The 284,014-nt window shown below is 38.6% G+C and overlaps 26 protein-coding genes, 1 long non-coding RNA gene, 5 other non-coding genes and 5 pseudogenes across 37 annotated transcripts in view; 23 read left to right on the top strand and 14 right to left on the bottom strand.

Annotated features, from left to right (window-relative positions):
- Positions 1-6,858, bottom strand: part of LOC131775099 (uncharacterized) — a 7,219-nt gene extending 361 nt beyond the window's left edge. Inside the window, exons 1-7 of one of the 2 annotated variants that reach the window (XM_059091190.2) lie at positions 6,604-6,858; positions 3,746-3,896; positions 2,946-3,083; positions 1,545-2,283; positions 1,041-1,108; positions 486-685; positions 1-206 (exon numbers count right to left, since the gene is read on the bottom strand). The exon at positions 1-206 is cut by the window's left edge and continues 361 nt beyond it. In XM_059091190.2, the coding sequence (XP_058947173.2) occupies positions 506-685; positions 1,041-1,108; positions 1,545-1,944 (648 nt within the window). In that variant the 5' untranslated portion in view covers positions 1,945-2,283; positions 2,946-3,083; positions 3,746-3,896; positions 6,604-6,858 and the 3' untranslated portion in view covers positions 1-206; positions 486-505. The remainder of the gene's footprint in view (positions 207-485; positions 686-1,040; positions 1,109-1,544; positions 2,284-2,945; positions 3,084-3,745; positions 3,897-6,603) is intronic. The other variant, XM_066160142.1, reaches the window with a different exon arrangement.
- Positions 6,859-7,391: 533 nt separating this feature from the next.
- On the bottom strand, positions 7,392-39,494 carry LOC131775100 (uncharacterized). The gene is made up of 37 exons (XM_066160000.1): positions 39,442-39,494; positions 38,092-38,329; positions 36,856-37,220; positions 36,425-36,485; positions 35,333-35,865; positions 34,575-34,709; positions 33,546-34,157; positions 32,987-33,227; positions 31,374-31,759; positions 30,595-30,804; positions 29,602-29,832; positions 28,799-29,113; positions 28,027-28,346; positions 27,011-27,152; positions 26,526-26,728; positions 26,414-26,444; positions 23,966-24,322; positions 23,446-23,574; positions 22,614-22,861; positions 22,064-22,196; positions 21,386-21,619; positions 20,673-20,925; positions 19,720-20,096; positions 17,022-17,666; positions 15,882-16,000; positions 15,566-15,618; positions 15,071-15,213; positions 14,091-14,387; positions 12,692-12,979; positions 12,199-12,501; positions 11,474-11,937; positions 11,190-11,284; positions 10,535-10,691; positions 10,046-10,112; positions 9,380-9,651; positions 8,712-8,895; positions 7,392-7,962 (listed from the first exon to the last, which is right to left on the bottom strand). The coding sequence occupies exons 3-37, from the start codon at positions 37,205-37,207 to the stop codon at positions 7,736-7,738; spliced, it is 8,817 nt and encodes a 2,938-aa protein (XP_066016097.1). The 5' UTR covers positions 37,208-37,220; positions 38,092-38,329; positions 39,442-39,494; the 3' UTR covers positions 7,392-7,735.
- Trnah-gug (transfer RNA histidin (anticodon GUG)) lies at positions 16,735-16,806 on the bottom strand. The gene has a single exon. It is a non-coding gene; the product is annotated as a tRNA-His (tRNA).
- Positions 39,495-54,378: 14,884 nt separating the features above from the next.
- Positions 54,379-71,394, top strand: LOC131776797 (uncharacterized). 2 transcript variants are annotated; one of them, XM_066160140.1, is made up of 8 exons: positions 54,379-54,447; positions 55,003-55,083; positions 57,867-57,972; positions 58,703-58,766; positions 59,172-59,315; positions 70,469-70,624; positions 71,040-71,087; positions 71,196-71,394. In XM_066160140.1, the coding sequence occupies exons 1-8, from the start codon at positions 54,389-54,391 to the stop codon at positions 71,222-71,224; spliced, it is 687 nt and encodes a 228-aa protein (XP_066016237.1). In that variant the 5' UTR covers positions 54,379-54,388; the 3' UTR covers positions 71,225-71,394. The 2 variants fall into 2 exon arrangements, with proteins under 2 accessions (XP_066016237.1, XP_066016236.1); XM_066160139.1 differs by lacking the exons at positions 70,469-70,624; positions 71,040-71,087; positions 71,196-71,394 and adding exons at positions 59,944-59,991; positions 60,099-60,294 and having other exon boundaries at positions 59,172-59,501.
- Positions 71,395-74,360: 2,966 nt separating this feature from the next.
- On the top strand, positions 74,361-99,783 carry LOC131776784 (protein sidekick-2-like; annotated as a pseudogene).
- Positions 99,784-101,124: 1,341 nt separating this feature from the next.
- On the bottom strand, positions 101,125-109,786 carry LOC131776794 (DNA polymerase eta). The gene is made up of 9 exons (XM_059093006.2): positions 109,569-109,786; positions 107,089-107,334; positions 106,727-106,970; positions 105,779-105,882; positions 104,413-104,532; positions 103,731-103,854; positions 103,475-103,540; positions 102,776-102,942; positions 101,125-102,327 (listed from the first exon to the last, which is right to left on the bottom strand). Exons 1-9 carry the CDS (start codon positions 109,697-109,699, stop codon positions 101,439-101,441), a joined length of 2,091 nt encoding a protein of 696 aa, XP_058948989.2. The 5' UTR covers positions 109,700-109,786; the 3' UTR covers positions 101,125-101,438.
- A 301-nt stretch (positions 109,787-110,087) lies between these two features.
- Positions 110,088-123,425, top strand: LOC131776799 (uncharacterized). 2 transcript variants are annotated; one of them, XM_066160138.1, is made up of 11 exons: positions 110,088-110,114; positions 111,645-111,792; positions 112,502-112,627; positions 113,774-113,832; positions 114,690-114,951; positions 115,593-115,780; positions 116,460-119,663; positions 120,107-120,240; positions 120,637-120,803; positions 121,587-121,789; positions 122,547-123,425. In XM_066160138.1, exons 1-11 carry the CDS (start codon positions 110,094-110,096, stop codon positions 122,571-122,573), a joined length of 4,539 nt encoding a protein of 1,512 aa, XP_066016235.1. In that variant the 5' UTR covers positions 110,088-110,093; the 3' UTR covers positions 122,574-123,425. The 2 variants fall into 2 exon arrangements, with proteins under 2 accessions (XP_066016235.1, XP_058948996.2); XM_059093013.2 differs by lacking the exon at positions 110,088-110,114 and adding an exon at positions 110,888-110,978.
- On the bottom strand, positions 123,412-130,454 carry LOC136277686 (uncharacterized). Its single transcript, XR_010715967.1, has 5 exons — positions 129,965-130,454; positions 125,147-125,248; positions 124,811-124,875; positions 124,261-124,353; positions 123,412-124,013 (listed from the first exon to the last, which is right to left on the bottom strand). It is a non-coding gene; the product is annotated as an uncharacterized lncRNA (long non-coding RNA).
- Positions 125,495-125,566, bottom strand: Trnah-gug (transfer RNA histidin (anticodon GUG)). The gene has a single exon. It is a non-coding gene; the product is annotated as a tRNA-His (tRNA).
- Positions 130,455-131,073: 619 nt separating the features above from the next.
- On the top strand, positions 131,074-134,117 carry LOC131776801 (tripartite motif-containing protein 3-like). The gene has a single exon (XM_059093015.2). It carries the CDS (start codon positions 131,074-131,076, stop codon positions 133,096-133,098), a length of 2,025 nt encoding a protein of 674 aa, XP_058948998.2. The 3' UTR covers positions 133,099-134,117.
- A 1,900-nt stretch (positions 134,118-136,017) lies between these two features.
- LOC136277752 (tripartite motif-containing protein 3-like) lies at positions 136,018-138,459 on the top strand. Its single transcript, XM_066160391.1, has one exon. The coding sequence runs from the start codon at positions 136,048-136,050 to the stop codon at positions 138,070-138,072; it is 2,025 nt and encodes a 674-aa protein (XP_066016488.1). The 5' UTR covers positions 136,018-136,047; the 3' UTR covers positions 138,073-138,459.
- Positions 138,460-139,927: 1,468 nt separating this feature from the next.
- LOC131776804 (crooked neck-like protein 1) lies at positions 139,928-157,130 on the bottom strand. Of its 2 annotated transcripts, XM_066160718.1 has the most exons (4): positions 140,976-141,068; positions 140,547-140,637; positions 140,371-140,463; positions 139,928-140,109 (listed from the first exon to the last, which is right to left on the bottom strand). In XM_066160718.1, the coding sequence occupies exons 2-4, from the start codon at positions 140,574-140,576 to the stop codon at positions 139,987-139,989; spliced, it is 246 nt and encodes an 81-aa protein (XP_066016815.1). In that variant the 5' UTR covers positions 140,577-140,637; positions 140,976-141,068; the 3' UTR covers positions 139,928-139,986. The 2 variants fall into 2 exon arrangements, with proteins under 2 accessions (XP_066016815.1, XP_066016816.1); XM_066160719.1 differs by lacking the exons at positions 140,547-140,637; positions 140,976-141,068 and adding an exon at positions 157,041-157,130.
- LOC136277780 (tripartite motif-containing protein 3-like) lies at positions 144,035-146,776 on the top strand. The gene has a single exon (XM_066160477.1). The coding sequence runs from the start codon at positions 144,037-144,039 to the stop codon at positions 146,059-146,061; it is 2,025 nt and encodes a 674-aa protein (XP_066016574.1). The 5' UTR covers positions 144,035-144,036; the 3' UTR covers positions 146,062-146,776.
- On the top strand, positions 147,826-149,579 carry LOC131776785 (uncharacterized). The gene has a single exon (XM_066160608.1). The coding sequence runs from the start codon at positions 148,899-148,901 to the stop codon at positions 149,553-149,555; it is 657 nt and encodes a 218-aa protein (XP_066016705.1). The 5' UTR covers positions 147,826-148,898; the 3' UTR covers positions 149,556-149,579.
- LOC136277734 (tripartite motif-containing protein 3-like) lies at positions 152,689-155,569 on the top strand. Its single transcript, XM_066160337.1, has one exon. The coding sequence runs from the start codon at positions 152,703-152,705 to the stop codon at positions 154,725-154,727; it is 2,025 nt and encodes a 674-aa protein (XP_066016434.1). The 5' UTR covers positions 152,689-152,702; the 3' UTR covers positions 154,728-155,569.
- Positions 157,131-162,338: 5,208 nt separating the features above from the next.
- LOC131776786 (tripartite motif-containing protein 3-like) lies at positions 162,339-164,943 on the top strand. The gene has a single exon (XM_066160406.1). It carries the CDS (start codon positions 162,467-162,469, stop codon positions 164,489-164,491), a length of 2,025 nt encoding a protein of 674 aa, XP_066016503.1. The 5' UTR covers positions 162,339-162,466; the 3' UTR covers positions 164,492-164,943.
- Positions 164,944-165,135: 192 nt separating this feature from the next.
- On the top strand, positions 165,136-169,071 carry LOC136277744 (E3 ubiquitin-protein ligase TRIM71-like; annotated as a pseudogene).
- Positions 169,072-169,752: 681 nt separating this feature from the next.
- Positions 169,753-180,091, bottom strand: LOC136277739 (crooked neck-like protein 1). The gene is made up of 12 exons (XM_066160344.1): positions 180,027-180,091; positions 175,911-176,111; positions 175,386-175,445; positions 174,894-174,974; positions 173,866-173,931; positions 173,533-173,613; positions 172,097-172,189; positions 171,148-171,249; positions 170,821-170,885; positions 170,418-170,508; positions 170,242-170,334; positions 169,753-169,979 (listed from the first exon to the last, which is right to left on the bottom strand). Exons 3-12 carry the CDS (start codon positions 175,440-175,442, stop codon positions 169,857-169,859), a joined length of 852 nt encoding a protein of 283 aa, XP_066016441.1. The 5' UTR covers positions 175,443-175,445; positions 175,911-176,111; positions 180,027-180,091; the 3' UTR covers positions 169,753-169,856.
- LOC136277738 (E3 ubiquitin-protein ligase TRIM45-like) lies at positions 177,083-178,726 on the top strand (annotated as a pseudogene).
- On the top strand, positions 178,905-181,864 carry LOC131776795 (tripartite motif-containing protein 2-like; annotated as a pseudogene).
- A 4,849-nt stretch (positions 181,865-186,713) lies between these two features.
- Positions 186,714-192,046, bottom strand: LOC136277624 (crooked neck-like protein 1). Its single transcript, XM_066159999.1, has 8 exons — positions 192,041-192,046; positions 191,453-191,542; positions 190,670-190,870; positions 190,144-190,203; positions 189,652-189,732; positions 188,548-188,613; positions 188,214-188,294; positions 186,714-186,863 (listed from the first exon to the last, which is right to left on the bottom strand). The coding sequence occupies exons 2-8, from the start codon at positions 191,528-191,530 to the stop codon at positions 186,714-186,716; spliced, it is 717 nt and encodes a 238-aa protein (XP_066016096.1). The 5' UTR covers positions 191,531-191,542; positions 192,041-192,046.
- A 702-nt stretch (positions 192,047-192,748) lies between these two features.
- On the top strand, positions 192,749-197,127 carry LOC136277737 (tripartite motif-containing protein 3-like). Its single transcript, XM_066160340.1, has one exon. It carries the CDS (start codon positions 193,904-193,906, stop codon positions 195,926-195,928), a length of 2,025 nt encoding a protein of 674 aa, XP_066016437.1. The 5' UTR covers positions 192,749-193,903; the 3' UTR covers positions 195,929-197,127.
- Positions 197,128-197,773: 646 nt separating this feature from the next.
- LOC131776787 (crooked neck-like protein 1) lies at positions 197,774-212,945 on the bottom strand. 2 transcript variants are annotated; one of them, XM_066160342.1, is made up of 12 exons: positions 208,293-208,429; positions 205,042-205,242; positions 204,513-204,572; positions 204,021-204,101; positions 203,228-203,293; positions 202,894-202,974; positions 200,094-200,189; positions 199,154-199,255; positions 198,827-198,891; positions 198,424-198,514; positions 198,248-198,340; positions 197,774-197,985 (listed from the first exon to the last, which is right to left on the bottom strand). In XM_066160342.1, exons 2-12 carry the CDS (start codon positions 205,186-205,188, stop codon positions 197,863-197,865), a joined length of 1,005 nt encoding a protein of 334 aa, XP_066016439.1. In that variant the 5' UTR covers positions 205,189-205,242; positions 208,293-208,429; the 3' UTR covers positions 197,774-197,862. The 2 variants fall into 2 exon arrangements, with proteins under 2 accessions (XP_066016439.1, XP_066016440.1); XM_066160343.1 differs by lacking the exon at positions 208,293-208,429 and adding an exon at positions 212,813-212,945 and having other exon boundaries at positions 197,890-198,040.
- On the top strand, positions 206,303-208,847 carry LOC136277735 (E3 ubiquitin-protein ligase TRIM71-like). Its single transcript, XM_066160338.1, has one exon. It carries the CDS (start codon positions 206,303-206,305, stop codon positions 208,493-208,495), a length of 2,193 nt encoding a protein of 730 aa, XP_066016435.1. The 3' UTR covers positions 208,496-208,847.
- LOC136277736 (tripartite motif-containing protein 2-like) lies at positions 209,730-213,700 on the top strand. The gene has a single exon (XM_066160339.1). It carries the CDS (start codon positions 209,963-209,965, stop codon positions 211,988-211,990), a length of 2,028 nt encoding a protein of 675 aa, XP_066016436.1. The 5' UTR covers positions 209,730-209,962; the 3' UTR covers positions 211,991-213,700.
- Positions 213,701-213,702: 2 nt separating this feature from the next.
- On the bottom strand, positions 213,703-217,688 carry LOC136277740 (crooked neck-like protein 1). Its single transcript, XM_066160345.1, has 8 exons — positions 217,559-217,688; positions 216,761-216,841; positions 215,799-215,891; positions 215,138-215,239; positions 214,795-214,859; positions 214,367-214,457; positions 214,191-214,283; positions 213,703-213,929 (listed from the first exon to the last, which is right to left on the bottom strand). The coding sequence occupies exons 1-8, from the start codon at positions 217,616-217,618 to the stop codon at positions 213,807-213,809; spliced, it is 708 nt and encodes a 235-aa protein (XP_066016442.1). The 5' UTR covers positions 217,619-217,688; the 3' UTR covers positions 213,703-213,806.
- A 242-nt stretch (positions 217,689-217,930) lies between these two features.
- LOC131776800 (E3 ubiquitin-protein ligase TRIM71-like) lies at positions 217,931-219,520 on the top strand. Its single transcript, XM_059093014.2, has one exon. It carries the CDS (start codon positions 217,931-217,933, stop codon positions 219,518-219,520), a length of 1,590 nt encoding a protein of 529 aa, XP_058948997.2.
- A 5,284-nt stretch (positions 219,521-224,804) lies between these two features.
- LOC131776792 (crooked neck-like protein 1) lies at positions 224,805-254,930 on the bottom strand. Its single transcript, XM_066160341.1, has 21 exons — positions 254,783-254,930; positions 253,798-253,887; positions 252,889-252,951; positions 252,301-252,392; positions 251,451-251,534; positions 250,575-250,649; positions 249,883-250,121; positions 249,367-249,473; positions 248,800-248,862; positions 248,522-248,620; positions 230,317-230,517; positions 229,789-229,848; positions 229,297-229,377; positions 228,260-228,325; positions 227,926-228,006; positions 227,242-227,334; positions 226,278-226,379; positions 225,940-226,004; positions 225,447-225,537; positions 225,270-225,362; positions 224,805-225,028 (listed from the first exon to the last, which is right to left on the bottom strand). The coding sequence occupies exons 1-21, from the start codon at positions 254,834-254,836 to the stop codon at positions 224,906-224,908; spliced, it is 2,022 nt and encodes a 673-aa protein (XP_066016438.1). The 5' UTR covers positions 254,837-254,930; the 3' UTR covers positions 224,805-224,905.
- Positions 231,596-234,204, top strand: LOC131776788 (E3 ubiquitin-protein ligase TRIM71-like). The gene has a single exon (XM_059093001.2). The coding sequence runs from the start codon at positions 231,620-231,622 to the stop codon at positions 233,810-233,812; it is 2,193 nt and encodes a 730-aa protein (XP_058948984.2). The 5' UTR covers positions 231,596-231,619; the 3' UTR covers positions 233,813-234,204.
- Positions 235,227-237,628, top strand: LOC131776789 (tripartite motif-containing protein 2-like). The gene has a single exon (XM_059093002.2). It carries the CDS (start codon positions 235,293-235,295, stop codon positions 237,315-237,317), a length of 2,025 nt encoding a protein of 674 aa, XP_058948985.2. The 5' UTR covers positions 235,227-235,292; the 3' UTR covers positions 237,318-237,628.
- LOC131776790 (tripartite motif-containing protein 2-like) lies at positions 242,623-245,654 on the top strand. Its single transcript, XM_059093003.2, has one exon. It carries the CDS (start codon positions 242,835-242,837, stop codon positions 244,860-244,862), a length of 2,028 nt encoding a protein of 675 aa, XP_058948986.2. The 5' UTR covers positions 242,623-242,834; the 3' UTR covers positions 244,863-245,654.
- A 62-nt stretch (positions 254,931-254,992) lies between the features above and the next one.
- LOC131776793 (molybdenum cofactor biosynthesis protein 1-like) lies at positions 254,993-264,901 on the top strand. Its single transcript, XM_059093005.2, has 12 exons — positions 254,993-255,136; positions 256,448-256,580; positions 256,945-257,112; positions 257,841-258,005; positions 258,596-258,657; positions 259,213-259,284; positions 259,506-259,545; positions 259,870-259,982; positions 260,555-260,665; positions 260,833-260,953; positions 261,830-261,896; positions 262,575-264,901. The coding sequence occupies exons 1-11, from the start codon at positions 255,113-255,115 to the stop codon at positions 261,883-261,885; spliced, it is 1,065 nt and encodes a 354-aa protein (XP_058948988.2). The 5' UTR covers positions 254,993-255,112; the 3' UTR covers positions 261,886-261,896; positions 262,575-264,901.
- Positions 264,902-266,019: 1,118 nt separating this feature from the next.
- Positions 266,020-266,091, top strand: Trnah-gug (transfer RNA histidin (anticodon GUG)). Its single transcript has one exon. It is a non-coding gene; the product is annotated as a tRNA-His (tRNA).
- An 817-nt stretch (positions 266,092-266,908) lies between these two features.
- On the bottom strand, positions 266,909-266,980 carry Trnah-gug (transfer RNA histidin (anticodon GUG)). Its single transcript has one exon. It is a non-coding gene; the product is annotated as a tRNA-His (tRNA).
- An 8,095-nt stretch (positions 266,981-275,075) lies between these two features.
- LOC136277700 (uncharacterized) lies at positions 275,076-276,129 on the top strand (annotated as a pseudogene).
- A 1,723-nt stretch (positions 276,130-277,852) lies between these two features.
- LOC136277701 (putative uncharacterized protein DDB_G0274435) lies at positions 277,853-279,645 on the bottom strand. Its single transcript, XM_066160229.1, has 2 exons — positions 279,587-279,645; positions 277,853-278,615 (listed from the first exon to the last, which is right to left on the bottom strand). Exon 2 carries the CDS (start codon positions 278,600-278,602, stop codon positions 277,892-277,894), a length of 711 nt encoding a protein of 236 aa, XP_066016326.1. The 5' UTR covers positions 278,603-278,615; positions 279,587-279,645; the 3' UTR covers positions 277,853-277,891.
- Positions 279,646-281,804: 2,159 nt separating this feature from the next.
- Positions 281,805-281,876, top strand: Trnah-gug (transfer RNA histidin (anticodon GUG)). The gene has a single exon. It is a non-coding gene; the product is annotated as a tRNA-His (tRNA).
- The last annotated feature ends 2,138 nt before the right edge of the window (positions 281,877-284,014 follow it).

Below are 284,014 nucleotides of genomic sequence, written 5' to 3'. Positions count from 1 at the left end.
AGCAAGCCTTGTGCAAATCATAATAGAAAATAGTCTATCTACTAAGTATCCAATCATATAATTTTAATTAATCTTAATTCAATCGATTCAATTGTTTACTTTCCTGGCAGGTTGCCAACCACTTGCCCTTGTGGTTAGAGAACTAATTTTATTTCTCAGGGCTTGCTTGATTGTAGAGGCCTTCCCCCCTTGCTTTACCACAAAATCTGCAAAGAAAAAGAAACACAGGAGCTTAACTTTCTAGACTTATGCATGACAACAAGGTTTGGAAAGACTAATAACACAATCAATGATCCGAGATCACTTAGATCAAAGGAACTTCTGAATACTTGCTTGGAGTTGTTTTCCTCACTTTTTTTATATGGATGGTCCCAAAGTTTTTTTACAAGGCTGATCCTTGAGAAAGTCATGTTGATCAACATGTATAAGTGTACAGATTCCCAATAGTAATAAAATGACAAAAACACCAAATGCAATGTATTTACCCAAAATTGAGGAAACAATGTCAGCATTTAAGCCCTCTCTGGCATTTGCACCGGTCAGATTCTTTCCCACTTAGCTCAGAATTTTTATAAAAGCAGCTGAGCAGGAAACATGCTGCTGAAGTTGGGCTGTTTTTACTCTTGGCTGTGTTTATGTGATCCTCATATAAGTAGACACCTCTACCTTTTGACAACTCAACCATCTAAAAAGGACACACAAATTTAACCATAAGGTTTTCATAACAATCATGTCCTTTACACTTCTGTCATGTTTTTAATGTTAAATTGAAGGAAGGCTATGGTGAACATTTGAATTTTGAAAGTGCATGACCACTAAGGCAATGAAAGCACTTTCAACTGATTCCCTGCACAGAAGTTTTCAAGTAGTCCCTTCTACAATAGCCATGTAAGAAATTATTCAAAACTCTAAACAAACTCAGTCTACATTGCATTTGATGGTCAGATATGCCTCTTAAGCTCAAATTATAAAAAATATATAAATTCGATAACTTAAGCTTTACAGTCTAATTGCCAGGTATTAAGCCTTAAAGCATTTACCTTGAACCGTGCTGCCACAATCTCAGGGACTTTCCCAGGTCTGGGGAGCTCTTCATAACAACCATTCACTACAACAGATAAATGGATTACATCATAGCTTTAATTACCTGGCTAACATGGGAAGATTAAATATAGCAATCAATCAGTGGGTCAATCTGCTTGACTGTCACCAGTATTTTAATTCATAAGTATGTAAATGTGGAAAAATAATCTTCCCTTCAAAATAAGCATCAATATTTGAAACACAATAAGATGCATCATTAAAATACAATTTGCAAGAGTTGCAGCCTTATTAAAGTGATTTAAAATGGTTTATTCCCTACTTTAAGAGTTATTGTAAAATTATACAAGATAGACTATGATCAACTGGTATCCATCTTTCCCCTCACAATTAGTCAATCCAATGAGAAGCAAAAGGAAAAGCAGACAGGAAAATGCCCTGCACTCTCTATCTTATCATTAAATATATGAGTGCTAGTCATGTAAAAAGTGAGATATAATTACCTTGAGCCTTGAGTTTAGCAATTTCTTGATTTTGTGCAGCTATGATTTCCTTATACTCCTCACATTTTTGGCAGCTGTGGTGGAATGTGGACCTTAGCTTTTTTCCACCCACAGTTGGTCTTGGAGGAAGTTGTGGTTGACTCTGGGAGAAATCCCTGGGTCTTTTTCCACCAACTGTTGCTCTTGGGGTTTGTGAAGCTGGTTTGGCAGAGTTGGAAGGGGGAGGAAGAGAGAGGGGGGGATGAAGGTAAGATGAACATTCAGATATAATATCTCTTCCACCAAAATATTCATCATCATCCATGGGTTCAGCCCTGTCAACATCATACTCCTCTTCATCAGATAAATTGGTAAATGGCTGCTTGCTTTCGACATCCAGATTTCTTGCTAAAGAGTTCATCTCTGCAAGTATGCGGTTATCCCTTTACATCAAAGCAGCTCTTTCCTTTTCTTTTACAGCCTTTTCCCTTTCCTTGTTTTCCTTAGCCTTTCGTTGTTCTTCTCGTTTCTTCTGTCGTTCTGCTTTCTTTCTTGCAATTTCTTCCCTATCCACCATTTCTTTTTGTGTGGATTCTTCACCCTCCTTCTCCTCACCAACATTCTTTCTGTTTTCCTTTGTTTTCTTTCCTATCTTTTTCATTTTACTTTGTTCTGTTTGTTTGGGGTTTTTCAATTTCTGCATGGCAACTTTTCTTTTCATCACTTCCTCTTTATCATCTGCAAGTTAAAACATCTCCAGCTATCAAAAAGATATCCATTAACAGTAAAAATAAACTTCAGTTGCAGCAACCAATCACAGCACAAGTTTGCAACAAAAGATTCTACATCTGTTTGTGATTTTGTTGCCTCCTCTTTCATCTATTTGAAGCTTGTTTTAAATTATTTTTATCAAATTAAATTATTTTATTAAATCCTATCAACAAAATATACAACTTGCAAGAGGCACACCATGTACCAGTAGTTTGTCACCATGCCTTTTCCATTGATTTGGGATTACAATATCCATTTCTATCCTTAATTACCTCCAGGGCACGACACTAGCCACACATTGGTAGATACACACATGGTTTTCAATCTCCACCAGCCAGTCTAGCTAGTAAGCAAACTGAAATTGTTGTAACATCTAAGTTGACACTAACCACTTGGCTAGTAAGTTGAAAAGTTAGGGTTGAGCCCTGACCTTAATCATGACTTTTTCAGAAAGATTTTAAGAAAATGGATTGTATTTAAAGTAGGTGGCACCATTTTCATCAATGTCATGCTTCCATGATGAAAAACCGAGCCATTTCGTAACATTTCAGAGCTAATTCTTTCAGATTTGCATAGAAAAGCAAAATCAAACAACTTACATGTAGCTTCCTATCACAAGATGATCAAAACAAAAAAAGTGCTTAGACTCACCACTTTCAAAAATTATTGTACACAAGTAAAAGGTATCCCCATACTGTGCCTCTTTACGGCCATCTTCCCTTGTTCTAAAGTCGTTGTCAGTTTTGATGTCCAAAATACCGTCATCTACAAACTGAACCAAGTAGTACACTGTACGAGCAGGAAAGAAACATAAATTAAAAGGAAGTTTTACATATTAAAAGGAGAGTTAAATAGTAGGAACTGAAAGTATTATTTCAAATATGTGCTCCTAAATTGTAAAAATATAATGCCCTAATTTTGACATGAAGTCATGTACAAACAAATAGAGAGTTACTGTTTTGTGGTCTCTGGGGTCTCTCTATTTAAATCACCCGCGGTGTGGCCTGAATTCGAAAATGAGCTCGAAAGTTATGAATAGACATTTCAAATTGCAAATCAACCACAAGAAAGCTAAATATATTTCATTTTCGCATTGTGAATATAATTTGAAAGATATTTTGGGCCGGAACAATCGATTTCAAAAGACCTGAAATCTGTTTCTGGAATATGTTTCACAACAAATCAAATTAAAACAGAATCAACTGGTGAATGCGCAATCGCTATGCTCTGATCGCTTTAATTCATGGCGAAGTTATGAACCTAAGAATTAACAGTTATAAGTTATTGAATTTAAGTGATAAAAATCCTTTTCGAAGGGCAAATAGCAAATTTCAATCTACCCTAACGATGTAAGCTTGATAATTTATGCAAACACATTCCGACGTGCTTTGATTAATTCACTGATTTTAACAAAGAATGGTAATTCAGAGTTAACACAAAAGGTCACAAACCTTGATCCTCCAATCGTCCAGTCCAGGGCATCTTCCTTTTCAGGTCTGACCTCATTTTCACATGGAACTGTGATTAGATTTCTTTCCATAGCCATTGCAAACCTGAGAGGATGCTTCTTACATTTAAGTTTCATTTTCACAGTATTCTGGCCTGAAGAAAGAGAAAGGTGGTAAAACTTTGCTCAACTACAGTTAATTACTATAAGCTCTAATTTGCTCAACCAGTAGCAGATGAGATTTACTGACCATTCAGTGATCAATCATGTAGTAATTGAGATGCTCAATTAAACCTTTTGTGTTGTGCAATCTTGCCTATTTTGTGCCTCAAAATTATTTCAAAAACTTAAATACATACTATTAGTTAATTTAAGTACCTTATTATTAGTAAATCTAATTTCCTCTAAGATTGGAAAAGATACATTCAATTTTACCCATAACAACAATCTGATGGACTGAAAAAGGAGCAAAATAATTATATAAAAAAAGATCAATTCACCAGAAGGAAAGATAACTTATCAAACAAAATTCACTTAAATTTTAAGATTTATGAAATACATTCTTGACTGATATGGGCAAAAGTTCAACAATGGTGTGGAGCAAGTTCATAGTTTACAGCAAAAATTTAAATAATCTATACTATAAGGCTGAGGTGAGATCTCATGTTGCAAGCTTAAGTTTATGTGAAATATCAACCAATTCTGGGTGATGTTCTTTTAAATTATGAAAACAGTAATTTGGTACAGGGACAGTTTTGCATTTTAATAGTCCATTTTACAGCTGTGGGCTTGGTTGCTGAGCCTTTTAACAGGAGTGAGGCTTAGGGTGATCTTGTTATGATACAAATCTTGCTGCTTTTCAAATGCAAATTGCCATGTTATTATGCTAATTAGATACTGGTTTCTATCACTACAAGGTTACCTTTAGCCTCACTCCAAATCAAATCAAAGTACACAACTGTAAAATGGCCTATTGTGGTCAAGCTTGCTTATTAAGTACAAGCAATTTAACATCAACAGACCTACCCTACTAGTTAAGTTCCATATTGCAAGTAAAAGTACAATGATGTCATGTTAGGTACTTAAGTTATTGAGGCACAAAATAGGCAAGATTGCACAACACAAAAAGGTTTAATTGAGCATCTCAATTCCTACATCATTGATCACTGAATGATCAGTAAATCTCAACTACTACTGGTTGAGCAAATGGTGAGTAAATCTGACCACAAAAACTGCTGAGAGTTACATCACACATATGCATTCAGCTATTGCTAAATAGTGAGCTTGATCATGGACATAAATATGACAGCAATCTTCACAGTCATGAACACCACTTAAGCAGTGGTGAAAATAAGACAAAAAAAAAATTCAGGCCTCAATGGGATTTGAACCAACAACCTAGATCAATGGCCCAGTTTGTTAGCACATACACATTGACAACATTTGCATTCTTAGAAGCAATTTTTCTTCCCTCCAAACTCTCTATTACCTTTTTTGCTTGTCATAATATCTTCACAGGTTTTCTTCTAGACAGCCTTTTGTTTTTTAGTTTAATATCATGTTTGAGTATTGTTTTCTTATTTGCACATATATATCATATAGGAAGTGTGTATTTATGAAAATGTAAGTTAATTAGTAATCTTGCAATAATAAAGGCTGTGTTTGTCCCAAACATTGTTTATATTTTTGCTTTGTGGTTTATATACTTAGAGACACATCATTATACAAAACAATTGTTGATTTTCGAATGGGGATTAATGACTTCAATGTCCTACAATTCATCAGCAGAGAAAAAAAACGAAAGGATACTTTTCCAACAACAACAACAACAACAACAACAAAAATAAAACAATAAAAATAGCAGAAAGAAATCAAAACCTTAAAAACTTCATTAATTAAAAACAGTACAGTTAGCCAAGTTGAACACAAAAATCCAAGACAATGAGTGATTGTAAGATATACCTCTGTAGTCATTGGCTGATAAATTCTTGAAAATTTTCCTATCTCAACTCATCTTTGGAAGAATTAATTCAAGCAATTAATGAATTTATTTCAATCAACTATGAAATACCAGTAATTAAGCTTTTGGAAATTATCATATTAAATTGCTTGCTTCGAACAATAATATCAACTGGCAGTCAAGTGTAGGCTTAAAAAAAATAAAGTTTACATACTAAAGTTGGGAAGATTCATTTATATTTAAGAGTGATTTTAATAAAATAATTATTCCAACCGCGCTTGTTGGATATGAGACGATTAAAGCCAATTAGCCCTTCGTGGTCTATCTATCATCTCATATCTTAAACGCATGCTTGAGGAATTATTATTTCATTTAACTCCCTGGCGACCAATGCACCGATCAATTCGAAGCTTCAGTATCCCTCGCCGCTTCCCCCGAGCAACCGACGGGCATTTGACTGTCGGCCATGCTCACGTCGTGCGGAATTACAGCAGCTTTATCGTGAACGACAATACAAAAACAATTTAAAACACGAAAGCTAGTTCTTAACACGATCATGCTTTATCTTAAATGGATTGCAAACACTACTGATAATGTTTCGATCATCAGCGCGATCACCACATTAAATCGACACTTTGAATAATCCTTTCAATCCCTTCCGAGGTTAATACAAATGATATTTTTCGACTTTTTGTGAATTCGACAGCTGTAACATGTAAGCTAAGCTTAGCCTATCAGTACAGCGAAGCGGCAATAAACTGCAAGCCAGATTCAAGTAAAAGCTATCCGATTCCTAAGCAGTTAAATGCAGGAACGTCTTTTATACCGGAAATCAAAGAAACTTAGGACATATTAACAACATAAATAGGAGAAAATATTAACGGAGAAGCTCGTATATTTACCTCATATTCAAATCTGTCACACCACGGAAACGTTCTTTATACCTGTAGATCTTTATACCTGTAGATTTGTAGTGTAATTCGAAAAGGACGCGACGTTTGACTGTGTTAAGACCTTGCTTCCTCAATCTGCCAGACAGATGTCTTAATGAAAGTCACTATAACTGATAAAGTACCAAATAAGACTCGACAGGTATGTTATGGAACGAAAAATTGCAATTAGAAGCAGCAAACGTGCTGACTCTGCCATTGTTTAAGTGTTGGGTTCTATTTGCAATAAAATGGGGAGTCCCCTAGACCATGATTCTGCGCAAGCTTGGAGTTCTTGACGGGCTGAAACCGGAAGTGCTAAAACAGTAAATGGTTTGAATCGGGGGTTAGCCAGTATGTGTGACTCGAGGGGTTGGAACTTGTTTAAAAAAAAATACACCGTCGATTCCCTATTTCGAAAGTGTGTCAATAAAAGAAGAACAGGGAAAGATTTCTTTTGAGCCTCACTCTACTCTTGAATTAAGCTTCAGCCTAAGAGGTAATCTATCGTTCTCGCCACTGTTTGCTTTTAACATACAACGTAGAACTGCATGCAATAACACTAAAAATGAGTAAGAACACCGTTTACTACTAATTCCTCACTCTGGAATGATCTACAGAAAACCTTAACAGGATTACTTCAATAGAGGGACAAAATCCGTTTATGTTAGCAACTGTTCTCCTTCTGTTTTATTGAAAACGATATTACTTTTAATGTTCTAAGCGAAAGATATATAGAAACTACATCCGTATATGTGGATACCTAAGAAACAGGAACGAGGAGAACGATTTTCCTGAAATATCTTTTACTAAATACGTCATAACTGAATTCGATGTAACGATACATTCTTTCAAGAGCATCTTCGATGTATGCTGAAACATCAGTTTTCAAACTAGGTTTTGTTGTTCTGTCCCTTTACGTTGTACTGGATTTCACGTTCAAGACTACTGTTAGAGCTAATTAATTTGATTTTATGAAAGCTAAAGGAAGGTGTTATTCAGTTAATGAGAGAGAAATAATCGGAGAAAAAGAACTCCGAATACTCTCCGTACGAGTCATTCTCGAGACTCAAGGGAACATCTGAGATATTAGCCATCATGTCCTTTAAGGCGTCGAGATATCATCGACGTCTTTGGTACTCAGCGTAGCAGAACTTGTCATTTTACGATTCAATTTAGTGGTCTTCCTCTGTGGCGTAAGTTTTGCAAAGGTCAGTAACTCTCTCATGTGTCTTGCTTTCATCTCAGTTAGAGTTTTTACCATATGTTGAACGAATTTTTCCGTAAGTAACTTCATTTCACCAACATTTTTTTCCTTCACCGTCGACAAACCTGTAAACAACGTTGAACGGTGAGTTAAACTTTGTTACTTTATTAAGGATTTTTGTCATGAAAGGGAGTGGCTGAGGAGATATTTTCCAAGTAGCCTGTTTTTGACATGAAAAAAAAAATTTCCTTGGTTTCAAATCAAACACAGAGCATAAGAAGATCGTAAGCTTTAGCGTGCACTATTCCAAGCGCGCGTCGAATGTATATCTGAATTGCGTTGGATTTATAATTTCGTATTCTCTTCAATTAGCTAGTTTCGAAACACCCCCCCCCCCTCCCTTCTATCTCAACCGAGAATAAGTAAGAAAAATAAATCGTGACTGACAACCCATTCATACTTGCAAAACATGTTAAGTCAACCAAGTATAACGAAATGAAAATCAGAAACAGATGACTGGAAAACTGAATTTTCCAAAAGATTCAAGTAATCACTATCTTTTCTTTTCAATATGCTAAATTCGACGTCGAAAAACATCTATCTAAGCAGCTTTGATGATTGAAACACGTTTAAACCGTGTTTAACAAAACAGCTATGAAACATTTTTTTTAGCTTTAAAATTAAGGAGTTATGAGTTTCTCGCTTCCTTTTGCGTTCGGCGAAGTGTTTTATGCATCTACTTTGAGTTCCCATTTTCTCTTTGAGGTATTTCTTTTGTTATGATTGGCGACTGTAGTTGACGTTATTTCGCGTTTGGTTTCAGGACACTTGAAATCGAAATGTGTTCTAATCAGTATAATTGGTTATCACTTACTGCAGGCTTGAACTCTTTCCTGCTCTCGTAGTCTCCGGCTTGCTTCAAAGAGCAGCCCCAGGGCGGCAGCTGTTAATGCACAAGCAGCTATAATGATAAGTGTGCTTTGATAAAGGTCACTTTCTTTGTCAAACAAACCGGTCGAGATATCTTCAATATCTTCCCTGTTGCTCAGTCCTGATCCCTGTGGCGTAAGAACAGTTTGAGTTGTTCATTACCGCCAAAGAAATTATGCTTACCGTTAAAAGAAAATGAAAACGCTGAGGAATTTCATTATAGTGATATGAGTCCTTTTGTTTCATTTATAGAATTGCGAATCTTTCCTGTGCGTATTTTGGCTTGTGATTTCGAACAAACATCGTCTTCAAAGTCGCCGTCTGAAGTATTTCTTAAACAGAATGGTAAATTTTGGTTTCATATGAAGGCAGTTAAACGAGGAAATCGTTTTCAAAGTTGCTTATATCCATGGCATGTTTGAAATAACGGTTGAGCGAGAAAGCGGGACAAGGCAGATGATGGTCATGGAAGTCATTATCTTTTAGAAAGCAATCCCATCCTCTTTTAGGCTTACTATTTAAGGGCAGGTAACAGTTTTCTAGCTATTACAAGGATGCTAAAAAACATCTCAATAAAGCCCGGTAAAAGACGTGACTAAGACTCATGCCTACCTTTATAGGTTCCACAAGTTGGTCAACATATTGAAAGATCTCTGCTTGATGCGAGCGCATGTAACCATGGAAACACTTTCTAAGGCGCATCGAATCTCCACTTATGACTACCCCATACGCGGTTTGGTAATCAACGATTTGGGTCACTCGAATTGAAGGCTTAGAAAAGAGATCTTGGCGCATTCCACCAGCGTATGTATCTACTAGGATACCTTCGACTTCTCTGTTGACGAGAGCGTCGGAGAGTTCTTCTAACGAGTGATAGTTTTTCTCTGAAGAGAGGAGATAAGATTCTTTTTAGCTAGGTCGCAGTGACGATACAAATCAAGATTTGATTAAGACTGCGTGCGACGTGTTGATCATGGGTATTTCTCTGGTGTCTCTTATTTAAGTGTCGAAAGAGCAATTATAACGTGGGATTAAATAAACTTTGGCCCACTTCGCTCCGTGATTTGATAAGAATACTTGAGTCATCCTCTAAAACAATCATTCGAAACTATATATAATCTCATTTTCAGCGTTTCAGGCAGTTTATATTGAAACTTTTTGAATAAAACTATCAAAAAAGATTCGTCGCGTATGTCAAAAAAAAGACAAATCTATTGCAGCTCCTAATTACTAAGTTAACGAATATTTGTTATTCCAAACATTGATTTTGACTCAAACCTTTGTTTAAAATCGCATTTCGTCTGATTCCAAGATAGTATTCAGGAGAACCTTGAATTGCTCCAACCTAAAATTAAAAGATCATAGTTTTAATGAAATATCAAACTAAATTTTGCATTATTTTGTAAGTTCTCTAGCATCCCAGGAGAGCACATTCCTTGTTTCTGCGAATATATTGAGACAAGTTATCCGTGGAACAAGGGTATTTAAAGGGACACAGTCTCATAATTTAATTTTCTCTTGCATGAACTAACGACCGTCACTGTTGTTGCCTAAGGGAGGAGAAGAGGGGGTTTGGTTGTGTCATGATGAAGTTTGTGACCCCTCATTAGCAGTCAACTTTCCATATTCCCCTTAGTATTCTCTATTGGGGAAGATTGATCCCCCCCGTCCCCCCTGAAAACTGTGTGATCCTTCCAAAATAAAAATTCTCCACCCCTACTCCCCAGGTGACAAATAACGATCAGTCCTTAATCAGGTAATAGCTACCTTGGATCCATATATTGTGGTTTTGCTATGTATAGTTATTTCCGTCAGCGCTGTTGTTAAAGCCGCCATGGTTATTGCGATTATGACGAGACCTGTCAACAGCCAACCCACAGCAAAAATGCGACCCAAATGGCTGATTGGGGAACGGTCACCATAGCTACAAGGAAGAAAAAAACAATTTAAATATGTTGGGACATGGGAAACTGAGTAAACCTTACGTAGGCAAGACCAAGGACTAAACTTCCTGCGAGGGAGACATGAAAAACCCCAGATAGTTTTGGCTCAATCTTTAAACCATATGTAAAGATAAACTTTCCCAAGTATGGGGCGCAAAGTGTGCATGGATCTTGGTCCCCTCGAACGTTGGCCATTATTAGCTGCATGAAAATTGAATATCGTAAATTTATCTACAGCCACTACGTAGCTGTGTGTGGCGCCAAAATACTGCCAAAGGTCACAACTGTTATCGTCATGTACATTTTTTAAATGGTTAACTTACTAGCCTACGGATAAAAAACGAAAATTGCGGATGGAGTCATAGAATTAAAGGCTCGATTTATGCAATTTAGACAATATAACGATTTAAGCCTGCTAATAGTTAGTATTGGCGTTGTATTCTATATCATTTCCAATTACCACTCGATCTGAAACATACCCAACGGTTGTCATGGATACGAACGCCCACCACACTCCTTCCCAGGTTCCGTGGATAAAAGAGGTAGGGAAATGTTGATTGTTAGATTTTGTATCCTTCAAATGAATAAAAAAACGAATAATGAATATATAAACAAAACAACTGAATAAATGCAGAAAGAAAAAGGAAAAGAAAAAATGTGTTGTAGCAATATGTTGAAATACTTTTGTAATGTTATCTCTCGTTTACAAGGAGCACTGCATGTGTGTCAATATGAATTAAATTATGTACTAGTCACAACTCACCAGTAACCACATTATCAGCCCCGCAATGTAAGCCATCACCAAAGATAGCACCACAACAGGCCAGCACGCCATGAGCGCTACAAACATGGCGTGCTTCACATCAGAGGAATCCTGGAAAGTCAGAAACGCCACCCCAGCAGACTCAACAAACGGTGAATACCCCAATCCTCCCCTGTAACTGTTCTGCAACCTGTAGCCGTTAACCGGAAAGGAAAAATCCGTCGGGTTATCAATATTTTCCAGAAGATACTCTGACCTGTTTTGCTCCGAAGTCCCATTATTTCCACTGCGGCTGAAGTCCAGTTCTGATTTTCCATGTGCACGGCACTCCCCACAGCATTCATTGATTACTTCTTCGAGAAGGCGTGGTATGATAACGCCAGGACTGCCTAAAGACATCAGATTGACATAGGGAGGGTAATTTCTCCAGTTTGTCGTTAGATGCTTATGGCAACGGCATGTTTCTATGGAGACAGGAAACGGAAATAAAGGCGTTTGTGCAATATTGCTATGTATAATTTCACGCGTGATTAGCGCGGTGGCTTTCTCTTCATAGTCATAGCTCACCAGAGAACGATGGATGGGGAATTGACCGCATGGACGTTGCACCCATAAAAGGCAGGTAGGAAGTGGGGGTGGGGATGGGTCTATTACAAGTCCTTACCTATGTTTTACTAGTCAGAAGGGGATTGGTTAACAAATATATAAAGTCTATCTCCACCTACCTCCAAATGTGACACCCTTGGGTCCAGGTCCCTGGTTCGATATGGCTGCCACGGTTATTTTATACACTACAAGTGGTTCCAGATCTCGAAGTATCATAGAAGTGTTCTCATTCCCAACGTCGATGCTCATCACTGGCTCGAAATACGCGGGCACGTCTCCAATAGAAACAGCTTGATAAGTTACTCGGTAACCGACATGACGACCGTGTATGAATTCTTGAGGGACTGGTTCCCAGGAAATTGGAATTTCTGTAAGACTCGTGTGGTTTTTTGCTGCCATTTTTGAAGGCGGTCGACTTGGTACTAAGAACGAAAAGGTGCATGACAGGTTGCGTTTCATTTCTCTATCAATAAGGGATAGGAATAGCACACACACACAGATATATATACATATATATGTACATGTGTGTGTGAAAATACTCCTTCAACTCTTTATAAGAAGAAGAATTGTTTTGGCTGGGGGGGGGGGGGTGATGGTGATTTTTAAACCTACCATCTTCTCCTGTCTTTGCAACAACTGAGCCCGACACCCCGTCTCCAGCACTGTTAAACGCCCAAAGTAAAATTCTGTACTCCGTTGCTTTTCTCAACTGAGTCAAAACCACTGAGTAGGCTCTTTCCGTTATCACTGGGCCAGTTCTGTCACTGACATTGGTATATGTCAGGCGGTATCCTCTGATTATGCCATTGCGGTGTTCCGTGGGGACGTCGAGCCATGACACCAAGAGACTTTGGGAATGGAAGGCAGTCACGCGGATGTTGGAGGGAGGTGCTGAGGGGGCTACAAAGAAATTTCGGAAATAATTAGTATCCAAACGACTGCAGGGGGAGTGGGGTGTTATTAATTGGAAGTTCGAAAGGAGATGTGCGGAGACCTTCAAGTTTTTAAACCTGTCTACACGCGTTTTTCGTTACCCTGTTAAAGAAACATATGTCTACATTGTGGCATATCGAGCTTAGAACCCAAAGTCTACCATACTGTTCACTTGTTAACTGATTTAAGAGCAATTGTTACTGGCACACATGCAGGATCGGATATCGCTCCTTCCCGTCAGGGAAATATTTGGGAATGCCCACTCAGCCAATAAATGGAGGATATTACTCGACGGAAAGAAGATATGAATTTTATGTTCGAGTAACAAGAACATAAAATTCGATTGAAAGCGAAAAATAACAAATGAAGTAATAATATCATAATGGTGATGATATCAACTGTGGATCACTTCAGAATAAGAAAGACCGTCAACCCGACTGATCACAGCCTTTGTGACCAGCTCCCAGTGGGGTTGTTGGCTCAGTTGATAAAGCAATGCACCGGTATAGCACAGGTCATGGGTTCAAATTCCGTAAAAACCCGATTTTTTTTGAAGCCATATTTTCACTACTGCACAAGAAGATTGCTTTCATATCTGCGTCTTTGAAGATCATATAGATATATATATATATATATATATATATATATATATATGTATGTATGTATATATATATATATTTATGTATGTATATATATGTATATATATATATATATATATATATATATATATATATAACAGTAGACAATAGCGACAGATTCCCCTTTTTAACCCTTTACACCGTAGTATTAATTTTCATATTTTCCACACTGTTCTACTTACATTTCCTATGGTTTTGACAGAGAAAATTTGTTGGACACTCAGGAGCTTCTTTTAAAATTTGTGATCACATCCCTTATTCCTTATATTTGATTCTAAGGTGATATTGAAAGGAGAAATTTGAAGCCAGTCACTCTCAGAGGCTAAACGGTTAAAGGAAATCGACATAGCGAAACAAATGATTTAAGATTTTGGGAAAGGACAATTTGATTAATAGCGGAGCTCAAACGCGCACAGCGAAGCCCAAACTTATTACTCTACCTAAAGTGGTGGTTACAGAGAGACTCTCGCTTTCCCTCCCAACTCCACTCTGTGTGTATCCAGCCACAGTCAGGGTATACGTTACCAATGGTACTAGTCCTTCTATGGTAACGAAGTTAACGAGGTCATTTACAGTGGTAACTATGACGTCTGCACTTCCCGCTGGTCTGATGAAAACCTTATAGCCCTGAAATATGGCGGAAATACTCGGGGGTAGGCTAAGATTGTCCCATCTGATGTGAATGCTTGTATCTTCCACAAGAAACACGCTTACATTCGTAGGGGCAACTTCTGGAACTGAAGGAAGAAAATGTATAGTTAATGATACCGCTGATTATAATTTCTTCACATTTCTGCCACGTTGAATTGAGTGCCGTGTCCTAATTGGACTTTCCATGAAAAAAGTCAGCGTAATCCAAGTCAAAAGTTTTAGAACACTCTTCTTTGCAATATCCACTTCTTTCATGCTTTCGAAAAATGATTTATAAGTGATATCGTCTTGACTAAAGGATATAATGTTCTGCATCAAACTATCGCTTTCGGAGTTAAATTATTTTAAATTGCAGTTACTTGAACTATTTTTATTCTATTGTCGCTGGTGTTGCATCGGTTTCTCTCAACTGCTCTTGGATTGGTCAAAAACACTCGATCTACCATCTCATCCCCTCGGATGCATTATTAAAGCCAATGGAAAGCTAGCAAGTTGGTCGCATTTTCTTGGTCCAATAAGTTGTTATTTTTAATCCTCAATGGCCTGTTGTCATCTCTTTACTTTTTATTTTTGTCTGTTGGAGCATTTTCATTAGTTGTAATTTTAAAATGCCGCAAAATGTATATTAATGTAAGCTATGCGTCGTAACATAAGAGGCGGCAAATAGAGCAAGTTAGCCCCGAGGTGTTAAAACATAAGCACACTTAGACTTCCTAGCTCTAAAGTAAAATTTGACCGGAATTTAGAGTTCACTAATGTAACTGTTAACCGTTTTCAGCTGTAAGTTCTTCCAGCTCCAAAGGCATGTTATACAGAAGACCCGTGGATGATATGCTCTGTTTAAGTTTTTCAATCCATCTGTAGTCGCTAACGTTATAAACGATAGTGAAATTTGCAATCACGCTACCGTTCCTACATGGAAAATAAAAGTAAAAGTCTTTAGTGACAAGAAGGAAGACAGAAAACTGCAAAAGCACATAAATACAAATACCGTAGATCCTGGGTTAAGCACCGCCCGTATCCTAGCCGGCAGACCCCTTCTATTCGCCAAAATTTGGACAAGCATCCCAACCAAGGGGGAGTAGTGCTCCAAGTAGCCGCTTCATGCGAGGGAAACCTGGGCGGCCACTTGGCTTGAGTACAGAATTAATCCTGTTTACCCTATCCTAGTCGGCAGACTCCTCCTATTAGCCAAAATTTAAAGAAGTACCTCTTCAAATAAGTAAATAGCATGCACACTTGTGTGTAGAGAAGCCTTACGAACCTGAATTCGTTTACGTCAACAGCAACCCGGACTCCCTCATAAAACCTGGTGACCTAAGAACAAATAAGGTAGGGAATTAAATAGAATTAAAGGAAAACTGTGCTTTGTGTGACGATTCAAATGAAAGCTACTGCGTAGCACTTTTATGCATGACGTAATGTTTTCTAAGCGGCATGTGTAAGATGGTATTAGCTTTAAATTCTTTGGATAAACGCGAGTAGATAACCATAAAAATTGTAGCTAAGTAATAACACTTTCATGAGGTACTATGCTTGACTCTTTCATTTAGAATGGGGCAGTTTTTAGTTCAACTTACATTACTTATGATGTAATTTTTCATTGATCTGTATGGATCCGTTTCTGATGAGGTAAGATCTTCATTCCAAGTCTGATTTTTTATTCGAGCCACAACTCGGCAACGTAGTGGAACCAAACCTGCGATGAAATTTGGGTTAGGAATCTAATAATGGGCATTGGCTAGATAGGGAAGAATTCATTTCCATGTTTTGGTTTACTAAAATGAAAACTTCGAGCTGACAGAATAGAGGTGGCAAATTCTGGTCCCAATTGCCTCAATCCACAAATGTAAGGAACTTAAAAAGTATGTTTCCTCTATAGATCCATACAAGGTAATGATTTAGATAGCATATGATCGTTATGTTATTTCTTTCTTTTTTTCTTTTTTTTTATTCAGAATACTATTGATTTTCTTTTATTCGAAATAGTCCTGTGATTCCTGTGATTAAAGGGTTTATTATGAAAGGACTTTAGTTCACCAAAGCCACAATGTAGGCCAAAAGGGAAGTATCACAGGGCTAAGAAAGAGAGAGTCAAATATAAAATAAAAAGGAATGTTTCCTTGTTATGTTATTTAATGTTTTTTTTTTCTGCACAAAGATTTACATAAATCAAAATGAAATTAGGAAAAGAAGAGGAAAATAAACTTTTAATTTTTTAATGGTTTTTTCATTTTCGATGCAATGTCACAAGCGAAAATTAAAAGCAGTACAGGGGAGAAAGATGGAAAAGACGGAAGACAGAACTAAGAAACATGACATCAAAAATCAAAACGAAGGAAGACATAACCGCAGCTGGAAATATATGAAAAAAAAATTAATAGAAAACAAAGACCAGAAAATAATAATCATATTATATATTAAAACAAGAAGTGCCGTGACCAGGATTCGAACCTGGGTTATTGCGGCCACAACGCAATGTACTAACCACTATACGATCACGGCTACCACTGCTGCTCACAGGTGCTTTCAGGTAAAAAATTATTATCAGATTACTTGCATGACAAGCACTTGCCATTAATATTCATAGTATTTCATATTATTTCGAAACAAAAAATCAGCATTCTTCGAGAGCACCAAGATAAAACAAAGAAACACATTATAAAGAAATATCGAAAATAAAATAGAGCATTTATTGGGGTAGAAACAGACCCTCTCACCTTGGATGCTGCGATAAATCTGTGCTATTCTTTCTTCAGACAAAACCTGTCTCCAAATGGCAATGAGAAAATAATGAGCCTTGGCGAACACTCCTCCTTCAGAGCCCAAGGACATATTGGACGAAGAAAACTCTGGCTTCCCGTCCACTTCACAACCTTCATCTCTGACAAATTCATCGATTCTTTTCCCGTTCCTATAAATTGTAAGTGTTTTTGTCCCAGATGGTTTGTACGTGAAAGCCAAATGAGACCAGATTTTTTCAGGCATCGCTATTTCTTTCAGACAATACTGAGCTCTACCCTGCACACGGATAATCAAGGATTTCTTCCCTCTTTCCTGATAAACAACGAACTTGCCGCGGGATTTGAAAAAAGTCTGTCGCGCTCCGTCGGTTTTGTACCAAGGCTTTAATGACAGCGATACGGTGAAACCAGGATCATCACAATTGGCATAAGCAGACTTTGTTGCGCAAGTGTCCCCCTCATGGTTCAGTAGTACCTCACCGTTGACTCCATCTGTCACCAAGCCATCGCCAGAAAAACTAACTCCTCCCTTAATTTGCCCCCAGCCAGGTGCGCGGAGATCTTTGATATCTTCCACTGATTCAAGCAACCACAGATGGGAAGAATTCTCGTAAAACTTTACTGAAACGACAAGATAAATTGAATACAAACCAGTTCAGTAACGATATATAGAAAGGATAAAGATGATGGTAATAACACCCCACATGACATTAAACCTTCGAAATATTACCTCTAAGTTTATTTTCAGATGCAGGGTATATGGTTTGTTGTAGTTTAAGGATCTCATGCACTATTTCCATGTGACTTTTTTTCCCTCTGATCAACGACGAGCGCTTGCTCTATCACTAATGATCAATTACGGATGACAAATCGTTTGTTTTACAAATTTGTCCAAAATTTGTGAACAAAAACCACGCTCCCTTACAAAGAGAGGCATAATGCATGATTATCCGAATGACAACAACGGCAACGCAATGCGAGACTGGATTCTTTTTCACAAGTAGTGTTTATAACTGTAATAATCACTGTCATCTTCACTAATTTCAGTTCTATTATATGCAAGTAAAGAAACGTTTCTCACCTCGACATATTGAAAAGCCAAAACACCAAAACAACAAAAACCAAAAAGGTTCTGACAAATAAAACTGTGAATACGATAAATATTTCTAATTCCACTCACTTTCCCTCAATTACTTACCGAGTTGACATAATTCAGGATCCTTGTTTGCACACCGGCAAATGCCTGTTATTTCGTCACAATAATGGTAAAATGGACAATAATCAGAGCACAGGGACGCTTTAAGAAAAATGATGAAAAACTACGTGAATAATTAATTACTAGAAAGTACAACCTCGTTAACGTTGTCTCATGTTCGTGACCAAAGAGGTCTCTCTTATCTTGACGAACTCGTTAAAATCTTACTTTTATCTATCCTTTCTACATACAACTGCCATTGTCCTGTCCCGTTGTCTGCTGAACCCCTATTATCTAGCCTTACACCTCGCCCGATATACTCACTTCCATGTACATTCCCTGATGATGCCGTAGATTGGCGAAAGCTCGGTAAACTAAATTATCGCAGCATACCTGGCCTTACTTGATTTACACGTCTAACTTAATAAGAAAAATATTTCCCTTTTATTGGACGAAAAAGTGCGAAATGCAATGTTGAAGGAAACTTTGAAATGCAGGTAGCTCAAGAAAACATGTTGTTTGCTTGAACCCATGGAGAAAAACAAGGCCTAAAATTCTTAAATCGGGGCATTGTAGAACAAACTGACAATATATTAAACCCAGTCTGCCTCCAGATTACATGTCGGCTCCGGCGAAGGACTCTTCTTACGCATGTGCTCCCTATGTAACTATGTCATGATCAATCATTAGCAGTTTAAAAGATGGAATCAAAGCCCATCAGAAACCCTACCTCCCTGAGCTCTAAATAACACCTCCACATCGTTAACATTAAAATTTGACGCCCCAGCAAGCAGAGTTTCCAGTTTGGATCCTTTAAAGTTTCCATCTCCTTTGTAAGAAACAGGGTATTGACTCGTCCCTCGCTTCATGTCGCCATCGATTCCTATCTGAAAATCAAACGGAGACTCTCCGAAGGTTGGACCAGTGAACGGTGAGCTGTAGGTTGCAAAAGCCGATGATTCTTCGCTTACTTTTTTTTTGAAGAGGGTCCCATCAGATGTATAGTTTAATAAGAAGATGAACGCTTTGGTGTCCGTTCTGTAGTTCGAGGACGAACCTGTACACGGAGATTGATATGTGCCTTAACCCTACAGCTGTCCGACTTTTGCTGGCTTACAAAGGCGTGAACATTGCGCCATATGGATTTATGGGGAAAGGCCGTTTACTGTTACGCTAATTGATCTTTTTGACCCGAAGGGATTACATGTTTAGGGGAGAGAAATCTTACATAATACACGGATTACTGTCAAAGGGAGCCAACAATTTTAATGAAAGGATTAAGGATAGTGGCTGATTAGTTCAATTTATCTATTGGCAGAAGCTTCTCGAGGGAACAATATTGAATGTGATATCTTTTAGGGTGAAAATGGATCATCCTGAAGTTGTAGCGGGTAGACATGGCTGTTTATGAGAAATAACAAAGGGGAACAATTTCACTAGTTAACAGCACAAGGTACGCATAGGATCATGGATACGTACACGAAGACGGCTCCACAATCCTCGGCTCTCCCTGAATTTTACTGCTAAGGTTGCTCCACTGGATCATATTCCCCGGTTCACTTAAACAACCGCGCGCCAACATTGTGATTTTTTCCTCCTCCAACTCATGGTCCCACATGTTAAACTGAGTAATTCTATTAGAAAATAACTTGGATGCATTGTTTCTCGGCTTCCATCCGATAAATAGAGTAGCCGAGCTTAACACAAATGATTCGTTCCAATTGTTTTCAGTTTGTCTACCTCGGTTCACACCATCTGAGAATAACGTCCACGATTTTGAACTGCCATGCCATACAACCGTAATATGATGCCAAGAGCCATCGTTAAGCACACGGGAGATGCTGCCTTTGTTGGTACTGCAAAAAAAGAGTGAAAAATGAGATAGATGCAAGTCAAACGCAAGGCTTCATGTGAAAAGAAAAAAAACAAACAAAAAAACCGTATTGCACGCCCGCGTAACGTAGAAATTGTGGCATATAATTGACGTATACTGAGACTTCTTTATTTAGAAAAGAGCTAAAAGTTTTTGTCGGCAAAAGTCAGCAACATACGTAGCTGTCGCCGTTTATCCCAGTTTGCATACATACAGACGCCAGAAATATTTCTACTTTCCCTTCCCTGTTGTTAGACCACAACTAAACAACATTTAGCTGGGTTTCTCTGGCAACTCGCTGGTACCTATTAATACCCTTGGGTGTAGGAAATCATTTGGAGAGTGATGTCTCAAGCTCAAGAGCTACGACTCAATTTATGACCCTGTCGCTGCTCCAACTCGGACAATCCACCTTGTCATGTTATCTGAAAACAAACAACAACTAACAAACAGTAAGTCCAGTTTCTTTCATAGCCGTCTTTTCATGTCGTTAGCTAACGCGCCACTCATCTGATTTTACTTTAGTTTTGAACAAAACAATGAGCGAATTTCAACTTACGTGCATCCAATAGAGAGACCAATCAAACAAAGAGTCAATAAGCCAGCAGATTCCAGTTTTAAAAGCAAGCTTTTCTTTTTTCTTCTAATAGTGAACACTCTTAATGGTAACCTAACTGAGGTTTTAATCCACATGGAGGCTGTGAAACTAGAGTTTGACAATGACGTTAGAGGTAGTATAACGGATTTGACTCTGTCCGTAAAGATTTGGTGCCAGAAATGGAGATCGTAACTGGAGTGGTCATTGTCCTGGCCTGAAAATTCATAAAGTAAACATGCTTTGTTACAATGACACCACAATAACAGAGTACAACATTGCAACGCGAGAGTTAAATGGCGGTCATTTAACGGCCATTTAGCTGTGGTCTTAGGTGAGACAGTTTATTCCCTCCCTGTATCTCTCCATCAAGGAGTAGATAAATGCTGGGAGGTTACCCAGGCCTTGCATCCCATCCAAGAAGAATAACAATGCTCATAATTTCCTCCTGGAAATGTAAATGGGAGTAGATCTGGCAGTGAGGGCACAGGCTGACAACCCAGTGGTCTCCTGTCAATTTGTGATTATAGGTTAAATGGTCTCATAAGGCGTTTTAAGCTACATTAGCTTTTTTGGGTGCTTTTTTTCTTTTGGTGTATTTTTAATGGTTCTAATAAATGATTCAACAATTGCTATTTTAAAAGAGGGCCATCCGAAAAAAAATTTCCATGAAGTACCTTCTCTCCATCTTCGTTCAGTAAAGCCCCCAAATACGTTATCATTTTTTCTGATTATGGTCATGGTAGGACCTTTATCGTCACAGAGCCTGTGAAAGGTAGAAACGTTCCAGCCATTATCGAGAGCGCGATAACAAGGAATCCAACGGGAAGAGCCATAACCTTCTTCTTTCATCATCAAACCAAGATACTCATTGTAAATAGTGTCCATTGAAACTATAGAGGAGGTGATAACTACGAAAAATTAAGACACGAGAACAGTTAAAGACGCCACGATATTTAATAGCCATAATGCTATTTTTATGACAAGCCTGTGTACAATTTCAGGGCTTCAGCAGGTTCGCTTTGGAAAAGAAGTTATAGTATAGAAGGCTGACTCTCACATGACAAAATATCCTGAATTTTTCCATGGAACAGAAAAACGAAGAGAGGATTAGTTGTGACCTTAGTGAAGAGCAGCGGCAAAAGGAGTTGTAAGAGAAAAGCGTGAGGGAATTCAGGCTTTGAGGGATTCGAACCAAGTCTTAAAGATAATACTCGGGCGCCACACTATTAACTGAGCTACCACTTGTTAGGAAAAAGTCAACTTTTACTAAGTTCTTCGTTCCCGAAAAATAATCTCACTAAGACGATGCCAACAGCAGAAATGCAGTGAGAATAGAGCAACACGTGACTCACCCACTCCTGAGCGATAAGAATTCTGGGGCCCTGCTGAAAAAGGCGAGAAGACACACGACTCTCTGGTAAACGCAATCTGATCTAGTGCTAAATCTCCTGAGTAATCTGGACGACCAACCGCTTCAAAAGTGACCTAACACGAAATATACGCACTTGTTGAAACATTTATATTCAGGTCGGCTCATGTTAGACTCACAAAATTTGGAAGACTTCTGGACAATTTTGCGAACTCAATGGGCAATTCTGAGTTAGCAGAACTTTCTCGAATTCTCTCTACACCCCTTGTGTTTCAGTGAGGCTAGACAAAACAAGATAATTCGGCCACCAGAAAATGTTTCTAAAGCTGACGTTTGGATCGTTAGAGCGTCAGCCCTCCGTCAAGGCGAATAGTAAACAGGGAGAGTCCTGTCACTCGTTATCAACCGCATTTGAGAATACGTGTAATATTTTAACTGCTTTCTAAACAGGTTAAAGCAATGGCCAAAATGGTGCTAAGACCTAGTTGGTCAGTGGTTAACACTTTCATGGTGTAATAATCGTAAAAATGTACCTGATATTGTGGATGAATATCGTTGAAAGGGATACTGGCCTCTCTCCAAGTACTGTCTTGTTCTCCAAAGAGCCGCCACAGCAATTGTTCGTGACCCCTGATATCTGTCGCATAAACATTTAACCTCCCCGTATGCATTCCAGTCATATGATAGCGAAATTTCAGACACGTATGAGAGTGGATACTGTAGGGAGTAGAAAACCTGGCATTTCCTTTAGACTGCGAGGCATCAAAATAAATATAGCGTCCTATAGACAACAAATAAACAAAGACACCAGCTGTAACACACTGATCAATTTAAAACACACTGATCGATGATCCTCATGAAGGGACATCCCACAACGAGCGAAACCTGTCCTTGTGTTTTTGCTACATTCTGTCATGCAAATTTTACATTTTTCATGGTAAGGAAAGTGAGCCCTTTTTCTGCTACCCTTGAACTGTGAAGGTCAAGAGGTTGCCTCCCTGACTATCCTGGTATTGACCGTTTGAAACAAAATAAAGTTAACTAAGGGTCAGGATAAATTTGTGCATCAGTTTGGAGGCTTTATAGAAAATTCTTACGTTCACATTTTGTTCCCCTTGCTGTTTGGCTTTTGCCATACAGGAAGATAAAATCCCTCCCAACGCAAGCCATTCAATGCTTCGATGCACGGTAAATATAGCCCGTTCCAAGCTAGTTAAACGAAGCACAATCGTAAACGGCGGGGTATAAGTGGAGGAGTGGAAAAATGTAAGGAGTTAAAGCTGGAAATTACCTGAAACAAAAACCGACAACAACAGCAACAAAAAACAGGCAAAAACAAAGTAAACAGGGAAGTGTTCATGTTACCTCCTCTAGAAACATCGTCACATGGTCCAGTACCTGACGTTTTAGTGCATCCTTGATGTAGTGCCCAGGCACTGGTGCCATCTATTAAAGATTTCCAGTCTCTAGAGTTATCGTCAAAGTCGAAATGAACTAGGAACAGTAGAATTACGGTATCAAAAGTAGATTGCATAGCAAGAAGACAGCTATTTAATTCAACATACTTAGTAGGTTTTAGCAGAAAAAACTAAAGCCGATCATGCCATTTTCATTTCCATTTTCTCGCTCGAAACAGTGTGCATGTTTTAACTTTGTTTAGTTCTTGTTTGATGGAACTCGATCGAAAAGCGCTCTATGCTCTTCCTAGGTAGCATGAGACCAATGGGATACCAATCTGTAAGAAAACTTTAAGTTTTCTTTGACAAACTGCTAACACTAGCGCATTTGTCCTGGATTAGTCTCCCTGACAATTGGCAAATAAGAGTTTTGAAAAGGAAGGAATAGTTTCAATGAGAACTTGCTTTTGTGAAAACTGTAAACAAACCTTCAGACTTGCGTTTAATCTGCTCTTTGCTCATCGCTATTCCCCAAACCGCGACATCATCGATGGAAGTCGCTCTGCTCCACCCACCTCCATTCTCCTTTGAAGCTATGAGAAGCTTGAACGGTTCATGGTCAGGGGAAACGCTCATTTGCATTGGATTCTTATGTGACGCTACCAGGTTGCCGTTGACATAAAATTTTAGACCCTCTTGAGGTTTCCAGGTAACAGTGGCTTGGAACCATTGGTTTACAACCAATTGATGGCGTATTTCCCATCGATAATTTTCTTTGGCAAATAAAATGTGGTATCGCCCACGTCGGACGATGAAACATAGGCCATTCTTAAACCAGTAGATGCCTTCAAAAGGAAATTGTGGCAAAAGAACATACGATAACTCATAGGTAGCAACCAACAGCATCGCTATTCCAGTGAGGGTCAGTTACATAATAAAATTATCAATTTCTCTCATCCAGTCTCCTAACATTTTTGTGATGCATCTAATTCTTTTAAAAAAGATCTTGAATTGATAAGATGGCAGAAGCAGGAATCACGCAGTTGATGACTTGTATCAGCTATCTGCTTAAGAATTCGTGGTGTAAGTGATAAAGTTGAGATTATTCTAAGGTTTTTGATGCAATCCGTTATGGTATAACCGTCATTCATCTGAATCGCAAACATTAATGGAAAGCACCAGTGATGGAAAAGTTTAACATAATCTACATTAACATAAAAACATAACCCACGCCAGTATACATCGTCATAACAGTGGCCAGGTCGAAAGAAAAAAAGGCTACCTTGATTAGTGAAAAATATTAAAAAATTGTCTTTCTTGTTTCTTCGTTTAGCGCTATATTTGTTAAAGAATGTACAGAAAGCTTGAAAATTATATTGGAGGACTTACTATTGCTTGAATCTCTTCTACCATACAATTCCATTCGCAATCTGCAGTCCATATTGCACTGCGTGATATATACTCGAAAAAATCTTCCATATATGGATGGAACTAACCAGTTTGTAGCTGCCATGTGTTGATCTGAATTTGCATCAAATTCCTAAGATAGAAAATGTCGCCCTTGTAGTTATTTAGGAATAAACCTTTTTGCAGTTTCAGATCTTGGCTATCCAAAAATAAACTCATTTTTCCAAAAGATTCAAGAATCATTCAAAGAAAAAAAAGCTAACAGGGATGGTAGACAGGGGACGAGAAGCAGTTCCCCAACACATGACACTTCCGTCCCCCATTCCTTGCTCGGGGAAACTGATGGGAAATAAAAATGTGAAAAGGGGAAATGCTACCTTGACTTTATTGTTGTATTCAAAATACTTCCAGTCATTTCCTTCAGAACTGTACGCAATTTGATATTTCGTTGGCCATTGGATGTTTGTTGGCCTTCCTTGGGTGGCAATACAGGTTACTTCTGTTTCTTCCTTTAAATCGACCTTGTAAATAAAACGTATCACAATCAGCTCAAATGCATGAAATCCTGACAAAACCACATCACCCTTAAACTTGGCTTGATCTTAGATCTTGGCCCTTTGTGCGTCAATGGACGTCCCTTAGAACGGGTCTCCTCACACAAGGTCCTTGGAGTCACTATCAGCGACACTCTTGGGTGGAATGAGCACGTGCGTGAGATTGTCTCCAAAGCCTCAAAACGTCTTTACATCTTAAGAGTGCTCAAGCGGTCCGGAATTCCACCCGAAGACCTTATTAACATATTTTATGCCTTGGTACGATCGATCCTCGAATACGCCTGCGTCACTTGGTCTACTAGCCTACCAATTTACCTCAAGGACATGATCGAAAGAGTTCAGAAAAGAGCTCTGCGTATATTATTTCCGGCGCTGAGCTACAAAGACGCCATTGTGGCTGCAAACTCCACTCGCTTAAATGTGAGAAGAGACGAACTCTGCAAGAAAGTTTGGGACGGTATCTGTGTGCCTGGGTCACGGCTGTACCACCTTATTCCACCAAAGCGCGCCGATTGCCACGTTTATGAGTTGCGCAACAAAAACCATGTATCACTCTTTAAATGCCGGACCGAAAGATTTAAAAAATCTTTCTTTCCAACAATGGCGTCTAACGCCCAGTTCTCGTAGTCAAGCAAACCTAAGCGTTTTTCATTGGTATATAACTACTGACTCTTGTAATTCCCAGTCCCCTTAGACTCTTAATTTTAAAGTCAAATGTAAGATTTTCGTATTTTTTAAATATTTAAAGTATACTTGTAAATTCACATGTATTTCACCACTGGGGTGCTATTTTTGAATACTTTTAATAAACCCTTCTATCTATCTAACTTCCAATCGAAGCTTTTAGTTTAATAAAGGAGCTTTATTTTACCTTCCTCATCAGCGACGCGTGAGAAAGAAAGAATTGTTCTCAGTTTTATATCACGAATAAAACTTCCATCCCAGCACCCTAACCTCCTACTTACCTTTCCTTACCTCCTTTCACAGCAGACCAACCCGAGACTGACTAAAGATTAACAAAGATCGCAAAAACCAACTTGATAATTTGGCCTGCATTTGTTCAGGAACACTTATCAACGATGGTTACCTGAAACCAGATTCCCTTAAACAAATGGACTGGATGCTTGTAAGGTCCCCAGGAACTTGCCCCTTCTTCATTGTGGTTAAGCCGACCTTTGTTTGGCCAAAAGTAATCTTTCTTGTATTTATCAGAAACTTCGGTTGAGGATGCTGATAGTTGTTCATCTGGAATTACAGTCCGATTTTCAACTCCATGAGGCTGAGAGCAACCTTTAAGAGAAGGCAGGACAATGAGAATTGACTTATACTCTTAAGCTGACTGAAAGCAACCTTAAAGAGAGGAATTTTCGGCCTGTTTGTTGATAGTGCAATTGCAAATTTAAGTTCAGACAGCCAGCTCAGATAGTCTATGTAGTTATCTCAGTCTTTTAAAATTACTGGCCAATTTAACATTATTGATCAGATGAAAATTGAATAAAAGTGTGCATATTTGTGAAAAGTTAAATGGCTCAAGAGTTTTTTTTTCCATTTTTTTTAATCTAATACACAAACCTGCATCGTAGGAATAAAGTTCCATTTTTATGCACTGTATTCTCGTTTCAGTAAGATAGAATCGGACCTTGACGGCTTGGAAAGATGGAATGAACGCTTCCTTTATCACAAACCCAGCTGACGGAAAATTGAAGCGAAGAACCTTTAAAATAAATTACATGGGTGATACAGTTAAAGACGTAATAAATTAAGCTTTCAAAATGTTTTCAGACATTATGGTCTAATTATCTAAACAAAGTTTAGCCGTTATTCTACAAAACCCCGTCCTAAAAACTACCCAATTTAGTTGAATCTTTCATCTGAACATTTCTTTTTGTGATCAGTGTTAAGAGTGCCGAAAGCTAACGGAGGAAGAACATCCATTAAAATATATTAAATCTCTTTTAGAGAAAGATTAGAAAGAGAAGGATTACGGCCCACTGATCGCGTAAAACCATGGTTTTGGCGAGACCTCGGGTAAATAACCGGCCCCATAATTCAAATGTGATATTGGAAGAACGCAAGAACAACCTATTAAACAAAACAAAAGTAAGAACGAACCAAAAAGAAGTCAAATTAAATACAAATGAACCACCCGGGGCGCTAGAAAATGCTAGTGACTCAGTCGGTTTTAGATTTGACTCTAATTGGTAGAGAGGCTGGTTTGAGCTTAATTTCCTGAAAGATAATAGAAAGGTAAAGCAAAACTAAATCAATCCTGTAACAATTTCAAAGCTCCCCATGTATTTACATTTAAGCTAAAAGAGAGAAGCCATCTCAAACGAGAGACAAGAAAATAAAAAAAAGGAAAAAAAATGAAGAGCGTTGGCAGCTGGGGCTAAAAAGGAGCTTTTTAGGCGAAACCGAAACAGGAGAGCCTTCGGGCAGGCTCAGCAGACAGCAGCAAGAGGTTTTATGGCCAGTGGTAGACCGCCGGTGTCCTGTGTCTCCGTGACAAATTGTAGGAGGCCTTATAGTCTGCAGTAAAATATAGCCAATTTTTTTTGGAAACCCTGCAAGAACAGCAACAAGCAAACCTTAGGAATTTCTTTTCCGTCAATCTCCTTGCTATAGTTTGTCCATTTTGTTTCATCCTCAGTATTCTCATACTGAACTTTCAATTCCGATACGTCCACGCCTCCACCAATCGATTGCAGAGCCACGTGCGTCAAAGTGTATTGTTTTCCCAAGAACACTTCCAACCATTCATTAGGGCCGGTTGAACACCACGCCTTCGAGTGGCGTTGCTCGTTTAAGCGAGCAAGATAAGGACCAGTACTGCTATTGAGTTGTGATGAGTTACTCAGGTAGTTGTCAGGTAATATTTGATTTTCTAGACCTAATGGCGTAGAAGGAACTAAAGGTAGAGAGACACATAATGCATTAGCTTATCTCAATTTCCGTGAGTCGCTTCATATTTTGTTCAAGCTTTTCTCGAGTCGCCTTCCGAAATATTTACTTTCATAAGCAACAGTTGCGTAGCGCATGTCACGAGCCATCGGCCATAGTTCGCGTATCATTTGATTTTATGAACAAATTGAACGATATTGCCGCGACTTATCTTAAGCCTCAAGTCACCCTAACTCGCATAAAATGAGTTTTTACCTGATTACTATCCATAAAGAAAGTCGAGCTCATTTATATTTTTGTTTTATCCATCTTTAATGGCTATTAGACAAAAACCAACAAATTTAAAGGCTTAAATCGATTGATTTTATCGGGACTTTTATTCTACGAGGTCTCAGAGTGTTCCTGAAGTTTCCTCAGCAACGAAAATAATCTTAGGATACCTTTTCAGCTCTAACTCACCATGGTAATAAAAAACTTCCACTTGGTTTGGATAAAAATGCTGAGAGCCCGCTAAGTAATAACGAGTTTCATAGGAAAACAATGAAATATTCCTCAGACCGAAAGAAGCCCCTAAACTGCTGTATCCCATGATTCGGCCATTTTTATCTTCAAAGAGCTCAAGTTCCCTTTCTCCAAAACTTGGACCAAGCAGTGGATCTGTTCTTCCGGATGCGTTGCCATGTTGGATTGATAGGATTAGAGGGGCCAGGTTAAACGGGTTTGACAAGCTGAACAGGAATCCTTCTATCTGACGTCCAATGTCTGCTGGTTTTCCTAAGAACAAGACGAAATCACAATTTGATAAAGCATGAGCGTTTTATCTGGTCTTTTTTTACTATATCGATTGGTAATGTTTTTTTTTAATATATTAATCGTTTTCCATCATAAACATTTTTATTCAAACATTCTTTAGAATCTTTCGGCAATAAATCGTTTAACAATCATAAAACTATCTCCAGAGTACTTGATTGCTATGGAAGATGTTAATTAAAGGGTGCACGCACGCTCTTGTCTAATTAAGTTTATATTCATTTGTTGATCCATTCAAGAGAATAGTATTAGTCAAACAGATGATTTTGCTCTTCAGATATGGCTGCGTGCGCCTTTCTACTGCCTTGTAAAACACGGCACACACGACCTCGTTTGCATTAACGACACGCGTTACGAGAATGCCTTTAGGCTTTCACCCCAAACTGAGTTTCTGCACAACTTATGGAGTACTGACCCTCAAAAAGATTTTAATATTATTAGAGAATGCCTACCTCCCCAACTCTGGTCAACAAAGCCTCCAAAAACATATTCTCGGACACGTACGATAGTTAATGTTGGTCCCTTGTAATCGCATTCGGTGTGAAATTCTGTAGTGTTCCAGGATGACTGGTTAGCGTAGTAACAACGTTTCCACGTTGCATGGTCACGAATAAAATCAGGAAATGCTTTGCGGAGCGCCTCAAGAGATTTAAAGTCATCCTTAAGTATGTTTGAGGCTAAAACTGAAAGAGATTATAGAGAAAACACATCAAGATTTTAAAGGAAGTTCCCTTCCAACCATATAAATAAATTACAGGAAAAAAAGAAAAAAGACTCGAATGTTGCCCAAGCTAGCGTTATTAGGTATCCCCAGGTCGCGGAAATGTCTCCGATAACTAGGATTGACTTCTTGGAGAAAGGTAGAAACGCAAAGTTTGTAGGGAAGGTTTGACGTAATTTAATATTATGCGTCCTAAGCAATTTAAGATAAGCTTTGTTTCACTTCTGTTTTTCTTTACTTGGCTTTGATATAGGTCTAAAAACATGTGTCGCCTATATGTGCTACATAAATTAGATGGAAATCAACACCAATTCAGCTTGGCTTTATGGATTTCTTCGCTCTGACGAAGGGCTAACGCTGGCCCGGTCGAAAAAACAATTATCTTGTTTTACCTCCCACTGACGCAGTAACACAGTTTCTTATTCCCTTTTAAGAGAATGTCATCTGCGAATTCACTCGACTTTACCTCCCTCACGTTCACATGGTTGTCTCTCTCATGTCTCCTATTTCTATTGTAAACATTTTTTCCTTTTTTTGTCCATTATCATTAGTCGCTAGTTGCCAAATGGCCATAAGAGGTATCCTCGATCAATTTCATTAAGATTAAAAGGAGTTCTGACTGATTACAAGCATTTACATTTTTTAAAGAATTTTGAAGCTCTTTCCGGGATGCATATGTGACGTTCAACTTGCCATGGCATGAAATGGTACTGATTTAACCTACCTGTCTGCCTGGCTAAGAATGAAACCGTGAATCCATTTTCACCACTGAGGTGTGAGCTCAAATTCTCCGCCAGAAACTTTCCTTGATCTTCGATCACAAAATACTTTTGGTCCGCTGATATTGGGCCTCCAGTTAACTCGGCGCGGTGATTTTTGTTCTTGTCGAAGCTTTCCGAGGAACTTGAGTTGTTAAAGTTCCAGTAATACATCTCTAGAACAGACAAAAAAAAAAGGAAGATAGCGTAAGAAATAATTTTAATTAGAAATATCAGATGACATTCTTTAGCTTTTTCTCAGAATATCTACGAATTCACTAGAAGAAGAAAGCCTCCAAGGAAAAAAAAACAAAACAGCTAACAAAAGAGAAAGAAAGAAAGAAAAAAAAGAGAAACATATTATTAAGACTGTCCGCCCTAGTGGTAAAAGTATCCCCGAACAGAGATCCTATTATCTGAATGAAAGCCATTCTCAGTGTCAAGTGACTCTGGAGTCAAATACTTTCACTGTGATTTTGAGAAAAGAGGCACAATGAAAAGTACACTTCTCAGGGGTGAGATGTATTGAAAAAACGAGCTTACTATGGATAGGCGTCTGTGTGGAACTGTTCTTAAGTACAAATGTTTTTAAGCTACAGAGAGTAAAAGGAAGCAGATTGTTTTCTGATTTAAAGAAGAACGAAGATAAAAATATCCGACGTCTAATTATTTGCTTCGTCAGTGGCGCGTATTTGTAAGTGTTACATAAAAAGACTATGATGATGCTCTTAAGAACAATTAATACCTTTTGCTCTGCACGCAGAAAAGGGAACGACCTGTACATTTCCCACCGACATGGCTGCGAAAAGACTCCATTGTAGAACGTTCCCAGCTTCAGCGCTGCAAGAGAGCGCGAGATTTTCGATGCTAGCATTCGACAGTACTTTATCCCATAAATTCATGTATGTGATCTCCCCTTCTAGTTGAGGGGGGTCTAGGACATGCGTATTTCCAATGAAAACTTTCCCACCACCAGTGAACTTCGTCCCGTTACCAATGCCAAGGAAGGACGTTTGAGAACCGTCTATGGAAATTGCACCTCGTCCATCTACGCTAGTCCAGGATGTGCAAACATGATGCCAGCCTCCATCCAAAGAAGGATATTTGACTTGTACATTAAACCTTTGGGTGCTGCAAATATCGAGATTTAATATGACGATATTGGCGAAATAACACAATTTCACCTGTGTCAAAACAGGATTTCTTCAACGCACACAGTAAAAATAAACATTTCTATCCTGACATGCCCAGACATGGATGCTTTCGTATTTACCAGGTTTATCAACAGAACGGCTTTTTTTTCACATAAATAACGGTTTAACAATTCCTGAAGGGTAAGAACTAAGAACACTATTCAGGTTGAATTCAACTTTTTCGGATAAAATACATTTTTGATAAAGAAAACTTAAGGAGAGCATGATGTTCAATATTAAATAAATAACACAGGCCTGATACTCCGAGAAAAAGAACTTCGAGTGTTCCCAAAAAGAGTCAAACCTATGGCCCTGAATTTAGTTCGTACGCTCTACTTCTGAGGTATAGGAAACTTCTAATAGGCTGCGCTGTTTAACGAGGTCCATGGGTAAACACTTCCTGCAGTAGCTTTGCTTACTCGTGAGCACTCGAATTCCATGCAGCCATGTATCATCCTCTTTGTATTCGGCGTGACTTTTTCGCCAATGCCTAGTCTTAATTTATCGTCAATTTTAACGACCAAGTTTCGGTCACGAATACGTTGATAACAGTGATGGCGATATACAATTTACTCTCCAACCCCCCCCCCCCCCCTTTCTTTTGTCCTTCAAATTCTTTCCACTGGTTTCCGCGACATTGAACCGAACCTATGGCCTTCGATTAGTAGTTCGGACGCTCTACCTCTGAGTTATAGGAAACTTCCAGTTCCAAGGGTAAACACTTCCTGCAGTAGCTTTGCTTACTCGTGAGCACTCGAATTCCGTGCAGCCAAGTATCATCCTTTTTGTATTCGGCGCGACGTTTTCGCCAACCCCTAATTTTAATTTATCGTCAACTTTAACGACCAAGTTTCGATCACGAATACGTTGTGATATCGATAAACAATTTATTCTCCAGCCCCCTCCCCCCCCCCTTTTTTCTTTTTTCCTTCAAATTCTTTCCACGTGTTACCGCGACAGTGTGCTATTATCCATTTACAATCCGGGATGGGGGAAAGCACGTAACATGAATCAATCTCATGTTGGCTATAGTTGCATCCCATTACACAGACACCCGAATCCCAAATAATTTGAACCTTTTTATGTCTAGGAGATGAATGAACATGCTCCTCATCTCAAGTTTTACTGGATTATGTTAGTGCTTCTGATTAAATTTTTTCCTTACCTTGGCCAAATCGATAAAATGATCTTATATTCCTTGCCATCGGGTCTTAAGTCCATACTGAAGTTTCCATCCTGTTCTGCATATCGTAGCAGATTCATTGGTCTAGGAACTGTTGGAGGTCGCACTTTTAACCAGAGACATGAGGTAAAGGCCTGGAACTCTGTCAAAATGATTGGAAAGGTGACGATGCTTAAGGTTTCTCTCCTCTCTGAGAACTTCAGAGTGTAGTCTCCAAAATGATCTGGAAAGAAATAATAGACTTCTCGGTAAATGCATGTACCTTCGGCTGAACACCTCATGAAATGAATTAAAATAGGCTAATCATTGCATAAGTTGGCGAGAACGCATTGCTGATGTTGTCCAGTTTGTGATAAAAACAGGATACCCTAAGGATTTGTTAAAAAAATGAAATAGTTAGTAGAGTGAGGGCGGGGGTTACATCGAACATCGACCAGGAATTTAACATTTTAGCCAAAAGAGGCTAAAGTGTTCATTTCACAACAGAAACAGTTAAGTGTAACAAGTATATCACAAATTCTAACTTCCAATAACACTTTACCTTCTTTCCTTCTTATTTTCATTGTGGTCTTCTTTATTTTGTCTTTATGGGCGTCAGTATACGGAAAACCACTCCAGATCATAGAACCAGTTTCATGTCCATACTCAGAGTTTAACAGAGCCTCGCCACAAGAAGTAGTGAACCACCAACCCGAAGATGAAGTTCCATCTCCGCATTCAGTTACCGAAAAGTTAAAAGTGTTATGCAATCCTAGTTTATCAGGAATGTTCCCTGAAAAACCGCCAACAGATAGCTTATACGAAAGATCCTCACCAGCCACGTGAAAATGGCTGTAGTAGGCAAATCCTTCAGTTCCATCGAACGCTGTCAATTCGATCAAAAGCTCAGTTTTCTGGGTCGTTAAGCTATGAATTCTATTATTACCCAGCCACATTTCTGATTGGCCGCCCACCGTTCCAAAACCAGCTTTGTATTCATCCCATGTTCTATCGAAGCCCAGTGACCCATTAATTCTTTGCTGAACGACTGTCCAGCCACCACCTTGCGTTTCCTGGTCACAGAAAACTTCGAATTCTTCGTGGTTGTTTAAAGGGCTTATCGCGTACTTAGCACTGGTCTTATTTCCCGACAACAGCACTTCTCGACAGTCAGCTGTGTATAAAATAACAATGAAAAAAAAAAGAAATCAAGCGTGACAACTGCACCCTGATCTACCTCCTGACCTAAGTATATTAATAGTTAAATAATCAATGGATCGATCAGCTCATTCATTTGGAAAGTTAGTCGGTCTGCCAGCTAGTCAATCTGTCTATTAGTCAGTCAGTCAGTTAGTTTTTCAGTACGGCAGACAGTTTATCGGGCTGGCCAGTCGGCCGACACTATAGTGACACTATCGCGAACAATAAATCATCGTGTTCGCGTTAATTTGTGACGCGTAAATAAAACAACTGATACAAATGCTTGAAATTATTTCTAGCACGTTCAGGCACCCTTAGTTTTCTATTAAATTATCCAAGGCATGGGTCAATATAAAAATAAAAAAAGAGAGTAGGTTCTATTCTTACAAACCTGGTTTCCACTTTCGCACTTCTTTACATTCCCCAATACCTGGGCAATATTTGTGACGAAATTTCTCTTGTGGTGTTTGTTGCGGTGTCAAAGCATCAGAGCTCCACTCCGAGAAAGTACACGGATTCGAATAGCCTTGAAGAGAGTATGAAAGAATCAAAGTTATTACTCACTTCATCTGCTGCATATAAAAATAATTACCGTAAGCATAATTTGTGCATGAAGAGTCCTAACTCTCACGATGCCTGTCTTTACTTGGGAGTATGAATTGGTGGTGGCAAACTGTCTTAGAAGTCTGACGAAATTCTGGGGAAACCTGCAGGTAACTGGTATCCCATCCTGGGGGAGCTGCAATATTCCTAGTCGCTCGTGCATAAATAGATCAATAAACGTTCCTATGTGTAATATCGCCATAGTTTAATTTGTAGCTAGAGAGTCAGCGTAAAAATACAAGCAACGAGAAAAAATACTCAGCAATACTAGAAACCAAAACGTCTCATAACCTATTATCCAACTGCTTATGTGAACTTATTATAAAACAGGAAAATCGAAGCTGATAGAGGAGCGCAGCGCTCTCAACCGACCAGTCAAACATATTTCTTTTAAAGTGCAAAATGGCCAACTGTCCAAGTATTGTGTGATATTTGTACCCGATTCGCACGTTGTTTGTACTCTACTTAATTTAATCGGATTATAAAGTGCCGTTCGTTTGCCCTGGAGGTATTTTTCTCGACAACATTCAAACAAGTTTCACTTACCCATCAATCGTCCGATTTCATCTGCATTCAAAGCTCTCGAAAAAACAAAGAGATCACTGAGAAAACCATGAAAGTACCGATGCTTGTCTTCACTAATATTCTTGTATCTGCCTATTTCGAACGCGCCGCTTCTTGGACCCTGCCATGCGTCAGCTACAGATATATTCTTCATTCCGTTGACAAAAAACGACAACACCCTATCTTGGTTGCAGGTTACAGTCACGTGGATCCACTCGTTCGCTGGAAGTAAGGCATAGCTTTTCGTGATGTTGTAATCTCCCTGGGACCAACTGTCGAGCAGTAGCTGATTATCAGCATCAAAGCCGATGGAAAATGTATCTGTGCTGTTTGTTCCGACACTGAGAATTGGTCTGTAGATCGGGGGGGAATAAAGAAGTTTTACCCAGCATGTAATGGTGAACGCCATGCCAAAGGAAATGGGTGGGGCTTTAATGTAGGCCATTGTTTGATCAAGATAAACAGCTTTGTGGCCATCAAGGCGACCTTCCAAGAATACAGTGCTATACTGCGGGCTATAGAGAAACATAAAAACTAATCAGCACCATAAAAATTGGTTAAGATGTAAACTTCCTTGGCGGATGAGAAAAATAGAGATTATAAATACAAGAAATATTCACTCTGCATTAACACCGAAGTGCCAGTTTGGTGATGCAGATGTCCGCTCGAACATTTAGTTTTGCGAGATAGCAAATTGAAAAAAATTAACCAAACAAAATAACCACCGATGGCAAAGGGAAGGATACGAAAGAAAACGAGGATAAAGAGGAGGATTTGTAAATGACGTTTATAAGTTAGATAGAGTGAGGTTACGTAAGGAGGAAGGACTGGAAAACAGGCAGCCAAAGGCGAAAGAGGATCTGGAAGAAGAGGGAAATAGAGAAGACAATGACATCGCGTTTAAAGATGATGGCGAAGATGATGATGATAATGATAATGATCATGGTAATAATGAAAATTATGAGGAAGATGATGGCGATTATTATTATGATGATAAAGATTGTTGCGGTGTCAATAGCTACGACTACAACGTCGATAGGATAACGTCAAGCTCGCATATATCAGAAAACCTACTTCAGATCTTGATCCTCTCCATCAAGCTTCCAGTGCTTCACGTCATGCGTTATATTAACTTCTAAAATAGAGCAAAGGAGCTGTTAAATCTTTTAATGACAAGCTAACAAATTTAATAAACACAAAGCACGGAATCGGAAAGAATGGGACCGATTCTCGTAAGGACGTTAGTGACAAATCGAGTAACATCTCTTTATAACTTGAATTCTTTTCATGAAGATCAAACATTTATCGTGCAAGCGTTTTGGGTTAGTGAAGTATATTGTTTATATTTCTGTCAAGATCTGTCATAGATACATTGGCATCTTCACTTAGGAGGAGGACATCACTATGCAAGGGAAGTCGGTAGAAATAACGCAAGTCACCAGCTCTACCCTTACGTTAAATCAAGTGCTCCCTAAGCAGGAGCTATTAACTGTGTTTGCCCTCACCATGAAAAGAACAAGATTCTCCCACATTAACACCACGAAGATCCTTCTGGAACCGAGGCCAAGAAACAAGCCCTCCGCGTTCGACCCCACACTTGGAAGACAGAGCTGAAAGGAGAGGGTGCTCCAAAACGCGTGACCATATATTTACATGCCCTAACATGCCAGTGTAGTTAAACTTTTCCTCGGCTCCGATTCCCAAAGTAAAGGTATTATTCGAGGAAAATGATTTTCCGGATTTTAAACCTCTTTCACTTCTAATTAACCGACCGTCGTAGTAAATCAGAAAATGGCCATAATCTTTGTTCCACGTGACACATAGTCCATGCCATTTGCCATTCTGGATTTGAGGCATGATATCTAGTTCTCTTTTGAGCGAGAAAAAATCATCTCAGGAAAGTAAATGAGTCCTTAATTAAAATTTTTCTAAACCAGCTTATTGTCAATTTTCCTCTGCTTCACATTATGAAGATAAGACATAGGAAAAAAAAAGGTTAGAGAATTTCAATCGTTGGAGAAAATTGCACTACGACCTTTGCTATACCTAACTAGATATGACTGAGATATTAAAAAATATCTATTTATTGGTAAGGGAGATACTTTTTTGTGAGACATCTGTATACCTTTGTAGCCATTTTTATATCACTCTTAGGGCAAACCATTTTTTATCGAGTTAATTCCTGTATTTTAATTTTAGAAATAATTGTAGTCCGTTTACAGGAAGCATTTCAGCTATAGCATTTTACTATAAAATAGATTATTAGTGCGTTGGTAAAACAGTTTATGAATTGGGCTCTCTCATAAACTTTTGAGTCTTGAAAACACGTTTTCTCCAATAACACAATATATATGTATAAAATTCATGACAATTCTGCAATACTGACAATTACTGAAAATTCTGCCACAAGCAACATCAACACAGACAAGTTTACTTTGACTAGAGTACCCTTGTCTGAACCATGACGAGCTAATTTGTTTTTAAAGACGAAGACCAAACATTCCCCCAAGAAATAAATGATAAAAAAAGATGAAGATAAAGAGCCAGACAGTGACTATTGCCACGGAAACTGACATAAGTCCAAGGGAATTTCCAATAATAGCACAGGGCTAATGCACTTACACACGAGTATTACCCAATGTTAATAAAGATTAAATCAGAGAGTAGAATGATAAAAAAAGAAATTAAAAAAAAAAATAATGTAACAAGGTATAGGTGGCAAACACATTTAAGTTTATTACCTGTCTTCACCGTGGATCGAAAGCCATATCTGCCCGCCAGACCCCAGCCTCAAGGCAAAATATACATCGGACCCTGCTTCATCAAAATAGCGTAGAAGTCCAAGATCCGATTTCAAGGACGATTTCAACCATAAGCATATCGTGAGAGCATCGATGTCTTTGTCTCCATTTATCCTGACCGTTGAATTTGCTGATTGAGACTTCTGACGGCTTGGAAATTCAAGACTGAAGTCATGATCTACAAAACAAGCAATTTTGAAAAAGCGGACTTCGATCCCATTCCTTATTCCTTGCCAAGGGGACAAGGTTCAAAGTAATGGTAAGTATTTAAATAAGACGAATTCGTTAGATCACAATATTCGAGACGATTCCAAAGAAGCGGCTGAATTCAGTGCTCATTAGGATCCTGGAGGAATTCGGAAAAGCTGCATTTCCTTTCGACATTAATAGTGGAAGCTTGGGTCCTTAGGGTAAACGCTCGTATGCGGATATTTTTGCAAAAGATAAAGCGAATATTTATTACAAGCGTTGGGTCATAATGACGACCCGGATTGCAGTGTATGTCACGCCTCCCTATACAGTTTTCTGTAAATCGGTGGAAGAGCTTAAATCCGAAAAGTCTGAAGGTCTGTTTGAAAGCGAATCTCGGCTACACCTCGAGCAACTCTGACGCCCCTGCTGTACTCTCCGAACTTCCTGCAGTTTTCATATCTAATTAAAAGCATGCCACTGAATGAGTTAATCCTCAACCCTCAATAACACCAAAGACTCTTCTGGCAAGTTGGTAATTTGGATGAGACCCTGAACATACGAGAAAATTTTAACAAAAACTAATATTTCATAGTGAAACCAACTTCAGGACTAACGAAATTGCAAATACTAAAGGTCATTCTGTTCTTAAATTGGGCGTAGGGGAAATTTTGTTTAATTAATACCCTAGAAAATGTTTTTTTGTTTGTTTTTTTTTTGCCAAAAGAAATCCATATCAACGGATTATTTCACGACAGAAGACCCGCCGTCTGGGATCTTTTAATAAGTCAAGAATGATAAACGAGAACAACAAACTCCAGAAGGCAATTGTTGACGGGAAGATCCCAGTTTTGTTTGGGCTGCAAGCAATTATCAGTTTCCCGTTATGGTGCGTGGATTTTAGGCTTAAAATCCATTTAGTCAATGATCCACCTAACATCCCTCAAAATACAGGCTACATTAAACTTTTTTTTCAATTTTTTAAAATCTATTTGTCGTTTTTTTTCATTTGATTACATGAAATTTTCGAGGAGGATTTCATAGCAGAAGCATTTAAAAATTCCTCAGCGATTAAAATTTTCATGTTGAACAAAACAATACCTGAACATAAAGATCCTCCAGTCACGGAGATCTTCGAGAAGGTAGAAATCAACACCTAAATTGATAAGGAAAATATGGAAGAATGTTCATGTAGCAAAAATGATTTTCATAATCTATACATTTGGGGTATACTTGTTAGTAATAAAGGAAAAAGGGTGAAATCCGTTTCTACTTACCAAAGTGACCAATTTGGAGACCAGCAAAGGCATGATGTGTTCCTCTCGGTCAAAAATCTTCACCTAGGCTTCACTTATATATTCTTCAACAAGCAAAAATTAGGTTGAATCACTCATTCCTCCATACTACCGGAGCAACCATAAAAGCTGGAAGAAGGAAAAACGATGATACTCCAAAATGATTGAGTGAAAATGAAGTGAACGCTTCGAAATTAACTCTGTTTCAGTACATTAGCGGTAATATAACTCTTGCAGCTTTCTTTATCGCGTGCTTAAAAAAACTTTAACCATTCATTATTCATGTATAACGGAGAAACCGAGAACTTTCCCCGAGACAATTAGATGTTTACCACTGAAGGGCCTCTGCCACCTGATATTGGCCAATGAGTTAAACATGCTGTTAAGAACTTTTCACGGCTTGCTTGCTTTATGGAAAGTCGATTATAATTAATAAAAGCGCCAAGATCGTGTTGAACCAGTATTACTTCGACACGAAAATTAATCATAACAGTCTTGCATAATGATGAAGTAGATATTAAAAGCCCTATTGCAATCAATTTCCTGCCCGATACTGAATTGCGAATTCGCGTCCAGTAGAGAGTATATTTGGAAGGTATATTTGTTCAAACGAAGTAAAAATCCCATGAAAACAAGAATAACGTAAACGTGCTGGTATAAATGAAGGTAAAACATGAAAATATAATGAATTAGTAACAAATGGAAACAAAAATGACAGGTGTTCCTGGATAAAATTGAAATACAAACATGAGCACATTTATACCAAATCAACTAAATAATATATTTTTTCTATTATTGTTTAACCACGACTCTGCTATCGAAGACGACATTCTCGCGAATATAATCAAAATAGAACAAAAAAGCAGACTCAATAAGAAATAAGTTAAAGGCATAAAAGAAAGCTGATTGATTATTCAAACTAGCCATTAAAATAAATAATAAAGGGAAGAATCAGTTTGCATGGATCACTTTTAAGAATAGAGGTCTCCTACCTCCAAAATATTTCGATAACAAAAAAGAACTGAATGTACTAATCCTCAAGACTTATCTGAAACACTTCCCTTTCATATACACACTATTCCAGCCGAATTTTGATAATTGATGGATTAGTGAGGTAATGGCGGTGACACCACCTTTTCATTATCTTCTCATTAAAATCGTAATAAAGAAACATAAATATTACCCTCGTAGATCGTTTGCGTCTCTCACGAGGTGGCATCACACGCACTATAACTATTACCAACGCAAAATTATGAGTCAAATGTCGCTCCAGATTTCATCTGAAATTATAAGTTATTTCAACGCTCTTTAAGATACCTATAGCTTTTAGGACCCTGGATGAACCATTAAACTTCACGTACATACTAAATTTTCGATTGCATTGGTTGAATGCCACTGTGGGGTGTTTTAAGGGATACTGTTAATCATGTTGGAGTGGTGTTGCGATCTTTTACAATAAGTTCGTGGGTGATCAGATCCTATGACAAGACCATCCATCATACTTTAATAATTTAATACCAAACAATAAATAAGATTCATTTATTTTTAGATTTAAACTCTCTTTAAACGGAGAATAATACATGAGCGCGCGTAAATATATATATATATATTATATATATGAAATTTCTCTTCGAGTGTCTTACTCGATAGCTAACGAGTGAGCGCAGCGAACGAGTGAGATGAGGTGAACACGAGCATAGAAAATCCATATCCACAAGCAACCATGTCTTACTTTTGTTTAGCATATAAACACAATAGAGGGCACGGTAACGAATCCTCTAATCTGATTGGTTCTTTACTCGGTCAGTATTTTCCTCTTTTTGCCCACGGGCAACGGTAACGCTTTCGTGAGTCGCCGAGTACATCTCTTCTTTCGTTGCCATTTTTCATAAATATATCTCGTTTTACCGGCTGGGCAGTAATTTTAAGTAAAGACGTCGGTCACTACCTCAAGCCGATAAATAACTTATTAATCCTCTCTTTTCTCTCTCTCAAGTCACTTTGGTTGACTGAAAAATTTTCGTTTCAGAATGACTGTTTTGTACAAACAATAGTGTCATTACGTTGGTTGACAGGTGGCCTAAAAACCGTCTGCAATTAATTTTAATCGTTCACAAAAAATACCTAGAAAGTTAAAACGTAAGATATTTGGCTACAGTTGAACTAATCGATGGAATTTTCATTCATTTCATATCTGAATTTTCTCAAAGAATTTGTTCGTAGTGAAAAGGCGAGCGAAGTTTTAATTTCAGTTCTACAACAAATATACGCTCTCGGTGAGTCTTTTCAAGTCCGTTCAATTTGGACATTTGCGCCGTAAATTGCACAACAGAAACTTAAGGAATTCAACGAGAAAAGGCTGAATTAAATCCCCTTGTGTCTCGTTGGAGTGTATCATCCGAATTTAGTTTTTGTGTAGGAAAGATCAGATTTTCACACGCCATCGCAGCAAACAAATATATATATATATATATATATATTTCAATATAATATATATTTTCTGAATGTATTCAGTTCTACAACAAATATACGCTCTCGGTGAGTCTTTTCAAGTCCGTTCGATTTGGTTAGAAAATTAAGGAATTCAACGAGAAAAGGCCGCATTAAATCCCCTTGTGTCTCGTTAGAGTGTGTCATCCGAATTTAGTTTTTGTGCCGTAGGAAAGACCAGATTTTCACACGCCATTGCGGCAAACAAACGGGCAAACTCTCACAACTTCGAAACAAAATATTTGAATTTACTTACAATTACACTTTATGAACAGAGGTAAATCTTCGTACATGAATTAATCGTCGATGAGAGTGAATAATACTTTCCGGAAGATCATTGACTGTTTTTGAAGAGAACGTTGTGGTGACAGTGCTTACAAAACTAGTTTCGTTGTTTTTCAAAAATGTACGTACGCTTTTTTTATTTTCTTATGCGCTCTCTAATTGACAGGTGATAGATTGTGAGAGGTACTTGTGTAACAATGTTTCAAAGTTTGTTTGAAAGCCTTTTAAATCACCTTTTCGGTGAAGCGTCTCTCTTTAATTTGCGTCACCTCTATTTAAACTACCATTTACTCGCTCAAAAACTATTCAGTTTATGGAAGATCTTGCCTTATTTACGGCCCTAAATCATTCGGGTTCTTCCGAAATGTAATTCGTTAAGTTTAGAAAAAAATAAATATGTTATTTACCGGTTAAGCGTCGGTCAGTATGGTGAAAACCTATGAACTCGACTTTTCTCGTAAATACGGTCTCGCGCAGCATTTTCAAGACCATAGTCACAGTTTTTCACCATACGGACCTCCCAGCCAGCAAATAACATATATTTATTGACAAGAAAAGTCGACTTTATTAACGAATGAAAATAAAACTTTGGACGAATCCGTATAAGAAAAGGTAAAGTGGGTTAGCGTAAAGCCGCATTCAAACGGTTACGATAGTTGATGATAATTTCAACTTTAATTCGCTATCATTGACTATCATCAAACGGTTCCTGGTAGTTGAAAAAAAATCAAGCAATAAAATTGCGTTATTATAAACAAATATGGTGCGCGCTGAGGTCAGCAATTTCGGTGGCACTGAAAATTTTATTGAAGAATTTGTCAGTTAGAGATGCTGAAACCTACCAACAGATGATGAGAATGAGAACTGATGATGAGAATGAGAACTGATGATGAGAATTTTTTACGTGTGTTGTTACGGCTTTTCTCAGGGCTTATCTCAGTACAACACCGTAGTTTATATGATAAATAAAACTGTTTTGCTTTATCAACCATATGGAAGCCAATGAGAAAAAATTTCTTCAAAGGCAGCTTCACAATAAGTCGGTTTCTATACGAATTATCAATCTAGAGACATCACAAGTAATTATAACCATATCTTGACATTCACAATCTTTGACTTCAGTGAAACCATGGGTTAACCTTTACAGAGAATGGTCGATGCTTGTTTATAAACCTTTTCCACTCGATTAACTGTTGGTTTAACAAAATCTTTAAAGTCCACTGAAGTTGACTGCGATTGCATTTTTACATCAAGTTCCCCTTTAGCAAAATTATAGTATGGATCCTTTCCAAAGATTTTCCTGTGTAATGTAAAAACAAATTGAAATCTTTAGTGGGAAAAAAAAATTAAATTGAAACATTTACGAACAGTTTAGAAAATAATGTTGGTTGAAGCTATTTTTTAACTATTAGTGCACCTGCAAGTCACAAGGATGAAGGATCCATTTATAACATAAAATAATTTGTAACTGAGGAAATTCAGCTAATTTACTGAAGAGTAATTATAAAAATTGATCAAGCCCAAAACTCAATGATATTTTAGGCAACTACGATAATGAATACTATCCGATCCTGCGGCCTTCAAGGGAGAACGGAGCGAGTAAATGATAAACGGCGAGGAAAATGATTGATAAATAATATGTACCTTGATTTTCACACATAGCAAAATATCAAATCATAGAAGCAAAATGTCTGTAAAACTCGCGTCTGAAAACGAGTATTGGCATTTGAAAACGGGGAAAGTAAACTGTAAAGCGGAAGAACTCATCTTGTTGTGACTTTGAGGTGAGTATGAAAGTGATCTTCGCAATAATGAATACTACTTAAGCAGTGGTGAAATCAGGCCTGAGGAACAAAAAATTCAGGTCTATAGAGGATTTGAACTCATGACCTCTGCGATACCAGTACAATGCTCTACGAAATTAGCTAACAAGCCAAGTTTTTGAGAAGGGTATCACTGTCTTAACTCTCTGTGATGTTTCTTCACGAGCCTGCAGAGGAAGTAAAATTTGCTGCCTTTGAAAAAGTGCTTATTGCACCAACTTGCAAGAGAAATCATGTTATTACTTGTTAATAATTCACATGAAAAAACTTTATAGAGAGTCAAGGCATGCACAGTCGAAATTTTGAAAGCGTGCGCGCGCTGTTTGTAATTTGTGCTCGTGTTATAACTGCACTCCGTATCACATAAAAATGCATTCGTTTTCAGCAAATTAGAAGCGCGCGTTCATGTATAATATTAAGCGAGAAATTGGCCTTCAAATATTATTTTAAAACTGTAATCTCTATTTAACTTTTTTTGACCTCTCCTCCCGATACCAAGCTCGATAGGATCTCCCTCTAAAGAGAACAAAACAACTACGCAAACAGTGAGCTACGCTCCATCTCAATCTTTTATTCGAGTTCTTTGCAATTACAGAATTATTACTAAATCGCTATAATTATCAACAACAGTTGCAAAATCGAGTCTAAGAGTTTTTTTTTCCCGTGCAGGAGCTGAACAAGTGAAGACAAGTCTCATTCATATTTTTCCATATCATTCGAGCCTTGGCCTTTTCTTTCTCTTAAGTCGTACATGGCTGGAACTGAAAAGTGAGAGAATTCACAAAATTAAGAGATCGAAATGAAAAGTATAATTCTCTTTAGAGAGCTTAAGAGCGCTTGCCTGTAAAAATCAAACAAATCGCGGCAAGGGTGAAAAATTCGATTTCTTTCTTATTTTAATGTTAGATAGGCTAGGCTATAACTAAAATCACTGGATACTTTTTTTGGCAAATATCTTTCTTATTTCGGAGAAAAATACAAATAAGGAAATTCCGTTAAAATCGTCATTTTTAGCAGCAAATTATTGCACGAATTTGAGGGCTTCGCGTGCAAAAACGAATCACTTTCACGTCTTTTAAACACTCAAATATTCTTTTTCGATCTCACAAGACCTCGCAAAATGATTTTTGTAAACATTGCGCTCTTCTTTGCGCTTAAAATAATTTAATTTCGAAAGCATGCATTTCTCTTTAATAAAAATACTTCGTAAATAAAATTAATTTTCACCATGTACTAAACCTTCAAATGGATTAAGCTTTTGGTGGTTGAATTTCGAAAAGATGTTCTCAATATAACTGTAAAAATTTGTTTGGGCAAATGATTGAGAGCGATACAAAAGCTCTTCATTCAAAGTCCGTAAAAATGCAGTTATTTGACCTTTTGCGGTCAACATTCCAATCGCGAGTCACACATATTTGAATATGTTTCAACCAATATGAGGCCGAAAAATGTACATAGAAAGATATTTCCAAATGCTCTAACCTCATTTGCCGCAGAAGACCGATCCAGAGACCATTTTAGTGTGATTCTCTTGTCGTTCGTCGTATTTAGGTCTGTATAAATGATAACGTCCGATGAAACCGCCAACCCTGTCGAACACCATCTTGTTGTCAAACGTTCGATATCTTTCTTCACTGTGGCGTCTTATTCAACAGTTCAGTTGACTGCGAGTATTGCTTAGTTTACAATGCACTAAAAGATTACATCTGACAGTCTAATTCAATGCTAAACGAGTTGACTACAAACATGTACGCCCTTTGAGTATTTGGGTTGTCACGCAATACCGGTGACAAAGGAACTTTAGGGGGTAGGTGAAGGACAAAACTCCATATAATTAAGCGCTACCAGAATTGAACTCTTGGAACCCATAAAATATTTTATTCTGTAAAAAATTTTGTAATAGTGTCATCTTTGTCTGGTGACAAACAGTAAAATACATTTATCTATTTTAGGGAATTATTCTTGTTTTTTTGGCGCTCTGTGCACTTATTAGGGGTGTTTTTCTTTCCACTAAAATTGCAAGAAATACCCTAATAGCATGAAAGAGAACCTTTTGTAGATTTTGACAACACCATGCTACAAAACGCAGTGGTGGGGATGTGTGGCTTATTTGAGGCTGGGGTGCTATGTTCCGTGGCCAATGGTTGGGGCTTGCATAAGGGAGTGGTACTATTAACCACTGTTAACAGACCCAACTACCGCTTAAAACCTTAAACTACAGAGGGGCCGACATATATGCACTCGGCACAAAATAAGGTCGATCTCATCTTCAGGACCGGTAAATTTGAAAGCCGACTCATGACTTGCGATATTCTTGGTGCATGAAAGTAAAGAAACGATTTCCGTTTCACGCATTCGATCTCTAGTGTTGTAACCACAAACTCCGCCAATAAGCGACTTGAACGAACAACAACCTTCCATTTTTTATGTAACAAAGTTGACCGTGTAAGTTAGTGTATTTGTGAAAAACAAAGTCCGAAGCCCCGCCTCTAAGCGAACAATAGGCATCGTGTAATTACCATAAACCAGGTTTTCTTTACTTAGGCTTACTATTTATAGCAGGTACTAAATTTAGCTTTTCAACGAGTATTAGCTTAAGGCCCGATCTCCGCGACTTACATGTAAGAGATTTCGATGTTCACAACAACAAAAAAACTCAGCAGCAGGGTGACGTCTTTTTACTTTCCCCTTCCCCTACCCCCTAAAAAATAACTTTCCATTGTATGATTTGCATTGCGTGACGACTCTCCGTATACAAAACTACGTTGACTGCAACATATGCGTAGTGCCACTTTTAAAAGCATCGATCAGATCTACTGCACCACAAACCGAACAACACTCACAGTCAACTGAACCGCTGAATAAGACGTCACAGTGCGCAAAGATGTCAAACGTTTTATAACGAAGGTTGGTGATAGTTCGCAGATTGACAGGCATTTCATCGGAAGTTATAAATACGACGAGCGACAAGATAACCATAGTAAAATGGTCTTTGGATCTTTCTTCTAGGGCAAATGAGGTTAGAGCATTTGGAAATGTGTACCCATGTACATTTTCCGACCTCATATGGGTTGAATCATATTAAAGTATGCGTGTGACTCGCGACTGGAATGTTGACCGCGAAAGGTCAAATAACTGCATTTTAAAGGACTTTGAAAAGCTTTCGTATCGCTCTCAATCATTTGCCCAAAGAAATTTTTATAGTAGTATTGAGAACATCTTTTCGTAATTCTACCACCCAAAGCTTAATCAATTTGAAGGTTTAGCACATGCTGAAAATTAAATTTACTCACAAAGTACTTTTACTGAAGAGAAATGTATGCTTTCGAAATTAAATTATTTTACACGCAAAGAGGAACGCAGTGTTTACAAAAATCGTTTTGTGAGGTCTTATGAGGTTGAAAAAGAAGATTTTAGTGTTAAAAAGACGAGATTGTGATTCGTTTTTGAATGCAAAGCCCTCAAACTTGTGCAATAATTTGCCGCTAAAAATGACGATTTTAACGGAATTTTGTTATTTGTATTTTTCTCTGAAATAAAAAGATATTTTGCCAAAAAAAGTATCCAGTGATTTTAGTTATAGTCTAGCCTATCTAATATTAAAATAAGGAAGAAATCGAATTTTTCACCCTTGCCGCGAGATTTAGAATTTCTCTGATTTTTACAGACAAGCGCTCTTAAATAGCAAAAAAGACTGGACATGCCCCGTTTATAAATTATCAGTGCCCATATTGACATAGAGAGGTCGACTTTGTTTTAGAATATTATCAGACCAGTGGGTTGATGAATCCATGGAGGGATTAGGGATTAGTAGATGATGGATGGACAAATGAAGAGGGGGGGAGGGGGGAGAGGGGAGGTAGGGGAGGAAGGGTCGGTGGCAGAATGGTTCATCTCATACAAAACTCCAGAGGCTGCCACCACATTAAAAGAGCAGGAAAATGTCTGCATTGCCTTAATGCAAAAAAATTTCTTGGTTGTGTATGGAAAAACCAACAACGACAACATAACGACTAAGAAATACCGTTAGAATTATCGATCAATGAATGCACTTACCAATATCCCTTTTTCCGTAATAACCATTATTATGACAGCCCCAACCTGAGTTACCGCTGTTGTGGGAACCACCGATAGTATTACCACCATTGGTCCAATCACCTTAAACGCTGGGGTTATTCAGATGTGGCGCTGCAAAAGTAATTAGCATTATCTGAAATCAATAGTTGTAAATTTTTTTAAATTTTCTTGAAAAAATATGAGGTTAAGTTGAAGTAGCACTGCACTGAAATATCTAACAATAGGAAACAAATCACTGATGTAATACAGGATGAAATATAACTAATTAATCAAATGGATGGATGGATAGGCAATCAAGTGAAGGGGAGAGGGGGGGGGAGGAGAGGAAGGGGAGCAGGGGATGGTGGCGGGATAGTTGATCTCATACAAAACTCCAGAGGCTGCCCACCACATTATAGGAGCAGGAAAAAGTCTGCATTGTATTGATGCAAAAAGATTCCCTGGTTGTGTATGGAAAAACCAACACCAAAAACATAATGACTAAGAAATACCATTAGAATTATCGATCAATGAATGCACTTATCAATATCCCTTTTTCCGTAATAACCATTGTTATGATAGCCTTAACCTGAGTTACCGTTGACGTGGGAACCACCCATAGTACTACCACCATTGGTCCAATCACCGTAAACGTTGGGGTCATTCGGATGTGGCGCTGCAGAAGTAATTAACATTATCTGAATCAATAGTTGTAACCTTTTTTTAAATTTTCTTGAAAAATTATCGGGTTGAGTTGCAGTAAATAGCACTGCACTGAAAAATGTAACAACAGTAAACAAATCACTGAGGTAATACAAGATAAAATATGGGGTAATTAGTTTGCTCTTTTGGCCTGCGCGCATTTTGCACAAATTTTGAAGCATTCATCAAACCCACATTAGTGTTGTGCTTCTGCAAAGTAAGTTTATCTCATTTTTATTAATAGATTCAATAAACGAGAACTTTTCATTTAGTTAAAATTCAAGAGAGTGAGAGAATTTATCATTGGTAAAACATCAAAAATCTACACACTTTGCAAAAAGCATTAAATAAAATGTTTAAAAATTGCACTTACCAATTAACACTCTGTGATAAGCAGTTGGGTGCAAAATCTGAAAAAAAAATCAAATCAAATTAATGATATGGTAAAAAGCAATCAACACCGAAGAAGGATTGTAGCAAAGGCTTTTGATCGAGTACCGAACGAGCATTAAGCATGACAGAGCTCTTTGCGATTGAGTGAGTAAGTTTGAGTTTAACTCACATAAAAAAAGTAAAAAAACAAACAAAAAAAAAACAGACACACCAAAAACGAAAATAATATGGATGGCTTGTTGTTTGGATCCATAAGGAAGAGTCATGAATAAACACCAAGCAAATACTAGATCGATTACGAGACTCCAATAAAGATTGCTCCGAACGTAAAAAAAAGTATCGTAAACGCTTCCATTTGAAACACGCTAAGCTCTTGTATTACCGCCATTACCTTCCTTTTCAAGAAAGAGCCGGTCTTCATCAATTTTCAAGGGAAATGAATTCACCACCGCCAGAGTCATCAGAAACGCAACAATGGATGATTAGGCATTAAAAATGTTAATAAGTACTGTTTGGTTGTTATAAAAACATTAGATACATAGATAGGTTATTACGGAAAAAGGGATATTGGTAAGTGGCGGTTACAGAATGTGAATACATGGATATGTTATATATGTACTTTTGATTAATAAATAAAGGGGAGAGCGATCCTTGCAGTAATGAACACTACTTAAGCAGTAATGGAAATAAAGTCCGAAATAAGACCGGAAATCACTCAAGTCTCTACGGGATTTGAACCCATGACCTCTGCGATACCGGTTCAGTGCTCCACCAACTGAGCTAAAAAGCCAACTGGGAGCTGGTAATTATGTTTATTCGTGCAAAGAATGAAATTATATCCACAAACACCTCAAAGATTATTTAAACTTGATGAATCGAAAATACAGACTCAGATCTAAGGCCCCTCAACGAGCGAGATTTCCTAGACTTTTCCTAGACTCTCCTCAATCTACTTGTGCGAAATACTTTTCCGAATCAGATGCCAGTCAAAACATAACGCGCTGTTATTACGAAACTAGACGAAGAAAAAAAACAAGTAACAAATCACATGCGAGTAACGAGTTCTCTTTTCGACAACTTGTAATAAATTGTCCAACAAGTACACATATGAGGCTCTCCGTGGGGTTCACCATTAGCCGTAAAACAGCCAACATATTTAGCCGTTAGGCGTAAACATTGACAAATTTTAACCGAAAGTCTTCATGAAATTTAACCATAAAAACTTTTCATTTTATCGCAGTCGAAAGAAATAAACAGCTAGCCGTTAAATGGCCTATGGTTCGGCAGTCCACCCATCGAGCCCCTCAAATCTACCTTCTAAATTTAGTAACAATGCGAAGATATGAAGGCGGTCCAGTACCAATTATCATTTCTAACGCCCAATCGCACCTCATGGTTGACTTCCCATGACAGAAATTGTACCACGTCCCAATTAAGAAGGAGACATCACTTAAAGCTACAAATATTGATCCTAGATTCATGAGTTGATCTATTTATTCTCGATTTTGGCTCTCACAAGATCCGGGAATACAAAGTCCAGACTTTTTCTGAAGGTAATTATCAATTATAAGATTGCAAGGTATTTCCTCGGTTCCATACCATCTGGGCAAGTTAAATGCAATTTGTCTGCAATTTTAGGGCAGGTTTAATTTATTTCAGTGGCATTTCATCCTTTTTTCCGAGCTTTCTTTAATGTTGTCATTTCATAGTTCTTAGACAGAGTGGGTAATGAACACAACTTACGATCAATTCTGTGTTTAGAGTAACACTTTGTTTTGCTCCGATTTTTTTTAAAAGAAAAGCAGAATATGAAGTGCTTTGTTGTGTTTCTGATGACTCTAGTGGTGGTGAATTCATTTCCCTTGAAAAATGATGAAGACTCTTCGTTGAAAAGGAAGGTAATGTCGGAAATACAACAGCTTCGTTTTTTTCAAATGGAATCGTTAAAGATACTTTTTTCACGTTTGGAGAATCTTTATTGGTGTCTCGTAAACGATCAAGGATATTGTTGGTGTTTATTCATTAATCTTTTCTTATGGATCCAAACAACAAGCTGTCCTTACTGTTTTTGTTTTTAAGCTCTTTCACGCTGAAAGTCGGATCGGTACTCGATCAAAAGCCTTTGCCACAATCCTTATTCTGTACCGGTGTTGACTGCTTTTTGACCATATCAGTAAATTTTTTTGTTTTTTAAGATTTTACGCCCAACTACCCATCGCAGAGTATTGATTGGTGAGTGCAATTTTTAAACATTTTTTAGTGCTTTTTGCCAATTGTCAAAAAACAGATTTTTGATGTTTAAGCAATGATAAATTCCCTTCACTCTCGTGAAGTTTAACTACATGTACAGCTCTCATTTATTGAATCTATTAATAAAACCGATATAAACTTACTTTGCAGAAGCACCACACTGATGCAAATTAATTAGCCAAATTTCATCTTGCATTACGTCAGTGATTTGTTTGCTCTTGTTAGATTTTTCAGTGCAGTCCTATTTACTTCAGCTCAACTTTACAATTTTCTAAGAAAATTTTGAAAAAAAGGTTACAACTATTGATTTCAGATGATGTTAATTACTTTTGCAGCGCCACATCTGAACGACCCCGCTCGACCAAATACATGGGGCGTCAATGTTGATTGGCCCAATGGGGGTGTCAATGTCGGTGGAGGGCACAATAATGGTAACCACGGTTGGGGTGTGAATGTTGGTTGGCCCAATGGGGGTGTCAATGTTGGTGGAGGGCACAATAATGGTAACCACGGTTGGGGTGTGAACGTTGGTTGGCCCAGTGGGGGTGTTAATGTTGGTGGAGGGCGCAATAATGGTAACTCAGGATGGGGCTTTAATTTTGGTTCACAAGGAAAAAGGGATATTGGTAGGTGCATTTCGGCATTTATCGATAATTCGAATGTTATCTCTCTGTTGCTATGTTGTTGTTGTTTGTTTTTCCATACACAATCAGGGAATTTTTTGCATCAATACAATGCAGACTTTTTCCTGCTCATATAATGTGGCGGGCAGCCTCTGGAGTTTTGCATGAGGTAAACCATCCCGCCACCAACCCCTTCTCCCCTACCTCCTCTCCCCCCAGCCCCCCCCCCCCCACCCCCCCTTCACAGGAGTGCTTATCCCTCCATTCGATTGATTTGCCATATTTTATCCTATATTACGTCCACTCAGTGATTTGTTTGCTGTTGTTAGATTTTTCAGTGCAGTCACATTCACTTCAACTCAACCTCATAATGTTCCAAGAAAATTTTAAAAAAAGTTACAACCATTGATTTCAGATAATGTTAATTACTTTTGCAGCGCCACATCTGAATGACCCCAATGACTCCCTAATCAATCAACCCACTAGTCTGGTAAAAGTCTGAAACAAAGTCGACCTCGACCAACAGGGGCACTGATAATTTATAAATGGGGCATTAAATGATTAATTTTTTTTTCGGAGTCTTTTTTGCTATTTAAGCTCTGTAAAGAGAATTATACTTTTCATATCGATCTCTTACTTTTGTGAATTCTCTCACATTTCAGTTCCAGCTATGTACGACTTTGGAGAAGGAAAAGGTCAAGGCTCGAATGATATGGAAAAATATGAATGAGACTTGTCCTGACTTGTTCAGCTCCAACACGGAAAAAAAACTTTTAAACTCGATTTTGCAACAGTTGTTGATGATTATAACGATTCAGATATAATTCTGTAATTGCAAAGAACTCGAATAAAAGATTGAAATGGAGCGTAGCTCAATGTTTGCGTAGTTATTTTGTGCTCTTTAGAGGGAGAGTCTTATCGAGCTTGTTATCGGGAGGAGAGGTCAAAAAGTTAAACAGAGATTATAGTTTTAAAATAAAATTTGAAGGCCAATTTCTCGCTTGATATAGTACATGAACGCGCACTTCTAATTGGCTGAAAACGAATGCATTCTCATTCTCTTTACGAGTGCAAAGTTGTAATACGAGTGCAAATTACAAATAGCGCGCGCACTCTTTCAAAATTTCGACTGTACATGTCTTGACTTTCTATGAAGATTTTTCATGTGGATTATTAACAAGTAATAACATGATTTCTCTTGCAAGTTGGTGCAATATGCAATTTTTCAAAGACAACAAATTTCACTTCCCTTGCGGGCTCGTGCAAAAACATCACAGAAATTCAAGAGAGCGATGCCTTCATCAGAAACTTAGCTTGTTAGCTCAGTTCGTAGGGCACTGAATCGGTATCGCAGAGGCCATGAGTTCAAATCCTGTATAGTCCTGAATTTTTTGTTCTTCAGACCTTATTTTACAACTTGCCTAAGTAGTATTCATTATTGCGAAGATCGCTTTCATATTTACCTCTATTTTTGTTGTATGATTTTTCAAGCTTCACCCATAAATTAGTGGTTGCAAAGCTAACTGATGAGGTCTTGATATAAGATAAAAACCTGAATTCAATCGTCTTGAATTACGATATAGTTTGATGCCCAAAAACTAAATTCAAAAATTACATTCAAGGAGATCCTAAAACAGTTTACTGGGGGATCACATATCAACAGACAAGTCGCATTGAATGAATCGAATGTCGAGCGCTTTCAACTGCTGCATAAAAACAAAATACTTGCGAATCCACAATTAACATTTACAGAGATTGTTTTTTTTTCCTTCCTTTGGGACACGATGCCATTTCCTTCATGAGAAGTTAAAACGTGGAATGATCTGGCGGCTTTGAGTGGTTTTGTCCCCTCGGACGTTTCGTACTCATTCAATTCGTACCTATACTAACATCCTCGATCATCCAGATTTTTCGATTATTCGGATTTGCTTCTCTGCTCCAATTTTCTTTTAAATATTAATCTGTTACATTCAAGTTCTCCAAAAAAACCTTTTTTTCCCCCATCAAACAAAACATGGGTAATGAAACTTCCGTTAGAACTGAATTTCTTCCGGTTTCGTAAGCTGTCGATTTTGTTAGAAAAAATTTGACTTGAACTGAAAGAAAAGACAATGTCGACGCTATTTCATTGATGCGGCTTCCAATAAAGATAGAATTGCTAATTGCTGCTAAATTCTGTTCAAATTCAAAGTAAGTATGCCAAGAAGGCTTTATACTTCTAATTGAAGCTTTTTTGAAAATGGGTGAATAGCCATCAGTCTTTTATATTTGTAAATACATATACATATAAATATTTTTTTTCTTCACGTTGTTTCGTTTTTGATAACGTTTTTTAATTATTTTATTATTATTTCTCTAAAATATAAGCTATTTTTACGTGGCTACTCTGAAATTCGGGTGTAAATAAATGATATGCATGTATATGCTGCGTCATTATTTTACAAACTTGATTTACCTGCACAATCAATATTTATCTTCGCTGGTTACGAATTTGAAGTTAGGTTCGAATTGTCTGAGTACGAAACTTCCCTCGGTACGAAACTATTAGATACCATCAGGCATTAATTGTGCTAATTAGCAGTGATTGTCTGTTATAAAAGATTAGATACGTGTATAGCAATATCCATATTCACTCCGTGCTCTTAGGTTCGAATTGCCTAAGTACGAAAGTTCCCTCGGTACGAAACTATTAGATACCATCAGGCATTAATTGTGCTAATTAGCAGTGATTGTCTGTTATAAAAGATTAGATACGTGTATAGCAATATCCATATTCACTCCGTGCTCTTACGAAGCGGGAGAACAGCGTCCAGGATTCATCTCAAGGTAAGGTAACTACTGGATCTGCTCTTGCTCAAGGCCAAGTACCCAGAGATAAACATATGTTATTTGCCGGCTGGGAGGTCCTTATGGTGAAAAACTGTGACCTAGATCTTGAAAATGCTGCCCGAGACCGTAGGCCGAGGGCAGCATTTTCAAGGCCGAGGTCACAGTTTTTCACCATACGGACCGACCCTTAGCCGGTAAATGACATATTTATTTTTTTTAAACTTGACGAAATTCATTCCGAAAGAACCCGAATGATTTAGGACTGTAAATACAGCAAAATCTTCCATAAACTGAACAGTGGGGGAGAACATTTTCATTTGCGTAATGATAAAAGTGATTTAAAAGGCTTCCAAACAAACTTTGAAACGTTATTATACAAGTATCTGTCACAATCTGACACCTTTCAATTAGAGAGCGCGTAAGAAAAGAAAAAAGCGCATGTAAATTTGTAAAAAACAACGAAACTAGTTTGGCAAGGACTATCACCACATTGTTTTCTTCTTAAACAGTCAATGATCTTACGGAAAGTATTATTCACTCTCATCGACGATTAATTTGTGTACGAAGATTTACCTTTTTTCATTCAGTAATCGGCGAGGAAAGTAATTATAAGTAAATTCAAATATTTTGTGTTGAAGTTGTGAGAGTTTGCTCGTTTGTTTGCTGCAATGGCGTGTGAAAATCTGGTCTTTCCTCCGCAAAAACTAAATTCAGATCATATACTCCAACAAGACACAAGGGGATTTCATGCGGCCTTTTCTCATTTAATTCCTTAAGTTTCTGTTGTGCAATTTACGATACAAATTTCCGAATTGAACGGACTTGAAAAGACTCACCGAGAGCGTATATTTGTTGCAGAACTGAAATTAAAACATCGCACGCCTTTACACTACGAACAAATTGTTTGAGAAAATTCAGATATTAAATGAATGAAAGTTCCATCGATCAGTTCAACTGTAGCCAAATATCTTACGTTTTAACTCTCTAGGTACTTTTTGTGAACGATTAAAATCAATTGCAGACGGTTTTTAGGCCGCCTGTCAACCGACGTAATGACATTATTGCTTATACAAAAAAGTCATTCTGAAACGAAAATTTTTCAGTCGACCAAAGTGACTTGAGAGAGAGAAAAGAGAGGATTAATAAGTTATTTATCGGCTTGAGGTAGTGACTGACTTCTTTGCTTAAAAATACTGCCCAGCCGGTAAAACGAGATATATTTATGAAAAATAGCAACGAATGAAGGGATGTACTCGGCGACTCACGAAAGCGTTACCGTTGCCCGTGGGCAGAGATAGGAAAATACTGACCGGGTAAAGAACCAATCAGATTGCAGGATTCGTTACCGTGCCCTCTGAAAAAAAAAAATATATATGTTATTTGCCGGCTGGGAGGTCCGTATGGTGAAAAACTGTGACCGAGGTCTTGAAAATACTGCCCGAGGCCGTAGGCCGAGGGCAGCATTTTCAAGACCGAGGTCACAGTTTTTCACCATACGGACCGACCCTTAGCCGGTAAATAACATATTTATTGTTTTTAAACTTGACGAAATTCTTTCCGAAAGAACCCTAATGATTTATGGACGTAAATACGGCAAGATCTTCCATAAACTGAACAATTTTTGAGTGGGTAAATGGTAGTTAAAATAGAGGTGATGCAAATTTAAGAGAGATGCCTCAGCGAAACATTTTCATTTCCGTAACGATAAAGGTGATTTAAAAGGCTTCCAAACAAACTTTGAAACATTATTTTTACAAGTATCTGTCACAATCTGACACCTGTCAATTAGAGAGCGCGCAAGAAAAAAAAAATCGTGGGAACATTTGAAAACCAACAGAACGAGTTTGGCAAGGACTGTCACAACAATATTTTCTTCAAAATCAGTTAATGATCTAACGGAAAGTATTATTCACTCTCATCGACCATTCATTCATGTACGAAGATTTACCTCTGTTCATTAAGTAAACGGCGAGGAAAGTAATTGTGAGTAAATTCAATTTTTTTTATTTTGAAGTTGTGAGAGTTTGCTCGTTTGTTTGCTGTAATGGCGTGTTTAACTCTGATCTTTCCTTCACAAAAACTAAATTCGAACGGCACACTCCAACGAGACACAAGGGAATGTAATGCGGCCTTTTCTCAAAAAATTCCTTCAATTTCTGTTGTGCAATTTAAGGTACAAATGTCCAAATTGAACGGAATTGGAAAGACTCACCAGGAGCGTATATTTGTTGTAGAACTTAAATTAAAACTTCGCTCGGTCTTTCACTATGAACAAATTGCTCGAGAAAATTCAGATATTAAATGAATGAAAGTTCCATCGTTCAGTTTAACTGTAACCAAATACCTCACGTTTCAACTTTCTGGGTACTTTATGTGAACGATTAAAATTAATTGCAGACGGTTTTTAGGCCGCTTGTCAACCAAAGTAATGACACTATTGTTTATACAAATTCATTCTGAAACCAATATTTTTCTGTCAACCAAAGTGATTTGATAGAGAGAAAAGAGAGGATTCATAAGTTATTTATCGGCTTGAGGTAGTGACCGACGTGTTTGCTTAAAAATACTGCCCAGCCGGAAAACGAGGTATATTTATGAAAAATGACAACGAAAGTTGGGATGTACTCGGCGACTCACGAAAGCGTTACCGTGGCCCGTGGGCAGAGATAGGAAAATACTGACCGGGTAAAGAACCAATCAGATTGCAAGATTCGTTACCGTGCCCTCTAAAAAAACAATAAAAGTGATTACTCATCTGACGTGTTTTATTATGATTTTAGTTTTCATAAACAGAATATGAAGCGCTTTGTTATGCTGCTGGTTACTCTGGCGGTGGCGAATTCATTTTCCTTGGAAAATGGGGAAAACGCTGCGCTGAAAACGAAGGTAATGTACTACCACAAGAGCTTCGTGTGTTTCAGATGAGCTATCACATTCATAGCGTTAACGACATTTATTTTCACATTTGATGCAACGTCAGAAATAATGCAGGAGTGTCTTATATTATTTCAACGGGTCTAAAAAAAACTATTGATTAATTTTTGGCCTTTTATTTCATGATGTAAACTGAATCAATCAAAAAGCATTGCGGTTTAAATGGCAACTTGGTTTTCGAAAGTAATCAGGGATTGTACCGACTCTGAAGAAGAGCTAACACTCGAAACTTCAGCTTTAGAAACTCTTTATGGAGATCGATTTCCATAAAACCAATTAATCATGTGATATCCCTCACCAACGCAGCAACACAGATTCTTTAGAAAATTACCGTCTTTATTCGGGGACCGCATTAGCTTTGCTTCGCTTCTCCTTGTGTGTGGTCTAAGACATTTACGACAATCTATCAGCCAATCAAATGCAAAACTAAAACCAATCACAACTTGATTATTTCCCGTTTATTCCCGCATTAGACAGTTTATCTGTTTATACCTCGAGTTTTCATTGTATTGTGTTGTGTTATTTATTTTGATTTCCTTTTTTGTTCTTGTTGTTGTTCCATGATACTCAATCAAGACATCTTCGCTTTAAGTCTTTCTTAGTGTCGATAGCTTTTAGATGATATCACTAAATCGTTGTTTATCATTACCACTAACATTGACAAGACCATTTTAATTTAAAGGTTCTGGGTCCTAGTGTACTAGATGCTGGTGATCGCAGGATCCTACCGAAGATACTCACGACTGGTAAGTTCATTTCAACTTTTTTTCTGACACTGAGCAGATTTTTTTAAAGTCAAAGTTGAACAAAGATACCCCCCTTCCCCCCCCCTTCCCCCCCCCCCCCTCACACACTCACATGTCGTTTAAGTGCAGTTTTCAATTCTTCTGGATTTGCAGAAGAAAAATTGGATCTATGAATGTAGCTGAGATAAACCTTCTCTCTAAAAGCACTGCACCGGTGTGAATTTGACGCATAGATATCAGTGCTCCAAAAATTGTGCGTAACTCGTGCGGGCCAGAAGAGACAACTATTAACCAATACTGCTACATCAGTAATTAGCTGTTGTTAGATATTCGTTCAAATTTGTTATTTTCAAAAATTAAAAATGGAGCAATAACAATTTCAAACGTTATCAATTACCTTTGCAGAAACCCGTTTCGCTCGACAAAGTAGTGAGGACAGCAATGTTGGTCGGTCATCAATGGATGCCAGTGTCAGCGGAGGACAAAAAAATAGTCAACAGGATTGGGGCATCAATGGTAAACGAGGTTGGGGCATCAATGGTAAACGAGGTTGGGGCATCAGTGGTAGTTATCATCGAGGCAATTGGGGCGTCAGTGGTAGTTATCAGCATAACAATGGCAGATCGAGTGTGGGCATCAGTGGTAGTTATCAGCGTAACAATGGCAGATCGATTGTGGGCATCAGTGGCGGATTGGGGAGGAACAATGGCCGACCGAATTATCGAAAGAAATTTGGTAAAAATGGTTGTTGTTGTTTTTGTAGGCTATAAACAATCCCTCCTTGCGACGAAGTCCGTTGAGCGAGTCCAAAAATTTCAGTGAGACAAAAAAATGAAGTTAGCGCGCCGCGGGCAGTTTTGGGAGTGTGGTGCATCACTCTTTAAAACTCCCCTAACCCCACCCCCGTTGTTTATCTATCCATCCATCCATAAATCTTTCCATTCATCTACTAATCCATCCTTTCATTCATGCACCCAATATTCTGGTAATGGCTGGCAATTTCGTGATAAAAACAAGAAATCAGGGGTTTAGATAAGTAAGACCCCTTCTTATGGTTGGGCGCACTGATAATTGGCAACGGAAATTGAGTCCTTTTTTAGGCATTTAAGCTTTTTAAAGAGAGCCACACTTTTCAGGTCCGAGTCCCTCACGCTAGCGATTTTTTTTCATATTTCAGACCCACAGGTGAACTACTTAGGAGGAAGTAAAGGTCCACGTCAGAACGGTATGAGAAAATATGAATGAAACCTGTGCTAACTTAAATTTTATTTTCTTCATAAATTTCCAGTTCCATATCGATCTCTAATTTTGATCAATTCTCTCACACTTCAGGCCTACCTTACAACATTCGGAAGAAATAAAGGTCAACGCTCCAATGATATGGGGAATGTAAAGAAGAAAGTGTCTTAATTTGTTAAGCTTTAGTAAGAAACATAGCACAGACTCGATTTTGTAACAATACTTAATAATTCTAATGATAAAGAAATGGCAAAAGAAGCAAAGAAAGGATTATAAAGGAGCAAAGTTCGGTGTTTGCGTATTTATTTAACCCTTTATACCTTAGTATCAATATTCATATTCTCCTGACTTCTCTCTTTCCATTTCATATGGCACTGAAAAGGAGAATTTTATTGACAATCAGGAGCTTCTCAAATTGGTGATCATTTCCTTTATTCTCATGACCTTAATGTTTGATTCAAGGGTGAAATCGTAAAGAGAAATCAGAAACCGGTCACCTTGAGGGGCAAAAGGTTAGTGCTGGTTTGGGAGGGTCTTCGCGTATCTCCGAATTTAAAGGAACGAATGAACAAGTTAAATAGAGGTTAGGGTTTCAAAAATGGATTTGAGTGTAAGTTTTCGCCTTAAGGTCTCCGAGAGTTGCTTGCAGATGCTTATGAGGCTCTGCGTACTGGTTTATTCACAATTATGCCCCTCGATAAAAATTAAACTGATAAATATGGTTTTTCATCAGGGTTTAAAAGGCGACTATAACTGGTTAATAACCGTATTTATTATATAGCTGGCGGCGCCCCTGGGAAATACGAAGCGAATCCTGTTTCCTGATTGGCTGCCTGAGTGGGTAGGATGGGCCCATCTTTCCCACTTTGATCTTGCCCCAAAAAAAAGCGCGTGGAGCGGACTTACAATGTTCGCAACCTTTGCACAATTTCGGCGCAAAAAGCGGCAGAAGACAGTTAAATGTCGCATATCGATGTTCAGTCCCATTACATTTTCCCCAGTGTTTTCCTCTAGCTGAGCATCAGTGATCGTTAGCTTTATGTCCCACATTTCCACAACAAAAACATTTAACATTCCTTGTGCTCGGGCCTCCTCTGTGATCCACCTTTCCACCCATACCATTAACCCTGTTACTTGCATTGCTTGCTCCTTCAATCGAACGGGCCTGTTACTCAGACTCTTCCATAGCACGGGCAATTTCTCTCAATTGTGGCAGAGTCAAGGCTTAACTCTTCTGAAGTAACTTTCGACGAAGTTCGTGTGACAAACTTACTAATAGCTTGATCACGAATTTACTACCCTACAGCGTTTGCGTCTCCAAATTCACAGGTTTGGGCTTTCTGTCTCAATCTGGTCACAAACTGTTTGACGGTTTCGTTAGTTTCACGAAAACAAAGCCTTTCGTACGGAACATTCGCTTACGCTTACGGTTTGAAATATTTATTTAACGTCGCCGTCGCTTTCTGGTAGTTATCCGACCCTCCTTCTTCGTTTAACATGAAATAAATATCTTGAACATCTAATCCAGCAGTATGCAGCAATAACGCCTTCTTCTGATCGACATTTCGAACTCCTCTTCCCTTTGCAAACCACTCAAAAGCTCGCAGTCATCTTTCCCAGCGTGCGGAGATACCAGCAGTTTCAGGGCAGTCAAATGGCTTTAAAAACTGTATATCGCTTAAATATACACTTGACATCTCGAACAAAAGCTACTTACGACCGTCCTCGTCGCCAAAATGTAGTGCATTTACGGATTTGACACAAACAGTAAAGAACACCTTTGAAAGGAATCCAACAAGTTGTTTTAATTATTAACATCGCAACACGCATGCTCCGATATACAAACAAGGGGGTGGAGAGGGTACAATTAAACATTGGCCGTTTTTATGCTAGAGGACGCATTATCCGTCCAGACGGATAATGCGTCTCTTGTGGTATGCGTCTAGTGTAAAGACGGGACGAATAACAAGACGAACTACGAAAGACGAACGAGATATTCCGCGCGGCGAAAAAAAAAGAATGGGCACTAGTGTGCCTTGTTTGGCGGTAAAATTTAAAGATGGCGGCCGCGCTTGAACTTCTCAAATTTTTTTCCCGTAAGAGAAAGGCAGAACAAGAGTTTTTAGGTGACCAATATAGGTTAAAGGAAGAAATGGCAAAGAAACGTTTTCGTAGGGAGATGGAGTTCGAAACTGAAGCTTCACAGCCCGCTGTTATGTCAGCAATCGTGATTACAAAAAGCGACAGAAACGAGCGTGGTCCTGATGAGTTGAGGAACGGAAATTGGTGGACAGACGGATATCAAAACTGGGATGAAGAATCTTTCAAGAAAAGGTTAAGGGTGTCTCGAGACACTTTTGAATTTATTCTAAGCGAAATTAAAGACCTTATCGTGAAGGAGCCCACTCGCATGAAGCCTCACCCTACTCCGCCTGCTACCCAGTTGGCTTTATGTCTATACAGACTAGCACACGGGTGCACGTTTTTGATCGTTGGAGATCTCTTTGGGGTTGCAGAATCAACTGCTCACATCATTTTCCAAGACGTTTGTAAGGCCATTGTGGGATGTTTGTATGACAGATTCGTTTACCTGCCAAGAAATCTACAAGAGTGGAGTCAAGAACTGGAAAATTTTCTGGGAAATTAGGAGTTTCCTTGTGTTGGGGCGTGGGATGGGTTTCATGTTTACGTAAGCACTAAACTTAAGAACTTTTACAGTTACAAGAAGAGGTATTCAGTTACAAACATGGGATTCATTGGTTATAACAAGCGTTTTATGTGGGCTGCAGTGGGCGCCCCAGGATCCACACATGACTCTAGGCTTTTAAGAAGTTGTGGTATTTATTCTGACATCGAATCTGGTCACGTGCTTCCTGACAGGTCTTTGAATCTTGACCCTCATGGGGAGATTCCGTTTACCACTGTGGGTGATTCAGCCTTTCCCAACCATTCCTGGCTTCTAAAACCATACAAAGATGGGACAAGGGTACCTAAGCAAAGGTATTTTAACAGGAGACTTTGCTCTGCAAGGGTAGTTTCTGAACATGCTTATGGAATGTTAAAGGGGCGGTGGAGAATTCTCTACAAAAAGATAGAATGTCATTTAGACAACATTTCCCTCATCATCATGACCTGCATTGCTCTCCATAATCTTTGCATCCACCGAAGTGATCCCTGTAACCCCAGGTGGAGACTTCAGGTCAATGAACTCAATCTGATTCGAAATGGAGATGCCCAAGCTGATGATGGAAATACAACAGGAGAAGCCGTTGCCAATTGGTTGTGGGATATCAGAGAGGAAAGAAATGCAGCCCCTTGATTCTGTATTCAAATTAATAACAAAGGCAAAAACTGAGAAACTGATCTTTACTTGATCCTTAGCAGATTTGATGGAAAACAGGTTTTGTTACATGTAAATAGATTCAAATTTGATATTCAAAATATTTTTCAAACATTTTCCCTTCACAATAGATATAGGAAATAATATTTGTTGATACATTAAGTATGAACCAGAAGTTTTGCTTTCCTTTCATCCATTAGTGTAAAAATTACTGCTATTTCAAGTTATTTTAAGTAATCTGGAAGTAAAATACTCTTTGCTAAAGCAACCAAACAACTAGATAAACTGGTAAAAAGGGGGGAGTAGGACAAAATCATAGGGAGGGGGGTCAGGTTTATTTTTTTATATGAAAGGGGATGGATTATTCTTGAAGGCAGTATAAAATGACATGTATTAAGGCAAAAATAGGAGGACAAACAAAAACAACAAAAATGAACATGAAGTTCTTATATCAACTAAACAAAAACAGCACAAAAGAAATACTTAATTGTCATTCTCAAAAACCGAGGTTGGTTAAAAGCTTGAGACTGCTTAACAGTCTGATATGAATTATTGGCTTGAAATATTATGATGAAAGACTTGAACTGGTATTTTTACCTACTTGACATAAGTTTTTACATCATTTCAAGTCTTTCAATGGTATTTCCAACCAATTCATGACAGTCCAAAGCAAAACAGCCTTAGTTTCAAAGAATAACAAGTATTTTTGCTGCTGTTTTCTTGTTTATTTGTTGTTGGAACTTCTTGTTAACCTCATCCTCATAGAGGGCATACTGGGGCGGGGGGTGGGGGGGGGGGGAGTCATAGCCTAAAAAATAACATTTATTTGAGGGGTGAGTCAAAAAGTAAATGAAAAATTTTCAGGGGTGGGTCAAGAATAAAACTTATTGCTTAAAAAAAATTCCCTCCCCCACCCTTTACATAAATAATGACCAGTCCCTAACCAATACATCCAATTCTATAGAAGTGTTATAAAGTTGTAGTTCCGTTAAACTTTGTAACAATGGCTTGTTTCTATTACAGAACAGTAATGATGTTAGTGTCTGGATCACTGGTTACATTTTGGTACCTTTATCACAACTGACAATAAATGGATTACAAGTAAACACAACTGCCTGTAATAACATGTCTGAGGTTTCAAAACGCAAGAGGGAAGCTCATGCCCCCTTAAATTCACAGTATTGCTCAATAAAGATAAGTGTGATAGAGGACCCTGTCTATAGAAAAGAAAAGTCCACCACCAACTCCTCCATAAACATGAGTCCCCCACCCTTAATGGAACTCTTGCTAATACCAACGCATGGATCTTTGATCATTCTGGCTATCCATGTCTAAAATGTGGCTATCTTGGCTACCACTTGCCACTTGATTGGTTGGAGGGGTATGGCTATATGGCATTGGATTGTAATAAGGTACAAGAGCCTGCACAGGCATTGTTTGTTGTTGGAGATGCTGCTGTGCTCCTTGGGGTGGAGGATTTGAATATTTCATGATGATTTGAAGCATCTTTAGCTCATGCTGCCTATTCAATTCGGCTTGCTCTTTCTGAAAAGCAAGAAATTCAGCATGCCTTTCTTTGTCTGCTTCCATCATCTTTTCACAACGCTTTTGCTGTGATTCTCCAAGTGCGTGAAAACTCTTTGCGATCTCATTTATGGCCTGGGACTGACTTCTTACTCGTTTGTTACGACCTAATGGTTTTACGTCCAATGAATTTTTTAAAACTTTCCTTTTAACACCTTCGGTTCCACTCTCACTTGCGGAGGTTAACTCTTCCTCACCATCATCTTCCTGATAACTGCTATGACTTGTTTCTGTCTGCTCTTCGTCACTGTCTGTGTCTGAATTCTCATGAGACAAAACATCTCTTGCTTTGGAAGCAATTTCCAGGTTACCATGGGTGTCCGAAAAAATTGGATTTATGATTTTGTACCACTCAGGCTCTTCAATTGGTGACTTACCACTACCTTTCTTGATGCGATCCGTGTATTTACGCCATTGATCTTTTATCCACTTAAATTTCACTCGAAGCTTTTCAACATCAATTCTCAGATGAGTTAAAGCCTTTTTCGATTTAGACTGACGATGTTCTCTGTCATTTTCTTCTTTAAATTCTTCGGAGGATATGCGCTCCTCAAAGGCTTTCTTTATATCCTCGAAGACAGGTTTGTTTGCAGTCTTCTTCAACGCAAGCGTGTCCAGTTTGTAAGCAAACTCGTTTGTTTCGTCTGCCAGAACAAAGGCGAAGTACTTGAGCTCTGTTTCTGTCCATGGTCGACTTCGCTCTTTTGCACTTGACTCCGCCATGTTGCTTTCTTGGGCGGATAACCGCTGGCTTTTTTCCGACACGGTCTCATTTCTTAACGTTATTCGTCCGTTGCCCGTCTTTACACACAAAGACGCATTATGCGTCCAGACGAACTACCTTTCGAAGTGCGTCGTTCAAGACGCATTTCAAATGAAAGTTCGTCTAGACGTATAATGCGTCTTATGCCCGTCTTTACACGAGAGACGCATAACCGGACGAACTACAAATGTTTGCCCAAGTTCGTCCAGACGGATAATGCGTCTCTAGTATAAAAACGGCCATTCAAAAACTCTACAATAATACTTTCCGTTCGATCATTGACTGTTTTTGAAGAAAACACTGTCGTGACAGTCTTTGCCAAACTAGTTTCGTCTTTTTTTAAAAGTGAACATGCGTTTTTTTTTCTCTTACGGGCTCTCTAATTGACAGGTGTCAGATTGTAACAGATACTTATGAAAATAATGTTTCAAAGTTTGTTTTGAAAGCCTTTTAAATCACCTTTATCATTATGCAAACGAGAATGTTTCGATGGAGCATCTCTCTTTAATTTGCGTCACCTCTATGACTCGCTCAAAAATTGTTCAGTTTATGGGAGATCTTGCCGTATTTACAGCCCTAAATCATTTGGGTTCTTTCGGACAGAATTTCGTTAAATTTTAAAAAATAAATAAACATGTTATTTACAGGCTAAGGGTCGGTCTGTATGGTGAAAAACTGTGACCTACGGCCTCGGGCAGCATAATCAAGACCTCGGCCGCAGTCCATACGAACCTCCCAGCCAGCAAATAACATTTACGTATTTCTAATAAAGTTCGGATATAACGCGTGCAGTCATTAGTTGAAAGAGCGTGCTCTATGAGAGTATAGAGCATAGAGCTGAGCTAAAGCTGTCACCCCATCTGCCAAATTGTACTATGTTTGACCTTTTCCGGGACTTCTCTCTGGCTTTTTTTCGTTAATTGAAAGTGAAATTTCGGAACAAGAGAGCCGGCAAGTAGCAACAGAAGAACCAAACAAAGGTTTTTAAAAAGGCCAAGCGCCGTAATTTACGTTATTATAACGTGAGCAGGGACAAAAATCCTCAAGGAGAAAACGAAATGGACAGTCCGAGTTTTAGAGGTTTTCACGCTTAGTTAGATGGCAAGCAAGCAAGATGTACAGTCCGAGTTTTAGAGGTTTTCACGCTTAGCTAGATGGCAAGCTTATGTACGGTAATAAAAATCAAACACAGCTAACACTCGTATAGTAAGTAAAGTTTCCTGATCAAAAACAAAACAGAACAAAACAGGAATGATGAAAAAAATAACCAAACTGGAATAACTGTTAAAATTCATACTAATCATGCCGATGTCAGAGCGACTGCGATCACGCCGAGGTCCATCGCGGCTAGCTCATGATCGCGATCTTCGGTCATCGCAAAGCAAGCAAGGCTCAGGAACTACATCGGGCGCATTTCGAGTGAAAGAATAATAGCCTGCTCTGATATCCTCTCCGATGCGCTGTCATCCCGAGCGATCTTTATGTTCCGGTGAATTCGGCTGTCGTTCGTTCATAAAACACTCGCCTTGATTTGTTTGTTTTCTACTTGTCATGTGAAAAAACTTGCGTGTTTTTATAAGCCACAATTCGGCTGAGTTTCATTAAACATTTCACTTTAAGATTCTGTATTAGAGACTAAAAAACTTTAGGCAGAGGTGTTAAATTAGACCTGCCGAACTATTGAATTTAGTTTGTAAACTATTACAGAATGTGAACTATTGATGGTTTTTGAACTTTGATGATTTGACATTTTTGACAGCTTTAGTCTTGTACAGCCGATCGGATTATTTGAACCATTCTAACAAGGATTCTGATTGGCTTATTGTAGCATGCTTTATGAGAGTATACAGCATGCTGACGACACTGTTGTTCGCTTTGGAAATAAAGTTTGTTTTGAAAATTGAAAGTAATGCTTGGGAGTTTGCTTGGGGAATTTAAAGAATTCTTTATTATAAAACAAATAAAGAAGCCTTAACTGTGCTGTTTTAAAACACTTAGGAAGCCAGTAGAGCACTCAAGAAGTGGAGAGAAACACAAGACGTAGTCGAGTGTTTCTCCCTACACTTACAAATTGCCTAAATTTAGGTTCGAACCGTACAGGTACGAAACTATCTTATGTACGAAACTATTAGATAAGTGTTTAAGAGGTTCTACTAAATATTGTTTCCCATGTCAAGTATGTTTAAAGCAAGTATGATGAAAAGAATATTTGCATATATATTTCCAATTGCAGCATTTTTGAAAATAAGAGTATAGCTATAGGCCTTTTATATATGTTAATACATATGCAAATAAATATTTTTTTCTTTCGTTTTTGATAACATTTTTATTTATTTCATTATTATTTATTATTATTAAAACACTTAGGAAGCCGGTAGAGCACTCAAGAAGTGGAGAGAAACACAAGACGTAGTCGAGTGTTTCTCCCTACACTTCTTGACCTTTGTACACAAACGATATTTGTTTTCGTTGGTTACAAATTGCCTGAATTTAGGTTCGAACCGTACAGGTACGAAACTATCTTATGTACGAAACTATTAGATAAGTGTTTAAGAGGTTCTACTAAATATTGTTTCCCATGTCAAGTATGTTTAAAGCAAGTATGATGAAAAGAATATTTGCATATATATTTCCAATTGCAGCATTTTTGAAAATAAGAGTATAGCTATAGGCCTTTTATATATGTTAATACATATGCAAATAAATATTTTTTTCTTTCGTTTTTGATAACATTTTTATTTATTTCATTATTATTTCTCGAAAATATTTGCTAATTTTATATAGCAACTCTGAAATTCGGGTTTAAATAAATGATATGTATGTATGTGTTGTGTCATTATTGTACAATCTTAACCTACGTACAAAATCGATATTTGTTTTCGCTAGTTACAAATTGTCTGAATTTAGGTTCGAACCGTACGGGTACGAAACTGATACACACTATCAGGCATCAACAGTGCTAATTAGTAATGTTTGGATGCTATAAAAGATTAAATACGTACATAGCATTATCCATACTCACTCCGTGCTCTTACGAAGCAGGATAACAGCGTCCAGAATTCATCTCAAGGTAAGGCAACGACTGGATCTGCTTTTTTTCTTGGTTCTGTATTATCTGACTTAATTCATGACTCAGTTCATTAAGTTATATTACGAACAAATTTAAAAGAGGTCAAATCTATTTCCTTTCCTTCCTCTACTTTCTTCATACTTAATTATTCGCCGTAGTCAGCCATATAAGAATTTAGGACTAATTCTGTGACTTAAGTAACCTTGGAGCCTGTGGTTTAAAATCAAGAATTTGACCCGTCTATTCCAACAAAGCGACCAAGAATGTTGCCGCTGCTCCCACATGGAATGTAAGTCTGTTGAAAGTTATCCCTTTCAGCTTTTTGGGGGTTCCAATGTTCCATATCTACGGGTAATCGAATTGTATTTAGTATTATGAAAGCGCAGAGCATCACTAAAAGGGATGTCTTCCCCATAAGCAAAATTCGGGATAGATGATCACATAGTCCTGGATACTTCAATGGTCACAACTTCAGTGAGAACTAAGTCAACCAAGTACCCAGAGATAAAAGTGATTACTCATCTGACGTGTTTTATTATGGTTTTAGTTTTCATAAACAGAATATGAAGCGCTTTGTTATGCTGCTGGTTACTCTGGCGGTGGCGAATTCATTTCCCTTGGAAAATGAGGAAAACGCCGCGCTGAAAACAAAGGTAATGTACTACCACAAGAGTTTCGTGTGTTTCAGATAAGCTATCATGTTTATAGCGTTCACGACATTTATTTTCACATTTGATGCAATTTTCAATTAAGTGTCAGAAATAATGCAGGAGTGTCTTATTTTATTTTAACGGGTGTAAAAAAAACTATTGATTAATTTTTGGCCTTTTATTTCATGATGTAAACTAAATCAATCAAAAAGCAATTGCGGTTTAAATCAGGTATTGCGTCGACTCTGACGAAGAGCTAACACTCGAAACTTCAGCTTTACAAACTTTTTTATAGAGATTTCCATAAAACCAATTAATCATGTGATATCCCTCGCCAACGCAGCAACACAGATTCTTTAGAAACTTACCGTCTTTCTTAGTGCTGATTGCTTTTAGATGATATCCTTAAATCGTTATTTATTATTACATCTATTATTGACGAGACCATTTTAATTTAAAGGTTTTGGGTCCCCGTGTACTAGATGCTGGTAATCGCAAGATCCTTCCGAAGATACCCGTGGTTGGTAAGTGCATTTCAACTTTTTCTACCGCTTTAGTTTTGCAAAGTGTCACTATGCAGTTTTTTTTTTTTTATGTCAAAGTTGAACAACGATAATCCTCCTCACTCACTTGTAGTTTAAGTGCAGTTTTTTAATTCTTCTTGATTTGTAGAAGAAAACTTGGATCTATGAATATTATGAATATAGCTGAGATAAACCTCCTTTCTGAAAGCATTGCACTGATCAGTGTGGGTTTAACGCATAGATATGAGTGCTCCAAAAATTGTGCGTAACTCGCGCGGGCCAGAAGAGAAAACTATTAACCAATACTGCTACATCAGTAATTCTTTGTTGTTAGAGATCGGTTCAAAGTTTTCATTTCCAAAAAGAAAAATAGAGCAATGACAATTTCAAACGTTATCAATTACCTTTGCAGAAACACCTCTTACTCCACAGAGTGCTTGGGACAGCAATGTTGGTCGGTCATCAATGGATGCCAGTGTCAGCGGAGCACAAAAAAATAGTAAACAGGATTGGGGCATCAATGGTAAACGAGGTTGGGGCATCACTGGTGGTTACAATGGACGCAATTGGGGCGTCAGTGGTAGTTATGGGAGTAACAATGGCAAATCGAGTTTGGGCATCAGTGGCGGATTGGGGAACAATGGCCCACCGGGTTGGCACGTCGGTTTCGGTTATCACAAGAAATTTGGTAAACGTAATTGTTATTGTTGTTGTTGTTGTTGTTGAAGAGTACGAACAGTCCCTCCTTTCGGCGAAGTCCGTTGAGCGTCTCCAAAAAATTCAGTGAGACAAAACTCCTTACACACCACCCCCGTGGTTCAGCTATCCGTCCATCCATCCATCCTTCCATTCATCTACTAATCCATTCATCCATTTACGCACCCATTTGTCTGGTAATGACTAGCAATTTGTAAAAACGAGAAAATTAAATAAGGTTAAAGGTTAAAAGGTTAAATAAGACCCTTTCCTTTAGCTGGGTGCACTGATAGTTGGCAAAAGATATTAAGTGCTTTTTTCGGGCGTTTAAGCTCTTTAGAGAGAGAGCTATACTTTTCATGTCCGAATCTCTTACACTGGTGATTTTTTTTTTATATACATTTCAGACCCACAGGTGAATTACCTATCGGGAAGTCAAGGTCGACGCCAAAACGGTATAGGAAAATATGAATGAAAACTGTGCTAACTTAATTGTTTCTTTTTTCAATTAATTTCCAGTTTTATATCGATCTCTAATTTTGGTAAATTCTCTCACATTTCAGGCCCACGTTACAACATTCGGACGAAATAAAGGTCAACGCTCCTATGATATGAGGAAATATAAAGAAGAAAGGGTCTTAATTTACTAAACTTTAGTAAGAAACGTAGCATTTGGACTCGATTTTGTAACAATACTCAATAATTTTAATGATAAAGAAATGGCACTAAGGAGCAAACAAAGGATTAAAAAGGAGCAAAGTACGGTGTTTGCGTATTCATTTAAACCTTTACACCTTAATATCAATAATTATATTCTCCTGACTTTTCTCTTTAAATTTCGTATGGTACAGATAAGGAGAATTTTATTGACAATCAGGAGCTTCTGAAATTGGTGATCGTTTCCTTTATGCTCATGACCTTAATGTATGATCCAAGGATGAAATCGTAAGGAGAAATCAGAAACTGGTCACCTTGAGGGGCAAAGGATTAGTGCTGGTTTGGGAGGGTCTTCGCGTATCTCCGAACTTATAGGAACGGATGAACAATTTTAATAGAGGTTAGGGTTTCAAAAATGATATCTTAGTGTAAATTTTCGCGTTAAGATCTCCGAGAGTTACTTTCAGATGTTTATGAGGCTCTGCGTTCTTTAAGGTTCATACACAATCATGCCCCTCGACAAAAATTAAACTGATGAATATGGTTTTTCAAGCAAATCCTGTTTCCTGATTGGCTACCCGAGCGGGTAGGATGGGCCCATCTTGCCCACTTTGATCCTGCGCAAAAAATAAAGTGCATGGAGCGAACTTACAATGTTCGCAACTCTTGCACAATTTCGGCGCAAAAAGCGACAGAAGACAGTCAAATGTCGTATATTAATGTTAGGATTCGTCCACTTTTAAACTTTCCCAGGCCTTGAAAATGATATTGTAAGATTGCATGACTTTCGAGGTATTTCCTAAACCGAAGAACCCTACATGATTTATATGTAAACAGAAGTGTGCTGTTAGTCTGTTATAAATTGCACCTTAAAAGAAAAACTGAGGATGGTTCATCGCGGGCTGGTAGGACAAATTCTAAACAGCTTTGTCTCTGCCACAATAAGGTTAAATACTTAAAAAAAAATGTCTTTATCTGGCCTTGAATCATTACACATCCTAATTTTAAAAACGTTGCCATGGAAAAGAGCTAGTAGAAATAAAAACACAAAAAGGCAAATAAGGAGTCATTAGCATATAAATTACCTTCTCATGATCTAAAAAGTTTTTTTTTTCTCTCTCATTTTTATTTTAAATCAACGGTGTTATCGACAGCAAGGATTTATTTCTCTCTAGGAGAAAGTTAGACTTCCTTAATCAAATTCCTCTTTGGCTTTTTCCCTTTTTTTCCAATACATTTCTAGCTGTTAGCTTTTTTCTTTTTCAACAATCAACAGTCACATTATTATTCGAAATTACCTCTAAAGTTCTGTGTGGCTTATTCCATTCTTTGAAATGTATTTTTTTTAATTTCTGTCGTTTTCCATGACAACAACGTTGAAATTTGAGGTTACTTTTCGCTGTTACAAAAAAATCCCGTCTAAATGGCCAATGACGATGGAAAATTATGCTCTATAAATAAAGGCGAAAACATGAATAGAAAATTATGCAATGCTTGAAATTTCACACTTGTAATTCATTGAATAAACAGACGCTTCAAGCTGTATTGGGAGAAAACAAATAACTGCGTGTTTTCCCGCTGATAAGCGAAATATTTTTTCCTTTTACCTCTCCAAGTCCACGATATATAAGATTGATTCATAGGGAAATAATAATTTATTCTTTGTTGCATGCAAAGGTTTCGTATAATTTCATATAAACCCAGAGACCTCGGGCTAAGTAATTAAGTACCTTGTATGACATGTTTACGGGGCTGCTGTAATACGAGTAGAACTCCTAATTTGGCCTGAATTTTGGGTTCACTATCTAAATCTTGGGTGTAAGAAGTCACTATATTCTCTCGACACTGAAATCTTCAACATGGTACGGGCGTTAGCGATACGCATGCAATTTCTATTTGTGCTATTAACAATTTTCGCTATTCTAATTTCATATCATTGATAAAGAGGTAGCGCCCCAAGAGGAAATTAGATTCTCCCAATCAACTCCTGGTAGCCTGGCTTTTTTATATCTCTTAATTAATTTTTGTTTTTAACCTTTTTTTTTTACAACATTTTTGTTAAGAGCAATTCTTCCCATTATCTATTGCAACATCGTTCAACGACCCAGTGATGGAATAATTGTGCACTGCAAATATTGGATAGCAAAACCAAATATGCAATGTAAATGAAGAGCTTCAAATTTCTCATTGTTAATTCATTGAATAAACTACATCTCAAGCTTTTGAAACAAATAACTAGCTGTTTTCTTACAAGATGGTAATGCCTCGCTAGTGAAATGGTTCCTTTTTCCATTTTTTTTTCTCTATAAGACTGAGCCGTTCGGAACTTTATCCTATGTAGTAAGCAAAAGTTAAAAAAAAAAAGTTCTTACAAACCCAATTACCTTGAGCCAAGAATAAACCTCGCATGAAATACATATGGGGCTGAAGTATGAGACGGGGGGGGGGGGGTGGTGTGGGGTTCTTATTTGGCCTATATGGAATGTGCTGGAAAACTATTACGGTCTCAGGATACAACATTTGTGATTGATAAGCGGGTGTATAGCATTTCACTAAATAAAGCCTCTTGAAAATTAATACGTATCTCTGGACCAAAACTTTTAAACTAGGTGCGAGCCTAATGGATACGTGGTCATAAACGTTTTTCTTAACTTAACCTCACTGCAAATGCAACATCATTATTTAAAAAGGAAAAAAAAAAGATTGACGGCGCAATCGTACTAAAATTGTTCTTAAGTGTCTCCCTACACCTTCTGTCTTGGATCCTATAATTAAAACTCTCTTTCGAGACCTGCTGTGTCTATTTTGGCCCCGGCGCTGATCGACGAGAGCATTTGTTGACCCATTGTGTAAAAACTGGGAAAGTTTACCATTTGTAACAGCTTCTCTTTATGGTAAATTCATATCAAATGCTCGACAAGACTTTTATATTCGTTCAAATAAAATGCCACCTGCTAGCAGACAAGAAAAGCCACTTCAAGACACATCTGACAGATTTTTATTCGAAAGAACTTCCCCAATTCAATTAACAATTAATGTATTCGGCTAACGTCACCTCAAGGAGTTATGCTAAAATTTTAACTACCCGCTCTCCTGGCTAGAATTAACAATCTAGCTGCGATTCAGAAGAGGGGTTTTATATAGCAAAGATAATCTATTGAAATTGATAGACGATGTAACATCATAGATATGGCAATTTGCTGCCTACTCGAGGTAAGGTTTGTAACAAAAAATATGTTATGCAAATGTTGGAGAAGAACTTCCCGTGTCATATCTTCTAATCAGTCCGCCTTCGTGCGTCTTTGTAATAATAGACACACAATTCCATGGAAGAGTATTTCTTATCTCTTGAATCTTCGAAGGAGAATGTTGGCTCGACTATGTTTCATCACTCATTTACAATTTTTCTAACGTTCGTTTAGAATTAAATCCGAAAGAAAATTATTTCAATTAATTAGTATTAAAAGATAAGGTGTAACGAAAGTTCATCTCGATTCAATTTCCTTGAGAAGTAAAAATTTGATAAATAAGCCAAGTTTTTTGTTTGTTCCTGTAAGAAATTGTGTTCCTTCCACCTTAGTTTTGCTTGTTAAATTCGCGGGAAAATGTTTATGTAGCTCTTTTTAGGAACATAAAATATTAACCACACGGAAAAATATCATCCTTTTCTTATGAATAGTTTAGGAAACTCTGCAGTAATATGAAAGCAGTAGGTCGCCCATGTGGGTGCGTGCAGTATCATGGTATTACTCTGAGTGTTTATGAATAACAAAAACCGTTGGTGATTTTAAGCTTAGGGTTAAATCATGCAATCTTTTCGAGGAACACAAAATGAAATCAGGCTTTCACAAGGAATATGCAGGGTGCAAACTTCTTAACTCTTATACCCCAAACTTGAATTTATTTGACTTGACCGAAGACTGACGAACAGAGTAGTAAATGAAATTGATTCCATACAAAGGAATCGCTAAAGAAGTTTCAGGTGCAAAATCGCACGAGACCATTTCATCCACCGACCGTGAGCAGCTTTAGAACCAATTTTCAAAAAAGTAATAAGTGACGACTTGGAAATACGCAGTAGCTTTCATTTCAGTGCTCAAACTTTGGCGTTTCATTTATTGTCTTAACGGTTTACAATACCTTGGACAACATTATAATCATCTCCATCTGAAAGGCATACACACTGAGTAGCTATCATATCATTGCAATGGCCACACATTGGGTTCCCTCATCAGACCCAAAGTGAGAACTTGAGCGCGTTAGATGCGACCAAAACTGCAGGTGGATCACCATTAATATAATTGCGATTAAGAGACCCGCCAAAAGCTTTACTAAAACACTTGTTCGACGGACTAGAATTATCATCCATTTCCCATTTATGCACAAGTTTCAAATTTCTTGCATTTTCAATAATTTATCTCGTGAACGAGTCTCTAACTTCATATTTTCAAAATAAAAGACAAAAAAAGTTATACTACTATTCGTTCGCCGTGAGAGTCTTGTAGAAACTTCCTGAAGAGAGAAAGAAATTAACGAAAAAATAAATATGCTTTTTTTGCGATTGCAATGCCAGAAACAAAGCTCATTTGCATCAAGACTAAATGTTAGGCAAGTTAAAAAAAACAGCCTTTTGAATAAAACTGATATTTTACAATGTTTGACAGAAATATATTTATGCAAATTTGAAATGTTGAAAGGCTCAAATTAAGTAAGCGCCAAAGACTATACATAACAGTCTTCCAATTCGCTCGTTTTAATTTTGAAAACCATGCCAAAAATTGAAATATAATACGCTTTGATTCGCAACTGTATCTCTTCCTATGGGAAAATTTTTTTGTTTCATTAATGTCACCTTTTTCAGTCATGGAAAACCTATTGCGTGCAAATAAGAACTCTTTTTTCCGAGTTTCGAACGTGCGAATTGCTTTTAGGTGTTTTGCGAGACAACCAAGAACTCCTATCGCAACAGTCAAATTAAAAATACTCGCAATTAGCATCAAAATTTATATTTTTTACGTAAACTTATTTGAAAACAAATCTTTCCCATCAAGTTAGGTAGTAGGTCGTGCAAAGCACCAAAAAAATTACTTTTGGACCCCGAATACGAAGGGCAAGATTGCTTAACTTAGAATTTTGGTTTCAAATTATACTTGAAAAGTCAACAACCTTTGTGTCTGCTTAAAGCAGATGGCGCTCACTTGCACGCTGGTGATAAATATTTTAATGACTCGAGAAGTTCGCTGACAAAAACACCGTCAATTTCGTTTGTTCTCAAAGAGAATTTTCACCATCCCTTAGAACGAATCCTTTGGGATCTATGTCTGGCCATACTCAATAAGTTTGTAATAATTTACTTAGCTCATCTGCATATAGGAGAGGAAATTTTAATAATGCTGACGTCTTTAGGCACTGACTTCGACATATACATTACTTAGCATTTTAATCGAGGAGGTTCGCCCCGGATAAGCTGTTTCAGTTAACGGTAGAAGGAAAAAAACCTCTATCCAAGAAACATCATAACTGCATCAGCTTGAATCAACTGTTAAAGGCTCAACGAAATATGATGTAAAGAAAACAGTCTTCACAGAGCTGGGTACAATAACAAAGATGCCGTTTACATACAACCTGCTGTTGCTTAAGTAACGACAGGACGGAAAGTTGGTTGAAATTTATAATGATAAGAATATCGTTATGACAAAGATGTGGCAGCAACTTATAGTTCTGGTAATACACTTGTCGATTGTTTTTGTTTTTTGTATAACCACAGAATTTTACGCCAATTTTTCCTAGAATATGATGAAACTCAGTTTTATATTTGCTCTTGACAGATCACCGCTTTTTTCGTGGTTATTCATCATGGCATTCAAGCTGAGATACAAATTGCCGGTAAGTTTGGCGTAGTGTAGTTAAGAACTGAAGCACAGTCAGCTTTTAGAAGAGAATGGCATTCTAGAAAGCCACATTAGCTTCCAAAACCAAGTTATTAACTTAGTAATATTGAGTCGTGGGTGAATTATTTATAACCTCAATAAGGTCTAATCTAAAATATGCAATTTTAGTGAAAAAGTTTCTCGATGCAACTAACTTGTAACCAAATGTTTCCCGCTTTTTCCATAATACTCTAGAAATTTTTTTTTCGCTGAAAATATTATGTGACTGTCTGACGTTTTCATGTCATTAATAATGGATAATTTTCAACCCTTCTTCACAAAGAGCATATAAAAGCGAATACAAGAAAGGTTTTTGATCTACAAAACCACTTCTATCACCAATTAAAACTAAAAACATTTTTACTTAAATTCGTGCTCGTCCTTTTATCGTTTTGTTATTTGATCCTACTGAAATTCTACGAAATGAAATGCAGAACTTGAGAATTGTCTTTGCAATTGTTAATTATTGATTTTTTGCACTCTCGTGGAAATGTGTTATTTTCTACCAAGTTTTAACTCTGTTATATATCGGAAGGTAAACTTTACCTTCCGATATATAACAGAGTTATATGTACTCTTTAAAACCGTTTGAAACGGTTTTAAAGAGTATCCCCAGAAAATTCTCGAAAATTTGGCGAATTTCCAGTTGGTGAAAACGTCACTCCTTTTAATTAAAACGTCCCGTATTTCACTTTGGGTCAATACTAACAGGTTGTTTCATTAGTGACAGAAGATAATCGCTACTGTCTCTTCAATTGACAACACCTCAAACATAGCTTTTTCTTGTCGCTCTCAAAATTGAATTCCCTTGAGACCGGAAACGAACATATTTCAAATCCAAAGAGTCAATTAAAAAAAGAAAAGAAAAAAGTGGGATATTGTGGAAAAAAATTCCCCTCAAGATTTCAGCGGTTAGAATTTACGCTACTTTATGTCAAAAGTTAAATTTCTGCCTGTCCTTGATGAAAAATTTATAACTGTTAGCACATAAAAATGATTCGCGGGAACATCACATCCCCAAACGATTGCTGGGTCCTAAGGCTTCTATTATACTTGACAAAGTCACGTTTCACCATGGGAAAATAGCCTCGTTCAATCTTGTGTTTTAATCGTAATGCTGTTAAACTAATTTTACACTTAATAAGCATGATCCCAAATCATGATCTTTATTTTTGCCATTTTAAAGTAAAGTTCTTAAGTCCTGAAAAGCATCTGCTTTTCATTACGTTCAGTTTTTATGAAAATTAAATTCATTATGCCCGCGTAGGGGCCAACATCACTTTTAATTTCGGTAATGAGTCTCTTTGCAAGGAAATATTGTGATATTTCGGATGACAGTCAATGCAAAATTACCCTCGCTCACTCAAGTGCTATTAGCAAGTATCTACCGCTATCAAACAAACAAATCGCCACATCGTCGCCTTAATTTTCGTAATTGAAAGAAGATAGTAAAGTAAACCGTTAAAAGTAAATTTTTCATTTTGTGTGCCACGAGCTAACCATTTCAATTTAAGCCGAGTCGACTACGAAAATGACATTGAGGATATTTCAGTGGGTTCTCGGCAAACTTGAACGGCACGTATGTCTAAAACACGTTTTTTATCGGGCTTCATTAGGCCTTCTCTGGTTGGCTAAACCTCGTGTTACCATCTGCTACGTGAGTAAACAACACATCCAAAAATGCAGAAAAAATATCTTTGACAGATGATGTAAAATTATTGAACACTGTTAAGGTTTGAACCTGGGAATATTATTGAAAAAAGCAGGATATTGTGGAAAAAATTCCCGTCAAGATTTCAGCGGTTAGAATTTACGCTACTCTATGTCAAAAGTTAAATTTCTGCCTGTCTAAAACCTGGTGTTACCATCTGCTACGTGAATAAACAACGCATCCAAAAATACAGAAAAATATCTTTGACAGATGATGTAAAATTATTGAAAACTGTTAAGGTTTGAACCTGGGAATATTATTTAATCGCAGTTCATCTAAGTCTGAGATCAGAAAAGAAAAAAAATCCCGATGACTTTTCTTTGAGGAACAACAACATCCGGAGCGGAAGTTCTTACCAGAGTCAAGTAAAAACCGTTAGTCGGTCAAAATTATAGAAGTCTGGGCCGGGTTGTTCAAAACACGATTAACTTCATGCGGGGTTAGTGTAAATTCTGAATTTAGTTCTGTGGCTTTGCAAAGGGTTCTGTCTTTTGTATTTTTCGATTCATATTATTCGCAATAATATTGCGATAAAAACTCAACAAAGTCTCAGTTCTTGTGCGCGCTCTTTTATATAGGAAATTGTAGCCAAAGGCAACTTGTAACCGTAGATTATAAATAATCCCCTTCCCCTAAAGCTATATTGTTTTCATTACAGATGGGGGTTTCCAAGGTTTTGAAAACGATACAAAACTATCAGACAAAGAAACGAATTAGACCGGCTATGGTACCAGAAACTCTTTCTCTATTGTTTAAATTCTGATTTTAAAACATGGTTTCGGGCTCCGTTGAGTTACCGACACTTTCGAGAAACGGCCCCCTCGTTCGATGAAACTAATCGGTTGGTTTTTCCGAATGTTCTTTGACAGAGGTTAACCTCTAGAAGTGTAACGGCAAAGAAAAAATTAGCCGTTAGGCGTAAAAAATTGACAAATCATAATTATTATTCGTAAAAAGAATTTAACCGTCAAAATCTTTCCGTGAACTTGAACGGAAATAGATTAACCGTCAGCCGTGTAATGACCAAAATTTTAACCGTTAGCCCTAGAAGTCATCACCCCAGTTAGACCCTTTGGGTCTCTTATCGTTATATTTGTTGCAAACCTATAGCAACATTCGACAGATGTACTTGGTTAGTGTCAATCCGTTGGCAAAGCAAACATTTAGGCCTTCTGTGAATGATTCAACTGAGAGACAATTCTCCACTTAACTTTCATAATGAGCTTCGTTCAAGTTGTCGAAACATATAACGTTGTAAACTAAAACAATACTTTTACATTCTTATCCAAAGGAAGCTCACTCGACCATCAAACATGCCCTTTAACTCCCATGAGTGACCAAGACAGAATTTCTCCTTACAATATCAATACAATATCGAGCAAACAAGAGATGAGAATAAAAAAAAATATTAATCAAGGGATTATAAGTTGATCCAATACCAAATTCTCCAAACGAGCATTACAAGAATTGTATGGCAGACAGTAAGAAGAATTTCTAACGAGATCTTGGGAGTTAAAGGGTTAAGCAGACGATTTTTTTCCGTTTAGTTGTTCTATACAGAAGTTAAGACACTTCAAAACTCTGAACTTTTTAATCAGGAGGAACTTTTTTAGCCAAAGTGGTTAGTAAAAACGCAAAGACCCTCTCCATTTGTGAATCGAGAAGAAGCGTTTGTATTTTGGACATTCCTGAAGTGGTTCTCTCAGTATGGGCAGATACTGACTAAAACTAATGACAAAATATAGACTTTCACCAAGTACGTCTGTTCCTGTGCGAGAAGAGCAAGGATATTCCACGGTTCCGCGTAAATAGAATGTTCCATCTTTATTTCAATCGATACAAAATTCCTCTATAGACCGTTTGAATATAGCCTTGGATTTAATTACATAGCTTTAAGGGGGAATAGAGTTGGGATCCGAGTCTCCGCCAACAGAGCATGAACTAATTAACTGCTAATTAACTGCTAATGACGGAGATCATAAATGGGAGATCAGGTACCCGACCTCCCTCCGACTTCCCTTCTCCCCTCTCTCCCTCTTTCCCCCCCCCCCCCAACCCAGGCGATAAATGAAGACCGACCCGGAATTGAAACATTTCACTCTTCTTCCCACTCCGATCTTAGCACCAAGCAATGTGACGGTTTACAACAGAACAGGCGATAGCTTGTTCGTCCAATGGAGTAAGGTAAAAGGAGAGATCCTTGGTTACAGAGTGCGTCATCAGCGAAATGATACTCCTGTCGCCCTTGGAACATTGAGTAATAACAGCTCGATATTTGTTTGCAAAAAAGTAACGGCTGTGAAAATCGAAGAATTGGAAGTATATACAGACTATCATGTCGAAGTAAGAGCATTTAACAACGCAACTTTTGGGCCAAATGCTACCATTGCAGTTTTCCGTACAGATGAAGGCGGTGAGTAAGCACGTCCATATGTTGTTTCGCCCTGTCGCGAAAATCATATTTTTTTGCGTTATTTATTTATTAATTCATTTTTTTTAAGATAGAAAGTGCTTTCATTTTATCTGTTAAAAGTTTGCCTCGTGTAGCAATGCTTGTAATACACATTTTTTTGTTTGTTTGATCGCTTGTTTCTTTTTCTGGAAGTAATGCAAGGCAACTTTGAGGACACCAAGATAAACCAAATAAAAAAAAACACTCTGAATTGGCCCAGCTATCTCTTCTCAATATTTTACAATTTTAATTATTTATTGATTCTTGGTTTCAGTACCGACAAGTCCACCTGTTAATGTTAGTGCAAAGGCAGACGAGAAGAATGCTACTTTGATTTCGGTGCACTGGGGACAAGTCCCGCTAGCAGATCGTCGGGGTGAAATTTCCTTCTACACAGTTACTGTTATTGACCATATTGAACATAAAGGAGAGGAAATTATTCATGAGCTCAATGTGACTGGTTTCAACGCAACCATATCTGATCTCAAACCTTACACGGTTTATCACGTCACTGTAACAGCATGGACTAGCAAAGGAGAGTCAAACGCCAGTGAGGAGGAACGAGTCCGAACCGCAGAGGCCGGTAAGGAGATTTTTGACAATGATAGCTAAAAATAAAACCAATATCAGGATCACGGCAAGCGGAGTGGAGAACGGTTATGGGGATTGAAGGACCAGAACCTAAAGGGAAGGAGGAGTAGCCTGCGTTGCTGGCGGTCTGCGATTTTGGGAGCGAAGATTTTTGGTGGGTCTTTCATTTTACTCTCCGCCCTCGAAACCGCAGACCGCCAGCAACGCAGGCTACTCCTCCTTCCCCCTAGGTTCCAGTCCTTCAATCCCATAGTTTAAAAAGCGGACTATGGAAAATTGACCGCTGCCAATAAGGAGGAATCATTAGATAAGAACATAGCCTTAAGGGAGCATTACATAAATTTTATTGTGACACAAAGAAATTCCCCCGAACCCCAGGCAATGAAAAATTACCAGTCCCGAGGAATAGGACATGGGATAGGAGGAACGGGAATGGGGAACAAGAAACAAGGAATAAAATACAGGAACGGCAAATAGATTAGAAAACAAAAATCGGAGAATGGGTGTGGGCGGAAAAAAAATGGAAAACGGTGATAAGAAGTAGAAGAATGAGGAGCGGGGATCGTAGAGCAGGGATCTGCAACGGAAAATCTCTTACTTTGATCATTTGTACTTGGCTTTGCTCCAACTTTATGACATTCGATCGGAATCCGCTCTCATTATTCTTAGTCAGCTGTAAAACTCCCGTACCATTTCCATAGGAAATGAGCTCCCTTGGGGGAAATTAAACTCCCCCGTGGGTTTTGAGATCCCCATATGGAGCTATCACGATACAAAATCTTGAACTAAATCTTTAATTATAGGGAATTTCTATTAACTAAAGCTAATTTCTTTGTCAGAAGTTTTCGGAATGTACAAACGTAAAAAAATATAATAATAATATAAACACCGATTTAAAATAACGAACTTGAAAATCCTAAGGAAAGTTTTCAAGATGGACAAACTGGGGTGACGGAGTGGGAGGGAGGATCTGCTTTGGGATACAAAACAATACTTTATTCAAGAGAAAAAAAATTGTAAAAAGTCTCTCGAAAGGGGATATTCTAGAGGTTAACCCTATACAAAGATTCCCCGTCTTAACTTTATGATCATTTTTTTTTCCTTAGCTCCATCGAAACCTCCGACGCACGTCAACATGTCGTACGACCCCTTCATGTTGAATGATATTTTTAACTTTACGTGGAAACCAGTGGAAGAAGGATTAAATGGAATCCTTCGTGGTTATGAAGTGCGCTGGAAGCAAGTGAATTCGAGTGAAGATTATATCAGAAATATTACCAACAGTACAACAAATTCAGCATCAACTCGCAGGCGTAGAAGATCAGTTTCTGACATCATAAGAGAAATCCGGCTAACAAATCTGAGTCTTTACACCAACTATTCTTTTGAAGTGGCAGCCATAACAGTCGCTGTGGGGAAATTCAGTGACAAGTATTATTTCATGTCACAAGAAGGAGGTAAGCATTTTCTAATTAATTTAGCAATTCATTTCTGGTGAATTCTTTTGTGTTTTGTCGTCTTGGCCGCGATGCGGATTTATCAAATCCGGTCGCATGGACTTCAAGAAAAAATCATAACGGCGAAGGCAACCGTAACCTGATAACGCCGGTAACAACACAGAAGATTTTTGAGCACATCCTTATGAGAGTCTTGTAAGCCTTAGCTTGTAATGTGTTGCATGACCACACATTTATTTTACCCTTTGAGTAATGTGTCCTTGACCGTTGTATGGGACTTAATTCTCGTCATCGTTAGTCGTGTTTGGGTTTGTCCTTGACCTTGCTTACAGTCCTTAACAGCGAGTTTTGTTCACGTTTTAGTTCTCGAAGATTGGTTGTAGATCAACTACTTTGTTATTCATTTCTAGAAGAAGAAGCTAGAGTTGCTCTTGGCTACGCCTCGGGCAACTCTTACGCATCTTTCGTGCTCTCCAAACTTCCCGCGTGCTTCATATCTCGATGAACGCACAGCTGACGTATGAACCAATTGTTTTCTAACATTTTCAACCCGATGGAAAATTTTTTCTCGAGGGATATGTTTGCTGACGTCATGAGCGTGCACAATAGGAATATGAAGCACGCTCGCGCAATTGAATTTGATTAGACAACTTTACTAGCTATGTTATGATGTCTTTTGAGATTAATTTAGTAACGTTCTAGAAAATATGTTTACTCTGCCAGGGTCAGTTGCCCCGAAAGCTCAAACATGCCTACCGATAGGGTATTAAAGAGCGTGTACTTAGGGCTGAAAATAAGAGAGAGGGAGAGAGAGAGTCTCAGAGTGTGAAGCAAAGTTCATGATCAGACTCCTGGTACCTCCGTTTGTGCATGGTGTTCGAGCCGGTTTTTTCCCAACTGTCCAATATAATTCTAATGATGTTAGTTTGTAGAATTTGGTATCGGATCAACTTATAATCTCATAATAGATATCTTCTATATTCTCATCACTTGTTTGCTTGATATTGTATCTATATTGTAAGGAGAAATTCTGTTATGATCACTTGTGCGAGTGAAAGGGTCAATTTGGCGTTTGTGTTTGCACCAAACTGCTGTCCAGCTGGCTGAGTTTATAGAGTGCGAAACGACTGGGAGGTCGAAGGTTTGAACCTTGCAAGGGAAAACGCACAGGGGCTCAAGCTTATCAACGAAAATGTATTCGCGAAAACATCTGTAAATGGTGAGACAAGTTAAACTTTCCGGCGAGGATCAAAACCCACGCGTTAAATAAGAGAGTGCGGAGCCCCCCTAACTCCTTAATTCATTATTGTTTTCCTTCTCACAATAGTCCCAACAGCACCTCCAGGTAACGTACGATCTTACAACACAAGTTCGAGGTCAATTTTTGTATCGTGGACACGGCCCAACAAAAGCGAAATTCATGGGGTTCTTAAAGGTTACGAGATCTCTTACACCCCAGCTGATAACGCAAATGCCACGCGGAAAGTGATGCTATGTCATCTGAATACTTCATATGAGCTGACGCGTCTACGCATATTTACTTTGTATAACATCACGGTGGCTGCTTTCACCATAAAGGGGATAGGAAATGAGAGTCAATTGCTTCAGGTCTATACCGCCGAGGAAGGTACGTTTTAACTTTTATGACGTATGAATCCAAGTGATGTCAATTATTTGTAGCGTAATTCTGTTAAAGAGGTTACAGTATGCTTAGATTAGTTCAGATACAATGACATTCAGCTAAATTCACGCAAAGCAGAACAATATACGTGGAAGGAACAATGAAATAATTCTACGGGGTTTATCTTTCTCGTCTCCTGCATCTTCTTTGTACTAGTTGCCAGGGACGTTAAAGAAATTACACTCTTCGCGCAAAGAGAAGGCAACTTAGCTCACAGTGGTGAGGTCTAGCATTGTTATCATTGATACAGACCCACATTTAAACCGGCTTTAAGTGCCCATGACACGAAATTTTTTTGTGTATTTATTTAGTTTAGCAAATGTACAAACCAATTCCGGATAGAAAAGAAATTTTAAAAAAGCTTAAAACTCAGTTTTGGCCCAAAAGTGTCACGTAGACCGGTGACTAGTTAGCGGGTGATGACGTAGAAAACTGTGAAAACTCTCGGTCGACACGCATAAATTACTCACATATCTTGTAATTTTGTATTAGTCAGCGTTGAAACACTTTTTAAAATGATGTTTGATAGCGATTTATACCTATCCTCAGCAAGCTCTACTGAGAGTTGTGATACTCACTTTCCAGCTCTCCTGACATGTTTCATCAGGTTAACGGTCTGGCTATAAAAAAGTTGTTAATGGTTACCAAGCTCTCTTTAAGTGATATAATGGTGTGTTCAACACGAATTGTAAGTTGTAAGTGCTCGGCCGTAAATGCTTACTGTCTAGGGGTATCTGTCTTTGTAGCACCACAGGCACCTCCAGAAAACGTGACAGCAGTTGCTGTCAACGGCTCTAGTATAAGAGTGAGTTGGGGTCCTGTGCCAAAGGACAAACGTAATGGAATTATCACGAGGTATAGAGTTCAATTTGGATCAAGAACTCTTAAAAATGTCACCAATGGAACTAGGCAAGTTCGTGGAACCCAAAATTCTGTGGTGATCGGAGACTTGGAGATGTTTGTCACCTATTCCTTTAGAGTGCAGGCTCGTACAAAAATTGGCAGAGGGAACTTCAGTGAACCTGTAAACCAAACGACTACTCAGACAGGTAGGAAAACCATAGTTTTAGCGCTCTACCGCTAAGCTATGTCACGGTTTGTGACTGAATTTACGTGTGGGTCTTCATTTCTGTTCGTGTGAATCCTATCTATCCTTAGCCATCTTTGTTCCTTCATTGTTTATCATTATCTCTTTTGAGTTTTTCCAATATCGTAAAATAATATTCTGTAGTCTTTCCAAAGTTGAAGGTACTTTTGCAAGGCGCAAAAAAAATTGGAGGTGGAATATCGAAGCATATCACGCTCGCTTAAGGCACTCTACAGGCTCAGTAGCTTAACGATGGCTATACCGATTTCGTTTTCACGAACGAAAAAACCAGTCATAACGATTAAAAATGGTAATAGGACTGAATGCGGCCCAATGCGGTCGGTAATCATACAAGTGATTAACAAAGTCGAACGACCCCGATTCGGGAGTCCGATCTGTTAAGCACGGGTATGATTACAGATTGAACGACACGAGCTCTTGTTACCAATCAATCGAAACCATGATCGTTTTTTGGAAAGACTGATTAGACGTCGGTTTTATACATTTTCGTAAAAACAAAAACAAAAACAACCGTTAAGTCGGCGAAATGCGCGTACACGAGACACACTGTCTACTTACGCAGGCAAGACGCTTAACTGGCCCATCACTTTATCCAATTACAAGCATGACGGGCACACTGTCCTATTAATGACAAAATCGGGCTGGTGGTAGCCAATCATGTTCGAGAATTTTGTTGTAATTTTCACTAATTAGTGATGAAATGAATGAAATAGATATGTACGCCATCGGTTATCTAACTTCTTCGGTGCCTGCGGTTCATGAGGGCCTACCGCAAACGTGGTTGTCTTTCAGTTTCGCTTATGATGATTTTGTCAAATTACGTTGAGGAAAATTTTAAAATTGAACAGACCACGACAACATTTAGCTTATCATCAATCTTTACCGCAACAGCTAGAAAAACCCCAGAGAAGTGCTTGTACGTTTTTTGTAATTGCATAACTGATTTTATTTCGACACTTTTGCCTTTTAGTCCCTAATATTATCCTGCATCTCAACGGAACTCCTAGTAACTCGTCTATTAACGTGACATGGAAGGTAATTGACAAACCCTTTGGGTTATATACGCCTAATAAGTATGAGATAAAGTCATGCACAGTCAATGATTCATGTCAGCCTGGCAGCTGCTTAACAAACATCACATCAAAAATTTGGCATGAGTTTACAAATCTTCGTGGTGGCACTACACACAAGTTCAAAGTCAGTCCAATAAAATTATCTGCAAAGGATGGCACGGGGGTAAAGTATCCTAATGGAAGTTTCAGCGAACAAATCAACGTAACGACAAAGGAAGGAGGTAAGGATATTAACTGGAAAATAATTTGAATTTGATATTTATGATACTTGGTCAGACATTGGAGACCTTGGTTATAAAGATACAGTAAGAACAGAACACAGGCAAATGTAAGAAGTAGGCTACCTTCACTTTAAAACCCTTAGAAAACTAGAATCTAATTTCTTCTCAAACAATCATCCATGAATCATGAAATGTTAACTTCATGATCAAAGCGGATATGATAAGCAACATAAGAAGCTCTTGTTTCTCCAGCCAATTCTCCGAGTCATTACCACAGGAAATGTTCAGAAACAATTTGGATAATCTGAGTACAAGGAACAAAGGGTGAACATAATGGCGGCGTAGATTGTGCTTTGCTGATAATTCAAATTGTAATTTTCTTGTGAATGAGCAATGTGATAACCTTTTTGCTTCGTTTCTTTCTTTTTAATTTGAACTTAGTGTTATTTCGATCAGCCAAAATTTTCGTCTATTTTGAGGCCGGTAACCTTTTGATCCCTAAAAGTGACCAGCATCTAATTTCTCCTTACAATATCACCCCTGAATCACACTTTGAGGTCATGAGAATAAATGAAATGATCACCAACAAAGGAAGCTCTTGATTGTTAAACAACTTCTCCTCGTTAGGACCCTGAGAAATGTATGGAGAACAGTATGGAGAATATACATACTGATCTTCAGGTGTAAAGGCTTAAGAAAAAAGTTGAAGGGAGGAGTCATTCATATTTGGTCAAAATAGCCCATAACAAAATTAAAATTATTTTAGGGCGAGAATTTACCAGAAAATTGTTAAAATGTATTTTGCGTAATATCAAAGATTGAATTTCAAAATTAAGCATTTCGTTTACAGCGTCGTGATTTCACTATTGATCCGCAGTCTCTTTTCCGTTTATTTTTTTCCTCTTATCAGGATATCCCGGATCATGCCCATTACTACTACCTTTGGTTACCATAGTAACACATAGCTACTTAAAAACACCCACAGTTTGTCTGTTGTAACTAAAAAAATGAGTTTTTTAGTTACAAAATCTCTATTATCAAATAAATGAACAGAAATAAGAGTAAGGGTATTCCTGAAAATCTTCACTGTTGCTAAGGGGTTCCCATAAATCAGCCAGAGCTTAAGATGGACTTGTCTTGCACGCTTGAGATTCCAACTTTTTTTCCATCAATCGTTTTTAAACATCAGGTTTTGTGCTATCAAGGCGCACGTATTAGGAAACGAACGTGTTGAAGACAGTTTCGTCTATTTACATTTCCAGGGCGGAAATTTTTTCTATGCAATCTTTTCCTGAATACAATTAATTATTTCTTGTTGCGTATTGTTAAAATGCTGTTAAACATTTTTTTTCACCCAGCTCCAACAAGATCACCTTTAAATGTCACTGCAATCCCTCACAGCCAAAGCAGCATCAACATTACATGGAATGAAGTTCATCTATGCTACAGAAATGGGAAAATAACTGGATACAACTTAGAAGTGTATAACAGCAGCGGGCATAGAATACGGGCTATTGATTTCAACGATACAACTCCGCGTGAAGGGATAGTGAAAAACCTCGTGTTCGCGAATTACAGCGTTCGAGTCAGAGCCTTCACAGTTGCCGGGTATGGACCTTTCAGCCAGTTGAAGAATACGACAACACATGGACCAGGTACGACCTGACAAAAAATGATAATTGAACTGAGTGGGTCATCAGGTGATTTTTTAGGGCATCGCTTGGTTGTTAAAGGGAACGGTCGAACAGAAAGAGGGGGAAGGGGGAAGGGGGTGCAGTCGTCGTCAACAGAGTATAAGGGGGGGCTAAAACCAATGACAAAATATAAACTTCAACGGAGATCGTCTGTTCCTGTGCGAGAAGAGCAAGAATATTGCACAGTTCCGCGTAAATAGAATGTTCCATCTTTATTTCAACCATTACAAAAATGCCTCTATAGACCGTTTGAATATAGCTTTGGATGTAATTACATAGCTTTTAGGGGGAGTGGAGTTGGGATCAGTCGTTACCGACAGAGTAAAGGGGGAAGGACTACAAAAAAATGACTGCCGATGAGCGGGGAGGGGAAGGTTGGTTGGAATTTATAGAACCTTCCGGGGGGGAGGGGGGAAATCGGGTAAATTTCCTCGTAACACAACCAAAAAAAACGTGACGCAACCTAGTCCCCCCTCCCCCCCTTCCCCCCCCCCCCCTCTTAGGCGATAAATTATGACCGATCTTTTATATACACATTTTACAGTGGCTATCAAGCAGTGACAAGCCACAGTATATCTTAAGTTAAACCAAGTTATACATCTTTGTTGTGGCTGGTTCTGATTTTCGACAACGTAAAAACGTAAACAATATTTTGATCCAAGAATACAATTACAATAAAAACGATTATAGGAATAATGATAATTTGATTTTGATTGATCTCTTTCGTCTATTTTTAGCACCGAACTTTGTTCCACAAATTTTAAGAGTCACAGCCACAGGAAATACAACCATCAATGTGAAGTGGAATTGCACAGGCATTCCACCTGGCGATTTGGCAGGATACAGTGTTTGGTACAACTCTACAACCGACGCTCAACGGAAAAAACGTGGACCGGCAACCCTGCGAAACAAACTTAACTGGACTCAAACCATTCACTGACTACACAATCAGCGTAGCAGCTCGTACAACACAACCCGGAAACTATAGCAAAGAGCGATCCGCTAAAACTCTCGAAGGAGGTACGTAGAGAATCTACTTGTTCTGGTAAATCTTGGTTTAGACTAAACAAATTCCCAATTAGTTACCGGAGGTAACCCAGGACGGCACTGATTTTGCTTCACTACACCCTGTGATTGACACGCGCCACTCTCTCAAATAATCAAAAGAAAACTAGAAGTAATCACGCCTGAAGCGCGTTAAAACGCACGTGACCAACATTGAGTTTCCATTAGCCCCCTATCTCTCTTTTAATTGGCCTTAGTTAACTCGCACAAGTGATTAACTCCCCAAAGTATCCATACATTATTCAGTAAACAGGTAACGAGAATACTCGAACTTATCAGGTGGAAGTTATCTTGCTCTGACGCCAACTTCTCTTAACTACTTTATAAGGAAATGTAGAGCAGCTAGAGGGGAGAATTGACAATCAGATCTTGAGAGTTAAGTGGTTAAGGGCCCAGAAATGTCTACCTTTGATTGACACGAAGCCAAAGTTTCGAAATACCCCTAACCTGTTTTTTTTTTTTTTTTTTTTTTTTTAAGTTTTAGTGTTAACTTAACGTCAATTAAACACGTTTCGATGACTTGAATTTTTTTTTTATTCACTCAGTGCCTGGAAAAGTGCCAGGAGTCCAAGTGCAAATCCTGGAATCTTCTTCAGTCTCCATCACTTGGGAACCAATTCCCGAACGTTTCCGCAACGGCATAATAAAGGGTTACCACATAAAGTACCACCCTGAGGACGAAAACAAAACTGCAGTTCCGAAAGTAAACGTAAATGAGAACTTCACTTCTCATATTCTCAAATCGCTGAGAAAATTTACGACTTACACGATTAAGATGGCCGCGTATACCAAAGCAGGAATCGGCCCGCTATCCAATAAAACATTCAAGACGAGTGATGATTGTAAGTCCGTAGATTAAATGTTAGAATGGGGAACGGTAACTCGGGACAAGGGACAGGGGACAGAGGACGAGAGGGGAGAGACAGAAAAACGGTGGAAATGTGGAGAAAGGGAAGCAAGGAAATCTGGGAACTCGAATTCGAATGATGGAAAGGAAAAGATTGAGAATATGGAATAGAAAATTTGGGACATAGGGAAAACAGAACCCAACACCCAATGTAAAATAGAGAACGGGGCTTCGGGGGTTCAGTGATGGGGAGTAGGGGACGAAAAACGGGAAACGAAGGACTTGTGGCATACAGTTAAAATTAGTATTTTGAACACATTGTACATATCCCCATACCTAACCGTAATTTCAAATACCCTAATGATTCAATTTAGTGCTCGGGGCGCCTAATTTCTTTTAGTACCTCAAGGGAGGACGCTTACTCGAAACAGGGCGCATATTGGGACAGGGCGATTAGTTGGACAGCCCACTTATTTCTTTTTCGAGAAACAGCAGAATGTGAAACAAACCTTTGATGTTCAGTTAACTACGGACCACCTAGACTGGAAAACAGACTTGTCGTCCCTGGATCCTTCCCTTGCTAGAACCAATAGCCAAGAAATCGTCGCAATATTTTAAGACGGAATATTTCGTTTGATGGATCTGTGCACCTACGGCGACACGATAGTTGAGAGACCGAGACAAGGACCACTTTTTGTTAAAGGAGGATAGAACACGGTTGACCTCAACGTTCATGCACTCTAACAATAATAGTACTGAAACAGAATTGGGGCGTTGTTGGAATAGGGGCGCTTATTGGAATGAGGGTGCTTACTCAATAGGAGTGATTGTCAGAATAGGGGCGCTTATTAGAATAGGCGCACTTATTAACGAAAACAAACTCGAGGGGAGGGCCCTTATCAGAGAGGGGGCGCCTATTGGAAGGAGAGCACTAAATCGAATCATCGCGGTAAATTGACAACTAAATTGGCAAATAGCATAAAAATTAATATATAGGTGTGGCCATTTTCTGCTCGATGCTCTTGAAGGACAAAGAAAAGGACGGGGATTGAGAAACGAGAAACGAGAAATAGGAAGCGAGAAACGAGAAGCGAGAAACGAGAAACGAAAAAAGAAAAACGAGAAACGAAAAACGAGAAACGCAAAACTGGTAATGGAGAAATGGGTAACGATGTACTTAGAAATTATTAATGCCTTAAACGTAGTTTTTATAGCATTCAGTTAAAAGGATTTCTCGTAAAAACTTAATTGATATGAGGATTCTTTAATTTATTCTTCCATATTTTATAAACCGGCATTCGTAAACGAGTAAATAAATGATACGGATAAACATATCTTACCATCTATCATTTTCTGGACGATGCTCATAAAGTGCTGCTCAGACAACAAGATTGAAAGAATTTCTACATCCTGACCAAATCTTTTTTCTCATTAGCTCCCAGTGCAGCTCCTATAAACCTAACTGCTATCAACTCAGTCTCCCCACACGAAATCAAAGTAACCTGGAAACCAGTCCCCGAAGAGTACATGAACGGGGACTTAGTTGATTATCAAGTGACGTATGAGCGAGTGAAGATTGGAGGTGTACCAATAGATTTTGAACCTGTTAGGTCCGTCTCTACAGGTAAAAATAATTCGTGGACTTTAAAGAATCTCGACCCTTATTCTAAGTACGAGATTACCGTCGCTGCTAGGACGAGGAAAGGACTGGGCCCCAGAACGTCAGCTTCATATGGAGGTAAGAAATTGATTGTCACCCTTCTTTTACTCATGCTCAAGCATGCAGGGTATAAAATAAAAAATAAAGATAAAATTATGATGATTTAAGCGTTGAGACATCAACTACGTAGCGCTTTTCTCTTCCACTATCTCCAGGGGCTCGTTTCTCGAAAGTTATTCGATAATAGCTGGTCTTAACCCTCTAATAATGTACATGAAAAAATTATGCACTTCTGATTGGCTGAAAAAGGGCGCATTTTCATATAACACGTTTACAGAATATCAATACCACTCATGATAAGGGCGTTAAGTATTATTATTTTCAAAACATCACAAATAAAACTACAAGGAAACAAATCAGAAAGGACTGGTTTGTGATCACGTCCGAACACAGTTTTCGAGCCATTTGATCGTTTCATTCTCAAAACGCTGAAAGCATTTAATTTATATAACACGAAACTCAAACTTAAACGATTCACCGTGAACCGTTCTTCTTTAAGTGCAATCACACTGTTACTACAAAAAGTCCACCGTTAGCGCCAACAGCCCTCCTTAATTTTCTTCCCTTTGTTCCTTTTTCCACTCAGAAACTTGTCACTGCGAACAAAATTTCACGACAAGTTGGAGGCGATACGAACCCTATGTTAATTTCACAGAAGACAATGAACCTGGTGAGATCATTCCGGTAGTTCTTCGTTCCATGGTCCGGGAATGTTGCGGAAAATGCCAGAGTTACGGAGAGGTAAAACTTGACTTCAAACGCAACGGCAGATCGAACACATCGGAGCGCCATTCTTACATGGATCTCCTACAAAATTTGGACGAAACCACTGATTTTACTTTCCCTGTTTCTGGTTACAAAGAACAAGACAGTTATAAAGGAGGCTACGGCTTTGCGCCAATCATCGAGTCCGCTGGTGTTGCTTTTATTGTTTACCCAGACACGACGCAAAACCAGAACACTATGTACCAATCAGTGCTTCTTTGTTTACCTATTATGAGTTTGCCAATAGTTTTAGCTTACATCGCCGGTGTCATGATATGGTGTTTGGTGAGTAAAATTTAAAGCTAACTCTTCACGTTTTCTAACAGTGTTTTGTTATGGAACACTCTCTCAGAGGAAGCTGACGTGTTGCGTGACGGGACCAAATTACGGTTATCAAGGAAATCATCACTATCCGGTGCCGGGGAGGGCGTAGGGTATTGTTAAACATAGAAAAAAAAAAACATTTACAGGTGTTAAAAGATTGAACCGACATTTGGGATAATCCGATAATCCAGTTATGTGCATTGTTACCCAGTACAGCTCCGGTGCGTAAACTATTGTTTCGGTGGGTTCAAAAAAACAGTTTTTTTCACAATTTGTTTCCTCTATCTTGGATTCAGTGGTTTGGGGTAAGTACGGTTTGACCTGTAGAAAACTTCATCATGCGTCCAGTAATTAAAAATTGTAGCAAACTTTTCAATCTTTATCTTAGTTATCGAGCGTACAGGTATCATTCCGTTCATTACGTAAAGTGATTTGCTTTCTGTCATACATCCATTAGGAAAGAAGACATAATCCACAAGATTTTCCACCCTCGTTTCTTCTTGGGACCTGGGAAGGAATTTGGTGGTCTTTCGTTTCCATGACAACACTTGGGTGAGTTAAAGTCCTGGGCCCAGTTGGGCGAAGGGTGCCCAGTTGGGCAAAGCATGGAGAAACACTCCATTACGTCTCGTGTTTCTCCCTACACTTTTTTCGTGCTCTAGCCGCTTCCCACTAGCTTTACAACGGAACAGAGCACAGTCAAGGCTTCTCTATTTGTTAAATAGAGGAGGAATCCGAAATGAAACTTTTTAAAAAATCTCGGATTGGCGCCATCATGATCCTACTTCTGAGCAACTGCACCCAGATTTGTAGGAAGGAATTTGCAAATGCTGATTATTTATATTTATATATATATATATATATATATATTAGGGAAATCATGCGTATATTTACTGGTTAACGCACTTAGCGAGCCAATTATTGGAATTTACTTGCACGAGTTTATTAACTAACGATGAACGAGCAATTTCATTACCGACGGGGCTTTGCCAAAAATTTTCTGTCATTTCTCTTTATAAACGAGTAAAAGTGCCATAAAATAGAAGGAGAGGTCGACTTGATGGCAAAAAATGTTATTACTAGATGCAATGATAAACTAAGAGGGAACAAAAAAGGCTAAGGGGGAGGGGGGGGAGAGAATATTAATCCAATTAGCGCAGAGAATTAAATGTAATGGCAATGGTTTTCCTTGAATTCTTTAGGTATGGCGACCGCGCCCCTCTGAGCCACAAGGGACGGTCTTTTGCTATGCTTTGGACACTTACTGGACTAGTCATCATTTCCCTAACCATGGCAATGATCACCACAGCACTCACATCAATTACTCTGCAGAGTAAAATAAAGCTGTACGGAAGCAAGGTAATCAGCGACTTTCCCATTCTTGACAAACCTTTTATGTAGAACGCACCGATACATACAATTTCCTATCGTAACTGAAAAGGTTGCTGATAAAGATTCGTTCGAGCATCTCATTGTTTTTTAGTATCACTTTTTCTTTGCCGTTCGCAACTCTGAGGAGAGCAGGAAAGGTAGTTCGTAAAATAAAATAGGGAAATTTCAGCTGCGCTTCGAAAGCCTGAACCACTAGTCTCAACAGATTCTTAATTAGGAGACCATAGAAAACACTGACAGGAGCCAAGTAATGGGCTCCTGCCAGTGACTAGATATTTTGCATCATTATGCTCTAAGATTGATTTTTAAAAAATCGCATAATCCTCTAATCCAACCAAAACCAATGACAACTTGGTCAACGGCATTTTCCCGCCCTTCAACCAGTCACATGGTCTAACTTTAAGTTGTCATCGGCCGTTAACATTTTCCTCTCTCCCTATTGGCCATTCTGATAATTTTGGTCTTCTTGTTACGTTACTCAATAATCAAAGTAACTGAGTGATGATTTGTTTGAGTCTGCCTTCATTTCACTGGGAGGTTGGCAGGACTTTTCTAGACCGATCACAAAGCGAAATAAAGTAAAGTAAACACAGTGCAAAACGGATACCTATTGTTATTCTATAGTTCCACTAGGATACCATCCCTATAAAAAACAAAGTTAACGAATCATGGTATTAATCTTCTTCAGGTCGCAGCTGAGTTCAATTCTCCCGAATATAACGTGGCAACGAGACGAAATGCTAAGATTGATCCAGGTACCTTATCACAAAGTTAAATAACTATACATATCGGATAAAATGTAGACCGTGATATGGGATGGGTAACCGGTTCATCGCAGCCCCCCCCCTCTCCCACCCCCCCTTCGAAAGTTCATTGGCCTTCCCTGACGGTTCGCTGGTATGTATTTGCACTTCAGTGTGGAAAGAGGCACCACAATGATCCGAACAGGTCACAAACACGAACCTTTCAACCCAGAGTCCAGCGCGCCATGTGTTTAGCTACCAAGTTTTCACTAATCTTACTTACTTGGCTGTTCTTCGTTAACTTTCCAACTTACTTAATTAGGAATAAGCTAAGAATAGATTCAGAAAAATTATGTTGCGACAAAACTGTAACGTAAGAAAAAGATTGAATCGGATTGTAGAGTTCGAAAGTGGAAATTTCGGCAAATAATTTCGACGTGTTCCATTACAGGAGAACTTGTCTTTTTTGCGGAGAAATTTCAAAACAACTTTCTACGTATTGGGCCCTAACATCGTAAAAAATAAATTAAAAAATCATTCAAGTTTAGTTTTGATCAAACGTGAGCGTAAATAAAATAATAGTTTTCTTTTTTTATAACAAAACACAAGTGACCTGATCTGAGGCCACAAAGAGTTACGAAGCACCATGTAGCATGAGTATTGTTTCCTTTCTCTTCAACATACGAGACTAGAGAACCGCCCTGTTCATTAAGAAATTGCATTTACCCCCCCTCCCCCCACGACAAAGCACTCCCTTTCCGACCCCTTCACCAAATAACTAAACACCATATGTTTTTGTTTCACTTTGAAGGGAAAGAATATAAAGGTGTCGATGACATAACGGAGGCACTTTTGAACAGAGAAGTCGAAGGGATTCTAGTGGATACTTATTCTGCGGGCTTGCGAGGCGATCTCTTCAATCGCCCCGGGCTACAAGTCAATGAGATCCTTGACTACAAGACCGCATACGGCGTGGTACTCAGTCCTAAAGTGACCCAACTTGGCAAGTGTTTCGAGCGCTACTTAACCTCTCACAGAGCGGAGATTTTCGAGATGATCAAAAGAAAAGCGAAGCCGATAGAGGTGAGCAGGAGATAGTCGCATAAGAATCGAAGCAAAGCTCTTTGAGTTGCGGTTCATCCCTTTTTACTTGATAAACTAAATTATCCCTTCAACCCCTTGGAGTGATTGGTTACTATTTTCTCCAATCAGTATCACCCCTAAAACAAAGATTGAAGCCATGAGAACAAAGGAAATGATCACCCACTAAAGAAGCTCTTGATTGTTAAACAAATTCTCTTTGTCAGTAACATAGGAAATATGTAGAGAACAGTATGGAGAAAATTTATACTGACGTTGGGGTGTAAAGGGTTATGGACACAGTTTGACTGGTTCTTGCTTATGACGCCACTATTAACAATGTTTTAAAACAATTGGATTCCATGGTACCATAGGTCTGTTCCGTTGTTGATCAGAAAAAACGTCAAGATGTGATAACGACATCATTGACACTCAGCTGCGCCTCTTGTGAAACTTTTTTTTCCCGCTTTTTAACGTCATCTGTGATGCAACACTGAACAAACACCCGGCAACATTGAGTCTGTTAGTTTAACTCCTTACACCCTAATATAAGTACAGGTATCCTCCATACTGTTCCCAATACATTTCTTATGGTGCTGACAAGGAGAATTTGTGTAACAATCAACAGCTTCTTTTGGTGCTGATAATTTTCTTTGTTCTCATAACCTTACTGCATGATTCAGGGGTGATCTTGTAAGGAGAAATTAGATGTTAGTCACTCTTAGGGGTTAATGGGTTAATTGTTGTAGTTTGATATAAGGTAAGGGTGGGAAATTCTAGGAGAATCATTTTATGGTAAACATACTTAGCATAATACATCCGAAGGTAAATAAAATATTGAAAAGCGTAGAATAGTCCCTAAAAGGCGATATTTCAACCGAGATAGGAAATCACTCATAAGAACTGCCCCTTGTCGCGTGTGGTATAGCCACACCTTTCATTTCACCCAACGTTTTACTAGAATTTATGTTTGCTCCGAACCGACTCAACAGTAATAATAACAACGATGACAACGATAACGATGACGATGTCTTTTTCAATGTTTTTTTTAGCATGAAATACTTCATTCCCCTTCAGGCCAATTTTAAAAGATTATTTTTGATAGTTTCGCAACCTTTTTTTTTCTTTTTCTTTTTTTGCAAACTGGAGGTTTCTTTCAAGCGTACTCTGTATTGAGAAAACACCCTATCCCTTCATACAGTGGAAGGGAGAGCAATTTATCTTAGTGCAAGCTTAATCCAGGTTCCATTTTAAACATGTTTTATTATGTTTCACTCCAGACTTCTGGCGCCAAGGAAACGCCCGAAGAAGAGGCATCAGGCGGTCTACTGGACAGTGGTTCTCCCACCTTCCTAAAGGCATTGAAATACGCATGCGTGTCGTTAGGAATTGCCCTTGCCCTGTCGCTCATATACGAGTGCATTCGTCGTATAAGAGCAAGGCGAAAAGTTCACCAAAAAAGTAAGGATAACGATATCTTCTTCTGCCCTTAAAGGCAACTCTTAATTTTAAACTTTAATTTTCAATATTTTTCGGAACACCAAAAGGGATTTCGCTTTGCATGTCGCAAAGTAAACTGAAGAAAGTCGTCCTCGTTTACCACAAGACAAACAAACAAATGTAACAGACTGGTCATTATTTATCTCTGGGGGAGTCAGAGGATTTTATATGTGTCGCGATAAAATTTACCTGATATATGGCTCTCTTATAATCTTATGACCCCCCCTTCCCCATCCCCTCATGGACGGTTAGGTGGCAGTCTATTTTCTATACTCCCCCTTTATACTCTGTTGACGACGACTGATTCCCCTCCCCATTCCCTCTGAAGACCATGTGACCCTGTCCGAAAATCTCTGTCTCACCCCTCCCCCCCTCCCCGCTCCATGCGATAAAAAAAGTATTGGTCCCTTAACCGAAAAGAATGAAAAATAGGCTCATCTGAAGCAACAAAACTAGCAATTAAAATCACTACTTTTTCTTCGAAGAGAGCCATAAAGCAAAGCTTCAAGAAGAAATGCAGACCCTAGTGGAAGAGTTTAACCAGCGCGTGCTGGCAGTTAAGATGAAATTGAGGGAGAAGCACATCCGACAAATCATCAAATATTGGAAGCTGCAGAAAAAATCGATGTGCTCGGCTGGGATGGAACATGAATGGCTAAGGATTTCCACTGCGTCCCCACACAATGGTGAACTCACTATATCTGAGATATAATCATCTGAGCTTTTTTAGATACGACAGAGCTAGTGTGACCCCTATAGCTTCCTATTCAAGAGAGTAACAACACGATGTTTTACGTAACTATTTTCTGACGTGCAAAGCTAGCTTCAAACTGAAAGTGGAAAATATTAGTTGGGCAAGACGGCTAAGGACGGAGAAAATTGCCACGGATTGCAAATATTCAAATCGAGTAATCATTAAGGACATTCCCTTGTTTCGTATCACGCGTCGTTACAAAAAAATTGCATGTGCAAGAAATGGCGGGTTTCTGTTCGAGGCCATGGTTTTCATTTCTTTGTGTGGGTGTGTTTGTGTGTGTACGAGTGTGATGTTTCCATTTTTCACTGTAAATTGATAATCCTTCCTTAAAAAAAAAAAAGAAAAAAATTGCTCTATGAATGGTTGCGAGAAATCAAACCATTCTCTCCACCAACAAAACCAACTGTTTGACCACTAACGTTTTCCACATCGAGTTCTCACTGGCTTTTCAAAATATTAACCTTTCTTCTGGACAGCTTCAATGACGACTTTGATTCCTTATTTATGATGCTTCATTGAAATTAGAGCACTCTGATAACCAATGGGCAGAAGCAACTAACACATCCTGGGTGTGATGCGCTGTTTATCTTGATCAAATACTAAACCCAGTTTGATTCACATTCAAATCCCTTTGAGATAAGCAACCAACGAGTTTGGTACAAATTTCGCTGAAAGATTTACTTCAGATTAATGATATTTTCCGTGCAACTTTTGTCAAGGCTGTTGCTCTCATTTTACTTACGTAAATCAGATAGTTCTCCTACGTTTGTTAAGCATTCATCGCGATTGACTCGCGAGCAAGGTAAAAAAAGTATATATATGATTATCTTCCAGGAGGAGATTTGAACGACATTTTCCACTAAAAAACCTTAAAATGGTCTTGAATGATGAAAGATGACTCACTTTAGATAATTATTTTTAAATTAGCAAGAATCTGCTCAAATACCACATACCTCCCTTTTCCACATTCATTATTGTTGACAGTAGCTTACAGTCATTAATTAATCAATACGTGTGTCGTTAAAACAATAGAGAGTGATTACTAAGGTTTATGTACATTTAAAAGGTTTAGTTGAGTTGGTAAGGAATAAGCTTTGTTCAACAACAAGACACAGATGAACCTTTGTAAAAAATGTACGTGCAGTGTGACATTAAAACAATACAGAGTGATTTCTAAGGTTTTTGTACATAAATAGGGTTTAGTTGAGTTGGTAGGAATAAGCTTTGTACAACAGCAAAACACATAGATGACACTTTATAAAAAATGTACGTGCAGTTAGTTGGAAAACAAACGTAGGATAAAGCCAAGTTAAAGTAGGGTAAAATAAAGTTATTTTGTGCTCAGCAAAAAGTGATTACTTTGTTTTCGCTGTTATCTGATTATAGTTTACCAGAGACACGCCAATCAGTATTTCACGTTTTTTATTTCCCAGCGGGTGGGGGAGGGGGGTGGCATGGGGTGGTGGAAGGAGGAAGCAGGAGGAGGAGAAACTAGCCTCAATATTTCCTAAATGAGGGGTGAACACGTAGAAAAAATAAAGCGAGGGTTTATTTCCACTGTTAACGAAGGGGTAACACACAAACTGGACAGAATTTAGCTTCCAAAAGTTTCCTTATTAGGGCATCGTAAGGATGCAACACAAAAACGAACAACTATAATAATTGTAATTGCCAAACAAAACAGAAAAAGGTAAGAATGACAAAATAAACAGCAAATACTTTCTTTTGTTTATCCCGGTGCTATGTAGCAATATTTCGGTTCTTCTTTATTTAGTGTCAATAAATAATTAAATTCAAACAAAAGAAACCTAGAAATGATAGTCTACTACAAACACTACAGTCGTGGAAAATAAAAAAAAAACAAACAACAGGCATAGTCAAACATTTGGGTTCAATCTTTCTGCAGTCTACTTCGCAGCAAATGTTAAGTGTCGTCACGCAACGCCCGTTGCGTGGCAAGACCAACCAACGCCTACGCCTGCGAAAGAGACTGAACAAACTTGGACCTGAGTCCTCCGAGGAAAAGCGCTCACTTAAACTATTTAGACGTGAAAAAAGACTGAATTGTAATGCGTTGCTTTTTCTTCGGAGGCTCGTTTGTCGAGCTACCTAAATTTGAAGTCACGGAAGAGTTGCTTTCTCCATTTTGCAACTCTAACGCAAAATGATAGTCTAAATGTTCCGGCATGATGCATTCTGGAAACGTTTCCCCACATTTCTCGCATTTGCACAAATCTGTTTTGTCCCAGTCTACTTGGTTACAAAGATTCGCGCGGGTCCCACCAGTGGCGGACCCACCAGCAATCGCGACATTCTTTGATGTTTTTCTTCCTTGTACTTCATTGGTGGACACCCTTGAATCAGAGAATGAAGGATTTCCTCTCCTCTTTTCATCTTGCTGATTGTTTTTCAACAGTGACCGTTCAATCTCTTGCCGAATTTCTTGTGGTAAAGATTCTAACACCGAAGAATCGATCTGGCAACCTAGGTAGGGATTGCAAGATCGTCTCTCATTATTTTGCTGCTTTTCTTCACATATATTCTTTCCTGATAAAAACATCTCTATGCCTTTCTTTTTTGATAGGCTACTACCACTAAGCTTTGATTCATCCACTTTTTTCTCATTATCTTTGTCTTCTTTATTATCATATCTCCGAATTCCGTAACACGAATTTTCCCCGCGCTGGCTCTGGCTAACCACACTGCCAGAAGCAGAAGTTCCATCACATCCCTTGTTTCCATCTAAACTCACGCCAGATAAATACTCGTCCTCCACGTTTTCAGAGATGACGTTGTCCGCTGAATTTTCCGCTTCTTCCAACTTGTTTTTCTTACTGAAAAATGAGCTTATTGACGGCGTACTGTTATGATCACTTATTTCTTCAAATTTGCTGGCTGACACGTGTAAGGTGACAATAGCTGGATACCTAAAGAGTTTAAGATACTTCCATCAAGCCAAACACCTCGTGTAGAGACTCTGGTTTTGATTGCTTGTTTCGAGCAAGTTTAAATTGAATATCGAACGTTATGCGACATTGCATCGATTTTGCTTTACTTCGATCTGTGATTGGTCTAGAAAACTCGTGCCACTCTCTCAACCAATCACCTATCCCGCCTGCGTTTTCCCGCGCTTTTTCGAGTTCTCATTGGCTCTTAAAAGTAAAATGTCACGATAAAATCGACGTGATCCCCACCCCACTCCATGGGCGGTCAATTTTCGATAATTCCACTCTATACTCTGTTGGCGACGACTGATTCCCCGCTCCGTTCCCCTGAAAACCATCTGATCCTTACCCACCCTTCCCCTGATAACTATTGACAGTTCGCAAAATGGTTAAGAAATAAATAAACAGCATGATTTAATTTTTTACTTACCATGCATCAGTTTTGTTTTTCTTTAAAGAGTTGAATGGCAACAGCACATTATAAAGGTCCTTTGCAATTTGATCGGCAGTTGAATTTTTCATGTGGCAAGAACGAGTAGCAGAGGAGTTATTCTCAGTCTTGAAGCCGACACCCAATAACTTGGCCTCCCGTTTATTCTGTTGAGAAAATAATGAATAAAATTTAAAGCGTACGCAAGATGATAGGAGACTTAACTAAAAATTTTAAGTTTGCAACTCTTCTGCTCTGAATATTCTCAGCAATTTTCAATAACTCGCAAGAGAAAGAGGATTGCTTTGATTTTGCTTCACACTGCTCCGAGATTTGTTCAAAAATTCGCTCCACTCTCGAGAACCAGTAAATTGCAACGATAAAACCAACCGCTCCGTGTAAACCATGACTAAAGATAACACGACGACCAATCCGAACAAAGGCAATATCACCACGAGCCAAAGCGAACGCAAAGCCAACTGCTTGAGGCACGTAAATCGCAGGAGATCAAACTGCGATTGGTTTTTAAATTTTGAATCGCACTGTTTGTAAGTTTTTAAACAAATTAAAGAGCAAAACAAAACAAAGTCAATGTAAACGCGGATGACGATCAACAATCAACTGAAATTGTTTAAAACAACTTTGTTTATTTAACTAATGTTGGGTCCGACGATATGAAGAATAATATTTTTTCTTTACCAATTCTGATTCTTTTGTGAGACGCTCGTGGAGTTCACCAGCCAGCTGATCCAACCAGTATTTTACCTAAAACGAAAGAAAAATCAGATGAAACCTCTAACATATCTCATGTTTAAGGCCTGGTCACCCACAGTCACTTTTCAGCTGGTCACCAATTCGCACCCTGCAAGCTACTCAGATTGTTGAAATTTGTAAATTTATCATTACTAATGAATCACTGGTTTTCAAAAACGTTTTCTTAGAATTAATAAATTACCTTTTCTCCTGTTGCAAGCTTCCCCTTTCCTGGGAAATTCTTGCCGCATTCGATAGACTTCGGCAGCTGTCGAGGCCTAACAGGTTCGTGATCTATTCCACGACTTATTTCATACAGCCACTCCCTAGCAATCAAAAAAAAAATTAAGGGGCGTTCTTCAATAACGCAAGTGACAAATGAGAAAGCAGAAGGGAAAGAAAAGTCTTAAATTTTTACGACAACCTTGTTTGATGCCGTGGTGTTAAGAGTGCCGATTTGAAAGATAAATTTTTGTTCTAAAGTTTTGCAGCCTTCCGGACTGCCTAGATGTAGGGAAAAGCCGCAAACTGCCATATGCTGCTTCTTAATCCACTCTTAATCCCCACGGTATCAACGAGCGCTAATTTATTCTTGTTTTCTCGTCACTATATTCCCACCAATAGTGTAGCTCCATTTTCTACATATCAACAAACGCACACAAACCACAATTCCTCCATTCGCTCTAACGAAGGGCAAACGCTCGAAACGTCAGCTTCGAAACTCTTTACGGTGGCCAATTTACGTTACCATCTCAGTTGTTATACTCTCCCACCGACACAGCACCACAGTTTCTGTAGAAACTTACCCACTTTGTAACATGTTAAGTTGCATTTCATTTGTTTTGGTTTTTTTACATGTACATGTATTAGGCAAAAATATTTACCCTGTCTTATCTCCAAAACGACCCTGTAACTCACTAAGGGAGTAGTTGGCCAAATCACTCATCTTTTCTGCATGTAAATTTGAGCGCACTTCCAAGCCAAGTTTGCCTCCCATATTACGGCTGCAAATGCACCAAATAAATTCAATAAATCGCTATCATTATTAATCGAAAATGTATGACTATTTCACAACATAGTGACTAAATTGACCCTTCAAAAGGTCTTCTACAAAGACACAAAACAAAATTCCTAATTTGAAAACAATAATTGCTGTGTTAACTACTAATGCAACAAAATGGAATTCTTCATTGAGAACAGAGAACTCCTTGAAAATGCTTCTCACAAATAGAGGGAATCTCCCTCAGAATTACATTATGTATTGTCATCTTTGAAAAAACTCAATGGCAATATCTAAAAACAGTCTTTATCACCTAGGAGTGACTACCATATCATTTAAAATTTCAACTTAAAATCCTGTGAGGGAAGCCCCCATGCTCAACAAGATGCTAAGGATTTTAAATGAATGAGGAAGGCTGTCAATAAATTTTGAAGAAGCTGTTACATTGGAGATTTCACCCACAGCAGTCTAGACCTTGCCCAAATGTAACAGACTGCAATCAACATTGTGATTCTTAACATCAAATGAGCCCAGCCATAACAGGTATAACAGGCTACAGCACTTATTGAGAGCCCTGGCCTGGGTTGTTCAAAGCTGGGTTAAGATAAACCAAGGTTAGTGTGAAATTTGATTACAGTTCTGAAGGCTTTAAAAGAAAACTCAGTTCAAATATTTTTGCTTGCAACTTGATCATTGAATGGCCTAGAAAGGAATGGGGAAACTTTAACCTAAAAGACTTTTGAACAAAGAAATAAAGAGACCTGGATTAAGATTTAACACTGGGTTAGCCCTGATCGGCCTTCGAACGACTGGGCGCTGAAGAATTGTATAGAGAAAAGCCTGAAGTGACTTAATGGCTACATTCTGCTTCTGAATTGTCATTTCATCCCTTATGCCAGACACAGAAGAAGAAATAAAAAGTTCTCACCAAATTAACCTATGTATTATTTCAAGCGCCCCTTCATATGATGCTACAACTCAGATACACCAGAGGTTGTTGGCTGAGTGGTCTGCAGCAAGCAGGAAAAGGGAATTTATGTGAGGGGCTGATACAAGGGTGCAGTGTGAGTTTTAAGATCTGGGGGAGTTACCATTCACATCCTAGTGTGAGCAAAAAGTACCCACCTCCCATTTACAACTACAAAGGATAGGAATTCTTCTCCCTGAATTTGTTACACTACATGTACATTTCGACTCAAACAACAATGACTAAATTCACATCTAGCATATGAAAGAATTTCAATTCTTACACTTTTTTTATGGGAACTGTTTCATACAACTTTGGCACTGCACTCTGGGGTAAAAGAGTCTGTTTATCTGGTTTGTGACGCCCACCACATAACTTTGCCAGCATCTGATAATGAAAAAAACAACATTGATTGTTGATAGCAGTTGATGTTAAATAACAATCCACAGGTCAACAAAAGAAGCAAATCAATTTTCTGAGGGTCATAAAGAATCTATTTCCTCCTCACAGTATCACCTCTGAATCAAATAGCAAGGTTAAGAGTACAATGAAAATGATTTTCCACTCATGAACTGCCGATTGTTTGGCTAATTCTCCTTTTCAGAACCATCAGAAAAGTATAGAGAGCAGTATGGAGAATATGCATGCTGATGCTAGGGTGAAAAGGGTTAAGAAAAAAAGAAGCAAGGAAAACTGTAAAGAAACAGTAGAATATCTTCCATGTCTTAAAAAAATATATACCCCAGACAATCAAAATATGGCCAAAATATTCTGTGTAGATGCTATTAATAGAATTCTCCAATATCTCTATGCTTTTAGGATACCCTTTCACTACCAGATCTCATTAGTAATTCTCCGCACTGTCTGCCAGGTAATCAATTCTTGTGATGTTTGTTCTGAGAGAATTTGGTATCTGGTCAATAAATAATTCCCTAATTGACATTTTGTTTTATTCTCATTACTACTTTGGTTGATATAGTATTGATATTGTAAGGGGAAATTATGTCTTGGTCACTTGTCAAAAGGGTTGAAGCAAAGGGTTGTGTGTTCTGAATTCAGAAATAAAATTGGAAAATCTATTTTAGGTTGGAACTTAGCAGAGAATAGCTCATTTTTGAGGTAAATTCAATTTCTCTGTTTGTTTTATATTGTTTTGTTCAGCAATTCTTGATATCCTACAGAAGAAGGGATCATGTAACCAAAAAAACATTTGTTTATAGAAGCCTCTAACCTTATTATGAGCAATCCCTGCTGAGCATGTGAATTGTGTCTCTTTTAGCACAGCTTTCCTCATTTCTGATACAATAATTGCACCAACTGCCAGCCTCCTAATGTTCCCATCATTTTGGAGAGAAGCTCTCCAAGCATCAGTATCTACATGTTTACCTTCCTGTTCATCTGCCATGAAACCTTCCAGAAATGTTGTTTCTGCAGACTTTTTTGCAATTTCATCTAGGCCCATTGTGCGCATTCTCCTGTAAATCAATATGTGCATGCATTTATCACAGAGTGGAACACTGGATATTATGATTCAAGAGATTTGATTGGATCAGCCGCTGGGATGGCCTTTTTACGTTCACACACAAGACTTACATGTTGACGTTTTCAGTCAAGTCTAGGTATGCTTCATCCACACTTGCCCTCTCACAATTGTCACAGAAGCGAGACAGCACTGCTATCACTTCTGCCCCTGCCTCACGATAATGCGTCAAGTTGGCTTTCCCACGTGCCTCTGGGACTCGCACCAAATTTATCTCAGGACACTTCTCTTTAGCCTCATCCCCTCGCATGCTTCTTGTCACTCCAAAATGACGTGCCTCGTAGCTAACAGCTATAATCCTGTTATAGACATATAGTTATGAAGTTAGTAAGTGTCAGCGCTATTTAAGAAGTAGATTCCTTGTGGCTGTGTCTCTGTTCAGTAATAGATCACAGATAACATCAAAATGCAGTAAGAAACTAAAAGTGTAACTCATGAAGTGCAGCTGATTGTGTCACTGATGTTCTGATCACATTTTTCCATCTCCTGCAATCTTATATCATTTATATAATAAGCTCAGTTATACACGCATTCTGATTGGTTCTCACTTATGATCTATTGGAGGACAGAGGTAAAGATGACATCATCATTAAAACTTTTTTTAATTCTTTATTATATAAAACGAATAGATTCCAAGTAGCCGTGCATCTGTTCAGTAAAAGATCACAGAGGATGTCAAAATGTCAAAATGTGGTAAGAACATCAGCCGGTGACACACTTGGCTGCGCCTTGTGCGTCACTTTTTTGTTCTCACCACATTTTGACGTCATCTGTGATCTATTACTGAACAGACACACGGCAACTTGGAATCTATTTGCTAAACAGACCCATTGAAACATGGAATCTATTTGTTTTAAAAAATAAAAATGCTGTTTATTTTGTTAATGGTGCTGTTATTTATGCATCTGTGCTATAATAGATCATAAGAGAGGACTAATCAAAATGAATTTATTATTCAGCTTATCATATAACAATATTGTTAAATAAAAGATCAATTTCTATTGCCCTTCATGAAATATTTTAATGTTGATAGTACACTGATGACTTTGGATATGGTGCACTGTATAATCCTCAATTAAGTTTTTAATTATTCGGTTCCTGTTCTATCTGGTATTGTGTAGTTAAAATTACAGGAACTGGGTACAAGCACCCTTGAAAGCATAGTCCTTAACACAGATAGGTAGAATGATGGAAAGAAACTCCATCAATAGGGCACTACCTTACAGTCTGGGAATGAACCCACACTACCTTCAGGACAAAAAAAGCTGGAGACAATAATCAGAGAGAAAAACGAAAAAAATGGTTGATCACACTTAGACAAATTTAACACTAATCGTACACATGATGACAATTCACAAATTTATAAAAAAAGGAAAAAAAAACAATAAACCATATAATTATGATGAGTTGTCACAGTGTCTCTTTTTAATAAATGCATTACTTAGCCCTTTACACCCTAACATCAGTAAACATTTTCTCCACACTGTTCTCTATACATTCCTATAGTACTGACAAGGAGAATTTGTTTAACAATCCTGAGCTTCTTTACTTGGTGATCATTCCCTCTATTCCCATAACCTCAATGTTTGTTTTAGGGATGATACTGATAGGAGAAATTAGTTGCTAATCAAAAAGTGCCATTTATTGTTTTAATAAAACTCCATAAACTTCAATTTTCCTTTGGATTACCGGTGCTTCAACCCTTAACTACCGTAAGTGACCAAGAATCTCTCGTTACAATATCAATATATTATCAAGCAGACAAGTGATGAGAGTGAAGAAAAATATCAATTAGGGGATTGCAAGTTGATCCAATACCAATTTCTTCAAACTAACATCACAAGACCTGTATTGGCAGACAGTAAGGAGAATTACTAATGAGATCTTGGGAGTTAAAGGGTTATACAATATGTTTTTGACCAATCAGGTCACTTGTAGTATCTCAGTTATTGCATAAAAACTGTAATAACTTCTTGTGTGCAATTTAGTTGTTAGTGCCAAAACTACACTACACTACACAAAAGCTGATCAGTGAACTCATCAAAGGATAAGTTGTATTGAAGTGAATTAGCCAAGCAGCCATACTGTCCAACAATCGCCCTTTTTTGGCTAAATTGGATCAATACAACGCCACTTTAGAGTCGACGAATAGAATACAGACTCCGTCTTAACGTGGTCAAAAGGAGCGCTGTCTCAGTTCTAATATAAAAGGCTAATCCTTAAAAAACAAACACAAAAAAAAAGACACAACAAATGGTAGCGAAATACCTCAATCTGTACTATATTGTGTATTGATACTGTTATATTGTTAAGGCTAATGGAAAAAATGTCAAAGCTATCATATCATATTATGTAATTCGATCGAGAAACTTCGAGGCAAATTTCTTATCTATCGAAAAAATTAATACGCAACGCCGCCCAGATGTATCAATGTATTGATGCATAAAGGCTCCCAGATTTCACGGTTAAATACCACGCGAGGAATACTTAATCAAAAGAAATCTTTAATTGAGAAAATTTAAAATTCGCCTACCCTCCACCTTTCCATGTTTTATACTGAACCACAGCGCAAGGTTTGCCTCGCAATTCTGGATTTCGTCTTTGTTCGACTTGAACATAGAAGCAGTCCATATCCACCAGAGCTACAACACGATCTAAAGCCATCTGGCGCGTTAGTTCGCCGACAAAGACACCGCTTTGATGTTTTCTACAGACTCGCTTCCAACGTCGCGTCAACACGTTTCGTGGCCATTTTGAATAGTTCCCGCGAAGTAGTCGTGGGTTTTATACTAACTAGGGAGGGGTAGAGGATATTGAAAAAATAAATACTTCTCTGTGATTATAATAACGAGAATTTTAGGGAACAATTTTGCAAGAATTATTTTACAAAGTGAATTTTTAAATTAATTTAGGACAAAAGTTATAGTGTTTAAATAACACAGAAGATGAAAATATGTCCGGTGAGAAAAAGGTCTTGAAAAAAAAGTCTCACGTCCCTACCCCTAATGGTTTCGTTCTCTAACTTTGTGGTCGCGATGCACTGTGGATTGTAAACAAAATGGCCGGAGCGGAAAGAAGGGTGAGTTAAATTTCAAGTGCAATATTTGTCGCTCTTTTTTGTTGTAATTGAAAGTTCCTTTGCAACTTCTGTTCACATTATTATCACATCGATGAGTGGCTCTTTACAATCACAGAGGATTTTAGGTTACACCGTTCTTTAATAGAAAACCGCCACCGGAAATTTGATCACGGAAGAATATTGGACGATATTTTATGCTCTTTGTTTTTGATATGCCTGAATGAATTTGGTCCAACTCAAATGGCGCTATTCCGTGAAAACACGGCACTAAAATTTTTCGATAGAAAGCCAAGATGATCGACGTGAAATGCAAATGATCGATTTCCCAAGAGGATTGATGGAGTGTTCTAAAGAGTTGTTGCGAAATACAACAAACTCCTATTTAATATTAGGAAAGTTTTCGCATCTATCCGCGAATTCCCGCGTTGCATAGACGACTTTGATATTATGGGCGCCTTTCTAGAGACTTGATTAAAATGAGTAATTCTTTCATTAAAATGTAACTTTCACTTGGAATCATGTTACGATTTTGAAAGAAGTTATAATTGATTTAATCGATCCGCTTTTTGAATCAAGCAACATCACGAATGTAACCTATATCACTGCTTTGATTACAGCTGATCAGATGCAGTGACTAATATCCTAAAAAATTATTTATATACATACAGTTTCTCTGTATTTATCATAATTTATCGTGCCCCAGCTAAAGCCAATATCTGAATATTTTTGGCATTTATAACAAGTTACTTGTTAGATTATCTGTCACTAGACAACTCAGAAGTTATGTTGTGTATTAAGACCAATCGTAAAGGTACTAATGAAAGTTTACGCAGCAGTAAAAGTGTCGGTAAAGCGCCCATGAAGGTAATGTTTAATCAAATTTATGGATACTTTTGCATTTTCCATATTTCAAGAAATTTCTTTTGAGTCCACTTACAAAATTCTTTGCTTTGGGTCAGTTTTCATTGTTTTTCAAGTCCTTTCTTTTCTTAATGAAAGAATATATCACAGGTGTTAATTCGAAACAGCAGGTTCGTGTCTTTTAAAGTATAAATTTTTTATGACGTTCATTGTAGCATTTTGATGACAGTTATGTGAGGCTAGTATCCTAAGAAAAATGTCGGTTGTCGACGTTGTTTGCTTTGTAATGGCATGGCCAACATTTAAAGTTGCACTCTGTAATTAAATTAAATGTATTCCTCTACAGTTCCTGACAGTTATGCTAATTTGCTGTACCCTTTCTGTTGTTTTTTGGCATGTTTCTTCACAGCAGGCTTTTCTCTGCTCTTAATTTGTTATGTTAAGCAATTCTTAAGCTTGACAATGGTAGAATTGACTATCTTTTGCACTGAAACCAGCCCTTGAAATATATGACTAGAGAACAAACACTTTTTCTTGTAATTGTACATACTACAACATTCACCACAATACTTGAAAATTTGTTCTTGTGATTACCCTCTTCCTGACACAATTTAGAGATTTGCATTCCTTGCATGCCAAGTATTTATCAAGCTGTTTTTTGCTGTCTAGCTGAGACTCAAGGTTTATCTGGATGAAAGGCAGAAAGTGGCAGAAATATTTGTTACACAAGTGACAAAATGCAAAGATATAGTGCAAAGGTTACAACGACAGATCCAGGAGACTGATTGCTATCTAATAGAAGTGTGGCAAGGATGTGGTAGGTTTGGTGTTATTGATGCATATCTTTATAAACCTAAAATCAACTCCACCAAGCTAGTAACAGTTTTTGGAAGTAGTTTTCATAGAGAATTGAAATGGCGGTACTTTTGCAACATTACTCTCTTTCATGCACCGTTTGCAGTAATATCACTCTGCTTTTTTTACAAAATGCGATGTGGCTCTCTGCCAATTTGTATACCTCTTCATGAATACATAATCACTGGTTAGATTTGTATATTTATGAATAATTTTCTATTTTTGTACTTATGTCTCCAGTAGATTGTTTTTTATAAAGAAATTGTATCTTCATTTTCTAACTACTAGCTATCAATCCATGAATTTTGACCAGTTGATGACGCTCAATATTTTTAATATCTGTTGCCAAATCGAAAATGATTAAATTAAGATACAGGAATGTGCTTAAAATTGGATTGACACATTGGATAAACAATAGGAAAAGCATTTATTTGTAAATTTAGAAATATTGTAATATTTTAGCACATCACCCTGTTTTAAATAAATACAGCCTCTCCTTCAGCTAATATTCAATTTTTCAAATTAAGGAAAAGTTGAAGGTAAAATTTGTGATCAATAACAATTTTTTTTAACCTATCTATTTTTATGCTGCTGTAAAAAGGCTATAACACCTTGAAGTTTAATTTGTGTTTTGTAGACAGGATGTGAGCTTTTTTTTGTTTCTTCCTCAGAACGTCTTGTACCTGATAGTGAGTCAATCTTCAGTACTTTACTTGAATGGGGAAGCGATCTGGAAGATGTGAAGTTTTACCTGCGACCAAGGGAGGAGATACCATCTTACTCACAAGCTGTTAATGGTGAGATATGTAATTTGTTACCCTGAGTATCATTCACCCGGAGTTCTGCAGATCAGTTACATATTTGTGACCCTCTTTTGTGATTGTGGGAATAAAACTTGATACTTCACATATTGTTTTTTAAATTTTACTTCATGAAATGCTTTGAGTGCTTTAGGTTCTTTTTTTGTTGTTGTTGTTTTGTTTGTTTTCATCTTTTCATTATCTAAGCCAGACATTCCATGAAATGTTTTATTTCTGAATGCTTTCCTGACTAAAAAAAACTAAATTCCAGAAACACTATCTCATGAATAAACTTCTGATATTGAAGTAAATACACCCTCTCAATTTTAATATATGGAAGCATGTGATCCAGACTTAATATTTTTGAAAAAATATATTTTTTAAGCCCAGTTTTCCCTGTTATTGTTAATTTAAAAAAATTGAAAATATACATGAAATATATGTGCCTTTTGTTTTCCCATCTTAAACAGACACTTTTAAATGAGAAAAGAAAAGGTGTATATGCTTCAGGTATTTTTTTTTCAAGTTGCAATGTTTTTGAAAATGGGTATCTACTTATATATTAGTTAGATATAGCTCTTTGGCATTACAAAGCTTTGCTTTCATGTCCAAATTGAGCGCTCTACTTAGGAGGAGTCATGTCTCACAATTGTGCATCCTCACTAGTTTATCTAGTTCAAGTCCTCTGGCATGGCTTGGAAGATACCACAAATGTGGGATCATTCGGGGTAACTTAATGCTTACACCTCCTTCCTAGCATCAGCACTGCACTGAATGCCAAAACAGTACTGTCTGCAGTTATATATATTAGTCTTTTGAGAAGTGTTTTGGAAAAGTGGCACATGAGTTGCAGCAGAGTGCGTCACTGATGTTCCCATAACGATTTGATGTCTGCTGTGATCTTTACTGGTAGTAACTGTACAGACCCATGGCAACATGGAACCCATTTGTTTCATATAATCAAAATTAAAGTAAAATGCTCATAAAGGTGACCTTAACTATGCATCTGTCCACCAAAAGGTCATTAAAATAAGAACCAATCCTTGTGTGTAGATTCAACTTCTCGACATATAATTCTACATCTGTATGGCCTTTCAAAGTATGTTTAAAGTCATAAGCTTTGTCTTACTTTTTCAAATTTAGGATCAACAAGTCAAAGGGTTAATGGTTTTAAAGAGGAAACACCACTTTCACGAGATGTGGTAAGAAAGACATCCCCATGAAAAAAAAAGATTGATGGAACAATAATAGTAATTGTTAATTTGACCCTTAGGGTCAGGTATTCGAGCAAAGTTTAGCAGTTGTTTAACAAAACCGTGTTCTAAGCCATCTTCAATTCAGCCCAACCTTAAACTGAACTTTCACTGTTGTGAGCAGTGCCAAGAGGTCCATAAGCTTATATAGGAAATTTATTTAATGAAATCAACTCTCACATAGAGAATCGCTAAGGCCCACTGCTTGCGTAAGACCATAATTTGAGTAAGACCTCATGTAAATACTGAAACCACCCTAGGCTTCCTGTAAATGATACACTTATAAGTTCTAACGTTCTGCAAAAAAAAATTTCCATGCCTCTATCAGTCCTGTAATCAAACCAAGAGTCTTTAAGAGAAAATATTGTTGCCTTTTGAAGTAATACTGTCCAACTTATTTACTCATTTTGTAAATTCATTTTTGTCTTAATCAAATTTTATCCCACAAAAAACTTTAAATTGTTTGACATTGCATTTTAAATAGAGAAGCCCTTTTAGAATGGAACAAGACTTCTTGGCTCTGCTGATACAGATCAACCCTTGAACTCCCATAAGAGACCAAGATATAATTTCTCCTTACAATATCAATACAATATCAAGCAGACAAGTAACGAGAATAAAGGAAAGTATTAAAAAAGGTTCAAGTTGATCCAATACCAAATTCTCCAAACTTACATCATGAGAATTGTATGGCGGATGGTAAGGAGAATAACTGACGTGATCTTGGTAGTGAAAAGGTTAAACCTGTCCAGAGATTGTTATGGCATATATTCTTTTGTTTTTGTTTTTTGTTTGCTACGTATCAGCTTTTAGGCGGGAATAGAATATCGATTAGTGAACTGAAAGAATTCGCCGCCAGACAACAGCAGGAGATTGCAGCTAAAGAAAAAGAACTTAAAGCAAAGCAGGTTCAGTTTATGGAAATGAGACGGAAATTACAGAACAAACCTCAGAATCCATCTGTGCAGCAGTTGTCGGCTAAAGCCGATGAGCAGGAACAGCGGCTAAGAGAATTACGCCATGCGCAGGATCAAACAGATTCTTATAAACTAAGCAATGGTGCTTTGGGTACGTTTGGAATTTTAACCTTTTTATTATCTGCGAGTTTATTCTCCTTGCAAACTGATACACTTATTCTTGCATGTTGGTTGTGAGTGCTCTACAGATATCAAACGTTACTTTCCATCACAAGATTTTGCCTTCGCCCAAAATGAGCCAATCGGAACAAAAGTCGTGTTGAGAACCCATCCTATCCCAGAAGTCATAGAGTCAAGGGATTTTCTCGGTTTTTTTACGCGTCAAGCTGTGTTAGACTTAATGTTTGAGAGAATGAAAATATTTAAACCTTCAAACAGCCAATGAAATGCAAAGAGAGAAACCCTCATGTGGCTTTCCCCACGTTTTTTTTTTTTTTTTTTTTTTTCTTTTTACCAGTAGCATCTGTTGTGAAACATTATCAGCTTATTCGACGTTGTTACGCAGAAGTAGCTGTGGCTGATTTACTATCTCAACTTAACCAATCGAAACGACATCCCTAAATAGCCGATCAAATGCAAAGAATTAACTTCTCGAGTGATTGTTTCCCGCGCTTTTCACCTGTTGCAAGAATTGTAACGAATTCCAATTGACCTATCACAACTTTCCCCAGGTAGCAACTGTCTCTCTCTCTCTTCTTAGCAACACTAACGATGAAATCGTCCTTATTTCAGCCGAGGAATTGGAAAATGTACGTTCCCATTTCATGGAGAAAGAAAAAGAACTAGCAATAGCAGTTGCAAGAGTTGAAAGCCTCACTCGGCAACTGGATAAACAAAGAAAGGGATGGTCTCAGGCAACTCCAAGTCGACAGAAAACGCACCAAGAGCTGGAACTAGAACGACTTCGAAAGGAATTGATGGTAAACGCATATCACGTAATTGCTGTGCACCATTGTGACGCAAGTGTGCTCTGTTATTACTAGATAAATTGCAAAACACTTGTTTTTCCTTCCTCGATATTTCCTTCCACCTCTGCTAAAGAGTATTCCGTAAACTGATGACGGAAGTTTTACAAAGAACGGTCTCCATATTGATGAAATGTCAATCGTCAAATGGGTGGCCGTAAACGATGACGTCAAATGGTTATGTCATCACTTGGTTACAGTCCCCTTTCTATCAATCTATATGCTAGTGCTCCGTCGCTCAATCGGATGGAGGCAGCCTTTCGTTTTTAAGACAATGATCTTATTTTGAATGATAATAACACAATACTATTGAGGTCGAGCTTTTTTCGGGTTGAAATGCCGTTTAAAAATTATCAGGGTAAGTATGGACAGAAGGTAGAAAACTTGCACCACCCTCTCGACAAATCAGATGACAAATAAAAAGCACTTGCGCCTTGATCGCCCGCGTTTAGTCCGCGTTTTTTGCGCGTTTTTTCTGCGTTTTTCTAAGTTTGCTTGATTTCCCTTTGATTCCTCAATTGGTTCTTTGTGTTATTTCCCTCTCTTCTGATTGGCTGTTGTGACTGCTTTTGCTTTTGGTTTTACGGTACTTAAATGAACTGCACCCTAATAGTAGCTTTTCCTTCTTATTTAGACGCGGAACGAATTGAATCATCAGCAAAGCGTACAGATACAATCCCAAAAACAGCTCCTCGCGGAAAAACACAAAGAACTGTTTGAACTTGAATCCCAAATTGACAGGCACTCCAATAATTTACGGCATAAAAGATCACAGGGTAACCACATCGCTGCTTCGAACCATCACGTCGTGAATGGGGTCACTTCATCCACAGACGAACCAGACTTTTTGGAGATGGACTACAGCAGTCTAAGGACCTTCTCGAAACGACAGCATAAAACGAACAACGCCGAGTCTAAAAGCGGAACCGGAAATTCTGCTACTACTTCCGGTTCCTTTCGCAGGCGCGGTCGCAACGGCAGAAAATTAGAAACGTTGCTTGAAGTAGAAGAGGAAGTTTCTGACGGTCACGCAAGTAATAAATCGTCGACGGAAGACCTAACGCAGGGACCAGGTCCACCGAGAGCGTCACGCGTGACAGTGTTGAAATCACGTTTTGAAGCAGAAGGCGTGACGTCTGCAAAGATGGTAAATCGGTCCCCTAGTCCTGCTCGTCGCGTGGACCCCGAAGGAGTTGAAACACCTCCTAAAATGGCTGGTGTCGACGGTTTGCATTCAGTTAGTGAAAATCGATATTGCAATGAAAGTGATTTATTTGACTATTCTTCCTTGAAGTCAAGACCTTCTCATGTAAACGAGGAGGAACAGATCTCCACTTCAAAAGAGGATGCCCTTGAAGTTTCACCTTCGTCAGAAGCAAAACCTGAACCAGCACACAATGGCACGGAGTGTTCGAGTCCTAGTGATGAAGAAGATTTTTCTGGACACAGTTCTCCTTTGTCGGTTGCGTCTTCGTCCTCTTCTTCATCAAATTCGTCTACTTCCAAAGCTGCAGTCTTTGCAATTACGGGCGTTGTGAAGAAGACGGGGAACTTTGCGCCCCAATCAGAGAAGCCGCAGTCCCAATACTCAGAATCATTTTCGCCTCAACGCTTGCCCCAAGGACTTTCGTATTCAAACATGTTTGAAAATTCTAGAGCTCAGCCAGAGCAGCCAGTTGGTGATGTTTTAACGCCTAAGAGTGACGATGGAGATTTTCCATTGCAAGCTCGCCTGGTTAAATCAGAAGGGTTTTCAACAAAAAATGAAAATATTGGCACCTCAGCACAACCGACGGTGCTTGATTTTTCAAGATCAAGAATGAAACCCCAACAACCAATACATGAAAGTGTTCAGAATAACCAAATGAATGGTAGGAAAGTCGAACAAAAGTTTTCCAGTCCACCTGAAGTAAAATCTTTAGCGACCAAACTTGAACAATTCAATGCAAGGAGTGCAAAACCAGCTACGGGTGCACAAATTGGAAGCGATAGAGGAAACGTTTCCAAACGGACTGAGCTGAAATCTACGGATTCTTCGGTTAAATCTGGAAAGATACAGTTGTCACGGCTTCGGTATTCGACGGGCACTTCAGTCAACAGCGCTCTGCCGCAACAAATTGTGATGGAAAACAGCGATTCAGAAAAAAACGTGAAGGATCTATCGTCAAAACGAAACAAGGAAACAGCCTTGATGGATGCTTCAGGGGCAAATAGGATGGAAAATTCATCGCATGCTTCGCTGCAACGGTTATCGCAAAACTCTATCCAAACAAATGGCCATGCTGAGAAAGAAGATTCGGTGGCGTCAATTAACGATTTTGGACGCTCAAGCGAAAAGGAAAGATCTGAAAAAACTTCAAACCGAAACGATGAAACTGATAGCTCAAGAATGTTCTATGAAAAACAAAATAATGATATCTTGCCTGTGGATGATGCGCAAACCCCGCCATTAGTATTTCGACCAATATCTTACCGCGCGAAGAAGTCAGCTGGTTTGCAAAGTAGCGTCAGTACATCTGCCGATCGATCCGAACTCGGTTCTGCGATTTCTAATTCGGTATCCATTCGTGGCAACTCGTCTTCGCTTACGAAGATAACGGTAACGCCGTCTGCTTCGTATTATAATGCGAGAGATTCGAACATCCCCGAGCAACGTTCGCCTGTTCCGACGAGTAAACGATCTAGGTTTATGTTTCACAGCGTGACTCCTACTTCATCCGAGGGTGACACTTTACTCGGTGGCACTTTTAACGAACAAGAACGCAAGGAATTCGGAGACAATGGAAATTTAGACAAGGAAACTGGACTCACAAATACACAGATTAATAACCAGGCACGAGAAAACACAGATGCTCGCCTAAATTCCAAACAAGTTGTTTCTTCATTCAATATAAAGCTATCGGGTCGGAGTCAAAAATGGAAACAAGGACTGGAAGAAATTTCTTCGCCTGAGAAAATTAGTAAATCAGATCAAGGGAAAGAAAATAATAAATCTTCGGAACTTGTCTCATCAAGAAGGAAAATCTTCGAAGGTAAAGAGCTTATTGTCGAAAGTAGTCGACCCAGTTCCAAAAATGAACAAACTAACTCCGAAAGAGACCGAGTACCTCCCGAAATCGGGCCGTTTTATCACGACAATGGTAATTTAAAACCTGAAAGTGGTCGACTTAGCTTCGGAGTTGGTAGACCAGATGTCGAAAGTCTTCGATTAAGTCGGAAAGGAGAAAGTGAGGAAACGAATGAAAACACACCGATAGATTTATCTTCCGAACTTTCAATTTCTCCGAATGCAAATCTTCCCGATGTTACCAGAGTTGATTTTCAGAAAAGCCAACTTGAACAAGCACGTTTTTCCAAAACTACGTTATCTTCTTCAGAAGATGGGATCCATGGGTTCAACGCTGAACTGAGGCCAAAGGATTCACATGATAAAAATGACACTCTTTCAGGAACCAATCAAGGTTTAAGAGACCTGGAAACAAAGGACCGGGTAACAGTTCAAGATTTCCCAGTTGATATCAATAATATTAACACAGTGACACCCTTGTCTGTAAACGGAGATATAGGACTCGGTAGTCAGTCGAATAACTCCTTATCAGAACTCGTCCAAGATAAGCGGAATATTGATGATACCTCAAAGTTCGCGCTCGTGAATGGAGATGTACTTAAAAATTCTCCAGAAAACTTGTCCAGCGATTCTACTGAAAGTGCCGCTACGCTTGCGCAGAAGATTTCTAAAAAGAAGAAGCCGAGGCGCGTCAGCCTTGACCCTTATGCTGTATTACTGGACGCTGCAGTTGAGGGAGAACTGGATCTAGTAAAGCAAGTCGTTCGTGAGGTACTGATTTGAAATATCTCATCTCCTTTTTCTCTCCTTCTTTCTTTGTTTTATCTGTATCTCTTTATTTTTTCTTTATTAATTTTTTCTTCCTTCCTTTTTTTTTCCTTGCTCTCTATTTCCCTTTCTTTCTAACTTTCGTTTTTTTTTTCCCTCTGCCTTTTTTTTTCTTTCGTCTAACATGAGTTGCTCTAGGCTGCCTTCAACCATTAAAAGTGATTCACATGAAAGTTCTCCCTACAATTTCCATACATTGTCCTATAAACAAGTAAGGAGAATAGACAAAATCATCACCCATGGGGTTTTATCTTGTCAGTTATAACATGGTATTCTCCTAACAAATATACTTGGAAATGTACAGAAAGTAGAAGGGAGAATTTGAAATCGAACATGTGAGGTTTTGAGGTTAGGCAACTGACTGGCTTCATTATCATGTTTCTTAGGTGGATGATCCCAGTGAACCGAACAATGATGGTATCACAGCCCTTCACAATGCTGTTTGCGCAAGTCACGATGAAGTGGTTAAATTTCTCGTGGAATTCGGTGTGGATATCAACTGCCCAGACTCGCATGGATGGTACGGAGATGTTAAGTTTACCCTTAAATTTCAACTTATAGTTAAGCTATATCGACGTTGATGACATGGAATAGAACGCAAGTCTCGTGGCCTTGGTGAAAAAGGCGCTGTGAGATTGAAACCGTAGTTTTATTGAGTGTCGTTTAACAAGAACCAAAGTGATCACAGCAGCCAGTCATAGCAGATAAGAACCTTCCGAGTGGCCAACAATAGCTCAAAGTTAAAAAAAAAAAAAGAAAAAAAAAGAAAACAGACAAATAAAGTGTCTGAAGCGCGGGAAGGTCTAATGTTCAAATCTCTTAGTTCAAATCCTCTCTTTGAATCACGTTCGTGAAAGATTTCTACTTTTTCTTGAAAATATTTTACTTATGGTCCTCTTCTTTTCCCTTTGCACAGGACTCCACTTCACTGTGCAGCTGCCAACAACGCCACAGAAATGGCTCGCTTCCTAATTGAACATGGCGCGTGTATTTTTGCTGCTACTTCACTAGAGAAGAAAACTCCCATGCAGTGTTGTGAACGGGGTGTACCCGATTACTTTAGCTGTATGAAATATCTGAATGGTGAGTCATTCTCGTATTTTGGAATGTTTATTATTATTATTATCATCATTATTTTTTTTTTGTTCGTTGCTTCATTATTTGTTTTTGGACGGAATGCTTTAATAATTAGAATCATGGAAAAGAGTTGAGTCCTCGTCGTCGAAATCGTGATCAGAGTTTCTCAGAGGGCGTAAAACTGTCATTTATCCTCCTCCTTTTTACTTGTGTTTATGAGAAGGCGCTAGAACTAGTTCCGCGAGATTTGTGCAACTTTCTTGGCAATATCCAAATAAGACTTTTTTTTTCAGATTGTTATCGAAAGTACACGTAGTTTGGGGACTGCTGTAGCTGTGTTTGACTAAGATTTATAATTGGTTCAGAAAACTCGTGCTGCACTCTCGACCGACAAGTTAAAAAACTGAAATCAATCACAACTTATTTGGTTTGTTCTCGATTTCCCGTGTGTGAGGCAATTAAAAGCTCTCTCCTCCAAGGTCTTAATGATTTCCTGTGATATTTCCCTTTATTCTGATTACTTTGGGTATGGTGTTACGACACTTAATAAGAACGAGTTATTGACTCCGGATTATCGGATTACTTTTTCGGATTCTCATCGTTGATCGCCTTTTTCCACGGATTTTGTCCACCGATGTCGAAGAGATCGACATTTTTCTCCCAGTAAAAAATAAGATTCTTTTCTACCCATCACGGAATAAATGACGAGTGGCATGAACGCGTGTAGACCTATACCAAAACTGATTAGAATGGTTTCTGTCAACACTGTCTTTTTCTCTGCTCATTCAGATGTTCAGGAAAACTTCGGACTCGTTAACGACGGTCGGGTTTACGCACTCTACACCTACACAGCTGAAAAGGACGACGAGTTGAGCTTCGAATGCGGCGAAGAATTACTGGTACTGACGCGGGGAGATGATACGGAGAAGGAATGGTGGTGGGCCCGGAACAACCGCGAGGAGACTGGGTACATACCGAGAAATTTACTTGGGGTAGGTGATAATACCTTATGTGAGCTTGTTTCTATGAAATTGCAGTGATGTCTTTGTTTTGTTTTTTCTTGCTTGATCGCTCATGCTGCTCCAAAATCATCTCCGAATTGATGCCACATCCAGGCTCTGGGTGAAGCCACCCTTGGAAATTCAAATACCTTTTCTTGACAACAATGTGAACGTAACCAAGAACAACCTGCCCTGTTGGGTGTGGCCGCTGTGGTCTAACCTGCGACCAGGCGCGTTTTTTTGCCTTTCTCTTTTCCTTTTTCAGGGGCGCACGATGGCGTAGCAGCGCAAGAGTCAGTGGTCAGGAACACGTTCCGTCCACTCTTGTGTCACCGCACTATCCCCCCTCCCCCGGAAGATATCAACTCCTGATCGAGGGCTAACCACGGTCTTGATATGTGTTTAACAAGACCTATGATTTTGTAACTTCTTGGATAGGATGTCTCTCTAGACCTCAAGTCCTGAACAAGGCGTGAACGTTTGCCATGCGCAGTTTTCATGCGCATTACTAACATCTTTTTATCTCATTCTCCGTAATTTGACTGAAGTGGCTCTGTGAAGCCGATATGTCAAAATTCGCGATGTACTGCACAGTAGCGGTATGAGCAGATTTTGTCATCATGGGGATTAGGGCCTTCGGCTGCATTCCCTCCCCATCCCCACCCCTGAGCGCAAACCTTCCTTACGTACATTGTTTATAAAATGTTTATAATATTAAGGCTTTACATGGTTGATTCTTTTCTCACAGTTACGCCCCAGAATTTCGCCCGTTTGACGAGGCAAAAGAAACGCTAATCTAAAGAAGGTGAACTTATGTGCATGAAATACAGTCAAAGACTAAAACAAGCTAGGATATATTTGGGGGAACATAACTTATATCACAAAATTCTTTTCAAGATTACTGCTAAAAACCATGAAAGAGGTTGTGCCTCAAAATCTGATTAGAAAACAGTGAGTGGTAAACTGTATCAGTAACTCAATGATAATAGTGTCTTTACATGCACAAATAGCAATTTTTTTTTTCAAGGCCAGGTAGTAGCAGATTTGTCATTCTGTTTTGGATCTAGTGTTGAATCACTTTCGAATATTTATAGAAATAGTGGCTATTTATTTTTTAAAGAAGTAGAACTTAATAAGATTCTTTTTCACATCGACAATAGTTCAAAACACAAGCATAATTTTTAAGTAATGGTATTTGCAGAAATATATATTTAAATGATATTATTAATGAGTATGCATACTTCATATATTTGAGCACTTTATGATGGGTGACATGATAACAAAAACCTAATAATAAATATGTTGATAATTTATCTTGGACAAATTTAGGTTTCCGGGAAATCAGAGCTTAATGATAGCCAATTTCAGAATAGTTTATATAACTGAGTTTCCAAGATAGTGAAATTTGTTGCAATGTCAACTTACTAGAAAATTGTACATGATTATATCATTGAAAAATCAAGTTTGTGATTTCATCGTCAAATGTTTTTCTAAGACTTGAATCAACAGTTTTTGTGAAAGAAAAATTTATTTAACTAAAATTAGTGGCTTAGGTCTATAAACATTAAATTAATATATAAATGCACAAGTCTTCTCTGTTAGATTTTGTCACCAGTGCCCAGTCCTAACTCTCTCATTACCTATGACGTCACGAACTTATGAAGTCACATTTATGCCACCTGCACCTCCCCCTCTAATACTCCAACCCCACCCCTCCCTTGTCAAACTACAACTGTTCCTTTAACCCTTCAACTCCCATCAGTGACGAAGACGGAATTTCTCCTTACAATGTCAATACAATATCAACACAATATCAACCAGATAAGTGTTGAGAATAAAGAAAAATATCAATTTGGGGATAACTCGTTGATCCAACACTACATTCTCTGAACTAACATGATAAGAATTGTATGGTTGACAGAAAGGAGAATTAAAAATTTGATCTGGGAGTTAAAGGGTTAAGACTGACCTCAACACTTTACAGTGAACAGATTGAAGTTTTATTCTGTTGTTTGGTAAACATTCTGCACACGATTGGTGATATTTAAATGAAAACAAAAAATAACAGAAGTCACAACAACTACAAAAATAATTATTCCATTTGTTGTTGGTTCTTTTTCCAAAGCCTGGCCATCTGGAGCAGTTTAAAGTTAGGCATGTTGGCTTCATCGTCAGGAAAGATGTAATCATAGTATTCCTCCCACCCAGCGTCTGACTGCAAGGAAGAATATTCTTAATAGTGTCACAAATCTCCAAAGAAAAATATAAGATCTAATAAAGAGAAAAGGAAATTGTAGTGGGGCCAAAATTTTATATACGCAGCTACGAATTATTTTTGATAACAAGACATTTGACAAATTGAAAACAGGATTGATATGTCACGCGACATTTTGGCTTAGGCAACGGATTGCGTGACGACCGACAATCGAAGTTATAAGAAGAAGTTTGAAGAGATTTCTTACTCCGTCGTCCGTTTGTACTTTTCTTCTCTTCTTTTCTCGGCGAGGCATCTTTTTCTTGATTTTTTCTTGTGAGCTTTCGTCTCCATATTCATCCTAAAGGATCAAAATAACAAAATTAAATCAGTTCGACCTTTCATAAAAGTTTCTTTATCAACCAATTTTAATAATACCTCGAACTCTTTCCACGCTTCGAGTACCATAACTCGTTCTTCTTTCTCCTCTGCTTTTCTGAGAGATTTGCTGGCGCGTTCGTAAACAGTCTTGAAAAATAATATTTATAGTATGAGCAAAATGGCGAAAGATGATTCACATCTCGGAGGATTCGAGTTCACAGATTTTTTGACGGCATTTGAAGCAGTAGAAACTATTTCAACTTAAATGTTCCGCCATGAATCCTTTCCTACACGACAAATAAATCATTTCGTTGAGTTGTCCGCTTTGGGCTCTCCTCAAAGGTTCATCGGGCGTTGCGTGACTGTAGGTTTCCCACTCAGATGAACTACCATGGTCACGGTCTCGATCAAGAATATAGGATGGCCATTTTACATACCTTGCTTGTATGATACTTTCATCGGTTGCTGTAGAGGCCTCGAACTGTGCAAAACTAATCCAAACCTTTGAAAAGAACATTTCAGGAGAATCACAGACGGAAACTAGAACTTTACACTAGGTAAGCGAATACAAGGAAACATGGCTGTAAATTTGCTTCGACATGTTCGCGGTTAATTAATATCATGATGAAATTAACGACACCGTACATTTTTGCAAAGCACTGAAAACAATCATACTCGAATAGAAAGACGTAATGGAAATATCTGCTCTTGTACAAGAGATTCAACAAAATAGCAGAGATAGAATTTAGGGAAAAACAATTAAAAAATACAACCTTGACGTGTTGCGTTCGTTTTAGTAGCCTCTCATACAGATCTCGTGTTTTGTCGTACTCTTCCAAGTTTATCTCAAAATCTATGTAGGCTTTCCGCAAAACCTGAGAACCACAGAAACTGCTGTTATTTACTTGTTGCTATATGTTTTAATATAACAGTTTGAACAATTAAACAAGGGGAATTAGGGGGGAAATTTCGTAAAAGCTGAGTACAAAAGAGGAGCCTTTTCCTCTGCTTAAAAACTAAGTAACTTGGGAAAATATAGCAGATTAATAAATTTGTTCAGTTAAAAAAAAAAAAGAGAGAAAAAAGAGGAAGAAGAAGAGAAAAAAAGAATCTTTCGTGAATGCCGTGACCAGGATTCGAACCTGGGTTATTGCGGCCACAACGCAATGTACTAACCACTATACGATCACGGCTGCCAACCCCGCACGATAGAAAAGCAGGAAACAATATTAGAATTTAAAATAACCTATCAACGTCATTTCCGTTCTACAAGGCTGATTCCATAGTTTTACATAACCTTCAAAGAAAGGAACTTACACCATGGCCTCGTGCTAGAAACAAATTTTAAAAATAAAAATTTTAACAGTCGAAAGGAAGTAGAGCATCTTCGCCAAAAATGATGAGCTATGAAATTCTCATGAAAACATAACTTCCGGTTTTAATCCACAACTCCGTGGAAAGCACTATACGAATATTCATTTCAGTTCGGGCAAATCACCTGAATTGCAAATGTCATTTCGTTTCACAACAATTGATAAAACGTTCGAATTAAAACATAAGGCGTGATTTCATAGATGTTGTGTGTTTCTTAAAAAGTTCACATCGCGAATTGTCTTTGAAAGAGTAAAAAAAAAAATAAAATAAAACCATAGCTAGCTTGATAAGCCTCTGAAACCTCAAAAACGCTCACTCCAGAACCAATGGGTCTTAGGTCACAGTGATATACACCCGACAAAATCTTAAGTCAAATACTTTTCGGCATAGACTAAAAAATACTGCTTTAAGTATAGGATTCGATAATGGTTAAGAAGAAAAAATTGTGGGAATGTATGTTTTTACAGCTGTTTGGAATGGCGTGCAAATTACCTTTCGACCTCTCTAGTAAAGTGTATGTCAGTGTTTTGTTCGTTACGGCGGTGGCGGAATGCGTCGATTTCGTCGTGTCGTACGGCGGTGAAAGTATCGTCAACGTATACGTAACCAAAGTGGTATCGTCTGTCGGCAAGTCGAAAGGGAGCTTTCCTCGATGTTCTGCATCCCCTGATTTCTGCTACAACAGCAGAAACTGGAGACCCCATAGCTGTACCGTGTAAGTGTTTGTAGTGTTTACCTTTGTACTGAAAATAAGTTGATGTCAGGCAAAGGTTTAGTAAGTCCATAATGTCCTTTGTCGGTAGCGGTAGAGGGTCGGTAGATTGTAGGATAGCAGTCTCAGTACATTGTAGTGCCAGTTGAAGTGGAATACTTGTAAAAAGCGATTTCACATCAAATGACACTAGTTTGTAGTCGTCAGGTATCTGTACAGTCCTAGTGGCGTTAATGAAGTCCTCGGTGGATTGTAGTTTGCGTCTGTCGGTGAGCGGTTGTAGTATTGTCGTAAGGCACTTGGACAGTTGGTATAGAACTACAGAAGGAAACAATAGGTCGCATTGGGAAACCAGGTTTGTGTAGTTTCGGCAGACCATAAAGTTTCGGTGGCTGTGGTACTGAGCTCCTTAGTCGGTAGTGGCGTTGGGTGTCAATGGTGTTTGTCTTCTTGAGTGTCAGTAATGTGCTATTAAGTTTGCGTTGAAGCACAGGAGTCGGGTGCCGTTTGAGTTCTTCGTAAGTTTGTTTGTTGTTAACAAGTGCGTTCATTTTGTCGTGATAGTCAGTCTTGTCCATGACAACAGTAACTCGTCCTTTGTCAGCTGGTAGCCGAATAACTACGTCCTTGTCGTTTCTCAATCGTTTGAGGGCATGTTGTTCGTCTTTAGTCAAGTTGCTGTCATGTAGTGACGCTGATTGTATAGTGGAAGCAATTCTACTTCTGATGCTATCCTTACTAGACTCAGGCAAAAACCTCACAACTAGACTGACTGAACACAAATTAGCGACGAGCAACACAAAATAAAGATAAAAAATGCTATAGAATACTCTGCTCGGAAAATAATTGACATCAAAGTCTTAAAAGCGACAAAATAACCTTTCGAGTCAACAACAATAGGATTCACTGAGGCGGTGCGAATTGGGGCCGTAAAAATGAAAACCAAACTTTCGGACTTCGAGCGATGCCTAACGACATTATGAAGATTCTAAGACCTAGTAAATATTATTTTTGAGTAAAGAGATGTCCAAAAAGTACTTTTTAAAGAGAAGACGTTGTGTCAAAACATAGAACTTTTAACATAACTTAACGTTTCAACATAAGGCTGCGCAATTTTCTGACCGTGCACAGGTGGCCTAAGCTCCAGCTGTCATGTCATGGCAAAAACTATAAGAGTTTGTATGGGAATATTTACGACCGCTCTAAGGAACAACAAATGTAAGATAAATGCCTCACCTTACTTCCAAAGTACATCGCTTGTTATCTGACCGCTTACCATGTTGAAAAGCACCCATTTTAGCGAGTTATCCATTTCTAGTAGTAAGCGGTCACATAACAAGCGATGTACCGTGGATGTAAGGTAAGGTATTTTTATTGAGAATTTGACTTATTTTTTTATTCCTTTAAGTGGTCGTAAATATTCGCATACAGCTCTTGTAATTTCGCCATGACAGTTATTTCGCAAGATGATTACCTCGCCATCTGTGGCCGTGAAGTCAAGTAAACTACGATCTAAGCATGATGAATTCTATTTCGTGTGTTTCGTACACGCAAGAAATTCGCAAGTTTTACGCCTATAAAAGAAAATCAAGAACTGTTTTGGATAAAGCTTTCATACTGAAACGTTCCTTTGCTAGTTACGTCTTCTTTCTCACTTATAAATTTTCTGCAACCCGCCTAGCCGTGGTCGAAAAATAAAACGCGTTTAAATGCAATCTTACAACCCGGGGTGCTGGGGTGAGGTTTCTTGAGGTTGTTGTTGCACTTGCAATTAAGGAGTTAGAGCAGAGGCGTCCCAAGCTCACATCTCGAATAAGAAGAAAGATTAATTCTCGGACAATACGTATTTATTCATGAAAGGGTCACGCGTTGTGTTACGCGGTGTCAGGTTACGCGTGTGTCCGTTGCGGTTTCGGGTGATTTCTGCCATGAGACGGCTAGGAAACGTACAAAGTCTTAAAACACACATGTTTCGCCTTTGAGCTTTTTGCCATGAATACGGCCCCAGCTAGGCGGGTTACCCCACCTTGAGACGTTTACATGGCAAATTGTCACAGGGTTACCCTACCTGGCAGACCGGGCAACCCGCCTAGGCGGGTCACCCCACCTATCATGTAAACGTGATCAAGATAAAATAAGAAATTATATTGACAGGCGAGTTACCCCACCTAGGCGGGTTACCTCACCTACCTGGGGTTCCCCACCTCCATGTAAACAGGCTCTAACTTATTTTCAACGTAAGAAGCGATAGATGCATATCAAGTTTTACTCTAAAAATCAAGATAAAAGATAATCATCGGTTCTTTCAAGTATTGTCTATCCTTATGTAAAGCCACCAGCATTGATGACAGTTTAAGACTAGCACGGACAATCCAACCGCAAAATACAGATCTGTTGCCTAGTTGTGAATCGATTGTGTTGTATGATCGTCCGGGTGAGGTTAGACCCAAAACCACCTTTGTTCGTGAACGTGACAGACCGTTTCGGCGTTAGCCTGTCCAATTAGTCTTTACTTGCCTCGTTTGGCTTGACCATGCACGTAGCGGCATGTTTTTGTTGTTGTTTTTTTTTTTTTTCTTCTTCTTCTTATTCTTTTTTTTTAGTTTGGTGGAGAAGAACGATGTGCGTGACCGAACTCCTGGGAAGTAACAGTCCCGCATCTATGGCGGAATGCAGTAAATGACGTTACACTGCTTCATACAGTCAAATTGCAATCAATATATATATCAATGCCGCAAACAGTAGTAAGGCTCAATCAGCATCAACTGATCATGCTCTTTGCCCTCGTGATTAAAAAAAAAATTACCCTCTGTCTCAGCCAATCAGCATTTAGTAATTTAACCCGCATGTGGTAACATTTATAAGGAGCGTGCCACGGTTTTTCGGTTGACCGACTTAGTCTATTCATCATAAACAAGGAAATAACACTGACATAACGTTACAAAAAAGGTCAACTACGTCCTTGAATCTGATTGGTCACAAAAACTCAGCTGTCATGGGCTCTGTTTTCTCGGAATCAATAATACATCCAAAGGCAGAAATATTGGACAAGATGGCGGCCGCGCTTGCGCATATCGTCCGTAATGGCGTCCAAATAATATAAGCAACTGTATGGAAATTTGTAAAATTTCCAAAATATAACATCCAGGAGCTCATGGGGCAAAGTTTCCGTACAGCCCCATACTTCATAATGCATACAGTCCTTTGTTAGAAGAAAACAACAGCGCAAACAATAGATTACCTTTGGGACTATTCGCTTTGTTTTCAAGAAGTTGAATTTTTTTTTTTAAAGTCTTTATTCAAACCTTCAAAAAATCGCCGTTTTTTAATTAAAAATTGCGCTTAATCGAGCGCTGATTTAAAATATGTAACAGTCAAATAAAAAATTACTATGCTTTATGAAATCTATAAATCAAAACAGCTTAATTCCGCCTCATATTAGCCTCAAAATTGTTGTTTTGAAAGCGAACATTCGTAAAACGATGAAAATAAAATCGATGCTCACCTTTAAAGTTGTTCGTTGTCGTTGCCGTTTTTCCTATTCCCTTTAAAAGTAGAGTTGCTTATTTTTCTTTCTTCATTGAATGTTAAGTTTCATCCGCGGTGGTTGCGTAGACAGACACCAGCACATATAGAGGAGCTCAGTTTTTATGATGTCTTTCGAACATCATATACTTCGGCGATATGCTCGATTATATTTCTGAGAGGATCTTCTCCATATTGCTTACGCCACAACCACTCCTGTAGGTAGCTTCCTAAGAGAGCTTTGGATATTCCTGTACGAGGTATACTTCGTTTGATTCCCCACCGTGTATTTTCAATGCGCTGAGTATGAGCGCCTGTGTCTGGGTCTACGAAGTTTAGGCCGTGGTTCACTGTGAGATGATTGTAGCCCTCGTCCTGTAGGTAATCATAAGCTTTCCACATGCCGCTCATCACGCATATTCCCGACAATATTTGAGCGCGTATAATGGGTATAAGCGTATCTTTATCCCTGCGCTCTACCAGTACAAGGAAGCAGGCCTTGGTTTCACGGCAAATGCCACCAAAGACCCACTTTCCTTCAACGTAGCGACCGCGGTGATACATCTCATTTCTTCGTGCAAAATCCAACATGTTTTAAAGGTGAGGAAAATGATTTCAATGTTAATTTTTGGAATTTGAATAAGGTATTAGAAATATAATTTTGAAATTTACCCCCTATCGGCAAGAAGCACATGTTCCTCTTTTATTAGTGCAGTAGGTAATAATTAGGGATGTATATATTCAATTACCAAGGGAATTGTCTATTGTATTCAAAGACAAAGAGTAGAATGCATAATTAATAAGACGTGCATGCATAATGAAGTATGGGGCTGTGCGGAAATTTTTCCCTTCTTATTTTTTTCTTTTCATAAAATAGAAGATCTCCGGTGCTCAAATTGTGTAAGTCATGTTACGAAACACGCTTATCTGCAGATCGAGCCGCGATTGCCGCCATATTGATTTCTCTTTATATACTATTGTTCCCAAGTGTAACACGATATACCGCTGATAATTGTCAGCCGGCTCGAAATGTCCTTGATTTTCTTCACAATTCGTCGTTTCATTAATTTGTACTTCAAGGCGATCGCGATGGAACCTCTCGTGGAAAACCTCAAGAAACAAGTCACATGTTCAATTTGTCTCGATACTTATAAAGACCCCAAAATATTATCGTGCTTCCACACTTTTTGCCGTACGTGTTTGGAGGAACACGCAAGAAAAACCCATAGACAAGGCAAATTCAGATGCCCCGAGTGTCAGGCGGAAATCGATTTACCTGAAGGCAATCGCTTCGACCGTTTGTCCACCAGCTTCATCCATAATAGTTTGTTAGGTCTCCTTGAAACGGAAGATCGGGAGGACTTGCTAAAGCCGCCATTTTGCTCGCGACACAAGAACGAAAGACTACGATATTTCTGCTCTTCCTGCGGAGCGTGTATTTGTCCTGTTTGCTTCGCCGAAGACCACCGCGGCCATGAATTCGACGTTATTGAAAAGGCACTGCAGGAAGATAAGAAATACATCATGTTGAACGTCGAAACCATCAAGGAAAAGGCAAACTTATTTCGAGAAGAGATAAGAAAACTTGAGAAAACCTCTGAGGATGTGGAAATGATTATCGCAATCGCTAAACAAGACGTGTCTGAGGCAGCTCAGCACGTCATCACAAAGACGCGAAGTCAAGAAAAACAGCTGTTAGAGTCTTTAGAAATGACGCGGAGGGAGAGAATAGAGCGAATCAACTCGGCTAAACAAGAAATGGAATCTCTGGTAGAACAAATGAACCAAGCGACTGAATATGCGGAGAACCTCGTTCAAAGAAGGTCAGGCTTAGATCTTATACAGACTAAGACAACTTTGAAGGAGAAATTTCAAAATCTTGGTGGGGTTAAAGTTCCAAAACATCACCAGACTACATTTGCCAAATTTAACGCGGCATCCCAACAAGACTTGACACTGGGTTTTATTCAACTCTACAGCCAACTAGCCAACGCAGCTAAATCAACTCTAGAAGGACTGGATGGAACTTTTCAGGCTTGTGTAGAAGCAGAGTTTACGTTGTGTCCAAAAACAGCAGAAGGAGAGATTTATAACCAGCCCGATCTTAAAGATCAAGTTGAATTGCAGATAAAACCCACCAAAGATGTCGCAAACGTGACTGTTCGAGAAAGAGAGGACGGCAATCTTAGGCTGAAGTTTACACCTAAAGTGCCTGGCGCCTACAGCGTTGAGGTGAAGATTAATGGCGAAAAGCTTCCGATCTGTCCGTTCACCTTGCCAGTGAAAGAACGTCGACTTGTTGTAATCGGTGAATTGGACTTGAAGTTCAATCAAGGGCAGGAGTTCCAGGTACCCAATGGAATCGCCGTAAACAAGCAAGGCGACATAGCTGTCGTAGATTATCACGGAAACTGTGTCTTTGTATTCAATAAAGAAGGGAACTGTTTAAAACAAATTGGAAAAGAAGGAACAGGTCCTGGACAATTCAAAAATCCAAATGGGGTGTCATTTTTAAACAACAACGAAGTACTTATTGCAGATCAATCAAACAATAGAATCCAACATATAAATATCCGGACAGGATATGTTGTAAAAACCTTTGGGAAAAAAGGTGAGAGAAAAGGACACTTCAAGACTCCAATTAGTATTTGCCTTGACGATACAGAACGAATTGTAGTCAGTGAATTCTCTAACAACAGAGTTCAAGTAATGTCAAAAGAGGGCGAAGCTCTATTCACAATAGGAGACAGTGGTCCAGAGAAACTCAGCACACCATACAGCTGCATTCCTTACAAAAACATTTACCTGGTAACTGAAAGAGACAATCACGTCATAAAAGCATTTGATGCGTCAAACACTTTCCTGTACAAGTTTGGCGAAAAAGGGAATCAAGATGGACAGTTCAACTCACCCCGTGGCATGTGTTTAGACAGCTCTTATAATCTTCTTGTCTGTGACTATTTCAATAACAGAGTTCAGCGATTTTCTTTGGACGGTCACTTTATAGGCAAAACTACCGTTCCTTTACAAAGTCCATTTCAAATTGTAACAGCACCAGATGGGCGTATACTGGTCACAAGCCTTAAAGCTAAAAAAATATATATACTGAGGTAAATATGTTACTATTCTACGAATCATTCAGCTGCTGCATGTATGCCAGTGGAAACTTAAGTCCAATCATTTACGTTTTAAAGCAAATTTCTTCACAAGAGGCAGAAACACTTAACGGTGTAAGTGCATCGTACGCCCTCAAATACAGAAACCAGGGGGAGGAGGTAAGCACAGAATTGACTTATACACCATGAGCAGTCAGACATATAGGAAAATTATCTTAAGAAAAGGAAACTTGAATGAGTCTATGATAGATTTAACTTTTCTTCGTGTGCTCAGCCTTTCACTTCATCTGGTCGAATAACAAGAACAGCTATTTGAGGACACGGCTCTTATCAGGGCAAAGAACTACCACATGGTAGAAGAAGACAGCAAAAAAAGAAAAAGAAAAAGAGACATAATCAATGGGAACCTCAAACTTCTGTGCCTTGTACAAGAGGTTTCAAATAGTTCGGTATAAAATGTTTCAATTAGGTATATTCTTTTCATTGAAAAATGTGTACTTTAGCTATCCATGTCTTTTTCACCAATAATATCCAAAGTGAATTTAAGGGGATTTGATTGCTCTGATGTTATTTGATTGAAAGTTGCAGAAGGGGCATGGCCGGGTGGCTCTACCCTTTGACTTCAAAGATCCAATTAGTAACTCTCCCCACCTACTAACATATATTTCTCTATAAATTTCACAGGAGAATTTGGTGTTACATCAAAATAATTCCCTCAACTTTCTGTCCAAATAAAAGCTTGTCTTTTCTCATAAACTCTCTGCAAGATAACATATTGGAAACGTAAGGAGAATTTACATGTCAATCATCTCTTGGAGTTTTAGGGTGAAGGCACTGGAATTGACATCTATTATCCCAGTTCCTAATCATCCACTCTGGTGCTCCATGAGATTTGTTTCTCAGAAGTCTTAAAAACAACTTTTTCCCTGGATAATGTGCTGCCCTTTTTGTCTCATTTACCAGTTATAATCAACTGATACACAGTACACTCAGTCTCAGAAATTCTAGGTTGCAAATGTATTTCCAATTTTTTTCGGTAGATTTTTAGTTTGAATGAATAAAAATATGTAAAATACTTGACTTGTACTCATTGCATGCAATTTTAAGTTATGCTCTATTGTCTCTTAAAACCCTAACATCAGTGTGCAACTTCTCTATACTGTTCTCTATACATTTCCAAGGAGAATTTGTTTAACGATCTAGAGATTCTTTCATTGGTGATCATTTCCTTTATTCTCTTTAATGTCTGATTCAGAAGTAAAATTGTTGGGAGATTAGATACTAATCACTCTTAGGGTTGAAAGGGTTAAGTACTTATTACTAAATTCATTTTCAGCCTGTCTGAATTTTCAAATCACCGCATAAAAACATTTCATCACGAAGGAACTCTCTGACCCAAGTTTAGAAAACAAGGGAATCAAGATGGACGCTTAAACAGACGCCATGGAATGTGTTAGATCGACTTCAAGCAACATTTTTCCAGACAATTTCAATGACAGAATTCTGTCAGCAATGTAGTTTAATTGGTCATTTTCTGAGCCAAAAAGTATTATTTCTATAAGTAATCCACCTCTAATGGCAACAAGTCCAGTTGGGTTCAGACGCTGTTTTTACTTTTGCGTCAATGGTTTTTTAATTTAATTTATTTTGTTTTATTGTTTTTCTTTTTTTTTTTTTTCTTTTGCATTGGAGACTTCCTACACAGACAGTCTTTGAAAAACAACCTGTCGGGAACGACTTTTTCTACAAAAACTTGTTCAAGCAACAATTTTATCAACAAAAATGTTACGGGTTCACATGATTAAATGCGTTTCTCAACAAATTGTTTGTTAAGAAAAGCATATTTCGAAGAAGCGTCCCTTGTACGTAGACTGCTTAAAGTTTGTAAATTTAGTCCTTCACGAGCGTGGAACAATCTTAAAGATTGAATTTGACAGTAGACAAAAAATTAATGAAAAAACAAGGGGGAGAGGGAAAGAAGCTTTAAACACATTTTAAGACCCACGAAAGGCGATTATCTCGTTGAACGATTAGAATCCTTCAAGGACGTTTAGTTTAACGTTACAAAGGGGTCAACTAAGCCAAACAAAAGTGACAGGACAAAAATAGATCAGCTGTCAAGGACTTTGTTTTGTTTTCTACGAAACTGAAACATTGGCTGTTTGTTCCAATTTTTTTTTGTACTGTCTATCCCACGTAAAGCCACCGGTAAATTTTTTTTTTCACGAGCGGGACGTCGATGACAGTTTAAGACAAAGACGTACACTCCAACCGCAAAGGACAGATCTGTTGTCTCGTTGTGAATTGAATGTGTTGTGTGATTTGTATGATCGTCTGGGTGAGGGTAGACCCAAAAACAACCGTTGCTCGTGAACGCGACAGTCTTTGCGTGCCTCGTTTGGCCTGATTATGCACGTAACGGGGTGTTTTTCCGCGTGGTGGAAATGAACGTTCTGCGTGAAAAAAATGCTGGTAGGTTATAGTCCCGCATATGTGGCGGAGTACAGTTAATAAGATTACACTGCTTCATTCAGTTAAACTGAATCAATAAATCGTCGCCACAAACAGCAAAAAGGCTCAATCAGCATCAATGAATCATGCCCTCTTGATTACTAGAAGTGCCCTCGTTATTAAGAAAACAAAATATGTCCTCTGTCTCAGTCAATCAGTATTCAGTAATTTTGCCCCGCATATGATAACATTTAAAACGAGCGTATCACGGTTTCATGGTTTCAACGCGACCGACTAAGTCTATTCATCATAAACGAGGAATTAACACTGACACAACGTTACAAAAAAGGTCAGCTACGTCCTTGAATATGATTGGTTACAAAAACTCAGCTGTCATGGACCTTGTTCTGTTTTCTCGGAATCAAACAATAAATCTTAGATTTCACAATTTGTTTGTATTCGTCGCTTGAATAACCAGTACTTCAAGGCAACCGTGATGGAACCTCTCGTGGAAAACCTCAAGAAACAAGTCACATGTTCAATTTGTCTCGATACTTACAAAGACCCCAAAATATTATCGTGCTTCCACACTTTTTGCTGTAAGTGTTTGGAGGAACATGCAAGAAAAACCCACAGACAAGGCAAATTCAGATGCCCCGAGTGTCAGGCGGAAATCGATTTACCAGAAGGCAATCGCTTCGACCGTTTGCCCACCAGCTTTCACCAAAATACTTTGATAGGTCTACTTGAAACAGAAGATCGCGAGGCCTTGCTGAGGCCGCCATTTTGCTCGCAACACAAGAACGAAAGACTACGATATTTCTGCTCTTCCTGCGAAGTGTGTATTTGTCCTGTTTGCTTCGCCGAAGACCACCGAGGCCATGAGTTCGACGTTATTGAAAAGGTACTGCAGGAGGATAAGAAATACATCATGTTGAACGTCGAAACCATCAAGGAAAAGGCAAATTTGTTTCGAGAAGAGATAAGAAAACTTGAGAAAACCTCTGAGGAAGATGAAATGATCATCGCTATCGCTAAGCAACAAGTGTCTGAGGCAGCTCAACACGTGATCACAAAGACGCGACAGCAAGAAAAACAGCTTTTAGAGTCCTTAGAAATGACGCGTAGGAAGAGAATAGAGCAAATAAACTCGGCTAAACAAGAACTGGAATCTCTGGTAAAACAAATGAACCAAGCGGCTGAGTTTGCGGAAAATCTGGTGCAGAGTAGCTCAGGCTTGAATATTATACAGACCAAGACAACTTTGAAGCTGAAATTTCAAGAGCTTCGTGGAGTTGAGATTTCAAGGCATCATCCGACAACATTTGTCAAATTTACCGCGACATCGCAACAACACTTGAAACTGGGTTTTATTCAACTCACCGAGAAACCGGCAAAAGCCGCTAAATCAACTCTAGAAGGACTGGATCGAACTTTCTTTGCTGGTGTAGAAGCAGAGTTAACGTTGTGTCCAAAAACAGCAGAGGGAGAGACTAGTTACCAGGCCGATCTTAGCGATCAAGTTGAATGGCTGATAAAACCCACCGAAGATGTCACAAACGTGACTGTTCAAGCAGGAGAAAAAGGCAATCTTAGATTGAAGTTTACACCTAAAGTGCCTGGTGCCTACAACGTTGAGGTAAAGATTAATGGCGAAAAGCTTCCGACCTGTCCGTTCACTTTGCCAGTGAAAGAACGTGAACTTGTCATAGTCGGCGAATTGGACTTGAAGTTCAACCAAGGGCAGGAGTTCAGTGGACCAAGTGGAATCGCCGTTAACAAGCAAGGCGACATAGCTGTTGTAGATCATATTGGACACTGTGTTTTTGTATTCAATAAAGAAGGGAACTGTTTGAAACAAATTGGAAAAAAAGGAGTAAATCCTGGACAATTCAAATATCCCACCGGAGTGTTATTTTTAAACGACCACGAAGTTCTTGTTACAGATGCGTTAAATAATAGAATACAACACATAAATATCCAGACAGGAACTGTTTTGAAAACCTTCGGAAAAAAAGGTGAGGGAAAAGGACACTTTATGGCTCCATGTTCTGTGCACCTCGATCACGCAAACCGTTTAGTTGTCACTGAAATTCACAACAATAGAGTTCAAGTAATGTCAAAAGAGGGCGAAGCTCTATTCACAATAGGAGACAGTGGCCCAGAGAAACTCAGCAAACCATACAGCTGCATTTCTTACAAAAACATTTTCCTGGTAACTGAAATAGGCAATCACGTCGTAAAAGCGTTTGATTCGTCAAACACTTTCCTGCACAAGTTTGGCGAAAAAGGGAATCAAGACGGACAGTTCGACGAACCCCGTGGCATGTGTTTAGACGGCTCCAATAACCTTCTTGTTTGTGACTCAGACAATAAAAGAGTTCAGCAATTTTCTTTGGACGGTCGCTTTACAGGCAAAACTAACGTTCCTTTAAAAGGTCCACGTCGAATTGTAATAGCGCCAGATGGGCGTATACTAGTCACAAGCTATGAAACTAAGAAAATATATATTCTGAGGTAAATGTGCTACAATTCTATGAATCATTCAAATGTTCTATGCCAGCGAAAACTTAAGTCGAATCACTCAATTTTTTTGAGCAAAATTTCTTCACAAGCGGCAGAAACACTCAACGGTGTAAATGCATCGTTAGCCCTCAAATACAGAAGCCAGGTGGAAGGGGGTTAGCGCAAAATTGACTAACACCCCAAGAGCAGTCAGATACATAGGAAATTATATTCAGAAAAGGAAACTTAAACGAGTCTGGGTTATATTTAACTTTTCTTCATGTGGTGTGCCTTTCGAATAAGAGGAGCAGATATTTCAGGAAGACACAGCCCTCATCAGGGCAAAGAACTATCATGTGGTCTAATGTAATCTGGACAAAACTTCACTGAATAGAGCAAAAATAAAAACCAAAAGAAAAAGACATGATCAATGGGATCTCAATTTTCTGTGCCTTGTACAAGGGGTTTCAGATAGTTAGGTAAAAGTGTTTCAATTAGGTATATTCTTTTAAATGAATGATGTACAGTTTAGCTATGTATGTCTTTTTCACCAATCATTTCCATAGTGAATTTAAGGAGATTGGTCCAATGTTATTTGATTGGAAGTTGCAGAAAGACCATGGCCAAGTGGCTTCACCTCTTGAATTCAAAGATCCAATTAGTAATTCTTCCCACTGACTACCATACATTTCTCTATAAATCCGACAAGAGAATTTGGTATTACATCAGAATAACACCCACCAGCTGATAAGCTTGTATGTTCTCATAACCTGTTTGCAAGATAACATTTTGCAATTGCAAGGAGAATTTACATGTTAACCACCTCTTGGAGTTAAAGAGTGGAGGCACTGGAATTTAAATCTAGAGTTCCCAGGTCCTAACCATCCACTTTGCCTCCAAATGAGATTTGTTTCTCTTTACTCCCAAGATCCATTTGTTCCTAGTCCCTTTTAAACAACCAGTTGGTTTGCGTCTGATAAGTTAAAATTTTTCACAACTTAGATAATAAATATGCATGTTTATATATATACTCATTTAGCACTCAGGTGGATTAGTTTTCCTTATTAATTCCATTTTACCAATCATAATCAACTGATGCACTGTACATACAGATAGTAATTCTGGGAGTAAACTGTACTTCATTTTTTGGGTAGTTTTGTAGTTTGGATAAATAAAAATATTTTAAATACTTGACTTATACTCGTTGTATGCAATTTTCAGTCACACTCTATTCAGGGCTCATTACCAAACTAATCTTCAGTCTGTATGAATCTTCAAAAACTTTGTTCATATTTCAAATTGAGATAATCACTGTATAAAAATATTTGATTACTCAGGAACTTTTTCATCCAGGTTTGGAAAACAAGGGAATCAAGATTGACGCCTCAACAGATCCAATTGCATGAATTTGATCAGCTCCAAAAATATTTTTGTCTGAGACCATTGCAATGACCCTTCAAACCATAAGAGTGACCAGCGTCTAATTACCCCCCCCCCCCTCCCCTTCTCCCCCCCCCCCCAATCAAATATTAAGGTCACGACAATTAAGGAGGGGATCACCAACTAGAGAAGTTCTTGATTGTTAAGTAAAAAGTCTCCTTGTCAATACCTTAGGAAATGCATAGAGAGCAGTAAAGACAATATGCATACCGATGCTAACATTAAAGGGATAACAAAGATCTGTCAGCAATTTAGTTTGGACGTCACGAACTCATGAAGTCTCATTTGTGCCCCTTACACCTCCCCCTCTAATACTTTTACCCCACCCCTCCCTTGTCAAACTACAAATTACTCCTTTAGGACTGACCTCAACACTTTACAGTGAACAGATTGAAGTTTTATTCTATTGTTTGGTGAACATTCTGCACAAGATTAGTTATATTTATAGGACAGCAAAAACACCAGTAGCCACAACAACAACAACAAATAATTATTCCATTTGTTGTTGGTTCTTTTTCCAAAGCCTGGCCATCTGGAGCAGTTTAAAGTTAGGAATATTGGCTTCATCGTCAGGAAAGATGTAATCATAGTATTCTTCCCATCCAGCGTCTGACTGCAAGGAAAAATATTTTAATAGTGTTTCAAATCTCCATAGAAAAACATAAAATCTAACAAAGAGAAAAGAAAATTGCAGTGAGGCTAAAATATTATACACGCGTCTACGAATTATTTCTGATAACAGCCACATTTGGAACAAATTCGTAAGAAAACTGAAAACAGAATCGATATGTCACGCGACATTTTGGCATAAGCAACGGATTGCGTGACGACAGACAATAAAAGTTACTTGAAGAAGTTTGAAGAGATTTCTTACTCCGTCGTCCGTTTGTACTTTTCTCCTCTTCTTTACTCGGCGAGGCATCTTTTTCTTGATTTTTTCTTGTGAGCTTTCGTCTCCATATTCGTCCTAAAGGATCAAATTAATAAAATTAAATAAGATTCGACCTTTCAAAAAAGTTTCCTTATTCATACAACCAATTTTAATAATACCTCGAACTCTTTCCAGGCTTCCAGTACCATCACTCGTTCTTCTTTCTCCTCTGCGTTACTGAGAGATTTGTTGGCGCGTTCGTAAACAGTTCTGAAAAATAATATTGATAGTACAAACAAAATAGAGAACGATGAGGATTCAATTTCACAGATTTTTTTATAGCATTTGAAGCAGTAGAAACTATTTCAACTTAAATATTCCACCATGAATCCTCTCCTACAGGACAAATAAATCTTCCATTGGGTTGTCCGCTCTGGGGCTCTCCGCAAAGGTTCATCAGGCGTTGCGTGACTGTTGGCTTTCCTCTTAAGAACTACCATGGTCACGGTCTTGATCAAGATCGGTCATTGCGTGACCGTAGGCTTTCCACTTATGAACTACTATGGTCACGATCTCGATGGAGAATGTAGGATAGCCTTTTTACATACCTTGCTTGTATGATGCTTTCATCGGTTGCTGTAGAGGCCTCGAACTGTGCAAAACTAATCTAAACCTATAAAGAGAACATTTCAGGAGAATCACAGAGGGAAACTAGAGCCTTACACAGGGAAAGCGAATACAGGGAAACATGGCTGCAAATTTGCTTTGACGTGTTCGCGGTTAATTAATATCATTATGTAATTAACGACACAGTACACTTTTGCGAGGCACTAAAAACAATCATACTCGAATAGAAGGACATAATGGAAATATCTGCTCTTGTAAAAGAGATTCAACAAAATAGCAGAGATAGAATTTAGGGAAAATAATTAAAAAATACAACCTTGACGTGTTACGTTCGTTTTAGTAGCCTCTCATACAGATCTCGTGTTTTGTCGTACTCTTCCAAGTTTATCTCAAAATCTATGTAAGCTTTCCATAAAACCTGAGAACAAAAAAAAACTACAGTTATTCGCTTGCTGCTAGATGTTTTAATATAACAAATTGAACAATTCAAAGAGGGGGAAACGAGGGGAAATTTCGTGAAAGCTGAGTAAAAAAAGAGGACTTTTCTTAGTCCACAGACTCCTCTATTGTAAGAGGATCTATAAACCAATCAGAATCCTTCTTTTGAGCAGATATTTTGATAACTTTGGCGGATACTAAAAAGGGGTCACTTTATGCGTTTACAGGAAATGATCAAATATGAAAAAAGGGCGTCCGCGCGACCGACTTTCAATATTTTCAAGTCGGATTTTCCGTTCCTTACTGATCACGTTAGACCTTCTGGAACACAAAATAAAAATAAAAAATGCTATAGAATACTCTGCTCGGGAAATAATTGACATCAAAGTCTTAAAAGCGACAAAATAACCTTTCGAGTCAACAACACTAGGATTCACTGAGGCGGTGCGAATTGGGGCCATAGAATGAAAACCAAACTTTCGGACTTCGAGCGATGCCTAACGACATTATGAAGATTCTAAGACCTAGTAAATATTATTTTTGATTAAAGAGATGTCCAAAAAGTACTTTTTTAAGAGAAGACGTTGTGTCAAAACATAGAACTTTCAGAATTTTCAACATAAGGCTGCGCAATTTTCTGACCGTGCACAGGTGGCCTAAGCTCCAGCTGTGAGATGATCACCTTGCGAAATAATAGTCATGGCAAACTATAAGAGTTTGTATGAGAATATTTACGACCGCTCTAGGGAACAATAAATGTAAGATAAATGCCTCACCTTACTTCCAAAGTACATCGCTTGTTATCTGACCGCTTACCATGTTGAAAAGCACCCATTTTAGCGAGTTATCCATTTCTGGTAGTAAGCGGTTAGATAACAAGCGATGTACTGTGGATGTAAGGTAAGGTATTTTTATTGAGAATTTGACTTATTTTTTTTTCCTTTAAGTGGTCGTAAATATTCCCATACAAACTCTTGTAATTTCGCCATGACACTTATTTCGCAAGATGATTACCTCGCCATCTGTGGCCGTGAAGTCAAGTAAACTACGATCTAAGCATGATGAATTCTATTTCGTGTGTTTCGTACACGCAAGAAATTCGCACGTTTTACGCTTCTAAAAGAAAATCAAGAACTGTTTTGGATAAAGCTTTCATACTGAAAAGTTCCTTTGCCAGTTTCGTCTTCTTTCTCAGTTATAAATTTCATGTAACCCGCCTAGCCGTGGTCGAAAAATAAAACGCGTTTACATGCAATCTTACGACCCCGGGTGCTGGGGTGAGGTTTCTTGAGGTTGTTGTTGCGCTTGCAATTAAGGAGTTTGAGAAGAGGCGTTCCAAGCTCACATCTCGAATAAGAAGAAAGATTAATTCTCGGACAATATGTATTTATTTATGAAAGGGTCACGCGTTGTGTTACGCGGTGTCAGGTTACGCGTGTGTCCGTTGCGGTTTCGGGTGATTTCTGCCATGAGACGGCTAGGAAATGTACAAAGTCTTAAAACACGCATGTTTCGCCTTTGAGCTTTTTGCCATGAACACGGCCCCAGCTAGGCGGGTTACCCCAACTTGAGACGTTTACATGGCAAATTGTCACAGGGTTACTCTACCTGGCAGACCGGGCAACCCGCCTAGGCGGGTCACCCCACCTATCATGTAAACGTGATCAGGATAAAATAAGAAATTACATTGACAGGCGAGTTACTCCACCTAGGCGGGTTACCTCACCTACCTGGGGTTCCCCACCTCCATGTAAACAGGCCCTAACTTATTTTCAACGTAAGAAGCGATAGATGCATATCAAGTTTTACTCTAAAAATCAAGATAAAAGATAACCATCGGTTCTTTCAAGTATTGTCTACCCCTATGTAAAGCCACCAGCATCGATTACAGTTTAAGACTAAGACGGACAATCCAACCGCAAAATACAGATCTGTTGCCTTGTTGTGAATCGATTGTGTTAAATGATCGTCCGGGTGAGGGTAGACCCAAAACGACCTTTGTTCGTGAACGTGACAGACCGTTTCGGCGTTAGCCTATCCAATAAGTCTTTACGCGCCTCGTTTGGCTTGACCATGCACGTAGCGGCGTGTTTTTGTTGTTGTTTTTTTCTTTTCTTTTTTTTTTTTTTTAGCTAGGTGGAGAAGAACGATGTGCGTGGCTGAACTGCTGGGAAGTAACATTCCCGCATCTATGGCGGAATGTAGTTAACGACGTTACACTGCTTCATTCAGTCAAATTGCAATCAATATATCAATGCCGCAAACAGTAGTAAGGCTCAATCAGCATCAACTGATCATGCTCTTTGCCCTCGTGATTAAAAAAAAATACCCTCTGTCTCAGCCAATCAGCATTCAGTAATTTAACCCGCATGTGGTAACATTTATAAGGAGCGTGCCACGGTTTTTCGGTTGACCGACTTAGTCTATTCATCATAAGCGAGGAATTAACACTGACATAACGTTACAAAAAGGGTCAACTACGTCCTTGAATCTGATTGGTCACAAAAACTCAGCTGTCATGTACTCTGTTTTCTCGGAATCAAAAATTAAATCTTAGATTTCACAATTCGTCGTTTCATTAGTTTGTACTTCAAGGCGATCACAATGGAACCTCTCGTGGAAAACCTCAAAAAACAAGTCACATGTTCAATTTGTCTCGATACTTACACAGACCCCAAAATATTATCGTGCTTCCACACTTTTTGTTGCAAGTGTTTGGAGGAACATGCAAGAAACACCCACAGACAAGGCAAATTCAGATGCCCTGAGTGTCAGGCGGAAATCGATTTACCTGAAGGCAATCGCTTCGACCGTTTGTCCACCAGCTTCATCCATAATAGTTTGTTAGGTCTCCTTGAAACGGAAGATCGCGAGGACTTGCTGAGGCCGCCATTTTGCTCGCAACACAAGAACGAAAGACTACGATATTTCTGCTCTTCCGACGAAGCATGTATTTGTTCTGTTTGCTTAGTTGAAGATCACCGAGGCCATGAGTTCGACGTTATTGAAAAAGCAGTGGAGGAGCACAAGAAATACATCATGTTGAACGTCGACACCATCAAGGAAAAGGCAAACTTGTCTCGAGAAGAGATAGGAAAATTTGAGAAAACCTCTGAGGATGTGGAAATGTTCATCGCAATCGCTGAACAAGAAGTGTCTGAGGCAGCTCAACACGTGATCACGAAGACGCGACAAAAAGAGCAACAGTTGTTAGAGTCCTTAGAAATGACACGTAGAAAGAGAATAGAGCTAATTAACTCGGCTAAAGAAGAACTGGAATCTCTGGAAAATCAAATGAACCAAGCGGCTGAGTTTGCAGAAAATCGCGTTCAGAGAAGCTCACCCTTGAATATTATACAGACCAAGACAGCTTTGAAGCAGAAATTCCAAGAGCTTCGTGGAGTTGAGATTTCAAGGCATCATCCGACAACATTTGTCAAATTTACCGCGGCATCTCAACACGACTTGAAACTGGGTTTTATTCAACACGACGAGAATGCGGCAAACGCAGCTAAATCAACCCTAGACGGACTGGATCAAACTTTCCAAGCTGGTGTAGAAGCAGAGTTTACGTTGTGTCTAAAAACAGCAGAAGGAGAGATTTGTAACCAGGCCGATCTAAGAGAGCAAGTCGAATGGCTGATTAAACCCACCAAAGATGTCGCAAACGTGACTGTTCAAGAAAGAGAGGACTGCAATCTTAGGCTGAAGTTTACGCCTAAGACGCCCGGCACCTACTGCCTTAAGGTGAAGATTAATGGCGAAAAGCTTTCCACCTCTCCGTTCACTTTGAAAGTGAAAGAACGTGAACTTGTCGTAGTCGGCGAATTGGACTTGAAGTTCAACCAAGGGCAGGGGTTCAAGGGACCCAATGGAATCGCCGTAAACAGGCAAGGCGACATAGCTGTTGTAGATTATTACGGAGACTGTGTTTTTGTATTCAATAAAGAAGGGAACTGTTTACACCAATTTGGAAAAGAAGGAACACATCCTGGACAATTCAAAAATCCAAATGGGGTGTCATTTTTAAACAACAACGAAATTCTTATTGCTGATCAATCAAATAATAGAATACAACATATAAATATCCAGACAGGATCTGTTGTAGAGACCTTTGGAAAAAAAGGTGAGAGAAAAGGACACTTCAAGACTCCACTTAGTATTTGCCTTGATGATACAGAACGAGTTGTTGTCACTGAATTATCCAACAATAGAGTTCAAGTAATGTCAAAAGAGGGCAAAGCTCTATTCACAATAGGAGACAGTGGTCCAGAGAAACTCAGCACACCATACAGCTGCATTCCTTACAAAAACATTTTCCTGGTAACTGAAAGAGACAATCACGTCATAAAAGCATTTGATGCGTCTAAGACTTTCCTGTACAAGTTTGGCGAAAAAGGGAATCAAGACGGACAGTTCAACTCACCCCGTGGCATGTGCTTAGGCGGCTCTGATAACCTTCTTGTCTGTGACTATTTCAATGACAGAGTTCAGCAATTTTCTTTGGACGGTCGCTTTACAGGCAAAACTACCGTTCCTTTACAAAGTCCATTTCAAATTGAAACAGTACCAGATGGGCGTATACTGGTCACAAGCCTTAAAGCTCAGAAAATATATATACTGAAGTGAATGTGTTACTTATCATCCAAATGCTGTATGCCAGCGGAAACTAGAGTCGAATCATCCATTTTCCAAGGTAAATTTCTTAACAAGTGGCGGAAACACTTCACGGTGTAAGTGCATCGTTAGCCCTCAAATACAGAGGAAAGGGGGTAAGCACAGAATTCGAATTGACTAATACACCATGAGCAGTCAGACATATAGGAAAATTGTCCTCAGAAAAGGAAACTTCAACGAGTCTAAAATAGATTTAACTTTTGTTCGTGAGGTCTGCCTTTCACTTCATCTGGTCAAATAAGAAGAGCAAACATTTCAGGAAGACACAGCCATTATCAGGGAAAAGAACTACCCCATGGTCTAATGCAATCTGGAGAAAACTCGACTGAAGAGAGCAAAAATAAGAAAAGAAAAAGACATATAATCAATAGGAACCTCACGCTTCTGTGCTTTGTAGCAGGAAGGGCATGACCAAGTGGCTTCACCCTCTGACTTCAAAGATCCAATTAGTAATTCTCCCTCTCCGACTGCCATACATTTCTCAATAAATTCGACATGAGAATTTAGTGTGATATCAGAATCCCCTCGGCTGATAAGTTTGTCTTTTCTCACAACCTGTCTACAAGATAACATGGGAATCGTGAGTAGAATTTACATGTTAATCACCTCTTGGAGTTTTAGGGCAAAGACAAGAGAATTTGGTGTCGTCTCAGAATAATACCCTCAGCTAATAAGCTTGTCTTTTCTCATAACCTGTCTTCAAGATACCATATTGGAATCGTAAGGAGAATTCGCACGTTAATCACCTCTTAGAGTCTTAGGATGAAGGCACTAGAATTGAGATCTATCGTTCCCAGTTCCTAATCATCCACTCTAGCTCTCCATGAGATTTGTATCACAGAAGTCTTAAAAACAACTTCTTCCCTGTGCTTTCTAAACAGCCAACTAGTTTGTCCTAGTGACTAAATAGAACGAACTTTCTAACTTCCGCTTCGCGTAGTGGTTTCCTACGCTTATCTCGTGTTCTCCCAACCTCCCGCGTGTTTACATCAGGCTATGTAAACACGGAAACTATTATACATTTCTTCAAGATTAAATATGACAATAGGCAGAAAATTGATGAAAAAAACATGGATTAGAGGCAAAGAAGCTTAAAAACATTTTTAAGAACTACGAAGGGCGATAATTTCGTTGATTGATGAATATTTCAAGCAAGTTTTGCGCTTTTCAACATTGCACATCTAAATCTCTCCCCGACCTGAAGTTTTCGTTTCAGTTTCAGTAAAAGGCCATGAATTCTTTCCTATTTTAATAACAATAAACATGTGAAAAGTAGCGATTTAAATCTCACATACTTTATCATGTAAGTTTATTGCAGTTATTGATTCTCGCAGAATTCATTATTCTAACATTAACCTTGACAATGGCGCCATGAAGACTCCGAAACGTCGGTTCATCTCGATATTTTTACGTGTTTATATATAACTAAATCTTTATTAAGAACAATGAAATTCAAACAACGGGTTTTCTTAATATGAAGCTTTCAGACAAATATTCATTTACTTCTAAACGCAGTAGATAAACAGTTTAACTTTACAAAGAGGTCAACTAAGCCAAGGAAAGTGACAGGACAAAAAAAGATCAGCTGACACGGACTTTGTTTTGTTTTCTAGGAATCTGAAACAATGGCCGTTTGTTCCAATATTTTTTAATTACTGTCTGTTTTTATGTAAAGCCACTGGCAAAATTGTTTTTTCACGAACGGGACATCGGTGACAGTTTAGACTAAGACAGGCACTCCAACCGCAAAGGACAGATCTGTTGTCTCGTTGTAAATCGATTGTGTTGTTTGATTTGCATGATCGCCCGGGGTCGATCGCATTCGCACGGGAGTGTGGGTAGTGATTTCTTTTGTTTTTCTCTCGTACAGGGTTACTCAAACGCGCTCGCTTCGCGTTTACTCGCCTTACCAATGCTATCGAAAAAAGGTAAGGCAGCTAGGGAAAGATTAGAATCCCGCTTGAATAGATAACTTGATGAGGTGACTTGCCAAAGAGAACCTTTCAAAGGACGAAGTCAAAACGGATTGCTACAAAGGAACTTGAATAATTTCGGCTGAATTCCTGAAGTTGAACAATGCGAGATTGTTTCTTCTCCAAAGGAATTAGCAACAAACATCACACACTGCTTCTGTTTTTCTCTTCTTTTTTTTTTTTTTTCAAATAATAATAAATAATAATATTATAATATTGTGGCTTTCTATTTCGCTAATTTTCTAACTTGAAGGTAAAGTTTTTCCCTCGTCATTTTAACCTTTTTTCCGAGCGGTTATGTGAAATTAACAAGGCGTGCAAGAGTGAGCCAGAGGCAAGGAAAGTTCCGATGCCCCGAGTGTCAGGCAGTGATCGATTTACCAGAAGGAAATCGCTTCGATTGTTTGCCCATCAGTTTTTTCCACAATAGTTTGTTGAGTCTCCTTGCCGTTCGACAAAGTGGTGATACAAGTAGCATTACTTGTTCCCAATGCAGGAAAACTAATCCTCAGATGTACTATTGTTTTGATTGCGGACGATTCATGTGCCTGGATTGTTTCAATTCGCATCAAATGCTGAGTGCAACGTTTGAGGGACACAAATTCACGCCAGTCAAAGACTTTAAAGGAGAGGATTACGAAGCACTACTGAAGCGACAGCCATTTTATTCACAACAGTTCCACGAGAAAGAAATCACGCGATTCTTTTGCTCGCAGTGTCAAGTTTGCTCGCAGTGTCAATTTGCATTGTCACGGATCATCAAAACCACAACGCCTTTTGCTTGACAAAGCAGCACACGACGAAAAGGAAAACATCATGTCTGGTGCTAAGATCATCAAGGAAAAAGAAACTCAACTTTGTCAAGTCATCAAGGAGTTCGAAGAAACGATTTCTGAGCTTGAAAGAAATTTCACAGCAGCCAAGCGAGAAGTCTCGCGAACAGCCGAACAAATGATCGTAGACATTCGACACCGCGAGCGAGAAGCGATTGTATCCCTGGAAACAACACGCGTGTCGAGACTTGAGAACGCGGCTAAACAGGAAGTGGAATCCCTGGTAAAACAAGTGAGCCAAGCAGCTGAGTTTGCGGAGAATCTGGTGCAAAGAGGCGCAAGTTCAGACATCATACAGAACAAAGAAGCTTTGAGGCAGAAATTTCAAGAGCTTGGCGAAGTTGAAGTTCCTAAACATCACCAGACTACATTTGCCAAATTTACCCTGGCATCCATACAACACTTGAAACTGGGATTTATTCGACTCTACAAAAATCCGGCAAACATAGCTAAATCAACTGTAGAAGGACTGGATCAAACTTTCCAAGCTAGTGTAGATGCAGAGTTTACGTTATGTCCAAAAACAGCACAAGGAGAGATTGTTAGCCAAGCCGATCTTGAACATCAAGTTGAATTGCTGATAAAACCCACCAAAGATGTTCAACGGACCCTGTGGCATGTGTTTAGACAGCTCAAATAACCTTCTTGTTTGTGACTATTTCAATAACCGAGTTCAGCAATTTTCTTTGGACGGTCGCTTTACAGGCAAAACTACCGTTCCTTTACAAGGTCCACTAGGAATTGTAACAGCGCCAGATGGGAGTATACGAGTCTCTTGCAAAGTAGCGAAGAAAATATACATTCTGAGGTAATTCTACGAATCCTTCAAATGCTAAATGCTGCATGCCAGCGAAAACTTTAGTCGACAAATTTATTTCGAAGCAAAATTTCTACACAAGTGGCAGAAACGCTTTTAAAAAGGTGTAAATTGTTAAACGATAAAAATAGAAATAATATCTAATCTGAAAAATTGTAAGGGTTTCCTATATTGGTGTTGGAAAAACAAATGGAAATAACATATTTGTAGAAGCCATTCAGTAAACATTATAGTAAGCTAGTTGATCATTTCTTATTCCTTTTGGCGGTCTTACCTTACAGATAGAGTTTGGTTACCTTTTTCTTATTGTGATCGTGAAATTGACATGGAAACAGATGCTTTTGCGTAAACTGCGGTTTGCGGCTAGATACCGGTATATTTTCATTATGTTGCTAAAAAAATAATTAATTACTAAGAAAATGACTCTACCCTATAAAAATTGATCCCGCATAAGAATTTCCTGGAAATAACCCTCCTTTATAGTTTTATCCATTTAATACTCTCGTTTTTAGGCTAAATCCATGTCGAATTCCCGATCAGGAAAATAGTCTTCAGTTTTTAATTTAACACGTTCGACACCTCTTTTTCTTAGAGGTGACTTAAGGTCTAAACATGTAGTACTTTTCATCTTCCGCACTGAATTTGTAATCGGATAACTTATACGACTTGCACGTAGCTCTTTCAGGGACGGTACCTTGGGGTAAGCACAAGATTGACTTCTGCCCCATAGCAGTCCGATATATAGGGAAATTATCTTCATAAAAGGAAACTTGAACGAGTCTAAGATAGATTTATCTTTTCTTCGTGAGGTCTACTTTTCCCTTCATCTTGTCGAATAGGAAGAGCAGATATTTAAGGAGGACACAGCCATTATCAGGGCAAAGAACAACAATATGATCTTAATGCTATCAAGAGGAAACTTGACTGAAGAGAGCAAAGAAAAAGGAAAACAAAAAGACCTAATCAATAGGAATCTCACATTTCTCTGCCTTGTACAAGAGGTTTCACGTAGTTAGCTTAGAATGTCTCGATTAGGTATATTCTTTTAATTGAATAATGTGCAGTTTACCTATCCATGTCTTTTTCACCAATCATCTTCAAAGTGAATTTAAAGGGATTTTCTTGCTTCAGTTTTATTTGACTGGAAGTTGCAGAAAGGGCGCGCATGGCAGGTGGCTTCACCCATTTGACCTCACAGATCCAATTAGTAATTCTCCCTACCGACTACCATACATTTCTCTATAAATGCGACTAGTGAATTAAGTGTGATATCAGAATGATACCCTCAACTGATAAGCTTGTCTTTTCTCATAACCTGTCTACAAGGTAAAATATCGGAATTCAGAAGGAGAATTTACATGTTAAGCCGTAAAGACGAGGTAACTTGGTGTTGTATCAGAATAATACCCTCAGCTCATAAGTTTGTCTTTTCTTTCTACAAGATAACATATTTGAATCGTAAGGAGAATTTACATGTTAATCACCTCTTAGAGTTTTAGGGTGAAGGCACTGGAATTGATGTCTAAAGTTCCCAGGCCCTAACCATTCACTCTGGCGCTCCACGAGATTTGTTTCTCAGAAGTCTTAAAAACATGTTCTTACCTGTGCTTTGTAAACAACCAACTGGTTTACCTTAGTGACGAAGTAAGATGAACCTCTCTATCAATTTTGATGATATTTATGTTTGTACAACATACCCAATTACCTATCAGATTAATTAGCTGCCCTTTTTGTTACATTTACCAATGATAATCAATTGATACACTGTACACAGTCGCAGTAATTCCAGGTTCTTGACTTGTGCTGATTGCATACAATTTTAAGTTATACTCTATTAACTCTTCAAATCCTAACATCAGTGTGCAATTTCTCTATACTGTCCTCTATACGTTTCCAAGGAGAATTTGTGTAACAATCTAGAGTTTCTTTTATTGGTGATAATTTCCTTTATTCTCTTGACCGACCGAATAGTTCGTGAACGCGGCAGACAGTTTCGGCGTTAGCCTGTCTAATTAGTCTTTGCGTTCCTCGTTTGGCCTGATCATGCACATAGCGCCGTGTTTTTTTTGTTTTGTTTTTTTTTTGCGTAGTGGAGAAGAACGCTGTGTGTGACAAAACTGCTGAGAGGTTATAGCCCCGCATATGTGGCGGAATATTTCGTTTCGTTTCGGCGTTAGCCTGCGTGGAAGTAATTATTCCAGGAGAGTGTTGAGTTGTTCTCCGGTCAAAATTTGCATGTACTGTTTTGCAGGTTTTGAAACATTGTAAAAACAATCGACTCTTAAACTAGTCTTTAGACTCTAAACATTATGTTACTTCCGCTAATTTTTCTGAAACGTCAGTTACTTCCGATGAACTGAGTTTTTTTCAAGAGTCCCCTTACCAGGAAAATCAGAAAACTAAAACTATTCCAACTCCTGGGTTCAATGAAACTACGAAATGAAATATTCCGCCACGTGTGTCACACTGTAACCTCCCAGCATTTTTGTCACGCACAGCGGTCTTCTCCACCACGCAAATAAACACACCACTACGTGCATGGTCAGGCCAAAAGAGGCACGCAAAGACTAATTAAACCGCTCACTTTCAGTTTGTTATAAACGCTTCCTTCTCCTATTTCATTTTCCATTGCATATTTTTCTTTTAATCTCTGTCGTTAATTCCTTTGCATATGTAATCGCAAGTACCTTCGCTGCGCGATCCGGGCAATTTGGGAAAAACTTTAAAAAATACAAGGTGAAATTAATCCTTAATTGCCCGAGGGCACTTGCGAACACCTGTTTGTCACATAAAGAGCTCTATTTTTCGAGGGGATTGCACTCGCGAGGGGTCAATACGTCCTTCAATGTGATTGGTCACAAAAACTTAGCTGTTATGGACTTGTTATGTCTTCGCGGAATCAAAAATTATTATTCACAATTGTCTGTCTGTACTCGTCGCTTGAATAATCTGTTCTTCAAGGCAACCGTGATGGAACCTCTCGTAGAAAACCTCAAGAAGCAAGTCACATGTTCAATTTGTCTCGATACTTACTCAGACCCGAAAATAATTTCGTGCTTCCACACTTTTTGTTGCAAGTGTTTGGAGGAACATGCAAGAAACACCCAAAACCAAGGCAAATTCAGATGCCCCGAGTGTCAAGCAGATATCGAATTACCAGAAGGAAATCGCTTCGACCGTTTGCCCACCAGCTTTCACCAAAATAGTTTGGTAGGTCTCCTTGAAACGGAAGATCGCGAGGCCTTGCTCAAGCCGCCATTTTGCTCGCAACACAAGAACGAAAGACTACGATATTTCTGCTTTTCCTGCGAAGCGTGTATTTGTCCTGTTTGCTTCGCCGAAGACCACCGAGGCCATGAGTTCGAAGTTATTGAAAAAGCACTACAGGAGGATAAGAAATACATCATGTTGAATGTCAACACCATTAAGGAAGAGGCAAAATTGTTTCGAGAAGAGATAAAAAAGCTTGAGAAAACCTCTGAAGATGTTGAAGTGACTATCGCAATCGCTAAACAAGAAGTGTCTGAGGCAGCTCAACACGTGATCACAAAGATGCGACAGCAAGAAAAACAGCTCTTAGACTCCTTAGAAATGACGCGTCGGAAGAGAATAGAGCGAATTCACTCGGCAAAGCAAGAACTGGAAACTCTGGTAAAACAAATGAACCAAGCGGCTGAGTTTGCGGAAAATCTGGTGCAGAGAGGCTCAGGCTTGAATATTATACAGACCAAGACAACTTTGAAGCAGAAATTTCAAGAGCTTCATGGAGTTGAGATTCCAAGGCATCATCTGACAACATTTGTCAAATTTACCGCGGCATCGCAACAAGACTTGAAACTGGGTTTTATTCAACTCACCGAGAAACCGGCAAAAGCCGCTAAATCAACTATAGAAGGATTGGATCGAACTTTCCAGGCTGGTGTAGAAGCAGAGTTCACACTATGTCCAAAAACAGCAGACGGAGAGATTAGTAACCAGGCTGATCTTAACGATCAAGTTGAATTCCTGATAAAACCCACCCAAGATGTCACAAACGTGACTGTTCAAGGAAGAGAAGACGGCAATCTAAAACTGAAGTTTACACCTATAGTTCCTGGCGCCTACAGCGTTGAGGTGAAGATTAATGGCGAAAAGCTTCCGACCTGTCCGTTCGCTTTACCAGTGAAAGAACGTCAACTTGTCATAGCCGGTGAATTGGACTTGAAGTTCAACCAAGGGCAGAAGCTTAGGGGACCCACCGGAATCGCCGTAAATAGGCAAGGAGACATAGTTGTTGTAGATAATCTTAGACACTGTGTTTTTGTATTCAATAAACAAGGGAACTGTTTAAAACAAATTGGAAAAGAGGGAACAGATCCTGGACAATTCAAATGTCCCACCGGAGTGTTACTTTTAAACGACCACGAAGTTCTTGTTGCAGATGCGTTAAATAATAGAATACAACACATAAATATCCAGACAGGAACTGTTTTGAAAACCTTTGGAAAAAAAGGTGAGAGAAAAGGATACTTTATGGCTCCATGTTCTGTGCACCTCGATCACGCAGAACGTTTTGTTGTCACTGAATTGCATAACAATAGAGTTCAAGTAATGTCAAAAGAGGGCGAAGCTCTATTCACAGTAGGAGACAGCGGTCCAGAGAAACTCAGTACACCATACAGCTGCATTCATTACAAAAACATTTTCCTGGTAACTGATAGAGACAAACACATCATAAAAGCATTCGATGCGTCAAACACTTTCCTGTACAAGTTTGGCAAAAAAGGGAATCAAGACGGACAGTTCAACATACCCTGTGGCATGTGTTTAGACAGCTCCAATAACCTTCTCGTTTGTGACTCAAGCAATAACAGAGTTCAGCAGTTTTCTTTGGACGGTCGCTTTACGGGCAAAACTATTGTTCCTTTACTAGGTCCACGTCGAATTGCAACAGCGCCAGATGGGCGTATACTAGTCTCCTGCAAAGTAGCGAAGAAAATATACATTCTGAGGTAAATGTGTTACTATTCTAAAAATCATTCAAATGCTAAATGTTGTATACCAGCGGAAACCAAAGTTGAACAAATTTTTAAGGCAAAATTTCTTCGCAAGTGGCAGAAACGCTCATCGGTGTAAATGCAGTTAGCCTCTCGGTTTCTGTAGTTGAGGGCCTCAACTGCAGAAACCAAGAGAAGGGTAAGCACAAAATTGACTACTGCCCCATAGCAGTCTGATATATAGGAAAATTATCTTCAGAAAAAGAAACTTCAACGAGTCTAGGATAGATTTAGCTATTCTTCGTGAGGTCTGCCTTTCACTTCATCTGGTCGAATAAGAGGAGCAGATGTTTCAGGAGGACACAGCCCTTATCAGGGCAAAGATCCAATTAGTAATTCTCTCCACTGACTTCCATACATTTCTCTATAAATTCGACAAGAGAATTTAGTAGTACATCAGAATAACACCCAGTAGCTGATGAGCTTGTATGTTCTCATAACCTGTTTGCAAGATAAAATTTTGCAATTGTAAGGAGAATTTACATGTCAACCACCTCTTGGAGTTAAAGGGTGAAGGCACTGGAATTGAGTTCTAGAGTTCCAGGGTCCTAACCATCCACTCTGTCTCCAAATGAAATTTGTTTCTCTTTACTCCCAAAATCAATTTGTTCCCAGTCCTTTGTAAACAATCAACTGGTTTGCCTCCGATAAGTTGAACTTTCCCACAACTTAGAAAATATTTATATGCATGTTTATATGACATACACTCACAGCACTCAGGTGGATTTGTTTTCCTTCTTAATTCCATTTTACCAATCATAATCAACTGATGCACTGTACATACAGGTAGTAATTCTAAGAATAAACTGTACTTTTCTTTTTTGGTAGTTTTGTAGTTTGGATGATTAACAAATAGAGAAGCCTTGTCTGTGCTCTGTTCTGTTGTATAGCACGCGGGAAGCGGCTAGAGCACGAAAAAAGTGTAAAGAGACTGACTGACTGCTCTGACGCTTTTAAGTGCTTTACAACTCAGTCAAAGCTTCTCTATTTGTTTTATAATAAAGAATCCGTTAAATTCCCCACGCACTTCTTTCAACTTTCAGAACAAACTTTATTTCTAAAGCGAACAGTGTCGTCAGCATGCTCTATACTCTCATAAAGCACTTTTCAATAAGCCAATCAGAATCCCTGTTAGAATAGTTCATAATAGTTCGGCAAATCGAATTTAACTGTTTCGCATGAAGCCTTTTAGTCTCTAATACAGAATCTGAAAGTGAAAAGTTCAGTGAAATCCGGCCGAATTGTGGCTCATAAAAACACGCAAATTTTTTCACATGACAAAACAAACCGTTCAAGCATGTATTTTATAAATGAACGACAGCCGAATTTACCGGAATATGAAGATTGCTTGGAATAACAGTGCCGTAAAACTCGGCTGCAGTGACTGATGTGACCTTCAGCTCAACGCCACGGAAAGGATATCAGAGCATGCTCCTAGTTGTTCTCTCGAAGGACGGCCGATGTTATTTCTGAAGCTTTTTTGACTGCGATGACCGGAGGTCGCCATGATGAGCAAGCTGCGTTGGACCTCAGCATGACGCCGACATGATTAGTATTAGTTTTAACAGTTACGCCAGTTTGGCTGTATTTGGCACAACGGATTGCGTGACGACAGACACACAAAGTTACTTGAAGAAGTTTGAAGAGATTTCTTACGTCGTCCGTTTGTACTTTTCTCCTCTTCTTTACTCGGCGAGGCATCTTTTTCTTGATTTTTTTCTTGTGAGCTTTCGTCTCCATATTCGTCCCAGAGGATCAAAATGATATAATTAAATCGGATTCGGACCTTTCAAAAAAAGTTTCCTTATTCATACATTTTAGAATAAAGAGTAGCGATATAAAAACATGACATTTCGGCGACGACATGTCACCATTATCAAATGCAAATTATAACAAGATAGTGAACGTTATATATACAATAGTAAGTGACAAATTACATTAGAATAAACGAGGCGGGAATAAACAAAAGAATGGAAACATATTTTAAATAAACAGTTTCGCTGGAATGGAGTCATTTTGAGTGTTCAGAGTTGGTCTCTTTTTCCTTATCAAAAGCATCTCGTAAATAAGGCACTGCTCGTGAAGATTGGTAGGTCTTTGATTGTGTTTATCCTGTAGGTGTTTACCGATGACGGAATACTTATGCTCCTCGATGCGCAGGTGGAGGTGACGGCTCGTGTAGCCTATATAATTCGAATCACACGAATTACATTGAAATTCATACACAACGCATTGTTGGTTTACAAGTTCATACAACCAATTTTAATGATACCTCGAACTCTTTCCACGCTTCCAGTACCATCACTCGTTCTTCTTTCTCCTCTGCGTTTCTGAGAGATTTGCTGGCGCGTTCGTAAACAGTCCTGAAAAATAATATTCATAGTACAAACAAAATAGTGAAAGGTGAGGATTCGATTTCACAGATTTTTTGATAGCATTTGAAGCAGTAGAAACTATTTCAACTTAAATATTCCACCATGAATCCTCTCCTACAGGACAAATAAATTCTTCCATTGAGTTATCCGCTCTGGGGCTCTCCGCAAAGGTTCATCGGGCGTTGCGTGACTGCGGAAAAACTGCGAGTGTCGTGAATAGGATTCGTTTCTAGGTTGTTGCGGTATTAAACGCTCAGTCATAAGTACTAGAAGATCACGACTGTAAATCAGCCTCACGTTTAAATCACAGAACAATATTAGAATTTAAAGTACCCTATCAACGTCACTTCCGTTCTACATAACTGATCCATATTTTTAGGTAACCTTCAAAGAGAGGAACTTACACTACGTACGCTTGAAACAAATTTTGAGAATACGAATTTTAATAGTGAAGCATTTTCACGAAAAATGATGAATTGCGAAACTCTCGTGAAAACATAACTTCCGGTTTTAATCCAAGGTGAAAATTACAGTAATTAAGAGGAGACTAATTCCGGACTTTGACAACCGACCGCTAAATACGATGCCACTTAATACAGGTTCCACAAATTTGCATATCTGTCGAAGCTTATCCCAGTTTCGATGGCATAATAAAATTAAAGAGACCAGAAGTACTGTTACTCTTCCGAGATGGAATGGAAACACCGCGCAGCTTTTCCCTCAGCCGCCGTTTTACTAACTTGACGCCTGGAGCTGGCAACAAATAAAACAGAATATGCCGTGCGTTAAGTTAACTACACGCTTCATTGTAATACATTACCTCGGGCATATCAACGAACGGTTGGTTGACAGCCAATTCAAACAGCGCACGTGCCCTGTCAGTATCACCAAGAATGGTTTCCAGTTCGGTGTACTAAAAATAGAAAAAAGGAGAAAACAGAGCAAAGGTTTCATTAAAAGCCGACTGCCAGCGGTTCACTATCGTCTTTTTACATATCTAACACATAGTCTCTTTTGACTGCTACATTTAATAAAGATTTCGTCGGTTTAAGTTCGTTCCCTGGCTTGATCATTTATCAATATTCATGCCCTTATTTTACTGGTTTATTTGTTCATTCGTGTGTGTGCGTGGCCGGGCACGTTCTTTGGTTTCTTCATTCCCAATTCGATAACTTTCCGTTCGCAAGTTTTGTTCTGGTCAAACTCCCTCTATAGTTAATTGGAAATGTTTACGGAAAAGCACACTTATAAAACAAAAACAAAAAAACAACTACTTCAACAACAACAACAGAAAACACTCTCTCCTAACCTTGACCCATGTAGTACAATCTGCAGGATTGGACTCCAGGAATTTCTCGTGCAACTTACGACAGCGATCAAATTCTCGAAGCTGTTAAAAGCAAAACGGATAAAAGATCTGCAAACGGTTCCCTTCTCGCCCACTTTTGAGCAAGACTACGCGCACCCGTTTCAAGTATTCATCCAGATAATGAAATCACGCATTACACTTACCAACGCTGTTTTCCCTTACCAGATTTGCATGGTTCTGTATGAAATATATTCATATGCTTGTTGAAGCTGTAAAGTCATTTGTGCAAGCTTTTGTTATAAGCAGAATCGACTACTGTAATGCAATATTATATGGTTTGCCTGCTATACACGTTAATAGGTTACAACGCGTTCAAAACGCTGCCGCCAGGTTACTGACCAATACACCACGTTATTCGCACATTACACCTGTGATGATTAATCTCCATTGGCTGTCAGTTAAATTCAGGATCATTTTTAAGGTAAATTTGTTGACTTTTAAAGCTCTCCATGGCCTAGCGCCGGCATATTTTAGTGATATTATATCATTCAAAGGCGATTCTAATCATAATTTAAGATCAAATTTTAGTAATTTATTAGCTCACCCGGCAATTAGATCTGCCAAGACCACTGGGGACAGAGCTTTTTCAGTAGCTGCCCCATTTTTATGGAACTCTCGTCCGGAAAGTCTAAGAGCTGTAAGTAGTGTAAATATTTTGAAGAATTAAACAACTGAAAACGTATCTTTTTGAACAAGCATGCTGTAAATTGCGTGAACATTTTTAGACTATGTACTATATAGATTTTTCATCGCTTTTTAATTTATTGTTAAATATAATTTTGTTTTCATTTTGTAATCTAACTATCATATTCCCTGGATTTCTTTTAGATATTTTTTAATTTATTGTAAAGCGCATTAGATCATATAGTTATAATGAATTTTGCGCTATATAAGTATCAAATTTATTATTGTTGTTATTATTGAACAAGCGTGAGGTCAAAATGGCTGGATATTGGCCGAGTTTTTTTTTTTTTTTTTTACGTTTTTAGGGACTGAGACGAACTCTCAGTCCAAAAAAAAATAGAAAAAGAACGAGGCTAATATCCAGTCATCTTGACCGAACAAGCTTGGTCAAGAGAATTTATATTCTCTTGACTTAAACATTAAAGGATTCATCGTGTAGCAAAAGATTTCGCTTTAATTAGAATCAAGAATGACTTGTCTATTTCGAGAGCTGACAGTGAAAGCCAACTGTTTTTGTAGCACAATGAACCCAAGAGGGTCGTTTATTTTTTTTTTATGTATATGCCGACATTTTCGAAAAGTTACGAACTTTGTGAGTTTTCTTGCGCGGTATCAATACGGGGAATCCCGAGCGGGCGAAGGAGGGCTAATCTTGTCCGCCCAGGTATCCAATCAGAACATAGGATTCACTTGATCTTGCCCGCGCGCGCTGTTAGCTATATGATAAAGTGACTTATCATATCTAATCCCATTTCACGATCACAAGTCTCGACATGTTGCTTTTTTCCATGCAAGAGTCAAATGGAACTCTTGAGCTACAGCATTCAACACATGATGGTCAGTTGATGGTCTAATGAAACATTAATTTTTTTTTCCTTTAGCCCCTTACGACGGGTTCATCAGTTCCCGAACCGAAGTATCGGGAAAACATATATACCACAGTCGATCTCAAGTTTTCATTTCATTTTTTGTCTTCATCTCTTCTCCCCGCCGTGAGGGGAGAAAATTAATAGATAAATAAATAAATGAAAAAAGAAAGCTCAACAAAGTCCTCTTATAGTCATATGGTACGTGAACTGATTACCGAGGTGGAGTGAAGCCATAGAGGGCTAGAAATGCAATATCCCAGGTTAAAATTGAATAAATCAAGATAGTCATTCTAAAAAATGAACTCAAATGCTTCATTCAAATTAACTGACACTGAATAACACTGATGTGCAGAGCTTCACTAACACTACTGATAGTAACACTTTTCTTCTGGATTAACATGTGACACAGCGAAATTCAAACTGCTCTAAAATGGTGCATCACTACCAACAACTTTAACACGAACGATAACACCAACAATAGCATGCTAGTTTATCATCAATTGTAGTCAATATCTTTTCCAAAAAATTCTAATGAATACGTACCAATCGAGTTCATCCACTTGAACTTCCAGCCAAGCACTTTGGACTGGAAATGATTTTCTTCAGCTCGATCAATAGACCGCCTAAAGGACCATACATTTTTAAAAGGCTTCGAGCGCTGATTAAACAAGACTTAAATCCACCAGAAACATGAAGCCTTAAAAGAAATCGTTTCAGACGTTGCACGTACATGTGGCATGCATTACAAGCAAACAGGATGGCCGATGACGCAAACACTATTTATAAAATTTTTTTCTAGAAAATAAGTCGATGTCGACATCTGAAACAAACTGAACCTCCATCAGCTTATCACCGTCATTGGTTATACCATTTTCCACTTCATTTTGTTCGGCTTCCATGCCTGTATGTCCCTTAGCTATATCTATAGCAATATCCGTGTCGTCACCAATGCAGACGATACTGCCAGGTCCACTTTTTGCGTCAGTGTCACCCATTTCAAAATCAACGACGTCCTGCTTTATATGCATTTTATTTGCATAAATCCTCGGAAATTTCTCCTTCTCCTGGGTCACTTTTTCACTAGTGTGACTAATGTGACATGTATAATGGTCGGCGGTTTTTTGGTGCAACAGCTGTCACTTCAACATCTCAATGTGGATGTCCGCCATAATAGCAATGCACTGAAGGAGTTAAACGATTGCATTGGAGGCTTATTACATTTAGGACCAAACGTTATCACATTTAGGACTTTATTTCATTTAGGACAGTTATTACATTTAGGCCTTCAACAAACACGACAGTCTTTCCGTGCCTCGTTTGGTCTGATCATGCACGTGACGGCGTTTTTTTTTTGCCTAGTGGAAATGAACACTGTGCGTGACAAAACTGCTGGGACGTTATAGTCCCGCATATGTGGTGGGATACAGCTAATAGCGTTACACTGCTTCATTCTGTTAAATTGCAATCAATAAATCGTTGCCGCAAACAGCAAAAACACTCAATCAAGTAATCATGCCCTTTTGATTACCAAAAGTGCCCTCGTGATTCAGAAAATAAATTGCCCCCCTCAGCCAATCAGCATTCAGTAATACCTCCCCCCTCCCCCCTCCCCCCTTCTGTGATAACATTTAAAAGGAGCGTTGTACGGTTTCCAGGTTTCGGCGCGACTGACCAATACATAAACCAAGCACAAAATTGGGGTAAGCACCAAATTGACTTATGCCCCATGAGTATCTAGCGACTGGTTTGGATGCGATTCCGAGAACACCTTCGCGACGTGGAAAGAAATGACAAGGACGCTAGACGCTTTACTCTCCCTAATCATTCAAAACAACATATGGCAGTTTGCGGCCTTTCCCTACATCTAGGCAGTTCGGAAAGCCGCTGAACACAAGAACAAAAATTTATCTTCCAAATCGGCACCCTTAATCTCCACGGTATCAACGGGCGCTTTTCATTCAACTAATTTATTCCTGTTTTCTCGTCACCATATTCCCACAAATAGCGTTGCTCCATTTTATGCATATAAACCCACACACGACCACAATTCCTCCAATCGTTCTGACGAAGGGCTAACGCTCGAAACGTCAGCCTTTTTACCCTTCACGGTGGCCAATTTACGTTTTCAATTCAGTTGTTAACACTAAATTACCTAAGATAGATTTAACTATTCTCTGTGTGGTCTGCCTTTCACTTGATCTGGTCGATGAGAAGAGCAGATATTTCAGGAAATAACGCCGACAGATCGTTGCAAAAAGGTCTATTACATCCTTAAAAGTGATTGGTTACAAAAACTCAGCTGTCATGGACTTTGTTCTAGCTTCTCGGAATCAAAAATTATTATTCACAATTGTCTGTTTGTATTCTTCGCTTGAATAATCTGTACTTCAAGGCGATCATAATGGAACCTCTCGTGGAAAACCTCAAGAAACAAGTCACATGTTCAATTTGTCTCGATACTTACACAGACCCCAAAATAATTTCGTGCTTCCACACTTTTTGTTGTAAGTGTTTGGAAGAACATGCGACAAAAACCCACAGACAAGGCAAATTCAGATGTCCCGAGTGTCAAGCGGAAATCAATTTACCAGAAGGAAATCGTTTCGACTGTTTGCCTACCAGCTTTCACCATAATAGTTTGGTAGGTCTCCTTGAAACGGAAGATCGCGAGGCCTTACTGAAGCCGCCGTTTTGCTCGCAACACAAGAACGAAAGATTACGATATTTCTGCTCTTCCTGCGAAGCGTGTATTTGTCCTGTTTGCTTCGCCGAAGATCACCGAGGCCATGAGTTCGACGTTATTGAAAAGAGAGTGCAAGAAGATAAGAAACACATCATGTTGAACGTCGACACCATCAAGGAAAAAACAAAGTTGTTTCGAGAAGAGATTAGAAAACTTGAAAAAACCTCAGAGGATGTGGAAATGATTATCGCAATCGCTAGACAAGACGTGTCTGAAGCAGCTCAACACGTGATCATAGAGACGCGACAGCAAGAAAAACAGTTGTTAGAGTCCTTAGAAATGACACGTAGAAAGAAAATAGAGCAAATTAAATCGGCTAAGCAAGAACTGGAATTTCTGGTAAAACAAATGAACCAGGCGGCTAAATTAGCGGAAGGTCTCGTTCAGAGATGGTCTGGCTTGCATATTGTATCCAACATGACAACTTTGAAGCAGAAATTTCAAAAGCTTTGTGAAGTTAAGATTTCAAGGCATCATCCGACAACATTTGTCAAATTTACTGCGGCATCGCAACAAGACTTGAAACTGGGTTTTATTCAACTCACCGAGAAACCGGCAAAAGCCGCTAAATCAACTGTAAAAGGATTGGATCAAACTTTCCAGGCTGGTGTAGAAGCAGAGTTAACGTTGTGTCCAAAAACTGCAGAGGGAGAGATTTGTAACCAGGCCGATTTTCACGATCAAGTTGAATTGCTGTTAAAACCTGCCGTTGATGTCACAAACGTGACTGTTCAAGAAAAAGGAGACGGCAATCTTAGGCTGAAGTTTACACCTAAAGTGCCTGGCGCCTACAGCGTTGATGTGAAGATTAATGGCGAAAAGCTTCCGACCTGTCCGTTCACTTTGGCAGTGAAAGAACGTCAACTTGTCGTAGTCGGTGAATTTGACTTGAAGTTCAACCAAGGGCAGGAGTTCAAGGGACCAAGTGGAATCGCCGTTAACAGGCAAGGCGACATAGCTGTTACAGATAATCTTAAACACTGTGTTTTTGTATTCAATAAAGATGGGAACTGTTTAAAACAAATTGGAAAAGAAGGAGCAGATCCTGGACAATTCAAATATCCAGCTGGAGTGTCATTTTTAAACAACAACGAAATTCTTATTACAGATCAATTAAATAACAGAATTCAACATATAAATATCCAGACAGGATCTGTTGTAAAAACCTTTGGAAAAAAAGGTAACAGAAAAGGACACTTTAATACTCCACTTAGTATTTGCCTTGACGATACAGAACGTATTGTTGTCACTGAATTAAAAAACAATAGAGTTCAAGTAATGTCAAAAGAGGGCGAAGCTCTATTCACAATAGGAGACAATGGTCCAGAGAAACTCAGCACACCATACGGCTGCGTTCCTTACAAAAACATTTTCCTGGTACCTGAAAGAGACAATCACGTCATAAAAGCATTTGATGCGTCAAACACTTTCCTGTACAAGTTTGGCGAAAAAGGGAATCAAGATGGACAGTTCGACGCACCCTGTGGCATGTGTTTAGACGGCCCTAATAACCTTCTTGTTTGTGACTATTTCAATAACAGAGTTCAGCAATTTTCTTTGGACGGTCGCTTTACAGGCAAAACTACCGTTCCTTTACACAGTCCATTTCAAATTATAACAGCGCCAGATGGGCGTATACTAGTCACAAGCCTTGTAGCTAAGAAAATATATATACTGAAGTGAATGTGTTACTATTCTACGAATCATTCAAATGCTGCATGTATGCCAGCAGATTTCTTACACAAACAGTCTTTAGAGAACAACCTGTCGACAACGACCTTTTCTACAAAAACTTTTTCAAGCAACAATTTTATCAACAAAAATGTTACGGGTTCACAGGATTAAATGCATATCTCAACAAATTGTTTGATAGTAAAAGCATATTTCAAAGAAGCGTCGCTTGTACGTAGACTGCTCAAAATTTGTAAATTTAGTCCTTCACGAGTGTGGAACAATCTTTAAGACCGAATCTGACAGTAGACAGAAAATTGATGAAAAAACAAGGGGAAGAGGGAAAGAAGCTTTAAACACATTTTTAAGAACAATAAAGGGCGATAATATCGTTAAATGATGAGAGTCTCTCAAGCACGTTTAGCGCTTTTCAACCTTGCTTATCTAAATCTCTCCTCGCCATAAGGCCCCGAAGTTTTCCTTTCAGTAACAAGCCATGAATTATTTGCTATTTCATTAACAATAAACTCAAACAACGGATTTTCTAACAATAACGCTTTCAGACAAATAGATATTTACTTTTAAAAACGCACGAGATAATCAGTTTAACGTTACAAAAAGGTCAACTAAGCCAAACAAAAGTGACAAGACAAAAATAGATCAGCTCACACGGACTTTGAATTGTTTTCTAGGAATCGGAAACAAAGGCTGTTTGTTCCAATATTTTTAAAGCATTTTCCGTTCTTAGAGAAAGCCACCGGCAAAATTGTTTACACGAACGGGATATCGATGACAGTCTAAGACTAAGACGTACACTCTAACCGCACAGGACATATCTGTTGTCTTGTTGTGAATCGATTGTGTTGTATGATTTGTATGATCGTCGGGGTGAGGGTAGACCCAAAAACGACTGTTGCTCGTGAACGCGACAGACCGTTTCGGCGTTAGCCTATCCAATTAGTCTTTGAACGCTCTGCGTGACAAAACTGCTGGGAAGTTATAGTCCTGTATATGTGGCTGAATACAGTTAATAACGTTACACTGCTTCATTCAGTTGAATTCCAATCATTAAACCGTTGCCGCAAACATCAAAAAGGCTCAATCAGCATTAAGTAATCATGCCCTCTTGATTACCAAAAAATTCCTCGTGATTAATAAAAAATGTCATCAGTCTCAGCAAATCAGCTTTCAGAAATTTTGTGATAACATTTTAAAGGAGCCTTCCACGGTTTCAAGGTTTCAGCACGACCGACTAAGTCTATTCATTTTACACGAGGAAACAACATTGACATAACGTTACAAAAAAGGTCAACTACGTCCTTGAATGTGATTGGCCGCAAAAACTCAGCTGTCGTGGACTTTTTTCTGGCTTCTCGGAATCAAAAATTCACAATTGTCTGTTTGTACTTGTCGCTTGAATAATCTGTACTTCAAGGCGATCGCGATGGAACCTCTCGTGGAAAACCTCAAGAAACAAGTCACATGTTCAATTTGTCTCGATACTTACACAGACCCCAAAATATTATCGTGCTTCCACACTTTTTGTTGCAAGTGTTTGGAGGAACATGCAACAAAAACCCACAGACAAGGAAAATTCAGATGCCCCGAGTGTCAGGCGGAAATCAATCTACCAGAAGGTAATCGCTTCGACCGTTTACCCACCAGCTTTCACCAAAATAGTTTGGTAGGTCTTCTTGAAACCGAAGATCGCGAGGCCTTGCTGAGGCCGCCATTTTGCTCGCAACACAAGAACGAAAGACTACGATATTTCTGCTCTTCCTGTGAAGCGTGTATTTGTCCTGTTTGCTTCGCCGAAGATCACCGAGGCCATGAGTTCGACGTTATTGAAAAGGCAGTGCAGGAGGATAAGAAATACATCGTGTTGAACGTCGACGCTATCAAGGAAAAGGCAAATTTGTTTCGAGAAGAGATAAGAAAGCTTGAGAAAACCTCTGAGGATGTGGAAATGATCATCGCTATCGCTAAGCAACAAGTGTCAGAGGCAGCTCAACACGTCATCACAAAGACGCGACAGCAAGAAAAACAGCTCTTAGAGTCCTTAGAAATGACGCGTCGGAAGAGAATAGTGCGAATTAACTCGGGTGAGCAAGAACTGGAATCTCTGGTAAAACAAATGAACCAAGCGGCTGAGTTTGCGGAAAATCTGGTGCAGAGTAGCTCAGGCTTGAATATTATACAGACCAAGACAACTTTGAAGCAGAAATTCCAAGAGCTTCGTGGAGTTGAGATTTCAAGGTATCGTCCGACAACATTTGTCAAATTTACCGCGACATCGCAACAACACTTGAAACTGGGTTTATTCAACTCATCGAGAAACCGGCAAAAGCCGCTAAATCAACCCTAGAAGGACTGGATCGAACTTTCCAGGCTGGTGTAGAAGCAGAGTTAACGTTGTGTCCAAAAACAGCAGAGGGAGAGACTAGTTACCAGGCTGATCTTAGCGATCAAGTTGAATGGCTGATAAAACCTACCGAAGATGTCACAAACGTTACTGTTCAAGCAGGAGAAGACGGCAATCTTAGATTGAAGTTTACACCTAAAGTGCCTGGTGCCTACAGCGTTGAGGTGAAGATTAATGGCGAAAAGCTTCCGACCTGTCCGTTCACTTTGCCAGTGAAAGAACGTGAACTTGTCGTAGTCGGCGAATTGGACTTGAAGTTCAACCAAGGGCAGGAGTTCGGTGGACCAAGTGGAATCGCCGTTAACAAGCAAGGCGACATAGCTGTTGTAGATAATATTGGACACTGTGTTTTTGTATTCAATAAAGAAGGGAACTGTTTGAAACAAATTGGAAAAGAAGGAGTAGATCCTGGACAATTCAAACATCCCACCGGAGTGTTATTTTTAAACGACCACGAAGTTCTTGTCGCAGATGGGTTAAATAATAGAATACAACACATAAATATCCAGACAGGAACTGTTTTGAAAACCTTCGGAAAAAAAGATGAGGGAAAAGGACACTTTATGTCTCCATTTTCTGTGCACCTCGATCACGCAAACCGTTTAGTTGTCACTGAAATTCGCAACAATAGAGTTCAAGTAATGTCAAAAGAGGGCGAAGCTCTATTCACAATAGGAGACAGTGGTTCAAAGAAACTCAGCAAACCATACAGCTGAATTTCTTACAAAAACATTTTCCTGGTAACTGAAATATACAATCACGTCGTAAAAGCATTTGATTCGTCAAAGACTTTCTTGTACAAGTTTGGCGAAAAAGGGAATCAAGACGGACAGTTCAACTCACCCCGTGGCATAACCTTCTTGTTTGTGACTATCTCAATGAAAGAGTTCAGCAATTTTCTTTGGACGGTCGCTTTACAGGCAAAACTACCGTTCCTTTAAAACATCCACTTCGAATTGTAACAGCGCCAGATGGGCGTATACTAGTCACAAGCCGTACAGCTAAGAAAATTTACATTCTGAGGTAAATGTGTTATAATTCTATGAATCATTTAAATGCTGTATGCCAGTGAAAACTTAAGTCGAATCATTCAATTTTTTTAGCAAAATTTCTTCACAAGCAGCAGAAACACTCAACGGTGTCAATGCATCGTTAGCCCTCAAATACAGAAGCCAGGGGGAAGGGGGTTAGCGCAAAATTAACTAACACCCCAAGAGCAGTCAGATACATAGGAAAATTATATTCAGAAAAGGAAACTTAAACGAGTCTAGGATATATTTAACTTTTCTTCATGTGGTGTGCCTTTTACTTCATTCTTTCGAATAAGAAGACCAGATATTTCAGGAAGACACAGCCCTCATTAGGGCAAAGAACTATCATATGGTCTAATGTAATCTGGACAAAACTTCACTGAATAGAGCAAAAAAAAAAACCAAAAGAAAAAAAGACATAATCAATGAGACCTCAGTTTTCTGTGCCTTGTACAAGGGGTTTCAGATAGTTAGGTAAAGGTGTTTCAATTAGGTATATTCTTTTAAATGAATGATGTACAGTTTAGCTATGTATGTCTTTTTCACCAATCATTTCCAAAATGAATTTAAGGAGATTTGCTCGCTCCAATGTTATTTAATTGCATGTTGCAGAAAGACCGTGGCCAAGCGGCTTCACCTTTTGAATTAAAAGATCCAATTAGTAATTCTTCCCACTGACTACCATACATTTCTCTATAAATCCGACAAGAGAATTTGGTATTACATCAGAATAACACCCACCAGCTGATAAGCTTGTATGTTCTCATAACCTGTTTGCAAGATAACATTTTGCAATTGCAAGGAGAATTTACATGTTAATCACCTCTTGGAGTTAAAGAGTGAAGGCACTGGAATTGAAATCTAGAGTTCCCAGGTCCTAACCATCCACTTTGCCTCCAAATGGGATTTGTTTCTCTTTACTCCCAAGATCCATTTGTTCCCAGTCCCTTGTAAACAACCAGCTGGTTTGCGTCTGATAAGTTGAAATTTCTCACAACTTAAAAAATATTTATATACATGTTTATATGACATACCCATTTAGCACTCAGGTGAATTTGTTTTCCTTCTTAATTCCATTTACCAATAATAACCAATTGATGCACTGTACATACAGGTAGTAATTCTAAGAGTAAACTGTACTTCATTTTTTGGGTAGTTTTGTAGTTTGGATGAATAAAAATATTTTAAATACTTGGCTTGTACTCATTGTAAGCAATTTTCAGTCACACTCTATTCAGGGCTCATAACCAAATTAATCTTCAGCCAATATGAATCTTCAAAAACTTTGCTCATATTTTCCATTGAGACAATCACTGTATAAAAATATTTGATCATTCAGGAACTTTTTCATCCAAGTTTGGAAAACAAGGGAATCAAGATAGACACTTCAACAGATCCAATTGCATGAATTTGGTCAGCTCCAAAAATATTTTTGTCTGAGACCATTGCAAAGACCCTTCAAACCCTAAGAGTGACCAGTATCTAATTAACCCCCCCCCCTTCCCCCCCGAACCAAATATTAAGGTCACAACAATTAAGGAGGGAATCACCAACTAGAGAAGCTCTTGATTGTTAAATAAAAAGTCTCCTTGTCAATACCTTAAGAAATGCATAGAGAGCAGTACGGAGAATATGCATACTGATGTTAGCATTAAAGGGATAACATAGATCTGTCAGCAATTTAGTTTGGACGTCACGAACTCATGAAGCCACATTTGTGCCCCTTACACCTCCCCCTCTAATACTTCTACCCCACCCCCACCCCTTGTCAAACTACAAAACCACTTCTTTAGGACTGACTTCAACACTTTACAGTGAACAGATTGAAGTTTTATTCTATTGTTTGGTAAACATTCTGCACACAATTAGTGATATTTATACGACAGCAAAAAAAACAAGTAGCCACAACAACAACAACAAATAATTATTCCATTTGTTGATGGTTCTTTTTCCAAAGCCTGGCCATCTGGAGCAGTTTAAAGTTAGGCATGTTGGCTTCATCGTCAGGAAAGATGTAATCATAGTATTCTTCCCATCCAGCGTCTGACTGCAAGGAAAAATATTTTAATAGTGTTTCAAATCTCCGTAGAAAAATATAAAATCTAACAAAGAGAAAAGAAAATTGCAGTGAGGATAAAGTATTATACACGCGGCTACGCATTATATCTGATAACAGCTGCATTAGGAACAAAAATCGTAAGCAAACTGAATACAGAATCGATATGTCACGCGACATTTTGGCTTAGGCAACGGATTGCGTGACGACAGACGATCGAAGTTATTTGAATACGTTTGGAGAGATTTCTTACTCCGTCGTCCGTTTGTACTTTTCTCCTCTTCTTTACTCGACGAGGCATCTTTTTCTTGATTTTTTCTTGTGAGCTTTCGTCTCCATATTCGTCCTAGAGGATCAAAATAATAAAATTAAATCGGATTCGACCTTTCAAAAAAGTTTCTTTATTCGTACAACCAATTTTAATAATACCTCGAACTCTTTCCACGCTTCCAGTACCATCACTCGTTCTTCTTTCTCCTCTGCGTTTCTGAGAGATTTGCTGGCGCGTTCGTAAACAGTCCTGAAAATTAATATTTATAGTACAAACAAAATAGAGAACAGTGAGGATTCAATTTCACAGATTTTTTGGTAGCATTTGAAGCAGTAGAAACTATTTCAAATTAAATATTCCATCATGAATCCTCTCCTACTGAACAAATAAATCTTCCATTGAGTTGTCCGCTCTGGGGCTCTCCGCAAAGGTTCATCGGGCGTTGCGTGACTATAGGCTTTCCTCTTATGAACGCGGGCGTTGCGTGACCGTAGGCTTTCCACTTATGAACTACCATGGTCACGGTCTCGATCGAGAATGTAGGATAGCCTTTTTACACACCTTGCTTGTATGATGCTTTCATCGGTTGCTGTAGAGGCCTCGAACTGTGCAAAACTAATCCAAACCTATAAAGAGAACATTTCAGGAGAATCACAGATGGAAACTAGAGCCTTGCACAAGGAAAGCGAATACAGGGAAACATGGCTGCAAATTTGCTTCGACATGTTCGCGGTTAATGATGAAATTAACGACACAGTACACTTTTGCGAGGCACTAAAAACGATCATACTCGAATAGAAAGAAATAATGGAAATATTTACTCTTGCACAAGAGATTCAACAAAATAGCAGAGATCGAATTTAGGGAAAAACAATTAAAAAATACTACCTTGACGTGTTGCGTTCGTTTTAGTAGCCTCTCATACAGATCTCGTGTTTTGTCGTACTCTTCCAAGTTTATCTCAAAATCTATGTAAGCTTTCCATAAAACCTAAGAACAAAAAAAACTACAGTTATTCGCTTGCTGCTAGATGTTTTAATAAAATAATTTGAACAATTCAAAGAGGGGGAAACGAGGGGAAATTTCGTGAAAGCTGAGTAAAAGAAGAGGACTTATATTAAAGTTCACACGGCAATCAGGTGGACAATCAGACATAGTTTGATGCTACTCTGGTTTGCAGATTTAATGAATGTAACCAAGAAGTTACAACTCATAGACCCAACGTTTCGACACTCCTGTCTAGTGCCTTCATCAGGGGTGATCTAAATGCTGCAACAAGAGGTCCTTTTATATGATCACTAATTAGCGGCCTTTTTCTTTTTTTTGGACGAGGTGTAAATAGGCGTCAGGAAGCAAACCGCCATCGTCACGATTTAAAGGAGCGTGGGCGGAGTTAATATGCCAAGCCTCCAAACAAAGGCGCTGGTGGTAACGCCGATTAGTGGTGATAATTTTAGAAGAGGACTTTTCCTCAGCTTACAATGATGAAAAAATGATGAACTACTAATTTCTCGTGAAAACATAACTTCCGGTTTTAATCCAAGGTGAAAATTACAGTAATTAAGGGGAGACTAATTCCGGACTTTGACAACCGACCGCTAAATACGATGCCACTTAATACAGGTTCCACAAATTTGCACATCTGTCGAGGTTTGTTCTAATTTCGAGAGCACAATTAAAGACCAAAAGTATTGTTACTCTTCCGAGATGGAATGGAAACACCGCGCAGGTCTTCCCACAGCCGCCGTTTTACTAACTTGAAGCCTGGAACTGGTAACAAATAAAACAGAATATGCCGTGCGTTGAGTTAAATACACCCTTCATTGCAATACATTACCTCGGGCATATCAAGCAAAGGTTGGTTAACAGCCAATTCAAACAGCGCACGTGCCCTGTCAGTATCACCAAGAATGGTTTCCAGTTCGGCGTACTAAAAATAGAAAAAAGGAGAAAACAGAGCAAAGGTTTCAATAACAGCCGACTGCCAACAGTTTACTATCGTCGATCTCTCATTGCCTCGATCGAAAAGTGCTCTATTTGCAAGTTAACCCTTTCACTCCCATTGGGTGATCAACGTGTAACTTCTCCCTAAAATATGAACACATTATCTAGCACACTCAAACTTATCAGGTAGAAGTCTACATCTTGATCTAACAACCAATTCTCCCAACGAATTTACGAGTAAAATGTGTTGCAGCTAAAGGGGAGAATTGACTATCTTATCTTGGGAGTTAAAGGGTTAATCTGTTATCTTTCCCAAACTATTCACGGTACTTTTCCTTCTTAACATATCTTACACATAGTCTCCCTTGACTGCCGCACATTTAATAAACATATCGTCGGTTTAATTTCGTTCCCTTAGCTTGATCATTGGGAACCTTAAGCTAACCCCAACGTCGACAGCAACGAGGAAGTGGAAAAACAAAAGATCTAATGAGCAGAACAATAGCTCAGCTCGTGCGATTTAAAATTTGTACATTTCTTAGCCTTCCTCTGAAAAACAACGACGCGAAATCATCAAAATTTACGTGGTCTGAGAAAGGAAACTCCGACGGCAAATTATTTAAAATTCCATTTTGAACTCAACACTGCTTACATAAGTTATGCCGAAGAAAAGATGTAGTGCCGTAAGAGACAATAAACACGTCCAGCCATTTGCAAAATCTTAACTAAAAAGATAAATTCATTTCTTGATCGACGTCTCCCTCAGCGTTGCCGTCCTAACCGCCCAAGGTCCCTGTTTGTTAATATTCATGCCCTTATTTTACTTGTTTTGTTTTTGTTCATTCGTGTGGGCGCGCGACTGGACATTCCTTCGATCCAGGCCTGCCTTCGATCGTTTGTTCTTACGTTTGTTTAATCAAACGTTTCTTAGTTTATCATTCCCAATTCGATAACCTTCCGTCTGTTTTCAAGTTTTGTTCTTGTCAAACTCCATCTATAGTTAATTGCAAGTGTTCACAGAAAAGCACACTTATGAAACAATAATAAAAAACAACTACTTTAACAACATAAAACATTCTCTCCTAACCTTGACCCATGTGGTACAATTTGCAGGTCCCTAATAATATTCATGCCCTTATTTTATTTGTTTGTTTTTACGTTTGTTTACTCAAACGTTTCTTAGTTTCTTCATTCCCAGTTCGATAACCTTCCGTCGGCAAGTTTTGTTCTTGTCAAACTCCATTTATAGTTAATTGTGCGGCACACTTATAAAACAATAATAAAACAACTACTTCTCAACAACAATAACATAAAACACTCTCTCCTAACCTTGACCCATGTGGTACAATTTGCAGGATTAAACTCCAGGAATTTCTCGTACAACTTACGACAGCGATCAAATTCTCGAAGCTGTTAAAAGCAAAACGGACAAAGAGGCAGAATTTGCATCACAAAGGGTAACTAGAGACACCGTAACGGAGTCGCCATTCGTGTCAGCTAAAAAAGTAACCAATATTTCTAAGAAACACAAAAAGTCGAGAAAAAGTAAGAATTGAAATGGTTAAGGAGTGGAGGGGGAAGGCTTAGAAAATCACTTCGATAAAGATTTTTAGATTAAGGTCTCAACTCCTTAGAGTTCCTTTTCATAATCATTCTACTCACCTGTAACTCGAGACCGATGTATTCTCGGAAGAGTCGGTCTTTGGGACATTTCCCGATCGCTGTGCCCTGTGACGAACACAAATAATACATTAGCTGAGCGTGTGTGAGACACAATGGACTGGAATGGTAGTTCGGGAAGCTGGAACACGGATTGAAAGTTCCTGACCAGGCCACTTTTTATGTTGTTGGATGGGGCCAGGAGAAAACGATGTCCCATTGTTTATGTCTTGATGAGACATAGTACCTCCCTCCATCTCCCTCCATTCAGTAGGCCTTAACCCTTTAACTGCTGAGTGACCAAGACAGAATTTCTCCTTACTATATCTTTACAATATCATGCAGACAAGTGACGAGAATAAAGAAAAATATCAATTATGGGATTGCTAATTGATCCGATACCAAATTCTCCAAAATAAAATGATGAGAATCATTAGCAGACAGTAAGGAGAATTACTAATGAGATCTTAGGAGTTAAGGGGTTAAATAAGTACAGGCGAGGATCCACAGAAAATTGGAGGGGGGGGGGGAGGTTGGAAGCCTACGATGAACTACCACATATCCAGGAGGCGTAACGCTACTCATAGTAACTTCATTCTAAGAAATCTGCGATTATCGTCGTCGATGTAAACCACTAATTTCGTGGGAAGAGTCGTGGAACTCTAGTGCGCTAATGGATTAGGCGGATCGTGAGTTTGCGTTCACAACAAATCTTTGCATTTCTACCAGCCAAGATCGTTTTCGTTGGCATCAAGCCATCTCAAGTATTGTCCACTGCAGTCAACTTTGCACCAAGCACCCTCGTAAGGTTTTCCCAAACAGTTCGCCGATACCCAATCATACCTCTTGGTTCAGAGAGGCATTGTGAAAGTAACTGTCTTGCAGAAGAACACTTTAAAATAAATCGGGACGAAACAAGAATCAACACAATCTGATCTGCAAACGGTTCCCTTCTCACCCACTTTTGAGCAAGACTGCGCCCGCCCGCCCGCCCTATTCATCCAGATAATGAAATCACCCATGACACTCACCAACGCCTGCCGTGCTGCCTTGAGATCCTTCTGACGGATTTCAAACTGTGCATACAATAGCCAGACTTTACCGAAAGTGAACTGGAAATGAAAAAATAAAAAACAGACATTCACTGCTTAATCTCGTTAAAAAGAAACCGAAATATATCCAAAACCTTGCTTATCCTTTTAAGAACAAATTAAAGACACCAAAATAATACTTAAATGGAAAAGCAAAGTTTCCAACAACATGAAAAAATCCTAGTTTAAGTTTTACTCTGTCAAGCCGTATGAAGACGTAAAGGGATTATAGACTTGGGAACATTGTCCTGACATAACACTAAATTTCTATGAGTACCCAACAAAGAAATGATTGGTTATTAGTTGGGAGAATTAGGGTTTCAGAAATAATCAGAGAGAGTAGGGAACGTTGTAATGTTCAAGCAGTAGTATAGTACAGGATATAACAACCGCTACGCACCGCAAATAAGGTAGTTCTCAACAGTTGTTTACCTTCTTGTGTGGTATAAGATCCAAACATGCACGATACACCTGTCTTGTGCGGTCCATGTCCTGTAACAACAAGAATCAGACGGACACAAGAAAACTTTTTCAATGTGGAATAAAATTTACCTCTGCACTTTGGAGAAGCGTTGGTACAATTTTTAATGGTTTACTTGCTAAACTCTGGAACTACAGGTCTGTGTTCGACCCTTCATTGTGTTCCGTTCATAAGCATGAAACTTTAATTTTGTAGTGCTTCTTTCCACCCGGGGGAATACAAGTCTGAGTGGGTACTAGTGAACTGCCATGAAAACCTAAGGAAATGCTCAGGGAGGAGAGGGGGGTAAAAAAAAAACCTGGGGAGTAGGGTGAACTAAGATGGACTGGCTTTCTATGGAAGGATAGTGACAAAACCGCTATAATCCACCTTAGGTAACAAAACACGGATTGAGATGAAGAACTTATACGAGTCAGTTTCTTCTGCAGACTTGATCTACATCCGCGTAGCCCAACAGCTGCAAAAATAGAACAAACCTTGGCCAGAAGTTCTTCGTACAGCGCATAGTTGATCTACAGGTAAATGTATCGTCTCCATAAACGCTTCTCCTCGGCGGGTGGAATATTGGCGATGGCTCTTTCGTAAACTTCTCTCACTGCATCGGGATCTGCCTCACTTTCCATCAGACGAAGGTAATCAAACCACGCGTCGTAATTATTCGGATTTGTTTTCACCTCCTGGTGAATAAAACGAAAAATAGAAGATTAAATGTACTAGTTGTATATACTAGGTTTGACATGACCTAAAATGAAGCTGCATGCTACAGGCTTTCCCTTTAACACTTTTCTCTGGCAGTGTGGAGGAAAAATTGTGATACGTTTTTCCTTGACATATCGCCCGGCTCAACTAACTGAAATATCGGTTATTTAAAAAAGAGACTTTTGAACGAAAATGAGTTCAAGACGAATTTTTTCCCTTGTCCCTTCACAGATTTAAATCCCCGCCCAGAGCACGAAAGACATAGGAGCCTCAACGGAAAATTTAACGGTCGCACATGCAAGGGACTGTGGGTAGTGATTTGTATTCCTTTTCTCTCGCACGGGGTGGCTCAAGCGCGCTCGCTTCGCGTTTCCTCGCCCTACTATTGCTATGTCGAAAAAAGGCAAGACAGCTAAGGAAAGATTAGCTTCTTGCTTGAATAGATAACTTGACGAGGTGACTTGCCAAAGAGAACCTCTAAAAGGACGAAGTCAAAATGAATTGCTACAAAGGCACTTGAATAATTTCGGCTGAACGCCTGAAGTTAAACAATGCGTGACCTTGTTTCTTCTCGCACGGAATTTGCAACAAACATCACACACTGCTTCTTTTTTCTTTCTTTTTGTTTTTTTCCATCAGCCCCCAAAACTATAGAAACAATCATCCATGTTAAAAACAAATTTATGATTTTTTTTATAATAATTTTGCTAAGTTTAATTTTACTAAGTCCTTTCCTGTGAAGTGACAAATTAACTTCACCTGGAAGCATTCTAAGGAAAAAATGAGGTAAGATAGGAAAACATAAAAAGTCGAAACCAAAGAATGAGCAAGTATAAGGCAGAGTCCAAATGAAGATCCTCAAAAATTAGGAGGAAATTTTTTCACAAATTGCCAAACCGTGACTTTGAGAAGAATATCACTTTAGGGTTTAAAAAGGTCAGCCAAAACAAAGAGTGTGATTGGTCAGTGGCAATCAGTCGATACGGACTTTGTTCTGTTTTCATGGAAACCTAAAAATGATATCTGCTTTCAAGCCATTGTATTAAGAGTCTCCTGACAGTCTAGTTTGATTCGCTTTGAAGATGGAGTCTCTTTTGAAAGATCTCGAGAAGCAAGTTACTTGCTCAATCTGTCTTGATACTTACACCGAACCTAAAACTATTTCATATCTTCACACGTTTTGTTGCAAGTGTTTAGAGAAGCATGCGATAATGAGCCAGAGGCAAGGAAAATTCCGATGCCCGGAGTGTCACGCGGAAATCGATTTACCAGAAGGAAACCGCTTCGATCATTTGCCCATCAGTTTTTTCCACAAGAGTTTGTCGAGTCTCCTCGCCGTTCGACAAAGTGGTGATGCAAGAAGCATTGCTTGTTCCCATTGCAGAAAAACCAACTCTCAGATGTACTATTGCTTTGATTGCGGACGATTCATGTGCCTGGATTGTTTCAATGCGCATCAACTGCTGATTGCAACGTTTGAGGGACACAAAGTCACGCCAGTTGAGGACTTTAAAGAAGAGGATTACGAAGCACTACTGAAGCGACAGCCATTTTGCTCACAACAGTTCCACGAGAAAGAAGTCACACGGTTCTTTTGCTCGCAGTGTCAAGTTTGCATTTGTCCAATCTGCATTGTCACGGATCATCAAAACCACATCGCCGTATTGTTCGACAAAGCAGCACACGACAAAAAGAGAACATCATGTCTGGCGCTAAGATCATCAAGGAAAAAGAAACCCAACTTTGTCAAGTCATCAAGGAGTTCGAAGAAACGATTTCTGAGCTTGATAGAAATTTCGCAACAGCCAAGCGAGAAGTCTTGCGAACAGCCGAACAAATGATAGCAAACATTCGACAGCGCGAGTGAGAAGCGATTGTATCCCTGGAAACAACACGCGTGTCGAGAATTGAGAAGATTAACGCGGCTAAACAGGAAGTAAAATCCCTAGTAAAACAAATAAGCCAAGCAGCTGAGTTTGCGGAGAATCTGGTGCAGAGAAGCTCAAGCTCGGATATAATGCAGAACAAAGAAGCTTTGAGGCAGAAATTTCAAGAGCTTCGTGAGGTTGAAGTTCCAAAACATCACCAGACTACATTTGCCAAATTTAACGCGGCATCCCAACAAGACTTGAAACTGGGTTTTATTCAACTCGCAGCTAAATCAACTGTAGAAGGACTGGACCAAACTTTCCAAGCTGGTGTAGAAGCAGAGTTTACCTTGTGTCCACACACAACAGAAGGAGAGATTAATAACCAGGCCGATCTTAACGATCAAGTTGAATTTCTGATAAAATCCATCAAAGATGTCACAAACGTGACTGTTCACGAAAAAGGAGACGGCAATCTTACGGTGAAGTTTACACCTATAGTGCCTGGCGCCTACAGCGTTGAGGTGAAGATTAATGGCGAAAAGCTTTCTACCTCTCCGTTCCCTTTGGCAGTGAAAGAACGTCAACTTGTCGTAGTTGGTGAGTTGGACTTGAAGTTCAACCAAGGGCAGGAGTTCAAGCGACAAACTGGAATCGCTGTAAACACGCAAGGCGACATAGCTGTTGTAGATAATCTTGGACACTGTGTTTTTTGTATTCAATAAAGAAGGGAACTGTTCAAAACAAATTGGAAAAGAAGGAACACATCCTGGACAATTTAAATATCCATATGATGTGTTATTTTAAACAACAAAGATTTACTAATTGCAGTACAATCAAATAATAGAATCCAACATATAAACATCCAGACAGGATCTGTTGTAAAAACCTTTGGAAAAAAAGGTGAGGGAAAGACTTAAGACTCCACTTAGTATTTGCCTTGACGATAGCGAATTAGAACGTAAATATTTTTTTAAGGGGATTGCACTCGCGAGGGGTCAATACGTCCTTCAATGTGATTGGTCACAAAAACTTAGCTGTTATGGACTTTGTTATGTCCTCGTGGCATCAAAAATTATTATTCACAATTGTCCGTCTGTACTCGTCGCTAGAATAATCTGTACTTCAAGGCGATCGTGATGGAACCTCTCGTGGAAAACCTCAAGAAACAAGCAACATGTTCATTTGTCTCGATACTTACACAGACCCCAAAATATTATCGTGCTTCCACACTTTTTGTTGTAAGTGTTTGGAGGAACATGCAAGAAACACTCTCAGAAAAGGCAAATTCAGATGCCCCGAGTGTCAGGCGGAAATCAATCTACCAGAAGGTAATCGCTTCGACCGTTTGCCCACCAGCTTTCACCAAAATAGTTTGGTAGGTCTTCTTGAAACGGAAGATCGCGAGGCCTTGCTGAGGCCGCCATTTTGCTCGCAACACAAGAACGAAAGACTACGATATTTCTGCTCTACTTGCGAAGCGTGTATTTGTCCTGTTTGCTTAGCCAAAAACCACCGACGCCATGAGTTCGACGTTATTGAAAAGGCAGCGGAGAAGGATACGAAATTCATCATGTTGAACGTCCAGACCATCAAGGAAAAGGCAAACTTCTTACAAGAAGAGATAAGAAAATTTGAGAAAACCTCTAAGGATGTGGAAACGATTATCGCAATCGCTAAACAAGACGTGTCTGAGGCAGCTGAACACGTGATCACAAAGACGCGACAGCAAAAAAAAGAGCTCTTAGAGTCCTTAGAAATGACGCGTAGAAAGAGAATAGAGCAAATTAACTCGGCTAAACAAGAACTGGAATCGCTGGTAAAACAAATACACCAAGCGGCTCAGTTTGCGGAAAAATCTCGTGCAGAGAAGCCCAGGCTGGGATATTATAAAGACCAAGACAACTTTGAAGCACAAATTTCAAGAGCTTCGTGAAGTTGAGATTTCAAGGCATCATCCAAAACATTTGTCAAATTTACCGTGGCATCCCAACAAGACTTGAAACTGGGTTTTATTCAACTCACCGAGAAACCGGCAAAAGCAGCTACATCAACTGTAGAAGGACTGGATCAAACTTTCCAGGCTGGTGTAGAAGCAGAGTTTACGTTGTGTCCAAAAACAGCAGAGGGAGAGACTAGTTACCAGGCCGATCTTAGCGATCAGTTGAATGGCTGATAAAACCCACCGAAGATGTCACAAACGTGACTGTTCAAGCAGGAGAAGAAGGCAATCTTAGATTGAAGTTTACACCTAAAGTGCCTGGTGCCTACAACGTTGAGGTAAAGATTAATGGCGAAAAGCTTCCGACCTGTCCGTTCACTTTGCCAGTGAAAGAACGTGAACTTGTCATAGTCGGCGAATTGGACTTGAAGTTCAACAAAGGGCAGAAGTTCCGTGGACCAAGTGGAATCGCCGTTAACAAGCAAGGCGACATAGCTGTTGTAGATAATCTTGGACACTGTGTTTTTGTATTCAATAAAGAAGGGAACTGTTTGAAACAAATTGGAAAAGAAGGAGTAGATCCTGGACAATTCAAACATCCCACCGGAGTGTTATTTTTAAACGACCACGAAGTTCTTGTTATTGATACGTTTAATAATAGAATACAACACATAAATATCCAGACAGGACTGTTTTGAAAACCTTCGGAAAAAAAGGTGAGGGAAAGGACACTTTATGGTTCCATATTCTGTGCACCTCGATCACGCAAACCGTTTAATTGTCACTGAAACTCGCAACAATAGAGTTCAAGTAATGTCAAAAGAGGGCGAAGCTCTATTCACAATAGGAGACAGTGGTCCAGAGAAACTAAGCACACCATACAGCTGCATTTCTTACAAAAACATTTTCCTGGTAACTGAAAGAGACAATCACGTCATAAAAGCATTCGATTCGTCAAAGACTTTCCTGTACAAGTTTGGCGAAAAAGGGAATCAAGACGGACAGTTCAACAAACCCTGTGGCATGTGTTTAGACGGCTCTGATAACCTTCTTGTTTGTGACCATCTCAATAACAGAGTTCAGCAATTTTCTTTGGACGGTCGCTTTACAGGCAAAACTACCGTTCCTTTAAAAGATCCACTTCGAATTGTAACAGCGGCAGATGGGCGTATACTAGTCACAAGCCATACAGCTAGGAAAATATACATTCTGAGGTAAATGTGTTATAATTCTATGAATCATTCAAATGCTGTATGCCAGTGAAAACTTAAGTCGAATCATTCAATTTTTTTGAGCAAAATTTCTTCAGAAGCAGCAGAAACTCTCAACGGTGTCAATGCATCGTTAGCCCTCAAATACAGAAGCCAGGGGGAAGGGGGTTAGCGCAAAATTGACTAACACCCCAACAGCAGTCAGATACATAGGAAAATTATATTCAGAAAAGGAAACTTAAACGAGTCTAGGATATATTTAACTTTTCTTCATGTGGTGTGCCTTTTACTTCATTCTTTCGAATAAGAAGACCAGATATTTCAGGAAGACACAACCCTCATCAGGGCAAAGAACTATCATATGGTCTAATGTAATCTGGACAAAACTTCACTGAATAGAGCAAAAAAAAAAAACCAAAAGAAAAAGAGACAATCAATGGGACCTCAATTTTCTGTGCCTTGTACAAGAGGTTTCAGGTAGTTAGCTATAAAATGTTTCAATTAGGTATATTCTTTTAAATGAATGATGTAGTCTAGCTATCCGTGTCTTTTTCACCAATGATCTCCAAAGTGAATTGAAGGGAGTTTGCTTGCTCCAATGTTATTTGATTGGAAGTTGCAGAAAGACCATGGCCAAGTGACTTCACCCTTTGAATGCAAAGATCCAATTAATAATTCTCCCCACTGACTTTCATACATTTCTCTATAAATCCGACACGAGATTTGATGTTACATCAGAATAACACCCACCAGCTGATAAGCTTGTATCTTCTCATAACCTGTTTGCAAGATAACATTTTGCAATTGCAAGGAGAATTTACATGTTAATCATCTCTTGGAGTTAAAGAGTGAAGGCACTGGAATTGAAATCTAGAGTTCCCAGGTCCTAACCATCCACTCTGTCTCCAAATGAAATTTGTTTTCTCTTTACTCCCAAGATCCATTTGTTCCCAGTCCCTTGTAAACAACCAGCTGGTTTGCGTCTGATAAGTTGAAATTTCTCACAACTTAAAAAATATTTATATACATGTTTATATGACATACCCATTTAGCACTCAGGTGAATTTGTTTTCCTTCTTAATTCCATTTTACCAATCCTAACCAATTGATGCACTGTACATACATAGTAATTCTAAGAGTAAACTGTACTTCATTTTTTGGGAAGTTTTGTAGTTTCGATGAATAAAAATATTTTAAATACTTGACTTGTACTCATTGTATTCAATTTTCAGTCACACTCTATTCAGGGCTCATAACCAAATTAATCTTCAGCCAATGTGAATCTTCAAAAACTTTGCTCATATTTTCCATTGACACAATCACTGTATAAAAATATTTGATCATTCAGGAACTTTTTCATCTAAGTTTGGAAAACAAGGGAATCAAGATAGACACTTCAACAGATCCAATTGCATGAATTTGGTCAGCTCCAAAAATATTTTTGTCTGAGACCATTGCAAAGACCCTTCAGACCCTAAGAGTGACCAGCATCTAATTACCCCCCCCCCCGACCCTTCCCCCCCCGAACCAAATATTAAGGTCACGACAATTAAGGAGGGATCACCAACTAGAGAAGCTCTTGATTGTTAAATAAAAAGTCTCCTTGTCAATACCTTAGGAAATGCATACAGAACAGTATGGAGAATATGCATACTGATGTTAGCATTAAAGGGACAACAGAGATCTGTCAGCAATTTGATTTGGACGTCACGAACTCATGAAGCCACATTTGTGCCCCTTACACCTCCCCCTCTAATACTTCTACCCCACCCCCACCCCTTGTCAAACTACAAAACCACTTCTTTAGGACTGACTTCAACACTTTACAGTGAACAGATTGAAGTTTTATTCTATTGTTTAGTAAACATTCTGCACACAATTAGTGATATTTATACGACAGCAAAAAAACCAGTAGCCACAACAACAACAACAAATAATTATTCCATTTGTTGTTGGTTCTTTTTCCAAAGCCTGGCCATCTGGAGCAGTTTAAAGTTAGGCATGTTGGCTTCATCGTCAGGAAAGATGTAATCATAGTACTCTTCCCATCCAGCGGTCTGACTGCAAGGAAAATATTTTAATAGTGTTTCAAATCTCCATAGAAAAATGTAAAATCTAACAAAGAGAAAAGAAAATTGCAGTGAGGCTAAAGTATTTACACGCGGCTACGAATTATTTCTGATAACAGCTGCATTAGGAACAAAAATCGTAAGCAAACTGAATACAGAATCGATATGTCACGCGACATTTTGGCTTAGGCAACGGATTGCGTGACGACAGACGATCGAAGTTATTTGAATACGTTTGGAGAGATTTCTTACTCCGTCGTCCGTTTGTAATTTTCTCCTCTTCTTTACTCGACGAGGCATCTTTTTCTTGATTTTTTCTTGGTGAGCTTTCGTCTCCATATTCGTCCTAGAGGATCAAAATAATAAAATTAAATCGGATTCGACCTTTCAAAAAAGGTTCTTTATTCGTACAACCAATTTTATAATACCTCGAACTCTTTCCACGCTTCCAGTACCATCACTCGTTCTTCTTTCTCCTCTGCGTTTCTGAGAGATTTGCTGGCGCGTTCGTAAACAGTCCCTGAAAATTAATATTTATAGTACAAACAAAATAGAGAAACGGTGAGGATTCAATTTCACAGATTTTTTGGTAGCATTTGAAGCAGTAGAAACTATTTCAAATTAAATATTCCATCATGAATCCTCTCCTACAGAACAAATAAATCTTCCATTGAGTTGTCCGCTCTGGGGCTCTCCGCAAAGGTTCATCGGGCGTTGCGTGACTATAGGCTTTCCTCTTATGAACGCGGGCGTTGCGTGACCGTTGGCTTCCCACTTATGAACTACCATGGTCACGGTCTCGATCGAGAATGTAGGATAGCCTTTTTACACACCTTGCTTGTATGACGCTTTCATCGGTTGCTGTAGAGGCCTCGAACTGTGCAAAACTAATCCAAACCTATAAAGAGAACATTTCAGGAGAATCACAGACGGAAACTAGAGCCTTGCACAAGGAAAGCGAATACAGGGAAACATGGCTGCAATTTGCTTCGACATGTTCGCGGTTAATGATGAATTAACGACACACTACACTTTTGCGAGGCACTAAAAACGATCATACTCGAATAGAAAAGAAATAATGGAAATATTTACTCTTGCACAAAGATTCAACAAAATAGCAGAGATCCGAATTTAGGGAAAAATAATTAAAAAATGCTACCTTGACGTGTTGCGTTCGTTTTAGTAGCCTCTCATACAGATCTCGTTTTTTGTCGTACTCTTCCAAGTTTATCTCAAATCTATGTAAGCTTTCCATAACCCTAAGAACAAAAAAAAAACTACAGTTCTCATTTTCGCTTGCTGCTAGAGTTTTAATAAAATAATTTGAACCATGCAAAGAGGGGGAACGAGGGGAAATTTCTTGAAGCTGAGTAAAAGACAAGAGGACTTATATTAAAGTTCACTACGGCAACCTGGTGGACAATCAGACCTAGTTTTTTGATGCTATTCTCTTGGGTTTACAGATTTTAAATGAATGTAACCAAGAAGTTACAACTCATAGACCCAACGTTTCGACACTCCTGTCTAGTGCCCTTCATCAGGGTGATCTAAATGCTGTACACAAGAGGTCCGTTTATATGATCAACTACTTAGCGGCCTTTTTCTTTTTTTGGACGAGGTGTAAATAGGCGCCAGGAAGCAAACCGCCATCGTCACGATTTAAAGGAGCTGTGGGTGGAGTTTAATATGCCCAAGCCTCCAACCAAAGGCGCTGGTGGTAACGCCCATTAGTGGTGATAATTTTTAGAAGAGGACTTTTCCTCAGCTTACAAATTGATGAAAAAATGATGAACTACTATTTCTCGTGAAAACATAACTTCCGGTTTTAATCCAAGGTGAAATTACAGTAATTAAGGGGAGACTAATTCCGGACTTTGACAAACCGAACCCGCTAAATACGATGCCGCTTAATACAGGTTCACACAAATTTTGTATATCTGTTCGAGGTTTGTTCTAATTTCGAGGCACAATTAAAGACCAAAAGTATTGTTTACTCTTCCGAGATGGAATGGAACAACCGCGCAGGTCTTCCCACAGGCCGCCGTTTGAAGTCCTGGAAACTGGCAACAATAAAACAGAATATGCGGTGCGTTGAGTTAATACCACCCTTTCATTGCAATACCTTCCCTCGGGCATATCAAGCAAAGGTTGGTTAAACATCCACTTCAAACAGCGCACGGGCCCCTGTCAATCTCACCAAGAAGGGTTTCCATCGTGCGGATTGTCTACGGAAAAAGCATGTCAATGTACCTCTGAAATATTAAACTAATAATATTGTGGCTTTCTATTTCGCCTAATTTTCTAACTTGAAGGTTAAAATTTTTCCCTCGTCATGTTTTCCCTTTTCGCCGAGCGGTTGCGTGAAATTAACAAGGCGTTTTTGATCAAAACACGACCGAGCGAAGGGTCTCGGGTGATATTCCCTTTTACGCAGGCGCAAACTAAAAATGTACCGTTTTCATACTCAAAAAGAGGAACCCTGTCCCTTTGTTCTGATATGTAACGTGTCGAACAAAAAGCAGATTTACGCTCGTCAAATCGCGTTTCAAAACCGCTTTATTTCCTCCTTGATTTTTTCTTATTTTGTAAGCGTGAAAGCAGTAGGAGAGGGATCGGGCAACTCAGAAAGCGCTTCGAGTAATTAAACCTCTGCCATCGATTTCTTTACAAGATACACGGTAAGATTTGTGATGTTTCGTTTGAAATATGAATTCTAAATAAATGCCCCTTTTAGTCTTGTTCGCTGGATTTTTCGTAAACTTCCCTGATTAATTTCCGTTTCAGCTTACTAATCTATACTACTTCAAAGCAATGTAAAGACAAAGACGGAGAAACCATGAGTCGTTCCTTTCAACAATCGTAAACAAAGTGTTTGAGCAATCAGATATACGAGGTGTAATAATCAATAGCCGCATATCAGAAGTCTTCAGAAAGAAAGTATTCTGTCTTCAGAAAGCTGTCAAAAAAGCTAGTAATCGTGGAGGAGGCAACTAAATGCACTTCTTAGCAAGTTGGAAACGGGTCCTCGGTATCGATTTAATATCATATCAATCTCAATATCATACAGTTTTGTATCTTTCTTCCGTGGATTCGCCTTTCTAACGAGGGTGTATGTTGAGTGTTCATTGCAAAATCGCTTTGTTTTTTTTCATTTCCCTCTTTGGCCTGTCTGCTATTTTGAAAATTCGTAACGAGAGCATGCGCATTACGTGGGGTTAGTGGTTGCGTACACCTGGAACCGAGAAAAACAAATGTTCGTCGCACTGGGGAAAGAGTTTGATATGATTACAAATTCAGTGCGGAGATGAAAAAGCATAGCTATTTACAATCAGAGTCACCTTTTTAAAAAGAGGTGTTGAAGGTGTTCACTCAAACTTTAAGAAATATTCTGGAATCGTGAATTTGACTTAGAATTGGATAAAAAAAAAAAAAAAATCTGATAGTAATCAATAATATAAGAAGCAGAGTTTCCAGGAATTCCTGTGCGAGGTTAACTTTTACCAGAGAGATTTACAACGAGAAAATTGTCATAATTAAAAACATAGCTTATCACAAAATAGTACAACAATTGGTTAACAGCCAGTTCAAACAGCGCACATGCCCTGTCAGTATCACCAAGAATGGTTTCCAGTTCGGCGTACTAAACATAGAAAAAAGGAGAAAACAAAGCAAAGGTTTCAATAAAAGCCGACTGCCAACAGTTCACCATCGTCGCCTGTGAGGCCTCTCACTGCCTCAATCGAAAAGTGCTCTATTTGCAAGTTAACCCTTTCACTCCCATAGGGTGATCAACGTGTAACTTCTCCCTATAATATGAACACATTATCTAGCAAACTCAAACTTATCAGGTAGAAGTCTACATCTTGATCTAACACCCAATTCTCCCAACGAATTTACGAGTAAAATGTGTTGCAGCTAAAGGGGAGAATTGACTATCTTATCTTGGGAGTTAAAGGGTTAATCTGTTACCTTTCCCGAACTATTCACGGTACTTTTCCTTCTTCACATATCTTACACATGGTCTCCCTTGACTGCCGCACATTTAATAAAGATATCGTCGATTTAATTTCGTTCCCTAACTTGTTCATTGGGAACCTTAAGCTAACCCCAACGTCGACAGCAACGAGGAAGTGGAAAAACAAAAGATCTAATGAGCAGAACAATAGCTCAGCTCGTGCGATTTAAAATTTGTACATTTCTTAGCCTTCCTCTGCAAAACAACGACGTGAAATCACCAAAATTTGCGTGGTCTGAGAAAAGAAACTCCGACGGCAAATTATTTAAAATTCCATTTTGAACTCAACACTGCTTACATAAGTTATGCCGAAGTAAAGATGTAGTGCCGTAAGAGACAATAAACACGTCCAGCCATTTGCAAAATCTTAACTAAAAAGATAAATTCATTTCTTGATCGACGTCTCCCTCAGCGTTGCCGTCCTAACCGCCCAAGGTCCCTGTTTGTTAATATTCATGCCCTTATTTTACTTGTTTTGTTTTTGTTCATTCGTGTGGGCGCGCGACCTGACATTCCTTCGATCCAGGCCTCCCTTCGATCGTTTGTTCTTACGTTTGTTTAATCAAACGTTTCTTAGTTTCTCATTCCCAATTCGATAACCTTCCGTCTGTTTTCAAGTTTTGTTCTTGTCAAACTCCATCTATAGTTAATTGCAAGTGTTCACAGAAAAGCACACTTATGAAACAATAATAAAAAACAACTACTTTAACAACATAAAACATTCTCTCCTAACCTTGACCCATGTGGTACAATTTGCAGGTCCCTAATAATATTCATGCTCTTATTTTACTTGTTTGTTCTTACGTTTGTTTACTCAAACGTTTCTTAGTTTCTTCATTCCCAGTTCGATAACCTTCCGTCGGCAAGTTTTGTTCTTGTCAAACTCCATTTATAGTTAATTGTGCGGCACACTTATAAAACAATAATAAAACAACTACTTCTCAACAACAATAACATAAAACACTCTCTCCTAACCTTGACCCATGTGGTACAATTTGCAGGATTAAACTCCAGGAATTTCTCGTACAACTTACGACAGCGATCAAATTCTCGAAGCTGTTAAAAGCAAAACGGACAAAGAGGCAGAATTTGCATCACAAAGGGTAACTAGAGACACCGTAACGGAGTCGCCATTCGTGTCAGCTAAAAAAAGTAACCAATATTTCTAAGAAACACAAAAAGTCGAGAAAAAGTAAGAATTGAAATGGTTAAGGAGTGGAGGGGGAAGGCTTAGAAAATCACTTCGATAAAGATTTTTAGATTAAGGTCTCAACTCCTTAGAGTTCCTTTTCATAATCATTCTACTCACCTGTAACTCGAGACCGATGTATTCTCGGAAGAGTCGGTCTTTGGGACATTTCCCGATCGCTGTGCCCTGTGACGAACACAAATAATACATTAGCTGAGCGTGTGTGAGACACAATGGACTGGACTGGTAGTTCGGGAAGCTGGAACACGGATTGAAAGTTCCTGACCAGGCCACTTTTTATGTTGTTGGATGGGGCCAGGAGAAAACGATGTCCCATTGTTTATGTCTTGATGAGACATAGTACCTCCCTCCATCTCCCTCCATTCAGTAGGCCTTAACCCTTTAACTGCTGAGTGACCAAGACAGAATTTCTCCTTACTATATCTTTACAATATCATGCAGACAAGTGACGAGAATAAAGAAAAATATCAATTATGGGATTGCTAATTGATCCGATACCAAATTCTCCAAAATAAAATGATGAGAATCATTGGCAGACAGTAAGGAGAATTACTAATGAGATCTTAGGAGTTAAGGGGTTAAATAAGTACAGGCGAGGATCCACAGAAAATTGGAGGGGGGGGGGGGGGGGGGTTGGAAGCCTACGATGAACTACCACATATCCAGGAGGCGTAACGCTACTCATAGTAACTTCATTCTAAGAAATCTGCGATTATCGTCGTCGATGTAAACCACTAATTTCGTGGGAAGATTCGTGGAACTCTAGTGCGCTAATGGATTAGGCGGATCGTGAGTTTGCGTTCACAACAAATCTTTGCATTTCTACCAGCCAAGATCGTTTTCGTTGGCATCAAGCCATCTCAAGTATTGTCCACTGCAGTCAACTTTGCACCAAGCACCCTCGTAAGGTTTTCCCAAACAGTTCGCCGATACCCAATCATACCTCTTGGTTCAGAGAGGCATTGTGAAAGTAACTGTCTTGCAGAAGAACACTTTAAAATAAATCGGGACGAAACAAGAATCAACACAATCTGATCTGCAAACGGTTCCCTTCTCACCCACTTTTGAGCAAGACTGCGCCCGCCCGCCCGCCCGCCCGCCCGCCCGCCCGCCCGCCCGCCCGCCCGCCCGCCCGCCCGCCCGCCCGCCCGCCCGCCCGCCCGCCCTATTCATCCAGATAATGAAATCACCCATGACACTCACCAACGCCTGCCGTGCTGCCTTGAGATCCTTCTGACGGATTTCAAACTGTGCATACAATAGCCAGACTTTACCGAAAGTGAACTGGAAATGAAAAAATAAAAAACAGACATTCACTGCTTAATCTCGTTAAAAAGAAACCGAAATATATCCAAAACCTTGCTTATCCTTTTAAGAACAAATTAAAGACACCAAAATAATACTTAAATGGAAAAGCAAAGTTTCCAACAACATGAAAAAATCCTAGTTTAAGTTTTACTCTGTCAAGCCGTATGAAGACGTAAAGGGATTATAGACTTGGGAACATTGTCCTGACATAACACTAAATTTCTATGAGTATCCAACAAAGAAATGATTGGTTATTAGTTGGGAGAATTAGGGTTTCAGAAATAATCAGACAGAGTAGGGAACGTTGTAATGTTCAAGCAGTAGTATAGTACAGGATATAACAACCGCTACGCACCGCAAATAAGGTAGTTCTCAACAGTTGTTTACCTTCTTGTGTGGTATAAGATCCAAACATGCACGATACACCTGTCTTGTGCGGTCCATGTCCTGTAACAACAAGAATCAGACGGACACAAGAAAACTTTTTCAATGTGGAATAAAATTTACCTCTGCACTTTGGAGAAGCGTTGGTACAAATTTTTAATGGTTTACTTGCTAAACTCTGGAACTAGAGGTCTGTGTTCGACCCTTCATTGTGTTCCGTTCATAAGCATGAAACTTTAATTTTGTAGTGCTTCTTTCCACCCGGGGGAATACAAGTCTGAGTGGGTACTAGTGAACTGCCATGAAAACCTAAGGAAATGCTCAGGGAGGAGAGGGGGGTAAAAAAAAAACCTGGGGAGTAGGGTGAACTAAGATGGACTGGCTTTCTATGGAAGGATAGTGACAAAACCGCTCTAATCCACCTTAGGTAACAAAACACGGATTGAGATGAAGAACTTATACGAGTCAGTTTCTTCTGCAGACTTGATCTACATCCGCGTAGGCCAACAGCTGCAAAAATAGAACAAACCTTGGCCAGAAGTTCTTCGTACAGCGCATAGTTGATCCACAGGTAAATGTATCGTCTCCATAAACGCTTCTCCTCGGCGGGTGGAATATTGGCGATGGCTCTTTCGTAAACTTCTCTCACTGCATCGGGATCTGCCTCACTTTCCATCAGACGAAGGTAATCAAACCACGCGTCGTAATTATTCGGATTTGTTTTCACCTCCTGGTGAATAAAACGAAAAATAGAAGATTAAATGTACTAGTTGTATATACTAGGTTTGACATGACCTAAAATGAAGCTGCATGCTACAGGCTTTCCCTTTAACACTTTTCTCTGGCAGTGTGGAGGACAAATTGTGATACGTTTTTCCTTGACATATCGCCCGGCTCAACTAACTGAAATATCGGTTATTTAAAAAAGAGACTTTTGAACGAAAATGAGTTCAAGACGAATTTTTTCCCTTGTCCCTTCACAGATTTAAATCCCCGCCCAGAGCACGAAAGACATAGGAGCCTCAACGGAAAATTTAACGGTCGCACATGCAAGGGACTGTGGGTAGTGATTTGTATTCCTTTTCTCTCGCACGGGGTGGCTCAAGCGCGCTCGCTTCGCGTTTCCTCGCCCTACTATTGCTATGTCGAAAAAAGGCAAGACAGCTAAGGAAAGATTAGCTTCTTGCTTGAATAGATAACTTGACGAGGTGACTTGCCAAAGAGAACCTCTAAAAGGACGAAGTCAAAATGAATTGCTACAAAGGCACTTGAATAATTTCGGCTGAACGCCTGAAGTTAAACAATGCGTGACCTTGTTTCTTCTCGCACGGAATTTGCAACAAACATCACACACTGCTTCTTTTTTTCTTTTCTTTTTGTTTTTTTCCATCAGCCCCCAAAACTATAGAAACAATCATCCATGTTAAAAACAAATTTATGATTTTTTTTTATAATAATTTTGCTAAGTTTAATTTTACTAAGTCCTTTCCTGTGAAGTGACAAATTAACTTCACCTGGAAGCATTCTAAGGAAAAAATGAGGTAAGATAGGAAAACATAAAAAGTCGAAACCAAAGAATGAGCAAGTATAAGGCAGAGTCCAAATGAAGATCCTCAAAAATTAGGAGGAAATTTTTTCACAAATTGCCAAACCGTGACTTTGAGAAGAATATCACTTTAGGGTTTAAAAAGGTCAGCCAAAACAAAGAGTGTGATTGGTCAGTGGCAATCAGTCGATACGGACTTTGTTCTGTTTTCATGGAAACCTAAAAATGATATCTGCTTTCAAGCCATTGTATTAAGAGTCTCCTGACAGTCTAGTTTGATTCGCTTTGAAGATGGAGTCTCTTTTGAAAGATCTCAAGAAGCAAGTTACTTGCTCAATCTGCCTTGATACTTACACCGAACCTAAAACTATTTCATATCTTCACACGTTTTGTTGCGAGTGTTTAGAGAAGCATGCGATAATGAGCCAGAGGCAAGGAAAATTCCGATGCCCGGAGTGTCACGCGGAAATCGATTTACTAGAAGGAAACCGCTTCGATCATTTGCCCATCAGTTTTTTCCACAAGAGTTTGTCGAGTCTCCTCGCCGTTCGACAAAGTGGTGATGCAAGTAGCATTGCTTGTTCCCATTGCAGAAAAACCAACTCTCAGATGTACTATTGCTTTGATTGCGGACGATTCATGTGCCTGGATTGTTTCAATGCGCATCAACTGCTGATTGCAACGTTTGAGGGACACAAAGTCACGCCAGTTGAGGACTTTAAAGAAGAGGATTACGAAGCACTACTGAAGCGACAGCCATTTTGCTCACAACAGTTCCACGAGAAAGAAGTCACACGGTTCTTTTGCTCGCAGTGTCAAGTTTGCATTTGTCCAATCTGCATTGTCACGGATCATCAAAACCACATCGCCGTATTGTTCGACAAAGCAGCACACGACAAAAAGAGAACATCATGTCTGGCGCTAAGATCATCAAGGAAAAAGAAACCCAACTTTGTCAAGTCATCAAGGAGTTCGAAGAAACGATTTCTGAGCTTGATAGAAATTTCGCAACAGCCAAGCGAGAAGTCTTGCGAACAGCCGAACAAATGATAGCAAACATTCGACAGCGCGAGTGAGAAGCGATTGTATCCCTGGAAACAACACGCGTGTCGAGAATTGAGAAGATTAACGCGGCTAAACAGGAAGTAAAATCCCTAGTAAAACAAATAAGCCAAGCAGCTGAGTTTGCGGAGAATCTGGTGCAGAGAAGCTCAAGCTCGGATATAATGCAGAACAAAGAAGCTTTGAGGCAGAGATTTCAAGAGCTTCGTGAGGTTGAAGTTCCAAAACATCACCAGACTACATTTGCCAAATTTAACGCGGCATCCCAACAAGACTTGAAACTGGGTTTTATTCAACTCGCAGCTAAATCAACTGTAGAAGGACTGGACCAAACTTTCCAAGCTGGTGTAGAAGCAGAGTTTACCTTGTGTCCACACACAACAGAAGGAGAGATTAATAACCAGGCCGATCTTAACGATCAAGTTGAATTTCTGATAAAATCCATCAAAGATGTCACAAACGTGACTGTTCACGAAAAAGGAGACGGCAATCTTACGGTGAAGTTTACACCTATAGTGCCTGGCGCCTACAGCGTTGAGGTGAAGATTAATGGCGAAAAGCTTTCTACCTCTCCGTTCCCTTTGGCAGTGAAAGAACGTCAACTTGTCGTAGTTGGTGAGTTGGACTTGAAGTTCAACCAAGGGCAGGAGTTCAAGCGACAAACTGGAATCGCTGTAAACACGCAAGGCGACATAGCTGTTGTAGATAATCTTGGACACTGTGTTTTTTGTATTCAATAAAGAAGGGAACTGTTCAAAACAAATTGGAAAAGAAGGAACACATCCTGGACAATTTAAATATCCATATGATGTGTTATTTTTAAACAACAAAGATTTACTAATTGCAGTACAATCAAATAATAGAATCCAACATATAAACATCCAGACAGGATCTGTTGTAAAAACCTTTGGAAAAAAAGGTGAGGGAAAGACTTAAGACTCCACTTAGTATTTGCCTTGACGATAGCGAATTAGAACGTAAATATTTTTTTAAGGGGATTGCACTCGCGAGGGGTCAATACGTCCTTCAATGTGATTGGTCACAAAAACTTAGCTGTTATGGACTTTGTTATGTCCTCGTGGCATCAAAAATTATTATTCACAATTGTCCGTCTGTACTCGTCGCTAGAATAATCTGTACTTCAAGGCGATCGTGATGGAACCTCTCGTGGAAAACCTCAAGAAACAAGCAACATGTTCAATTTGTCTCGATACTTACACAGACCCCAAAATATTATCGTGCTTCCACACTTTTTGTTGTAAGTGTTTGGAGGAACATGCAAGAAACACTCTCAGAAAAGGCAAATTCAGATGCCCCGAGTGTCAGGCGGAAATCAATCTACCAGAAGGTAATCGCTTCGACCGTTTGCCCACCAGCTTTCACCAAAATAGTTTGGTAGGTCTTCTTGAAACGGAAGATCGCGAGGCCTTGCTGAGGCCGCCATTTTGCTCGCAACACAAGAACGAAAGACTACGATATTTCTGCTCTACTTGCGAAGCGTGTATTTGTCCTGTTTGCTTAGCCAAAAACCACCGACGCCATGAGTTCGACGTTATTGAAAAGGCAGCGGAGAAGGATACGAAATTCATCATGTTGAACGTCCAGACCATCAAGGAAAAGGCAAACTTCTTACAAGAAGAGATAAGAAAATTTGAGAAAACCTCTAAGGATGTGGAAACGATTATCGCAATCGCTAAACAAGACGTGTCTGAGGCAGCTGAACACGTGATCACAAAGACGCGACAGCAAAAAAAAGAGCTCTTAGAGTCCTTAGAAATGACGCGTAGAAAGAGAATAGAGCAAATTAACTCGGCTAAACAAGAACTGGAATCGCTGGTAAAACAAATACACCAAGCGGCTCAGTTTGCGGAAAATCTCGTGCAGAGAAGCCCAGGCTGGGATATTATAAAGACCAAGACAACTTTGAAGCACAAATTTCAAGAGCTTCGTGAAGTTGAGATTTCAAGGCATCATCCAAAAACATTTGTCAAATTTACCGTGGCATCCCAACAAGACTTGAAACTGGGTTTTATTCAACTCACCGAGAAACCGGCAAAAGCAGCTACATCAACTGTAGAAGGACTGGATCAAACTTTCCAGGCTGGTGTAGAAGCAGAGTTTACGTTGTGTCCAAAAACAGCAGAGGGAGAGACTAGTTACCAGGCCGATCTTAGCGATCAAGTTGAATGGCTGATAAAACCCACCGAAGATGTCACAAACGTGACTGTTCAAGCAGGAGAAGAAGGCAATCTTAGATTGAAGTTTACACCTAAAGTGCCTGGTGCCTACAACGTTGAGGTAAAGATTAATGGCGAAAAGCTTCCGACCTGTCCGTTCACTTTGCCAGTGAAAGAACGTGAACTTGTCATAGTCGGCGAATTGGACTTGAAGTTCAACAAAGGGCAGAAGTTCCGTGGACCAAGTGGAATCGCCGTTAACAAGCAAGGCGACATAGCTGTTGTAGATAATCTTGGACACTGTGTTTTTGTATTCAATAAAGAAGGGAACTGTTTGAAACAAATTGGAAAAGAAGGAGTAGATCCTGGACAATTCAAACATCCCACCGGAGTGTTATTTTTAAACGACCACGAAGTTCTTGTTATTGATACGTTTAATAATAGAATACAACACATAAATATCCAGACAGGAACTGTTTTGAAAACCTTCGGAAAAAAAGGTGAGGGAAAAGGACACTTTATGGTTCCATATTCTGTGCACCTCGATCACGCAAACCGTTTAATTGTCACTGAAACTCGCAACAATAGAGTTCAAGTAATGTCAAAAGAGGGCGAAGCTCTATTCACAATAGGAGACAGTGGTCCAGAGAAACTAAGCACACCATACAGCTGCATTTCTTACAAAAACATTTTCCTGGTAACTGAAAGAGACAATCACGTCATAAAAGCATTCGATTCGTCAAAGACTTTCCTGTACAAGTTTGGCGAAAAAGGGAATCAAGACGGACAGTTCAACAAACCCTGTGGCATGTGTTTAGACGGCTCTGATAACCTTCTTGTTTGTGACCATCTCAATAACAGAGTTCAGCAATTTTCTTTGGACGGTCGCTTTACAGGCAAAACTACCGTTCCTTTAAAAGATCCACTTCGAATTGTAACAGCGGCAGATGGGCGTATACTAGTCACAAGCCATACAGCTAGGAAAATATACATTCTGAGGTAAATGTGTTATAATTCTATGAATCATTCAAATGCTGTATGCCAGTGAAAACTTAAGTCGAATCATTCAATTTTTTTGAGCAAAATTTCTTCAGAAGCAGCAGAAACACTCAACGGTGTCAATGCATCGTTAGCCCTCAAATACAGAAGCCAGGGGGAAGGGGGTTAGCGCAAAATTGACTAACACCCCAACAGCAGTCAGATACATAGGAAAATTATATTCAGAAAAGGAAACTTAAACGAGTCTAGGATATATTTAACTTTTCTTCATGTGGTGTGCCTTTTACTTCATTCTTTCGAATAAGAAGACCAGATATTTCAGGAAGACACAACCCTCATCAGGGCAAAGAACTATCATATGGTCTAATGTAATCTGGACAAAACTTCACTGAATAGAGCAAAAAAAAAAAAACCAAAAGAAAAAGAGACAATCAATGGGACCTCAATTTTCTGTGCCTTGTACAAGAGGTTTCAGGTAGTTAGCTATAAAATGTTTCAATTAGGTATATTCTTTTAAATGAATGATGTAGTCTAGCTATCCGTGTCTTTTTCACCAATGATCTCCAAAGTGAATTGAAGGGAGTTTGCTTGCTCCAATGTTATTTGATTGGAAGTTGCAGAAAGACCATGGCCAAGTGACTTCACCCTTTGAATGCAAAGATCCAATTAATAATTCTCCCCACTGACTTTCATACATTTCTCTATAAATCCGACACGAGAATTTGATGTTACATCAGAATAACACCCACCAGCTGATAAGCTTGTATCTTCTCATAACCTGTTTGCAAGATAACATTTTGCAATTGCAAGGAGAATTTACATGTTAATCATCTCTTGGAGTTAAAGAGTGAAGGCACTGGAATTGAAATCTAGAGTTCCCAGGTCCTAACCATCCACTCTGTCTCCAAATGAAATTTGTTTGTCTTTACTCCCAAGATCCATTTGTTCCCAGTCCCTTGTAAACAACCAGCTGGTTTGCGTCTGATAAGTTGAAATTTCTCACAACTTAAAAAATATTTATATACATGTTTATATGACATACCCATTTAGCACTCAGGTGAATTTGTTTTCCTTCTTAATTCCATTTTACCAATCCTAACCAATTGATGCACTGTACATACATAGTAATTCTAAGAGTAAACTGTACTTCATTTTTTGGGAAGTTTTGTAGTTTCGATGAATAAAAATATTTTAAATACTTGACTTGTACTCATTGTATTCAATTTTCAGTCACACTCTATTCAGGGCTCATAACCAAATTAATCTTCAGCCAATGTGAATCTTCAAAAACTTTGCTCATATTTTCCATTGACACAATCACTGTATAAAAATATTTGATCATTCAGGAACTTTTTCATCTAAGTTTGGAAAACAAGGGAATCAAGATAGACACTTCAACAGATCCAATTGCATGAATTTGGTCAGCTTCAAAAATATTTTTGTCTGAGACCATTGCAAAGACCCTTCAGACCCTAAGAGTGACCAGCATCTAATTACCCCCCCCCCGACCCTTCCCCCCCCCCCGAACCAAATATTAAGGTCACGACAATTAAGGAGGGGATCACCAACTAGAGAAGCTCTTGATTGTTAAATAAAAAGTCTCCTTGTCAATACCTTAGGAAATGCATACAGAACAGTATGGAGAATATGCATACTGATGTTAGCATTAAAGGGACAACAGAGATCTGTCAGCAATTTGATTTGGACGTCACGAACTCATGAAGCCACATTTGTGCCCCTTACACCTCCCCCTCTAATACTTCTACCCCACCCCCACCCCTTGTCAAACTACAAAACCACTTCTTTAGGACTGACTTCAACACTTTACAGTGAACAGATTGAAGTTTTATTCTATTGTTTAGTAAACATTCTGCACACAATTAGTGATATTTATACGACAGCAAAAAAACCAGTAGCCACAACAACAACAACAAATAATTATTCCATTTGTTGTTGGTTCTTTTTCCAAAGCCTGGCCATCTGGAGCAGTTTAAAGTTAGGCATGTTGGCTTCATCGTCAGGAAAGATGTAATCATAGTACTCTTCCCATCCAGCGTCTGACCGCAAGGAAAAATATTTTAATAGTGTTTCAAATCTCCATAGAAAAATGTAAAATCTAACAAAGAGAAAAGAAAATTGCAGTGAGGATAAAGTATTATACACGCGGCTACGAATTATATCTGATAACAGCTGCATTAGGAACAAAAATCGTAAGCAAACTGAATACAGAATCGATATGTCACGCGACATTTTGGCTTAGGCAACGGATTGCGTGACGACAGACGATCGAAGTTATTTGAATACGTTTGGAGAGATTTCTTACTCCGTCGTCCGTTTGTACTTTTCTCCTCTTCTTTACTCGACGAGGCATCTTTTTCTTGATTTTTTCGTGTGAGCTTTCGTCTCCATATTCGTCCTAGAGGATCAAAATAATAAAATTAAATCGGATTCGACCTTTCAAAAAAGTTTCTTTATTCGTACAACCAATTTTAATAATACCTCGAACTCTTTCCAGGCTTCCAGTACCATCACTCGTTCTTCTTTCTCCTCTGCGTTTCTGAGAGATTTGCTGGCGCGTTCGTAAACAGTCCTGAAAATTAATATTTATAGTACAAACAAAATAGAGAACGGTGAGGATTCAATTTCACAGATTTTTTGGTAGCATTTGAAGCAGTAGAAACTATTTCAAATTAAATATTCCATCATGAATCCTCTCCTACAGAACAAATAAATCTTCCATTGAGTTGTCCGCTCTGGGGCTCTCCGCAAAGGTTCATCGGGCGTTGCGTGACTATAGGCTTTCCTCTTATGAACGCGGGCGTTGCGTGACCGTTGGCTTTCCACTTATGAACTACCATGGTCACGGTCTCGATCGAGAATGTAGGATAGCCTTTTTACACACCTTGCTTGTATGACGCTTTCATCGGTTGCTGTAGAGGCCTCGAACTGTGCAAAACTAATCCAAACCTATAAAGAGAACATTTCAGGAGAATCACAGACGGAAACTAGAGCCTTGCACAAGGAAAGCGAATACAGGGAAACATGGCTGCAAATTTGCTTCGACATGTTCGCGGTTAATGATGAAATTAACGACACACTACACTTTTGCGAGGCACTAAAAACGATCATACTCGAATAGAAAGAAATAATGGAAATATTTACTCTTGCAAAAGAGATTCAACAAAATAGCAGAGATCGAATTTAGGGAAAAATAATTAAAAAATACTACCTTGACGTGTTGCGTTCGTTTTAGTAGCCTCTCATACAGATCTCGTGTTTTGTCGTACTCTTCCAAGTTTATCTCAAAATCTATGTAAGCTTTCCATAAAACCTAAGAACAAAAAAAAACTACAGTTCTTCGCTTGCTGCTAGATGTTTTAATAAAATAATTTGAACAATTCAAAGAGGGGGAAACGAGGGGAAATTTCGTGAAAGCTGAGTAAAAGAAGAGGACTTATATTAAAGTTCACACGGCAACCTGGTGGACAATCAGACATAGTTTGATGCTACTCTGGTTTACAGATTTAATGAATGTAACCAAGAAGTTACAACTCATAGACCCAACGTTTCGACACTCCTGTCTAGTGCCTTCATCAGGGGTGATCTAAATGCTGCAACAAGAGGTCCTTTTATATGATCACTAATTAGCGTTTTTTTTCTTTTTTTGGACGAGGTGTAAATAGGCGCCAGGAAGCAAACCGCCATCGTCACGATTTAAAGGAGCGTGGTCGGAGTTAATATGCCAAGCCTCCAAACAAAGGCGCTGGTGGTAACGCCCATTAGTGGTGATAATTTTAGAAGAGGACTTTTCCTCAGCTTACAATGATGAAAAAATGATGAACTACTAATTTCTCGTGAAAACATAACTTCCGGTTTTAATCCAAGGTGAAAATTACAGTAATTAAGGGGAGACTAATTCCGGACTTTGACAACCGACCGCTAAATACGATGCCGCTTAATACAGGTTCCACAAATTTGCATATCTGTCGAGGTTTGTTCTAATTTCGAGAGCACAATTAAAGACCAAAAGTATTGTTACTCTTCCGAGATGGAATGGAAACACCGCGCAGGTCTTCCCACAGCCGCCGTTTGAAGCCTGGAACTGGCAACAAATAAAACAGAATATGCCGTGCGTTGAGTTAAATACACCCTTCATTGCAATACATTACCTCGGGCATATCAAGCAAAGGTTGGCTAACAGCCAGTTCAAACAGCGCACGTGCCCTGTCAGCATCACCAAGAATGGTTTCCATCGTGCGGATTGTCTACGGAAAAAGCATTCAATGTACCTCTGAAATATTAAACTATAATATTGTGGCTTTCTATTTCGCTAATTTTCTAACTTGAAAGTGAAATTTTTTCCCTCGTCATTTTTACCTTTTCTCCGAGCGGTTGCGTGAAATTAACAAGCCGTTTTTGATCAAAACACGACCGAGCGAAGGGTCTCGGGTGATATCTCTTTTACGCAGGCGCAAACTAAAAATGTATCGTCAGAATCAAAAAGAGGAACAAATTTCCTTTGTTTTGATATGTAAAGTGTCGAACAAAAAGCAGATTTACGCTCGTCAAATCGCGTTTCAAAACAGCTTTATTTCCTCCTTTTGATTTTTTCTTATTTTGTAAGCGTGAAAGCAGTAGGAGAGGGATCGGGAAACTCAGAAAGCGCTTCGAGAATTAATCTGCCATCGTTTATTTACAAGATAAACAGGTAAGATTTGTGATGTTCGTTGAAATATGAATTCTAAATAAATGCCCCTTTTAAGCTTGTTCGCTGGATTTTTCGTAAACTTCCCTGATTAATTTTTCGTTTCAGCTTACTAATCTATACTACTTCAAAGCAATGTAAAGACAAAGACGGAGAACCATGAGTCGTTCCTTTCAACAATCGTAAACAAAGTGTTTGAGCAATCAGATATACGAGGTGTAATAATCAATAGCCGTATATCAGAAGTCTTCAGAAAGAAAGTATTCTGTCTTCAGAAAGCTGTCAAAAAAGCTAGTAATCGTGGAGGAAGGCAACTAAATGCACTTCTTAGCAAGTTGGAAACGGGTCCTCGGTATCGATTTAATATCATATCAATCTCAATATCATACAGTTTTGTATCTTTCTTCCGTGGATTCGCCTTTCTAACGAGGGTGTATGTTGAGTGTTCATTGCAAAATCGCTTTGTTTTTTTTCATTTCCCTCTTTGGCCTGTCTGCTATTTTGAAAATTCGTAACGGAGAGCATGCGCATTACGTGGGGTTAGTGGTTGCGTACACCTGGAACCGAGAAAAACAAATGTTCGTCGCACTGGGGAAAGAGTTTGATATGATTACAAATTCAGTGCGGAGATGAAAAAGCATAAGCTATTTACAATCAGAGTCACCTTTTTAAAAAGAGGTGTTGAAGGTGTTCACTCAAACTTTAAGAAATATTCTGGAATCGTGAATTTGACTTAGAATTGGATAAAAAAAAAACCAGTCTGATAGTAATCAATAATATAAGAAGCAGGAGTTTCCAGGAATTCCTGTGCGAGGTTAATTTTTACCAGAGAGATTTACAACTAGAAAATTGTCATAATTAAAAACATAGCTTATCACAAAATAGTACAACAAGATCTAATCACCGTAGAAACGGAGCGACTGTTTCCGTACCAAATTTACAACCGCAATAAGAAAAAGGTGAAAGAAATTGTACTTAGATGAGATCGCCAAAAGGAATAAGAAATAATCAACCTGTCTTATTATAATTTTTGTATCGAATGGCTTAAAGTAATATAATATTTCCATTCTTTTTCCCAACACCAATATAAGGAAACCCTTACAATATTTCAGATTAAATATCGTTCTATTTTTATCGTTTAACACACATTATCCAGCAAACTCAAACTTATCAGGTAGAAGTCTATATCTTGATCTAACACCCAATTCTCCCAACGAATTTACGAGGAAATGTGTTGCAGCTAGAGAGGAGAATTGACAATCTTATCTTGGGAGTTAAAGGGTTAATCTGTTACCTTTCCCAAACTATTTACGGTACTTTTCCTTCTTCACATATCTTACACATAGTCTCCCTTGACTGCCGCACATTTAATAAACATATCGTCGGTTTAATTTCGTTCCCTTAGCTTGATCATTGGGAACCTTAAGCTAACCCCAACGTCGACAGCAACGAGGAAGTGGAAAAACAAAAGATCTAATAAGCAGAACAATAGCTCAGCTCGTGCGATTTAAAATTTGTACATTTCTTAGCCTTCCTCTGCAAAACAACGACGTGAAATCACCAAAATTTGCGTGGTCTGAGAAAAGAAACTCCGAAGGCAAATTATTTATGTAGTGCCGTAAGAGACAATAAACACGTCCAGCCATTTGCAAAATCTTAACTAAAAAGATAAATTCATTTCTTGATCGACGTCTCCCTCAGCGTTGCCGTCCTAACCGCCCAAGATCCCTGTTTGTTAATATTCATGCCCTTATTTTACTTGTTTTGTTTTTGTTCATTCGTGTGGGCGCGCGACTGGACATTCCTTCGATCCAGGCCTGCCTTCGATCGTTTGTTCTTACGTTTGTTTAATCAAACGTTTCTTAGTTTCTCATTCCTAATTCGATAACCTTCCGTCTGTTTTCAAGTTTTGTTCTTGTCAAACTCCATCTATAGTTAATTGCAAGTGTTCACAGAAAAGCACACTTATGAAACAATAATAAAAAACAACTACTTTAACAACATAAAACATTCTCTCCTAACCTTGACCCATGTGGTACAATTTGCAGGTCCCTAATAATATTCATGCCCTTATTTTACGTGTTTGTTCTTACGTTTGTTTACTCAAACGTTTCTTAGTTTCTTCATTCCCAGTTCGATAACCTTCCGTCGGCAAGTTTTGTTCTTGTCAAACTCCATTTATAGTTAATTGTGCGGCACACTTATAAAACAATAATAAAACAACTACTTCTCAACAACAATAACATAAAACACTCTCTCCTAACCTTGACCCATGTGGTACAATTTGCAGGATTAAACTCCAGGAATTTCTCGTACAACTTACGACAGCGATCAAATTCTCGAAGCTGTTAAAAGCAAAACGGACAAAGAGGCAGAATTTGCATCACAAAGGGTAACTAGAGACACCGCCACGGAGTCGCCATTCGTGTCAGCTAAAAAAGTAACCAATATTTCTAAGAAACACAAAAAGTCGAGAAAAAATACGAATTGAAATGGTTAAGGAGTGGAAGGGGGAAGGCTTAGAAAATCACTTCGATAAAGATTTTTAGATTAAGGTCTCAACTCCTTAGAGTTCCTTTTCATAATCTTTCAACTCACCTGTAACTCGAGACCGATGTATTCTCGGAAGAGTCGGTCTTTGGGACATTTCCCGATCGCTGTGCCCTGTGACGAACACAAATAATACATTAGCAGAGCGTGTGTGAGGCCCAATGGACTGGACTGGCAGTTCGGGAAGCTGGAACACGGATTGAAAGTTCCTGACCAGGCCACTTTTTATGTTGTTGGATGGGGCCAGGAGAAAACGATGTCCCATTGTTTATGTCTTGATGAGACACAGTACCTCCTTCCATCTCCCTCCATTCAGTAGGCCTTAAGGGGGGAGGGGGGAGGGGGGAGGTTGGAAGCCTACGATGAACTACCACATATCCAGGAAGAGTATCACTACTCATAGTAACTTCATTCTAAGAAATCCGCGATTATCTTCGCCGATGTAAACCATTAATTTCGTGGGAAGAGTCGTGGAACTCTAGCGCGCTAATGGATTAGGCGGATCATGATTTTTTGTTCACAACAAATCTTTGCATTTCTACCACCCAAGCTCGTTTTCGTTGGCACCAAGCCATCTCAAGTATTGTCCACTGTAGTCAACTTTGCACCAAGTACCCTCGTAACGTTTTCCCAAACAGTTCGCCGATACCCAATCATACCTCTTGGTTCAGAGAGGCACTGTGAAAGTAACTGTCTTGCAAAAGAACACGCCACAATGACCCGGGACGGAAAGAGAATAAACACAATCTGATCTGCAAACGGTTCCCTCCTCACCCACTTTTGAGCAAGACTACGCCCGCCCGCCACTCATCCAGATGATGAAATCTCCCATGACACTCACCAACGCCTGCCGTGCTGCCTTGAGATCCTTCTGGCGGATTTCAAACTGTGCATACAACAGCCAGACTTTACCGAAAGTGAACTGGAAATGAAAAAATAAAAAACAGACGTTCACTGCTTAATCTCGTTAAAAAGAAACTGAAATATATCCAAAACCTTCCTTATCCTTTTGAGCACAAATTAAAGACAACAAAATAATACTTAAATGGAAAAGCAAAGTTTCCAACAACATGAAAAAATCCTAGTTTAAGTTTTACTCTGTCAAGCCAAATGAAGACGTAAAGGGATTATAGACTTGGGAACATTGTCCTGACATAACACTAAATTTCTATGAGTACCCAACAAAGAAAAGATTGGTTATTAGTTGGGAGAATTAGGGTTTCAGAAATAATCAGACAGAGTAGGGAACGTTGTAATGTTCAAGCAGTAGTATAGTACAGCATATAACAACCGCTACGCGCTGCAAATAAGGTAGTTCTCAACAGTTGTTTACCTTCTTGTGTGGTATAAGATCCAAACATGCACGATACACCTGTCTTGTGTGGTCCATGTCCTGTAACAACAAGAATCAGACGGATACAAGAAAAATTTAAGTTTTCAATGTGGAATAAAATTTACCTCTGCACTTTGGAGAAGCGTTGGCACCAATTTCTAATAGTTCACTTGCTAAACTCTGGAACTAGAGGTCTGTGTTCGACCCTTCATTGTGTTCCGTTCATAAGCATTAAACTTTAATTTTGTAGTGCTTCTTTTCACCCAGGGGGTACAAGTCCGAGTGAGTACTAGTGAACTGCCATGAAAACCTAAGGAAATCGTCAGGGAGGGGAGAGGGATAAAAACAAACCTGGGGAGTAGGGTGAACTAAGATGGACTAGCTTTCCATGGAAGGATATTGACAAAACCGCTCTAATCCACCTTAGGTAACAAAACCCGGATTAAGATGAAGAACTTATACGAGTCAGTTTCTTCTGCAGACTTGATCTACATCTGCGTAGGCCAACAGCTGCAAAAATAGAACAAACCTTGGCCAGAAGTTCTTCGTACAGCGCATAGTTGATCCACAGGTAAATGTATCGTCTCCATAAACGCTTTTCCTCGGCGGGTGGAATATTGGCGATGGCTCTTTCGTAAACTTCTCTCACTGCATCGGGATCTGCCTCACTTTCCATCAGACGAAGGTAATCAAACCACGCGTCGTAATTATTCGGATTTGTTTTCACTTCCTGGTGAATAAAACGAAAAATAGAAGGTTAAATGTACTAGTTGTATATGCTAGCTTTGACACGACGTAAAAATGAAGCTGCATGCTACAGGCTTTCCCTTTAATACTTTTCTCTGGCAGTGTGGAGGAAAAATTGTGATACGTTTTTCCTTGACAAATCGCCCGGCTCAACTAACTGAAATATCTGAAATTTTTTCCCTTGTCCCTTCACAGATTTAAATCCCCGCCCAGAGCACGAAAGACATAGGAGCCTCAACGGAAAATTTAACGGTTGCACATGCAAGGGACTGTGGGTAGTGATTTGTATTCCTTTTCTTTCGCACGAGATCGCTCGAGCGCGCTCGCTTCGCGTTTTCTCGCCTAACAATTGCTATACCGAAAAAAGGCAAGACAGCTAAGGAAAGATTAGCTTCTTGCTTGAATAGATAACTTGACGAGGTGACTTGCCAAAGAGAACCTCTAAAAGGACGAAGTCAAAAAGAATTGCTACAAAGGCACTTGAATAATTTCGGCTGAACGCCTGAAGTTAAACAATGCGTGACCTTGTTTCTTCTCGCACGGAATTTGCAACAAACATCACACACTGCTTCTTTTTTCTTTTCTTTTTGTTTTTTTCCATCAGCCCCCAAAACTATAGAAACAATCATCCATGTTAAAAAACATTTTTATGATATTTTTTAATTTTACTAAGTTTAATTTTACTAAGTCCTTTCCTGTGGAGTGACAAATTAACTTCACCTGAAAGCATTCTAAGGGAAAAAATGAGGTAAGATAGGAAAACATAAAAAGTCGAAACCAAAGAATGAGCAAGTATAAGGCAGAGTCCAAATGAAGATCCTCAAAAATTAGGAGGAAATTTTTCACAAATTGCCAAACCGTGACTTTCAGAAGAATATCACTTTAGGGTTTAAAAAGGTCAGCCAAAACAAAGAGTTTGATTGGTCAGTGGCAATCAGTCGATACGGACTTTGTTCTGTTTTCATGGAAACCTAAAAATGATATCTTCTTTCAAGCCATTGTATTAAGAGTCTCCTGACAGTCTACTTTGATTCGCTTTGAAGATGGAGTCTCTTTTGAACGATCTCAAGAAGCAAGTTACTTGCTCAATCTGTCTTGATACTTACACCGAACCTAAAACTATTTCATGTCTTCACACGTTTTGTTGCAAGTGTTTAGAGAAGCATGCGATAATGAGCCAGAGGCAAGGAAAATTCCGATGCCCGGAGTGTCACGCGGAAATCGATTTACCGGAAGGAAACCGCTTCGACCATTTGCCCATCAGTTTTTTCCACAAAAGTTTGTCGAGTCTCCTCGCCGTTCGACAAAGTGGTGATGCAAGTAGCATTGCTTGTTCCCATTGCAGAAAAACCAACTCTCAGATGTACTATTGCTTTGATTGCGGACGATTCATGTGCCTGGATTGTTTCAATGCGCATCAACTGCTGATTGCAACGTTTGAGGGACACAAAGTCACGCCAGTTGAAGACTTTAAAGAAGAGGATTACGAAGAACTACTGAAGCGACAGCCATTTTGTTCACAACAGTTCCACGAGAAAGAAGTCACACGGTTCTTTTGCTCGCAGTGTCAAGTTTGCATTTGTCCAATCTGCATTGTCACGGATCATCAAAACCACATCGCCGTTTTGTTCGACAAAGCAGCATACGACGAAAAAGAAAACATCATGTCTGGCGCTAAGATCATCAAGGAAAAAGAAACCCAACTTTGTCAAGTCATCAAGGAGTTCGAAGAAACGATTTCTGAGCTTGATAGAAATTTCGCAACAGCCAAGCGAGAAGTCTCGCGAACAGCCCAACAAATGATAGCAAACATTCGACAGCGCGAGCGAGAAGCGATTGTATCCCTGGAAACAACACGCATGTCGAGACTTGAGAAGATTAACGCGGCTAAACAGGAAGTAAAATCCCTAGTAAAACAAATAAGCCAAGCAGCTGAGTTTGCGGAGAATCTGGTGCAGAGAAGCTCAAGCTCGGATATAATGCAGAACAAAGCAGCTTTGAGGCAGAAATTTCAAGAGCTTCGTGGGGTTGAAGTTCCAAAACATCACCAGACTACATTTGCCAAATTTAACGCGGCATCCCAACAAGACTTGAAACTGGGTTTTATTCAACTCGCAGCTGAATCAATTGTAAAAGGACTGGACCAAACTTTCCAAGCTGGTGTAGAAGCAGAGTTTACCTTGTGTCCAAACACATCAGAAGGAGAGATTAGTAACCAGGCCGACCTTAACGATCAAGTTGAATTGCTAATAAAACCCACCGAAGATGTCACAAACGTGACTGTTCACGAAAAAGGAGACGGAAATCTTACGGTGAAGTTTACACCTAAAGTGCCTGGCGCCTACAGCGTTGAGGTGAAGATTAATGGCGAAAAGCTTTCTACCTCTCCATTCCCTTTGGCAGTGAAAGAACGTCAACTTGTCGTAGTTGGTGAGTTGTATTTGAAGTTCAACCAAGGGCAGGAGTTCAAGCGACAAACTGGAATCGCTGTAAACGCGCAAGGCGACATAGCTGTTGTAGATAATCTTGGACACTGTGTTTTTGTATTCAATAAAGAAGCGAACTGTTCAAAACAAATTGGAAAAGAAGGAACACATCCTGGACAATTTAAATATCCATATGATGTGTTATTTTTAAACAACAACGAATTACTTATTGCAGATCAAGCAAATAATAGAATCCAACATATAAATATCCAGACAGGATCCGTCGTAAAAACCTTTGGAAAAAAAGGTGAGGGAAAAGGACACTTCAAGAATCCACTTCGTATTTGCTTTGACGATACAGAACGTATTGTTGTCAGTGAATTCTCCAACAATAGAGTTCAAGTAATGTCAAGAGAGGGCGAAGCTCTATTCACAATAGGAGACAGTGGTCCAGAGAAACTCAGCACACCATACAGCTGCGTCCCTTACAAAAACATTTTCCTGGTAACTGAAAGAGACAATCACGTCATAAAAGCATTTGATGCGTCAAACACTTTCCTGTACAAGTTTGGCGAAAAAGAGAATCAAGACGGACAGTTCAACTCACCCCGTGGCATGTGTTTAGACGGCCCTAATAACCTTCTCGTTTGTGACTATTTCAATAACAGAGTTCAGCAATTTTCTTTGGACGGTCGCTTTACGGGCAAAACTACCGTTCCTTTACAAAGTCCATTTCAAATTATAACAGCGCCAGATGGGCGTATACTAGTCACAAGCCTTGTAGCTAAGAAAATATATATACTGAAGTGAATGTTTTACTATTCTACGAATCATTCAAATGCTGCATGTATGCCAGCAGAAACTAAAGTCGAATCATTCATATTTTAAAGCAAATTTCTTACACAAACAGTCTTTAGAGAACAACCTGTCGACAACGACCGTTTCTACAAAAACTCGTGCAAGCAACAATTTTATCAACAAAAATGTTACGGGTTCACAGGATTAAATGCATATCTCAACAAATTGTTTGATAGTAAAAGCATATTTCAAAGAAGCGTCGCCTGTACGTAGACTGCTCAAAATTTGTAAATTTAGTCCTTCACGAGTGTGGAACAATCTTTAAGACCGAATCTGACAGTTGATGAAAAAACAAGGGGAAGAGGGAAAGAAGCTTTAAACACATTTATAAGAACAATAAAGGGCGATAATATCGTTAAATGATGAGAGTCTCTCAAGCACGTTTAGCGCTTTTCAACCTTGCTTATCTAAATCTCTCCTCGCCATAAGACCCCGAAGTTTTCCTTTCAGTAACAAGCCATGAATTATTTGCTATTTCATTAACAATAAAACTCAAACAACGGATTTTCTAACAATAAAGCTTTCAGACAAATAGATATTTACTTTTAAAAACGCACGAGATAATCAGTTTAACGTTACAAAAAGGTCAACTAAGCCAAACAAAAGTGACAAGACAAAAATAGATCAGCTCACACGGACTTTGTATTGTTTTCTAGGAATCGGAAACAAAGGCTGTTTGTTCCAATATTTTTAAAACATTTTCTGTTCTTAGAGAAAGCCACCGGCAAAATTGTTTTACACGAACGGGACATCGATGACAGTTTAAGACCAAGACGTACACTCTAACCGCACAGGACGGATCTGTTGTCTTGTTGTGAATCGATTGTGTTGTATGATTTGTATGATCGTCGGGGTGAGGGTAGACCCAAAAACGACTGTTGCTCGTGAACGCGACAGACCGTTTTGGCGTTAGCCTATCCAATTAGTCTTTGAGCGCTCTGCGTGACAAAACTGCTGGAAAGTTATAGTCCTGCATATGTGGCTGAATACAGTTAATAACGTTACACTGCTTCATTCAGTTGAATTCCAATCATTAAACCGTTGCCGCAAACATCAAAAAGGCTCAATCAGCATTAAGTAATCATGCCCTCTTGATTACCAAAAAATCCCTCGTGATTAATAAAAAATGTCATCAGTCTCAGCAAATCAGCTTTCAGACATTTTGTGATAACATTTTAAAGGAGCCTTCCACGGTTTCAAGGTTTCAGCCCGACCGACTAAGTCTATTCATTTTACACGAGGAAACAACACTGACATAACGTTACAAAAAAGGTCAACTACGTCCTTGAATGTGATTGGCCGCAAAAACTCAGCTGTCATGAACTTTGTGCTGTTTTCTCGTAGTTAAAAATTAAATCTTTGATTTCACAATTATCTGTTTGTATTCGTCGCTTCAATAATCTGTACTTCAAGGCGATCATGATGGAACCTCTCGTGGAAAACCTCAAGAAACAAGTCACATGTTCAATTTGTCTCGATACTTACACAAACCCCAAAATAATATCGTGCTTCCACACTTTTTGTTGCAATTGTTTGAAGGAACATGCAACAAAAACCCACAGACAAGGCAAATTCAGATGCCCCGAGTGTCAGGCGGAAATCAATCTACCAGAAGGTAATCGCTTCGACCGTTTACCCACCAGCTTTTACCAAAATAGTTTGGTAGGTCTTCTTGAAACGGAAGATCGCGAGGCCTTGCTGAGGCCGCCATTTTGCTCGCAACACAAGAACGAAAGACTACGATATTTCTGCTCTTCCTGTGAAGCGTGTATTTGTCCTGTTTGCTTCGCCGAAGATCACCGAGGCCATGAGTTCGACGTTATTGAAAAGGCAGTGCAGGAGGATAAGAAATACATCATGTTGAACGTCGACACTATCAAGGAAAAGGTAAATTTGTTTCGAGAAGAGATAGGAAAACTTGAGAAAACCTCTGAGGATGTGGAAATGATTATCGCAATCGCTAAACAAGAAGTGTATGAGGCAGCTCAACACGTGATCACAAAGACGCGACAGCAAGAAAAACAACTCTTAGACTCCTTAGAAATGACGCGTAGAGAGAGAATAGAGAAAATTAACTCGGCTAAACAAGAACTGGAATCGCTGGTAAAACAAATACACCAAGCGGCTCAGTTTGCGGAAAATCTCGTGCACAGAGGCCCAGGCTGGGATATTATAAAGACCAGGACAACTTTGAAGCACAAATTTCAAGAGCTTCGTGGAGTTGAGATTTCAAGGCATCATCCAACAACATTTGTCAAATTTACCGCGGCATCTCAACAAGACTTGAAACTGGGTTTTATTCAACTCACCGAGAAACCGGCAAAAGCAGCTACATCAACTGTAGAAGGACTGGATCAAACTTTCCAGGCTGGTGTAGAAGCAGAGTTTACGTTATGCCTAAAAACAGCAGAGGGAGAGATTTGTAACCAGGCCGATCTTAAAGAGCAAGTTGAATTGCTGATAAAACCCACCAAAGATGTTACAAACGTATGTGTTGAAGAAAAAGGAGACGGCAATCTTAAGCTGAAATTTACACCTATAGTGCCTGGCCCCTACAGCGTTGAGGTGAAGATTAAGGGCGAAAAGCTTTCTACCTCTCCGTTCACGTTGGCAGTGAAACAACGTCAACTTGTCGTGGTCGGTGAATTGGACTTGAAGTTCAACAAAGGGCAGGGGTTCAAGGGACTCACTGGAATCGCTGTAAACAGGCAAGGCGACATAGCTGTTGTAGATAATATTGGACACTGTGTTTTTGTATTCAATAAAGATGGGAACTGTTTAAAACAAATTGGAAAAGAAGGAGCAGATCCTGGACAATTCAAATATCCAGCTGGAGTGTCATTTTTAAACAACAACGAAATTCTTATTGCAGATAGATCAAATAATAGAATTCAACAAATAAATATCCAGACAGGAACTGTTGTAAAAACCTTTGGAAAAGAAGGTGAGGGAAAAGGACACTTTCATAATCCAGTTAGTATTTGCCTTGACGATACAGAACATATTGTTGTCAGTGAATTCTCTAACAATAGAGTTCAAGTAATGTCAAAAGAGGGCGAAGCTCTATTCACAATAGGAGACAATGGTCCAGAGAATCTTAGCAAACCAAGCAGCTGCATTCCTTACAAACACATTTTCCTGGTAGCCGAGAGAGACAATCACGTCATAAAAGCATTCGATTCGTCAAACACTTTCCTGTACAAGTTTGGCGAAAAAGGGAATCAAGACGGACAGTTCACTTCACCCTGTGGCATGTGTTTAGACGGCCCTAATAACCTTCTTGTTTGTGACTATTCTAACAACAGAGTTCAGCAATTTTCTTTGGACGGTCGCTTTACGGGCGAAACTACCGTTCCTTTACAAAGTCCATTACAAATTATAACAGCGCCAGATGGGCGTATATTAGTCACAAGCTATAGAACTAAGAAAATATACATTCTGAGGTAAATGTGTTACAATTCTATGAATCATTCAAATGCTGTATGCCAGCGAAAACTTAAGTCGAATCATTCAATTTTTTTGAACAAAATTTCTTCACAAGCAGCAGAAACACTCAACGGTGTCAATGCATCGTTAGCCCTCAAATACAGAAACCAGGGGGAGGGGGGTTAGCGCAAAATTGACTAACACCCCAAGAGCAGTCGGATACATAGGAAAATTATATTCAGAAAAGGAAACTTAAACGAGTCTAGGATATATTTAACTTTTCTTCATGTGGTGTGCCTTTTACTTCATTCTTTCGAATAAGAAGACCAGATATCTCAGGAAGACACAGCCCTCATCAGGGCAAAGAATTACCATATGGTCTAATGTAATCTGGACAAAACTTCACTGAATAGAGCAAAAAAAAAAAAGCAAAAGGAAAAGAGACATAATCAATGGGACCTCAATTTTCTGTGCCTTGTACAAGGGGTTTCAAATAGTTAGGTAAAAATGTTTCAATTAAGTATATTCTTTTAAATGAATGATGTACAGTTTAGCTTTGTGTCTTTTTCACCAATGATTTCCATAGTGAATTTAAGGAGATTGCTCCAATGTTATTTGATTGGAAGTTGCAGAAAGACCATGGCCAAGTGACTTCACCCTTTGAATGTAAAGATCCAATTAGTAATTCTCCCCACTAACTTCCATACATTTCTCTATAAATCCGACAAGAGAATTTGATGTTACATCAGAATAACACCCACCAGCTGATAAGCTTGTATGTTCTCATAACCTGTTTGCAAGATAACATTTTGCAATTGCAAGGAGAATTTACATGTTAATCACCTCTTGGAGTTAAAGAGTGGAGGCACTGGAATTGAGTTCTAGAGTTCCCAGGTACTAACCATCCACTCTGTCTCCAAATGAAATTTGTTTCTCTTTACTCCCAAGATCCATTTGTTCCCAGTCCTTTGTAAACAACCAGCTGGTTTGCATCTGATAAGTTGAAATTTCTCACAACTTAAAAATATTTATATACATGTTTATATGACATACCCATTTAGCACTCAGGTGAATTTGTTTTCCTTCTTAATTCCATTTTACCAATCCTAACCAATTGATGCACTGTACATACAGGTAGTAATTCTAAGAGTAAACTGTACTTCATTTCTTGGGAAGTTTTGTAGTTTGGATGAATAAAAATATTTTAAATACTTGACTTGTACTCATTGTATGCAATTTTCAGTCACACTCTATTCAGGGCTCATAACCAAATTAATCTTCAGCCAATATGAATCTCCAAAAACTTTCCTCATATTTTCCATTGACACAATCACTGTATAAAAATATTTGATCATTCAGGAACTTTTTCATCCAAGTTTGGAAAACAAGGGAATCAAGATAGACACTTCAACAGATCCAATTGCATGAATTTGGTCAGCTCCAAAAATATTTTTGTCTGAGACCATTGCAAAGACCCTTCAAACCCTAAGAGTGACCAGTATCTAATTACCCCCTCCCCCTTCTCCTCCCCGAATCAAATATTAAGGTCACAACAATTAAGGAGGGAATCACCAACTAGAGAAGCTCTTGATTGTTAAATAAAAAGTCTCCTTGTCAATACCTTAGGAAATACATAGAGAACAGTATGGAGAATATGCATACTGATGTTAGCATTAAAAGGATAACAGAGATCTGTCAGCAATTTAGTTTGGACGTCACGAACTCATGAAGCCACATTTGTGCCCCTTACACCTCCCCCTCTAATACTTCTACCCCACCCCCACCCCTTGTCAAACTACAAAACCACTTCTTTAGGACTGACTTCAACAACAAATAATTATTCCATTTGTTGTTGGTTCTTTTTCCAAAGCCTGGCCATCTGGAGCAGTTTAAAGTTAGGCATGTTGGCTTCATCGTCAGGAAAGATGTAATCATAGTATTCTTCCCATCCAGCGTCTGACTGCAAGGAAAAATATTTTAATAGTGTTTCAAATCTCCATAGAAAAATATAAAATCTAACAAAGAGAAAAGAAAATTGCAGTGAGGCTAAAGTATTATACACGCGGCTACGAATTATTTCTGATAACAGCCACATTTGGAACAAAATCATGAGTAAATTGAAAACAGAATCGAAATGTCACGCGACATTTTGGCTTAGGCAACGGATTGCGTGACGACAGACGATCGAAGTTATTTGAATACGTTTGGAGAGATTTCTTACTCCGTCGTCCGTTTGTACTTTTCTTCTCTTCTTTACTCGACGAGGCATCTTTTTCTTGATTTTTTCTTGTGAGCTTTCGTCTCCATATTCGTCCTTGAGGATCAAAATAATAAAATTAAATCGGATTCGACCTTTCAAAAAAGTTTCTTTATTAGTACAACCAATTTTAATAATACCTCGAACTCTTTCCAGGCTTCCAGTACCATCACTCGTTCTTCTTTCTCCTCTGCGTTTCTGAGAGATTTGCTGGCGCGTTCGTAAACAGTTCTGAAAAATAATATTTATAGTACAAACAAAATAGACAAAGGTGAGGATTCAATTTCACAGACGTTTTGATAGCATTTAAAGCAATAGAACTATTTCAACTTAAATATTCCACCATGAATCCTCTCCTACAGAACAAATAAATCTTCCATTGAGTTGTCCGCTCTGGGGCTCTCCGCAAAGGTTCATCGGGCGTTGCGTGTCTGTAGGCTTTCCTCTTATGAACTACCATGGTCACGCTCTCGATCGAGATCTGGCGTTGTATGACCGTAGGCTTTCCACTTATGAACTACCATGGTCACGGTCTCGATCGAGAATGTAGGATAGCCTTTTCACACACCTTGCTTGTATGATGTTTTCATCGGTTGCTGTAGAGGCCTCGAACTGTGCAAAACTAATCCAAACCTATAAAGAGAACATTTCAGGAGAATCACAGACGGAAATTAGAGCCTTACACAAGGAAAGCGAATACAGGGAAACATGGCTGCAAATTTGCTTCGACATGTTTGCTTCGACATGTTAATTAATATCATGATGAAATTAACGACACACTACACTTTTGCGAGGCACTAAAAACAATCATGCACGAAAAAAGGACATAATGGAAATATCTGCTCTTGTACAAGAGATTCAACAAAATAGCAGAGATAGAATTTAGGGAAAAATAATTAAAAAAATACTACCTTGACGTGTTGCGTTCGTTTTAGTAGCCTCTCATAAAGATCTCGTGTTTTGTCGTACTCTTCCAAGTTTATCTCGAAATCTATGTAAGCTTTCCACAAAACCTGAGAACAACAAAATCTACAATTATTCACTTGTTGCTGCTAATCAGACTCACAGAAATGAGTAACACTGTTAGTATTTTAAGTACTCTGTCAAAGTCACTTCCGTTCGGCGAGAGTGATTCTCTATTTCTACATAACCTTCAGAGGAACTTACACCGCGTACTCGTGCTTGAAACAAATTTTAAGAATACGAATGTTAATAGTCGAAAGGAAGTGAAGCATTTTCACTAAAAATGATGAACTACTAACTTCTCGTGAAAACATAACTTCCGGTTTTAATCCAAGGTGAAATTACAGTAATTAAGGGGAGACTAATTCGGGACTTTGACAACCGACCGCTAAATACGATGCCGCTTAATAGAGGTTCCACAAATTTGCATATCCGTCGAAGTTTATTCAAGTTTCGAGAGCATAATGAGAGACCAAAAGTATTGTTACTCTTCCGAAATGGAATGGAAACACCGCACAACTTTTCCCACAGCAGAAAAAACAGAATATGCCGTGCGGTGAGTTAAATACACCCGGTGAGTTAAATACACCCTTCATTGCAATACATTACCTCGGGCATATCAAGCAAAGGTTGGTTAACAGCCAATTCAAACAGCGCACGTGCCCTGTCAGTATCACCAAGAATGGTTTCCAGTTCGGCGTACTAAAAATAGAAAAAAGGAGAAAACAGAGCAAATGTTTCAATAACAGCCGACTACCAGTGGTTCACTATCGTCGATCTCTCACTGCCTCGATCGAAAAGTGCTCTATTTGCAAGTTAACCCTTTCACTCCCATTGGGTGATCAACGTGTAACTTCTCCCTATAATATGAATACATTATCTAGCAAACTCAAACTTATCAGGTAGAAGTCTATATCTTGATCTAACACCCAATTCTCCCAACTAATTTACGAGGAAATGTGTTGCAGCTAAAGGAGAGAATTGACAATCTTATCTTGGGAGTTTAAGGGTTAATCTATTGTCTTTAACGAATTATTCCACGGTACTTCACCTCTTTTACATATCTTACACATTGTCTTCCTTGACTGCCAAATTTAATAAAGATGTCGTCAATTTAATTTCGTTCCATAGCTTGATCATTGAGGACGTTAAGCTAACCCCAGCCTCGACAGCAACGAGGATGTGGAAAAACAAAAGATCTAATGAGCAGAACAATACCTCAGCCAAATTCAATACTGTGATCATTTATCAGCCTTCCTTAGGTCCTGCTTAAGGTCCCTGTTTGTTAGTATTCATGCCCTTATTTTACTTGTTTTTTTTTGTTCATTCGTGTGGGCGCGCGACCTGACATTCCTTCGATCCAGGCCTGCCTTCGATCGTTTGTTCTTACGTTTGTTTAATCAAACGTTTCTTAGTTTCTCATTCCCAATTCGATAACCTTTCGTCTATTTTCAAGTTTTGTTCTTGTCAAACTCCATCTATAGTTAATTGCAAGTGTTCACAGAAAAGCACACTTATGAAACAATAATAAAAAACAACTACTTTAACAACATAAAACATTCTCTCCTAACCTTGACCCATGTGGTACAATTTGCAGGATTAAACTCCAGGAATTTCTCGTACAACTTACGACAGCGATCAAATTCTCGAAGCTGTTAAAAGCAAAACGGACAAAGAGGCAGAATTTGCATCACAAAGGGTAACTAGAGACACCGCCACGGAGTCGCCATTCGTGTCAGCCAAAAAAAAGTAACCAATATTTCTAAGAAACACAAAAAGTCGGGAAAAAATACGAATTGAAATGGTTAAGGAGTGGAGGGGGAAAGGCTTAGAAAATCACTTCGATAAAGATTTTTAGATTAAGGTCTCAACTCCTTAGTAAGATTAAACTGCTTCACTCAGTTAAATTGAATCAATAAATCGTCGCCGCAAACGGCAAAAGGTTCAATCGGCATCAATTAATCACGCCCTCTTGATTACCAGAAGTGCCCTCGTTATTAAGAAAGACAAATATGTCCTCTGTCTCAGTCAATCAGCATTCAGTAATTTTGCCCCGCATATGACAACATTTTAAACGAGCGTGTCACGGTTTCATGGTTTCAACGCGACCGACTAAGTCTATTCATCATAAACGAGGAATGAACACTGACATGACGTTACAAAAAAGGTCAACTACGTCCTTGAATATGATTGGTTACAAAAACTCAGCCGTCATGGACCTTTTCTCGGAATCAAACATTAAATCTTAGATTTCACAGTTTGTTTGTATTCGTCGCTTGAATAACCAGTACTTCAAGGCGATCGTGATGGAACCTCTCGTGGAAAACCTCAAGAAACAAGTCACATGTTCAATTTGTCTCGATACTTACACAGACCCCAAAATAATATCGTGCTTCCACACTTTCTGCGTTAAGTGTTTGGAGGAACATGCAAGAAAAACCCACAGACAAGGCAAATTCAGATGCCCCGAGTGTCAGGCGGAAATCGATTTACCAGAGGGCAATCGCTTCGACCGTTTGCCCACCAGCTTCATCCATAATAGTTTGTTAGGTCTCCTTGAAACGGAAGATCGCGAGGTCTTGCTGAAGCCGCCATTTTGCTCGCAACACAAGAAAGAAAGACTACGATATTTCTGCTCTTCCTGCGAAGCGTGTATTTGTCCTGTTTGCTTCGCCGAAGACCACCGAGGCCATGACTTCGACGTTATTGAAAAGGCAGTGCAGGAGGATAAGAAATACATCATGTTGAACGTCGACACCATCAAGGAAAAGGCAAACTTGTTTCGAGAAGAGATAAGAAAATCTCAGAAAACCTCTGAGGATGTGGAAATGATTATCGCAATCGCTAAACAACAAGTGTCCGAGGCAGCTCAACACGTGATCACAAAGACGCGACAGCAAGAAAAACAGCTCTTAGAGTCCTTAGAAATGACACGTAAGAAGAGAATAGAGCGAATCAACTCGGCTAAACACGAACTGGAATCTCTAGTAAAACAAATGAACCAAGCGGTTCAGTTTGCAGAAAATCTCGTGCAGAGAAGCTCAGCCTTGGATATTGTACAGACCATGACGGCTTTGAAGCAGAAATTTGAAGAGCTTCGCGGAGTTGAAGTTCCAAAACATCACCAGACTACATTTGCCAAATTTAACGCGGCATCCCAGAAAGATTTAAAACTGGGTTTTACTCAACTCAACAACCAACCGGCAAACGCAGCTAAATCAAATATAGAAGGACTGGATCAAACTTTCCAGGCTGGTGTAGAAGCAGAGTTAACGTTGTGTTCAAAAACTTCTGAAGGGGAGATTAGTTACCAGCCCGATCTTAAAGATCAGGTTGAATTGCTAATAAAACCCGCCAAATATACATCAAACGTAACCGTTCAAGAAAAAGGAGACGGCAATCTTAGGCTGAAGTTTACACCTAGAGTGCCTGGCGTCTACAACGTTGAGGTGAAGATTAATGGCGAGAAGCTTTCGATCTCTCCGTTCTTTTTGCCAGTGAAAGAACGTCAACTTGTCGTGGTCGGTGAATTGGACTTGAAGTTCAACCAAGGGCAGGAGTTCAAGGGACCAAATGGAATCGCCGTAAACAGGCAAGGCGACATAGCTGTTGTAGATTTGCGCGGACACTGTGTTTTTGTATTCAATAAAGAAGGGAACTGTTTAAAACAACTTGGAAAAGAAGGAACACATCCTGGACAATTTAAATATCCATCCGATGTGTTATTTTTAAATGACAACGAAATTCTTATTGCAGATCAATTAAATCATAGAATCCAACACATAAATATCCAGACAGGATCTGTTGTAAAAACCTTTGGAAAAGAAGGTGAGGGAAAAGGACACTTTAAGAATCCAGTTTGTATTTGTCTTGATGACGCAGAACGTATTGTTGTCACTGAATTCTGTAACAATAGAGTTCAAGTAATGTCAAAAGAGGGCGAAGCTCTATTCACAATAGGAGACAGTGGCCCAGAGAGACTCAGCGAACCAAATTGCTGTATTTCTTACAAAAACATTTTCCTGGTAACTCAAAGAGGCAATCACGTCATAAAAGCATTTGATTCGTCAAACACTTTCTTGTACCAGTTTGGTGAAAAAGGGAATCAAGACGGACAGTTCAACGGAGCCTGTGACATGTGTTTCGACGACTCCAATAACCTTCTTGTTTGTGACTATGACAATAACAGAGTTCAGCAATTTTCTTTGGACGGTCGCTTTACAGGCAAAACTTCCATTCCCTTACAAAGTCCATCTGACATTGTAACAGCACCAGATGGGTGTATACTAGTCACAAGCCATAAAGCTTACAAAATATATATCCTGAAGTGAATGTGTTACTATTCTACGAATCGTTCTAATGCTGTGTGCCAGAGAAAACTAAAATCGAATAATTTTTTTAGGACAAATTTTCTTCACAAATGACAGAAACACTCAACGGTGTAATTACATTGTTAGCACTCAAATACAGAAACCAGGGGGAGGGGGGTGAGCACAAAATTGACTAATGTCTCATGAGCAGTCAGATTCTTCAGAAAAGGAAACTTAAACGAGTCTAAAGTAGATTTAACTATTCTTCGTGTGGTCTGCCTTTCACTTCATCTGGAAGCAGGTAAGAGCAGGTATTTCAGGAGGACACAACCCTTATCAGGGCAAAGAACTACCACATGGTCTAATGTAATCTGGAGAAAACTTTATTGAAGAGAGAAAAAAAAACAAAAAACAAAGAGACAATCAACACAATTCTCAAACTTCTGTGCCTTGTACAAGGGGTTTCAAATAGTTATGAAAACATGTTTCAATTAGGCATATCATTTTAATTGATTGTGCAGTTTAGCTATCCATGTCTATTTCACCAATCATCTCCAAAGTCAATTTAAGGGGATTTTCTTGCTCCAATGTTATTTGACTTGAAGTTGCAGAAAGACCATAGCCAAGTGACTTTACCCTTTGACTTCAAAGATCCAATTAGTAATTATCCCCACCTACTGCCACACATTTCCCTAGAAATTGGACAAGAGAATTTGGTGTTATATCACAATAACACCCTCAGCTCATAAGCTTGTCTTTTCTCATAACCTGTTGACAAGATAACATATGGGAATCGTAAGGAGAATTTACATGTTGATCACCTCTCAGAGTTTTTGGGTGAAGGTACTGGAATTGAGATCTAAAGTTCCCAGGTCCTAACCATTCACTCTGGTGCTCCATGAGATTTGTTTCTCAGAAGTCTTAAAAACCACTTCTTGCCTGTGTCTTGTACACAACCAACTAGTTTGCCTAACTCACTAAATAGGATGAACTTTCCAACAATTTTGAGAATATTTATGTTTATACAACATAACCATCTAGCTATCAGGTTAATTTGCTGCCCTTTTTGTTCCATTTACCAATCATAATCAATTGATACACTGTACACACAGTCTCAGTAATTCTAGAAAGCAAATGTATTTCATTTTTTTGGTAGATTTTTAGTTTGGGTGAATAAAAATATGTTATATTAAATACTTGATTTGTAATCATTGCATGCAATTGTAAGTTTTACAATATTTACCCTCTTACCCACACCAGCTCATTAAAGCCTGTATTTTCTCATAACCTGTTTGTATGATAACATATCGGAACTGCAAGGAGAATTTACATGTTAATCACCTCTTGGAGTTAAAGAGTGAAGGCACTGGAATTGAGATCGAGAGTTCCTGGGTCCTAACCATGCACTCTACCACTAAATGAGATTTGTTTCTCTTCATTCCCAATATAAATTTGTTACTGGTGCCTTGTAAACAACCAACTGGTTTGCCTCCAATAAGTTGAAATTTCTCACAACTTAGATAATATTTATATGCATGTTTATATGATATACCCATTCTAAGCACTCAGGTGGATTCCTTTTCCTTCTTAATTCCATTTTACCAATCGTAATTAATTGATGCACTGTACATACAGGTGGTAATTCTAAGAATATACTGTACTTCATTTTTTTGGTAGTTTTGTAGTTTGGGTGAATAAAAATATATTAAATACTTTGACTTACTTGCATACTCATTGTATGCAATTTAAAGTCATACTCTATTCAGGGCTCATTACCAAACTAATCTTCAGTCTGTGTGAATCTTCAAAAGCTTTGCTCATATTTCCACTTGAGACAGTCACTGTATAAAAACATTTGATCATTCAGGAACTTTTTCATCCAAGTTTGGAAAACAAGGGAATCAAGACAGATACTTCAACAGATCCAATTGTATGAATTGGGTCAGCTCCAAAAATATTTTTGTCTGAGACCATTGCAATGACCCTTCAAACCCTTTGAGTGACTAGCATCTAATTACCCCCCCCCTCCCCCTGAATCAAATATTAAGGTTACAACAATTAAGGAAATGATCACCAACTAGAGAAGCTCTTGATTGTTAAATAAAGTCTCCTTGTCAACACCTTACGAAATGCATAGAGAACAGTAAAGACAATACGCATACCAATGCCAGCATTAAAGGGATAACAGAGATCTGTCAGCAATTTAGTTTAGACACATTTTGCGAGAAAAAAAATTTAAATGTCTGATTCTTTATGAGATCCACTTCGAATGGCAACGGATCCAGATGAGCATATGTTTCATTAGCAGTGTAACAAAGGAATTATGCATGCATGTACAGGTGTATATAATTTCAAGTTCAGTTAACTCTCAAGTTTTCAGTCACTTCATACAAAAGCCAGCCAAGGGTAACCACAATTAATTTTCAGCCTGTGAGAGTTTTCAACCAAAATCATTCATTCAAAATTCTTTACCCTGACAAACAATTGTCAACATGTAGATACAAATTTTCTTGAAAACAGGTAAAGATTTGAATTTTCGCATATAATTTTCTAATTCTGTTCACTTCTGATCATCTTTTTCACCGTTCTACTTATGGTGACCACAATGGACAAACCTACAACTGCTAGCAGTAGTAAAGAAAAGAAGGAAGTTGTGCCTACCATATATATCCACCTGAATGTGCTATGAACCTTCCCCCTTTTACTTTAACCCTTTCACCCCTAAGAGTGACTAGCATCTAATTTCTCCCCACAATAACACCTCTGAATCATACATAAAGGTCATATGAATATAGGAAATGATCACCAACCAAAGAAGCTCTTGATTATTAAACAAATTCTCCTTGTTAGCACCTTAAGAAATGTATGGAGAACAGTATGGAGAATATGCATGCTGATGTTAGGGTGTAAAGGGTTAATCCTTTTACTCCCAAGATCTTGATGTTAATTCTCCCCTCCAGCTGCTACACATTTCCTTGTTAATTAGTTGTACAAATTTGTTGTTAGATCAAGATATCAACCTCTACCTGATAAGTTTGAGCATTCTCATAACCTGTTTGCCGGATAATGTGAGGATTTTATAAAGAGAAATTTCATGTTAATCACTTCTGGAAGATAAAGGGTTAAGGGTTGAAGCAGCTGCAGTGATTAGAGCAGAAATTCTTCTTCTTACAATACGTCAATGTGTCCAATGGACATGTGCTGAGAATTAGGATTTCATCAGCTGGAAGACTTTGATTCTTAAATGAAAGAATAACAAATTCTCAGGGAACCTACTTATATGCAGATATACATGTATAAGCTCAAACATATATTACCATACTTACTTTTCCTTAAAATATGCAGCTTTCTAATGATAGGACTGAAGCTATAAAATTTTTTTTTTGCAAAATATAACAGTGTGTAGGTTAAGAATTGCATTGAATGCCAATATATGAAGCTGCCATCAGTCTCATTTACATTAATTACTGGGTTCTTTTTTCGTGTTTGCAAAAAAAGAAGAGGCTAATTTTTAGCCATCTTGACAGAACAAGTTTGGTCAATGACAGATTTACAACTGTATCATATTGGAAAAAAAATTTAACCGAAAAACCGCGAGGAGACTGGGTACGTACCAAGAAATTTACCAGGGGTAGGTGAACATACCCTTTGTATACTTGTTCTTATGGGAGGCGGTAAATGTTTTTGTTTTGTTTCTGCTTGCTTGATCGCTCATACTGCCCCAAAATCATCTCCAAATTGATACATCCAGGCTCGGGTGAAATTCAAAATTCCCTCTCTTGAAAACAATTTGAGCGTAACCAAGTACAACCTGCCCTGTTGGGTGTGGCCGCTGTTGTCTTAACCAGCGACCAGGCGCACGATGGCGTAGCAGCGCAAGAGTCAGTGGTCGGGAACACGTTCCGCCTACTCTTGTGTCACCTCCCCCGGAAGATACGAACGCCTGATCGAGGGTTAACCAAGGTCTTGATATAAGAGTTTAACAGGACATACGATTTTGTAACGTCTTGGACAGGATGTCTCTCTAGACCGCAAGTCCTGAACAAGACGTGAAAGTTGGCCATGCGCGGTTTTCATGCACACCTCTAACATTTTTTTTTCTCATTCTCCGTAATTCGCCTTAAGTAGCTCTGTGAAGCCGATATGTCAAGTCTCGCGATGTACTGCACAATTAGCGGTATGAGCAGAGTTTGTCATCAAAGAGATCAGGACCTTCGGCTGCATTCCTTCCCCAGCCCCATCTCGTAACGCATACCTTCCTTACCTACCCTTTTTTATGCAACATTAAGGCTTTACACGTTTGATTCTTTTCTCACAGTTACATGCCCGTTTGATAAGGCAGAAGAAATACCAATCCAAAGAAGGTGAACTCGTGTACATGAATTACAGTTAAACACTAAAACAGGCTGGGACAAATTAGGGGGGGGGAACATAACTTACGTAACAACATTTTTCACAGGATTACTGCTAAAAACTGGGAAAGAGGTTTTGCCTCAAAATCTGATTAGAAAACAGTGAGCGGTAAACTGTATCAGTAACATTATGATAATTTATGATAATCATTTTTTGTTTAGGCCAGCTAATAGGAGATTTGTCATTCTGTTTTGGATTTAGTGTTGGATCACTTTCGAATATTTATAGAAATAGTGGCTATTCAGTTTTTAAAGAAGTAGAACTCAATAAGATTCTTTTCCACACCGATAATGGTTCAAAACACAAGCATAACTTTTTAGTGGCGGCATTTGCAGAAATATATATTTAAATGTATATATTAAATATATATTTAGAGTATGCATATTTCATATTTGAGCACTTTATGATGAGTGACATGAGAACAAAAACCCAACAATAAATATGTTGATAATTTATCTCTGACAAATTTAGGTTTCTGTGAAATCAGAGCTTAATGATGGCAATTTTAGGATTTTTTTCAGAACTGAGTTTCCAAGATAATGAAATATGTACGAACATTCTAATATTGAAAAATCAAGTTGGTAATTTCATTGTCAAATGTTTTTCTTAGACTTGCATCAACACTTTTTTAAAAGGAAATCATTTGTTTAGCTAAAAATTAATGGCTTGGGTCGATAAACAATAAAGTAATACATAAATGCAAGTCTTGTCTGTTTGACTTTGTCACTAGTGCCCAGTCTTCACTCCGTTACTACTTATGACGTCACGAACCATGAGGTCACATTTATGCCACTTACACTTCCCCCTCTAATACTCCTACCCCACACCCCTCCCTTTTCAAACTACAAAACCACTCCTTTAAGACTGACCTCAACACTTAACAATGAACAGATTGAAGTTTTATTCTATTGTTTGGTAAACATTCTGCACACAATTAGTGATATTTATACGACAGCAAAAGAAAACCAGAAGCCACAACAACTACAAAAATAATTATTCCATTTGTTCTTGGTTCTTTTTCCAAAGCCTGGCCATCTGGAGCAGTTTAAAGTTAGGCATGTTGGCTTCATCGTCAGGAAAGATGTAATCATAGTATTCCTCCCACCCAGCGTCTGACTGCAAGGAAGAATATTTGTAAAATAGTGTAAGATCTAACAAGGAGAGAAGAAAATTGCAGTGAAGCTAAAATATTATACACGCCGCTACGTATTATTTCTGATAACAGCCACATTTGGAACAAAATCGTGAGTAAATTGAAAACAGAATCGATATGTCACGCGACATTTTGGCTAAGGCAACGGATGGCGTGACGACAGACAATCAAAGTTACTTGAAGAAGTTTGAAGAGATTTCTTACTCCGTCGTCCGTTTGTACTTTTCTCCTCTTCTTTACTCGGCGAGGCATCTTTTTCTTTATTTTTTCTTGTGAGCTTTCGTCTCCATATTCGTTCTAGAGGATCAAAATGATGAAATTAAATCAGATTCGACCTTTCAAAAAAAGTTTCCTTATTCATACAACCAATTTTAATAATACCTCGAACTCTTTCCAGGCTTCCAGTACCATCACTCGTTCTTCTTTCTCCTCTGCGTTTCTGAGAGATTTGGTGGCGCGTTCGTAAACAGTTCTGAAAAATAATATTTATAGTACAAACAAAATAGAGAACGGTGAGGATTCAATTTCACAGATTTTTTGATAGCATTTGAAGCAGTAGAAACTATTTCAACTTAAATATTCCACCATGAATCCTCTCCTACAGGACAAATAAATCTTCCATTGGGTTGTCCGCTCTGGGGCTCTCCGCAAAGGTTCATCGGGCGTTGCGTGACTGTAGGCTTTCCTCTTATGAACTACCATTGTCACGGTCTCGATCGAGAACGGGCGTTGCGTGACCGTAGAATTTCCACTTATGAACTACCATGGTCACGGTCTCGATCAAGATCGGGCGCTGCGTGACCGTAGGCTTTCCTCTTATGAACTACCATGGTCACGGTCTCGATCGAGAATGTAGGATAGCCTTTTTACACACCTTGCTTGTATGATGCTTTCATCGGTTGCTGTAGAGGCCTCGAACTGTGCAAAACTAATCCAAACCTATAAAGAGAACATTTCAGGAGAATCACAAACGGAAACTAGAGCCTTACAGAAGGAAAGCGAATACAGGGAAACATGGCTGCAAATTTGCTCCGACATGTTCGCAGTTAATTAATATCATGATGAAATTAACGGCACAGTACATTTTTGCAAGGCGCTGAAAACATTCATACTCGAATAGAAAGACGTAATGGAAATATCTGCTCTTGTAAAAGAGATTCAACAAAATAGCAGAGATAGAATTTAGGGAAAAAAACAATTAAAAAATACAACCTTGACGTGTTGCGTTCTTTTTAGTAGCCTCTCATACAGATCTCGTGTTTTGTCGTACTCTTCCAAGTTTATCTCAAAATCTATGTAAGCTTTCCACAAAACCTGAGAACAAAAAGAACTACAGTTATTCGCTTGCTGCTAGAAGTTTTAATAAAACAATTTGAACAATTCAAAGAGGGGGAAACGAGGGGAAATTACGTGAAAGCTGAGTAAAAAAAGAGGACTTTTCTTCTACTTAAAAAACTAAGTAAATTGGGAAAATAAAGCAGCTTAATAAATTTGTTCAGTTACAAAAAATAAAAAGAAAAAAAAGGGAAAAAGGAAGAAGATGAAAAAAAAAGAAAAAAGCTTCGTGAGTGCCGTAACCAAGACTCAAGCCTGCATTAATGGCGATACAAACGTACCTTATACCACCACGGCTGCTAATCAGACTCACGAACAGAAATGATTAACACTATTAGTATTTTAAGTACTCTATCAACGTCACTTCCGTTCTGCGTGAGTGATTCTCTATTTCTACATAACCTTCAAAGAGAGGAACTTACACCGCGTACTCGTGCTTGAAACAAATTTTAAGAATACGAATGTTAATAGTCGAAAGGAAGTGAAGCATTTTCACTATGATGAACTACTAACTTCTCGTGAAAACATAACTTCCGGTTTTAATCCAAAGTGAAAATTACAGTAATTAAGAGAGACTAATTCCGGACTTTGACAACCGACCGCTAAATATGATGCTGCTTGATACAGGTTCCACAAATTTGCATATCTGTCCAGGTTAATTCTAGTTTCGAGAGCATAATTAAAGACCAAAAGTATTGTTACTCTTCCGGGATGGAATGGAAACACCGCGCAGCTTTTCCCACAGCCGCCGTTTTACTAACTTGACGCCTGGAACTGGCAACAAATAAAACAGAATATGCCGTGCGTTGAGTTAAATACACCCTTCATTGCAACACATTACCTCGGGCATATCAAGCAAAGGTTGGTTAACAGCCAATTCAAACAGCGCACGTGCCCTGTCAGTATCACCAAGAATGGTTTCCAGTTCGGCGTACTAAAAATAGAAAAAAGGAGAAAACAGAGCAAAGGTTTCAATAACAGCCGACTACCAGCGGTTCACTATCGTCGATCTCTCACTGCCTCGATCGAAAAGTGCTCTATTTGCTAGTTAACCCTTTCACTCCCATTGGGTGTTCAACGTGTACCTTCTCCCTATAATATGAATACATTATCTAGCAAACTCAAACTTATCAGGTAGAAGTCTATATCTTGATCTAACACCCAATTCTCCCAACTAATTTACGAGGAAATGTGTTGCAGCTAAAGGAGAGAATTGACAATCTTATCTTGGGAGTTTAAGGGTTAATCTATTGTCTTTAACGAATTATTATTCCACGGTACTTCACCTCTTTTACATATCTTACACATTGTCTTCCTTGACTGCCAAATTTAATAAAGATGTCGTCAATTTAATTTCGTTCCATAGCTTGATCATTGAGGACGTTAAGCTAACCCCAGCCTCGACAGCAACGAGGATGTGGAAAAACAAAAGATCTAATGAGCAGAACAATAGCTCAGCCAAATTCAAAACTGTGATAAAAAACAACTACTTTAACAACAACAACAGAAAACACACTCTCCTAACCTTGACCCATGTGGTACAATTTGCAGGATTAAACTCCAGGAATTTCTCGTACAACTTACGACAGCGATCAAATTCTCGAAGCTGTTAAAAGCAAAACGGACAAAGAGGCAGAATTTGCATCACAAAGGGTAACTAGAGACACCGTAACGGAGTCGCAATTCGTGTCAGCTAAAAAAGTAACCAATATTTCTAAGAAACACAAAAAGTCGAGAAAAAATACGAATTGAAATGGTTAAGGAGTGGAAGGGGGAAGGCTTAGAAAATCACTTCGATAAAGATTTGTAGATTAAGGTCTCAACTCCTTAGAGTTCCTTTTCATAATCTTTCTACTCACCTGTAACTCGAGACCGATGTATTCTCGGAAGAGTCGGTCTTTGGGACATTTCCCGATCGCTGTGCCCTGTGACGAACACAAATAATACATTAGCAGAGCGTGTGTGAGACACAATGGACTGGACTGGCAGTTCGGGAAGCTGGAACACGGATTGAAAGTTCCAGACCAGGCCACTTTTTATGTTGTTGGATGGGGCCAGGAGAAAAAGATGTCCCATTGTTTATGTCTTGATGAGACACAGTACCTCCCTCCATCTCCCTCCATTCAGTAGGCCTTCACCCTTTAACTTCCATGAGTGACCAAGACAGAATTTCTCCTCACTATTTCTTTACAATATCATGCAGACAAGTGATGAGAATAAAGAAAAATATCAATTATGGGATTGCTAATTGATCCGATACCAAATTCTCCAAAATAAAATAATGAGAATCATTGGCAGACAGTAAGGAGAATTACTAATGAGATCTTAGGAGTCAAGGGGTTAAATAAGTACAGGCGAGGATCCACAGAAAATTGGAGGGAGGGGGGAGGGGGGAGGGGGGAGGTTGGAAGCCTACGATGAACTACCACATATCCAGGAGGAGTAACACTACTCATAGTAACTTCATTCTAAGAAATCCGCGATTATCTTCGCCGATGTAAACCATTAATTTCGTGGGAAGAGTCGTGGAACTCTAGCGCGCTAATGGATTAGGCGGATCATGATTTTTTGTTCACAACAAATCTTTGCATTTCTACCAACCAAGCTCGTTTTCGTTGGCATCAAGCCATCTCAAGTATTGTCCACTGCAGTCAACTTTGCACCAAGTACCCTCGTAACGTTTTCCCAAACAGTTCGCCGATACCCAATCATACCTCTTGGTTCAGAGAGGCACTGTGAAAGTAACTGTCTTGCAAAAGAACACGCCACAATGACCCGGGACGGAACAAGAATAAACACAATCTGATCTGCAAACGGTTCCCTCCTCACCCACTTTTGAGCAAGACTACGCCCGCCAGCCATTCATCCAGATAATGAAATCTCCCATGACACTCACCAACGCCTGCCGTGCTGCCTTGAGATCCTTCTGGCGGATTTCAAACTGTGCATACAACAGCCAGACTTTACCGAAAGTGAACTGGAAATCAAAAAATAAAAAACAGACATTCACTGCTTAATCTCGTTAAAAAGAAACTGAAATATATCCAAAACCTTGCTTATCCTTTTGAGCACAAATTAAAGACAACAAAATAATACTTAAATGGAAAAGCAAAGTTTCCAACAACATGAAAAAATCCTAGTTTAAGTTTTACTCTGTCAAGCCGTATGAAGACGTAAAGGGATTATAGACTTGGGAACATTGTCCTGACATAACACTAAATTTCTATGAGTACCCAACAAAGAAATGATTGGTTATTAGTTGGGAGAATTAGGGTTTCAGAAATAATCAGACAGAGTAGGGAACGTTGTAATGTTCAAGCAGTAGTATAGTACAGGATATAACAACCGCTACGCGCTGCAAATAAGGTAGTTCTCAACAGTTGTTTACCTTCTTGTGTGGTATAAGATCCAAACATGCACGATACACCTGTCTTGTGCGGTCCATGTCCTGTAACAACAAGAATCAGACGGACACAAGAAAACGTTAAGTTTTCAATGTGGAAAATATTTTACCACTGCACTTTGGAGAAGCGTTGGCACAAATTTCTAATAGTTCACTTGCTAAACTCTGGAACTACAGGTCTGTGTTCGACCCTTCATTGTGTTCCGTTCATAAGCATGAAACTTTAATTTTGTAGTGCTTCTTTTCACCCAGGGGTACAAGTCCGAGTGAGTACTAGGGAACTGCCATGAAAACCTAAGGAAATGCTCAGGGAGGGGAGAGGGGTAAAAACAAACCTGGGGAGTAGGGTGAACTAAGATGGACTAGCTTTCCATGGAAGGATATTGACAAAACCGCTCTAATCCACCTTAGGTAACAAAACCCGGATTAAGATGAAGAACTTATACGAGTCAGTTTCTTCTGCAGACTTGATCTACATCTGCGTAGGCCAACAGCTGCAAAAATAGAACAAACCTTGGCCAGAAGTTCTTCGTACAGCGCATAGTTGATCCACAGGTAAATGTATCGTCTCCATAAACGCTTTTCCTCGGCGGGTGGAATATTGGCGATGGCTCTTTCGTAAACTTCTCTCACTGCATCGGGATCTGCCTCACTTTCCATCAGACGAAGGTAATCAAACCACGCGTCGTAATTATTCGGATTTGTTTTCACCTCCTGGTGAATAAAACGAAAAATAGAAGATTAAATGTACTAGTTGTATATGCTAGGTTTGACACGACCTAAAATGAAGCTGCATGCTACAGGCTTTCCCTTTAACACTTTTCTCTGGCAGTGTGGAGGAAAAATTGTGATACGTTTTTCCTTGACATATCGCCCGGCTCAACTAACTGAAATATCGGTTATTTAAAAAAGAGACTTTTGAACGAAAATGAGTTCAAGACGAATTTTTTTCCCTTGTCCCTTCACAGATTTAAATCCCCACCCAGAGCACGAAAGACATAGGAGCCTTACCGGAAAATTTAACGATCGCGCATGCAAGGGACCGTGGGTAGTGATTTGTATTCCTTTTCTCTCGCACGGGGTGGCTCAAGCGCGCTCGCTTCGCGTTTCCTCGCCCTACTATTGCTATATCGAAAAAAGGCAAGACAGCTAAGGAAAGATTAGCTTCTTGCTTGAATAGATAACTTGACGAGGTGACTTGCCAAAGAGAACCTCTAAAAGGACGAAGTCAAAACGAATTGCTACAAAGGCACTTGAATAATTTCGGCTGAACGCCTGAAGTTAAACAATGCGTGACCTTGTTTCTTCTCGCACGGAATTTGCAACAAACATCACACACTGCTTCTTTTTTCTTTTCTTTTTGTTTTTTTCCATCAGCCCCCAAAACTATAGAAACAATCATCCATGTTAAAAAACATTTTTATGATATTTTTTAATTTTACTAAGTTTAATTTTACTAAGTCCTTTCCTGTGAAGTGACAAATTAACTTCACCTGAAAGCATTCTAAGGGAAAAAAATGAGGTAAGATAGGAAAACATAAAAAGTCGAAACCAAAGAATGAGCAAGTATAAGGCAGAGTCCAAATGAAGATCCTCAAAAATTAGGAGGAAATTTTTCACAAATTGCCAAACCGTGACTTTCAGAAGAATATCACTTTAAGGTTTAAAAAGGTCAGCCAAAACAAAGAGTTTGATTGGTCAGTGGCAATCAGTCGATACGGACTTTGTTCTGTTTTCATGGAAACTAAAAATGATATCTGCTTTCAAGCCATTGTATTAAGAGTCTCCTGACAGTCTACTTTGATTCGCTTTGAAGATGGAGTCTCTTTTGAAAGATCTCAAGAAGCAAGTTACTTGCTCAATCTGTCTTGATACTTACACCGAACCTAAAACTATTTCATGTCTTCACACGTTTTGTTGCAAGTGTTTAGAGAAGCATGCGATAATGAGCCAGAGGCAAGGAAAATTCCGATGCCCGGAGTGTCACGCGGAAATCGATTTACCAGAAGGAAACCGCTTCGACCATTTGCCCATCAGTTTTTTCCACAAAAGTTTGTCGAGTCTCCTCGCCGTTCGACAAAGTGGTAATGCAAGTAGCATTGCTTGTTCCCATTGCAGAAAAACCAACTCTCAGATGTACTATTGCTTTGATTGCGGACGATTCATGTGCCTGGATTGTTTCAATGCGCATCAACTGCTGATTGCAACGTTTGAGGGACACAAAGTCACGCCAGTTGAAGACTTTAAAGAAGAGGATTACGAAGCTTTACTGAAGCGACAGCCATTTTGCTCACAACAGTTCCACGAGAAAGAAGTCACACGGTTCTTTTGCTCGCAGTGTCAAGTTTGCATTTGTCCAATCTGCATTGTCACGGATCATCAAAACCACATCGCCGTTTTGTTCGACAAAGCAGCACACGACGAAAAAGAAAACATCATGTCTGGCGTTAAGATCATCAAGGAAAAAGAAACCCAACTTTGTCAAGTCATCAAGGAGTTCGAAGAAACGATTTCTGAGCTTGATAGAAATTTCGCAACAGCCAAGCGAGAAGTCTCGCGAACAGCCGAACAAATGATAGCAAACGTTCGACAGCGCGAGCGAGAAGCGATTGTATCCCTGGAAACAACACGCATGTCGAGACTTGAGAAGATTAACGCGGCTAAACAGGAAGTAGAATCCCTAGTAAAACAAATAAGCCAAGCAGCTGAGTTTGCGGAGAATCTGGTGCAGAGAAGCTCAAGCTCGGATATAATGCAGAACAAAGAAGCTTTGAGGCAGAGATTTCAAGAGCTTCGTGAAGTTGAAGTTCCAAAACATCACCAGACAACATTTGCCAAATTTAACGCGGCATCCCAACAAGACTTGAAACTGGGTTTTATTCAACTCGCAGCTAAATCAACTGTAGAAGGACTGGACCAAACTTTCCAAGCTGGTGTAGAAGCAGAGTTTACCTTGTGTCCACACACAACAGAAGGAGAGATTAACAACCTGGCCGATCTTAACGATCAAGTTGAATTGCTGATAAAACCCATCAAAGATGCCACAAACGTAACTGTTCACGAAAAAGGAGACGGCAATCTTACGGTGAAGTTTACACCTAAAGTGCCTGGCGCCTACAGCGTTGAGGTGAAGATTAATGGCGAAAAGCTTTCTACCTCTCCGTTCCCTTTGGCAGTGAAAGAACGTCAACTTGTCGTAGTTGGTGAGTTGGACTTGAAGTTCAACCAAGGGCAGGAGTTCAAGCGACAAACTGGAATCGCTGTAAACACGCAAGGCGACATAGCTGTTGTAGATAATCTTGGACACTGTGTTTTTGTATTCAATAAAGAAGGGAACTGTTCAAAACAAATTGGAAAAGAAGGAACACATCCTGGACAATTTAAATATCCATATGATGTGTTATTTTTAAACAACAACGAATTACTAATTGCAGATCAAGCAAATAATAGAATCCAACATATAAATATCCAGACAGGATCTGTTGTAAAAACCTTTGGAAAAAAAGGTGAGGGAAAAGGACACTTCAAGAATCCACTTCGTATTTGCTTTGACGATACAGAACGTATTGTTGTCAGTGAATTCTCTAACAATAGAGTTCAAGTAATGTCAAAAGAGGGCGAAGCTCTATTCACAATAGGAGACAGTGGTCCAGAGAAACTCAGCACACCATACAGCTGCGTCCCTTACAAAAACATTTTCCTGGTAACTGAAAGAGACAATCACGTCATAAAAGCATTTGATGCGTCAAACACTTTCCTGTACAAGTTTGGCGAAAAAGGGAATCAAGATGGACAGTTCAACTCACCCCGTGGCATGTGTTTAGACAGCTCTTATAACCTTCTTGTTTGTGACTATTTCAATAACAGAGTTCAGCAATTTTCTTTGGACGGTCGCTTTACGGGCAAAACTACCGTTCCTTTACAAAGTCCATTTCAAATTATAACAGCGCCAGATGGGCGTATACTAGTCACAAGCCTTGTAGCTAAGAAAATATATATACTGAAGTGAATGTGTTACTATTCTACGAATCATTCAAATGCTGCATGTATGCCAGCAGAAACTAAAGTCGAATCATTCATATTATAAAGCAAATTTCTCACACAAATAGTTTTTAGAGAACAACCTTTCGACAACGACCTTTTCTACAAAAACTTGTTCAAGCAATATTTTTATCAACAAATTGTTACGGGTTCACAGGATTAAATGCATATCTCAACAAATTGTTTGATAATAAAAGTATATTTCAAAGAAGCGTCGCTTGTACGTAGACTGCTCAAAATTTGAAAATTTAGTCCTTCACGAGTGTGGAACAATCTTTAAGACCGAATCTGACAGTAGACAGAAAATTGATGAAAAAACAAGCGGAAGAGGGAAAGAAGCTTTAAACACATTTTTAAGAACAATAAAGGGCGATAATATCTTTAAATGATGAGAGTCTCTCAAGCACGTTTATCGCTTTTCAACCTTGCTTATCTAAATCTCTCCTCGCCATAAGGCCCCGAAGTTTTCCTTTCAGTAACAAGCCATGGATTATTTGCTATTTCATTAACAATAAAACTCAAACAACGGATTTTCTAACAATAAAGCTTTCAGACAGATAGATATTTACTTTTAAAAACGCACGAGATAATCAGTTTAACGTTACAAAAAGGTCAACTAAGCCAAACAAAAGTGACAAGACAAAAATAGATCAGCTCACACGGACTTTGTGTTGTTTTCTAGGAATCGGAAACAAAGGCTGTTTGTTCCAATATTTTTAAAACATTTTCTGTTCTTACAGAAAGCCACCGGCAAAATTGTTTTACACGAACGGGACATCGATGACAGTTTAAGACCAAGACGTACACTCTAACCGCACAGGACAGATCTGTTGTCTTGTTGTGAATCGATTGTGTTGTATGATTTGTATGATCGTCGGGGTGAGGGTAGACCCAAAAACGACTGTTGCTCGTGAACGCGACAGACCGTTTCGGCGTGAGCCTATCCAATTAGTCTTTGAACGCTCTGCGTGACAAAACTGCTGGGAAGTTATAGCCCTGTATATGTGGCTGAATACAGTTAATAACGTTACACTGCTTCATTCAGTTGAATTCCAATCATTAAACCGTTGCCGCAAACATCAAAAAGGCTCAATAAGCATTAAGTAATCATGCCCTCTTGATTACCAGAAAATCCCTCGTGATTAATAAAAAATGTCATCAGTCTCAGCAAATCAGCTTTCAGAAATTTTGTGACAATATTTAAAAGGAGCCTTCCACGATTTCAAGGTTTCAGCACGACCGACTAAGTCTATTCATTATACACGAGGAAACAACACTGAGATAACGTTACAAAAAAGGTCAACCACGTCCTTGAATGTGATTGGCCGCAAAAACTTAGCTGTCATGGACTTTGTGCTGTTTTCTCGGAGTTAAAAATTAAATCTTTGATTCCACAATTCTCTGTTTGTATTCGTCGCTTGAATAATCTGTACTTCAAGGCGATCGTGATGGAACCACTCGTGGAAAACCTCAAGAAACAAGTCACATGTTCAATTTGTCTCGATACTTACACAGACCCCAAAATAATTTCGTGCTTCCACACTTTTTGCTGTAAGTGTTTGGAGGAACATGCGACAAAAACCCACAGACAAGGAAAATTCAGATGCCCCGAGTGTCAGGCGGAAATCAATCTACCAGAAGGTAATCGCTTCGACCGTTTACCCACCAGCTTTCACCAAAATAGTTTAGTAGGTCTTCTTGAAACGGAAGATCGCGAGGCCTTGCTGAGGCCGCCATTTTGCTCGCAACACAAGAACGAAAGACTACGATATTTCTGCTCTTCTTGTGAAGCGTGTATTTGTCCTGTTTGCTTCGCCGAAGATCACCGAGGCCATGAGTTCGAAGTTATTGAAAAGGCAGTGCAGAAGGATAGGAAATACATCATGTCGAACGTCGACACCATCAAGGAAAAGGCAAACTTGTTTCGAGAAGAGATAGGAAAACTTGAGAAAACCTCTGAGGATGTGGAAATGATTATCGCAATCGCTAAACAAGACGTGTCTGAGGCAGCTCAACAAGTGATCACAAAAACGCGACAGCAAGAAAAACAGCTCTTAGAGTCCTTAGAAATGACGCGTAGAAAGAGAATAGAGCAAATTAACTCGGCTAAACAAGAACTGGAATCGCTGGTAAAACAAATACACCAAGAGGCTGAGTTTGCGGAAAATCTCGTGCAGAGAAGCCCAGGCTGGGATATTATAAAGACCAGGACAACTTTGAAGCACAAATTTCAAGAGCTTCGTGGAGTTGAGATTTCAAGGCATCATACAACAACATTTGTCAAATTTACCGTGGCATCCCAACAAGACTTGAAACTGGGTTTCATTCAACTCACCGAGAAACCGGCAAAAGCAGCTACATCAACTGTAGAAGGACTGGATCAAACTTTCCAGGCTGGTGTAGAAGCAGAGTTTACGTTATGCCTAAAAACAGCAGAGGGAGAGATTTGTAACCAGGCCGATCTTAAAGAGCAAGTTGAATTGCTGATAAAACCCACCAAAGATGTTACAAACGAAAGCGTTGAAGAAAAAGGAGACGGCAATCTTAAGCTGAAATTTACACCTGTAGTGCCTGGCCCCTACAGCGTTGAGGTGAAGATTAATGGCGAAAAGCTTTCCACCTCTCCGTTCACGTTGGCAGTGAAACAACGTCAACTTGTCGTGGTCGGTGAATTGGACTTGAAGTTCAACAAAGGGCAGGTGTTCAAGGGACCCACTGGAATCGCTGTAAACAGGCAAGGTGACATAGCTGTTGTAGATAATCGTGGACACTGTGTTTTTGTATTCAATAAAGATGGGAACTGTTTAAAACAAATTGGAAAAGAAGGAGCAGATCCTGGACAATTCAAATATCCAGCTGGAGTGTTATTTTTAAACAACAACGAAATTCTTATTGCAGATAAATCAAATAATAGAATTCAACATATAAATATCCAGACAGGAACTGTTTTGAAAACCTTTGGAAAAAAAGGTGAGGGAAAAGGACACTTTAATACTCCACTTAGTATTTGCCTTGACGATACAGAACGTATTGTTGTCAGTGAATTCTCTAACAATAGAGTTCAAGTAATGTCAAAAGAGGGCGAAGCTCTATTCACAATAGGAGACAGCGGTCCAGAGAATCTCAGCACACCAAGCAGCTGCATTCCTTACAAAAACATTTTCCTGGTAACTGAAAGAGACAATCACGTCATAAAAGCATTCGATTCGTCAAACACTTTCCTGTACAAGTTTGGCGAAAAAGGCAATCAAGACGGACAGTTCAACACACCCTGTGGCATGTGTTTAGACGGCTCCAATAACCTTCTTGTTTGTGACTATTTCAATGACAGAGTTCAGCAATTTTCTTTAGACGGCCGCTTTAAAGGCAAAACTACCGTTCCTTTACAAGGTCCACTTCAAATTATAACGGCGCCAGATGGGCGTATACTAGTCACAAGCCGTAAAGCTAAGAAAATATACATACTGAAGTGAATGTGTTTCTATTCTACAAATCATTCAAATGCTGTATGTAAGCGAAAACTAAAATCGAATCATTTTTAAGAAGAAATTTCTTCACAAGTGGCAGAAACATTCAACAGTGTAAATGCATCTTTAGCCCTAAAATACAGAAACTAAGGGGAGGGGGGGAAGCACAAAATTGGCCCATGACCCATACACCGAATTCATAAATGGCGGCCGCGCGGAAAGGCCTAGTTTCGAATACATGAAAACGAGGCTCGAAAAGTATTTATTCAGTTCACTGTGGCGTCATCTTCGGCAAGTTCGTCGGATAGCGTTGTTATTCTCACAGAAGATGAAGGAATTACTCCTTCAAAAATTAAAAAGTTCTTGACCTTTTTAATAGCTCTTTTTACTTGAATTCTCAGTGAAGCAGTATGCTGTGTCTAAATCACATCCTCAGGTGACATCTGATCCGACATTCCTAAGAAAGGGGGTATATCGAGAGAGATACCCAGGGGAAGTATGTCTTTAATGGTGAAACCCTTTCCAGCCATGATAGAGTCCCATGTAGAAAAAGGGAGGTTTAGAAAACCACTGCGGTCAACCATTTCCCTGTCTGATATGCTGGCTGTGTACAACTGTCCAATAAACGAGAAGGACCCCTTGGATGAAATTTCTTCTAATCCCTTCAAAGAGGTATGATGTTTATAAGAACTAAACAGTTCACTAGTTAAAAGAAGACTACTTGAAATTCCGCTGCGAATCTCTGTGCACTCAATGATCACTCTTATTGAAGGGTACTTAGCCTTGAAATCCTTTGGCATTGTCTCATCAACAAGTTTTCTGGATGGCCAAATATTTAGCTGGCCAAGTTTTAAGTACATGAAGTTGATCCATGTAATAAAAATTCGACTGACAGTCGACTGAGGAATTTGAAATAAGTTGGCTAGATGTTGTTCAGCAAAACGTTGTCTGAGTCTACAAATTGTGAGGAAAAACTCATCTAATGGTTGTAAGAATCTTGTCCTTCCCTGCTTTCCTAATTTCTCATTATTACTATTAGACTTGACAGTCTTTTTACCAGATAACCAATAATTGATATTTTCTCCATTGGTACCAGAGTCCAGGAATTCAAATAAAGCCATCATCGTTTAGAAGTTTGGAAAAACAGTGTAAAATGTTAGAAGTGAAGTGTTTGTTTTGATATTTTCAAGTGAAAGCAGTGTTACGCATGTCTCATTTAGATCACAGCATTTTTCTTCCAAGAACGAAACCTCTTCCTCCAATTTCTTGTTCTTGGATAACAATACAGCAATCTGGTCCTCTAGTTCATAAATTTTGGTATCCTTCACGGATTGACGCTTGGGGAAATAAGAATCTGGTTCTGTCACTGGAGGTTGTAAATCGGTCGTTGTTGTCGATGAAAATGAAGATAATGGAATTACGATAGAAGTTCCAACAGTTTCTAGACTTCCTTCCTGCAGCTTCTCAGTCAAAATTTATTTCCTATTTGTCAAACGAGGAGTAGGCGGAGGTCGTTTTCGTGAAGAACTTCGTTTCCATGCAAAAATTGAGGGCACTACTCTCGGCTTTTAAGACACCTCGTGCGTTAGAGTAGTCTTGAAATCTTCAGCCTTAAAATGCCTTGAGAAAACCTGGGTGGAATTTGATACAGAGAAATTCTTCCCAAAATCCCTTGTTATTGCGTGAATCCACTGTTTTCTCAGGTTTTCTTTCTGAGTTCTTATTCACAAGAAAAGACTTCTTACAAGGTTTCAAAACTCCCAAACTTTCATATAGTCTCCTAGATATTCTACCATGAACAATAATAAACAAAAGAACGCCAATATTCTGGGTTTGAAGTACCGTGAAAAGCATCTCGATATAAAGTTGCCCTTTCGTTGAGAGGCTATTTCGACCTCGTTTTCATGTGTCCCGAGAGGACGCCATTTATGAATTCGGTGTATGAGCAGTCAGACACATAGAAAATTATATCTTTCGAAAAGGAAACTTGAACTAGTCTAAGATATAGATTTTACTTTTCTTCGTGAGGTCTGCTTGTCTTTTCTCGTAACCTCTCTACAAGATAACATTTTGGAATCATAAGGAGAATTTACACTTCAATCATCTCTTCGATTTTAAGGTTGAAGGCTCTGGAATTGAGATCTAAAGTACCCAGGTCCTAAGTATCCACTCTGGCGTTCCACGAGACTTATTTCTCAGAAGTCTTAAAAAACAACTTCTTGCCTGTGTTCTGTAAACAACCGACTAATTTGCCTTGCGGACTAAATAAGATGAACTTTCCAACAATTTTGATGATATTTATGTCTATAAAACATATCAAACTAGCGATAAGGTTCATTTGTTGTCCTTTTTGTTCCATCTACCAATCACAATAAATTGATACACTGTACATTCAGTCTCAATAAAGCTTGGAAGCAAAGGTATTTCATTTTTTTGCTTTGGTAGATGGTTAGTTTAGGTGAATAACAATATGTTAAATACTTGACTTCTACTCATTGCATGCAATTTTAAGTTAAACTCTATTAACCCTTAAAAACCTAACATCAGTGTGCAATTTCTCTATACTCTTCTCTATAAATTTCCTAAGGTGCTGCCATGGAGAATTTGTTTAACAATCTAGAGTTTCTTTCATTGGTGATCATTTCCTTTATTCTCTTTACCTTAATGTCTAATTCAGGGGTGAAATTGTTAAGAGATATTAGATACTAGTAACTCTTGGGGAAGAGGTTTAATTACTTCTTGCTAAATTCATTTTCAGCCTGTCTGAATTTTCAAATCACAGCATAAAAACATTTCATCACGTAGGAACTTTCTGACCCAAGTTTGGAAATCAAGGGAATCTAGATGGATACTTAAAATAGAAGCCATGGAATAAGTGACGTTGGCTCCTAGAATCTTTTCTTTTTGAGACCATTGGACTAACAGAATTCTATCAGCAATTTAGTTTAGTTGGTCATTTTCTGAGCCGAAACATTTGATTACTATAAGTAATCCACTAGTCCAGATGGGTTCAGACACTATTTTTACTTTTGGGTCAATGGTTTTTTTAATTTGTTTTTTCACTTTTTTTTGTTTTGTTCTTTTACATTTGAGACATCTTACACAAACAGACTTTAGAGAATAACCTGTCGAGAATGACCTTTTCTACAAAAAATTGTTCAAGCAATAATTTTATCAACAAAAATGTTTCGGGTTCACAGGATTAAATGTATTTCTCAACAAATTGTTTGTTAAGAAAAGCATATTTCAAAGATTCGTTGCTTGTATGTAGACTGCTTAAAGTTTGTAAATTTAGTCCTTCACGAATGTGGAACAATCTTAAAGATTAACTCTTACAATACACAGAAAATTCATAAAAAAAAGAAGGGGGGGAAGGAAAGAAGCTTTGAACACATGTTTAAGAACTACGGAGGGCGATAATCTCGGGAAATGATCAATCTTTCAAACACGTTTTGCGCTTTTTCACTTTGCTTATCTAAATCTCTCCCTGCCATGACGTCCTGAAGTTTTCCTTTAAGTAACAGGCCATGATTTCTTTCCTTCTTTTAAATAACACATTGACAGCTGAACCGCCCGTAACCGTCCATGCCGCGCGGTGGACTCGTGAGAGAGACACTTTTCCCCATACCTCCCCTACTAAGCAGAATTTTGTCTCCAAACTTCCTACGAATCTACAAAGCAATCAGTATCTATCTTCTGCACCGATATTTTAATCACTTTGGGGGGTAACAGAAAAGCGTCATTTTAAGCGTTCACAAGAAATGATAAAATATGGAAAATTGGCGTCCGTGCGTCCGTCTTCCAATATTTTCAAGTCGGATTTTCCGTTATTTTCCGATCATGATAGACCTTCTGGAACACAAAATGGAAAGTAAAAATGCTATAGAATACTTTGCTCGGTAACTAATGGACATCAAAGTCTTAAAAGTCAACAACACTACGATTCACTGACGCGATGCGAACCTAACGACATTATGAAGATTCCAAGGCCCGGTAAATATTATGTTTCGGTAAAGGGATGTCCAAAAAGTATCGTGTAATCGAAGATTTTGAGTCAAAAGGTAGAACTTTCACAATTTTCAACTTAACGCTGCGCAATTTTCTAGCCGTGAAGTCAAGTAAACAACGATCTAAGCACGATGAATTTTGTGGGTGTAGTGCACATAAGAAATTCGCACGTTTTTCGCTTTTAAAAGGCAATTAAGAAGAGATTAAGTACTGTTTTGAACGAAGCTTTCATCCCGAAACGTTCCTTGGCCACTTCCGTCTTATTTATAAAGTTCATGTAACATGAGACCTTTTCAGATACTGACAAATTTGCATGTTCACTTTTAAATCTGGTCCGCGTACTGTCTCCACTCTTGCGAAGACATTTACCGATTCTTATCATTTATCTTGATCTTTAGAGTAAGGACTTAAAATGCATTTATCGCTTTTTTTTTTTTTTGTAAAATAAGTTATTTAAATTATCTTCTTTCACTGCAGCTTGTTTTGGAGAGAAGAGGATTTATGACAATTTACTGCGCATCGTGTTTGCTTTCCCGGTTTCTCCAAAATTTTAACTTTTGGATAGGCACGTGTTACACACCGGTGTCAATGATAAAACTCAAACAACGGATTTCTATATATAAAGCTATTAGTCTAATACATATTTATTTCAAAGACACAATAGATAAACAACTTAACTTTACAAAGATATCAACTAAGCCAAGGAAAGCGACAGGACAAAAATAGATCAGCTGACACGGACTTTGTTTTGATTTCTAGGAATCTGAAACAATGGCTGTTTGTTCCAAATTATTTTTAAGTACTGTCTGTCCTTATGTAAAGCCACCAGCAAAATTGCTTTTCACGAACGGGACATCGATGAAATTTTAAGACTAACACGGACAATCCAACTGTAAACGACGGATCTGTCGTCTCGTTGTGAATTGATTGTACTGTCTGATTTGTAGATCGTCCAGGTGAGGGTGGACCCAAAAAACGACCGTTTTTCGTAAACGCGACAGACCGTTTCGGCGTTAACCCTGTCCAATTAGTCTTTGCGTACCTCGTTTTGCCTGATTAGTGGCAGAAGTAGCGGAAAACAGTTCATAACGTTACACTGCTTCATTCAATTTAATTGCAATCAATAAATCGTCGCCACAAACAGCAAAAAGGCTCACTAGAAACAAGTAATAATGCCCCCTTGATTACCAGAAGTGCCCTCGTAATTAGGAAAAAAAATTGCCTTTTGTCTCAGCTAATCAGTATTCAGTAATCTTGCCCTGCATGTAAAAACATTTAAAGGAGCGTGCCACGGTTTCAAGGTTTCAGCACTACCGACAAAGTTGATTCATCATAAACGAGGAAATAGCAGATGAGGATGCAAAAAAATTCAACTACGTCCTTGAATGTGATTGGCCATAAAAACTCTGCAGTCACAGACTTTGTTCTGTTTTCTCTGAATCCGAAATTAAACCTTAGATTTCACAACTATCTGTTTGTAATCGTCGCTTCAATAATCTGTACTTCAAGGCGATCATGATGGAACCTCTCGTGGAAAACCTCAAGAAACAAGTCACATGTTCAATTTGTCTCGATACTTACACAGACCCAAAAATAATTTCGTGCTTCCATACTTTTTGCTGCAAGTGTTTGGAGGAACATGCCAGACAAAACCAAAGACAAGGCAAATTCAGATGCCCCGAGTGTCAGGCGGAAATCAATCTACCAGAAGGTAATCGCTTCGACTGTTTGCCAACCAGCTTTCTCCATAATAGTTTGTTAGGTCTCCTTGAAAGGGAAGATCGTGAGGCCTTGCTGAAGCCGCCATTTTGCTCGCAACACAAGAACGAAAGACTGCGATATTTCTGCTCTTCCTGCGAAGCGTGTATTTGTCCTGTTTGCTTAGCCAAAAACCACCAATGCCATGAGTTCGACGATATTGAAAAGGCAGCGAAGGAGGATACGAAATTCATCATGTTGGACGTCCAGACCATCAAGGAAAAGGCAAACTTGTTACAAGAAGAGATAAGAAAATTTGAGAAAACCTCTGAGGATGTGGAAACGATTATCGCAATCGCTAAGCAACAAGTGTCTGAGGCAGCTGAACACGTGATCACAAAGACGCTACAGCAAAAAAAACAGCTCTTAGAGTCCTTAGAAATGACGCGTAGAAAGAGAATAGAGAAAATTAACTCGGCTAAACAAGAACTGGAATCGCTGGTAAAACAAATACACCGAGCGGCTGAGTTTGCGGAAAATCTCGTGCAGAGAAGCCGAGACTGGGATATTATAAAGACCAAGACAACTTTGAAGCAGAAATTTCAAGAGCTTCGTGGAGTTGAGATTTCAAGGCATCATCCAACAACATTTGTCAAATTTACCGCGGCATCGCAACAACACTTGAAACTGGGTTTTATTCAACTCACCGAAAAACCAGCAAAAGCAGCTACATCAACTGTAGAAGGACTGCATCAAACTTTCCAGGCTGGTGTAGAAGCAGAGTTTACGTTATGTCCAAAAACAGCAGAAGGAGAGATTTGTAACCAGGCCGATCTTAACGATCAAGTTGAATTGCTGATAAAACCCACCAAAGATGTCACAAACGTGAGCGTTGAAGAAAAAGGGGAAGGCAATCTTAGGCTGAAGTTTACACCTGAAGTGCCTGGCGCCTACGACGTTGAAGTGAAGATTAATGGCGAAAATCTTTCGACCTCTCCGTTCACTATACCAGTGGAAGAACATCAACTTGTTGTAGTCGGTGAATTAGACTTGAAGTTCAACCAAGGGCAAGGGTTCAAGGGACCAATTGGAATCGCCATAAATAAGCAAGGCGACATAGCTGTTGCAGATTATGATGGACACTGTGTTTTTGTATTCAATAAAGAAGGGAAATGTTTGAAACAATTTGGAGAGAAAGGAAAACATCCTGGACAATTCACAAATCCAGTTGATGTAACATTTTTAAACGACAAAGAAATTCTTATTGCAGATCAATTCAATAATAGAATACAGCACATAAATATCCAGACAGAAGTTGTTGTAAAAACCTTTGGAAAAAAAGGTGAGGGAAAAGGACACTTTAAAGTCCCACTTAGTATTTGCCTTGACGATACAGAACGTATTGTTGTCACTGAATACCATAACAATAGAGTTCACGTAATGTCAAAAGAGGGCGAAGCTCTATTCACAGTAGGAGACAGTGGTCCAGAGAAACTCAGCACACCATACAGCTGCATTCCTTACAAAAAAATTTTCCTGGTAACTGAAAGAGACAATCATGTCATAAAAGCATTTGATGCGTCAAACACTTTCCTGTACAAGTTTGGCGAAAAAGGGAATCAAGACGGACAGTTCAACTCACCCCGTGGCATGTGTTTAGACGGCTCCAAAAACCTTCTTGTTTGTGACCCAGACAATAACAGAGTTCAGCGATTCTCTTTGGAAGGTCACTTTAGAGGCAAAACTACCGATCCTTTACAAAGTCCACTGCACATTGTAACAGCGCCAGATGGACGTATACTAGTCACAAGCTTTAAAGCTAAGAAAATATACATATTGAAGTGAATGTGTTACTATTCTACGAATCATTCAAATGCTGAATACCAGAGAAAATTAAAATCGAATTATTTTTATAAGGAAAAATTTCACAAGTGGCAGAAACACTCAACGGTGTAAATGCATCGTTAGCCCGCGAATACAGAAACCAGGGGTAGAGGGGTAAGCACAAAATTGACCAATACACCATGAGCAGTCAGACATATAGGAAAATTATCTTCAGAAAAGGAAACATGAACGAGTCTAAGATAGATTTAACTTTTCTTCGTGACGTCTGCCTTTCACTTTCTTTTATATCGGGAAGACACAGCCATTATTAGGGCAAAGAACTACCATAAAGACATAATCAATAGGAACAGCACACTCCTGTGCCTTGCATAAAGGGGTTTTAAGTAGTTAGGTAAAAATATTTTATGGCTTGCTCCAATGTTATGTGATTGGACGCTGCAGAAAGAGCATGGCCAAGTGGCTTCACCCTTTAACTTCAAAGATCCAATATGTAAATCTCCCCACTGACTGCCATACAATTAACAAGAGAATTTGGCATTACATCAGAATAATACCCTCAGCTGATAAGTTTGTCTTTTCTCATAACCTCTCTACAAGATAACATATTGGAATCATAAGGAGAATTTACATGTTAATCACCTCTTGGAGTTAAAGGGTGAAGCCACTGGAATTGAGGTCCAGAGTTCCCAGGTCCTAACCATCCACTCCATGAGATTTGTTTCCCAGAAGTCTTAACCCTTTAAATCCCAGATCAAATTTGTAATTCTCCTTACTGAAAACCATACAATTCTTATGATATTAGTTCAGAGAATTTAGTATTGGATCAACTAATTACCCCCAAATTGATATTTTTCTTTGTTCTCATCACTTATGTGGTTGATATTGTATTGATATCGTAAGGAGAAATTCTGTCTTGGTCACTCATGGGAGTTAAAGGGTTAAAAACAACTTCTTCCCTGTGTTTTGTCAACAACCAACTAGTTTGCCTTAGTGACTAAATAAGATTAACTTTCTAACAATTTAATAATATTTATGTTTGTACAACGTACGCTTTTAGCTATCAGCTTAATTTTCTGCCTTTTTCGTTCCATTTACCAATCATAATCAATAGATACACTGTACAGTCCCAGTAATTCTAGGTAGCAAATGTAATTTTTTTGGGGAAGATTTTTAGTTTGGGTGAATAAAATGTTAACTGAAGAAATATGTTAAATACTCGACTTGTACTCACTGCATGCAGTTTTAAGTTAAACTCTAAACGGTGCACTATAAACAACCAGCTGGTTTGCCTCCAATAAGTTGAACTTTCTAGCAATTTATATAATATTTATATGCATGTTTATATGATATACCCATTTAGCACTCAGGTGCATTTGTTTTCAACCTTAATTCCATTTTACCAATCACAATCAATTGATGCACTGTATATACCAGCGGTAATTCTAAGAATAAACTGTACTTCATTTTTTTGGTAGTTTTGTAGTCAGGATGAATAAAAATAGTTTAATTACTTGATTTATACTCACTGTCTATAATTTTCAGTCATACTCTATTCAGGGCTCATAACCAAATTAATCTTCAGTCTGTATGAATCTCTAAAAATGTCGATCCTATTTGCCATTGAGACAATCACTGTACAAAAATATTTGATCATTCAGGAACTTTTTCATCCAGGTTTGGAAAATAAGGGAATCAAGATAGACACTTCAACAGATCTGATTGTATGAATTGGTCAGCGCCAAAAATATTTTTATCTGAGACCATTGCAATGACCCTTCAAACCCTTAGGTGACCCACATCTAATAACCCCCCCCCCCCCCCCCCGAATCAGATATTGAGGCTACGATTGATTGTTAAATACAGTCTCCTTATCAACACATAAGGATATGCATAGAGAACAGTATGGAGAATATGCAAACTGATGCAAGTGTTAAAGGAATAACAGAGGTCTATCAGCAATTTAGTTTAGAAACATTTTCCATGGAAAAAAAAGGTAAATATTTGATTTCTTCACGAGGTCCACTTCGAATGGCAACAGATCCTAATGTGCATATATGTTCCAATAGCAATGTAACTAGGAAGTTATACATATTACTTGTTCTGGAGTATGTGATTTCAAGTTAAAATCTTTAGTTTTCAGTCACTCACACAATAGCCAGCCAAGGGTAACCATAATTAATTTTCACCCTATGAGAGAGTTTTCAACCAAAAGGAAACCATTCAAAATCCCTTACCCTGACAAATAATTTACCAATAAAAAATTACCTTCGACATGTAAATACAAATTTTATTGGAAACAGGTAAAAATTTTGATCATTTCATTTTTTTTTGATAACCAAAAGTGCACTTGTGATTAATAAAAATAAAAGTGCCCTCTGACTCAGCCAATCAGTATTCAGTAATTTTGCCCCACAGGTGATAACATTTATCCACCTGAATGAACTATGAACCTTCCCTCTTGGACTTTAAGGAGTTAAAGTAGCAGTGATTAGAGCAGAAATTCTCCTCCAGACAATAAGTCAATGTGTCTAGTGGACATGTGCTGAGAACTAGGATTTCATTTGCTGGTAGACATGCACTCTCAAATCATGGTAGAATATAAAATTCTCAGGGAGCCTGCATGTATATAGATATACATGTATAACCTTAAATATGTATTATGATACATATGATACATAATATTCCTTAAAATATGTAGCTTTCTGATGATAGAACTGAAGCAGTAAATTTTTCTATTGCAACATGGAAAAGTGTTTATGTTAAGAATTACATTGAGTGCCAATATATGAAGCTACCAACAGTTTCATATCTACGTTATTGGCCAGGTTCTTTTTTCATGTTTTGCAAAAAAAGAACAAGGCTAATTTCCAGCCATCTTGACTGAACAAGCTTGGTCACTGATGGATTTACAACAGTATCATATAGCAACAAAAATTTAGCTTTGATAAGAATCAAGAAGGACTTGTTTATTTGCATACTACGGGAAAGAGAGCCAACTGTGATGGTGTGTGCCTATTTTTCATTTAACAAATTTAAGAATGATGTGATGTGAGAGGTTTACAATGATGACTAAATATCAAAACTCTCAGTGACATGAGATGTCAGAAAGCTGTAAACTTTGTACATTTTGTAAGTCCACTCCATGCAGTATTTTTCCTTGTGTGGGATCAAAGCAGGCAATCCGGAAGGGCCTTGCCCACTCAGGGAGCCAATCAAACCACACAATTTATTATCACTTGCCCAAGGGCACTACCAGCCATATAGTGCAACAGTTTCACTGTGATTAACAACTACATCCCTACATGGAGGTCGGATGCCTGAGACATCCAGGAGCCTCTACTATTGTCAGCCAGCTCCTATATGGAGACTGCTCCCATGGCTGGCAAATCCTGGCAACCCAGCTAAGAGCCCCCAGGCAAGAAAGGGAAAACTGCCTGGATGATGAGGTACCACTTCAAACAACACCGCAAGTTCACACTCAAAGCACACAAAAGATTGCTTTAAACGAAGAGCACATGGAATTCCAACGCATGCACATATGTAAAAACTGCTGACTACTAAGGAATGCTGATGCTCTTTGTTGCTAACTCTGTTAAATTGCAGTAAACTGCATCTAATAAAAAACCAGTTGTTACCATTTATCAATGAGTTTGACAAACCTCCTCATACTGGAACTTTCTCTTGCTTACAATCACGTCTTCTATCCCTCCTCTGTCTCCATATTTCTTCTCATGTTGAGTGTAGGCTTTGTATAGCTCCTGAAATACATGTAACATAAAATTTAACAAATAAGTACAAGGCAACTCCAGAATTAGAAGAAGAAAGACCAAAGATTTGCTAGGCACAAGAAGACTAGGGGTCTAAGGTTAATTTTTCAAAAGGTATCAACAGCAAAGCAGCTCCTCTGAGAACAAGCACACGCATAATCCACACTTACTTCGCACTCCTCTTTTGGTAAGATTTTCAGAGCATACTGGAAAATGACCCTGACACGATCATGCTGTGTGTAATAAATAGATAAGAAAATTAGAGGAAATAAGGTTTTGCATTTGATATACCTCTCTACTACCCTGTGATTCAACCCAATCACAAGGAATCCCCAAGTATGATGCACTAAATGATACAACCACCATTGTGTTCACTCAAATCACTGTAGATTTTCTGTTCTTTTCAAAAAAATTCAAGGGCTCTTTTCAGAGTCACCCAGTTCTTTTCAGAACTACCAAATCTAAAAAAAGTTAATGACTAACATTTAAAGTCCTTTCCTGGTTTTTTTTAAACTGTAAGTTCTGCTAAAATTGTGATCTTCAGATTTTGTTGCACAAAAGTACTTGGCTATATAAGCGGCTCCCCAATTTTAGCACTAACTTGCCACCAAAAGACACGTTTTGCTTAAATAAATGTGCACTTAACAACTGATAAAATATGGTAAGTGTCAATTAATGCTCTCTTAACAACTTATTCCAACTACAAGTAATAACTCTTTCAAAGCCTCTATCCATACCTCTTTGCAGTTTTCTTCAAATTTTGCAAATGAAAGAAAAAGTTTCTCATCTGCATTTTCTTCCCCAAAAAACTCCACTGCTCTTTCATAAACATCTCTTGCACCAACTGAAAAAATAAAAGTTTTCTTATTATCAAGAAGTACAGTCATGTATATTCAAATCAGTGGATAAGACTCCAAATATTACAATTGTGTCCATCATTCATTCTTACTAAAAGCTACCGAATGGAAGCCTTTTGGTCAGTCAATGTAAAGAGATAAACTCACAAGAGATTGTGATTAATTATCTTTCCTGTCTGCCATACAATTCTTATGATATTAGTATAGAAAATTTGGTATCAGACCAAATAATAGTTTCCAAGTAATTGGTCTTTTTCTTTATTCTCATTACTGGTCTGATTTATTCTGTATTGATATTGTAGGGAGAAATTCCTTCTTGGTCACCCATGGAAGTTAAAGGATTAAAACAATTTATAACAATAAAATGATTCACAAATCATTCAAATCAAAATTTACCTGTATTGGACTGTCGCTCCTCAAATTTAGCAAACTTCACCCAATTTTTCACCTCTGGATGCACCATTACAAATCTTTCATATATACTCCTTGCACGATCTACTTCCTTATATCTGAGCTCCATGTTAATGTAGGAATGCCAAGCTTGTTCATCCGGCTCCCATTCCATCCATCGTTCAAATATCTGCCGTGCACCAGCAACATTAGTGAGCATCTCTTCCATGTAGGTGTACTTGTACCTGTTTCAAGTCAGATGATACTGCTCTTAAGCTCTAAATCTTATTCCATAATGCAAATAATTTCTCCTCAGAATTTTGACCCAATATCCTGCAGACAGGTTATGAGAAGAGAGAAAGTTAACTGCTGGATGGTGATGTCTTCATGTTGATAAACCACAAAATTCTCCCAACTAAATTTCAAGGAAATATATGACAGCTTGAGGTGAGAGCTTAAACATAAGATCATATTCTGAGAATGGGTTTAGAAGCCACAACAAAAAAATGACTATCAAATGTTTGCTTCAAAGACACAAAATGAACATATCTAGTAAGATCGATTTTCTGCTGACAGTTTATCTTTGCCACAAGCACTTTTGATTACTTCTTGTTTTTACTGATGCAGATCAACTTGCACTTTACAAGTCAGAATACCCTCAACTATATACAGATCACTAAGAAGCACTATGTACTAACCAAAACTGGTTTACTCTTGGCAAGATGGTGACAGCTCTGTCCCAGATGTTTCGAGCATGGTTAATCTGGCGATGCCTGTGGAGGTAAAATTTTAATCTCAGATTTGAAAATGAGATGAATTAAGTCTGCATAGAAGACTAGGCCAAAAAGCTGCTGCAGCATGCATGTATCTCTGTATGGATTTTGTCAACACAAAGTAACTTGTAGCATTGCTGCCTGGACTCCAGAACAGATGATAATCCCTTACAAATTACCCATCCTCTCCTTCCCTTCTCTTCCCTCTCCTAATACCTTGTAAAGTTTCTTCTACAGTTCTCCTCTTGCCATTTACCCTCCTGGGTGGAGGGAGGCACTGTCACTTGACCTGATCAAGGTTCGAACCCAGACCCCACAACCCAGAATCAATATCTTATCAAGCAACTTGTCATGTTCCTCTGCTTTGTGCACTGCTTTTCATTGGAACAAGAACACTTTCTCAGTTGCTTTCACAGTGTTATTCTGACTCACTTTCCATACAGCTTGTCACAGAGGGAGTACGTAGGTCTTTCATAATTGCCCAAAATAAATTGCTGTTTGAGCCTTCACCTGTATATAGGTTTTAATGGGCCATTTTACAGTTGTGTGCTTAGTTGCCAAGCCTTTGATTTGGAGTGAGGGTGAAGGTAACCATGTTTTGATAGAAACCAGTATTTAGTTAGCATGATAACAAAGTAATTTACATTAGAAAAGCAGCAAGGTTTGTATCATAACAAGGTCACCCCTAGCCTCACTCCTATTCAAAGGCTTGGCAACTAAGCACACAACTGTAAAATGGACTATTTACAAATAGTTTCATTAAGATACAATTTACACTTGTCAAACCAGGAACAGACTCACTTCATTTCCATCTCTGCATATTTCAGCCATATAGTGATATTTCTGTGGTCTACATCTAAAGCTCTCTCATAAACAGACCGTGCTCTGAAAGAGAGAAATCAATGCAATCTTAATACTAACCCCAGTAGGATATCATAAATTTCAATTAAACAATAACTGCAGAACAGAAGAATAGATCAGAAATGTTTAGTACTTTTTAACTGTTTAACCCCTAAGAGTGACTAGCATCTAATTTCTCCTTATAATATCACCCATAGAGTCAAACATTGAGATCATGAGAATAAAGAAAATGATCACCAAGTGAAGCAGCTCTTCAATGATTGTTTGACAAATTCTCCTTGTCAGCACTGAAGGGAATTTATAGAGAAAAGTACAGAGAATGTGGATATTGATTCTAGAGCGTAAAGGGTTAAAGTTCACCTTACTTCTATTTATTTTTCCCTCTCAATTCAGCCAAAACAAACATATGACACTTACACATCCAGTGATGATACAAAATTGTTTTCTAAGGGTATGGAGTGTTCAGACAAAAAATGGAATAAACTATTCAACTAATGCACCTAAATTTTCTGAATCTAAACACTTGCCTGATTACCCTGGCTTGTATTTAAAGCCCAAACTGATACTTATACCTCTCTATTTTCAATAACCCTTAAAACCCTAAGATTGACCAGCATCTAATTTCTCCTTACAGCAATACTGCTGAATCATTCATTTAGACGATGAGAAAAAAGGAAATGATCACAAACCTAAGTAGTTTTGATTGTTAAACAAATTCTCCTTATCTGTATTAAAGGAAATATATGGGAAAGAGTAAGGAGAATTTGGAAATAACAAATTCATCCTCTACCTTTGAATTTCTCTTTGACTCTCCTCCCACTGAGCATATTTTAACCAGTTACTTATCACTGATCTGTTTTTACGAAGGCTGTCCTCAAATGCCTGACAAGATGGAATACAGAATCATAGTCATAAATTCATGTAATTCTGAATTATTACTAACAATAGTTTGATTTAAAATCAGTTTAATTAATCCAACTCCTAATGAATCAAATAAATCAGACCTTTTTCAGGTCTTATTTCAACTACTCAGTTCAGTTGTGTTTATAGCTGTGAGGATCTCTTATATTTGTTTCTTCACCGCAGTGCACATATATGATTTTCATATATCTACAATCATTATTCATCACTTGGATGGTTTATTTGGATGCAACTTAATGAACAGCTCTCAGTTAGCTGGTTAGCTCAGTTGGTAGAGCGCTGCACCAGTATTGCAGAGGTCATGGGTTTAAATCCCATATGGGCCTGAATTTTTTTCAGGTCTTATCTCAACTACCAGTTCAGTAGTGTTTATAGCTGGGAGAACCTTTCATATTCATTTCTTCACCCCACTGCAGATATATGATTTTCATATATCTACAATCATTATAAATCAAACCTTTCTTTTACGAAGCTTGTATTCCTGTAATTCATCAGGATCACTGATCTTCTGTTTGGGAGGCTGAAAAGAAATAAGTAAGATGAATTATTTCAACAATCATCTGAAATCAGCAGACACTGTAGCCAATAGAATAAATACTAAATAAATCTCGTTCTCATCATGGAGAACCTAAAAAATGTTGGTATGGTGGGGTAGGTAAAAATGAATTGATTTCAGGTTTTGTATCACAGCACTATTTTTCTTTCCAGAGTATTTCAATCTTTGGAAAGAAGGAATTATGCAGAAAGTACAAAGAATTTAAGTTAAATTGAAATATTTCATCAGAAGGTACATGTACTTCTCTTTAAAAGGTGGATTTTATCTTTTAAAAGTGGAAGCTGTTGACTAACAAGTCAGAGCAAACCAATAAAAATTAATTGCTTATTTGGGATCGAGTATTTGAAATTCCTCAGTGGATCAGTTAACAGTTAAATCAATTCTCTTAACAATTAATTTTTGGTTGAGAATGGAATGTAGTATCATATAATTAAAAGGAGTTTGAAAGAAAACATGGTTCTGAAAATAATGTTCTGGAGTAATTTCTCTCCTCACTTTGAGAATCTAAATCTTGATTATATCTTGATATCTTGATGTTTGGGCAACAACAGCTTTTCCAAAAAATTTGAAAATTAATTCCAAAGAATGGAACAATAAAGACAGAGCAGTATTTAACCCTTTAACTCCCATGAGTGACCAAGACAGAATTTCTCCTTACAATATCAATACAATATTAATTAGATAAGTGATGAGAATAAAGAATTTGGGGATAATTAGTTGATCCAATACCGAATTCTCTGAACTAACATTATAAGAATTGTATGGCTGACAGTAAGAAGAATTACAAATTTGATCTGGGAATTAACTTACTGGTGGAACTAATTCTAACTGTCTCTCCTTTGCTTCCCTCAAGAGTTGTTCAGCTGTGATCTGAACTGGTGCTGGAGCTTTATTCTTCACCTGAAAATATAAAGTTAAACAAAATTTATCTTTAATGGATAACACCAACTTCAGGTGCCTTACACTGGAGACAAGAATTGAAGCTGGAAAACTTGGTGATGTGTTGTACTGGTTGTAACAATTTGACAATCATATCAAGCAAAAAAAGGAAGATTTAACTGCTTGAGCTTAGGATTAAGTTTGGCTGCAATACCCAATGAAATTCTCTGAAGCACACACCCTCATCAACTTCTGGAAAATAATTTTAGAAGCTGATTATAAGCTCATGGCTGTGACAAGTATTAAATAAATTTTCCTGGTGAGTCACATGCTTCAATCTCATTCCAAAAGAACTTATGAATTCAGTGAAAGTGAGCCCAATGGACCTTGATGCATATACTTCAGACTTAATCTACTTCCCTACTCTAACAACCTTGTTACTTCATGTTTGCTTTCTTGATATCGCAAGCATGTAAATTCTCCCAAACAATTTACAATGAAATTTATGGTAGCTAGAAAGGAGAGTAACGATCCAGATCATGCAAATAAGGCTAGAAAACTTGCATTAACTCGCAATTTTCCTCTCTTCGATAACCTCAATTTGATCATTATTGAAATTACAGATCATCCCAGTCACCTGAACGAATTGTTGAAGAGTTTTTTTTACTTAAAGTCGTGGATCACGAAGTTTATACTCAAAGTCGAATACCACGGTATTCAAACTTTGTCAAAAAAGTAGGAAATACTTACTCTTCTCAGTGCACGAATGAACGATGAAACTAAAAAGAAATGACTCGGATATGGGAAGATTGCGCTACAGTAGCTTATCGAATCCTAAATACTCGTGTGCATGTTTTCCTGTCACTATTCAAACTAATTGTTTCAATTTCTCGTTAAAATCGTAAGATATACAAACCTTTGCGACTTTCGGAACCCTAGTCTTGGTTACACTCTGCTCTGATGATGCCATAATCCTTATTGAACTTGAAACTGAGCTAAAAAAAACACAAAATATATGCCTTTTACTTTAAACGCGGCTCAGACTACAACTCGTCCGACATATTGAAAACGTTTTAGTACCCAGTCCCTTAAAGGCCAAGATAATTATTGAACGATTCTCAATATGGCGGGTGCAAATGTGATCAAGTGTTCCATTCGCTGTTTTTGTCCTTCCAGCGCCGGCAACACGAGGGTCAGATTCTGTAGAATTGCAAGCGCTTTTCTAAGACGACAGCATACAAAGCCCATGAAAGATGACAATGTTCAGGACGTATGTTCAGCTCAATTTCTCATATATTTATTTTGCGCTGCTCGGAAATTTGATCTGCATAAGGATTGTGTAACCCTGGCGCTTGTTAAATTCACATATTCTTATTACTGATTTTCCGGCCCATTTAATTGAGAATATTGCGGGAATCTGAGGGAGAGAGATTTTTCTGTAACAATTTCAGAATACTGTGTTGAATCCAACCTTGGGGAATTGATGTGAGTCGAAAATTTTAAATTCTCAGCATCGGCGTGGATAGTACAGTGATAGGTCTCTGTTTATTTAATGAATGACAACTGATTCACATCTCCACTAGCAAGAGTTCCATTGAGAGATTATGTTTTAGACTTAACTGTCCACCTGGAGAACGATTCTCTCAAAGAACAAAACCGGACAAGAGGTTGTGGCAAGGAAAAGACATAACCTTTTTCTGTCTGGGTGTCACGCAATTGCAAGTGCCAACAACAGTTTTTCTTTTTTAAAAAATATCTCCTTACATCAGTCAAATAAATCTGCAAACATCGAGTGGAATCTGTTGCAAACTGTTGATGATATGGTTCTGAAACTGGCCAATTTTCTATGTAAACTTCAGTTAGTTTGAGATCCATTCTGGATTGTTTTGAGTTTGCATTATACCTCTTGCATCACACCTCTTACTAAACTAAGCTTTGCAGATGTACCAAGTATGGCATGATGAATCAAGCAGACAAGTTGATTCCATGTTAACAGTCTTTTGTTTGAGTTAGATACTCAATATGACTGTATATGAATCTGGGAAATATGAACAAAAATGTACAGTATATTACCTAGAAGGATTAAAACCCCCCTCCCTCTGATGTGCCAATCAATTGTCTCATCAATTACGTTAAACAATTTTCTTGTTACATTGATGTGCTATTAAGAATGTACTAGTTCATGATGTTCAATCTGGTAAACTATACTTGCTGTTAGCTACAAAGTATAAGTTATACAGTCAAGTTTATTAGGTACATTTGTTGTCAGTAATGTAAATTAATTTCCAGGCAAAATGATTTTTAAGGTGCTTGATTTGCTCAAATTTGTCCTTTGTGGGAGATACAATTATGATCATTCTCAAAAACAGAGAAATACAGATGAAACTAAGTGTCAAATCATTTTAACTTGAAATCATTCTACATTCTAAACTACAGTATACCACAGGAAAAGAAGGAATTTAGTCAGGGCAAAGGACTCCCTACTATTATGGATGGGATCTTTGTCTGTGTAGTTTTCTGAAAGTACTAATACGTGTTCAATTTTGTTGATACCAGTTATTGTTAAATTATCAATCAACAGATCATTTCCTCAAGACAAAGAAAATATTTCAAAGAGCAAGAAATTAGACCTCTTTCAGACTTTTTAATTGACAAGTTTGGAAGACATCACACATATCTTAGAATTTCACTAACAGAAAAATGCAATCTAAGATGTAAGTACCAAATGTGCATTTATTTATATATTTTTGAGAATGCCTCCTTGGTAATAGAAGTTTAGTATCCTGAGGTTGCAATCACAGGTTTTCTTTCTATAAACACAACCCTTTTTTATCCTCCTACACCTTTTCTAAGAATAAACACTCCCTTAAAAACAACATGCATGACTGCACTTGCATGCAGTGTTAATCAAAACTCAACTACATTCAGGCCCAGTCTTCAACAACATTTTCCATTCTTTATTATGATTTTATATAAAACTTCAGTACTTGAATTGTAACCTGTTCAATGAACTGTTAAGAAAGTCTTTCAATTGTTGAGTACAACTTTCCACTTATATATAACTATCTTGACTTTTAGGTCAATACTGTATGCCAGAGGAAGGTGTGGAACTGTCTCCAAACTCAGAACTTTTAACAACAGAAGAAATTGTATCTTTAGCAAAATTATTTGTCAGGGAAGGAGTCAACAAAATCAGACTTACTGGTGGTGAACCTTTGGTGCGCAAGGATATTGTTGAACTTTGTGGTAAGATTGGTATAGGAAAAGACTTTTATAAACTGCATAAGTTGTATTTGAACAGGTTGTGCAGATAAACACCTTGGTATAAGACCAGATTTTTTATTTGTCTAGGTCTTAACAATAGTAAGCTTAGGGCTATTGAACTGATAGGGTCATTGTTAGTAATGATATTAATATCTCTTTTATTAGAGATGAATGTGAAAAGTGCAAAAAAATTTTAAATACTCACAAGACGAACAGCACTAGCTTTACATTTGTTAAAGTTTATGGTTTTTAATTTAATTTAACCCTTTCACTCCCACAAGTGACCAAGACAGAATTTCTCCTTACAATATGAATACAATATCAAACAGGCAGGGGATGAGAATAGAGAAGAATATCAATCTTGGGATTATTATTAGTTGATCCAATACCAAATTCTCTGAACTAACATCATAAGAATTGTATGGCAGATAGTAAGGAGAATTACTAATCAGATCTTGGGAGTGAAAGGGTTAATTTAAGTTTATTGAGTTTGATTTGAGCAGTCCAGAGGTTCATAAGGAAGCTGGATTTGAAACGTGGAGGCCACACGTTTATACCCTCCTGCTACTCTACTGGAATATTTTGCTTCTAAGAAGTCTTTGGGTTGTCTCAAATCTTCAGCATGGCTTTGCAAAAAGCAAATAGTCACTAAATAATTAGTTGTTTAATATAAAATTAATATAATTTTGAATCTATTTATGATTGAACAGAGGAACTTGGAAGAATAGAGGGCCTTGAAACTTTAGCAATGACAACAAATGGCATTACACTTGCAAGAAAGCTACCACAACTAAAAAAAGCTGGACTTAACTTACTAAACATCAGCCTTGATACCTTAGTGCCACAGAAATTTGAGTTTATTACGAGAAGAAAAGGTATGATACTAATCAACAGTCTGTTAACCCTTAGGAGTGACTAGCATTTATTCTCTCCTTACAATATCACCCTTGAATCAAACATTGAGGTCATGAGAATAAGGGAAATGATCACAAAGTAAAGCAGCTCTTGATTATTAAACAAATTCTCCTTGTCAGTTCTTAGGAAAAGTATAGAGAACAGTATGGAGAATATGCATACTGATATTAAGGTGTAAAGGGTTGAATAATAGTCAACTATTCATGATAAATATAATTTTGTGTGGTTAGACAGAACAATCAATTCCTTTCACCACTGAGCAATTATGACAAAGCCAGAGCAATGAATTACAATTCATTAATAGGAGAGTACAGTACCATATTCCGTTTTTTGTAGCTTATAATTCATTCAAAGACAATTTTGTCAAGAATTTTTTGAGAACTCCTAATTTTCAATAGCTCAACAGTACAATGTATATTTTTTTCAAAGGACCATCCATTGATTGGTTTTGATAATTGATGTTCAGTTTTTCTAATTCTAGTGCAGAGGCTGGTGTAAAAGTGATGAATCAGTCAACTAAATTCAAAAATTTCCTTCAAATGTTTCTTAGGCTGGCACAAGGTTATGGAATCTGTTGACTCTGCTTTAGAGCTTGGCTATGACCCAGTTAAGGTAGGATTAAGATCTTAAACATTGTACAAAAGTGACCGAATAATTTTGAGGAAACAGCATTTTAACACTCAATGGAATAAATAAAATTGGCTACAGCCTGGAGCCTTGTCTTTCACTCACTGCAAATGATCAGACTACAACCTTTTAACCCCATTAAGGGACCAAGAGAGAATTTCTCCGTACATCATCAATAAAACATCAAACTGACAAGTGATGAGAATACAGAAAATATCAATTAGGGGATTATTAGTTGACCCAATACCAAATTTTCTGAACTAACATCATGAGAATTATGTGGCCAACAGTAAGGAAACTTAATATTAAATAAATGAGATCCTGGGAGTGAGCAGTTAAGTTATCAATTTCTCTGTCAGTATTTTCAAGTTTAATTATTCTGTTGTTTATGAAAGGTGATTAGCTGTGTATGACCAGCTCAAGATAAATCAAGAAATAAAGCATACCTAACATAATAGTGACACTTTGTTAGATTAATATAGCTGTAAGATATTTAATGTCAATTTTTGTGTTAATTACCTTATGTGATATTTCTACCAGGTGAATTGTGTGGTAATGAGAGGATTGAATGAAGATGAAGTCTGTAACTTTGTGGAAATGACACAGAATAAGGTAGAACTCAAAATATTTGTTATTTAATGTATAGTAGTGGGTAGGGATTATTATTTATTTCAAGGGTATCCAGTTGGTTGTAAAAGCATTCAAGGTAAATTGTGCAGAATAATTTAATGTTTTAAATGAATCAAATTATTAAAAATTTTTGAAAATATAAATTAGTTTTAAGATCAGTATTTCATTGTTAACTCATATGTAATATTTTTTTATCATACCAGGTTATAGATGTGAGGTTCATAGAATACATGCCATTTGATGGTAAGTTCAATGATGATGTATTTATTATTAATATAAACCCTTTCACCCCCAAGATCTCATTAGCAATTCTCCTTACTGTCTGTGATACAATTCTTAGGATGCTAGATATGAGAATTTTGTATTGGATAAACTAATAATCCCCTAATTGATATTTTTGTTACTCTTGTAACTTGTCTACTTGATATTGTATTGATATTGTAAGGAGAAATTTTTACCTGCTCACTTATTGGAGTTTAAGGGTTAACACAGTTAAAATTAAAAATGAGACACTTGTTAAGTATTAATTTGATACAGATTTTAATTATTGTGGCTGCTTTTTCTCAGGTAACAAGTGGAACTTCAAGAAGTTTGTTCCATTCAGTGAGATGTTGGAGAGCATATCTCAGAGATGGCCAAATGTTGAGAAGGTGTCAGACCATCCTAATGATACCTCAAAGGTATGAAAAGTATGGCATAGTGACTGGCAAATTGCTTTTAGTTAGTTAGTTAGTCAGTCAGTTCATTTAATAGTTTAGTTCCTCAGTCACCCAGTCAGGTGGTGAAACAGTCAATCAGCCAGTTGATGACTGTCAGTCTGTCAGACAGTTAAAGCTTGAGTATCTGACAAAGGGCTAACGCTTGAAATATCAGCTTTGGAAACTCTTTATGGAGACCGATTTAATTTATCAACTCAATAGATAAAACCAAGTAAAGTATTCTGATCATTCAGTGCTTAAGGCAGGCAGTCAAACAATCAATCAGACTGTCAATCTGCAAAAGAGCTGGTTCTTAGCTAGTGAGCCCTTTGTTTAGTTTGTAATCAGTCAATAAATCTGTCTGTCAGTCTTTCAAACCGATAGTTTTTCTACCAATTAGGTGCATTTAGTCTGCAGCCAATCAACTGTTAGTTAGTCAGTCAAAGCCTTCAATAAATTTTGAAATCTATGTACTATCATGTTGTGCAATCCTACATTACTTTTCAATGTAACCTGCTGTTAAAATGATCCTTCTTTATGTATGTTTTGTTCAGGCATACAAGGTTCCTGGTTTCGCTGGTCAGTTTGGGTTTATCACCTCTATGAGTGAGCATTTTTGCGGAAGCTGTAACAGGCTGAGAATCACAGCAGATGGGAATTTAAAGGTACATTGTTTTTTTCAATTTCATTCCTGTACTTTGAAGATTCAACATTAAATTTATTGTATTCCATGTAGATGACTGTAGATAACGATTTAAGCATTCCACATTAATGCCTCTGGGCATCTTATGTACATTATTTTTATTATTTGTTTTTCATTCATATTCTCAAGGTTTGTTTGTTTGGTAACTCTGAAGTATCTTTACGAGATTCTCTGCGAGCAGGAACCAGTGAAGAGGAGCTTTTAGAGATCATCGGTGCTGCAGTTGGGAGGAAAAAGAAACAACATGCAGGTGTGTATACAAGAAGCAATGAGTTGCAGACTGCAACAGATCAGTCCTGTGAGCCAAGTGGCCTACAAAACAAGAGATTATCCCCAGACTGATTTCCATAGCATTAACCCATAAGAGTAACTGGCATCTAATTTCTCCTTACCATATCACCCCTGAATCAAACATTGAGGTCAGGAGAATAAGGAACTGATCACCGATTAAAGAAACTCTTGATTGTTAGACAAATTCTCCTTGATGGCACCCTAGGAAATGTTCAGAGAACAGTATGGAGAATATGCATGAGGATGTAAAGGGTTAAGTTTTTAAAGAGTAGACAACATAACTATTCTTCCCCATGGAAAGGATGTAAGATCTCCATGACAATTTGACAATACCCATTTATACTCATGTAGAATAAGAGCACTGTAAGATTAGTGGTTTGCCTTGTTCAAGAACAAGACTTGATTTTACCTTTTAACTCCCAAGATCTGATTGTTAATTCTCTCCTCTTGCTGCTACACAATTCCTTGTAAATTAGTTATGAGAATTTGGTGTAAGATCAAGATAAAACTCCTTTTTGATAAGTTTGAGTATTATTGTGAACCTTTTGCTAGAAAACATATGAATATCATAGGAAGACGTTACATGTTAATCAGTTCTTTTTTTTTTTTAACAGCTTTATTGACCATAACACATGTTACATGTTAGTTCTGGGAGTTAAAGGGTTAAGCAGACATCAAAGTGACTGTTGTTTTAATTTCAGAACAGTACTTTGTTTGCCATGCGATGAACAGTACTTTTGTATCCTGTTAGCAGCATAACCATATTTTACTCAGTCTAGCAGTCTCACCATTTACACTATTGAAACTAACTGTTTATCACTGTCTCCTCTCACAGGAATGTTCAACATCGCTAAACAAAAGAATCGCCCAATGATTCTCATTGGTGGGTGACAACCAAACAGGTAAAATTTTTTGTGAGGGGTATATTTCATTTTCACTAGTGTGGCTTATAATCCCCTATTTGCTCTACATGCTAAGGTTAGTCATGCAGTCTGTCAGTAAATTTTTTTTCAATAATTCAGGCAGTCATTCCGTCAATCATTAGTTAGTTATCAGTCAGTTGGTCAGAATCAGGTAGTCGTTTGTCAATGAGTCAATTGGTCAGTCAATATATCATGGAGTTATTCAGTGAGTTGGTCACTTATTCTTTCAGGATAATTTGGTTTCATCAACTGAGTTGATAAATGTAAATTGGTCATGGTTAAGAGTTTCAAAGCTGACGTTTTGAGCATTAGCCCTTTTCTGCTCGAAAACGTCAGTTTTGAAACTCTTTACAGTGGCCAATTAATATTACCTAATGAATTCAGTTAATAAAACCAAATTACCTTGTTATACTCCCCTACAAACACAGCACCACAGTTTCTTTAGAAACTCGCCCCCTTTACGCACTTATTCTTTCAGTCAGTCACTCATTCAATAAGTCTGTGAATCAGTCAGTCAGCAGTTAATGGTCCAACCAGTAAGTCAGTATTAAAATCAAAATTGAATCTATTGGGAATAGAACCATGGACTTTTAGATGTTTGGTACACGTTTCAGTCCTAGTGTCTTTAAACTTAGTGTTCTATAATCTTTCCCACAGAAACTACATCCATTTTCAGATGTACAAGAAGTATGTGGCATGGCAGATGAGCTAGGTTTTTATGGGTTATACTACCTAAAAAGTAGAGCAATTTTCATTTGAATAATCAGTGTTTGCAGTAGTTTGGCTCTACATTGCTCTGTGATTGGTCTTAAAAAACTTATGCCACCTTCTCATCCAATCAGATGCAGAACCAAAACAAATCCAGACTCATTGATTTCACTAGTGCTTTTCCAGGCCTCAAGCAAGGGGCTTGTTTTTACTTTGAGTTTGAATTTGTTTATTGTGATATTTCAAATCCCTTAACCAGCTGCTCTGATAACTTTTGGTTTTAATTCAGTGTCACTAAATTGAAAAGAGCTCTAACTAACTGTAAACACCAATAGACAGAGGTGCACTGGCAGATAAGCAGCACTGGCAGTAGCCCACAATGGTAGATGAGCTACACTGACTGATAAGCCTAATGAAAATGATTAATCCTTAACATGCTAATTTTCTCCAAACTATTTTCTTTACATTTCTTAAGGTGCTGACATGACCTCAATGTTTAATTTGGCAGCAATACTATTAAGAGAAATCAGATGCATGTCACTCTAAGAGTGTAAAGGATTGATGTGTTAGTTTGCTTGAAAGACTTAGGAATATTCATAAATTGTGTTTTTCATAAAATTTCATAAAAAGAGTAAATTTATGAAAATTTGCAGCACATTTTCAAGATGTTCTTGCAGAAGAGCCACACCCTTATTTGTTACAAAATTTGTGGGTGACTTACCATATCCACCAGTGTTTTAATTTACATTAGTTTGCTATTATAACAAGGTAAATACTATCACAAGGATAGTTGATGAATCATTTATGCAAAAAGATACTGAGGTGTGTAAATGTTTTTTATGTAACTGTTAAATGACGATTCAAAATAGTCCACACATTTAGTGATCGTTATATTCATATAAAATATAGGTGTACATATCTGTGGAAGAAAATAATTATGGTAATTGTATTGTCACTTGAACACATTGATATTGAATGTACATTACATATATCTACTCAAAGTATATGTTAAAAATTATGGAATTAAATTTATCTCGCCCAAGGGTTCTTATGAATATGCAGACAGAGGAATCATGCATGCATTTGACAAGAGTAAAACACATGAGTTGTGAGCCATCATCCTTTAATGATACTGTTAATTATGAAATAATTGGTTAATATTTTGAAGAATATTATTTTTCTGTCCTCAAGCAATGTTATGTGCATGTGTGAATTTAAGATAGCGAATGATTATTTTTTGAAGGATGCAGAGTCCTTACAGTTATCCCTTTACACCCAAACATCAGTATGCATATTCTCCATACTGTTCTCTATACATTTCCTTAGGTGCTGACAAGGAGAATTTGTTTAACAATCAAAGCTTCTTTAGTTGGTGATCATTTACTTTATTCTTGTGACCTTACTTTTTAATTCAGGGGTGATATTATATAAAGAAACTAGAAGCTAGTCACTCTTATGGGTATAGGGTTGATGCACTGGCCAGGGCCTGGTTGTTCAAAGTCTGTTTGGCACTAACCCAGGGTTAAATTTTAATCTGGATTTCTGTATAATTTCCTCGATTCGTTTTAGGAAATCCAATCATAAAATTGTAGTCAAAGGATTGTTATTGAATTTTCTTTTAAAGTTTTCAAATCTGAAATCAGATTTCACAATAACCCTGGGTTATCTTAACCCAGCTTTGAACAACTAGGCCCTGGACTCTGGATAGAGAGGTCTGGGCTCCAGTCGTGGTTCTGTCACACCGTGAGAGCACTCCAGGTCTAAGTCAATCAAAACACAAACATTTTAAATGTTTTAACTTATTTACCCTTGTTAATGGACTAGTTAGTATTCATAATTTAATCAGAATTTTTACAAAGTGAGTATTTTTCTTATTATCTATCATAAACTTGTCAGAAAGGCATATATCTTTCATGTTATACCATGATGATATTAATATTATTATTATCAAGATCATCATCATCATCATCGTTATTATTATTATCATTATTGAATTTTGAGAAAAAAAATTATTACTAGGAAATATATGATTGTAATTTGTTTGTGTGAAATGAAAACCTCAAGGATTAAAGTTTTGAACTGGCGGAAAATTTATTACTGTAATACAGCCAGCACGTAAAGTAGGTATACTTTCTAGCGAGTAAGGGCCAAATTTTTTTGTCGCTCTCCCTCGCCAAGGTAAGCCACGCGCAGGCTGTGCCTACTGCGCGTAACAATCAGATCTTGGGAGTTAAAGGGTTAGTATGTACTTTTGAATAAAATGAAACTACACTGAACTCTGTTGCCATTGATAATTTTAGAAATAACGTTCTTCTGTCTGATGATAAAAAAATGATTTCTTTAGGATTAGAGCGATCTCTATTTATCTAACTGTTGAAAATATTTGAAACTACACTTGTTTTGCTTTACTTCACTCTGGGATTGCTCTGAAAAACGCGCGCCGCTATCTCGACCTAACGGTATTCCAATCAGATGTAACAACGAATCCCGCCATACTCAAACTTAGTGTGCGTTCCTTTGGGAGGATCCAGATTTGGATTTGTGATCTAAGATCACACAGATCACGGTACATGTAAGGAACAGAGTTTTAGACGAGCTCTCAGAAAATTCCAAAAAGTGTGCCATATTAAGAGTTTTGTATGCACGTGGGTTACTGAGCTCTTCCTTGAATGGCTCGTCTAACTGCATGGGCTTTTAGCGCGCACTATTCATTAGAAAACACATTTTTTCATGGTAAACTCAAACGATGGAATTAAAACAGAAGCAAGTATTGATTATGTTATGGATACTTGGAACCCTGAATGCCTGCGGACAGTGGCCGATTGACTTAATATCACAAAATCGATTTTATTTCGTGTTTATCGCAGAATATTAGTGCCAACAATCTTTCCGGTCAATATATGACGCACCTACTTGTTTGAAATTAAGCACCGCTGGGCAAAATGATTAATTTCGGATCCTTCGCCCAAAGGAACGCGTCGGATCAGTGATCTAATGATCCGTCTTCAGATCACGCAGATAAGTGATCCGATGAATCCTAGTCCAGAGTGGATTTGATCGATCACTGATCTGAAAATGGATTTGCTCGAAAAGAACGTCACAGATCAGAAATCCTGATCCGGATTCTCCCAAAGGAACGCACTCTTAAATTGTCACTCACGCTTTCATCTGTCCATTTATCATCCATTATTAATTTATCTTTTCCTGATGCCTTAGATGTTACCATTTATTGTGTTGTTTTTTTGTTTGTTTCTCTTGTTGTTGTTCTTTGCTGCCTTCGTTGTTGTTATTGTTTGGCTTTTTTGTTTGTTTGTTTGTTTTGTTTTGTTTTTTGTTTTTAACTCTAAAACCATTCTTAAATTCCACAGTTTATTTTACGTAAGCTGGAATGACAGCCGTGATCGTATAGTGGTTAGTACATTGCGTTGTGGCCGCAATAACCCAGGTTCGAATCCTGGTCACGGCACTCATAAAACAGTTTTTTTTTTCTCCATCTCCTTTTTCTTCCTCTCATTTTATTTCCACCCCCAGTAAATGTTTTAATTGTTTCTTCGTTCTCTTTTGGTGCTTTCGAAGAATGCTGATATTTTGTTCCGAAATGATATGAAATACAGTGACTGTTAAAGATCACAACTGCTTGTCGAGTGTGTGATCTGACAATGTCTATTTAATAGCATCCTGTGAACAGCAGCGGAAAATGTTTGAAAAAGTGAATGAAGATAACTAAAAATTTGAATGAACGGTAAGGGTTGACTTCAGGTAACTAGAGAGTGGAGTACTCAGCCCATTCTACTTCTTTATAGCTGATATTATTCACGATTCTGTTCTCTTTCGCAATTATTCTATGCCCGTCCTCGTTATCAAAAGCTAAGAAGTCATGAAAATAATCTTAAGACAAATTCACCAAACTGGAGAGGTACGTGGCAAGTTAGGTGCAAGCGTGCCCATGCTATGGCAGAACAGTTCACACGCACGCTCCATGTCCTCCCAAGGGCGAGCGCGCTACATTGCTGTTAGAAAGCTCATGTTGCGAGCACTCGTTCTGGTGTCGTGGATGCACTATTCCTCGGACGGGGCTCAAGAGTTTTTCTTCCAAACGTATTCCTCGGACAAACCAGGAGGGAGAGTAGAACGGAAAACATTGGAACGAGTTCCGGTTTGCATTTTATCCTCAAGGATGTCTTGTGTCGTTAATGCGGAGCGGACTCGTCAAAGAGGACTATTGAAAAAGAAAAATTTACGAAGAGTAAAAATAGACATTAGTTAATAGTAAGAAAAAAAAGTGCTGTGACCAGGATTCGAACCTGGGTTATTGCGGCCACAACGCAATGTACTAACCACTATACGATCACGGCTGCCACTACAGCTCACAAGATGCTTTCAAATAGACAAATCATGTACAGAATGTTTTCAAACAGACAAATCATATGTATCCTGGCAAGAAGAGAGTCAATTAACTTCATACCTTCTCCCAAACACATTCATACTTGCAGGAGATTATAAATTTCTGTGTCTACTAACGCCACTGTTCTTACAGTGATAGTTCAGTGCCAGTGTTCCTCTGGTCAAAGACAGAGGAACATGCTAAGTGGCAGCCAATCACGTCCTGTACATTAGGAATCTTCGACCAATCACATCCACTCGATTTCAATAAACCAAACGAGCGGATGTGATTGGCCAGTTTGTGAACTACACGTAACAACAACAGATCTACAGCGGTTCGTTCTCTAACTTTTGAGGACGCGATTTAAAAAGTCATTCGGGGGAGTGTGAGATCAACAGAGAAATCGCGTTTCTAAGATGTTTTATAAGACTGTTTAGAGCAGTAAGCTTCCAAAAATTGTTCTTGGAGAGGTGTACATGCTCGATCGTTTTGCCTTCGAGGTTTTTCTTTTTGTTTATATCTTTTCGCCATTGATCGCGAGAATGCCGAAGTTTAGACTTCTTACCAAGAGAGATCCGACGCTTGGCTACACAAGAGAAGTGGATGAGGTGTTCAAGAAGAATTCTGAGCAGCAGGAAAAGTGAATGCTCCGCAACTTGATTTCTCATTCTCCCGAAGAGGTAAACTTAAACAATTCAGATTTGTTACTTTAATGTTTAAAAAAATATTTAAAGAGCCGATCAAAAAAGTCAGGAGTAACGCTGAGAAACGTTCTCAAATGCCTTGTTTGTGATCTACGCGTGCATTAGGCTCCTACCACGCGCCACGTGTTCAAGCGTGATCATGCACTCTTGCGAGAGGGTTGCGCTAAGTGTTTCTATACTTCAAAGTTCACTGTTTGAAAAATACAAATTTTTTGCATCAATTGTCTGTAATGAACATAGAAGTAGAGAGGTGCATAAAGCATCGCTCTCCTAAGTGTCCACGATCGCCCTTGAATGTGTGGTGCGCGCTAACAGCCTGATGAACGCGTGGGTGACAAGCGAGGCATTCGAGAGCTTTACTCAGCGCGATTCGTGTCGTTTTGCCACATTTCCCTGACACAAGTCTCAAAATTCCTTCACAGAGACAAAAAATTTACTCAAAAACAGCTCCAGAGTAAAGTGCTTCATCATTCGCCAAACAATCACTATGACAGCCGTAAAGGCAGTCAAATGGGTGAACATGTAACCAGTCTTTTGTGACTGATGAAAGTAACACTTCCTCTTGAATTCATTCCTTAGAAGAAGAGTTTGAGGAACTAACTATTCCTTCTTGCCTTGCGGGCGGCATGTGCCTCTCTAAAGGAATCCCCTTTTTTCCACAGAGAGCTTACAGAGAAGAATGGGCGCCTTCCTTGGTCGAAGAAGGCGCCCATTCTTCTCTGTTTTGGATCCCGCAGCGGAAGGGGATTCCTTCACAGAAGTACAGGCAGTCTGCAAAGAGAAGAATATGGAATACATAATTAAGTAAAAATTCGTTTTTGGGACGCTGTTTAAAAGTATAAAACAAAAACAAAAAACAAAAGAAAAAGATTGAAAAATGCAACAAACTTTCCCTCTGCTTTATTAAGGGCTTGGGACCTTCTAGCAATTGCGCTAGGCAGCATTAAAAGTTTGAAGATTTGAATTTATGATGGCATTTCCTCCACCAAGGGAACCATTGCCCAATCCTCAGGAGCTAGTTGCTCACTGAGGGAGCCAGGCTAATTGACCGCCGCCCAGCACTCGGCGTTGTTCAAGCAAGCTTGAACGGAAAAAAAAAAAAAAAAAGTTAAAATAAATAAACAAAAATTATATAAGTCAATCTGTCTTCTTCTTTTTATATCGTTTGTTGTTTTTAAGGTTTTCCCTCCATGTCTCAAAGCTCTCGTCGGTCATTGTGTTACAATACCAGTTTCCAAAGTATTGTTTATGATTTTCAGGGTCTTTCTTCTTTCCACACTTGGAGCAAACCGTGTTATACGAGGATCGCTTACGACTGGTGCTTGCCTTTTGTTCCTGAGTAGTCCTTGTTTCATCTTTTTGCTTTGAGTGTACTGATGGTTGAGATTGAGACTTTTGTTGCCAAGATTGAGGCTGATGGTGTTGTGTTTGTATTTTGGATTGTATTGGAACAGGGGGAAATCTTCTGACTACTGTTGGTGGCTGTAAGAAAGTAATAGGAGGAACAGGAGCTGGAAGAATTGGCATCGGTTGGCAAGCTTTTGAAGTTTGACCTCTGAGAACAGCTGTTCCTGTGGTATTGGTTGGTAATACAAATTTAAAGGGCACAGGATAGTTGACTTGTGGCAGAGACGGAGGCAGTGGTATGGCTGCTGGTAAAGGTGTCTTTGATGCTGCTGGTTCAGTTCGTTGAGGTAGTCCCTGTTTAAGTATTTCTTGTTCTTTCTTCTTTTGTCGCTTGATATACCACTGACTTAGTGTTGTTTGGTTTATATCTGGTAGCTGAATCTGTGTCTCTCTCATCACCATGCTATTGTTCATAACACGTTCTTGTATGCCTCTGTAGTCTTTACACACTAGAGACCAACGGTTTGTTGTTTTTTTCTTTGATTTCTCTGGCCCAGGATGCAGATTACACAGTTGAGATATAATTGCCTCAGTGTACCTGTTACAATCTGGCCATTGGGCTGGAGCACTGTTGGAGCCTAGAAAACATCTTAAAGAAAGAAAAACAAAATTGTATAAAAAAAGAGTCCTGTGTGATATTTACAACATTAGCTGTACAGTAGCTCACCTCCTAGTACTGTCAAGCCCTGGTACAACATTGGTACTTCTTCTCTTTGGAGCTTTAAATTTTCCCTTCACCAGTGTAGTGCGGTGTCGTGGAGCAAATGTTGTTGGTTGTTGGTCATATTCATGAAGGCTTTTCCACAGTCTGATGATTTCTTTGGCTTGTGTATTGGACAAGGCCATATTTCCTTCTCTCAGAGAAACCAAATATGCTGCTAAAGCCTGAACTTCTCCATATCCCTGAATGTTGTCAGGCCCAGCAGAGTCCTATGGACAAATTAATTGTAATAATTCAGAGTTTACTTTCTGATTCCTTATATAAAGTACTACAAAATATTAACTATAAACTTACCTCTGCATCACTTCCAGCAAGCTCAGCAGAGTCTTCATCAGAAGTACTGGCAGCATCTGAGTCTAAAAGTAAATTCACATTTTCAGTTAAAAATTCAGGAAAGGCAGATTTTGTGGACAATGCACACTTACCTCTTTCATTGCCCAAAGGCACAGTAAGCACCTGATCTGTAGGTGCAATTGTCTCATCTTCATCTTCATTAAATCCTTCATCTATTTGGTCTGGGTTAACATCTGAGAGAGGTTCTTCCTCCTGTTGTGTCATATCTTCATTTACTAGGGTGTTGTCCTTGAGAATCTCACCAGTCTGATTGAAGAGATACTCAACTCCTATCATTTCACCTGTATAGATTCCAATATTCTGAACATTGGGCTTGACTTTCTTACCAAGGACATCTTCACTTAGCTCATTCACAGCATGTATTAATAATCCATTGTAGCTTTCTGGTCCTAATTCAGTACTTGAAACTGCAGCAGAAGCACGATCAGAATTCCACCTCATCAGGCCATCTAACAAGTAAGCTTGAAAATGAATGTCACTTGCTGAAGTACCTAAAATAAATGAAAACAGTGTTATAGACTGTAGTATTTGGGACATGTTAAGTTTTTACACAGATATTGTTACCTGGTATGAATTTATTAATATGCAGGTGGAATGACTCCAAAGATGTTGAACCTCTTGCACATCTATAAGTTGGAAGTTGGACACCACCTTTAGTCAAGACCCCGGTTTTTGTATACAGTTGCACCCCCTCAGGGTCCTGGATGCATGGAATGTGGTTCTTTTGGTTGTCCCATATTTCCCATACGCGGGTCTTGTCAAGCAAAGGTACTCCAGTAGTATCACATCCCTGGGGACCAGTAAATGTCAGTAATAGATCGTAAATCATTGTCGTAGTGTCAACAATTCCCCGAGTTCTCCTACGGCAATGTAGAGCCAATTCTCTCCGTGTAATCTTTTCATTAATGGCTGCATCAGAAGGGTCAGCAACACCTTGAATCTGCAATTGACCTCTTTTGGCAGACTTCAATAAATCCAGATCTTCTTTGCTCCATTGGAAGATGCATTGTGATAGACGACCGACAAACACACTATAGAGTGGATGGGCCTCTGTGTTACATCCAGCAGCAATTCTTCTCATAAAGTGCCAAATATCAAGGCGGATCACTAAATTTTCCCAGAGTGAGAATAGCTTCTTAGCCTTGCCAGTGGAACAACAATCTCTGTCAACATAAAGAACCTCGGGAGGTGAGACACCAGCTAAAGAATATCTTCTCATTAGTCCATTTGCCATGTTTTCCAACCCAGTTCCTTCATTGACAGTCATCACTGACATGAGCACTTGTCCATTTTCATTTCCAACATTAGTGGCCCAGGAAGCAGTACCAGCACTACCTCCTGCAAGTTTTCTCACAATTTTCTTAGTAGAGTTCATTTTCAATATTCTTCCATAGACAGAGGTGATGGATGCTTTAACATAGTCCAATCTGGCCATGATGTCTAGGGCATACACTGTGAGCAGCCACTTGTACTTTGGCACTGGTACAAATTCTGGAGGCTCTTGAAAGTTAAGGGGACCAGTGAGCCCACTTTTGAATGCATTGGCAAAGTATTTGCAGTCAGTCAGATACTGGGCTGATTTTTGGAGCCACTTTTCACTGTGCTCTTCAGTAAGCTTCTTTTGTAATTGCGTTGAGCTGTTGCCAAGGCCCCTGTTTCTCAACAGTCTGATAACTCGGACATCACAAGCATACTGGTAGGTTAACAAAACTGGGAACTGAAGTTGATGGCCAGTATCCAGTTGTTTTATAATCTCAGGGCTCCAGCTGATAACCTTTCTCTTGCAATGCCTACACTCTAAGTACTCCGCAGCAAGGTTATAGTTGCTGTCAATGTCTATAACTTGCCTCACAGTACTGTATATCCCAGCACTGGTGAGTAGTTTCCTGTCGCAGCCTTCGTGTGGGCAATACAGAGTGACTTTCCAAAGCTTGCGTGGCATCCAAAGTAGCAGCCGTTGTGCAAAGTATCTGTCAAGTCGAGGTGGTTGTGTGCTTATAAGAGATGGCTGAGGGGGATCCCACCATAACTTATTGACCCTAAAGAAGAGTAAATACACTGTAGTAAGAAAAGACTGTAATAGTAAGCTTGTATATAACATAAAGTATATCAATATACAATAAAAAAAAGTAGTAAAGAATAGTAAGAAATAATAATAATAAAAGAAATAAATAGTCACATATAATTAAAAAATATATTTTTTCATATCTACAGTAATACTGTAATGGCTAATGATAAAGAGTTCTTAAATTGTTCTCTAACATTTATTGCATTGAAAAATAACAATCAATATGTCGGTTCACCTGCTAAAGTCCAACTTTGCTTTTCCCTTATTGTTTGTTGTAAATAAGGCCTGAGACACCCACAGGTGGTCAGCTTTTGGTAATGTCTTAAGCCATCCATCTGGGAGTAAGGGATGTTCTGAAGAATAACATACTTTCATCATTAAAAGAGTGAAATATTAATAACATTTGATACAAAAACTTGTACCTCCATTCCTAACACTGCTGGGGAGGGCTACTGAAGCTGTTAGTACTTGCTCTGGCTGAGCCTCATGCATTTCAATTACTTCTGGTACTAGTGGCACAGGCTCTTCTAGCTCAGGTGCTTGGATTGATTGAGATGCATCTGGTGTAGGCTGCTGGCTTATATTTGGCTCACTGGTTGGTTGGACTACAATGAAAATGCAGAACATTATTTCAGAACACATCTTAAAACAGAAACAGTTAGTAATACCTAAAATTTGAAATATTACCTAAATTCTCCTCTACTTGGTCAGCAAAGGGACAAAGCTCCTCATCATCTACATCTTGAGTAATTGTTGATGTAGATGTCACAGTGGCAGAAGGTGTCTTTGGTTTTCTTTTTCTCACTGATACAGGGATGGTAGGTTTGAACTTTTTAACACCTGTGGTTGATGCAACCTGGGACAAATATTTCTCAGTGCTTATGTGCCCAGATGCCAGACCAGCTGCCAGTGGGGAGACAACTTGTTTTGATGCAGAGTTTTGGCTTGGTTGTGGGGAATTGTGTTGCTTTTTGGCCTCTTTATCCTCCCTCTGCTTTCTCTTCAGGGCCACAACATCACGACCCTCTTGAAAAGATTCCACATACTTCTTTAAGGCAGCTTTGTTTTGACTTATAGGAGAGTTGGTCACTTTTTCATTGCGTATGTTGTCAACAAACCAACCAATGTAGCCAAGAGCGTTTTCCAGCATCCACCTGAAGGACTGGCCACGATATTTTCCAAACTGGAGCAAGTACTCTCCTTGAACATCAAGTTCATTTTGAACATCCCCTTTTCTCATCTTAACAGCTTCAATAGCAAGTTTTTTGACCTGAACGTAATAGTACAGTGATAATAAAGATTAGGTTTAGATTTAGTCTTTCTAAAACCAAAGGAATACGAAGAAACTATCATCACAAAATGAACAAGAATTTTTTATTAAGTCATAACTGTGAACTAAATAAGAATTCGTTTCTTAATCGAGAATCTTAGCGTAGGATAGGTTTTTAATAACGTCTGATTTTAACATCGCTAAGTTTTATTATCACCAAAATTTATAAGCCACAAGCAATTCAGTTTTACTGTAATCGTCGCAAAACAAGACAAGAGTCCGTCTTAACGGCTTCGATACACACAGGGCTAATATACAAGGCTAATATCACGAGGTTACAGTTAAATAAACCAACTAAACGATTTTTCGTGAATCGAAAATACCATTATGCATGAATAATTCGGGCTATTTGTCACTGTTAGCTTGTTTTTTTATTTTTTTCTCTATCAGGCGACCTGTGGAATATAACCTGAACTTGAGGTGACCCGTATATTTAAATGACCTGACCTTTCGCCTCGCCGCTTCAATATCGGTAAGAACAAATCAGTCTTAAACTTTTAATTGTTTTGTTTGTGTTTAAGTCCTCAGAGTATATAATTAAGAGCGCAATGAAGCAGTCGGTCTTAATTGATGTTTTATTAAACAAAACAAAAGCGATAAGCCGTGTCGGTTAGGACCTTAACAATTGGCTTTTTGAAAGTTTAATCTAACAATTCTAAATTGTTTAAGCCTACCTCTTCGGGAGGTTTACTAATGACCTGGTCCTGCTGCTCCGAATTCCTCTTGAAAACCTCGTTCGCTTCTCTAGTGTAGTTAAGCACCAAATCCCCATTGCTGAAACGTCTAAACTTCGGCATTCTCGCCATGGCTGAAAGATATAAACAGAAAGAAAAACCACAAAGGCAAACGACAGAAACGAAAACAATCGAGCGCGTACGTCTCTTCTACGAATATTTTTTGGCGGAAAAAGTTCTAAACGGATTCTTATAATACAGATTAGAACGCTCGAAGTTTTCGTTGATCTCTCGCTCTTTCAATGAATTTTTTTGGTCGCTTCTTCGAGAATCCTACCTTCTGATTTAAAATCTCAAAGGTAAGAGAACGTTTCGTTGTAGATTTGTTGTTCTTGTTAGCTCAAATTGGCCAATCACATCCACTCGTTTGGTTAATTGAAATCGAGTGGATGCGATTGGTCACCTTAATGGATATCGAGTGGATGTAATTGGTCAAAGATTTCCAAACGAGTGGATGTGATTGGCTCACTCTACAGAGAACATTAGCCTCACCGCAGTGGTCAGGAAGGTGGTCGGATACACGTACTAGAGTGTTAGCCAATCACATCCTGTACATTGGGAATCTTCGACCAATCACATCCACTCGATTTCAATTAACCAAACGAGTGGATGTGATTGGCCAATTTGCGAGCTAACAACAGAGACCTTACGCAACAGGACGGCAGAATGAGGACGGCGACCGTGGACCGCGCGAGCACTGGTCCGAGCACGCGAGGGTTGACGTTGCCGTCCTAAACGTAAACAAACCTTACGCAATACAACGCGACATGCACAGGCCCCGAAGGAAAAATGGCCACCTTCAGGGAGGCAAGAGAGGCTCTTTTGCTTGCTAATGCCTTGGATTTGATCGCCGATGAAGAAATGCTGTTACTCTACGACGTTAACACTTCAAAGAATCTTGACATTCCTTACTGGAAGTACGAAAAATTCAATCTGGACTCTCTTTCCGACGACGAATGCAAAAGCGAATTCCGTTTCTTAAAACATGATATCTACAATCTGCTCGACGTTCTGGATCTTCCTGACAAAATTACCTGCCCAAATCGTTTTTATGTTTACAGTGATGAAGCGCTATGTTTGCTTCTGCGTCGTTTTGCCTTTCCATGCAGGTACGAAGACCTTGTTCCCCGATTTGGAAGGCCTGTACCGCAATTATGTATGGTGGTGTCTGAGATGATGGATATTCTTTATGCCCGCTTCGGACAGTTGTTTTCTGGTATTAATCAGCCATGGCTATCACAAGCAAATCTAGTTGATTTTGCAGAAGCTATCTACAATAAAGGAGCCGCCCTTGACAACTGTTGGGGATTTATAGACGGAACTGTACGACCAGTTGCTAGGCCTGGCGAAAACCAAAGAGTATTGTACAATGGCCACAAGAGAGTGCATGCGATAAAGTTTCAAAGTGTAGTTGCACCAAATGGTCTGATCGTAAACCTTTTTGGACCTGTGGAAGGATGCAGACACGACAGCGGAATGTTAGCCATGTCTGGTTTGTTGCCAATGTTAGAAGCTCACTGTGTATCTCCAACAGGCCAACCGTTATGTTTATATATAGACCCTGCATACCCCTTGAGGGTCCACCTGCAGGGTCCATTTAAGTAGAGTGGGTTTTTGGTGACATTTTAGAGTACTTTTCGTTTTTAGATTTTAAAAGAAATCTTAAGGTTGGACTCAGTGCAGTAGGAAAAATGTATATCATTTGTGCCCTGTTGAGAAATGCCCACTCATGTACATATGGGTCGACAACTTCTTCTTTCTTTGGTGTTGAACCGCCTCCATTAGACCAGTACTTTATTTAAGGAAATGTTATCAGAGATTCTTGTAAGATATGGGTCAATGCGCCCAGAGGAGGGAGGGGGGGGAGGGTACTTTGTAATATACATGATGGGGAGGTTCAAAGTACTCTTTTGGGTTGAAAATTTACCCCCACAGATTTTTTTGGTCAACAGTGAATAAGTCACATATTTTGGGGGGTTTACAGGTACACAAATTCATGTCAAATTCTTTCTGCTTCATTGAATACGTCAGTAGGTTTTTTTTGGTGTAACATTTCAAGCTCATGTATTTTTTGGGTTTCTTATAGGAAGCTCTGTCAGACACCCCTATCATGTATTCTGCAAGTATCCCCCACCCCCCAACTGGGATTGTGCTATGGCTTCATCAGTACCTGAAGCCTGCTTATCTTTACCCTGCCATTTGTTAGGAGTTTTTTTTAAGTGTTGCAAATGCCTCATGGAGGGACCAGATTACATTTACAAATGACCGGGCATGCACACGATCACGACCTTTAAAAGAGTGCAAATGACCAATATGTAACCTGCAGTAGAATGAAGAAAGTGTATCAGTGTATTGAAATACTTCAAGGTTATAATTACTGTTTATGGAATTGTAACCTGGTTCAATTGTAACTATCAAAATGAAATTTTGAGAAAATTGTGCCAAATAGTTTGAATTTTTGAAGCTAGCTTAAATTATGTAAAACATTTCTATTATGGTAATCATTTTCAAGTTTTCTCATTTTTTTCAGCTAATAATTATTATAACTTGTAATTTAATTGCAAAATTCTTTGTTTCAAATTGTTAGGTATTTTCATATGCATATTTTTTCTCATATTTCAAGATTAATAACAACTGAAAATTAAAACACTAATTTTGGAAGTCTCTTTTTCCAAATTCTCTGGCATGATCCACAGACATTGATTAAGACTAAAAAAATCGATCTGACTGTTATACTTGATGAGTGTATGTGGTAATATGCCTCGTCTGTATGCAACAGGGTCTGGGTGAGAAATCCCACATCCCATCATGTTTATACATCTTTTTACCGCTTCCCGGAGAGAGATATAAATCATGAATCCCATCAAAATATTTGGCTTCTCCTGAATCCCCTAGGGCTATATTTGGGTCAATTATCCCATATCCCAAAAATGCCCTTTATTAATGAGACCCAGCGGTATAACAAATCATTGTTGCATGCTCTGTCAAGATTTCAGTGGCTCATACAGGCTTGTGAAGGACCATTTTGGATCCTATAATCAATAGAATTGTCAGACCAATCCAGTTTTTTAAAACTTTTTTCAGTTTTATGAACCTGCTCAAAATTTTTACTTGATATATATTTTCACTGTACATGTGAATTTGACAATTTAAGAATGGGCATGCTTAAAAAATTCTGAAGTTAACTTTATAAATACTGAAAAGCAATTATAAATGCATTTTTAAAGCATTTTTCTTAACCATTAAATTTCTTGAATTAAAAGACAATTAACTCACTGTTAGTCTTATTTTGCTCTTTGTACAATGGAATAATATTAAATGTCTCAGCTGATCGATACATTGGATTATACACAATCTGTTACAGCTCACAGCAGATCATAAAAGCCAAGATAAAATTGGCAAAAATATATAATTAAGTTATATATGCATACATGTAAAAATGTAAATGTTTATATATATATATATATATATATATATATATATATATATATATATATAATAAAATGCGAATGATTTAAATAAATGTGAAACTTTGAAATCTTACAGAGTCTTAAAGAACACTTTTTACTTGGTGATTTTCTCAATAAGTGCCAAGAGCATTTGATTTTGCAGTTGCTGCTGCTGAATTTGAACTTGCATTTGCTGTTGTTGTTGTTGTTGCTGTTGCTGCAGTTGCTGTTGCATATACTGGAACATCTGAAGTTGTGCAGATTGTTCTTTCTTTTTTACTTCTAATTCCTCTTGTCTTAGCTCAAACTCCCGTTCTACCTTTTCCCTCAAATACACGAGGGTTTCTGATCCTGATGATCTCTTTCTCGGTGTTGTTTGTTGCCCATCCTCAGCTGTTGCCTTTCTTTTCTGAGTCTCCCCCAGCTTCTCCATCGACCTGTTTCTCATCTCTTCTGCCTTTTTCCTTTCATTCTCCTTATTTTGGTCATTCTTCTCTGACTGTTCTCCGGCGTCTCTTTCACTTTCCTCAAACTGTTCCACTATCTGTTCCAGCAACTTGTCTGTTTCTGTCATCTCAGGGGATATCCCACTTGCTCGTTCTTCCTCAGCCATTTTGTTCTTGAATTTCTTTGAAAGTAATTGATACCTGTCCCTGACTGCTCTCTTGTTACGGAGCCGATCATGGAATAATTCTGTGGCATTTAGCCTTGCCGTAATGCCCTCCCACACTTGCCCTCTATCTCTTGTTGATGGTTTGAATTTGTAAGGCTGTGACACCACAATTTCTTGTAAAAGAAGCAGGTCACACTCCTGTGTCCACTCCATTTTAAAAAGATGCCTATTTTAGGGTATGAAATATAATCAAATAATTAATTTATTACCAAATAAAAAGAATAAAGAAAATGGGCCCCTACAAGGCGAACACTGAGTATGCTGTCCTATTTCCGGACTTCTTTTACAATCATATACACAGTTATATCATACCTTGAAACGGCACTAATACCATCTAAAATTTTATCTACCTTTATTACATGAAATTTGAATTAATGCCGCCTCGAAAGTGTCGCTAAATTAAAGTGAGTACACTGTGAAATTTTGCCATCTGTATGTCTATGGGATAAAATGTTGCCATCTGCAAAAGTTGAATGATTTTTTTTATATATATTTAAATCAAGTTATGACATTTACAATTTTATCAAATACATTTTCGCATCAAATAAGCTTAAATATTTTGAATTCGCAAAAGTTTCAGTTCGTGAAATCGCTAAAACTAAGTGACTTATGTTCCAAAATTTTACGAAAAATCGCTAAATTAAAGTGTCGCTAAATGGGAAATTTTCAAAATCGCTAAATTAACATGTCGCTAACATTTCATGCAATAAGGTATACGATTTAAAATTTAATCTATATCTATCTTTATTATAAATTTTGTTACTTTCACTGCAACAAGGGCTGTGAATTTTTATCGCATAAAGACGGCTCCGGCTCTTAGTTTTTATCCGTAATTACGATGAGAGTTAGTCAAGAAGTTGTCACTTTACTAAACTGCCAACAGAGAAAACCTTAAATGCTTACAATCCTTACTAATTCATTTCTACTTGTGCCCAAAAAATAACAAATTATTGCTCATTAGGCGAAAACAGCGACATGTAAACACACCATTTTGCGTAACAAGTTCGCTTCATTTGCCGTTTGTAAAAAGACCTATCACCAGACACAGAGGCTCATAACTAAAGAAATAATATGTTTCTATGCTATAACCGAAGAAAAAGACAGTTTAGATTAAAATAAGGGGATAAAAATACTCACGTTCTCCTCACAACCTCAGTCGCCTTGTTTTCAAGTCGTGAACGTCAAGAGGACGGCAGTCTCAAACCGGAAGTTGCGTCAAATGGCTCACGAATCAGGTTGTCACGCGCGTCACACGATCAATTTTGCTGTCCTCTCCCTTCTGCCGTCCTGTTGCGTAAGGTCTCTAACAACAAAGCTACGACGGTCGCTCGCTTAATGTAATTTGTGATAATCGGTATTGACATAAATTAATATTTTGCCAACACGGGACAGAGAACTGGGTGCGAGCGTAGTACGCGAAGGCTCATGGGTAGTATGTTTGTAAAAAGAGACCGTTGAGAAACTTGTGGCATTCTACGGTCAGCCTTGCCACTAGCACTTTCCCATAAGGTTTATTTTTATTGTGTAATTAGCCTGATATGATTTGTTTTCTTCATTATCTTCATTGTTTATAGATCAACCTTAAAACCCCAAAGGTGGCGCCACTGCAGTTATTCGGGGGTACACGGTCCCTATTTTTCCTAACAAGAGGTTTTTGGGGTTTACGTGTCCGGCTTTGGCGCATGTAGGACGTTACTTGATGTATCTCTTATCCACTTTGTTGTAAATTCATTGTCACAATTAAAATATATCTTGGGCCTAGCTGACCAACGCGCCCATGCCTCAACCTTTGAGTGTGTTCGGTTGTGTAGTGAAGGCAAAATTTTTAACATTTTGAATCAAAACGTGGGATACTGGAAAAGCGATGAAAAAAGTTATTGAAACACCACAGGCGGCCCAAGCTCGCGTCTCGAGAAAAAGCCAACGATGAATTCATGAACGCGTCACGCGTTGTGTGACTCGGTGTTAAGTTACGGGAGTATGGTGGTTTTGCTATGATAACAATGGGCCACCATACGGGAGGAACCGTTGAAAATTTGAACACGTTATAAGGAATAGTGTGGGGAACGAAATATGGTCGATTTACAACGATAAATATTTCAAAATATGAATATTTTACACGTAAAATCAATAAAAAAATTACTCATGCCCTGTGTATCCGTCGTAGTTTCTGGCGATTTCTGCCGTTTTAAGCTTTGCTTTACCATCACTGTTATCCATGTCATGACACGGATAAGCATTAACTAATACCCAAACCAAACCTCTTCAAATTTCATGATCAGTATAGCCACTTCAGTGTGATTTTTCTTTTTTTCTAGATTCTTAATTGATGTTTTATCAAAAAAATAATAATAATAAACTAAATCTACAAGCCATGCTCTGGACCTTAACGATTGGCTCTTTAAATTTTTTTTAAAACATTAATATGACAAATCTAAATTGAACGGCTGTGAAAATATGAAAGTCATATATTTGAACTGCGGATAAAGACGTGAACATGAAAGCGATCTTCGCAGTTATGAACACTTCTTTAGCAGTAGTGAAAAGAAGGGCTGAAAAAAAAAATCAGGACTGCACATGATTTGAACCTATGACCTCTGCGACACCGGTGCAGTGCTCTACCAACTGAGCTAACAAGTCACTGGGAGTTGGATACCGTGATAAGCCGCAAATTGACTTCTGATTCCCCCGAAGAGATCGGAACCGACGCAGTTACCAGCACCAGCATCAAGTTGCGGCGCATTCACTTCTCCTGCTACTCAGAATTCTTCTTGAACACCTCATCCGCTTCTCTTAGGTAGCCGAGCGTCGGATACCTATTGGTAAGAAGACTAAACTTCGGCATTCTTGCGATCGATGTAAACAGAAAGAAAGACCTCCAAGGCAAAACGATAGAGCATGTACACCTCTTCCAATTATAATTTTTGGCAGCTAACTGCTCTAAACAGATTCTTATAAAACATATTAGAACACAATTTCTCTGTTGATCTCGCACTCTTTGAATAACTTTTTAAATCGCGCTCTCAAAAGTTAGAGAACGAACCGCTGTGGATCTTTTGTTACATGTAGCTCACAAATTGGCCAATCCCATCCACTCGTTTGGTTAATTGCAAACGAGTGGATGTGATTGGTCGAAGATTCCTAATGTACAGGATGTGATTGGCTGCCACTCAACGTGTTCCTCCGTCCTCGACGAGAGGAACACTGGCATTGAACTACCACTGTGAGAACTTATAATCTCCTGCAAGTAGGAATGTGTATGGGAGAAGGTATAGGGATAATTGTCTCTATTTTTGCTAGGATGCATATAGTTTGTCCGCAAGGAAACATCCTGTACATATGAGCAGCAGTGGCAGCCGTGATCTTACAGTGGTTAGTACATTGCGTTGTGGCCGCAATAACCCAGGTTCGAATCCTGGTCATGGCACTCTTTTTTCTTACTATGCAGTACTATCTATTTTTTTCTCTTTGTACATTTTTATTTTTTTCCCGACTTCAAGAAAACTTCGAACTTCGCCATCTGCGATTAGTTTTTAATTCTTCGTGTTCCTTAGTCTTCCTCGTTCCTGTTTGGTAATTATGTACCTGTTTAGATCTCTCTTCACAACTGAGAAACTTTACTATTTCAAAGTTCAATTTTACTGATATTTAAAGGAAATTCTTAGCAAGGAAAACGGAAATGACTATAAAATATGACCCCGTCAAACAGATTTTTTGTTTTTTTAATTATTGCCGGAAAATGTTTGGAAGTTAAATGTGAATGAAAATGAATAAAAATGTATATGAAAGGCAAGGGTTGACTTCAGGTAACTAGTGAGTGTGAGCATTCTACTTCCTTATAGTTGATGTTATTCACGATTCTGTTCTTTTACAAAAAGCCCGTCCTCGTTATCAAAGCAAAGACGTCATGAAAATAATCATAAGACAAATCCACCAAACTGGAGAGGTACGTCATACTTTGGTAGGACAGTTCACACGCACGCTCGATGTCCACGGAGGGGCGAGCGCGCTACATTGCTTGAAGAAAGCTCATTTTGCGAGCACTCGTTCCAGTTTCGTGAATGCACTATTCCTCGGACGGGGCCGGGCTTGAGAATTTTTATTTCAAAATGTATTCCATGGACAAATAAGGAGAGAGAGTAGCACGGAAAACATAGGAACAAGTTACGGTTTGCGTTTTATCATTAAAGATGTCTTGTGTATTTAATGTGGAGCGGACTCGACTAAGGGGCCGGGACTGTTGCCTCTCCGTGAGAAAACGGGACAAAGAGAGGAATTCCTTTAGAAGCGCATTCTGCTTCATTCAACCTATTTTCCAGTGGACTGGATATAAACACATTTAATTGTAATGTGAATTTTGAGACTTGTGCTCGGGAATTGCAGCAAAAAGTCAGGAATCACGCTGAGAAACGGTCCCGAGTGCCTCGTTTGTGATCCACGCGTGCATTAGGCTCTTACCACGCGCCACGCTTTCGAACGCCTCGTTTATGATTCACGCGTGTATCAGGTTGGTACCACGCGCCACGCGTTCAAGCGTGATCGTGGACTCTTGCGAGAGGACTGTGCTAAGTGTTTCTTTACTTCTAGGTTCACTGAAGACATTTCCTGCAAAATTGTTTGAAAAACTACAAAGTTTTGCATCAAATGTCTGTAATGAACTTTGAAGTACAAAAGCGCATCGAGCATCGCTCTCCCAAGAGTTCGCGAAAGAGTCCACGATCGCCCTTGAAAGTGTGGCGCGCGCTAACAGCCTGACGCGTGGATGACAAGTGAGACATTCGAGAGCTTTTCTCAGCGCGACTCGTGTCGTTTTGCCACATTTCCCTAACACAGGAATCACTGAAAAACAGTTACGGAGTAAAGTGCTTCATCAATCGCCAAACGTTCTCTATGACAGCCGTGAAGGCATTGAAATGGGTGAACATGTTCCATGTACATCACCAACGATGCCAAGTGACCGTTTTTTGTGACTGATAAAAGTAACACTTCCTCTTGAATTCATTCCTTAGAAGAAGAGTTTGAGGAACTATCTATTCCTTCTTGTCTTGCGGGCGGCCTATGCCTGTCTAAAGGAATCCCTTTTTCCACAGGAAGCTTACACAGAGACCAGGAGTTAGCCATTCACATCCTGTACATTAGGAATCTTCCACCAATCACATCCACTCGATTTCAATTAACCAAACGAGTGGATGCGATTGGCCAATTTGTGAGCTAACAACAACAAATCTACCTCGGTCGCTCTCTTACATTTGAGATTTTGAATCGTAAAATGGAATTCTGGAAAAGCGATAAAAAGTCATTGAATGAGTGCGAGATCAATAAACTGTCGCGCTTTCTTATATCGTTTATAACAATCCGTTAGAGAAATTTTTGCTACCAAAAGATATTCCTGGGAGAGGTGTACACGTTCGATCGTTTTGCCTTTGAGGTTTTTCTTTCTGTTCATATCTTTCAGCCATCGATCGCGGGAATGCCGAAGGTTTGACTTCTTACCAATTGAGATTCGATGCTTAGCTACACAAGAGAGGCAGATGAGATGTTCAAGAATAATTCGGAGTAACAGGA

The sequence above is a fragment of the Pocillopora verrucosa genome, chromosome 13, assembly GCF_036669915.1.
Source record: "Pocillopora verrucosa isolate sample1 chromosome 13, ASM3666991v2, whole genome shotgun sequence".
Taxonomy (NCBI): Eukaryota; Metazoa; Cnidaria; class Anthozoa; order Scleractinia; family Pocilloporidae; genus Pocillopora; species Pocillopora verrucosa.
Note: the sequence above shows the minus strand (reverse complement) of the source record. Positions and strands in the feature narration are given on the sequence as shown.

Bases quoted from the DNA above. Each gene is read 5' to 3' on its own strand.
- LOC131775100 (XM_066160000.1), bottom strand. From the start codon at position 37,207: ATGCCTCAAATCCAGAATGGCAAATGGCATGGACTATGTGTCACGTGG. The intron at 27,153-28,026 runs GTTTGCTTGTTG...TTTATTTTAAAG, and splicing joins ACGGAAAAGAAATTCCTAAG to GTTCTTCGCTTCAATTTTCC. The intron at 22,862-23,445 runs GTAACATGAACA...TGTTGTCTATAG, and splicing joins TGACGATGTTTCTAGAGGAG to GACGCTATATTTATTTTGAT.
- LOC131776797 (XM_066160139.1), top strand. From the start codon at position 54,389: ATGCGGCTTCCAATAAAGATAGAATTGCTAATTGCTGCTAAATTCTGT. The intron at 55,084-57,866 runs GTAAGGTAACTA...TTATGATTTTAG, and splicing joins CGTCCAGGATTCATCTCAAG to TTTTCATAAACAGAATATGA. The intron at 57,973-58,702 runs GTAATGTACTAC...TTTAATTTAAAG, and splicing joins ACGCTGCGCTGAAAACGAAG to GTTCTGGGTCCTAGTGTACT.
- LOC131776794 (XM_059093006.2), bottom strand. From the start codon at position 109,699: ATGGCTTTAGATCGTGTTGTAGCTCTGGTGGATATGGACTGCTTCTAT. The intron at 105,883-106,726 runs GTTAGAGGCTTC...TTTCATTATCAG, and splicing joins CAGGGATTGCTCATAATAAG to ATGCTGGCAAAGTTATGTGG. The intron at 102,943-103,474 runs GTAAAGAAAAAA...TTTTCTCAACAG, and splicing joins TCACAAAAGAATCAGAATTG to AATAAACGGGAGGCCAAGTT.
- LOC131776799 (XM_059093013.2), top strand. From the start codon at position 110,898: ATGTTGTGTATTAAGACCAATCGTAAAGGTACTAATGAAAGTTTACGC. The intron at 111,793-112,501 runs GTAGGTTTGGTG...TTTCTTCCTCAG, and splicing joins AGAAGTGTGGCAAGGATGTG to AACGTCTTGTACCTGATAGT. The intron at 115,781-116,459 runs GTAAACGCATAT...CTTCTTATTTAG, and splicing joins GACTTCGAAAGGAATTGATG to ACGCGGAACGAATTGAATCA.
- LOC131776801 (XM_059093015.2), top strand. From the start codon at position 131,074: ATGGAACCTCTCGTGGAAAACCTCAAGAAACAAGTCACATGTTCAATT.
- LOC136277752 (XM_066160391.1), top strand. From the start codon at position 136,048: ATGGAACCTCTCGTGGAAAACCTCAAGAAACAAGTCACATGTTCAATT.
- LOC136277780 (XM_066160477.1), top strand. From the start codon at position 144,037: ATGGAACCTCTCGTGGAAAACCTCAAAAAACAAGTCACATGTTCAATT.
- LOC131776785 (XM_066160608.1), top strand. From the start codon at position 148,899: ATGTCTGGTGCTAAGATCATCAAGGAAAAAGAAACTCAACTTTGTCAA.
- LOC136277734 (XM_066160337.1), top strand. From the start codon at position 152,703: ATGGAACCTCTCGTAGAAAACCTCAAGAAGCAAGTCACATGTTCAATT.
- LOC131776804 (XM_066160719.1), bottom strand. From the start codon at position 157,070: ATGGTACTGGAAGCGTGGAAAGAGTTCGAG. The intron at 140,464-157,040 runs GTATCATTAAAA...TTGATCCTTTAG, and splicing joins AAGCGTGGAAAGAGTTCGAG to GACGAATATGGAGACGAAAG. The intron at 140,110-140,370 runs GTAAGAAATCTC...TTTTCCTTGCAG, and splicing joins AAGTACAAACGGACGACGGA to TCAGACGCTGGATGGGAAGA.
- LOC131776786 (XM_066160406.1), top strand. From the start codon at position 162,467: ATGGAACCTCTCGTGGAAAACCTCAAGAAACAAGTCACATGTTCAATT.
- LOC136277739 (XM_066160344.1), bottom strand. From the start codon at position 175,442: ATGGACCGCACAAGACAGGTGTATCGTGCATGTTTGGATCTTATACCA. The intron at 173,614-173,865 runs GTGAGTAGAATG...TGCTTTTAACAG, and splicing joins ACATCGGTCTCGAGTTACAG to CTTCGAGAATTTGATCGCTG. The intron at 172,190-173,532 runs GTTAGGAGAGAG...TTCTATTTTTAG, and splicing joins ATTGTACCACATGGGTCAAG to TACGCCGAACTGGAAACCAT.
- LOC136277624 (XM_066159999.1), bottom strand. From the start codon at position 191,530: ATGGAAAAAAACAAAAAGAAAAGAAAAAAAGAAGCAGTGTGTGATGTT. The intron at 189,733-190,143 runs GTAAACAACTGT...TTTCATTTCCAG, and splicing joins ATCTTATACCACACAAGAAG to TTCACTTTCGGTAAAGTCTG. The intron at 188,295-188,547 runs GTGAGTAGAATG...TGCTTTTAACAG, and splicing joins ACATCGGTCTCGAGTTACAG to CTTCGAGAATTTGATCGCTG.
- LOC136277737 (XM_066160340.1), top strand. From the start codon at position 193,904: ATGGAACCTCTCGTGGAAAACCTCAAGAAACAAGCAACATGTTCAATT.
- LOC131776787 (XM_066160342.1), bottom strand. From the start codon at position 205,188: ATGGAAAGTGAGGCAGATCCCGATGCAGTGAGAGAAGTTTACGAAAGA. The intron at 198,341-198,423 runs GTATTATTAAAA...TTGATCCTCTAG, and splicing joins AAGCCTGGAAAGAGTTCGAG to GACGAATATGGAGACGAAAG. The intron at 197,986-198,247 runs GTAAGAAATCTC...TTTTCCTTGCGG, and splicing joins AAGTACAAACGGACGACGGA to TCAGACGCTGGATGGGAAGA.
- LOC136277735 (XM_066160338.1), top strand. From the start codon at position 206,303: ATGGAGTCTCTTTTGAACGATCTCAAGAAGCAAGTTACTTGCTCAATC.
- LOC136277736 (XM_066160339.1), top strand. From the start codon at position 209,963: ATGATGGAACCTCTCGTGGAAAACCTCAAGAAACAAGTCACATGTTCA.
- LOC136277740 (XM_066160345.1), bottom strand. From the start codon at position 217,618: ATGTTCCTCCAAACACTTAACGCAGAAAGTGTGGAAGCACGATATTAT. The intron at 215,892-216,760 runs GTTAGGAGAGAA...TTCTATTTTTAG, and splicing joins ATTGTACCACATGGGTCAAG to TACGCCGAACTGGAAACCAT. The intron at 213,930-214,190 runs GTAAGAAATCTC...TTTTCCTTGCAG, and splicing joins AAGTACAAACGGACGACGGA to TCAGACGCTGGATGGGAAGA.
- LOC131776800 (XM_059093014.2), top strand. From the start codon at position 217,931: ATGTTGAACGTCGACACCATCAAGGAAAAGGCAAACTTGTTTCGAGAA.
- LOC131776788 (XM_059093001.2), top strand. From the start codon at position 231,620: ATGGAGTCTCTTTTGAAAGATCTCAAGAAGCAAGTTACTTGCTCAATC.
- LOC131776789 (XM_059093002.2), top strand. From the start codon at position 235,293: ATGGAACCACTCGTGGAAAACCTCAAGAAACAAGTCACATGTTCAATT.
- LOC131776790 (XM_059093003.2), top strand. From the start codon at position 242,835: ATGATGGAACCTCTCGTGGAAAACCTCAAGAAACAAGTCACATGTTCA.
- LOC131776792 (XM_066160341.1), bottom strand. From the start codon at position 254,836: ATGGCATCATCAGAGCAGAGTGTAACCAAGACTAGGGTTCCGAAAGTC. The intron at 248,621-248,799 runs GTAAGTGTGGAT...CATGTATTTCAG, and splicing joins TACCAAAAGAGGAGTGCGAA to GAGCTATACAAAGCCTACAC. The intron at 229,849-230,316 runs GTTTGTTCTATT...TTGTTGTTACAG, and splicing joins ACGAAGAACTTCTGGCCAAG to GACATGGACCGCACAAGACA.
- LOC131776793 (XM_059093005.2), top strand. From the start codon at position 255,113: ATGAAAGATGACAATGTTCAGGAC. The intron at 259,285-259,505 runs GTAGAACTCAAA...TTATCATACCAG, and splicing joins TGGAAATGACACAGAATAAG to GTTATAGATGTGAGGTTCAT. The intron at 260,666-260,832 runs GTACATTGTTTT...CATATTCTCAAG, and splicing joins CAGCAGATGGGAATTTAAAG to GTTTGTTTGTTTGGTAACTC.
- LOC136277701 (XM_066160229.1), bottom strand. From the start codon at position 278,602: ATGGAGTGGACACAGGAGTGTGACCTGCTTCTTTTACAAGAAATTGTG.